This window comes from Lepisosteus platostomus, chromosome 9, assembly GCF_059453375.1.
Source record: "Lepisosteus platostomus isolate fLepPlt1 chromosome 9, fLepPlt1.hap1, whole genome shotgun sequence".
Taxonomy (NCBI): Eukaryota; Metazoa; Chordata; class Actinopteri; order Semionotiformes; family Lepisosteidae; genus Lepisosteus; species Lepisosteus platostomus.
Window position 1 is genome coordinate 39983170 of NC_142619.1, and position 288358 is coordinate 40271527.

At 36.0% G+C, this 288358-nt stretch overlaps 5 protein-coding genes across 12 annotated transcripts in view; 2 read left to right on the top strand and 3 right to left on the bottom strand.

Annotated features, from left to right (window-relative positions):
- The window catches only part of cd36 (CD36 molecule (CD36 blood group)), a 15092-nt gene extending 12929 nt beyond the window's left edge, over positions 1-2163 (top strand). Inside the window, exons 11-13 of one of the 2 annotated variants that reach the window (XM_088645009.1) lie at positions 476-530; positions 729-888; positions 1953-2163. In XM_088645009.1, coding sequence (XP_088501135.1) covers positions 476-530; positions 729-888; positions 1953-1957 — 220 coding nt within the window. In that variant the 3' untranslated portion in view covers positions 1958-2163. The remainder of the gene's footprint in view (positions 1-475; positions 531-728; positions 889-1952) is intronic. The other variant, XM_088645007.1, reaches the window with a different exon arrangement.
- A 2705-nt stretch (positions 2164-4868) lies between these two features.
- Positions 4869-78998, bottom strand: sema3c (sema domain, immunoglobulin domain (Ig), short basic domain, secreted, (semaphorin) 3C). 2 transcript variants are annotated; one of them, XM_088645010.1, is made up of 18 exons: positions 78791-78998; positions 74075-74218; positions 38582-38742; positions 36819-36881; positions 34429-34548; positions 31701-31791; positions 28412-28531; positions 27755-27897; positions 27476-27590; positions 26683-26752; positions 25117-25261; positions 23441-23663; positions 22580-22668; positions 21662-21703; positions 15631-15788; positions 14735-14802; positions 11688-11818; positions 4869-7481 (listed from the first exon to the last, which is right to left on the bottom strand). In XM_088645010.1, exons 2-18 carry the CDS (start codon positions 74211-74213, stop codon positions 7080-7082), a joined length of 2280 nt encoding a protein of 759 aa, XP_088501136.1. In that variant the 5' UTR covers positions 74214-74218; positions 78791-78998; the 3' UTR covers positions 4869-7079. The 2 variants fall into 2 exon arrangements, with proteins under 2 accessions (XP_088501136.1, XP_088501137.1); XM_088645011.1 differs by lacking the exons at positions 74075-74218; positions 78791-78998 and adding an exon at positions 68391-68527.
- A 1077-nt stretch (positions 78999-80075) lies between these two features.
- LOC148654996 (peroxisomal succinyl-coenzyme A thioesterase-like) lies at positions 80076-138009 on the bottom strand. 3 transcript variants are annotated; one of them, XR_015941168.1, is made up of 11 exons: positions 137471-138009; positions 136706-136805; positions 133680-133870; positions 133404-133579; positions 131516-131635; positions 131022-131104; positions 130135-130228; positions 127988-128068; positions 127151-127292; positions 80698-80808; positions 80076-80144 (listed from the first exon to the last, which is right to left on the bottom strand). XR_015941168.1 is itself a non-coding variant. In XM_088645013.1 (10 exons), exons 1-10 carry the CDS (start codon positions 137769-137771, stop codon positions 121664-121666), a joined length of 1404 nt encoding a protein of 467 aa, XP_088501139.1. In that variant the 5' UTR covers positions 137772-138008; the 3' UTR covers positions 120681-121663. The 3 variants fall into 3 exon arrangements, 2 of the variants coding, with proteins under 2 accessions (XP_088501139.1, XP_088501138.1); XM_088645013.1 differs by lacking the exons at positions 80076-80144; positions 80698-80808 and adding an exon at positions 120681-121779 and having other exon boundaries at positions 137471-138008; XM_088645012.1 differs by lacking the exons at positions 80076-80144; positions 80698-80808 and adding an exon at positions 120681-126727 and having other exon boundaries at positions 137471-138007.
- A 6379-nt stretch (positions 138010-144388) lies between these two features.
- On the bottom strand, positions 144389-162628 carry LOC148654997 (acyl-coenzyme A thioesterase 1-like). Of its 4 annotated transcripts, none has more exons than XM_088645015.1 (11): positions 162565-162628; positions 156014-156258; positions 155105-155204; positions 154386-154576; positions 153552-153724; positions 149852-149971; positions 149496-149578; positions 148426-148519; positions 147974-148054; positions 147510-147651; positions 144389-146552 (listed from the first exon to the last, which is right to left on the bottom strand). In XM_088645015.1, exons 2-11 carry the CDS (start codon positions 156207-156209, stop codon positions 146428-146430), a joined length of 1305 nt encoding a protein of 434 aa, XP_088501141.1. In that variant the 5' UTR covers positions 156210-156258; positions 162565-162628; the 3' UTR covers positions 144389-146427. The 4 variants fall into 4 exon arrangements, with proteins under 4 accessions (XP_088501141.1, XP_088501142.1, XP_088501140.1 ...); XM_088645016.1 differs by lacking the exon at positions 162565-162628 and adding an exon at positions 161924-161990; XM_088645014.1 differs by lacking the exon at positions 162565-162628 and adding an exon at positions 157015-157108.
- A 10616-nt stretch (positions 162629-173244) lies between these two features.
- On the top strand, positions 173245-193821 carry il17rel (interleukin 17 receptor E-like). Its single transcript, XM_088645019.1, has 17 exons — positions 173245-173440; positions 178660-178687; positions 180470-180613; positions 181344-181450; positions 182083-182197; positions 182762-182806; positions 183270-183409; positions 185420-185491; positions 186032-186086; positions 187657-187820; positions 188246-188290; positions 188814-188871; positions 189182-189330; positions 189981-190046; positions 190164-190221; positions 192254-192376; positions 193043-193821. Exons 1-17 carry the CDS (start codon positions 173345-173347, stop codon positions 193198-193200), a joined length of 1623 nt encoding a protein of 540 aa, XP_088501145.1. The 5' UTR covers positions 173245-173344; the 3' UTR covers positions 193201-193821.
- The last annotated feature ends 94537 nt before the right edge of the window (positions 193822-288358 follow it).

The following is a 288358-nucleotide window of genomic DNA, read 5'->3' on the forward strand; positions in this document are numbered from 1 at the left end:
TTTGAGATGTGCCAGCATCACACTTCATATTGTGTTGTTTAGCTACAAGACATCTAAAAGAAAGCTAGAATTTGTTAGAATGGCTAGGTATCATGAAAAGTAAGTAATGTGAAATACAGTCACAAACTCAAATTTAGTATAAGGGGTCATCTCTGCATCACTGAGATTCATATTTTCAGCTTTTCCATTATCTTCACTTCTGCTTCACATTTGCTGTAATGTTCTCTCATGATTAGTATTGACAGAAGGTGCAAAATATATTTCACATAAGGAACCCTGTTTTGTAGCTAAATAATATTTCATGTGTCATCATATGGAAATCCCATCATCTCCTTGAATAAGTCTGTATGTGGACATGAAACTGGGATAAACAGTAAACTGGGTGTTAATCCTTATGACACAAACAGTGCTATAACACAAACAGTGTTTTTAAGTTTTTCCCCCATTTGCTTTGATATTGTTACTTTCTTTGCAGAGTGTTGTCAAAAATTAAGGATAATATTTTTTTCCCTGTGGTCTGGCTTAATGAGGTGAGTAGGTTTTTCTATTATTAATTAAAATAGTATTATTGGTTTTCGCTTAAATTGGAAACACAAAAGAGATGGCAAACATTTTGCAGTATCTAAAATGTGTTTTGAGCTGGTAGGCATACCTCCAAAGAAACAGATGAAAAACAAAGCCTGTTGGTGACATCTGTAAAAATAACATATTTTTTTGCCAAATAACAGACGGCAGCACTTGATGACGCAGCAGCTGAGGAATTCAAAGCGTCCTTGACTTCTCGAATGGAGCTTCTGGAAACAGTGGAGATTACCTTAATTGGCATTGGACTTGTGATATTCCTGGCATGCACAATTTCACTGTGTGTCCTTAAAAACAAAAAAAGAGGTAAGGAAAAAAAAGTAACATTTATTTATGGAATTCTATTTCAATTTAATTATTTTGGTTTTCTTTAAGTAACGAAAAAAAACATAGAAGTCTTAAACTCACAAAGTATACATTTTCTTTTCTTAAATATACAATGTACTATCGGTGCTTGATGTGGAACAGTTACACAATATTGTTGCTCGTAGGGATGCATTGAGAGTCTTTTTCTCGGGTAATGCAACCATAAAAGAAAAGGAACAGAGCAGAAAAGCCACGTTTTCAACAGACACATAAGATTGCTCAGTGAAAAGTGATAAAATAACATTACAGATTAAAATACCAAATTATCTCAATGAGAAGCTGATCTAGCATTCCAGCTTTGACCTTCGCACATCTTTCTGTTTCTTTCTCTGATAATAACGTACAGTATCATACATATCTCAATTTATGCTTTGTGCTGACTGTTATCCAATCTGTAATCCTCTAGAGGGCAGGAGGTATGTCACCACATTTATTTTATGCAAGAGCTTGAAGCTGACTCTGGACTTATATTGTTATACATACACTTGCCAGTGAAACCACACCTAACAATCACACACCTCAAGGTTTAAAGGCTTTAGTCATCAAACATGAAATGCTGAAAAGAGGCTAAGTGTACTTCCACATAATATCTGTGTATTAGTTGCTATAGAAAATGTAATTTAATTCATCTTTTTGGTAATGCCTTCAAAAACTCTAAATTTTATTATCATTTACCAAGAAATGGAAAAAAAACTCTAAATCAGTCTTCATTAGACTAAGTTTAAGTTTCACTGATCACTTAGTCTCTTAATTAAGAATTGTGTCAGATTTTGATTGTTTACTTTTGGAATAGTACTGGTCATATTGCTTAAGTGCCTTTCATTCTAGGTGAAATCTAATAATGTATTTTAAGAAGCCACTGTAGTATTAAAAGCTATAGAAACGCTGCTGCAGTTGTAGACTTTTAGGTTGTAACTTTGCAATGAATTGAAAACTTCTTTGACTTCTTTGAATTGTTGTGTTGTTAATAAAGATACAGTTGATGATATTTTTTTATCTTTCAGACTAAATCTGTCCATTTTACTTTTTTAAGGTTTAAGAGGTTAAAAACTGAATGACATTAAGGGAAATTAAGGATTAAGGAAGATTACTTTTCAAGGGACAAGTGATGTTTTCTGTCATCCTGATTTTCCTTAATGAAGATTGTGATCCACGAGTCTTCTTTGATTTCACATGTAACACCTCAGAATTCAAAATAAAAATAAAGTGTAAAAAGAATTTTAAGGGATTTGTGGTTTTTGTTATGAAGCGTGTTAGTTAAAAATGTGGCATCACAATATATCGAAGGAGGAATTTTGGGTTTGTAACCATATAGAATAGTTTTATAATTCCTGTATTCTGCCATCAAGGAAACTCTTTAATTCATTGCTTTCTTAGAATGACTTTGGCAAAATATTCTCCTTCCTTCAGTCTAGTGAATGTACCAAAACAAAAAAAAAAACTTTCCTGTTTTGCTGGTGCCATATTATGATAAATCCTCCACAACCAATAAAAGATCAAGACTCATTGGATCTGTTTTTGCTATTAGAGATTTTTCAAGCAGGAAAACCTGTTAAAGAACTGATAAAAATTCCAGACCCTCTTCTCTTCTGTACCTTGTGGTACACCAAACTATGTCTTTTCCTTTACCTTTTCTCACAAGTTTAAGACCATGAAAAAAAAAGTTAAGTTGAAAATTCATACTGTACCTTGTTCTGCCTTTGTTGACATCGACTTATTACAGGCCTTAAACGGGCCTTCAGTTTCATGAACAAATTAACATGTAACATGATCATGCAATGGAGGGTATAAGGAAAAATAAGGTCATATATTTATATTACTTTAATAATTTCTTAATTCTTTCTCCTAATTTAAATCCTTTCAAAACAACCAAGACTCTGAGGTGTAATAAAAGGGTGATTAGTGATAGAATGAAATACACAATCCTAGCCCTGAATATTTTTCTTTTTTTTTTCTTTTACATTTCTGAAATAAAGATGCATGGAATGTCACCTGGTGTTATATACAATTTGAAGCAACTTGCAACATCTTAGATCTTTGATGCATCAGATGCCTAGAAATGTCACATTTTATAGCCTGAGATATAAATACATCTACAAGTTAATGTGTAATGGGAAATTGAAAATAATATACTCTGTTTTTAAAGGTGTTTCTTAAGTCATCAACAATTCTAAAAGGACCAATAAGTACTATATAAATACAACTTTTGTCAATTTCAAAATTGTCACAAAATATTGTAAACACATAACATGCAACTTCAAGACATTTTGATAAAACAGGCATTTCCATTCTGAGCTTTCAGATATGATTCCATTTTCTTTTTTCTAATGTAAGGATATTATAGAAAAAAGTAATTTTACATGGTTTGACGTGACAGTCAAATAGTTTCCCTTTTAATGTGAAAGCTGGATCGGAGGCTGTAGGTATTTACTTTCTGAAACCAACAGAAGGATACAGTTTCAATCAGAGAAATGAAAACATATGCTATATGTCTTGATTGATTTTTTATTACAGATTGAAGCCTTTCCAATTTGTAATTTATTTCTGTGATATGTATCCATTCTTAATAACATAACCTTTAGGTTAATTCTGTAGGATCATATTTCCTGTATCAGGTCAGAGAATGGCAACATGTTTGTATTTCCATATATTAAGGTGAAGGTTAAGAAAAATATTCATTCTGAAACAGATACAGCTTCACTTACACAATATTATCTACTACACTATTCATCTAATTTATATTCTTTTTCAGTGAAAGGTAACAGTAAACTCATTATATTGTTATATTGTTGGTGCCAACTGCCACAGCGCTATGCACAATAGATTTAATGGTATTTTAGATTAAATAGCCTTAAATAAACTTGAATACCCCCCATAGGATAATTTTTCAGTACCCCCCAAACTAAATAAGAAGTAAACATTTCAGTAACTACAAACTGGTTTTGTCCTGATTGGACGTTTCAGCTTAATATAGACAATTCTTGACTGACCTTTTGTTTTCAGCTGGCAGCCGTAGCCATCACCAGGCTTGAAGATCTCCAAAACTTATTTTGTGCTCAAACAATTTAGTTTCTTTGAAAGCTTGTATTGTGCATCTCACTCCAATGAAAGAAGTATGGAAGACTATTAAAAGTGTTTGGTTGGGGATACCCGTTAACCCCTGTGAGTGTCTGGTTTGTATATGCCTGTCTGGCTTGTACTGTCAGTGTTAGTTAACTTCCCTTGCAGAATATTTATATTTTTATTTTTTGCCTTGTCACAGGCAGTGGATATCATGACTTAGAGTAAATGTTAGTGACGACAGTTAGATTTGAGAAGAAGATGAATTGGAGTCATGTGGCTTTGGGTCATGTTTGTGTGGGGCCAGGAGGTTGGAGAACTCAGACAGACACCAATCACACTAGGCTGAATGTCCTCCCTTTGTTTGTGTCATTTCTTATTCTTATGTCCATTAATTGATGAACAGCCGGATGTGTTAGAAAGCAGGGATAACAATGCTCTTCCACCTCTACTTAAACCTTTCCCAAGCAGACCATAAATTATTGTGGCAAAACTGGTTTTGTGTAGGCGAAGTGGGAAATAAAAAGCTGGCAGAGACAGCTTCAAGCTCCTCGAGATTGCTTTATTACTTTATCACTGGGGAAGGTAGCTAAGGCCAGGGAGAGAGAAACAGGTGCATCCGCTTAGGGGTGAGCCTAGGAGGAAAGGGTAAGGGTCACTGGATCAATCCACTGGGGGGGGGGGGGGAGTGGTTCGCTACGTTATACAACATTTTTGTCTGTTTTTTCCAAAGGACAAAAGCCCATTCTTCACAATACTTATGTCAATAATACTAAACTGTAACAGATTTTCAACTGAAACTGGAACATTCTCTTCACCATTAGCAGTGAATAGCAACATTTCCAATAAATTGACCAACATTTGTAAGAGTATATAATAATAATATAATATTTTATTTTATCAGCCCACTCATTTTTACAACTTTAAATTATGACAATCTTTGTAGAATTTATTAATACTTATAACAATTACAAAAAATAACACAAACATATTCACTGTAAAGGCAGTTTCATCATGATGGAAATCTGGGTTAAATATTATATTACACATTATGTGATGCAGAGGCACCAATCTTACAGACTATTCAGCAAAAAAAGGTAAGGTTTTTTTTTTAAAACATTCAAAAAATGTTTCTCTGTTATGTGCGGATCTGAGTATGGATTGATTGAAAATACTGTATTCAAATTATATACACTATGATCAAAACGTTTACAATGGGAAGACTTTAAATAGAACATTCTGAAAATAACATATAAACTAGTCCTGATAAAAAAGCAAATACAGATTCAAATTAGAAAATAAAACTATTTGTATTCTGTACAACTATCATCATATTTTCTTGTACTTCAGTAATAATGATAGGGCCTCTGAGATTTAACACAAAATTGAAAAAAACATATATGCATATACAGGTAAGCAGCATTTCAAGACCTTTTATACATATCGTCATTCATTTTAAAACAACAAATAAACCATGGGCATTTTGATTACATTTTTGAAATACTGACTTTTTTTAACTATGCAAACTGAAAATGTGCATCTTGTACTGAATATAATAGTGTAGTACATTATGGCAATGTAAAATATGGAATACAATAAAAATAATCAAATAAACAACAAAATTGACATTATCTATAATACCATAAGGTACATTTACCCAAAAATATATAGAACAGAAAAACACTTGAATATAAAAACCTATATATAAAAGATTGATGTTTTATAGCTGTTTGCAAATGTGCTTGATCATATTCAGTTCAGAAGAAGAGATGTAAAAGTAAAATTTGCTTCTTTTTTACTGTATATGAATATTTTCAGTGGTGGAGCAATCCTTCTTCACATTTTCATATCTTCAAATATGCTAATAAACACAAAGGTGGGAAGCTGACCTAAAACACTAAAAACTTAGCATTGAGTTTTAAAATTAAAATGTTCATAGTTCAGAAACAGCAATTTCAATACAAAAGAATGACAAAAGTAAGCAGTCTTCCATTAAGTTTGTTCTAATAGAAACCAAATTCTAATACACCTGCTTGGCAGCTGGGTATTAAGGACATGTGTTGGTTTATTTTTAACATGTTGCTTTGTTCTGAAGAACAATCTGTCTGCACATATATAGGCTGTTGGCACATAAAAGCACATGGTATAAGTGCTGCCACCTGTTACATCATTATTTTAAATACAATTTTCAATGTTTGTCTTTTTTGGAAGCAAGTTCTAAAATTTTGATGTGAAAGGCTTTGATTCACGAAATATTTAAAGAAATAATATTCTTCAAAAAGGAAACAGTTTGTTAAAAGGAATGCCCTGCAGATTCAATGGTACATTCAGTTTGACTTACAGTGCTATAAATGTTACTTAGCTATAAAATGGAAATAGCATGCTCATTAATAGTAACACATTTTAGAATCTTTAACAAATAACAATTAAAGAATGCATCTATAATTGTGATACAAGGTATTATAAAATACTAAAGCATCTATTTTCATAAAGCATGCCAATAAGGTATTATAAAGTGCCTACTAATAACTACACCAAACATGAAACTTTCTAACCAATGTATTTATACATATATAAATAAAACCCTTATTGTTTTGTCATTTGCTTTGATCCTGAAAGTCTCTTCTTTGTGGTCTCATAAAAAGACTATCCACAGAGTAATTCCAAACAACTTTTTTATGTTACGCTACAGTCAAAGTCTGCATTTTTGGGGGATTAGAAGTGATAGTTTAACTCTGCAGGATGCCCTAGACACTAACTTTCCAGTAGACATTTAAACATTACCTGAATTGGAGTTGTTTTATTTGCACATCTGCAACACGTACAATTCTATATTTGTTCAGTATCCCTTAAGCCTTGGTGTGCAGCCTATAGATATAAAGCACTGATTCTATAACAGTGTGCAATGAAATGTGCACACTTGGTCTCTTTTCTCACAGTCTCACATGTTATCTCATCCTTATCCAGATGAGACTAGAAAAGTATTTTGTTGCCTCATTTCCTTTTGTTAACAACTCCACTGGCTACTTTATGGCCTTTGATCATGATCATAATGATACCCCAGGCCCAGTCTATAATCCAGGCAAATTATTTCTTCTGTTTCTGCTTTTCCTATGGTCCAGAAGAGGCTTCAGTTTGCCCAGGTCTCCTCTCAGGCTCCCGAGTCTCTCCCTGTGCCTGTTCTCCTTGCAGTACCGGTTGATGGTTTGCATTTCAGTATGACTAAACATCTCAATGAAGCCTTTAGAATGGGATTGTAAGCCATTCAAAGAACTTGCCCAAGACCAGAGGGATTTTTTATCAGTAAGAGATGACACCAGCTCTGTGCTCAACACTTTCAGCTTTATTTTGGCCACAGTTTGTTTGAAGTTATTTTCAGTAGCTAGGCAGTAGTAAAGACCTTGGTCTGTATCTTGTAAAGCCCTAAGCAGCAATCCATGCTCCGTTGATAAAATTCTGTCATTTAGCCTGACCTAGAAAGAGAAAATATAAAAAATTATAAGCAATAGATTTTTTTTCTCCATATTTGCTCCACATTTCTAAATTAATAATCTCCATCCCATATTAATAAACAATAAAAAACAAAAAGTTTTGTTCCCTTTTGACATAATTTAGGCAGAAATTACTATTTTCAAATAACAATCTTCAACATGATCTGTCGACATGAAAGCTGTGACACTCGTTCTGATTAGCCACAATTCAGTTAGCCTCATAGGACACCACCAATCCATGTTTCTTAAATATTAGGAGCACTTGGAAGTTCTGAATTATATACCTTATTTAAATAAAACTCTGGTTGGTTGTTACAGACAGGATGTCTTTTCCCAAAATTGACAAATTAAGTGAAGCAAAGCCATTGTAGAATTTGGATTAAAGTTTTAGCATAGAAAATATGTGAATTACCAATCATATACAGTACTCTCTAAATGTATTATAACCCTGATAAACTAAAAATCAATTTATCATGAAAATAAAACTGTGAGTCCAGTAATTTACAATATACATAAAGGAAATACTAAAAACGTTTGAGTAGAAGTCATTTGAAGAAGGCTTCACAGCCTAAATGTTTTCTCTTTTCTTTTTCTTTCAACAAGGAATAAGCCTTTACAATATGTCTTTCAACTTTGTAGGTATAAACTTTTTCATATCCAGATTAAATAGGAAAAACACAGAAACAAAACAGAATGCATTATGGATTGGCTAATATGTCTTGCTTAAAAATAAAAATATTTTTAAAGTATTATACTCTAATAACAGCATTGCTCAGTGAAAAGTTATATTTTTCATGAATAATTAATTGAATTCCAGAAAACATGAGGGTTTATACCTCTAAGCATTCCTTTATGTAAAATCCAACAAAAACAATTCTACAGTAACATTCTGCTCTTAGGAACTGCAGTGTAAGCATCTGGAACTATACAGACACCTGAATGTTTTCTGTTTCCCTGGGATACACAAGGAACACAAGGTAACACAAGGAAGTCAATCATTAGCAGCATGTATCAGAGAGCTCTGAAGACTGCAGGTAAATGATCATTGATCTCCACAAGTCAGGGAGTGGGTAGAAGATAATCCACAAAAAAGTTGACCTGTCACTTAGTACCGTAGTTTCCATTATTACTGCTGTAAAGGTGACTCTTCCACAAAGAGGACACAACTGTATCTTGCCACCACACACTGTGAGTCACGTACTTTGGGAGGTAACCATACATTTAAGGCAGCTGTTGTAAATCTGAAACACAATCTAGCATCTTCAGGGTACAAAATGTTGAAAACCATTTGACATCACCTCCAAGAATGTAGCTTTCATGGCCAGGTTCTAAGAAAAAAGTCTGTTTTGAGCCAGAACTACAAAATGAAGCATCTTGTGTGTGGCAAGCTACATTTGAATGACATTAAATATGATGTCTAATTGGATGTCAAGTATGCCGAGGGAATAGGTAGGGAAATAGACCCTGTGCAGAGTCAGAGAGAGAGAAACAAACTGAATTCCTAAGGCAAACATAATCCAAATCGTCAGGCTAGACCGAGGTCGGAGATCAGGAGCAAAGGATCAGAAAACCAGAGGGTCACAATAGAAACAAAACGTCGGACTAAGTCGCAAACTGGATGTGTACCTCTGGCTGAGGAAACCTCAAAAGCGAGCGAGGACAAGCTGCAGAGTGGGAGTTTAAATAGACAAGGTGAGTGAAGTTAATTAGTGAGTGAATGGGGGCTCGTGGGAATGCGACGGTGTCTGCGTGCCTGCGTGCGGTTTGTGACATTGGAGCTTATTGAACATTTTCAGTTGTGTGTGGTGTGAAAAGGGTGAAGATCATGTTGAGAAAACACTCATAACCAGTGCATTTAGGTGGGAGGTCTGTTATATTTTGTATCTAGATGTCTTGGATCGCTCATTAAGATAGGGAATTGCTTTGGCCAAATGTCTGATTCCTTCTGCCAGGGAGCTCAAGCCTGACTGAAAATGGACATTCCAGTATGACAATGATCCAAAGCATACATCCAAATCAACAAAGAAGCATTGAACTGCACACAACATAAATGTTCTTAACTGGCTATCTCAACCTCCATATCTCTCTCCAATCAAATATTTGTGGTTTGAGATCTAAAAGGTAGTTCACAAATGGAAACCAAAGTGCCTGGAGGCTGAAGACTAATTCCGCCGGAAATTATGGTAAAAAATCTCCCCTTGGAAGTGCCAGAAATTCATAACACACAATAGGAGGTGTCTTGTTAGTACAATCAATTCCAGAGGAGGGTTTACAAAATACTAACTACAGAGGAGTAGCAAATATGACCCTCATGTGTTCTGGATAAAACATAATTATTTATAACAAATAAGTGTAGATTGATTGAATAAATTAAATTAATGGTCTAGATTCTGGCATAGTTAGTCAGGTGCACAGATGATACCAAATTGGCAAACAGTGTAGAAGCAGCAAATGGAATTTGAGAAGATTTAGATAAAGCTCAAACATGGCAAACAAGTGGCAAAAGTTATATGAATAAATGTTATAGAATGTAGACACATGTAAGGTTTTAAATGCTGGTAGCAAAAACATAAACTATAAGTACAAAATGGAAACCCTGGGCTTGAGGAGGTTACTCATGAAAAAGACATAAGTCTTTATGTTTACACATCACTTACTGTACATCTTCTAGAGACAATGTGGGAAAGAAATAAAAAAGGCAAATAAAATGTTAGGATATATACTGTAATTTAAAGCATTTAATTTAAATCAATCAATGTTATCCATCCATTTTCTAACCACTTTATCCAATGCAGCTTCAAGGGGATGCCTATCTTGGCAAGCAACAGGCACAAGATATGGATTTTTGTTTTAATCAATTTGTTTGTAAACGTAAAAGTGAACACAAAAAAAGTTTGAGGTTGATTTCTCTAGTAGCTCTTATGAACTTTAAAAAGAAACTACCATACAAACTAGTTCTTAAATGCCTTAGATTACATTTTGTGAGTGGTAAAGTATATCAGAGCTATCAGAGCTACATGACTGTTGGCATAAGTAAAAAATACAGTATCTTGCATTTCTGTAGTGAACTTTTGGAAACCTCTATTAAATGCAAAGAGAGGTTGTGGGTTCAGATCCCAGAAAGTCTGTTCGGTAAGGTACTCTTGAGCAAGGTACTTCAATCAGATAAAATAAACTCAATAAAATAAACTGCTCTAGAAATAGGTATCAATGTAAGTGGCTTTTGATAAAAAAATATCAACTTAATAATAATGTGAAAACTACATACACTACATTGTCCAAAATAGTTTTTGCAGGGAAATATCAGCTTCAAATATGCAAGTCTCTTTGTTGAAATACTGTTTTAATTAAATTGCTATATTCATGTTGAACAAAGCTGAAATAATGCAAATGAAGGGAGGTTGTTTGGACTATCTAGCTTGTTTGTTTGCTAGTAGATTATTGTTCTGAACATTTAAATCAGCTGCTTCTTTAATTAGGCCAAGGTATCAGCTTAGACAACATGGCTTGGTAGCTTATTTCAGACTGCCACAGCCCTTTGGGTTAAAAAGTTTCTACTGCCGTCAGTTTTAAAAGCATGTTCACACACATTCTACTTGTGATTTATGTTTCACTGCTGATTTCAACAGGGATAGGGTTAACTAACCTAACATTGCCTTTGATGATTTTGAAATGCATCAGTTTAAAGTTTTCTCTGTAACAAGAATTGTACACAGTATTTTGAGGTGCTTCTAATACAATGTATAATTTTAATGTTATCTCTTTCTTTGAATTCTACATTTATACATCCTAACATTCTATTTATTGTTTCTTTTTATTGTTTCCTCTCACGTTATCTAACAGATGCAAATTATATGTCAATAAATACCTTTACATCTTTTTAATAATTTTTAGAGCCCAGTGTTTTCCACTACATATTTATACTGTATTTATATCCTTACATTATAATAGATCTCTTTATAAAAATATTTCTGTTGCCTGGCAATGCAGCATACTTGCTATTACAAACTGTACTTGATAGTATATCTCTGGCAATCCATGAATTGTCTATTAAATGCAGTGCCTAAAAAATGCCTGTTTCTTTTATTACCATGGTTGAAGCTGGAAAAAGTGATTAGGAATGAATATTGAACAAGAAAAAAAACTAAATTTGTATCATGACTAATGTTAAGACTCATATACACCCACCTCTTTCCTTCTGTCATTTTCTCTTTGTATTAACCATTTCACAGATGCCTGTGGTGACTTTGAAGAACACTCCAAAAAGGTTGTATTGTTTCTCACTCCATATTGCACCATCTCTGCTGCATTTCTGTAGGCTAAGGAGAAGATAATGTTCTTTGAACCTTTAATGTCGTCAAATTCACAAATTTCTCTAACCCTAACATCTCTAAGAGAGAAACAGGATTTTGGGTTCGCTATTGTCCATGCCTAAGAATGCTGTGAAAATACAGTACTATATTGAATCATTCCTTACTTTATAGTAGCATATCATTTTTATTTTGATTATGGGAAACAAACTGTATGTGTGAGTTGTGTTTGAGTATAACTGGATATTCTGTGATTAAATGCAGAATACAGGACCAGGCTAAACTGACTTTCTTATAAGTGGAAGTGGAAGTCAGGTGGTAGATGGGATATCCTGATGAGATTTTGATCAGAAGGAATATTCAGTATTCAAACAAATGAAGGGACAATTTTCTACACAAAGGAAATGGTAGAACAATACTCCAACAATAATTTCTACTTCAGCTGATGGCTGCTGCTGAGTAAATGGTCCTCTGGGTTTCCCTGATTGTGCAGTATCACTGCTTTATTTTTAATTTTATTTGAGATCTTGAATGTACTGCAGTGTGGGGAAATGTAATTTATGTACAAAAACATGGAAGTCCTGCATATCTTCAATATAGCACAAAGATTTCATAAAGTCATGTATTTGATTTTGGCTCACTATATAACAGCTTCTCCTATTGGATGACTACAAGATATTGTTAGTCTGAAGTTTGACTCCAAATGCTAACTCTCTGCAGTATTTTTTTTTCATAATCAAGGTGGTATAGTGATAAGGATAATCTGTGTCTTGAAAAATAAGCACCTTCAATTCTCCCCTGACAAATATTGTGATACACCTGTCCAGATGAAGAACAAGTGATGAATACAGACTGGAATGAAAAACTGGAACTTAAAGCTTGTTTACTGTATATTCACAAGTCTGGTTCCCTGAAAATGAATGCAGTCATTACCAAGTCCCACATTCATAGACCTTTGCTGAGACAGTCCTGCCAATTTTACTCTGGCCTGTCCTTCTCCTAGAAGCTGGAGCAAAGTGCTACAATCTATACTATTTGTAGCAGGAACAGAAGGCCAGCTAAGAATGACTCAAAAATAATGATAAAATCATTCCTTTTTAAGGAACCAGGGTTATGAAGACAAACTTGAATTTTCCCTTTCAAGAATAGAATGCAGTCCTCACCAATGGGGATAGGTGTACTCAAGCTGTCAGTAATATTTGGCTGAGGGCCAGGTCATCAGGAGGCAAGGGTTAAAAAGGTCCCACACATTCCAGGTGCTAACAGATGGTTACACAGCATGCACCACAACTGGATTGTAAATTACATCATTGCCACAATGCAGATATCATCTAGTCATAGAGGACCATAATGCAGTCTGATCCCTAGTGGAATAGTTCTGGTCTTAGAGGCAGAAGGCCAGTGCTACATAGTCCAGGAAAATTGTATCTGTAGTTCAGAGAGGTAGTCTATGCTTGAAGAGGGCAAACCCAGGAGCCCAATCTCTAAGGGTGACAAAAAAGCAGCACAATAAGTGTAGTGTGCTGCATATAAATACACAGTGCTTGGACCAGGTAGAATAATTGTTGTGATGGGTCCTCATTGGAAGCCCCGGTTATGGCTAGTAGCCGAAATGGTCAAATGAGATGAAGGGCTGGTCTTGGGCAAAAAAGCTGAATTGGGATCTAGGACATGGCAGGTCAGGTGTGAGTAAATGAAAGTGATGACTGAATGTAGAAGCTTACAGCAGCTTTTCTAGGAAGAAAGATTTTCTGCTTTTAATTCAAGCTTATTGCCAACATGGACAAGGGGATCAGACCAGAGAACCATAGGCTGTTCAAAAGAATAAAGTACTCTCTGTTAAGGAGTTCAGTCAGACCAGCTCTTAAAACTTACATCCTACTCTAGCTGGACAACATATGAGTGAGATGACAAAGCATGTCTTTGACACAGTGAAAGCAAACGTGTGTATTTCTGGAGCGAGGGTGATGAAAACCATCCTCTTCCAGAGATCATTTGAAACTATGATGTTGCATGGATTTGTCTGAGGTCATACTCCTTGCAGATGGTGTGGTTGGAGACCTTGCAGATGAAGACTTACTGTGATTCTTTCTGGTCTGCAGTGTGTATGTAATCTGCCTGTGGGGAGCCATGCTCCCACTGAGGCGACCTTGAGAACCCACAGAAGCATATGGGTGATATGCTCCATTGTCCAAAACCTACTTCACTGCACACAGCTTCCTGTCTATGCGGTGTAAACTACAAGCCATGCAGAAGAGGTACTATGCAGTGCTTCCAGGTCAAGCCCCCTGATAGGTTAGGAAGAAGTTATGGTCTTAATCATTGCCATCAGGTTAAGTAGGAAAAGAACACTTCATGGAAATTACAGTCAAGAGCCCTAGAAGTCCAATGAAGCCCACAAAGTTTCAGAAGAAAAAAATGGAAGTAGAACTAAAACACAGAAAGGACCTTGTTGTTCATGATTGTCAAAATTGTCAGGGCGCTCCTTCTCTGTCCTGTCTCTCATTTCCAGTTCTTTGCTGTCCTTCCGGTGTTTCTCTCTCTCTGGGGCTATATATTTCCGGGTCTTTCATTCTGCCTGCGCTCAGCATTGGCGTTCGGATGTCCTGAAACCCGCCTAGCACCAGGTCGCCCCACGTCCACTACCTGAGGGCATAGGTTTCTATACGGCATTTCCTGAACAGCTGAGCCTGGGCTAACCCCCGTCTCGCCGCTACGCATAGGGTCTTTTCGCTTTCCTGCCATTCTACGGTTTGTCCTTCCCGACATCCCTGACAGCATTGGACTGATTTTCTTAGCAAAGGTCAGTAACATGGAACTTCACCTTTGGTGATGACTACATTCCATCTTTGGAAGGAACTGGTGATTTCATAAAGAAATATGGAAATCAGTTGTTTTATCAAAATTTCAGTTTTCCTGACTTACCTTTAAGATTAAATCCTCGACACTGTGTCAAGGGATTCCCATGTATTATATCCTGTCTTCGGCTTCTCCTGCACCAACACAATAATACATTTATTGAATCAATGTAATAATTTAATTTACTAACACTGTATATTTTTTAAGAAAGATACTTTTGTTTTTTGATTTTCTTCATTGCGGACATCAGTTAGACTTGTGGAAAATACTGATACTGTGGTTGTATTAAATTTCAGAAGGAATATATTTATTTTTATATGAGTTATTTTATGCAGAAACCAAAGCTCCTCAGTTTAATATTTCTATTATTTTTGATATTGCAAACACCTCTATGTAAGGAAATGTTGAATTTTCCAAAGACATTTTATTTCATTGTTATTTCAAGTTTCTCGTCTAAATGAAAAGCAGACTGTGAAAATAAGAAAATGAAAGAGCACTTTATCTTGGACAATTTCAGCTCTGCATTTAACATTTTATGGTGTTATTCCCCAGTTAGGAGCAACAAGGAGCCAAAAACTACAAAAAAAGAAAAAATAAGAAAAGAAAAAAATATATATTTAGAATAAGGTAGTACCTTTATTTCTACACTCAATCTAAATGCTTAAGGCTGTAATAACAGGTGGTACACGAATGAATTAAAATGGTATGCTATTAGAATTATATTTCTTCTGAATGTGAACATTATTCTTATTCGTATGACTTTCTTAAAATCATTTGTAATCCTCTGGTACTGCCTTTCTTCCAGACTGCATATGACAGCACATTCTTCAACAAAGAACATTAATCATCATTATCATCATTGTCTTATTAAGAAATGTCTATATAAAATGTCAATTTGAAAACCTGGCTTTTCTCTTAGTTCTTCAGCATGTAATTTTTCGCTCTCAAAGGCCCTGCTCTACCTTTTTCCCATAGGATAGAACCTGGAGCAGGACTTTCCATCCCAGGCACAGTAAGGGTCTCTGGCCAAGCAGCAGTCAGCACAGGCAGAGCCATAAGCATCGCAACGGTGCAGAGACATCTGGGTCACACCATAATCTGAGCTCACATACAGTTGTTGCTGTAACACACAGAAGGAAAAAGAATCATTATGCAGACCGTGTCATGACTTATGCTGATACTGAGTCTTCCTCTGAATTGAATTATACAGTACAGCTCATTTTAAATTAAAGAACATGTTAAAGAATGTTAAGATTCTTTCTCAAATGGAGAGAGCATTAGAATAAACATATCCCTGTATTTATGCATGTATATTTCTTTAAAAAAAAAGTATATGGATGGATTTTGGGTATTGATTTATTGTTTTGGACATGATTATGATGAATTGATCCTTCATATTACACTTGAGTGACTTTTGACTGTTGCATAAGCACTGAAACACCTCATTAGTAACAGAGTTTGATTAGGCACAGGTGTTGAGCCGATTTAACCCATTGAATGTCAAGTCTGTTAAAAATCACGAAAGAAAAACAGAATGGAGGCAATATAACACAGTTGTAAAGCGAACATTGTTTTTAATGCCTTTGGTATGCTGGAGGCTGTCACTTGCTATGTAGAGTGTACATAACCAGACCTTTCCAACATGGCAAGACATGGCAGCCCAACACAGTCTGTAAATGAAAGGCAAAGATCTGGGAGACAAACGGTAATCCTCCATCTTAGGGTTTTTATTTCACAGTTCCGGTTCTACTATGTCATAGACAACACAGTTCTGTGAGGGGCTGTACAACAGTCATCATTGTAGGCCTTACAAAGTTCTCATGTTCTTCAACTGGTGAAATTGTGCGAGCAGCTGGCTGAGTAACCAAACTTTCTATAGGAATTAATAAAGGTTTTCTGTTTACCAGGGTGTGTCCCATCCTAGTCCTGCGGACCCACACACCTGTTGCATTCCACTGCAGTTGGGGTTTTTGTTAAATGAATCCTTGTTTTACACAACAACTTGCTTGGTTAACAAAGCCTAGCAGGTGTGTGAATCCCCAGGACGAGGATTAGGAACCCAGAGTGCAGAAGACCACCCTGATGGATGTCAATGTGTGGCAGAGACAGAACAATATGCTAACTGTTTTGTACAATACACTAATAGATGGAGAGCTTCAAGTGTGATACTCTGGTGAGGAGTGTCTACTACAAAACAACTATATAGTGATTGATGACCAGCTTCACTTAATGCACTTCCTGTGGGCTCATAGCGATGTTACAACATTCTAGCAGGGTAGCACATGTCCTCATGCTGCTAGTATAAGAACAGCTTTCTAGTCTGATGAGAATGGGGCAGCTTTGCTGTGATACAGTATATACTGTACCCTATTGTTCATCTGAGGGATAAACTGGGAATACATATACTGTAGTACTGAAGACTCAGAAAACAGTCAACAGACATATGTCAAGAGGATTGGAACAAAATCCCACAAGACAGCATCTATATCCTAGTGTAAAGGTTGTAGTGCATTTGGCACAGATGTACAGTTTGTATTGTATTTCAGTGGTGGCCACTCCTGCTATGAGCCCCTCACACACTCTTACTGTTACTGTGCATTAGACCTCTATTAAGAAACCTTGTTGATGAAAAATGTTAATCAAATGTTAATTTCCCTATATCATGTACAGTAAATTAAATAAAATGTCATTGCACCAACTACAAAACTAAGATTATTTTGATGACGTTAAGTTTAGTTAAATCTGTTTCAGTTAGAAGTTTCTTCAGATGCTCCATACTGTATGTATTTTTATTATATGCATGTTGATATCATGGAAGATGCAAATCAGTACATACATATGCATCAAATTGGCTTCGATACTCAGTTCTATGAATTCTCAATATATAATATATACACACTGTACATATTGTATTGTTACTGGCATATTTGCTTTCCCATTTTTCTTGCTTACTTCCGCTTACTAACAGACATCACTTCCTACTATCTTTCAGGAGGTGTTTTCCAGTTGTTCAACAAATACAAGTTTAAAAACTTCAATCAACTTTGGTTTTATAGGTACTTAAAAGGTCAATCTAGAACTACATTCACATTTGTGGCACTGGATTTATTGTAATTACCTTACTAAAGATTTAGTCTAATATGCCTCCTACCACAATGTAGTAGATGATTACATTTCTTAGTATTTTCCAGCATTTATTGATCATTTATACAGTTTATACTATACAATGGTTGCCAGTGCCTAAAAAAGAAAAACAATTTCCATTTCCACCATTTGTAACACTGGTTACAAAGCAAGACTCCTTAATTGTTTTTCCCTTTCTTCCTACAGTGTTTGGTCTAAAACTAGAATAACACTTTCCACCAGCTCTCAGTGACAGACTATTTTTTCGGACATCTCTCCCTTTTTTACTAATTTCAGTTTATCACATTTCTTCTGGAATTCATCCTCCAATTTTCCATTCCTCTGAACACTGTTTCGTGCCTGCTGTGCCCATTCTTACACACTGTGTCTTTTGTTTTTCTTTGCTTCATATCCTCAGACCTCTTCTTTCTCTCCTTTACACCTGACAAAGGCTCAGCAACTGAGATGCTGTTTTTTCTCTTTAAACTTCTGTATACGTTTCAGTGCATATTTGTTCATGTACTTGTTTCTTTGCAAACCACTTACTGACACAACTCTCCACTCAGACTAATTCATTATATCAATTATATTTTTGTAAAAATATAGGAAAAAATAAACCGCATTACATTCTCAATACATTCCAATGTGTTTCAGGACAACATAGATAAAGGAACAAATCTCAAACTATTTCAGGAATTAACCGTGATCTGCTGCCAGATATCCATCAAAATGTGATTATTAAATCCCCAAAGTACATCCTATTACACGCTTGGCCAAACAGTGTAAAATGTAGCTGGCTAGAGGTGTCATCAGCTAAAAGGATTAAATGTAATATCAGAGTTCCCTGTTTGCAAATACTTCTGCAGTATACAGTATATAGGTCAATACATCTGGAGGATATACAGTATGTATTTTTCATGAGACTGCATTTCAAGAAACAAAAAATATTAGATGATCTGCTAATTTATTTTTTTATGAGCGGACTAGCATTTCACAAAAATAAAAATAAAAAAAACAACTTTGACATAGGCCCGTATATTCAGCTACCACACTTAGAATTTAACTCACCATACAAGAATACTGGCTTATTCAAAGAAAAAAAGATCATTTATAATGGTTTTGCTCCATTTATACTGTATTCATACTGTTATTCAAAGAGCCTCCTTCAAAATTCTGAAAAGATCATTATTAAAAATAATGTTAAATGAAGTTTCCTTTTTCCTTTCAACTTTCTCAGGACAATATTATGCTGAAATACGTATCTATGCTACTCCCTTTGGGAAAAGATAATAGTTTTTAAAAATCCAGACATAAGTAGCATCACACTAATGTAATTTTCCACTGGTCTTTAGCATTATATTAATTTACCCTTTCTACTTACATCAGGAGGGTATTATGCCACAGTAATGGAAAAATGTTCTTGTCTTAAAGTATTTGTAGTACAATCTTTATTTCTACTAAATGTCATATTCCGTGGAAGTTTCGTATGTAGACCTACATGATAAAAGAGTTTGCAAAGAGATTTATACTAGCTGGTCAAACAATTGTCATGTCTTGTACTGTATTTGTCCTGTTTCCTCATTATGGATAATGGATTCTATCATTTTATGGATCTAACTATTTCTTTCAATGGAACAGAAAAACTGTGTGCTGAAATCACACGTCTGAAGACTGCAATGAATACAATTCTTAACAACCAGTTTTTCAATTTACTCATAAATGATGACTTACAGTAAGATTCTGTCCACTTTCCAAAAATATAATAAATATGTTTAATAATCTCTTATCATGGATAGTTCATTCTATCAATTTATTGCTTTTGTTTTTATCAAATGTTTGCTTGTCTGTTAATAGTTCATTTCCCCCCATGTATTGATATCATTAGCTTATTTGAACAGTTAAGGGTAAAATCTAATGTTACTGAAAAGGTATTTGATTCTCTCCAGTCACATTATGGGTGTTGGTATTATACATACATTTTCTTTAATTCTTTCATTGTTTGCAAAGTATAGTAATATGATTTCAACCACATTATAAACTCTCTCAAAGGTTTGGTTAGTGGGGTAGGATTGCAACAGCCTGAAATAAAGCTGGCTGGACATGGTGTCACACTCCTGTTACCTTATGTTCAATAAATTAAATACTCATTCTTCTCCAACTTTATAAGGCTCATGTTTCTTTTTTATTGTCTGTTACTAATACACAACAATAACTTTGATATTCACTCCTTGTCCTGGAGGGCCAAAGTCCAGAAGATTTATTAGGTAATTTATAAGCCCCAATGAGAATAGACCTGGAAGCAGGGCTAATAAAACCAATTAAGAATTTGGAGTCCAGATTGGAATGAAAACCTGAAGACATGTTAGCTCAGGACCAGGATCAAGAGTGAACATCACTATTATAATTATAACAAAATTATAATAAAAATTTGGGAGGAAGGTTAGATCCTAATCTCACACTTCCGCAACCTGTGTCTCACACTAGGGACTTCCTGTATCAATTTTCTTTCATACCAAACATTCTGCATCTCACTCTGTCGCATGCAGACATGTCTCGCATTTGGTGCTCCTGAGACCTTACCTTCATTTTGCCCATTGAGGACCAGAGTTACGCTTGCCCTTTCAGCCTCAATGCCTCAAACACAGCAGCCCTGTGCCCTCAATACGATCTCTCAGGTTTCCCTTTCTGGTCAAACTTCCAATCCACAGTACCATCTTCCATCTACACTTTTGCAGCAGCTCCCTGGCTCAATACTCACAAAACCGGGATGGGGAGGGTCTGGGCAGCCTCATTCTTCAGCAAGTATAATGGTTTCAGGATTAAATATTCCCGTCCCTGTTTCATTGTCTCCTGTTATATTATATAACATTTAATTTTATTCCCTCTAGAATATGCATTGACTTAACAGACCTGAGTTCCTGTTGTTATATAGGGTAATTCAACAATTGGTCACTTTGTAGCTTTGGTGTTGGCGACACACTAGTTAACGTTGAGGCTGTGATAGAAGTATTTTCTATGCCTCCAAGCTTTTAGAATTAATTATAAAAGGATATCAATTGTCACAACTGGGTGACTTGGAGTGTCCTTACATCCACCCTCCCACATTTTGTTATCCACGAGGACATTTTTACCTCTAGTTAGAGTGTTTGTTTTCAGTTGATAGCAACATACAAAAACTGTCAGGAGTTTACAGAGTTACAGTGTGGTTAAAAAGAGTATTTCCTACTGATCACTGATTAGAGTAGCGGGATCTATCTTACTGCAGGTTTCCTGCAGAATCAAGGGGCTGCAATTGCATAAGGGACTGAAGAAACAGACTAGGTTTATACTAAGCACAACAGGAGTATAGAGTTCAACCAGTGCACTGTGCAAGTGGCCTAACTGGTCGAGACATATTAGTATATGTCTTTTGATTCTTTGCCTGCAGTTTTGTGTCCTCCAAATGACTCTTATGTTCTTACAGCTCATCTCCAAGGAAATACAGTATGGGAGGGAAACATTACATTCAAAATCCCAAGAGTGACGTATTGTGCTTGGAAGACTGCGTCAAACTGATGAGTATCAGCAGCTGATTTATTTACATTATGCCTTAGGACATTTAACTAAACAAATATTTTGATGGAATGGCTAATTAGAATGGAAATCTCACTCAAAGTATCAGTAGTGACTTCTCATTAGATACATATGACTGGGTGTGAAAAAAAGAAGATTATATTTATAGTAAGGATAATTTGTTAAGTCAATATACACATACAGTACTGCGACAATAGAATTAAAATATACAATTTCCAAGGCACATCTAAGCTTAATCCTATCAGACACGGATCAATATTCACTTCAAGGCTGTAAAAAACTATTTTTCCTTTTTACCTTTTTGGAAGAGATTCTCACAGTTGTGACAGGAGCACGATTCTGAAAAACAGGAAAGTTAGCAAAAAAGTAAGGTATTGTTTTCATGATTCATAGGATTTCTATGTTAAAACAGTTTCCAATTATATAACATTTATGACAGGCTGCCAAAAATGTCATCACTATCCAATTTTTAAATCTGATTGTAAAATTAAAGGACTGCTGCTGTATTTACTTTGGATATCTAAAAAATGCAATGAGTAAGTCACATCTTAATCATTTACAGTAATAAACTAGTGAAATTGAACATACAGTACTTGTGTCATTTAGAAGGTGCAATAAAAAGAACATGTTTAGTTAATTTCTTATGCTCAATTAATGATATGCAATGTCTTAGATGTCTTTGTTATTTATACTGAGTCTTTCATCATACCATGCGTGTAAACGAATCAAGTAGTTTCCCACTGAAATGTAACAACAAAGTACAGTTGTCTATTGTTCAATTATTCAATCATTTATAGAGGCAGAATTGCTAATACTCTATGTGTTTTGAATATTAGTATGTGTTGATTATACATTTTTAGAGGTTAGAACTATTAAGAATGTTCAACATTCAGACTACAAAAGGTTGTAGATAGGACTTAAAACTGCTGAATTACCTTTCTTTAGGTTACAGAGAGCAAAACTTAGTGTAGTTATAAAAAAGGTTGTATGGATTTAAAACCTGTATCACACATTCCACAAAAACCTCAAGATGTTTTCCACATGGCTTAAAAGGTTTTGCCATGATTGTGCTCCTCAGTTGGCTGGCTCCCAGGTAACCCGAACATTTTGATACAGTACATTCATTTGTTCTTTCTTTGTATTTCTGCCAATGCTTCCCTTGTAAATGCTTTAATCTGTACAGTACCACTGTGAAGTGAGACGAGCAATCCAAACCTTGAAGACTTCCAGCTCTTCTAAGATAAGCTCCTTCTCTTGTGTTCTGTTAGTTGGAAGGACAATCACTTTCTGGACTGTTCCTTTATCTGAAATATAATCATGCTGTTAATCAAAGGTACCAGGAGGTAAATTTCCATTAAATAAAATCCTAAAATGTCAAAATAAATGCAATGAACAAATACTTTCCTTCATGTACACATTTGACAAAGCATTGTCTTCACTTAGGAAAAATGGGAAAAGAATTGTAAAAAGTACATTTAAGCTGAATAAACTTATTAGCTTTTTCCTACTTTATTTATTTTCATTATAAACAATGTTGTACTGCACTGGCTTCAATAATTCAAAGGCATTTTTTTCTCCATTTCATTATCATGTGTTTCTGAAAGAACATCCAGGCTTTGAAAAAGAGCACAGACTGTTGGAATGTTTTCTGTTTATGAAACGTTTTGGAAAAGCTACTGGAAATTGCCAAGAGAAGTCATGAAGCAGTCACATAGAGCCAGACATTACTGGCATTATTTCAACAATGCAGTAAATATGCAAGCATGGTAATCATCACCAGATGTGAATTAACATCCTATTTACTTTAAGCCAGACTCTCTAAAGGGTATACTGGGTGTGGATAGACAGCACAGAATGCATTATACCTAAAATGATGTGTATCTTAAAATGTATGTGTAAAAATCCTTTCTTAAAATCTTTAAAAAGCCGAAACTTTAAATTTAAATGTAATATTATAAGAAGAATATATGTAAGAAATGCATTTTAAATGTACCACAAACATTTCTTTTTAGATTCAGTACTACTCATTTGAACATGCAGCCACAGAGAAACATGCACTAGTAACATCATTTCTACCTGTTCCAAGAAACAACACATGATATCTTCCATCTGCAGCAATTACTTGGTCGACTGCTACTGCTGTATATTTATAGTCTGCTTGACTTCTCACAACAAGTGGTTCCTTGTTTATTGGGTAGATGGGATTGTACATGACAGGGTGATTCCTAATGAATGTAACTACGTCATCTGGGAAATCCTTGGTCGTCAATATATTTGGTGTGAAGGCTCCTCCAGGGCACTGTTAACAGTAAATGAATGTCTTAACGTTAATGAATCTGTTCAAAGTATTAAGGTTGATTTCACTAGGCTTGAAGCTAGAAGGCAACCAAAAGTCAACTTGCTAATGTTACATAAGTGGATTTAACTGAAAAAAATATAACTTAAGGATTTATGAAAATTCAGAAATTCATTTACACTTATTAAAATATATTAATAATAATTATTAAAGTTATGCAATTGATTTTGTAATTGTTAAATGTAGGATTGTTGAAACGTAATGTTTCATTGTATTATACATCTAACACATATATATTCTTAATATTATATATTCTTTGAGTCAAAACCAATACCAATGCTACTGTAAATAAAATACAAAATCTAAAAATAATAGTTAAGACTAGAAAGTAAATGCACTGATTGAAGGGTCAAATTGTTTTAATGATCCCTGTTATTTTATTAACCACAGCGTTAGAGCTATTTTAACTAAGTGTTAGAGCTCTTTTAGTGGCTAATGTAAGGAAAATCAAGCAAGCAGAATATCAACAGCTATCAATTCATGCTTGATAATCTTTTGTTACATTCCTACTGTATATACAGGTACAATTCTACAACTATGATATAATATCTCTCAGATCAGCTATAACAGGGTGCTATTCACAAAAGTCCTTTCAAGATTTCAGGAGACAAATAAGGTTTTAAAGTTTTAAGGTTTTAAAATGTATCTTGTACAAACATGCAGTTTATCTGGAATTAGGATTTTAATAATGCAGTTTTATTAGAAACAGGGAGACATCCAAGAGGATGTCAATGTGTCTGCATACTGTATAAAACATAAAAGCAAGCCGCTGAATGTTATTTTCTGAATATACTATATTCCTCACTTTTGTGTTCCTATTTATTTTATGGAATGAGTTCTTTTTCTTTCAGTTTCTGCCAAGAAATGTGAGTAATGCAAACCAAATTTAAAGTTAAAAAAAAAAATCCTTTGCTTTCACAAGAATGATCAAAACAATAAGGTCATTGCATGGGGCCTTTGATATCTAACTTTATTGCCTTTCACACTCAGATGTTCTATTGGTTCCTTCAGCAGGTTTAAGTAATCAGTGATCACTGCCAATTCCATTTGTTTGCCCTAACAGATGGGTAAATCCATATTTACAGCTCCTGCTAGGTCTAGATTATCAGCCCTTTTGGCCAAAAAACATAAAATCCTTTACATTTGCTATTATGGGTTAATTGCTATGTGTCAAGTGCATTGGTCATTGATGCATTGGTTAAAATCAAGAATAGCAGGCACTTGTTTACTCAAAGGGATGTGGAGCTGACAACAGGCTAGATGGTCAGAATGCTGTCTTCTCTTTTGTAGTCAATTATATTCTTAAGTGTAAAAAGCTGTTGATCAACCCTTTTATACACAGTCATGTGTTATGCACAGGTTCTGGAAACCCTTATAAGAATGGCTCATTACTTACTGTACCAGGTCTCGGGTAAGGAATTCTGCCTTGGTATGCAACCCATTGATGGTTTGGGCCTTCTTTGTGCGCAAATGGGCCGTTAAATACAGTTAGGATATCTGCCATATTGTAAACACACACTGCTGAGCCCCTGAACACTGAACTGGAGATATAAAAAATCACATTCCATATCAGAGGGTTGGTGGACATGATTTATAATATTGTTTAACATAAATTAAATCTTTAAGTTTTCCAAAGATATTCTCTGTGTGAATAAAACATAAAAACAGTATGAAATAGTATCATTAGATTTTTAATACACGCTCCATTGGACTTTTAAATATCATAGTTTAGTTCATGTCAATATGACACACATTAAAAAAATATGTTGGCATTAAATTATTTTGTGTACTATGGGTCATGAAATCAGGTAAGCATGTGGACAAAAATGTTTTTGAAAAAGCGAGTATTGAGTAATTAACATGTTAATCAAACTTTTAATTACAACAAGAAATAAAACTTTGTACTACTAATGTTAAAAATTAACCACAGTTTCAAAATATTTTCATTGAGTAGAAGAAATTTCAAGTTCTTGAATAAAATAATATCTATAAACTATGTTAAACGTTTCTACAGATGATATATTTAAGGCAAAATAAAATCAAAGTTTACAATGACTAAACATATTTTTTTCTTTATAGTAATATTATAATATATTACAAAAATCTCTGTACTAATCTTGGCCTTAGCACTTTTAACTGAATGTTTCCTCTTATCAACCACCCAATGTTTTTCTTAGATAAAATAAAGTGATTTTGTTTGATACACGTTATAAATTATTCAGAGATTTAAGTGCATAGTTCAATTCACCCCTTTCCTAAAAGTATTATGCGGTTCAGTCAATCAAAATGTGCAGTGGTAAAATCAGACAGAAAACCTTTGTTCAGAAGAAAAACACAGACAGGTTAAAGAGTAAAAGGAAGAAGTATATCGTATGAATAATATTGAATAGGAGGGCAAAGCTCCATTTGTTTAGTTTGGCAAAAAACTGCATATTTTATGGACCAGACCAAAAATTCTGTTTCAAGGATATCAAGAAGAAAGTGATGTTGAAGCTGGGCAGATTGGGATATCACACATTCTAAACACATGTCACATCAATTAATCAATTCAGCTGGACCTGACAGATCAAAGTAAAAGTATCCCTGTAGTAAAGGCCTTCCATAATCATTGCACTCCTCATTAATTAGGTATTACATTAGATAAAGCAGCTAAGGAATCCGTACCAAACACGGCCACAAAACATATACATTCAATTTATTCTAATCATGAATTGCAACACTTATAATCTTTTATAGTTAAAGAAAAATAAATGACTAATATATGCAAACCTGGCTAATCAAAAGAAGAAACAGCAACATTTCACATAGTTACAAAAGAAAGTAAATTATTTGTTATTTACAGTATTATTCTAGGATAAAATGTGTGCATTTTTAAGTCCTTATTGCCTCTTTTTCTCTTGAGGATCTGACATGGTTGTAAGACATTCTGCTATTACTGTATATGCATTTCCAGTTAGCTTACCTTGAAGATGTGAAAACCCCAAAAACTAAGAGATTCTTAGGGTTTTCTGTTTCCAGCAAAAATATATCCTCTGAAAGGGAAGAAAAAATCTCTGTTATAGGCAACATTATTATTGAACAAATCAATAGTACATTTTCAAAAGGCATTTTCACAATGCCAGTAGATAACAACATTTATAAAATGGGATTACTGCAGACGATCATCTACTAAAGTATCCGGAACTTTGAACGGGGGAGAGAGCTGAGTGACAGCTCTGGACACCTAGTGTAGGACACATGCAGGAATGTGAGGTATAAATAAAACCTATGGCACCCATCAACTTAAGCACTTAATTGTGTTCACTTTTAATGCTATTTATAGAATGAAATCGTTCATTTAACCAGATAAGCTATTGAAGAACACATTCTCATATACAATGACAACCTGGTGAGTATCCATTTTGACAACAATGCACTTAGTGGAGCAATTAGAATTAAGTACCTTGCTCAAGGGTACAAAGCCAGCACCCTGTCTGGGATTTGAACTCATGACTCCACAGTGTGGCATGCAGAGCAGTAACAGCTACTCCACATCTACTGTAAGTTAGCTTGACTGGACTCAAGTGGCAAAGTTTGCCTTCAACTTTGGAACAGCATCAAACTGAGAGATATAAACTATTCAACTTTAGGGTATAGTGGGCAAAACATTTGCTGATTTACATTTTAAAAACAAGTCATAAATGTGAATACATTCATGTAAAGTTTGTTGTGTTCTTTTAAATTAATACAATTATATTTATGAATGTTTTCCTTACCCAGTTCATCAAAAAATGTCTCTGTGCCATCCTCCTCCACAACTGAACACACCAGCCTGGCCTTGAGAAATGTTGTCCACTTATTCACCAGACTGCGCTGACCTCCAATGTCATTCTGAAAGAACACAAAGAAGAAATGTCCAAACGTCAGCGACATTTTGGCAGCATTTTATTAGTATGACTTGGTACATATAATTTACTCAAACATACAGCCATTGTTATTTCCATTGGCATCAAAAGACAATGTCTTGGTTAACTTAATGAATCATGTGTGCTTACTGGGCATATTCTAGCCACCATGGTGTGAATGTGTTTAGTGTTTCCATTGTTGTCTGTCAGTCTTTCTCTGAAGAAGAAGTATAGTTTAGCATCATTGGGGTCTGAGCCATCAGGAATCAGCTGTGCATCAATAAAGATAGGTTCTGGAAGATATGCAGAAAACTGGGTTGTAAACTTATTAAACATATTAAAACAATCTAGTATAATACCACGTCACTAGAAAAGTTAATATCTTTCGGATTTTATTCAGTTATGTTAATTGATATGTATGATCTATTCAACATGTTAAATGTTAACATATTAAATTATTCAAAAAAGATTAATTTAAAAAATGAGGTATGATTTTTATTTTTTGTGAGTCTTTTATAAAACTGTATTGAAATGGTCACTGCCATTTACAAAGTTATCCCAAATGCTTGTTTTTAAATTGTAGCTGACAATACATTATTTTACACAGTATGATGCATTATGTTGTTTTTGTTCACTAATGAATTTTTAAAACATGAATGCTTTTTAAAAAATTATGCAGTGAAAGAAGGAAATGACTTCACTGAAAATCCTCAGTTTCAAGGACTGTTTTTCAACTCTTTAGTTGATACTATGTTGCAACAAAATCGACATGCTTCGACAGAAAAAAAATATCTTTACAATTCATACCACTCAGCCACTTTGAGTTATGCTGGTCTGTTCTTATTGCGTTTCTTTTGGTAACACTTCTAAAAATGGCAGCATCTGTTCCCATGAAGTCAATATACATTCCTGAAAAGAGCTCTTCATCTAAAAGAAAAGTAGATGTATAGTATATCTTAGAATTAGAACACAACAGCAAATGGCATTCAAATCTATTATTTCTTATATATTTTTGATTTATGTGGTGTGGGTTTGGATAAAAGCAAAGTCAACCCTTTTTCAATTTAATGGACAGTGATTTGATTTTCCAATTAAAACTTTGTAAAATGTATATATGGAACACAATATGATTAATGCAAATGATCAAAATCGAAAAATTCTAATTCTACTTTTTCTAAATAGAATATTCATTGTGTCAAAACTGATGGTGGAGATTGTGACATGCTATGCAGTCTCTGTTATCTTGTTTGTGATAAATCTCCTTGTGAAGCCTGCTGAAAGACCAAGCTGACTGAGGATCGATGATGTGGTCAAAGTACCCCAACCACCAATATGAGCCTTTATGGATGACATGACAATAACAATATGATCAGTCATCATAGGGAAGTGGATGTTGGAAGACCTGGAAGGGTTATACACGTGGGTCAGGATTTCTTTTAAGGCTGGTAAGTGCAGGAGCCTGGTGCTAAAGAAAGAGAGAGTGGATAATAGCATCTGGTTTCCTACTGGAGAAGGGAAATACCAACACTCTCAGAAAAGCCACTGAAGAGCCTGGGAAAGTGGTTCAATGACACACTGAAAGATACAGTGAGCACGTGGAGGATAGTGAAACAAGCAGAGGAGTGGATTAGAGAGTGGCGAAAAGTGACCTTCCGGCGAAATAAAAAGTTCGGTGTTACCAACAAGGTCTTACCCCTCTTTGTTTTCTGACTGCCCAATAACAAGAGTTGAAGAGATGGAAAGAAATATTAGTAGTTACCTGTGAAGATGGTGAGGAGTACCAAAGAGCTTTAGTAGTGTATATCTGTACAGCACAGGCACCAATTTACAGCTACATTCAAGGGGACTAGCTGAGGAGATCCAGGAAGCTAAGGCAAGGCAGGTCCTGTTCCTGCGTGACTGTAAGGATAGTAAAGTAAGGATCACCAGAACAGAAGTTTGCATAGGCAGGAAATGGTCAGCCAAAGGGCAGTCAATGAAGCGGAGTCCAGGCTACACCACAAAAATATTTTGGGGACAGTGGCCACAGGAAAGTTAGGAACTGGTTGTGTCCAAAGGAAGAGCTGGGCAAAAGCTAAACTGAGGGAGAGAAAAGGCTTGGTACACTATTAGAAATATGGTGTACATAAGAAGAGGGTAGGTTTGCACAAGCATTTGGGATGAGACAGAAAGGGAGTTGAACACAGTGGGAAGGAATCAAAGAGAGGAAGATCAGATCATGTGGGCAGATATGTGGTCCATGGAGACCAACAGAACATTATTCTTGCTCCACAGTGTGTATGATGTCCTAACTAGTCCCACAAAACTTGATACCTGGGGGGCTAAAAAAAGATCTAAGCTGCACACACTGGAGAGGGAAGGTACCACTGGAGACATGACAAAGTCAATCCATCATTGATGGGCCACCTGGAGAAAGCTATGTGGAAATGCAAAAAGATCCAGAAAGGACCCACTTTCTTCCAGTTTATTAGAAGCAGGGGAGAAGATCTCTAATGCCAAAGAGATAAATTTGCTAGGGATGGCTGCAGTGGGAAGTAAAGGCAGACATCTGACACCGCCTTACCTTCTCACAGGAGACAGTCAACACAACATGTAGACAAGAACTGTTAATTTGGCCAAGAGCTACAAAGAACATTATCATGTTGGCACTGATGATTCCATGGAAGGAGGGTATGGAGAAGGCATATGAGAGGAAGCTTGCTCAAGTACCAGCCCTTGGTGGAAAAGTACAATCTGAAGGGATGGAAATTCAAATGCCTGCCAGTGGAAGTTGCAACGAGGGGTTTCCCAAGAAAACTGATGTTGAGGGCACTGAAGATGCTGGGCACAAGAGGCCAGTGTCAAAAAAGAAATTGCAAAGCGAGGCAGAGAAGGCATCACAATGGCTTTGGCAGAAGAAGAAAGATCAATGGTTCAACTACCTGGCTCAGGTCGTGCCTGATTAACCCGGCTGGCACTCCCTCTAGAAGGTATAGTAAGTAATGCCGAAACACCTAGTGAAGAGGGGACTCACCTGAAGATAGAGCCAGGAGCACCAAATGTCATCTATAGGTATGTAAATATAGCACATGTAATGGGTTGTAACAGAAGCTGTTATTTCATATCATTTTCACTGGGATGTTATTTTGTTCAAACTGTTTATCTGTTATCTACCCGTAGTCTGCATTCAGTTTCGAAAAGTAATTTTCTACTTATGTCTGTGAAACACAGCGAGAGGGAACTCCCTTTGCCTTTCCTCATTCGCACTAAAAGCCACTTATGAGGAAACAACGAGTTGAGTGACTGATTATTTAATCATGTCTCTCTTCAGGGGCGCTACACATGCAGCTTTCTTTTTTATTTTCTCAAACATGCTCCCTTTAGTTTCATAAAGGGTGACAATAGTCGAAAGCTATGAAAAACATTTAAACTAAAAAGATGACACTTTTTCTGGAATTCTTTCAATATCTTATTCACATTTCCTTCTGGGATCATGAAAGATAGACCAAACAAAAAAGTATATAATGGAAAGAAGAAGAAAGTCTGCTTTTTATTCAGTTTTTTTTTCTTGTCTTAGTATGTATTTGTCTGTTTCATGGTTGGATTGCGTTGGATTTTGTCATGCAGAATTTAATTTCAAGCAATTGGCTGTCATTTCTGGCTACACCCCAGAACACCGGGACTGAGACTTGTTGACAGCAAAATGATCGTATTCTGTCTAGTTTTACACACTTAATATGGACATACTTTTTTAAAACTGGAACGGATCTCCATCAAAGTGTAAATGTCTTGATTCAGTGCTGGGCATGTTTATACATTTGTATAATAATAAAACAATGAGCTTCACTCTATTGGGGTTGGTAGCAACTACCCAGAGAAGTCATTCTAATGAAATTTTGGCTGGGGTGACTGTAAAATGAGCTGTGCATGTGACACCTTATGCTGACTGTATCAACATGAACTTGACACTGCTGAACCCACAAGACTTCAAAGCCTGTCCCTGACTGACAGGGCAGAGGGTCAGACAAATGAGGCTAGGAAAGAAAAATGATCAGTACTGTATATACAGCCGGAGGAATGGAAAGATCTAGACAAACAATTCTGCCATTTTACTTACTGATCATAACTGAGACTGTGTTAACATTGGGATTGAAAGAGCACCTCCCTTTTCCAGATTCAGCCTTTGAGTCAACATAAAATACTTGTTCCTAAAAGGAAAATGGAGACATAAAACATACAGCATGGTTGTGGAATTTTAAGAATTAAATTCCAATCCCTCCACCTATTGAGTATTTTAAATGGGAAAACAAAACAATTCCAGTAAATGTGATGTAAATGGAAAGCACTGGCATTACGGGAGTACTGTTGTTTAAAAATAAGTGTCACAGACCTTGTATTTACTGTATGTGCTTTAATTGGAATATTAAATCTTCCTACCACTCACTTTATATGCTTCATCAACTAGACTAAAATTCAGCATATGTAGCATGGATTCTTTTAATTTGAGGATTTTAATTTTCAGCTTTATTATATTTTTTCCAGGAAGTTTCAAATTGATTCCAATATCTCAATTAAAAGCATGAACTGCTACTGCACTTTTTGGCAGCTGTATACTGTATATAATGTTTCATCAGTTTCTCAGAGGATGCTGAGATCTAGTACAATAAGAGTCATAGTATAACTTTTAAATTGTGTTAATAACAGGCTTAAATAAATGTTTTGTGTATCAAAATTTAGAATTGTATGAAAACATACAGTGAAAAACTAACCTTTTTATGGTTTTTAACCTCATTTTAAGTTTGTAATTTTTAGTCTTTTATTTTTGTAAAGGAAAGAACGATGTAATAGAATTTTATAGCAAAGGAGAAACAAACCAGCAGTTGAACAAACCATTTTTTATGGAAATGTTTCATATCTTTGACATAAATCATAACATTTCTTAGCATATTGAGGAAAATCATGCCAACAAACAAAATGTGCAACTTCTGGAAAAAAGAACAGATTTTATTCCCACAGCTCAGTTGCGTAGACTACCCAGAGGTCTGCAGTCAAAATGAATGGTAAAATTATCTTTTATCTAATGCAAATAAAGGATCCATCCTACAGCATACAGTATGATTATTTGGTTTTTCCTACGTATTTGTTTCGGTTAAAACATTGCCCTTTCACTGTCAATCATGGACATTGAATGTGGCCAAAAATGCCTTTAGCTGACAATTCACTCAGCTAAGCTTTTAGAAAATAAGAAATTAATGTTTTCCTATACAAATAACACCATGAGATGATCATGGACTGACAGCCCAATGAATCAGGGGAAAAAAAACTTTTATGTACACATTGTGAATAAAAATGTAATGAGAGACACAGAGTGTAATGGAAGCAGGTGTGGTTCTTGTCCAAATCAAGCAGACAAAATCCCAGCATGCTCAGAGCCATGTAGAAAGATATTAGACAGGTTGCCTACACATTTGGCTAGTATGGCTGTAAGAGGAGTCATCAGTAACTTTGAAAAGTGATTTCTGGGGGCAAATTTGTCAGGAGCTTTAGTGACCAAGACAGTTCGACTTTTTCAACAGTATCTAAGGTAATGTCAGTGTGCAACTGAGAGGGAAAGACGTCACCAGCAAAAGGCAATAGTGTGAGGAACTGCATACTTTATCATGATAAAACCGCAAGGCAAAACAGGTGAGAAGCTGCAGTTAACAGCAAATTTCACCAAGGAGGCCGAGCAGCCAGTTTCATCAAAGATGGTCTGCTGAGACCTCCAAAGAGCAGGATACTACAGTATAGTTAGATTGCAGTATACAAACTGCTCATCAGACCTGAAAATGCATGTTCATGAGTCCAGTGGTGCAAAGAGCACAGGCTTTGGACTTCTGAGCAGTGGGGGAATGTGATACGGTTGGATTAATCATCCTTCACCATATTCTCAATAATAGATTTATGGATATGTGGCACCACCCTTAAGAACTCTATATCCCTGAGTGCATGGTTAGAATAGGGAAGGTGTTCTGGTGGTTCTATAATATGGTGGGACACATTCTCTTGGCATGTCTTAAGCACACTGATTCCCTTAGAAGGCATGGTCAATGGTAATCACTACTTAATGACACTGAGTGATCATCTTCATCCCATGTTACAGTATTTCTTTCCTGGGAGGGGTGTCTTCCAGAATGAAAGCACCTCTATCCACAGAGCACAAGTAGATGCCCAGTGATTTGATGACATTGATGTTTTCTACAGTATACTGTATGTTATGGTCTTTTCAGTCGCCAGTTCTAAACCCAATCAAGCACTTATGGGATATTCAGTAATGACATCTTAGACAATCCCTTCCTCTTTTATTCAGGTCTTCACTCTTGTGCATCTTAGTTTCATATCCTAAATTACAGCACATACAGTACTTGATTTTTTACATGAAAATATACCTGCAATTTACCAATATCCCCTTTTAAGATCAATGATAAGTGGATCCTGCTATGAACAAATAGAACTCTGCTATAATTGTGTAATTATCCTTCCATTCATTTTCTGTGCGCTTTATCCAAAAGCATTGCAGGGGAGGCAGAGACTATCCTGCCGAGCAATGGGAGCAAGGCAAGATACACCCTGGATGGGGCCCAGTCCATTGCAGGGCATATAATTATGTAATTAGTTAAAGTTATATATATTAAAATATCTATTAACTGTATAATTAATAAGTATATATATTCAACAATATAATATACTGTAGATTATTAATTGTATACTTGTGTATTGCTCTAATTGTATGCCAGTTTTCTAAGTTAAATAATTTAGTTTATGTCGAACAAAGCAAACATTAGAGATAGAGCAAAAATACTTACTTCAGACCTTCGGCCTCTATTAACATAAGCACATACAGGACTGAATGCTCCAGTGCCACAGATAAATAAATGAGTGCGGTTGTATGGTTGGATCACACGCACAAAATTTCCACAACCATGCTAAAACATAAGAAAAAAATGAGTTTATGTTTTGCATTATAAAAAAAGCATTTCCTGGCAAGCACAAAGTTCTAATTACATGTAATAAATCCTATAATTTTATTCTTAGACCTTATTCATTTAATGCACTAGAAAACAAGAAAACACACATCAGGGGAAGTGCCATTTTGTTTGTGCCTAACTACAGTACATAGAGTTTTGTGTTTGTAAATTCAAGTGCAAGAAGAACTATTTACCTATTGCATAGTAAAATATCAGATTATTGAGAGTTGGTTGGTGTCTTGAATCTGGATCAGCAGTAGACACTGCTCATCTCCTCAATACAGACAAACTATAAAACACTCCCAGAAGAAAAACATATTTTTGCTAAACTCTAACAGTTTTTTTACATTGATTTTTGGCATCGTGTTTGTCAATTGACAAGAAAAATGAACCATTAAAATGGTTTGACCAGTTGAAAACAATAAAACTGACATTGTATTTATCTAGCTGCCACATAAGTTTGCAAAGGTCTGAACATCTTATAATGTCAGAAAATCCCACCAGTACATTTAAATTGCATGGTTCTCAGGAAATATTGTTACCAGAGTTTATATCTTAAAAATAAGGGAAAATACAGTGTTGAAACAATAATTAGAACTAAAGCATTGTGGTTATAAATACACGTGTCATACAGTATATCATAAGCAATTTAAAATGTAAAAACTAGGGACATGGTCTGAAAAATAGGGCTAGAAAATAAAAATGAAATACAGAGAATCTTAAAGGAGGTTTTCATGGAGACTGCTAAAACAAAAATTTCAAATTACATCTATGAAGCTTAAGCTACTGTACCAATGAAAGCAGTAAAATGTAAGTAACTGAAAGAAACCGCTTCAATTTCTTTACTTGTTTGTAGGATGCTGCTTTAACAAAATGTGGTTCACTTTAGTGTATTATTTTCTTTGTGCTTGAATAAAGACTTATGTATATACCATTCATCACAACATACCAGAATAAGCTAAGTGAAGATTACATGAAGCAGAGTAAAACAATATTAGATAGATGGAGACCAAGCAGTGTAGAGCCTTTAACTAAAGCAGAAGCGTTTTAAAATTGACTTGACACCTGACAGGAAGCCAGTCCAATGACTCCAAGATAGGAGTGATGGAACCCTGACAGGATTTTAACTGCTGAATTTTGACATACAGTACTGTATTTAAAACTTAAAGAGCAAAACTCCTACACAAATATCTTCCTCTGTCTGGTTCTGTCTATAATTTCCCATTTCATATTGATGCATATTCTTCAGGAGTAAAAATCTTCTTCTGGCCTCCTCTGGTGTGATTGCTTTGTCTAACTTTGTCTAACTTCTTTGGGGGTTTGAAATCTGACATCCTGATGATGTGAGCATTGATTCAATGCTTATGTTACCTTCTTGTGAAAGAACACTGATTTTGCTTTGTCAATCTTCCCACTTGATTCCCATTTGATTCAAAATCATCTACAAACAGCATTGGAGTTTCACTTCATTCTTTTTAAGTGTCTTCTGTACATATGTTGTCTCTCTATGATGCCTACGTTTCAGTCCTATACCGTAAAATACTGTAGGAATGATAACCACATTTGTTTTATTTCAGTTTTGATGTTGTGATCCCCTTCCTCTGGTACCAAAGGCTACACTTATATACTGTATGTCTTGTCTGTTATGAAATGAAACTTGGAAGTCAGAAATATTGAAAATAAAGTGCGAGCAATGACACACCTTTGTTTAACTCTCTTCTTCTCTTCGATTGGCTCTGCAACTGGACCCAATTACAGTGATTTATTGGTATATTGACTTTCGTGATCTCTTAAGTGTTGGTAAACTTGTAAGCTCATTTACAACTGGGTTTTGTAGGATGAAATTGAAAATACTACTACTTATGTACAAACTGCTTCTTTCAATGGACTTTGACTTCCTTGTCTCAAAGGGACCCTCTTGCAGTTATGCCATAATCATTCCTTCTGGTAGCTGAGAAACCCTGAATATACTGTATATATGTATATGGATATACTGTACTGTATGTGCAAGATTTAGAATTTAGTTTTCCTTGCATGTCCTTCGTATATTTCTATCCAACAGTTATCCTTTGTCTTTGCTTGTAAGTATGTCAGTTTATTCTGTTTGGAGTATCTGACACTAATTTTTTAGAGTTTGTTTATTTTATTGCTTTTAATAGCAATAGTCTGTTTACATCATTAATCTGTCAAAGCCATGCAAGTTCAATAATGCTGAGATTCATTCTTACCGTCGGATCTTTACCAGCCATTTTACACTCTTCGATTTTGCTGCTTGACGCAGGCCAAAATACCTGTTAAGAGGAGCAGGAACAAAATCATCAGCTCATTTGACAGTTTTCGTATGTCATGGCAGGTAACAGCATTTTATTTATATGATCTAACATAAACATATATAAGCTTTCTTGAAACATAAGGGTTTAAAGTAAAATTAAGGAAAACATATTGTACACAAAGTATTGTTCTTAAATGGATACATGTAAGTGAAAAATGTGGTTGTAGGGATTTGTACAAAAGAGAGATCCATCCAAATAAAAGAGAAAACTAAAGAAGTCTGTTCAAATCTACATGGTAATCTTGTGATGTATGTTTTGGAGTGCTGTTAAAAAGGGTGAAACCCTAAACTTGACATACTGGACACAGTGCTCTCCAGATACCCATATGAAACAAGAACAAAATCATTAAACAAAAGAATGAATTACAGATGAGATCATGTGTCTTGCTTAAAAAATAATGGCATTGCACAGAAGTCATATTTCTCATAATTATTTGAATTCTAGAAAACACTATGGCCACATTTATTCACCCTTTTAAGTATTCCTTTAAATAAAATCCAATACAAATAAACATGCAATAACATGTTGATCTTTGACAGTGCAGTCAAAGCCCCAGGAACTAAATAGAGGCCTCTGAAGATTTCTTGTTTCCCTGGGGTATTAAAAGAGGTAACACATGGAATATATTCAGTAGTAGCATGCATCATTAAGGTAAGAGAGGTCTCTGAAAACTAGAAAATGAATAGTTAACTACCACTTTCTACTGTAGTGTCCTTTATTAAGTAATTTAAGCCTAGTGGTATAGTGGCAACTCTGCCAGGAAAAAAACACAAGTGTATTATGCTACCATCGACAATGAGACAACAGCTGGAGATCTCCAACACAAGTTAGGAACCTCAGGATACTGTTCAACATCTAAAGCATGAAAAAAGCATTCATTACTGGGTTGCAAAGGAGAGCCATGTCTAATGTGAGATTGCTCGAGCTTTATAATGACATGGTGATCAATTGTATATTCGTTGTAAAAAGTGTGAAGCTCATTTAGAGAAAGATTCACTTCCACTGGGAAATATGGCAAGAGAGCTATAATATTGTGGATTTGTTCTACATCTAAACATCTTAGATTCCACTGACTTTCAAATCAACAAGGAAGTGTTGAAGTGTTGAAGGTTTACTTAGCACAAAATAAATGTTCTTAACTACAAATTGAAAACTCCAGACCTCAATTGAATACACAATTTGTGATTCAAACTGAAGAAGGCAATTCAAACTCAGCCTGAGGGAATGGTCAAAATCCCTACTCAAGAGTGCTAGTACCTCATATCACACTAGAAGATGTGTCTTGACAGCATAATCAATGCTAGAGGAGGTTTTACAAAATACTAATTACAGGAGTGTTTGCAAATGTGGCTCTTTGATTATCTGAATTTAAATTAATATTTTTTTGACAAATATGACTTTGTTCTGAGCAATGCTATTAATGTTATTATTACTGTATAACATTTGTAGATTTTAAAGCAATTTTCCAATCTGTAAATCTTTCTGTTAAATTATGTTTTATGTTCTTATATCATCAGGGGTTGTGAAACAATTTGGAGGGTATAATAACTCCAGTGATAATGCTTTTAAAAAACAATGCACATCATTTTCACAAAGGGATTTATAAAGTAAATGGAAAGAGTGAGAATAAAAATAATTTATAATAATACAGTACATACTTTTAAAGACCCCTGGGTAATGTTATTGATGTTCATTGAGAGAATATGATCTTTGCAGCCCACATATAAACGATCCTGGTCTTCATCCATTAACAAAATCCTGTAATCCATAGGGTATTCAGACAAACTGAAGCTCTGAAATGACTGTGTAGCCTGCAGTTCTGAAATACAAGTAACACAGAACTCAGCTGAAGTACACACTTTATAGTTGCAACATTTTCAAAAGAAAACATAATCTGTACTCAAAAATAAAAGCCACAGATCTCAAAAACAGCAGAGACAGATATTAACATGCCTTAATAATATACTGTATCTTAAATGTTATATTTTCCTACTTCAAATAAAAATAATTGAATGTGTTCTGGGTCATCCAAAAGATTGAAATGCTTCTTGGTGAAGCATGTAATAACAGCTTTACTACTTTCTAGCCTGGTCTTGTCAAATTTTAGAAGCTTAAGCTCAGAGTAAGAGTGGACCCAGTTTGTCTTGGGACGATAGACCTTTAAGAAAACCTAGGCTGATATGGCAAGTTATATTGTAGGTTGTTAGACCAATAGGTAGCTTTCTTTCTTCTGGACAAACTCCTAAAAAAATACTGGTCCACTATGGTAACCGGGGAGACTGATCTGAATCAGTAATATCATCCTTTAGATGAGACAATACTTTGAGGTACTAACGTCTTGTTCATCAAGATAAAGTCCATCGCAGCAGACGTGTCTTAACTAAATTCCACAGTGGTCTTGCATAGTCTGTCTACCTATCCTTTCACCTTAATTCAGTTTGTAAAGCAATTTTTCACTTACAGTATCTACCTGCTGCTGTGGAGTAACATTGCTGGCACCTAATGGCTGCTAGCTAATGGCTACCCAAGTGGGTCCCCTTTTATATAAATATATGACTTCTGGATTCTTCTGGATGAAAAGCACTAAAAAATGCACTTAATTGGTATGCTGTCATACTGATTATTGCCATAGCAATTTAATACATATTTGCATTAGCAAAGGACTATATCAAGAGAGACTGAAAGGAACAATAAAAGACATACATACAGCAACAAATGAGACTGTAATCTTATTCATTGATTAAGATTTCCATTTAAGACAGTAATGAAATGTCTGTCTAATTTTTTATAGATTTCTTGAAAAAGGTTTGCCAGAGGAATTAAATGACAATTCATTTACACAGTTAGGAACTTTACTGGTGTAATCTATGTGAAGCTTCATGCTCAAGAGAACAACTGCAACATCCCATCCAGGACCCTGCAGTCTGTGCATCCAGAGCCTTCTCCATGTCTCCACACTGCTACCCAAATACAATACAAGTATTCAATAACACAATTTTACTTATTATCACTTTCTAACTCAAACCTTTGTAGCTTTATTCTGTGTCAACCATCTTTCTCAAACTGTGAACTAAAAGGTAAATTAATGTTTTCAGCCTGGTTGGGAGGCATTGTGTGATCTGACAATCACTTTTATTGACAGCATGCTCTGTCACCTCCAATTTTATTGTTGAGATGGAGTATCCTCAAGAGGCTGAACAGTGAAAACTAGAAAAATTACCTCACTGCTCAGCTATTCACAATGGTGTTTGGAAGGCACGATTAAATGAAGCTGAACAAACTGCCAATGGCTTAGATCTAGTCTTTATGTGCTACCTTCTGTGGATAAGTGTAAATGAGGATTTCATAAATCATTAAACACATCGCGACTACCTACATATAATAGCAACACCAAAAAAACTTTTATGAAACAGATTAAAGGTCAAAACTGATGTTTCTTTTGCTGTTTGGTTGATTGCATATATAGATTTCATTAACTTCTGGGATAAAATGAGCAATTAAATCCCTATCTGGATATGTACTGAATAGAAAGAAAAAAAGATTATCCACAAGTGGCTGACCAGTGCCAAATACACCAATAGAATATTTTCCATTTGAATGAAAAAGTCACAAATGAAGCTGTTTTCGAATGAAAAGCCAAACTTGGCATTCAGTGCAAAACCAGATCTAGAGGAGAGCTACTTGAGGATATTTTGAAAGGACAGCTTTCCCTGGGCCTGATTCATTGACCTGTAAGAGCAGCATCTTATTATGCTGCTCTTGGAGTGTCTGCAAAAAGTCTCTTATATTTGTGGTTGCATCTCTATAGAAATGCTAGGTTTCACAGATCTAGTACATTGCAATGTTCCACACAAAGAAATCTCATTTACATATTCTGATGGTGTCACAGATGTCTCCATACTCCCCAATGATAAATCACATATCCTTTACCAAGACAATATTTTTAATTCTGTAATTCAGTTTACATTAAAGTATGTATGTCACTGACTTTTATTCTAATTAATACAATTCATAATATACACAAATACACAAAATTTCAGCATATTGCTTTGTGAAAATATAAGTATAATTTCAAAGGCTTCATTAGACCTGCTAAATAAAAGGATCACAAGCAGATGAAAACAAATCAGCAAGGGCAACTTAGCATTAATGCCCAAGATCAAAAACTAACTACTGTAGTTGACATGAAAGCATCCACTCACCACCTCTCATGAAATGCATTTAAGTGTGATTGTACAGAGGCTCAAAAGGAATAGAAAATACATGATTGCAGCTATTCAATCTGAAAAGAAAAAAAATAATGCACTTCTCATAGAATCCAGACTGGTATTACTCTGGTATTAAAAATAAAACACAAACACACAAACAAGATTGGGTTGTTAAGAGTAATGCCAGTTTGGTCGCACAGTTTAGTACTTGCTCAATGTCAAAAAGCCTCCCCCTATATGTTATGTTATTGTATTTGTTTTTCTAAACTCTGTACTTTTGGGTTACCAGGTTTAATTCAGACTTCAGTTCAGTGACCTATCAAATTATAGATTAATTAGTTGAAAGTTAGCATTTTTCATAATTTTCTCTGTAATCAGGTTTTGATTTAGCCATTGACTTGGTTTATTTAATCTACAGTAGGTTGTGCACCTCCAAATGTAATATTAAGATAATGACTTTTGCCCTTAAAATGAATTTTAAAAATATTCATCATACTGCTATAATTTTAATATATATTTATATCAATTTATTGTGTACTGTTGAAAATAACCATGATTGTTGTGTAAAATAGGCTAATCAAAGAAGGAAATATAAAACTAAATACCTTCTCAACTCTTTAAAGTGTGTTTACAAGTCATATGGGGCCTTTATATATTTCTTAATGAAATGAAGATGTCCTTTTTGCCGTGGGTCTGTTTGCATTCTGACCTTAGTTAATCATAATCATGGGTCCAGCAATTATGCTGGAAAGAACCATATGTATTTATTTTTTTCACAATCATTAGCTGAGTTTTCCATTCCACACTAATGTACCAAAAATAACTACTTCTTTGTCTTTTTTTGTGCCCAGGACATGTCACAGTAATCTTTCTCTATATATTCCAATAAAAACCCATGTAGCTGACAAAAGAGGCATAATCTCTCTTTGGACTTACTGCTGTCTTAGCATTGAAATACAGCTATACTGGTATAGACATCATGGACTTGTAACTTTTAGTTTCCTTTTAAGGGGAATACAGTAACTAAAGGATGATTATATTGGCTTTTTGGCAGGCATACACACATCTTCAAGAGCCATAATTGCGCAGGTTCAAAGGTATGTTATGTTCATTAGTTACTTTAGACAGGGAATTATGATTTTTATAAATGGTTCAATGAAGTAATTCATAGCAAAGGTGGGAACACAATAAGAAACTCTCCAAACCCTTACACTGTCATGACTATGACACTAATAATAATCCTCTGTCAACCAAAGCAGACTAACCAGGTTTAAACACCCAGTCTGTGTATGTTTTATTTAAACAATCTCTCCAGAATTCCACTGCAGTTGTTAAAAGAAAATATCTGCATACAAATATAAATTCTTTTGTCGTTTTTTAAAAGATTTTAAAGAAAATTCTATGACTAGCCTTTGGTATTTGTGAAGTTAACAACATGTACAATGTACATCTATATTATCAATGTAATTGACTGATGCTTTTAACAAAGCAACTTACATTTGCATACATTTATACAGTCAGAATTTTTACTAAAGCAATCTTAGTGTAGCACCTTGCTAAAGAGTACAGCAGTGGTACACCATCCTGAATTTGAGCCCACAGTCTTTCAGTTACAGAACCCTGAACTTTAAGACACACTGTTGCCTGTCATATGACAGCTACAAAAGAAATGCTGGAGAAACTGAAACAGAAATGAGAATTATTTTAAAAATCATTTTTAGGTTTGCTTCACACGCTAGTGTACTGTACTGTACATCTTATTGCATGTTAAGTGCTATAAGAATATCCATAGAAATATGTATAAGTAATGCATTTGATATGATAAAAAAGTGTCTGAACTGATCACTCATACATAGTGGCAGAAAAGACCATTTGAAGTGTAATGGTAAAGAATGCTTATATTGTAAAATGTTCTAAGGAAATAAAAACTCAAAGTTAAAAAATGTATAATGTAACTATCACTCCTGTTCTCAAAACTAAAAAGAAGAGTTTTCACATTCATTGCCAAAATTACTAACCAATTACTAACTAACCAATGCACAGGCTCCAGCAGCTCATCATTGTCTTCCTACCACTGGTGCTGCTACAGCAGTGCCCCCTGAAGACCAGGAAAGCAGGAGCCAAGGTGCTCTGAAGGTGGTGCATGTGATGCATGAGAACATAATATTCTCTGCATCTGCTGTGATTAGGGACCTGCTGGCTCCATTACAAAAGGGCTTTTCTTTTTGTAAGTTGGTCTTGGGTCTTGGTGACCCTGTTGGACAGTTACCAGTGAGTTTGGATCTGCTCAGCCAAGCAGTTGGGCATCCTGTGGCACTCTTGATAATTAAAACAAGAACGTTTAATTCAATGACTACAATTTAAACCCACATGTACTCTATGAAGGATTATTAATATGTAAGTGTTTTTAACAAATACAGTACAGCACATACAGTATTTGCTTTAAACCAGTTTAGAATTTAATACAAATTCAGGTAAATCACCCATATTATCAATGTGGCAATGATGTGTGTCTATTAGTCATACTAAGTCTGGTTATTTTAAAAATACTCTAAAAAAACAAATGGTTTCTATCTCAAACTCTAACTGCTGTCTTCGTATGGTCTTAAAAGTTTCACTGTGATAATTTAACTATTCTTTTTTACTTTAAATTCAAGTATTGTTGGAACCCAAAGCATCATAAATGTTCCCTACTAACTGTTAAATAAAACAACTGTTTGAAGTTCAGAAATGATTAGAATCAGTTCTTGTTTGAAATGTGATACTGTTTCATTTTGAAGGCAAGGGGAAACTTCAAATGTGTTTACACACGGATGGTTACCCACATGTTGCCTTTTTCTTTGTTTGGTTTAAAAGGATCACAACTGCTGCTTCACATAAATATGTTGAAGTAAATGACAATAAATCTGAAATTGCAGATCATCCTCTTAAATAAGAGAGTAGATAATTGTAACATTTTTTTGCCTCTTTGAAATGGATGCCAGATGTCATCCATTTTAGGTCAACAGTTGGGACTGTACAGAACATAGTTCAAAACAATGGAGGGGGACAGAAATTTTTATACCTTAGATTTGTTAAATATATATGTGTTATAGATAGACTATTTATTGTTTATAATACCTAACAAACTCTTTAAATTGTGCTTCAATGTGATAAACATTATTACATTTACATAATAATAAAGTATTTATGATTATTAAAATATATTTGGATCACTTAACCAAATAAATGCTAAAAGTTTGAGTATTTATACATGCATAGTATTAATTATGGATGTAATATTGTTGTTTTAGTCTTATTGAAATTACTAAGCTGTTTGGAAATGTGAATTGGTCATCCCTGATTATTATTGAGTTTAGTTCTGTTTTAGTTCTGTTTAGTTATATTGTTCATAAATAATGTTTTAACATGTTATTCTTCTCTTACAAATTGGCAGTACAGGAGTTTCTTGTGAAAATGCTTTTTTCCCCTCTAGCTAATGCAGACGGTGTAAAATCAAGCTTATAATTCCCCAAAATTCAGATTATAAAAAAACCTTAGCATCAAAGTGTCAACCAGTGTAATAGATTTAATATTGTCATTGTTCCCTGTCTGTATTTTAATGGATACAATGATGATAGATTTTTATAACTATATAGTCTGGGGGCAGCACATTGACATAATGTTTAGCATTGCTGCCTCCCAGCGCTGGGGCCCTTTGTTCAATTCTGGAACTGGAGTACTATCTGCATGGAGTTTGTATGTTCTCCCCATGTTTACATGAGTTTCTGCTCAGTTTTCTGGTCTCCTCCCACAGTCCAAACACATACTGGTTAATTGGCCCTGTGTAAGTGTGTGTGTTTGTGTCTGTGTCTGTGCTGACATCCTGTCCAGGGTGAACTCTGCCTTGTGTCAGCTGCTTCTAGCATCCCCTACGACCCTGTACCTGACAAAGTGGTCAGAAAATGGACGGATGTAATGTGGGCTGGTAGTTTGGTTGCCACATATAAAAGGTAAAACAGAAAAACTTACTGCCCTGAATGTAATTTGTGCCTTTTCGATTTCATTACCACTTTGATAAAAGGTGGCTTCAAGGAATTAGACATGTAAAATGTCTTTTGTGTATACTGTCATCATTGTATGAATGTACAGGTACTGACGATGTAGTGCTAGCAGTTTCAACAGTAGGCAAGTGTCCTTGCATGCTGAAAGTGCTGCATTTTGAGAAAGAAGGTGTGTGTGTGAATAATCTGCTCATATAATATGAACAATACATGAGGGTCCAAAGAAATGCCATGGGGAAGCCACTACAATGACAAAATCAAAAATGCCATACTGCTTCTAGCTGTCCCCCATGGTTAGCACCAATCACTTAGCTGTTATTACACAAATGTGGATACAATGCCAGGACTGGTAGGAAAAGTCACTTGTGATATATATTTATACAAATCACAGTTTAGCTTGTTGAAAAACACAGATCATGCAAACAGGTACCCGAATGTGTAATACAAATAAACACGATGTGTCTTCTACTTAACTGAGGGTGAAGTACGGGTCCTACTGTATAATAAGCAAAGGTGAAAACTGATAAAAAATGGTGTACTTGCACTGAGGAATGTACAGTAGTTATAAATTGTATATTTTAGATACGCGAAACAATTTTTTAAAGATTTCTATGCAATAAAAGTAAACAACTGCAGAGCTTACTGGACTTATGCTTTAACGTAGTTGGGCAGTTCAGTTTTAAGACACAACAGCACATTAGTCCAGTTTATCCTGGGTTCCATGGTGCTAACCCTTTAAAGCTGTGGTGGAATTTGAAAAAAATAGTGACATATTTTAGTATATTATATACAAATAAAATAATTTCAACTTGGAAAAAAAATCCACTTAAAAGATATATGATAAAATATTTCTTTATGTGTGAACTATACTGTATATCAATCTGCTGTGAATTGTACTGTGAATTGTGTTCAGAGGCACGAATACTTTTCTGGCTGAGGTGATTCTCACAGTTTATGATTAGATATATAATAAGGTAGGATTTCTGACTGTTGCTGTTTGACGATGGATGGAAAAGGGCTTGTGGTGGCTCCCCACTGCCTCTGCCCCATGACTCTCAGCAGTCCAGCAGGTTGGAAATTATTACATGTTAAAAAAATCTTAAGACCGCAAACAGTTCAACTATAAAACAAGTGTTCCATGGACATACTGGATATGGTGCATTTTGATTCATCTGTGGTATGCTAGCAGGAAGGAGGCCAAAATTATTATATTTCAGAGCTGTAGCAACTAAAAAATGTGAAAATACAGCTGTGTCCAGGTTGCAGTAATTCACCGTGTGGTTTTTGCACAGGGACTACAATGCATTCCACAAAATATGGCAGTTAAAACTATCACTTGCGATTCCGTTTACAGAATTCTTCTGCCAAGGAAAACCTTTGTATCTAGGGAGCCGCTACTTGAGTCAAGACATAAACATGCCTGATTCACTTGTAGTCACCACCCTTAGACAGGTTGTTTTAAATTGCTGTGCAGTCACCCTGGGTGGTGCCCTTCACAGTTTATTCATCAGGCTCATGTGTAATATCCTTAACCTCGAAAAGACTTTTGTTGAGCTGGAATAATAAACTTAACTCCAAAGATTTGTTCTCTGTATCTTTGCTATTGGCCTTATCCAAGGATTATGTATTTGCTGTGAAAATGTATTTTTTAAATACATTAAAAACACACATTTAAAGCAGAAACAAGGTTTCATAGTGTAGTAGGTAAGTCTGTGGATTAATAGCTGTGACTTGTGGGTTCAGGTCCCTGATTCAGACACTGCTGCTGCACCTTGGGTGTGGTACTTTACCCTGACTGCTCCAGTCAACCCAGCTGTATGAATGGAGGTTAGTATTGCTGGGGGTTTGCTCTGTGATGGATTGGTATTCCACCCTTGTGGGGGTGTCATGTGCGCTGTTGTCTGCTATATCTTATTATGCATATGTTACCTATTGAATACATATTCACAAATATTATTACTCTGAATTGTTTTAACAATATTTTGAAAATTAGCAATCCAGCTATTGGCAAGCAACAATGACTCACCTGTCCAGGTTAAAAAAAAAACTCTGATCCACCCCTCTGTGATGCTACAGTGCTGTAAGAGTCAAGCAGGCTGTACAGTCCTGCTTCACAGATTTAATGAATCTCTAATTTTGTTTTACTCTAATTAAACAACAAAACAGGATATTGTGATTGACATCTTGCTTCACAGATTGAATGAATCTCTAAATTTGTTTTACTCTAATTAAACAACGAAACAGGATATTGTGATTGACATCTTGCAAAATAGGTGTTTATTTGTGTGCAGCCAAGTCACTTGGATTTTCACATGTCACAGGTATTGTAATGAACTCTGAGCAGATTAAGAAATGCCTTTTATTTTTTGTGCAGAAAAAGAAGTGCAGATCTTTGAAGACATCCACACAGATAGTGGTAGGACATACAGCATCACACCATGATATTTCCTCCATTTGATTTGTCTTAGGGTTGGAACCTTGTGGGTGAACAAAGGAGAAAGTTCTGTCATGTTGATGTCTGTTTATAATAAATTGCTTTAACAATTATGGTGGCAAGCTAGTCTTCAAGTCTCACATGCCAACAGACTGTTTATTATCCTATTTGTTAAGAGTTTGTTTGCAAAAGAGAAGACAGCAATTTGGATATTCATCTGTTAACATTAAACAATCTTGTTGTTTTCTTGACTTTAAATCAAGTTCACTGCACAATAAAATACTGGATACTTGCTTTCATATTATGCTCACAATGCTTCAGTTTAACTGTTAATTGAATGAACAATTAAATGGGCTTAATTGAATACATTTTCCTTATTAGTTGAAAATGTATAATAGGCCTATTCAACATATACCCACACAGAACAAACACTCCTTTATTACTACACTACAAATAAAAATACTACCTAGTCCCGTTTTGCCTTCTTTGCAATGGAGGAGTGAAATTATAGCTAAAGAACCTTTGTCAACTTTGTTTTTAAAATGGGATGTATTTATTTGCTGTAGACAGCTATACTTCTAGCACATGCTGACTTCTGTCAGCAAAAGATATATCTATGTTCACAAGGGAAACAATTGAACTGAAGGCTTCAAAGGCATCACACAGTTAAGTGTCTGATCATGGAGCAGTGCTGTGATTCATGCAGAGTTAACAGCTTATACCTCACACGACTACCCAAATGACTTCTGGGTTTTATGACCTGTAATAATAACAAACACAACCTCAGCTAATTTTCTTCTCTTTTGTAGTTACAACTATTTATTAAAAATTCTTTCTAAATAGTACCTGGAGGTTGAAGTTGATGGGGTTTAAAGTCAGTCAAGAGGGTGGTGGTAATAATGTTTAATCACTTTTGCCTTAATGTTTGCCCATGAATGCTGTAGGAGAGTGATTCAAAAGAGTCTGAGGCCAATATGAAAAGAAACATGAGACCATTACTGGCATGGTTACTTATGGCGCAATTGGAGTAGACTCAAAAAGCCAAGTTCTCTTCTACATTTCTTTCTTACTGTTCTTTTTTGTGGAAACAAAACATCTAAACTACACAAAATGCTGAAAATAAAATAAAAAAAAGAAATAAAGCATCTTGATGTCAGCATGTTTTTGAAGCCAGAGTGCACTAAAGAACTAGAAAGTGTAATGACAAAAATGAAAGGGCATAACAGTTTTAGATGGTTGAGCAGCAATCAAGCTAACATACCAATTGTTTTGCCATACCATCACAACTAAATATAGTGCTTTCCCCTTATTAGTAGTAATTATATGCAATTACAAAGTTTTTCCTGTTAATAAAAATGTTATTATTCATTCAGGGACATTCTATGATTCTAGAAAGGATCTAAGTGGTGTCTTTTACAACTTTATCCATCACAGGTTCATCACTTGTATTAAATGGATAACATCAGAAAAGCAGAAAGTCCTGAAAGAAAATTACTTAAAGAATGTATATCTGTTGAAGGAAATCAAGTTGTTCTCTGAGGTGAATGAGTCATAAGTCTTAAATATAATCCTTGCAGTGTTAGAAGCATACATAGATTCCAATTTTCTATTCCCTACTTTAAGGACTGCTGAACTGGGTTTTGGAATATAGATGAGTTATTATACAGTAAAGACCAAATCCATGTTTAGTATATTATTTTAAACTTATTAAATCATTTTGAAACAACATTGAAATATGAGTAATCATTTTTTTCTTATGATAAATAAAGTCATGAGGTTACAAGATTCTTTCACCATATGTGCTAAATTAGTTATGGGTTTGACTGCATTCTTCTTGACTGAAATCATTAAAATCCAAGGGGAAGCAGAAAAGTGTAAGAAATACTGAATTGTGTGATGTTACTATGCTTCATAAATATTTTAATGCTCAACATGAAAATATAAAACTTGTTCATCCCAAACTAGTATAAGAATTTTAGTTTTAAGTAGCTGTAAGATGCAATACATTCTTACATTCATATTAATTGTTAGTGACCATCTTCATGGCCATCCACTCAGTCTTGAGGAAGCTTGGGATTTGTAAGTATATATTCCGACATATACTAAATCCATTTTTAAAATGTAGTGAATTTATTAAAAGCAACTGAGCTTATTGGCAGTGTTTGACATACTGTAAGCCTGAATCAAAAATCTGTCATTGCAAGCAACATACTTCGTAAAATCTCTGGAGTTTCTAACAGATGTTCTGGAGGAAGGTTAGAATTCCCTTTGCGCATTTCTCTCGCTCTGCTCCCGCCACCTCATCTATAAACTTGTAGCAGCTTCCTGTCTGTTTCCGTACAGAAGTGAGGAAGGTCTGGCTGATGTTCTCTCAGCTACACGAGTTACGCCACATAACCTCTCACATATTTGTCCCTCTATTGCATTGATCTGGGTCTAACTGAACTACTGAATATCAGGTTGAAAAACATTATAGTCTATGTCTGGGACAAATGCACTCCAAAACTTCGAAAGAGTCATTATTTTCTATCGGCTAGATAGAAAATGCAAACAATATGAAAATACGAATGACAAATTTACATTTTTGTAATGTAAGTTATCAAGTGCTTTGAACATTTTTATTTAAAATGTACAGGTAATGTACATTTCAGCATTTCCCAGAAAAGAGACACAACGTTTCGGCTATGGTGTCTTGAAACACAATTGAAGAAGACTCCACAGCCGAAACGTTGTGTCTCTTTTTCTTTCAGCATGGAATAAACCTTTACCTGTTCCTTTGCAGCCTTCGCATTCTGATACAACTACTGTATCTACAGTTCTTGAACTTTTCAAATGTAATTCATTAGAGATCCAATTTGTATGGAATTTATTTTATAATTAGTATGTAGTTGAAGATTTTGCTTCTAAGAGATCAAATATTATTTTATAGAATATTATACACAACTGCATAGATTGCTGTAGGTGATTACTTTTGAAAATAATTTTCTTTTTTAAAGTAAATCCCTTTCACAAATAACTCATAAAGGTATGGTAATCGATTATGTTTCTAAAGTAATTGTCCCAATACTACCTCTTTTTACAATCAAGATTACATGTAGAAATAAAAAATGATAAAATAAATGGAGCCATAAAAATTGAATTACAGAATGGTAACAATCATAATTTTAACAATTAAATAGTATTTTTTTAAAATGAAAAAAAAAATCATTTCATGCGGAATATAGCACAAAGTTATTTAAATACCTTGGAGGAACTCGATAAAATTATGATTAAATGAAAATGCAAATTAAAAAATTATATTTAGAGAATTCTAAGAAAAGAACTATAGACCATAGTGTGTTAAGTATTTTACTATTCTAAAACATTGGATAATTATTATATAAGATTATCTTAGATCAAATACAATTTAATTTTCCCTTTTGGGGTTTTAAAATACAATTTCTGACCTCATTTAAATCTTAAATAAGCAAGACTTCTGAAATGCCCTAGCTTTTACATTATTTATTCAGACAGCCTGACACTGTATTTCACAGCATGTTTTGCAGCAGGAGTTCTCAATAGACTTTAATTGTGACCAGTCATCCATGTCATCCATGGGTGAGAGCTCCACATGTTCAATGTAAGCCCTTGTTAGTGGTTACAGGTGACTGCTCAAAAAGACTGGAACAACCAATTTTCTTTGAAATACTTTCAGTTTTTATGCCTAGTCAATTGGAAAAAAAATCCCAAAATACAAACCTACATGGTTCAAAAGCTGCTGTACCCTTTATTATTAAAAATAATGTGGGGTTCTGATACGTAAAACAGGCTTGAAATATAGATAAAGTGTAAGGACAATGTGAAGACAGCCTGAAATTAAGACATACTTTGAGTGTCAATCAAACAAGAACAATTAATGTCTCAATTCAACCATTAATGAAAGGTTACACAGTCTAACTGAAATCTAAAAAGATCTTGTAGCAAAGAGAATAATATCGTTTTTATTTATTTTTTAATTGCTGATGGTGTATGAAAAAACAAATCAAGGCTATATTTCCTGTCTGAACTGTGCTGTCTTTCATCAGTCCACTATGTGGTCCACTATTTTTGGCTAATTTGAACTAATGTAAGTATTCCAAATGTAGCATTTTATCTATTTTCTCCAGATTAAGTTCAAATTACCAAAAAAAAAATCAATCGACAGTCAAAATACTTTTCCAATTTTCCAAGAAGTATGACATCAAAGCAGGGAACTAACTAACTGAATACTCTTGTCTATGTGTGTTTGTAATCATTTTATTTAGTCAATTATAATGCCTGGAACAAACTGCAAAAAATGACCAAACCAAAAATAACAAACCACTTTGTGATGGGTTTTCCTTTTGGTCGGAAAAAAAAAACTTTTGGCAAAGAAAAAGCTGCCATCAGATTCTGGTTGTATAATTGCTAACTGATGGGTGGGTCAAAATGTTGGTGCAGTCCTGCACATTTTGGAAATAACATGAACTTGGCCATAAATAATAGGTCTGAAAATGATTCATATACAAATAATGCAAAGATAAAAATATGGAATGAATGAAGATTTATATTAAAAGTTGTTCTCACATAACAGCTCCTGGAATTGTGGACCTTTTTTAGTTATAGATATATGCAATATGCTCTACAGTATATACAGTATGCTTAGGTTTACGCACTTATGAGTTTTAATCCATCAGCTCAGAAGAAATTAATGGGTGGAATTAGTTTTCTTGCTTTGACTAATGGCATGCATGTTGCTGTCATACTGTACAACAATTGGGCAATTTAGAAAAATTGATTAAAACTGGAAGTGTTAATGTTTGTCACTTTAATTAAACTGTGTGACTCAATTCATGCGCCAGCAAGATGTGATTTTTAGCTGTGCTATTGTTTAACTGTATTTCTGCCTAAAGTAAATATCACAGATACATTTATGCATGTTTACTGCAGATGGAGCAATTTTTCATATTTATCACAGAGCTATCATTAAGATGCTGTAAACTATTTGAAATTTATGAGAGGTGATTGTGTATTTGAGCAGCAACTTTTGCTGAATCAAGTTCGTCAACTTGGTGCCTGTTGTCTTAATAGCAGACTGCACTGAAGGGCAGAGGCTCCTCGTGTGATATTACATTGAAGTGTTGACACCTAGCCCTCTCAGCAGGCAGCTGCTGAAGAGATGACACTATGTGCACATGTTATGTAACGATAAGTGCCAGATGCTTTCTTCATAAACAGCTCCCTTACAGTTGCTGAGACACTGATATAACGGTGATATGTAGAAATAACACCACACGATTTTGCAAGGAACAACAGTTTAGAGTGGATAGTTCCTGTTTGCCCAGTAAACAAAAAACAGGTCACAAGTAGAGCTGCATGTCACAATTCATCGTGTGGTGTTAAAATAAGTAGAAACAAGATTAAAACAGCTCAGTTTCAGACATAAAATGTGAATTCACTTAAAATTCTTTGTGCTTTGTAGGCTTTAATTTACTGCCACTTTTCTATTGGATGAATCTGTAAAGGGCAGCATGAATAAATTAAGTGAATGCAAATAAAAGAAAGCCTCTTTCGCATGAATTCAACTGGATACGGCTGACAGGGGGAATGTAAGGCTAGACCCTCTACAGAGCATGGAATAGAATAATAAAAGTTCTAATTGGCTGAATAAACATTTTAAGAAGGCGATTAGTGTATCCTGCCTTTACATTATCCTCTAAAGTTAGTCACAAAATGCAATAAAACACAGTTTTTTAGATTGTATTATTCTGATAATGGATGGATTTGGTGTTATACTCAATAATACAGTATATGTAATAACATTTGCATTCAACTACATTTTTTTTGCTATAGAATAATTGCTTTTTAGATTCAGAAGTGTTTGTATTTGTCAAGTGAAACTGCCAAATTATTGAGAAAATACATTTGTTTGACGCTTGTTTGGCACATCACCATCTCCTTAAGGACCACCCAAAATTAACTTGTAAAACTGGCTGACAGCAGAAGAAAGGAAATTGTCTGGCTTTCTTTCCCAGATTCACAGCTTGCTTAAAGGAGGTAAAAAAATGCTCAGGTACATGAACTGAATTGCCTTACATAACGTTTATTATGCACAGACCAACAAGCAGGAGATCGAGGGCATATGTTAAGTAAAAGCATTCCTATAATACTGAAGAAAAAAAAATTATGGTATTTAAAATGGCATGTATCTTTCTAGACCTGATACATAAATGCTTATTACAGCTACTGTACAACACGTGAACTTCATGTTTTTTTCCTTCTCCTCTTCAAGCTTTCCTTAAAAAGACCTTTAAATATTTGTATGTCAAGTTTACACAAAAATATATGAGCCATTATATCCAGACATTTTCTAATTGCTTCTTCCAGTTCAGGATCGTGGGGGAGCCAGAGCCTATCCCAGCAAACTACTGTATAGCCACAAGGCAGGGTAGACCCCAGATGGGCAGCCAGTTCATAGCAGGAATATATGAGCCACTATGTATAAATAATCATTTGCTTTTGGACTCATCCTTATTATTTGCTGGATTATTTCTATCACTTATCTGAGAAAACAAGAAGTATTACACTTTACACAGTGTTAGTATTTGTGTAAAATTCATATGGATTTGCTTTTAAGATAATACATAGAGTAACTTTTTTGGATTATACAAAAGACACTCCATGCCATGGTGGAATAATAAGATGTTCTTTTGATTTCCCCTGCTCTTCTTTAATTAATCATTAACAGCCATTTACAGAAAAGTAGCCCTGACAGCAGCTTCAGTACATCCTACCCCAATTTTAATTCCCTATTCACTAAGATTTCAATGTGATAATAAGACCAGCAGTAGCAATGCCTCAGTTGGAGACATTAAAGTGCTGACCCCTGCATAGGCTATAAAGCCTAGGATCATATAACATAGCAGGAGAGGCCTCTTGTGACCTTTGCTCGCACTAACATATTTTACTGACTACTGTGAAGGTGTCTGCTGTAACTTTATTGTCTTTTTGAAAATTATCTTGTTGGCACAATTCTGTAAACGTGGCAGCATTGAAAATGTGATTTCGATGGACTAAAATGATATGATGTGGCATTTCTGAAAAGTAAGATGTCTCTGATGTCAGTACTTTGAATGGGAAAAAAGATTGCTTTAAATAGTGTTTGTTTTGATACATTTAAACAACAGAAACTTACTAAAAGAAGTATAAAAATCACTTTCTTTTTTCTTATCTAAAGGAAGGTGTTGAAGTTTGTTTTTCTATGCACAGCTAAAGATTAGTGCTTCATTTGACAAATGGTGTGAAAGAGTTCATTCTTGATGTTCCACATCCATAGCACGGTCTCCAAAATATGTCATGGTTTGCTTGATTTTTAGCAGTATCCTACAGTTGTGGTTGAGCTGAGCCTTCTACAGGTCATTTGGCGAATACAAATACAACTCTAGCCTTTATGTAGTTATGCTGGCCTAAGGAATTCTTTTAAGATAACAGTAAACACATGGTTGGTATTTTTGAAAGGGAACTTCAGGTTATGAGGCTTGTATACATTTTTCTATGCTGCTTTTAAGCGTGCTTTAACGTTTGCTGTAAAAAGACAACAGGTCATTTTCATTAAACATAAAAATGTCATCAATTTAATGAAATTTAATGAAAGATTAAAGTGGGATTTATCAAGTTTTCATGTTCCTTTTTCTAATGGAAGTCATTCCAAGTCATTAACAAGTCAATCTCACCCAGCTGTTCCTAATCATAATTATTATTGAAATCAGCCATATATAAATAACACAAACAGCTCCTTTCGCATTTGTCTCATGCATTGCATGCTATTGTCAAGGTCAGTGGCTTGTGCATGAACTGTCCTTCTGAATTTTCTTCTGTATTTCTTTGGGGTCACAACTGGAGACAAAAGTCCATTCTTTCTGAAAAGTCTGTTCATTCTGACAACTTTACATCATTCACATTATCAATAAAGGTAGATCTTCTTCCAAGCTCATCATACAATTTCTCTGTCCTCTCAAATGGCTTCCTATTATTAATCTTTTCCTGATCATCGGAGCTCATATTTGAGGATAATATAAATACTATTGGTAATGCTGTCTCTTATTTCCAGTTTCAAAATTTTAAGATGCCAGTCCAGATCCTTTCCGATGATGGCAGCCGCATCCTGGATTGCACGGCGGCGCACGACCTCACTGTGGCCAACACCTTGTTTAAGAAGATCACCTACACAAGTGGCGGGTGAGCAACCCAAATCGACTATTGGCTACTGTGGCGGCAAGACCTCAAGTTGGTGACCAATGTGAAGGTGATCCCGTCAGACAACATCGCCCCTCAGCACCACCTCCTTGTCATGGACATCCGACTTAACCTTGGGCAGAAGCGGAGAATGTGAACGACGGCTGCAAAGAGGATCAAGTGGTGGTGTCTCCCGGAATGCAAGCCCCAGCTAACGACCAGCCTAGGTATGATCGACGTGGACCTCGACCAGCCGGCGGCGGCAATTTGGGACGATGTGGCTAGTCAGATCCACAGTGGCGAGCAACACCCTTGGGGAGACGAAGCCTGGGAAGAGGTTTATCGACAAGCAAATATGGTGGTGGAACGAAGAAGTGCAGAGAGTCGTCAAGGAGAAGAAGATGGCATTCAAGACGTGGACTACCAACATTACAAGACCCTCAAGTCGGCAGTGAAGCGGGCAGTGGCTGTGGCGAAGACCGTGCATTGTGACCGGCTGTATGAAGAATTGGACACACCTGAGGGAGCGAATAAGATCCACCGCCTGGCCAGCGCACGGCACCGCTCAACGCAGGATATCGGCCAAATAAGGCAAGTCAAGGACGACAACCACCAGGTCCTGTGAGACCCGCCGCCATCCTTCAGCGTTGGAGCGACTACTTCTCAAGGATCTGCAATGAAGAATTTCCCCACCAACCAATTCAAATCGCCGACCCCATCCTTGGACCCGACCCGCCTATCACCACCGCGGAAGTTGAAGCCGCCATCAAGAAGATGAGGAATGGCAAGGTGCATTCCCACTGATTTGGGCAACCAGCACCACGGTGCCCATCTGGAAGGGCAAAGGTGACGACATGGAGTGCTCAAATTACCGACCAATTCGCCTTCTGTGGCATGCGATGAAGATCTTTGAGCGGGTCCTCGACGCCAGACTCCGCAAGACGGTCAGTGTCACATTGAACCAATGTGGCTTTGTCAAAGGATGTGGGATGACAAACGCCATCCACGCTACTCGGTTGCTCTTGGAGAAGCACCGGGAGAAGAACAAGTTGTCCACATGGCGTTCCTGGATTTGGAGATAGCAATCGATCGGATCCCACATGAGCTCATCTGGCACGCCTTGCGATTACACAACATCCCCAAGGCCTGCGTCCAATGGGTCCAGCTGCTTTACCGCAACGTCACCAGCATCGTCCGAGGGCCAGTGGGCACTTCACCGCCTTTTGCCATCAACGTCAGCGTTCACCAAGGATCGGCCCTTTCACCCCTGCTCTTTGTGCTCTGCATGGACACGGCGACTGGCGACCTCCAGGCACCTCACCTGTGGTCGCTGCTCTACGCCGACGATGTCTCCAACACCAAATGCAGAGATGGAAGATCCGACTGGACGAGCATGGAATGCGGCTGAACACTAAGAAGACTGAGTAAATGGAGTGCGGCCCTCAAACGGATGAAACTATCAGCATCAGAGGTGAAGATCTCAAAAAAGTGATGCAGTTTAAATACCTCTGCTCCATCATCATCAGCGACGGTGACACCCTCCCAGATGCCAGGGCCTGAGTGAATGTGGCGTGGATGAAGTGGCGCCAGGTCACCGGCGCTCTCTGCGATCACTGGATGCCAATCCGACTCAAGGCCAAAGTTTATAAGACCGTTGTCCGTCCTGTCGCCCTGTATGGATCGGAATGCTGGCCCTCCATGTCATGGAAATGTGTATGATCCGTTGGTGTCTTGGCCTAACAAGATTTGACCACGTCCTCAATGACGATGTCCGTCGACGCATGGGAGTGGCACCAATAACGGAGAAGATGCGAGAAGGAAGACTGCGATGGTATGGACATGTAATGAGAAGTGGCGAGCACACGGTTGCATGGACAGCGATGCGACTGAGCCCGCAGGGTCGACGGCCGCGAGGGCGGCCCAAGAAGCAGTGGATGAATCAGATAATTGAAGACATGTGGAAAGTGAACGTTGCCCCGGAGGACACCTATGACCGCGCCAAATGGAGACGGGTGTGCCGACAAGCGGACCTTGCCGATGCGGGATTAATGCTAGGATGAAGAAGAAGTCCAGATTCTTTCCTCCCTATTCAGATCTGATCTTCCTGTGAATCATCCTTTTTTATATAACCTTCCAAATTGGTTATATCATTATATGCCATTCTATTGGAAATCACAGCTTTCTCAATTAGCTCTTACTGGACCCCATGGAAGCATTTTTGTTCATTTAATCTCTCTCACCACACTAATGTCCCATCTCTTGATCTTAAGCATCTCCTCCTCCATGTGTTACTGCGATGGAATTCTCAGTATCTGGTCACCTACAATCAAGGTATACTGTACCTGAGCGAAGTAAACTCCTTCATGGATCACTTCCCATTCACAAACTATCTTGCCTACTAGAAGTCTCCAGTGCTCTGAGAAGCCTACCCACAACAGCAGATCACCGATTACAGCAGGTATTTTATTTGCTTCAATATACACAATTAGATTGGGTTACCTTTCACCTTTTATTGCCAAAACATTAGACTCTCTCTTCTTTTTAGCCTGCTTTGGCTTTTTAAGGTACTCTGAATTTATAGTTTCTTCTACATCTTTCAAACCCTATATTCATTTTCAGAAATTAATATTCTGGCATTTGATAAAATAACATCCCATCTTTAGTAAAACTCCAGCTCCATATTTCCCAAGGTAAATAGGGCACCTTGCATATCCTCTAATTACTAATAGGAAATACCTTGTAGTTCCTTGTAGCTGGTTTCTTTTTAACCTTTGTGAAATTTTAACAAAAACTATAGAATTTTCTACAGACTGGTTACAAATTTTGTATTGGTGTGACCTCCTCAACAGCTCACCAAGGTATCCCTGACCAATTACCTAAGAAATCTGGTCTCTAGTCTTCAGAAGCATAATATGCATACATTCAAACTAACTCTATTGATCTGAAGTAAGCATTCTTGCAGCTTTCTATATACAGTAGTTGCTCAAATCACTGCATTCTTTTAGTATCTGCATGTCCTATCTGTCTTTATGTTTCAGTGGTTTAGTTTGTCTTCTTTTGGGGTTCATGTTTCCTTCTCAGCCAGGGGGCTGCCCCTTAACCATGTGGGTTAAGCCAAAACTATCCATCATAAAATACTCAAATATTTACAAAGCATCTGATTCTTGGATGTTGTTGTCCCTTGCAAAATTATACTATATTTACATTCTTATGAGTTTTAATCAGACAATTGTAAGAGGCAATCCATCATCCTAATTTACCATGATTGCACCAGCACTTGGTCGACCTTATTCAGTGGGCCAGATACCCCATTCCTACAGCCAGGTGTCACTCCTTTAAGATAAGATAAGATCACTTTATTGGCCATATACAATTTCTTGTATTAGGAATTTGTCTTTTCACATACCCCAACTTGCTCTCCATGAGACACACAGACAGGGAGAGAAGCTTGGGGTCAGAGCACAGGGTCAGCCATTTATACGGTGCCCCTGGAGCAGTTGGGGTTAAGGGCCTTGCTCAGGGGCCCAATGGAGTAGGATTCCTCTGCCGGCTGCGGGACAGAGCCACTGCACTTTTGTCAAGTGCTTTAAAGCCAAAACACATTCTCAAAAAGATCAACTAATACAGGTTTTGTGATAAAATCTTAAATACATATACATAAATATATACATAAGGGATATTTAAAATATTGCATTTGTATATACTGCAGTATTGTTTTAGTGTTAAGTAACTGCATAAAATAAGCAGAGTTATTCCTCAGCATTTTACTTACTATTCCCTTGTACTGCTCTCTGGAGACAAGTATGTTTTCGAGAACCCTGGATCCTGCAATCCCTTTATATACCCTTTACACAAGACCAAGGAAGGATAGAAATGCTTCAGAATTTTCTAGACCATAGGAAGAATATGAATCCACCATGTGGTTAGAGAATGTTTAAGAATTTAAAACATTAAGAAAACATTTACAGTCACTCCTCCTAGAAATTCCTTCTATATTATTTATGTCACCTCGGCACTTCATCATGTATTCATGAGCTCATCTCCTGAGAAATGGTTAAACCTAAAATTATGAAGCTTGAGAAATTGTCTGCTTGAGTGGAAAATCACTTGGCTCTTAAGTTAGTTTGAAAATAACTGAAAAGGAAATATTTAAAAATTAATCATGTAGCTGGTATTTCAATCACCTTCAGAATGGTTTTAGTTATTCATCTTTAGAAAACTAAGCTTTTGCCTAAAAACGATAGTACAGTACTGCAATTTATAAATCCAAGCATCCATTATCAGGATGACTCATATCCTTACATTCAAATATATGGATGAAAAATTAACTTTAAGCTGATGTATCTATAAGTAGAAACTATTATTTAAATTTCTTAAAGTATAGCTTTCATTCAACCAATATAATTATGGGTGTGTAAAGAAAAAATAAACCATATACATATTCCTTGTCACACTTCTAGTTAAAAAAGAAAATGTTAAAATCAATCTTTATTAAACTATTTAATTTTAACCCATTCTTCATCTGCTTAACTGGGTGACTGAGACATTTGACATGATATTTACATAGTTGTGTAGTATAGGAAAGAATTACCAATTCCTTTTCTAAACTCCATTGTACTTCAGTGTCTCCTGATACTGTCTGCAGGTTTTCCTTCGAGATTACACTTTCATCAGTTCAAGCGTGAAAGAAAAGATGACAATCCCTTTTGTTTCAACACAGCTTTCTTAATGGCACTGATGGAGATTTTGGTTTTTGATAAAGGCAAAAGGGAAAAGTGCAGGAAACTGTAAATAAATAGGAAATATCAATGATTTGTAAAAGGTAATACTAGTGAACAAGTTCAACTCCCTAGATTAAATCAAATGTATCCTATTGTAAAAGCATATGTCATGTCTAGCTGTTATCAAATCAAAGCACAAAAAGTCTCTTGATTTCTGCGAAGTGATTCTTCCCTTCTGCTCAGCTGGCATTCATTTAGAGCCTTTTGCTCCATGACCACACGTAAAACTATAAAAATGTCCTATTCCTCCAATAGAATGATTAGGTCTCATAAATCACTCAGGCAGAGAGGAAAGGCTAATCTAAATAAGGATAAATCATAAAGTAGTATACCTTTCTCTATAATCAAAATACAAATGTTTACTGTATGGTACATCATTTCAATGCTGCCCATTACTTTTCTGTATAATTTAATACATTTGCTTAATTTCTGCACAACGTAATCCTGTGTCTTATGTGAACATTCTAATTCATTTGAGAGAAATATAGATGAAAATGCACCTCCTCATGAGTCACATGGGTGGAGAAAACTGAATTTAAAACCAGAATGACTGTAACAAGAAATATTACAAATGATAGGGTTTGTAGTGGGGTTTTATGGTCATTTAGTAACTTTCTACTTCGTGTAGGAATAAGAACAACAAGATACAAATTAAAGACAAAGTAAACACAAGTTACTGGCAAGGTTGCTTCTACTTGAGCTGCTCAATGGCAGTAACAAAAAAATTTTAAAATACGACTGAGGAACGGTATCAGTGTGCACGTTGCAAAGGAATAATTCTAAAGTACTATGCTAATATTGACAAAATTATCACACAGGTAATTATATTAATAAAAAAGAACAAATTCAGCACTCATATTATCACACTCCTTAATCCCAGGATCTGCTTCTAATTGCAATAAAAATAATAACTGTGGTACTGTAAGACACGACCAGAAGACCCCCTGGACGTGGCCCTGGAGAGACCTCACCCATGTTACCAAATTCAGAAACTCAACAGCAACAGTCGATTAGTTTCTAGATGACAGAAGCAAGGGATAACTAGTGAGCTCAAAGCACAGAGTGTAGAGATCATGTTGAAGAGCAATAGTTCAAACTGTAAGGAATTCCCAGCAGATGCAGGATTTAGGACTATCTTGAATAACACGTAAAAAAAACATCAGCTCAACAAGACAAATCAAAGTAGATAGAAAAATGTTTTTGTTCCTTAACACATTAACCAATGTAATTATTTTGTAATGAATAATGTTACCTAGCATAACCGTCTTTATTTTTACATTGTCTCTTACAGAAGGTGAACTCATTCCTGTTTACAGAAAATTGACTTACCACAGTGAACAAAGCAGTGACATGTACTGTAGTTTACTGTACAAATATTTTTAAACTGCATGTTATCGACCGCTAAGATATATACTGTACCATAACCAAAATTACTTTAGGGATGACTTGTACACTTTGCACTAAGCACTTTGATAAGCTACTTTATAAGAAATGTACTGTACAATATGTCATATTTGAAAGACCATTTTAAAGTCATGAAACCCATCAGACTAGAAAGCATTAACAAAATGTACCTTGGCTATGCTTCACTTTGGGTAAACAGATTATAGAGGTTTCAGTGTAAATATGTAAGGTCATAAATGTGATTTTAATCTTAAGTTATGAGACCAAAGTGTTTCAGGAATGTGCAAAAACTTGAAAGAGTTTTACACAGGCCATTTTGTCTTTGCAGAAGTTGGCAGACATAAGCACTTAAGCTCACTTTAAGTTGTTTTTGTTTTTCAAAAGATTGGACAGTTTGTGAAACAATTTTCCTAAATATTTTTCTCTTTGTGTTTATTGGAGCAGTAGATATGTCTCTTTGTAGTCCTTTTATCGCCATGTGTTTTTACTGTACATAAAACCATACATTTATTCAAACCTGCTGCTGTGAGCATGCATTAAGAAAAACCTGTTGATGGCATGGAACCCAGCAGGATGAAATTCCTCATTCAATTCTAAAATATAAAACAGTTTAAAAAAACTATGTTGTACATTGTCTTTTTCAGAAAGATCTGACACCTTGCATTCCAATGTCACAATTGAAAATGTGAGGGATCAAAAAGGAGGGATATTTTGCTAGTGTTACCTAAAATTGAATATTTTAAAACCAAAAACATAATAATAATTAATTATTCCTTACACTTATAGCACTCTTCAGGACACTGCATGTAAAGTTACAGGTAATGGGGATTCCCCTCATTCCCACCTGGATGATGCAACAACAGCCATAGTGCATCAGTATGCTCACCACACATCAGCTATCATTGGGAAGGAGAACTGAGTGATGAAGCCAATTCGTAAATGGGGATAATTAAGAGGTTATGATTGGTAAAAACCAATGAGAAGCAGCTATATCACCCTGGAACTCTCAACTGGCAACTCATTAAAGGTAAGCAGGCGTGAGCCTGGCCAGTACCAGGATGGGAGATCTCCTGGGAAAGCTGAGGTTTCTGCGGGAAGAGTTGTTAGTGGGGCAGTAGGGGGCCTGTGGTCTGTGTGAGTCCTAATGCCCCAATATAGTGAAGGCACAACAAAAGGCACTGTCCTTTTGATGAGATATAAAACCAAAGCACTTTCTCTCTGTGGTTATTAAAAATTCCAGGAAATTTCTCAAAAAAAGTAGGAGGGTTACCCCGGTGTCCTGGCCAAATTTCCCAGAGCGGAGTCCCCAGAGCAGTATATAAGTGTAAGGAATTAATTATTATTAATATCTTTTTGTTTTTCTTTTTTGTTTTTATTGATTCACTGTATAATCTACAAATTCTAGAAAAAAAAAACTGTAAAAGAGATCTTCATAGAATTATTTGCTGGGCAGATGCCCTTATCCAAGGCAACTAACAAAATATTAACCTTTTCTGCAGTATGAAGACTTCAGTGGTGTTTTTCCCATTTCTCTGGCAATATATATATTTTTGGCATGCCATCCCTTCTAGTGCCCTGCTGCCTGTTGACAGGATGATAGTTTTTTTAAACTTTAACAATTAATTTAAGGATTTTTGGTTTGACTTTCAGATTACTATAGAAAAAAATGTTACAAGCAAGAGGAGGCCATTCAGTCCATCTAGCTTGTTTGGTAAGAGCTAACTGTTTCAAGAACCTCATCCAGCCATTGCTTAAAAGAATCCTTGGTATCAAGCTTGTTCCACCCTCCCATGACACTTAGTTTATGACACCATTGAATCATATCTTACAAGCCTACCCTTAAAATATGTTTCTTTTTGCATCTAGAAATAAAAAAGTGGAATTGAAAAAAAAACAAACATCACCTGTGCATATGTTACAGAAAAACCCTGTTGCTTTCATTTTATCTCTAGTCTAAATCATTTAATAGAATTTCCGCAAATTTGGACAGAATAAGATGTAATTGAATTAGATTGAGTTATTGACTTAACCCACTCAGCCAAGGGAATATCTGTCTGACCATAAGGATGATTTTGATGAGGGATGATCAAGGAACCTGGTACAAGGCTGATGATGAAGTGGAAGGAGGGAGGTGAAGTAATGATGTGCAAGCAGATTATATTTATATTTATATGGTTACATAAATATTTATACAGATGGTCCTTATATTGGGGTGAGCAGAAGTGGGCAAGGTTAAGGTGTGACCCCCTCCATATAATTAGTTTGGCTAAACCCAAATAAGGTATAATCACATTAGATTGACTGGGGGAGGCAACGTCATCAGGACAGAAGACTGCAAAAGTGGACACCTTGGCAAGTCCGGAGTTTAGGTTATTTCCCACTGAGTGTCAAAAGATGGAGAGTGAGATATTGTTTTTTGGAAATGGGAAAGGGTAACGTTTCTGCTCTAGCAGGGTCCCTAGCAGGTGAATCAGGGTCCAGACTTTAAAATTAGGTGAATGGAATTTGGAGAAGGAGGAAAGTGCCTGAGAAGTCTAGGGGGGCCATGGACGGTAGGACTGGAGGCTGATCAATGGTACTGCCTGCTGCAGGGACTGGACAGGAGATGCAGGTTGCTGAGACAGAAGCAGAGATGAGGACAGTATAAGCCCTGGGGAGGGATCATGACAGGTTGGATTTGGAGTCCAGACAAGGGGTGAGGCAGGATTCAGTGAAAAGGCTGGGCATGGTTTCCTTTGAGCATGTGGGAGGAGAATGGAGTGATAAGGGCTGCAGGTGAGGTTTCTCTCTTGTGAGGGTGAATGTTGAATGAAATACACTGCAGAGATGCACAAGCAGGTGGACAACAATAACGAAACTCATGCTTTGATGAGTGGAAGTGGGTGACGTTAGGATTTGACTTCCTCTTAATCTTCTGTTGCATACTCCATTGATTGCTGGGTTAAGTCCGATCTCCTGTCTTTTGGGTCATAATTTGTTGTTCTTGTTAATGCAAATACCTCACAGCTCTGGCCCTCAAGGAGCAGATTTGCCCTACTATGATATAAGTTATAGCCCAGCCTTTCCAAATAGTTTAGAAAAGATCTGAAAAAATATTCAAAACAGGAAAAAAGCAAAATGATCATGTTCCTCATCACAGTCATTAAACTCAACCTCAAAATATCAGAGAAACTGATCTATGTGTCTGATATTGAATCCAGAAATCATTACATTTCTAAATATATCTGACTCTTTGTTTGCCTTCACTTCATTTATAGAGTAAATACGTTTGCAAGGAATATAAAATCCTTTGCAAAACTAAGACAATTTCAAAAGGAATTGACAATAAATAATACTCATCGGTTTATAATGATCTCTAATTCAATGTAACCCCATAAGAAATAATTTGCTGATTACACTAGGGTTGATGCATCTGTTACCAGATGGTAGGGTTATAGAGGCTATTTCATTTCATTATTTGACAAATGATGGGCAGAATCACAGACCACATATGCTGTGAAACACAAATAATCATTTTACTACAAATGGCAGCTTTTATCTTTGTATGTTAGATTTGTAGCGAAACATATTTCATTTTTTTTCAGCATCTTTTTAAATATAGAGATTTGTTTTGTAAAGGAAAAATATTTTTATATGTTTTATATTGATTGAACTGTGTTTCTGTTGCCACATATTGAGTGTGGGAGTGTCTTTTGTGTGAGACTGTTACTAAGCATATGGTATGTCAGTGAAACTAACGTTAACAATAACAGATGCAAAGGCCATAACAGTGGGTATTTTGCATCAAGTCAGATGGTTGCTTAGGAAAGTCTTTTTTTCAGTAAAGAGGCTGTTGAAAACCTCCTCTTTCTAAACCATCATCATGGAAATGTGTTTTGTCATTTGTGATAAATAGCCTGCAAAAAGTATTTAATTTGAATTTAACATATAATTTTCTGGTATTATAATTATAAAAAGATAGCAACACTTTTACCTAAACCTTTTCCAATAATACAGCAGCATTAAACCACTATATGTCTGATTAACAGGATGTGCTACTTCTAAATGGGTTTAAACAAAACTAATAAGAGAAATATCAGGATCCACAGCTTTCATTTCTGTATACATGAATGACATAGGGAATAATGACATTATTATTATTTTGTCACATAAAAAAGCAACATGTCAACAATATTTTACATGTATCTAAAAAAATATATTTTTTTCAGACTTATACATTGTCATTTTCTTTAAATGCTCAGTTTAGTTTATGTTTTTTCAACCAGTATGTAAAAACGTTATAGTATGTAGCACTGTTTACCTTAAATGTCATCTGCCAGGTGTTTACTATAGCATTACATTTCTAAATCTTGTAATTTTCATTTGCTGATTATACAGAATATGCTAATTTTCTTATTTTGTTATCATCTGTGAACATAACTAGTTTACTAACTATTCCAGAATCTTGATCATTGATATAAATTAAGAATTATAGTTGTTCTAGTATAGATCTCCGTGGTACTCTACTTTTTATGTCACCCCAATTTTTAGTATTCAGCCTTTACCTCTACTCTGTTAACCAGTTCACAATCCAGAAACACATATAACCAGGAAAACCTAAGTCCTGCAAGTTAAAAATTATTTTTAAAAGGAACTTCACCAATGTTTTCTGAAAATGTAAAAATACAATATGTTCATTAGCTTTATTGATCCACTGCTGAATAAAAGCCATCCCAAGATGAGATTCTACTGCAAATTCCTGTCTTAAGCTATAGTATGCTCATCCATCTTGCTCCTTCAAATTGCCTTTCATTTTTTCATCTGACAGGGGTTATTTATTGTCACCGGGTCAATACAATTCTACATCCCCATGGTCCGGTAATGTTCTAGGTTTTTCTGTATTTTCTTCTGAATGTTGGATGCACTTGTTTGTGCTTGAATCCATTTGTTCTTTGTTCTTTCTCTACCTGTTATTCTGTGTATACTTTTAAATGATTCTTTAGGTTGTCTGGGGGTTTTTCTTAGCAGTTTTACCTTGGGAGTCTAAGTTTTCCACCCAGATGATTTATTAGCAGTCTCCACTTCAGATGAAGATTTTTGTGTAATCTCCTTAATCTCATAAAAGTGCTCAAACCCATTACTACTGTGCTCTTTATTTCACAGATTTGGTTTTGAATTGAAAATCAGTCAGGCATGAAGTGATCTTCATATACATAAACTTACTAAAGATTAATGTTATTTATTATAATTTTCAGTTAATTTTCTATATGTTTATATACGGGTCATGTTTATATAGCTATATACTTTGTCTTAGTCTCACATGACTAATTATTATTAATTATTACTTATTAAGTATTAAGATTCATTGCCTTTTCTGTAATGGTTGCCTAATAAAAGTGCAATTACCAGTATTTTAAACTTCGTAAAATAGGTTTAAGTGTGATCAGTAAGTGTGTTTTTATCTTACAAAGATGAAACGCAGCAGAGACAATATGAAAACAAACTTTACTTTTGTGGTTGAGAAGCTCAGATTACAAACATAGCTATTTAATGACTAGAAAAAGTCTATCGATATACAGACAGCTGTAAAATGTACAGTATATGATAGTATTATATTTTCAATCTTTTTGTGTGCCTTTTTTTCATTAGTTATTGAAAAAATATATTCTAAAATACTAATTATGCAAGTAATACTACCACAGAAGGTCTTTAAGGTATGTAGTGTTATAATGACACAATTAATTAGTTACTAACTTAATCTTGACAGTATCTCATGGTTTATTTAAACTGCACCTTTTAATGAAAATTATGTGAGCTGTTATTTATTATTATTATTTTTGGTGATGTTTTTATAGGATAGCTAATCATTTCCTTTGTAACACGAGAGCATATATCTATATAACAATGCCAATATTTGTTTTAATAAAGATATTTCTTACACAGAGGCATGTTTCAGGATATTTTAATTGCAAGCTGAGATCACCAAGATTCAGCATAAGGAGATAGTTCACACTTACATAAATTCAATCTAAATAAACTCTAACCACATATGACTTGAGAGTACTGTAAAGCTGTGGTATTGTCTTTTTAATTCTATTTCCTTTTGGGGAATGTTTATTATTGTGTTTTATTAACAGTGCTACAATTTCAGCTTTAATTAATACAAAATGTAAAAGAATGTTAGCACTTATGCAGCTGCAAAATGATTGCACAGACAGTTTGCTACAGTATGTGAACCAAATCCTGATACATTTACATACTGTATGTAAAAATACAATATCTGATAAGTAAATGTTTTCTAACAGAGGCTTGCCATTAGCTACATACACATTTTTTTTAATTTGTTAAGTACATACAATTAATTAACAGGCATGTGCCAAAGTTACCTTGTCGCAATATACGGTATCTTTTAAAAGTATTGGGATCCTTGCAAAGTTTCCAAATAGTATTGTTTTAAGGCATGCAGTCATGACACCTACAATTTGTAAAAGACACATTCTTTTCTATACATCTACAGCAAAAAAACTAAACAAAAAGGTGAACAGATCATTAATATGAAAGGATCAATAGATTCCATAACAATTCAAACCCTACAAAATAGGGGCACAAAATTACCTTAAATACCCACAAAATTAGTTGAGCAGCCTCTGTATGTGTGCAATAATATTGGTTCACATAGTTTCAAAATAAATACACCTATCTCTAGTCCCTCAGGCGGTTAGTGAATTTGAAGCAAAGATTCAACCGTAAAGATCATGGAGCTTTCAAAACAACTCGGGGATATATTTGTATAAATGCAGAGATCAGGAGAAGGGTATAAAAACATTTCAAAGACCCTAAATATCTCTATGAGCATGGTGAAATTAATCATTAAGATGTGGAAGGCACACTGACTAGATCAGGCTGTTCTTCTGCACTGAGCAGTCAGGCAAGGTGGAATCTGGGTAGGAACGTCAGTGAGAAGCCAACAGCAAAAATTAAATAGTTCAGTGGTTGAAACAGGGGAAAATGCTGATGGGTCAACAATATAAAGGTCACTCCACAAATGGAAGTTGTATGGAACTGAAAAGAAAACATCCCACATGTGGTATGCTACAAAATGTCCAAATGCGACAATATAAACACATGGGTTTGTGGTCAGACTAGAAAATAAATTGTTTTTTTTATATCTAAATGGAAAGCATTACATCTGATGCAAACCCAGCATTGTGCATCTCTCAGTCAACACCATCTCTGCGGTTAAGCAGGGTTGTGGCAGCATTATGTTATCATTTTGCTTCCATCAGCAGGGACTTGTCAAGACTGATAGGACATAGATGGAGCAAAGCACTGGCAAATCTTAGAGGAAAACCTGCTTCAGTCAGAAGACCTGGGTTAAACGTATACTTTAACTTTTAACTTTTTAATTGTTTGATTTTCAGGACAATGATCAAAGGACATAGCCAGACCTACATGGGAGTGGTTTAGTAATAAGAAGGTGAATGCCCCTGAATGCCCCATTCAAAGTCATGACTTGAATCCTATTGAGAAACTGTAGAAAGACTTATTCTTGGGGCAAAAACTGCACTAAGCCACTGTGCAACATTAGTAAGTCTTAATGGGGAACCACATTGCTATTTTGATATTTCGGGGTTAGAAAGAATGAACATTAATGAGTACATGCCAAAACAGAATGAAAGTAAAATGTTCACAGTAACATGTAAAACCTCCAATGTACAGGTATGGGGCGACCATATTCTGCGATTTAGAACGTGGCAACAAAACTTCCAGTGACATGAAGTAGCCGTATTACATTGTGAACAAATACTTATAAAATCATCATATTTCATTTGCATCTTGCAGATTGCAGATTTTGTTGATATGTACTGTGCCTTAGCTTTAAAATGTTTGTGCATAATTTTGTAATTTCACAAAATGGGACACCATAGGAATGATCTGAATACTAGACATATGCACTGTAGTTTTAATGGTCTTTGATATACCACTGGGCTGGGGAAAGAAGGAATAAACATTGTGAAATCCCTCCCATGGATATTAAAATATATACAGTAAAGCTAACACAGTATTTCTGAGGTACGAGCTTCCATAAGATTAATTCTACAGACTTCTTTCTAAGAGGCAACACACAATGTCTACTTGATATCAGAATGTGCTGATTAACATTTAAACATTTTTATTCTTGCTTTGCAGGAGTGACTTGAACTTTATGAGTCAATTTTACTGTCATTTCCAAATTAGCAATGTATTTCAAGATCTAAATGTATTTCTCATCGAAACAGAGAAATAGTAAGCTTTTAAATTTCTATTCAATTCCCAAAACTAAAGAATACAGGAAATGTCGTAATGGCAGACTGTTCAAAAGGCATATCTGTGTAGTCTACTTGCGATTACACAATAGAATCTACTGTTCCCAGACAAAATTAATATTTGAGGACATGAACTCATTAGCCCCATTTTCATTAAAGTGATTGTTCACTTGCTATTGCAAATCTGTTTAAAACCACCCATGGAAGATCCTAGCAAAAACCACTAATATCCCTTTTAAAAAGCTGTACTGTAAAACATTTAATCAGATTCAACTTGGATTCTGATGTAACTAATTCCTACAAAGAAGGAAGGTTTATTCGACCAAGGAACCAGACTCTTTTGCCTTAAAAAAGGGTTGACTGAAATTAATACTCTATTTGTCACAAAAAAGTTCTGCTTAAAATGATACTGTATACCATATTTTAAAAAAGAACTTCCTTGTTCAAAAACATTCTACCAACAGTTGTCAGCTTAAAATAAATTAATTAAAACCAAACAAAAAAGGACCAAAGAGACTTCTTTATTCTCATTCAGCATACAGTAAATGCTGGTAAAAGCATACTTCATGAAGTATCCTATTTTAAGCTTATGCCAAAGGGATGCATTGTTAATATTTTATCCATTGTTTTTCTACAAAGAACAAGATTATGCCCCGGTCTTTCTCTTTAGACTTAGAATCCACTGAAACGATGCAGCAGGCACAGCAACAATAATGTTAAAAATGAAATGAAGTTTTACAGTTACAAGACTTTTTGATGAGGGTTCTATTATCCCAGCAAGGTACAGCAGCTTTTCGTGGCTGGCAGTGAAGTTTAACAGCAGGATAATTGCTTTAAAGAGCTAGCAAAGAGCAATGAGAAATCAGGGTTGTCTGGAGAACTGCGGGGTGCTTGTAATAAATGGGAAAAAGTTAGAGCAGTAGGCAGGGGCTCCCTTCAGCAGCACTATTATGAAACATGATGAGGATTACATGAATATTGTTATTGTGTTTCGCTAAGTCTGAAAGTAGAGAATACATGTTGTTTCCTGTGAAAATTTCTTGCTGACGTTGAAGTTAAGAAATATCTGTCTTGAAACAACAAGGAATCATTTCAAATTTTAGACAATTCTGTGCTCATTTTATTGTTATTGACAACCATTAATCATGTTGAAGGTATAAAGGATACCCTTTGTATAATCAAGTTAGTGCCATTTAAACATTACTTAATAGAAATATCACTATGCTCTCATGTCCATCCTGACTGACTTGTGACGCTATGTGTGCAGAACTCATGTAAGATTTCAGTAATGATAGCATACAAAAAAATAAGTTTTAGTCACTCACAAAGTAAAAAGTGTAGTACATTAATGAGGATGCATTCATTTTAATAGTACTCTGATAAAAAAAAACATTTGGTTTCTATTGTACTCTTTTTCCTTTTAAACACAGTGATTTCTTTCCAAACAGAACACTATACTTACTCAACATCGCTATAAGGCATGCTATAACTTAAAGCTGTGTGTATCACTGCACATGCTACATAGGAAGAAGCAGAGGTCTATTCCATAGTGGAAAATAAGAAAAAAAATCAATGACTTTTCAGCATGGAATTAAACTCTACTAGATCTCATAAAATATCAGTATCCCAACATTGTGCATGTATAGCTGAATGTGGACTGCTTCAGTGTTCAATTTGGTCTCAATTCTATTTTTATGTACAAATGGAGTTGAATTTTGAATTTTGGTTCCCACAATACAAATAAATATATATATATATATTTTGGCTCTAAAATCCATCCAGAGAAGAGCAACCAGATATATTCCTGAATTTAAAGGACTATCTTACGCTAACAGGCTACTTGAATATTTTTAGAATCGAACAAAGAGCAATAGGAAACCTGACACAGACATTCAGACTCCTTGCATTGAATATGGCAAGGCACTGGCACTTTGTTAAGTCTCTAAGAATTTTGTACAATGGCATGGGGCAATGTATGCCCATTCTTCTAATCAGATTTGCTCAGTACCTCTGAAGTTCCTCAGGAACTTAAGAACTGCAGCTTCCAAATCCTTCTACAGATTCTCAATAGAATCCAAGTCAAAAGTTGACTGGGCCACTCATGGACATTCACTTTCTTATTAAACCACTGCAGTGTAGGTTTGGCCTCGTACTTTGAATCACTGTCCTGCTGAAAGGTGAGTTTTTGTCCAACATTTAAGTCTTCAGCAGACTGAAACAGGTTTTCCTAGTATTTCCCTGTACTTTGCTCTGTCCATTTTTTCTTTAATATTAACAAGCTTTCCAGTTCCTGGTAAGGATAAACATTCCTATATCATGATTTTGCTTCCAGCATGCTTGACTGTAGGAATGGTGTTGACCGGGAGATGTGTTGTGTTGGGTCTATGTATAAGTAATGCTTGGTGTTTAATCCAAATCTCATTTGACCCCAACACCTTTTGCCATATTTTTGCAGGATCACTTAGGTGCATTGTTACAAACTCCATGCAGGATATGAGATGGGATTTATACTCTGCAATAAAAGCCAGCTTAATCGAGTGACCAGTATTTTGTTAACTGATGATGATTTTTCTCACATTTTAGTCATTGAACTCTGTAGGTCTGTCAAACCTGTTATTGGCCTCATTATGCCATCCTTAACCACTTTCTCTCCTGGTTGCTCTGTTTGGATGGACAGTCTGATCTAGACAGTGTCTGGGGACATCTTCCATTTCTATATGATTGAACAAACTATGCTCACAGTGATATTCAGAGACTTCAATTTTTTTGTATCCTTCTACTGATCTGTGCTTTTCAATGAATTTATCCCTGACTTGCTTCAAAAGTCTTCATGGTTGAGTCGTTACTTTAAATTCACTACCTAACCAAGGAATTGTCACAATCGTCATCCCTCCTCTAGAGGGTACTCAGACCCTTTCGTATTTTAGGTTCGTTATTATGTGCACCCTGTCTGCTGTTTACTATTTAAGTGTGGAGTTTCCGTAGCTCTCAGCTCTGTATCTGGAAGACGGACACCCGGAAACCCCCCTATCAGTGGGTCCAGGAGTGATCCGATGGCATAGGTTTCAGAACGGCGTCCTGACCATTTGGGTCCTGGGCTCGGAGTGCCTGGCCTCATTATCCTTTTAACCTTTGTGTTCCTTTTCGAGTTCCCCCTTCCCAGGGATTTTAATCGTCCTTATCTTGGATGGACCTCCCGGTTTTGGATTATGGACTGTGCCCCGGTTTCCCTTTTTGGACTTTGTTGGACTTGTTCACATGCGCCACGCCCCCAGAGCACCAGATCACAGCTGTCATGCCCCCCTGTCTGTCAACCTGTCCTGTTCCTGCCATGTTTCCCCGATGTCCTACTCCAGTCACTTCCGGATTATACCGTCTGCATAGGGTCGTAAATATGCACTACATGGAAGTCTGAACCGGCTCCTGTTACATGAACCTCACAGAGACAAGCGAGTTTATTCTGAAATCATGAGAACCACTATCATTGCACACAAACAAAGGTGACTCAACTAGATGTGTAGCTCAATAATGTATTTTAGTGTAACTAAATTAATTTAGATTTAACACAGCAAAGGGTATGAATACCTATGCATTCATGTTATTTTTATATGAATTCTCAATTTCCGTATTTATGTTCTGTTTAAAATGGTGCAAGGACCAGAACCCTTTTACGAGGTAGCGTAAATGCTACCAAAATAAACAAATAAATGTGACTAAAACAATCTCAGTAGTTCACAAAACCAAAGACTTAAATTTCACTTTACCTTCAAATGGCAAGTAAACTCTTGGCACAGGCTGTGGAAAAGACAACACCCAGCTGGAGTGAAACACAATTCTTAACATCACCTGAAGCACCATAGATCTTGTCATGACTCCTGGCTTGGGAAGTAACATCGAGACCATAGTTCCTGATTGAAAAAGAAGAGATCAAGAGAGAAACACATTTATATTACATTGCTCTATTATAATGTAGAGCTACTTTATATGCAATACATTTTTCTGCATTTCAAAGGAACATGAAAAGTATAAAAGCAACAAATCAGTCCTGCACACTTACAGCTAAAATGTAAATAATGGCTTGTGTTTTTTAATAAGAAACCTATTCAAAGTATTCAAAACCTTCAGTACTGATTGTATTGTTTTAGATTATGTAAAGACAGCCAGCATTTGCAATTAAAAGGTTTTCACATGATACTGCAAGCATTTCATTTTCCATTTACTGCAGTCAATGTGCCTGTGTTTGGTTGTTTTGCTGTCATAAACTAATTTTAAACAGTAACGTCAGACTATGCTGAAACCCTGCATTTCCCAAAAATTATATTGACCTTTAGTAACCAGGAGAGTAATTCATTTCAGAGCTAAGAGTTCATTTTACACACTCCCAAACAGCCTTCTAGATTCTGTTTGTTTAGTTAATTTATTGCATACACAAGACATTAATTCTGTATTTTACTTCAAATATGAATTTGTAAAATGTTGTATATGAAAACAAGTACAAGGCTTTATCTGCATGCATGTGTACAGTACTCCCATGACTCTTTCAGGTTCAATTGGAAATTTGAACGGCTTTATACACCACAGTCAAGGCATGTGCCAAGTCACTATATAAAGATAAGTGAATAAGTAGCACTACATGCCCCAAGTCTCAAGACTCATTCTTAATACATAAGGCTGCCAATCTTTATAAAAGATTGAATCAAGGTCTGTTAAAAGACCCTTTTGAGAAAAGAAGAAAAGAGGAGCTAAAATATGTGAAACATTTTATTTGGAATAAGTGTGGTAATAGACATACTTTTAGTAGCATTTCAGACAGTAAAGGCACCAATATTTACAGTACAGCATGCAGTAGGGTAAAATATCGGTATATTGCACAGTACATTTTAGAACAGAAACATTTTAACCATATTGGAAAATTTATAAAATTTATAAAATAAAATTAAGTAAAATCTATTTGACAGAACCATGTGGGTTTTCGTTCTTGTGCAGAAACATATTTCTCCAAGTAATGGAAGAAATGCCGAAACTCAAGAATATACAATACAATATTTTATTAGAAAGTTTTCAGTTTAATTTTAGATTACAGACAAACAGCTGGTAGGGACATAAAACAATAGCTTATGAAGGCAGTGGGATTATCACATACTGAAATATGTAAGTGTGCTTTGTGTACCAAATACTGTAGAGGTGTATTTCAGATTTGATTAATATGACCCATTCAATGCAATAGAGAGGCATATGAATCATTGCAAACAGATTTCATACAGTAGGTGTTCTTTGACAATGCCAACAAAAACAAACAAAACACGATAAAGTTCTGAAAATCCAAGTGGCAAAATACACAAAGACAGTGGTTCTCAGTCCTGGTCCTGGAGTGCATGTGTCTGCTGTTTGTTTCCAATGTTTTCTGCTTTTTTCTGAACTCAGGCCTTGGTTTAGAAAATACCAGTGCCCTGGTAACCCCTGTGTCTTCTAATTTTATTTTGCTCTAGCAGAGTTATTATTCACATGCTTAATCATTTCCAATAATCTTTTTCTATTTGAGACCTTTTTCAGATTTAAAAAAGCTGAATGATATTTGAACACTGTATGGATTCGTGAGTTTCAGACCCACCCTCATTCAGGTGTGCTAGCTGAACTATAACCCACTGGAGTTCAGCAAAGGAACAACATTATCTCACCGTGGGAGTGGCTGACTGTCAATTACATCTGTGTCTATTAATGACCAATTGATCAATTATCAAGAGCTATTTAGTAGTGAAGCAATGCCTTAATTAGCTAAACACAAAAGAATAAATAGCGACTGCATCAATTTTCTGTGTCCTGACATAATGCGCTTTAACTGGAGATAAATGTTAAATTGAAACATATTTAACCAGCAAGCCGATCAGTTTTAGGCACCAATTATCATTAGTGCTTAAGGGCCTATTTGGAACAAAAAATCTGTAGGCACGGGTTACTCTGGGACCAGCATTACCTACAGTTACACTAAGTAAATAGCAATTAATTCATTTTTATAATTACTTTTATACTAAGCAAATCAAAGGATTGTTATTTACAGGGCATATTGGACAAAAACAAAAACATGAAAAAAGGGGTCTTGTTCTGTCTCTACGTTTGAAGACCATAACTCAATACTTTTTTTTCTTTCAGATTACAAGGTCATCATAGCATACCACTTGTGGTACTGGCTGCAATAGTAAATAATGTAATGAAAAAATCATTCCAACTTCATCTTTGTCTTGCAATGTTTGTTATTTATCGGGCAATCTAAAAAATGAAACACAAATAACACTGTCATCGTATGTAAATGCTCCATCGTATGAAGGCTCCACGGCCGAAACGTTGTGTTCTCTTTCTTCTTTTTTTCAGCATGGAATAAACCTATTACTTGTTCCTTTGCAGCCTACGCATGCTGACGCAGCTACCCACCTGAACTACTATCGGATGTAAATGTTGCTCTGTAATAAACTTAAATGGCAATTAGGGTGCACATGTGCAACCAATTAAATCAGTGACACACAAAACAAACTGACAACTAGCTCAGGTTAGAAACTAGCTCAGCCTAGTTCCTAGCATGTCCTTATATTAGCTGTCCAACTGGTTCAATTAGAAAAAACCTTTGAAGGCAACATTACCCCCATTGTTTGCAGGGTGTACAAAAGGACCTATTTCTGACACCAGTTTCCAATGTTGAACCAGCCAACCAAAAATATAACTGTTACACTGGCCCAATGCCAGCTACTGTCTAGGTTTCTCCCTAAAAGCAAATATCCTGCACTGAGACATTCCACAATGTTCTTAGCTATTGTACTTTGAAGTTACATTAGGTCACTTTGTATTCAGGTAAATTCACAATTAACATTCCTGTACATATACAGTACTGTACATACATACTATAATTGGCTGCAGTTTGTGAACCCCTGAGTCACTCTTGCTCCAAATTTATTGAAAGAGTATGTAAAATGCATTTCCTTCCTTATGCTTTTGATTGGTTTTTACTTAAAATCCTGCCTGAATTGATTTTGCATTGCTCAGACAGCACACTTGTATCAAATTAAAATATTTCTATATGGTAATATACAGTATATAATAGAATTTTATTTTCAGATAATTCTGAGTCAGCTCCCATGGAATGTGAGACTTTGAATCATCTTAGAAGGTTGTTTAGGAATCTTAAATTGATGTTCCAAATAAACTAAATAAGACATACATCTGATGTACTGTTTAAAAGTATAAAAGTAATGTGAATATACTGTAAGCAGTACAAAGGAATTAAAAGAACCTCAAATAGATCTATCATTTTACATTGCTCAGACTTAAGCCCTTACAGATTGATCCTTTAAGATCAATAGTAAGTTCATCACCTCTGATACCTGAGTATACATATTATTAAAAAACACAATCTTTCCTAATTCCTTATCGATATTGATATTTTGCTATGAAAATCTAACATTAAGATTATCCTAGTAAGCTAAAAATATAAAATAACTGATTATTACTTTATTTTATAACTGTCTGCCCCCTGTGCATTTATCACAGTTTTATGGCTGTAACAGTCCTTTCTCCTTCAGTCTATTCTGTTAAATTCAAATCCATCTACTAGTACATCCACAGTTCTCAGATTCTCCTGATCACAGCTTTTTCCTATAAACAATTGATCATGCTACTCCCATATGAGACATGCAAAGTAAATGCTGGTTAATGGTTAATGCAGAGACAAATCAACTTAATAGTGTCACATTTTTCAGTATGAAATACTTGTTCTGTTAAACATTGAATTGATATGAACAAAAGAAAGAAAGATATACGCAGTTTGTTGTGGTGTTATATTTGATTCCCTACTGAAATTTAACATTGGATAACTTTGTGTCAAATACAGGTAAATAATAGCAATGTAAATAACTGGATTTGCAAGATTAAATCCATGTACAAAATTTAAATTATTATAATTTCTAATTGCATTTTATTGATATTTTGAATTTAAAGATTTGTATTAAATGTGGTTTTAGAATTCATTAAAAATGAAATTCCAGCTGTAACTTTTTCCACTATAAACTGTAAATTCATTTATAGTCTATGTTAAATCCGAAAGTACACAATTCATTTTAGGGGAATCCCATCTTTAGTCAAACAAATACAGGCAAGCTATTTGTTAAGCAAACATTTAAAACTGAAAAACTACACACTGAAATGAATAAAGGTATAACTTTGTTGTTATGAGTACTGTTAGTGATCTTCACTTCCACATTTCACACAGGCATTTCCTTTCGAAATGCTAAATCATACCACAGTGTTTACAAAAACATCACTGAATTGTGTGTTGGTTCCTAGGACTACAATTAGAATCCCATATCGACCATTTTTCCGCTTAGAATTATATGGAAAGGAATTTGCACCTGTTAAACCAAACAAACCACCTATCCCAGTAAATTGACATCTAAAGCAATCCTAATGAGGAACTTGATAAAATGTTAACTTACCTTGAAAGATGAATGTCTTCTTATCTGAATGTAATATGTTTTTCCTCCCTGTGTGCAGTTCATAAGACAGTTCTGCTTGTGATTCCTTCAAACAATTTTGATGTTTTGCCTCCTAGAAAGTTCCTCAGAAAGAGAGTAGAGAAAGGAACAAGCAGCTCCCATCAGTTATCTAGCCTTCCTTTCCAGAAAGGGATAGCATGAGTGAATGAAATGCAGAGGGGGGAGGTCTCTGGGTTTCCTATTACACTGCATACTGCCCAGCTACCATGCACTCCCTGCTAACGAGACAGCAGACAGATAACCCAGCCCTCAAATCTAGCATTGAACATTGCGCTGACAATATGCTCATACATATTCTTCCAGACAAACTCAATTTAAATTAACTTAAAAATGAATAACAGGAAGTTCAAAATATATAGTTGAGACACATAGCATGTTCTGGGAGCATTATTTATTTTACATTTTTGTACATCATTATGTCAGCGTTGATTAAAAAAAATAAAATAATTAAAAAGCATTTTTCGAAAGCACAATTTCTTCCTGCAGAAACACTCTCGAAATGGCATACAGTTTAGGACTTCAGAACTCCAGGTAATAATTTATGACAAACATGTCTGTCTTAAATATGACAAAATATTACAGTATAATATTTGTTTCATGCACACTTCTTATATCTGCTGATCAGTGTCTTTATACAGCTAAATGTACAGTTAAGGCATACAAATTGTTTATTGCACTTGAATATCAATTGTGAAGAACAGGAGTGCAGTTAAATGCAGTGTCAAGAAAGTAATCAAACTTTTCATACACATGTCACACCAGGTTTGTAGGTTCACTGTATTTTTTTCCAGTGATAAGATATTTAACTAAGTTATATAGTTTGAAGTAGATGACAACGGAAATTGTTTATTCGTTCAAATCGTGGTGCAGACAGTTAGCTGTAAATTACTTTAGCATATGCGATGTAGTGAAGCTCAAGAAAATACTGGTGGGTTACAACTGTGGCTAATGTTCAGACAAGTCACGATGGTTTAAAGAAAAAGTATTACAATATACTGTATCACAATAGTTTTTCCTAGAGAATCATACATGTGTATTTTCAATCATTTTACCTGAATAATCTATAATGTTATTATTTACAGATTTTGCCTAGAGCCTTCATAACTGTAAATGCTGTTATATATATATTCCACCTCAGTCTGACTCAGGTGACATGGACTTGCAGTGTGAAAAAGAAATTGCGAGTCACACATTGTATATTTTACAGCACATGCCATGTACTCACTGTCTTTGTCTTTTCTCTGCAAGTACAGTGGCTGCAGTGGTGAACAATGTTGAGGATGAATTGGTGCTTCTGAAATTCATACAAATGAAAACAATGAACTCTGAACACTAATGGCTTTGGATGTACATGTACAAAACAAATTGTGATTAATTGTATTGGCATGCCTAACATACAGTACATTTAATAGATTTTCATATCTAAAAGAATAATAGGCATGTAGTCAACATCACATTCTGAAAAAAAGTGAAATATTGTTATTATTCTTAAATATTTTTTTAACATAAAGTAACTTAACTCCCAGAGAGGATGTTATTCACTATCATGTTATATGAGTGAATAATTCTATTTTTTGGCAAAAGTAAAAGCTGTTAATTTTTTTGACTTAAATATAGATGTTCTCTAATGCTCCATAATTGTCATTGATGTTAAAAAATGACAGGTTTTGCTTATGAATTAAGCATAACAGGAAAAGACAATTTTTTTGTGGAACACTTCAATTCTGGCTGAAACCTTTTAATTTAGGCCATATACAGTAATTGTCATGCAGATAGAATATCAATGTCACAAGGACTAACCAATACAATTTAGAAATGACTTAACAAGCCCCATCTCAAAGTGGTACCTTTCTCTTTGTCAATCAATGCTGGAACGTCATGTAGAATTCATAAATCTGTTTCACATGCTTTAGTATCTTAGGGACAATTATGCTGCCCTGCTCTTAATTTGAAGACCCCTGTAAAAATGAAGTGTCAGCATTATTACAATACTGTATGTGCAGTTGGTAGGATTTCTTCCAAAAAAAAAGAAATTCCACACAAAAAGCTCTAGAGTCATGGCATTGTATAACTCCCACCTGTTTCTCTCCATTTTTTATGTGTTTCTCTGCCTGTTTCATTGTTAGTTTGTTCCCACGAATATAAGATTGTGTATTTGTGTTTATATACCAAGGACATTGATTTTAAGGTTTTTGGGATCCTTGAAATTAATTCATTTCAGCATTCAAAATGTATCAAATGAATATGTACTGGATGTCTGAAACATTCACAGCATTCCAGAAGGATACATCTGGTCACAGAGAGACTTTTTTCTTCTGTGAATGTGCTTCAAACAACTGGAGACTACCAGGTTTTTGGTTTTTTGGAATAATTTCCAAAGAAAAAAAGTGATGTGCTGTACATTTAAATCAGATTATATTTTATATTAATTACTCAAAATAATTTTTAATCCCTTAATAAAATAAGAAATGAATACAATGCCTGATAAGGATTATATCAGATTACAGATTATGCCCATAGTACGGGCTGTATAAATTGAATGTGCATATGGATTTAGTACATACCAGAGATCCATTGACTCAAATTAACAATAAAATAAAATAAAATATACTACTGTATATATTAACAATTGCAATCAAGTTTTCAAATCAAAAGATTTGTTGAATGTATCCTACATGATACAATGTTGTTTCTCTTTCTACTTCAGCAGCTGCACTTATTTTGCATAATTTTTGTATCATTTTGAAAGGCTGAAAGGCTCAGAATAACAATGAATTGAGAATAAGATGAATGCTAATAACTGAAAATGCAAATGCAATAGTAGGATCTGGGAAGCTTTTTATTCTGTGGACAATACAAAACATCACAGCTCAAAGACATGATTAGAAGAAACTGATCTGATGGATCTTTCCTGCTTTCAGCACAAATGTTAAGTCATAAATATCAATTATAATGCTATTCCCATTAAGAGATTTTCTAAAGATGCACAATGATTTAAAACATTTGTCATAGACACAGGCATGTATGATGTGTGCATCACATAGATCTAGATTTAAATGAAATGGAGAATTATTTTTTTTAGCCATAATGTGTTAAATCAATTTATTACCCTGTACAAACCATGCACAAAGTATTGGTCTTTTATTTCTGTACATAGAACTCAAGTACTTCACAAACAAATTAAATCAGTAATGAAGCTCTTTAAAATCCATCCAATTCCCTCAAAACTAAGATAATTCATTAGACATTAATTATTAATATATTTCACAGCTCAATATAGCAGGTGACCGCTAATTCATCCAACTTAATTTCTTAAGAAAGCAATCTAAAAACTTGGTCTGCTGTCCTGTAGACAACCTGTAGACCTTAATACTGAAAGTTGTTTCAAAAACATTTGAAGCATAAAGAGCTAAACTGATCAATACAGCTTCCACTTAGGTTTCAGTACAATTAAACCTTTAACAGTCATACTCCATTTCAAAAGTTTATTATTACATATAGTATAAATATCACTGTTTGTTCTTATTAATATGAATTCTACAGGTACCTCTGTGACAACTAAAGAAGTCTATGTGAAATAATGAATGATTTCTACGTAACTCTTTGCTACACCACTCTTGTTTAAGTAAATAAGATTTCAAACAGACCTATTGGTAGAAGACATTTGGTTTGGTGACAATTAAAAAGCTAGGAGGCTTAGCAAGACATCTGATCCTCTAATATTTCCTGCACCAAAGGGAGAGGGAGAAGGAAACGTCGACCAATTGGTACCCATGTAGGTCTGGATTACATGAGGTTGTAAAAATAATTGAGAAAAAGGAGATTTTGGATCTGGAATGGATACACCAGTTAGCTACAGTACCTCGTTATTGTACAGAGAAGCACAAAAGAATAGGTGTGGTAAGAGCTCAAAGAAGAACTTGGGATTTTGTATTTTGAAGTTTTCTTGAAATTTCTAATAAAAGAGCACTGTTTTTTAGTTACCTTACTACTGTGTATTTTAAAGAAACCCCCTATTCAAAGATACTGTATGTGCTCTGCAACCCTGCCTCATGCTCTGGGAGCCTTTCGCTCAAAACAGGTAGAATACCGTGCTTCTTGAGTTTTAGATGCTCCTGAAGGATTTGGGGGCTCCTTTCAGGGTCCAGAGAACAGTTGAGTTATTTTCCAATTAATTAGTCCAATTGGGTCCTGATGATCTGAGACAGAATGAAAACCAGAACCACTTTCTGGGTTTGATTACGGACATGGCGTTTGTGTGGGATTTCTTCAGGTGCACCGGTTTCCTGCCACAGTCCAAAAACATACTGATAGGTTAATTAGCTTATGGGAAAATTGGCCCTGGTGTGAGTGTGTGTGTTTGTGTCCGGGTGCACCTTGCCTTGTGCCTTTTGCTTGCCGAGATACGTTTTGGCAATCCCCTTGCCTCTTAATTGGATGAAGTGCTTAGAACATTGAAGGATGGATATTGTAAGCTATAAATCTTATCATTCATTCATATTATCTACAGTATGTCACAGTGACACATTTGTTTAGTAAGATTAAAAAAAACAAACAAAGGAAGGGTTTAAAATAAATTGTTTTAGGGAGTATTTATTTTCTCCTGGCAATCAGCAGCTAAGACACTCATCTAAATGAAATGCAGGTGGTACAGTACATGTGAATTAGAGGGGAATAAACAAATTGAGTACCTAGCCCCTAATTATGCCATTATCCATGGATTTGTTTAAAAAGATCCAGTGGCAAAGGGTGCTAATGCTCTCGCTGCTAAAATATCTACCATGCAATTAGGTGCTAAGAGTATTTTTGGGTCAAAATAAGGCATTTTGTGAACACACTTTAGCAGAATAATGAAACAAGGGAACCTGTAGTTTATAATGCTCAAAATAACAGAAGTAATTTACTTTGTTGCATATTTTTCTGCACACAGAGAATTAACATACAGTATACTTTGCTCAGCAAAAAAGCTTTCAGCATAATGGCTTAAATGTCAGAACAGGCAAGATTAATATATTTATATTGTGTATATATTCTGACACATGACCCCATTCAGACTTCTATATTTATAATTGCTCTTAGGCTGGTTAAAGTAGAAAATCTGTTTGTTTTTTTTTACTGCTGTTTTTCTTTTACTGCTTTTTTTTAAACATGCTAAATTCATGTACAAATAAAAACTCTCCACAAGGTCACTAAAACCAAATTACTTTACTATGAACCTTGTGGTTGTTAAGCTCCCCAGTGGCTTTGTAATTATAAAACAGCAGCACCAAAAAGTCCCTTTAAACAAGTATTCTTCTTGCTCTTTCTCACTTAGTCTAATTGTTCACCTTATAAGGAGCCAGAAGTTCAGTGACATTATTTACCAAAAGTTACTCAGCCTAAGTAGATTATTAAAATGAGACACATGCCTCAGAGGAAAGCTGGAATTGTGCTAAGATACAGCTTTCAGTGTCACTCAGCAGAAATAATCTAATTTTCTATATCTGGCTAGTCAAAAAGGTTACTATTCGTAGGGACATCACATGGCTGAAGTGAAAGAGGAAGGATTAAGATGCTTCATCAGTCAAATATGATACAGCTGTGAAATGTAGGTTTCATCTCTCAGTTGTTTGACATTATATATATAGTACTATGCAAATAACAATTTCTCAGTTCACTAAATAGAGTGTTTTAGTGGATCAGGAAACAGTTCACTAAAGTCTGGAATGTACAGTGCAGTAGCCTCTGTGTACCTCTAAATACCAGTGCTATCACGCTATCAGAGCAGTTCAGCTCCCAGTATCTTTAATTATTAACAGCTCATGCCTTTCTAAGGGCATATTCTGAAATAAACTTGATTGTTTGATTTTTTTTTTGAATTTAACTTTAAGCTAATGTGATTCTGTATCCACCATATAAAATATGTTTTTAATGAAAATGCCATTTTATTCCTGTAGCTGGTCTTATATACTGTATCTACAGTACGTTCGGAGTTTGCCTTAGGTATGAGGTACTATAATTAAACCCTTAATTTAAATATTGTTTGCTGACTGAAACAAAAACCGAAGTTTAATTTCTGTAAAATATATAGGAAATGAAAATGTAATGACTATCTTACATTAATTAGAATTTTTATTTGATACAATTAACACCAACCAAATGATCCAAATGATCAACTTTCAATACAATTCAGCATTTTACTTCAAAGAAATATATTTTAATATTGAACAATTTATTTTAATTCAGTATTAATAAACATATTAATGACTCATCGCTTTATTTTCGTCTATCATAGAGTGGTTTCTCAGATGTGCTAATTAAACATTATCACATGTAACAAGAAAAGCATGCCGAAAATGTAGATTATTTTCTAAATTTATGTATTTTAAGTGAACTCAAGTTTATCAGTTCTTTAAAATAACCAGACTCTTCCCCAGACTTGTCTCTCACATGGTAAGCACTGAATCACCTCAGCATCACATAATATTGACTTTAACTTTAACTTCAACATTACCAGCTTGTTAACCTAATTTTGTCAGTTCTTAGAAGCTTGTAACGATGCTCTGTAGAGGTGAAAAGGATCCGATGCAGATACAGGAGTCGCAGGGAGGTAAGTAAACGTACCGAGCAAATCCAGGAGCTGAGTCGTAGTCCGAAGGCGAAGGTAAGTCGAGATCCGGTAAAGGCACTGGTGGCGAACAATCCAAAACGTGAGACAGAATCGTAGTCGAAAAGAGAGCTACAGGGTCAAATCCAAAACAGGCAATGATAGCAAACAATCCAAAGGGCGAGACGAGATCCGAAGTCCGAAGGCAAAAGGTGCAGGCAGAATTCCAGGAAGGCAAAAGAGGGGTGAGAACGCTAGGCTGAGCAACAAGTAGTGAACTCAATACCGAGCAACGGGAATCAGGTACGAATGGTATAAATAACCCGGCGTGCCGCACGGTAGAGCAATTGCAGGTGTGTTAACTCGTGCGGCGGCGCTTGTTAGTAGTAATCCGCTGCTGGTGCTGATTGACTCGCTTACGTGTTGATCTCCGCTGGCTGGTGGTCGTGACAAAGCTAAGCAAGGTATTCAGGTTGCTGCTGTACATCGTCGACCAGTAGGTAGTGCTCTTCCACCTGGACAAGAATTCTCAAACCAAAGCTCGACTATGGTGTCTGGCAGCACTGCCATTATGTTGGTGGTGCTGTACCTGCCTACTTAGTCATTAAATGTCTTACTTATTAAAATAGTACTAGTTAAAATTTAGGTCTAGTTAAATTCCTCTCCTCTGTGTGTTTGATCTGGGCTTCTAAACATTCCCAACTAAGTAGTTTCTCCCTTCTCTATGTGATCTGCTGTGTTATTGTGTGTGCTGTACAGGCAAATGCTCAGGTGAAATTTCAGAGTTTCAATTTTCATATGGAGCAAAATAAAATAAGGGGTCTCCACTCAATAATTTAAATTTATGATGATAGAATTCTCTATTGCTACAGATTTTACTATTCAACTCTGGTTTAAGTAAATCACACTCTTACATATCCTCTCAACTTAGCACCTTTTTCAAAGAAAGAAATTGAGGAACCAATGTGCCCCACTGGTCAAAATAACAATGCCCTTGTACCACCAGCTTGTTGAGACTGGAATAAGCCATCTGAGGAGGATTCATCACCAATGGAGTCAAGTCCTCTTTAATAATGAATCAAGATATTGTATACATTTCTCTGATTGATGTACTGTAAGTGAGTGTAATGCAGAAGTACTGTACAGTGAGATCATGTATGCTACTGGCTGTGTATAATAGACCACTCAGTTGGGAGGTCCAAGTGATTTTTAGACATCTAATTCTATAGTTGCTACATTGGTCAAGTCCTGGGACCTCACTTGCTCCCCTTTATGCAGGCTCATCCTGACAACATTCCAGCAAGAGAATGCATGTTCCTGATGCTGTTAATGTAACAATTATTTTTTTATAAGTTCAGAATGTATTTCCAGACATGAGCCCCATTTAACATTTGTTGGTGGAACTGGGCTGAGAGATGCCTGTCTACAATCCCACAAGAAAGCATCTGGTGCAAAACGTGTGTCACAGATGTACAGCTTGTATTACTTTCAACACTGTCCACACATGTTACTAGCCTAACTGTACATTCCCTGTTTATACAGTAAACACTGTTGATGATAAATGTTAGTCAGACATCTTGTCTTGTTCAATACAATGTCAGTGCACCTGCTACCAAAAAGATTGTCAATGATATACTGTAATAATACTGTTAATATGTAGAAGTTATAAATTATAATATTCATTTGATTCTCAGTTTACACATTTATTATGAACTATTTGCATATTGCCTAGGTTACTACAAAATTCCACACTGATGATACTCATACTGTATTTGCATAAACAGTGCGTTTGTAGATGCCAGAGACACATTAAGGAACCAATGTGCTCCGGAGAAAATAGTTGTTTTCTATTGGAACCAAGTGTAAAATCCATATTGAACATACCGTACACAAAAGGCTTATACTGGTTTAGTAATATTTGTCTGTTATGAGTCAGTTAAAACCAACTGAAAACAATTATCTTTTTTGCCTTTCCCTGAATTCCTTTAGAACACAAGCAGTATTTTTCCAGTCTCACAATCATGCAATGGTGAAATCATCTCCAGTGCTATTGGAAAAAAAACATCGTCAGACTTGCATAGGTTATGTGACCCAGAATATTGCAGGAAAGGGCTGCATTATAATTGTTATTTTTATTGTTGTTGTTGTTGCTGTGACAGTAGTTGTATGAGCAAATGCAGTAGCATTATTAATCATACTGTGTTATTTTCTTCTCTAAAATGTTAAAGTTCATTATCATCAATGTGTAGTTATGCCTTCAGTTGTTCAGTGTTTGTTCTTTTCAGTACATCAATATATTGATAACACATTGTTAGCGAATTCTGGTCTGAGTGATCATTTTTTTCTAGTCATATACAGTAGGTTACTCTGAGTTCATGCAGTCATCCTACCATATGCAATCTGCAGTTCATGCTGAATTAACTTTAAGATGTCAATCAATCCATTACCTCTCTGTCACAAGAGATTTGTTAGTACTTGTGTAATTCCAATTAGTTGACTTTGCTGGACCCCAAATTCAAATCAATTATCAGTAGTTCAATTGTAGATTACAGCTAACACCCTTCCCCTTCAACAAACATTATACAGGTAACAATTTATAATAAAAATGATAGTGGCAAAAGCATCATTTATATTCATCCCAGAGACAAATCAATACAAAATGCTTGATATGGACTGATGTTTTCTGAAGTATACAGTATTTATGACAGTTAGCCCTGCTGCCTCACAGAGCTTGAGTCCTCAACTCAATTTGTGTGGGGCCTTTTGTGTGGAGTTTGCATTTTCTCCAGACACCGTGCTGAACATTTTCCTCCAAACTTCCAAAGACAAGCTGGATAGATTTCTTGGAGTCTCTAAATTGTCTTTGTGTTCCTGTGCATCCTGTCAAGCACATAAACTTGCCTAGTACCCCATGCATCCACATCAAGCAACAGGTTGCTGCATCACTTCCCAGAAATAAGTGGAATTCTAATAATAAATGAAAGTATTGAGTATCTTTTAGGTTGACGTTAATATAGTTTATGATTCACTACAGACATATAGATTCAGATAACTGCATTATGCAGATTTGGAAAAAGTACATCTTGCATTATCTAAAAGAAAATCTATTCAATATTTTTTAATTGTAAGTTCAGGCAATATGTTATTGCTTCCTTTGTTGATAAACTATGTTTTACATAACATTGTATTATGTGGACAAATTCAAGGCTCACATCCATCCCAACCATTGATTAGATTAGATTAAAATAGATTCTTAGATTCTTTCTATTGTATGTGGCTGAAAATAGCAAATGGTGATTAATATCTGTGTCCAAGCAGCTGATTACCCATTGCATGATGGGAGTGCATCCTTATGATTAGACAGACCACATTGTCAGTCAAATGTGTTTATTTTAACTTAAGAAAGTTCATTGGGTGATGGTCAGCCTGATTCAGTTTGGAATGATGAGAAATGTACAATACACCTTACTTCTTAAGGCAAAACATTTATCAGATATTGCTGATTTCGAAATCACCTACTGCTACCTTGATGAAAAAGTTACAAGAAATGATAATATTTAGTCCTACTTTAAAATAAGTGCCTACAGTTCATATGCTTAATTCATGGTGAACAATACACAAACTGTAGTATAAACAAAGCAGGAATGTTATTAATAGTATGCATCCATAGAACATCTATCACATTTGGTTGATCTGTTATCAATTGATCCAAGGATCTCATCCAGTCATTTCTCAAAAAAGCCATGGTATTCACTTCAACAATATGGCTGTGTTGTCATACCTGTTCTCAACAGAGATCCAGTAATCACTCTAGAATCAGCACCGATATCACTAATTCAGTTAATTGATGAGTTGCCATAACAACACACAATGGGTGACAATCTGTGCCATCTGCTCACATTTAACCTTCTCTATTTAAGACCCATTTTGGCAACCCATTTCTCTGGTGCTCAGTCTTAGTTTTTGGATACTAGTCTTTGCATTACTTTCCTGAGTCTCTATCAGTCATATTTGTTTGTGTTTCTTGGATTTTCCCTGTGCCTTGACTTAGTGTTTTCCTGGCTTAGACCTTGGCGTACTTTTTTGGCTTTGATTCTGATATGCATTATATCATTCACCAGGTACTTTACTCCCAAGTCTTCCTGGTTTTGAACTCAGCCTGTTCCTGGTTTAGGACATTGTGGATTGTGTATTTGCCCACCTGCTTTCCTGCTAGAGCCTGTTACATACAGTATCTGCACTTAAATCCAGTCTTCTCCTCACCAGTGGGTATAGTGGTATTACATGTGTAGCTTGTTCCATACTCTCACAATCCTTCTCATAAATAAGTGAATCTTGTTCTTGATTTTGAATACCCTTCTAAGTTTCTTCCTTGTGTATCCACTGGCTTGTGTTTCACTGTTGATTCTGAAGATGTCCAGTGGGTTGTCTTTGTACAGTAAGTACCTTCAAGGACTTTGACTAATTTAATATTTTCATATTTTTAAAATCATCTTTAATCACAAGGTTTGTTGATAAGTAATAGAGCACATTACAGTCACAGTGTCACTGTCGTCTCCCTCTTCTAGAGGTCGCTCCTACCCTTTTCGTATTGTTTCTAGTTTATTACGTACACCTGTTCATTGTTTCCTGGTTATTATTTAAACCCGGTGCTCCGGGAGCTCAGGACTCTGCATTGGAAGATGGACGCCCTGAAGCCCGCCTACCAGTGGGTCCAGGAGAAACCTGACAGCATAGGCTTCACCACGGCGTCCTGACCAGCTGAGTCCGGGGCTCGGAGCACCTGGCCCTGTAATCCTGTTTTTAATCTCCTGGTTCCTGTTCCCGTCCTTGGTTTTAACATTGCTCTTTGGATGGATCTCCCAGTGCCTGGACCCTGGGCTGCACCCTAGTTTCCCGCTTTGGACTTCCCTTTTTGGACTTGTTTACCTGCGCTCCCAACCTTGCACCTGGATCACGGTCGACACCACCCCCTGTTTGTCATCCCGTTAACTCCTTACCGTGTTTTCCCTATTGTCCTTCTCCAGTCTCTTCCGGATTATACCATCTGCATAGGATCCTAAACTACGCACTACACGGGAGTCAGGACTCATTTCCCATTACACACAGGTCCCTTTATATTTCTCTGCACAAGACTGAAAAGACTCTATCTTGTTTTTCTTCTATGTGCTGAATCCGGAATGGCAGTATTTCTATCTTTTGTGAACTGATTTGTATACTGTATTCTAAAGAAAGTGTTACTATTACATTGTATTATTTTAATATTACATCTGTTGATTAGTTAAAAGTTTAATTATTTTTTTATGTGTTCTAACATTCTGCTTGCCTTTTTTATTGCTAATGCAAAGTGTTTAAAAAAGCGTCTAAACAGACACACCTTGAGACAATCGTTTATTACTTTAGTGGTGATAGGTGTAGAAACGCACATGTACAAAATGTAATTGATAGTTGTTTGGTATGTAAAAAACATGCACTTTCTTTGACTTGTCATTGTACTGTATATATATTTTTTGTGCACAGATCATTGGGATCGCCCTAGTTAAGGGTAGGGCCTAGCACAAATCAGTATAATATTTTAATGAATCTTGCTTGTGGAGGAGTGAAGCAGTGGTCCAAGGATCGAGAGATGCATCCAAGAGCTGGCGAGGGAAATGGGAGAACAAGCATGTACTATAGCAGGCAGGTGTGACAAACGGGCAAAACACAATCCAGAGTCATGATCTAGTGAGGCAAAACTCATAGCTGAATAAATGCAGTAGTAAAAGGCACCAAAGGAATCCAAAGATGACGTTGAGAAAACAATCTGAGTCCTTAGCTAAGAAATGAACGTGAGGAAAATCCGAAAGTCGAGGTTCAAAGAAGCAAACTGGGTTTGTCGCTGATTAAAATGCAAAGGAAGTACAAAGCTGGGATCAGAACAAAAGGGTGGAGATTCCAAAAAGAAACACAAACAAAGCTAGAAACTAGGCAGTGTTTGATAGCAAAACTCTATAACAGAACACAGAACACAGAGCATGCATCTACAACTACATCTACATCAGACCTGAAGTAGCATGCTTCACCTGAGATGGGGAAGGTCGTGATTATCCACTGGTAAAACAAGCTTCCTGTCTGACACTGTATGTATCCACAGCAACCAGGTCTGACTAACAAGAGAGCATAGGTGTGCCTGCTTGCCATGGAAATGGTAACTTACTCCACAGTGCTCTAGCAGGGGCAAGCATAACATGTATATTCTGTTTGTATCCATTATTGCTTTTTTAAGATTTTTACTTTTTCAGTAATTATTTTTACAATTTTTTTAATTGCTTTAATAACCTCCAAACCTCTGTGAAAGGCCTTTGTAATTATATGCTAACAATCATAGTGTCATGCCCTCTGGAGCCAGAGGGCGCTCCTTCTCTGTCCTGTCTCTCATTTCCGGTTCTTTGCTGTCCTTCCGGTGTTTCTCTCTCTCTGGGGCTATATATTTCTGGGTCTTTCATTCTACCGGCACTCAGCATTGATGTTCGGATGTCCTGAAACCTGCCTAGCACCAGGTCGCCCCACGTCCGCTACCTGAGGGCATAGGTTTCTATACGGCATTCCCTGAACAGCTGAGCCCGGGCTAATCCCCGTCCTGCCATTCCACAGTTCGTCCTTTCTGACATCCATGACACATAGTGAGTAGTGGTATATTAGAAAATCCAGTATACAGTATTTAATACAGCAGCTGTGTGCCATTCACCTAGATCTTTAAAACATGACAGGTAAATCTCCAATGGTATACAACAAAAACATGTTCTTAAACTCATATTTAAAAATTCATTTTAAATGTTACATCAAAAATACATATCAAAATGTTTTTTATAGTTCTTTTAGCCAAAATACGGTATAGACAATAAATATTGTAAAGATTTTAAATAATTTAATGACAGCTCTGCAAACTATATCTTTAAAGAGGTTTGCTATTTAGTGGTTAACACTCATTGTTTTGTTAGCAATTATCCTGAAAGATGGCATTTCCTAATTCAGTATTAGATTCTTAATGTTGGCAAATACTATTATACAGATGTTTAATATTAAAAAAATAATAATTTAATTTGACAGAACATGATTCTGTATCCAGATTTAGCATTAATAAACCATGTTAATAAAATAACATACAGCAATCATTATTATATTTCACAGCACAACACAAGCATAAAAATATTCTCTACTGGTATAATTAAATAACACAATAAAACAAAGAGCAGATCTTCAGTTTAATGCAATGACAGTTCACCTTGTGACCAAGACTACACTTTGTATTATTTACCATAATTTTAGGTACTATACTATTGTCTTTGAATTTACTCTTGCCAAAGCTGTATATTTCTATAACTGGTTATTATATACTCGAATACTATAAAAATTTCATTAGAACGAATTCATTGTATTTTCCACAATTTTCCCATTAAGTTTTTTTTAGGGAAAAATGATTTACCAAACTGAGTTATGAAGATATTAGCCTTGAATTGATCAGACATCATGTCTAATTTCTTTACAATATCATAGTTTCTTGAGACTCCAAAGGTTAGAAGTGGAGAAGGTCAAGCACTAACTAACCAAATTAATCAAATAAATAAAAGTTTTTAAGGACTTTAATTTCTTAAGTCATGGACTATTTCAACTTTGTGTAATATCCTTATATTAAGACTTAACAGTAGGGCATTCATATACTTTTCCCTTTTGTTTGTCTGATGACTGTGCCTATAAATTAATGGCACACATGAATTTTCTGTACTGTAAAGTAGCAAGAATATATTGGGTGCTTTGCAACAACAAATTAAAAATATGGTATATTTTTCTCACAGGGTCAGACTTCAAAGCAAATAAATCACCCCTCTTAATTCTTTAAACAGACCACACATACAGTACATACTAATTTCCATCAGCAATTTAATTTGTACTCCCTAAAGACATTACCAATCTGTAGAACAATGGCAGACTGATCTGTGCTTCAGACCATTTAATTAATAACTACTGTATAGTTACTTACAGTAGTCCGTGTTCCATCAGTTCAATTCCTAATATTTGACAAATAACTAAAATAGTATCTATAAGATTACCTTTAATGTGTCGTGATTACTTCCCTTAACAAAGTAAAAATATTTTAACATTTATTTTATTTGAAAGTTTTTCCAACAATGTAATCTCTCTGAAGGGAGACACTCAAATAGTATAGTCGAATATCCCCATAAAATCTGGTTTTGACCCTGTATTATGTAACTCTTGCTGTATATATATACCTGAAGCTCACTTCTCTCCCAGATTTACTCTTTATATTGAATAATAACACTGCATACCCACTCCAAATATTACAGAGATTACGAACCAAAAAGTCTAAATTTCAATCTACATGAATGCCACTGGCAGGCTTTCAATCAATCAATCTACTCCATTACATCTCTGAATCACGTAAAAACACAGATAGTGCCATTGGAATGTGAATTAAACATTTCAAAGGTCATTGTGTTTCTTTTAAATTTCCAAAATACTTTGAGGCAGAATTTCTGTAATGAATAATAGCCAGTGAGGTTCTTTCCAGATGCAAACAGTGCAGAAATTTCTAGGAAAATGGATCTTTCTTTTGATCTTTAGAAATATGCAAGTTTTACATTTGGATTATGTCTGTTTTCTATACTGATATTCTTTTTTGGTGAATTGTTGAAAAATAGGAAAATTAAAAAAGCATTCCAATGTTAACTGTTTAAATGAAGCATTGAAGGACCATTTAATACCAAATCTGACTAATCTTTTATTTAGTACTGGAAAAAAAGACATTTAAACTAAGCTACAGTAATAATAAATAATGGAAAACACAAGCTTCATCTTAATCTGTATTTGCTTTGCTACAGAAATCACTAATATTTTCCATGTTATTTCACCAAAATCATCTTTTGACATTACTTACAGTACTTTATGCAAATCAGACTTTCTCCAGTAAAAAAAAATAATATTAATAATAGATATAATCATAAAAGAAAAATTATATGATTTGTGCCTTGGGAAAACAAACTACAGAGACACCTATCTCTGGAAAGTTACTTTAAAGATTAATGGTTTTGCTTTGTTTGTGCTGTCTAACCAGAATAGTTTATTTCACATTATTCTTACACATAAATCCTGCTATGTGGCCAATAAAGCATTCTTTCAATTTGGCAAATCAGTCTACATTACATCATATGCTGAACAGTCCTGCATATATAAAACTTTGGTAAACTGCAAGTTATTTTGTTTATGTGAGGATGAAACAGCATACTTATCCAGCTTTTCCATAATCTTTTGTTTTATTTCTTTTTTTATGTGTAGTATAGAAAACACACCTATATGCAAGTAAGCTTCTCATTACGGTCTGTGTAAAAATAAAGATATAACATCTCCTATTCTGAGGCAAGTTCACTTTCTGCTGATCCCTCTACATCTTGACAGTTAACATGTACATAATTTCACATGATTTTGTGTCTAAAACAAGCATTCCTTTTGTAAATCAAGAAGAAAGAATGAGTTGTCCCACGTCGGCTCCTTCATGAAAAAGCCTAGCAAAGGTCTCTGTGCAGTCGACAGTGTAGCTGATCTGTTGTGACAGCAAACATGTACCTCCACTTGCCTTGAGGAAGAATGCCAATGATGGCTCTGACCTCTATATAAATAATAGGGTGAACCTAGCCTAAACTATAAGCATTAACCACAAAATGTAAGTTTTAACAACAATTCTGTGCTTTTTAGGAGCTATTGTTCTAATAAGGTTTTTCTTTCTATGTTCATTTTTTTTTCTATGAGTTATTACAAAACCATACAGCACATAAAGGGGTTTAAAATTAGAAGGAAACAGCTGAGTCACAAACTATTTAAAGTCAAATAATTATCAAGTAGATAACTTAATTAAAAATATTACATTTCAGATTTTAAGTGTTTATTCAATCAATTAAATATAGAAAACCAATCACTATAAAACAAAGAACTGGTATAAATTGTATAAATAATAGACATACACAGTTTGAATACAATACATTTATACTGTATATTGTATAAATGTACTGATACTGTATATCGTTACATGGTTATAACTGTGATGAATTCTGAAATTTCATCTTAAAGGAAACCAATCACCATAAAAGCAAATAGCTGGTAGCTACAGTATATTCATACTGAATCATAAATACTATACATACTGTCCACACGTTGAATACAATGCATTTGTATATACTGTATGTACAGAAATACTGTATGGTTACATCTTTAGAACTGTGATGAGCTCTGAATAAATTTAAAACTGAGATGTCCTATGTTTGTATATTACAATTATGAGTGTGACCTCTTATTTCCTCTCCAAAAACTAGAAGCTGCACAAAATGATAAATTCTGTGTTTTATCATTTACCTCAGTTACTTAAAACATTAATATGCAATGAAACTTTATCATTCTCCCATTTAGAAACACACAGTATACAAAAGATAATAAAACAACTGTAAATTATTCTTATTCTAGAAAATTACTGTGAATACTCAGACACATACAGTACCCGTTGGTTAATAGATGTATGACTTACAGTATATCTAATGAAAAAAGGTAATGGTGATATTTTTTACATGGCAGTTAGCTCATTGAAATGCTTTTATTTTTTTCTTTGGAGCAGTGTTTCTCAAACTTTTCTGTACCAGGGAACAGATCCCTAAGGTCCTTCTTCTTTAAGGGCCACTTAGGCTAAAATGAAGAAAAAAAATATAATCTTTTCTCATTGACACTGTTTTTCTGCCTGTGCCTCTATCTCTGTTCTCTATCTTCTCCCTCCTCTCTCCCACTGTTGTCACCCTTTGTGTTTCCCTGTGCTGCCTTTTTGTGTATTAAAAAATAATTATTTAAATCATGAGGGCACTCCAGTAACCTCTGATGAGGTTCTACCCAAAAGCTTGTGGCATGTGTCAACAATGTACTGTTAATATGAAACTTATGAGACAAAACTATCTTCTCAGCAAATGTAAAAGGCACCTGACATTGCAAAGTGAGAAAGCTTTCAATAAACACTCAATGGCATTGAGACTGACGTGCAGCATTTTTCTCTGTCTTCTCTTTTTTGCTTGAAAAGCTCTTTTTGTCTATCCTTGAACTGTGGATGATTGTTTAAGGTTGCCAAAGAATTTGTGATGGCTTCATACCATCATTGTTAAGAGCAGTTTGGCAAGTGACACAGACAGGATTCAGTGGGTGACTCTCACTAGACATAAACTCAATATATCTTAGATTATATTTTTGGCTGAATAATTAATATTTTTGTTGCGGTTTCCTTGTTATTTTAAGAATTGGGTTTTCTTTTACAGATTTTGAATTTATATATGCATCAAGTGGATTTTGCTCAAATCAGGTCTTTGTTAATGGATGGTAAATGTTTGTAAAATATTTGTAGTATGCTAGTATTTTCATAGCATTTCTACAGTGTCTTCAGAAAGTATTCATCTCTCTTGGATTTTTTCTCTTGAATGTTTTGTGTTGCAAACTCAAATAGAAATACATTAAGTTTATATGGGATTTGTTGTCACTGATCTCACAAATCTCATAATATCAAACCTTATTCTTTGGCATTTCTTTCACATATCCTTGCAAGATAAATTTTACTTAGTTTACCTAATCATTGGCTGCAGGAGCAGCTCAAAAAAATTCAGCAAACTAGTCTATGCACTCTGCTGGTTCCTTCTAAATAAACTCCCTTGTTCCTGCCTCTTCCTGATATTCTTTCCAATAATTTTCAAATGCTCCCCCTGTGAGCATTATCTATTCTGATCTATTTTTTTTAAATAATAAGGGGTCCCATCCTTGTCCCTTCAGTCATTGAATTTCTTGGAATTATTCTCAGTTCAAAAGTTTTTGTGTCCTCCTTTCCTAATGATATGCAGGACTGCATTCATACACTTGAAAGGGACTATTCTCCTTGCTAGAAACCTCATTTACACTATATAAATCATCTGTCTAGAGGTAAAGGGGTGTAACATTTTGGATGGATTTGGATGCAGATGGGTTTCTGGTGAGGGACTTACTGTACAGTAGGAAGCATGACAACAAATTTGGTACAAAAGTGATTTTAAAAGTGAATAAGTGACTGGTACAAATACAGGAGACAGAAACACACAGGGAAAAGGAACTTGAGCAGTGCCAAAGGAAAGAAAATAAACAAGATGGAGCTGGCTAATACAGTAAGGAAAGCTGATCTAACTACCAAAACAAAACCTGAAACACTCGGTTTTTGGCATCTTCTAACGCCCTGGCTAACATTCACTAACTACCCAAAACCATACAAGACAAAAGGCACTCACCGGTCCTAAACTAGTGTTACTAATACAAAGACCAACTACGTGTGCACAATGTACCCGACAACCTTAACTAACCCTTTACACAAAAGTTCACACAAATACACAAGTGAACTACAAAACCAAATAAAGGAAAACGAGAGTAGACACAATAAATAGGGTTTAAAAGAGCACAGAGGTTGATCTTAACACGTTTGGGCAAGGTAATGGATAAAGGATAAACACAAACAAATGAAAATACAAGGAGACGAACACAAACCAGCATAGCTGAAGCTATCCGGAAACACACACAAGAAGCGAACGAACTAAAATGAAGCCGAAGCCGAAACCAAAGCTGAATGAAAATGAAGAGAAGCAAAGCCGAGCAGAACTGAAGTCAAGCAAAGAGGCTCCTTCATTCAGAAAACCTCCAAGTTAAATACTGAAGACATTGAGTTCTGATTGGTCGAGAGTTGATTGATGATGACTTAATACGGCAAGTTGGATGAATTAATGAACCAATGTGGAGGGAGAACAACCAAAGTCAGGAACTGTGGAAGATAGCATCAAAACAAACACACATGGACCACACTGGGACGTAACACTACAGGGTTCGGGTGGGCGCCCTTGCCGCCGCTGCATCTGGTCAGCCCCGCACCGTCGGGGACGCGAACCCGGGCCTCCGGCGTCACTCAACAGGGACCCAGTCTGGTGAGCTAAAGAGAGATCTCCCTTCAGCCCAGCGGCTGTAGGTCCTGCTATTAACAGGGAAGGGCGGTGACGTCACCGCTCTGGTAAGCCGGCTCTTACACACTTGTAGCTGAGCTAGTGTGGTGATGTCAGCACCCTCACTGCGTGTATCAGGGTCCTCAGCTGCCCGGGCTGAGGGATGTCTCCTTTAGCTCACGCGGTTGGAGCCCTGTTGCGTTATGCCGGAGACCTGGGTTCGTGCCCCAGGTGTAGGGGCCGGAACGGGCGGCGGGGGACATGACCCCACATAGAACCGTGACTGTCACACACTCACTGTCGGCTGTTAGCGTTACGTTATCTCTAATTTCTCAACTCATCAGTCAAACCTTCCATCACCAAGTAACCCACTCTTCAAAATGTATTGTGGCATTTGGAAAACTTGAGTGTAATTTCTTTTCTGTTGTCTCCCAAAAAGCTCCAGATTTTTACAGATGCAGTCCCTCCCCTTCCTGGCTTTGGGGACTATTATCAAGGGCTATGGTTCACAGCACCTGCACTGAGTTTTCCTCCATCTCATCTTCTGAACATTATTCTGCCTTATTTGAATTATACCCAGTTGTTATGGATGCATCTCTTTAGGGATAAGATGGGAAAAAATAAATCCTTGTTAATTCGAATAACCTGACAATAAATAAACAAAGGGAGATCATCCTCTAACTGGAAACCCCTTAGCAGTCCATTAGGTAATTTCCAATTACCTAATTAAGCACCTTGTACAAGGATAATCAGAGATATTTCTTGGGAAGAAACAGAAGAACAGGTCAAATGCAGTGGTTTTCTCATGAATCTTTTCAAAACCAGGCAATTACAATTACAAAACCAGGCAATTAACCAAGATTAATGTGACAACTCAACACATGAATGAGCAAATGGAGTGCAGAGCACAGTTGCAGCTTTCTAGCCACTGGTAACTATTTCCATGGCAAAGGCTTTCTGTATTATCCATGATGGATTACATCTGAAAAAATGGACCCCAGTCATCTTGGCACAAGGATTCACAAATGAATCCCAAAACATTCAAACTAGTAAGGAAGGGGGAAAAGCCAAAGAAGCTACAAAAGGATGTTGGTTGCATAAAGAGAACAAAATGAGACAACAAAACAAAAATAAAATTAATTAAATGCATAAATCAGAATGCTAAGATATTCACATAGGATATTCACATTTTCTATACAAAATATAGCTAGTTATATCACGTTAACTAGCAATTAGCAATTATGAAATACAGTAATAGCAATAACAGAAACATAGATAAGAGAAAATGATGAAGATACAGTAACATACAATATACAACATACATATAATATACAGTGTATAGGATATGCTTTAGACTATCAAATGCAGATGTTGATTATAATTCAATGCTTGAATTAAGAATGAGTTAAGAATTTATGTGAAAAAGAAGAAATTGTTTTTATTGGGAACTTCAACTTTACCACACTAGGCTGTGAAAAACCTATATGAATGTCAGCAACAGAAGCTCCAGTGGTAGATGTGGTTAAGGATTGCTTTCTTACCCATTTTGTTGGAGCACCTACAATAGGAAATGTTTGTATAGGTCATGTCTGTTAAAAAAATCAAGACAGAGTGAGGCAAAGAGAGGTGAGAGAACTATGCAATGATAATATGGTGTGCTTTGAAGTATATTTTGAAACAGCAGGTTAAGTCCAAATCAAAAGTCTACAATTCAGAAAACCAGACTTTTGACACGACTTAAGAATAGAAGAATGCTATTAGATCAGTGGAATATGGATGGCAACAGCTTAATTAATCAGTCTAAACTTGAATTTGATTCTGCTTAGCAAACCCAAATCTAAAAAGTGAATAAAAAGATATTAAATGTTTCAAAAATCAATTAGGAAATAATGAGGGAAAGGAAATGTATTTAAAGATTAAGAAACCCAGTTAAACCCATTTACAGAAAACAAGAACAATGAACTGTAAATACAGGTGAGAAATTATTATTATTATTATTATTATTATTATTATTATTATTATTATTATTATTATTATTGTGATTATTATGAGGAAGGCCAAGAGACAAGTAGAAAGGAATATTGTAGTGAAGGTTAAAATAAATAATATTAAAAAGCATTTCTGTACTATAAAAGCAAAAGAAGCATTAAGATTGTAAAGTGTGTAAAAGACTGATGATGGTAAACTTGTACAGTAAATGCCTCACTCTGCATGGCATTCCTAGGCTCCTCATCCTACAATCAGGGACCCTCAACCAGCTGAGTTATACCAAATCTCACAATAACTAAGCAGTGCTCAATAAACATAATCAAACGCATCTGATTCTTGGATGTCATAATTCCTTTTAAATATAGTCTTATATTTAAGTCTTATACGAGCCTGCTCCTGTATACAAAAAGCAAGAAAAAATAGAAATTTACTATCAAAGTGTAAGAATTAGCCCATAGTGTGAAGGAAAAAAAAGATTAGATTACAATTAGGTGTGTTTTTTAAATTTCCCAAAACAAATTTCACCACATTACTGCTTTCATCATCTGGCAACGGTCACTTTGAAATAACACCACACCCTTTAAGTGAAATTTGAAAACAATGTTACAGGTCAACATTAATCACATGTTGTACATCGTATAAACCTCAAAACAATTAGGCAATCAGCAATAATGTATTGCAGACACATTCTGTTGGCATATGGACAACATATGCAGTCTTTTTAGTACAGTTTAGTACAGTTGCTTATATCATGAACCTATATATTAAATAAAGAACAATAAGAACTAATGAAAGCAAGAAATGATTATTTGTTATAATGAAGAGTTTTCTGTTAATTCTGACGCCTTCAGACTGAAACCTACGGCAGAACAGATTTCTCTTTTTTGTTTGTTTTTCTGTAGTTCAATCTTTGTTAAGGCAGACTTTTTTTGGACTTCTAACATGAAGCAGAGAGATCGTTGAAAAGCCTTGTGTTTCAGCATTACCCATAGAGAGAGAGGCAGTGACTAAATCACTGGGATAGAACAGCACCAGATGTTTCAGAGGTAAGCAAGAGATCTTTTTATGGTCATACATCATTCTACGGAACTTTAATTACTGGAGTGTAAGAGACCCTGAATGGATTCCAGCATGGATAATATTACAAGTTTCTACAAAAAACTGCCTTTGGAGGGAGCACTCTTTATACTCTTTATATGGATTCTTTATACTCTACTGTGTGCAGCTAAAACTTGGACAACCTACAGTACAGGAGAGTCTTGGGGGTCAAATCACCAACATTATCTGGGGAAGACTTTACACACTGTAAGTGAGGAGACAGATGCATCAATATCTCTGTTCTTTTAAAAGCACACACCAAACCATTGAAACTATAATTCTATGTCATCAACTCTATTGGGTTGGTCATGTCAAATGGATGTCTGAGTCCTAGATCATAAAAAAGGTTTCTCATCTCCCAGATGATCCTAGGCAATCACAACAGAAGAGGCCATAAAAAGCATTGTAAAATGATGGTCAAAGAAAATGAAGAAATGCAGCATCAGTATCAGCTCCTGGAAGATTATGGCCATCGACAGAACCCAATACAAGAGAAATCTCACAGGAGCCTAGCTTTCACATCCAAACACAATTGTCTCTGAAGACAACTCTGCTCACCTTCAGGTTCATGGAAGACAATCATCCTCAACTAGGAGAGAGACAGCCAATAAATGATTGTTATCTACTACTTTTGAGTTGTGTAGCACTCCAAAACATCTTTATCTTTTTTGGTGCAATGCTAAGATAATATTAACAATGTCTATATTTACAAAAACAAAGATACATATTTAACATTTGGAATTACAATAATTTATACAAAAGCAAATAATGATGGAAAAAGTGAAATTATCAAGATCCTTGTGTGCCTGGTAACAAAAGATGATTAGTGGTTTCTTTTTTAAATAGCTTTCTTCTATGTCCTTTTGTTGTTTTGTAGGACAAACATTGATGGGTATCCAGTGTAGATTACAACAACCTCCATCAGTACTGAGCAACTAAAATAAGCTATTATGCCCAGAACAATTTCTCATAAATATGTAAAAATACATTATTATCTTGAGGCAATGATTACAAAAGGTAAACTGTTGGCACGATTTCTTTTTCAAAGTACAATTCCAAGATAAATGGACTGCCTACATAAGATGGTTATCATTTAAAAAGGTTTAACGTTGACTTTAAAGAAAAAGCCATTAAAGAAAGTGAAAGTTCAGCTAATTTACAAGTAGCATAAAATGAGTAGGAAATTAATTGACGTTTCATGAACAAGGATCTCCACATGTGCAGCATACTGTCAAAACATTTTTTTTTCACCTTAGAAATATCGCAAGACTGCGCCCTATGCTATCATTAACTGTGGCTGAAAAGCTGATCAACATATTCGTATTCTCTCGAATTGACTACTGCAATGCTCTACTCGCTGGGGTATCTAAATCTACCCTGAACAAACTGCAGTATGTCCAAAATTCAGCAGCCAGAATCCTGACAAGGTCTAGTGCAAGTGTTCACATTACTCCTATCCTGGAGTCCTTGCACTGGCTTCTGGTCAAATTCCACGTAGACTTTCAAATCCTCATGCTCACCTACAGTATAAGGCTCTACATGGCTTGGCACCTCAATACCTGTCTGAACTATTATCGCCCTACTCCCCACCTCGCAACCTCCGCTCTTCAAATTCTGCCATCCTTACTATCCCCCAAGCCAGTCTACATTGTATGGGTGACAGGGCCTTCTCCTGTTATGCCCCCAAGCTCTGGAACTCTTTGCCCAAGGATATCAGAGAGTCACCTTCTCTAAACTCCTTCAAATCCAGACTCAAAACCCTCTTCTTCAGAAAAGCCTTTACTTAACTGGTTCCATTCTTCACCCCTCTGCTCTTCTTAGTACCACCTTCCACGGTCTCCTCTATTGTTATTGTTGTATTGTTGTATTTGTAATTGTGTCTTATCTTGTGTATTCTTCTTATTTATTGTTGTATTCTTCTTATTTATTGTTATTGTCATCCTATAAAGCGCTTTGAGAAGCCACCTAATAAAGTTTTATTTACCCTTCAAAACTTTCATCTTTTCCATTTCTCAAGATTTTCTCTGTGCTACATATTTAATGTCTGCTTGTGCAATCAATCCTTTTTTGTACAGTACATTTTATCACTATATGTGATGTTTCTTACATGTTTTCAAAGCAAACTTTTCAACCTGTTATAGCCTTTCTGAACTTTATAGTGAACTGTCTCCTACTTAGTCAGTATTACTAATTATGATGATACTGTCTATTTAATTAATGGATAAAAAATAATTATTGTAATTCTGTATGCCAATTCTGACTCACCTCTTGTATGCTTCATTTATTTTTGTTAATTACTGGAAGTTGTCAACTGCTTTAAAACATTTCAGTCACCTTTAAAATGTTATTGGGGGTCATGATTGTATTGCCTGGTGTATATCATGTTTAGGTACTGTAGTTTGTGATCAATAAAGAAAGCTACTGAAGATCTGGTAATGAATAACCAAGTTCTACTTCAATTGTTCTGCAAAACAGGTGCTTGTAACCTGCTCCATTACTTAAAAGCTGGCAATAACTTAGCATTGCAAAAATAGGAAACTTTCCAACTGAAAGCTTTTAAGCTGCCCAGTAATCACAGTAAAGTTCTCAGAATTCATTCACTAATTGCTGTTTGCAGGTACAGGTATTTGCAGGTACAGTAGTTCTCAATTTACACACTAATACATTGTATGGTTTTAGATTTATCTTGCTTCATAAAATATATATCATAGCTTAATAAATTAGTACTCATTATTTCTCACTTTAATACAGTATGCTTCAGCATGGCCAGCAACAACCAACCTGATGGAGTATTTAACAATATATTGACAAATTATTTCAAATCTTTGTTTCTGTGTTCTTCCTACTGTCCTTTTTCCCCATCATCTGCTGGGAACTGAAAATGTCTATAAAGAGTCTTTATCTTATTCTGTACCTTACCTTTATCCATCCATTTATTTCTAACTGCTTCTTCCAGTTCAAGATTCAGGGGACCTTATCTTTATATTGTATAAAATTAATAAACACCATTGACTACAGGCCGGAGAAATTAAACCTTGAGATGGGGTAGATTTATACGATTGCTATAGGGAAGCTATGTCCTTCATGGTTTTTTAAAAAGGAAACTTTCTCCAAATAAAAAACAATTAGTGTCGCATAGAGTGGCATCACTGGCTTTTCCCAGCTACTGTACCTCATACAACTGCTATGTGTGAGCATGCATTTTTTTAAGAGGATTGCAGCTGTCCAATATCATAGCCGCAACCATGGACAGCTGCATCTTCTCATATGGCGATTAAATGACCGCTTGTCATACCCTTCAACAATGGAAACTAGTATGTGAAAAAAAAACAAAAAAGAATGTCAATGAAAGTAAGAATGTGTTAAAAAAATATTGCTGGTCATTTTAAAAAAAATCTAAAACTTAACATTCAATGTACAAAACAATTAAATAAAACAATAGACAATTAATGTTCATCTGAAAACTTCAAAAATGATTTGTAATGTTACTTACAAGACTAAAATACAAATAATTTAAAAGGGTCACTGAGAGGAAAAGGAGTGTAGATAGCTGCACAGTTCAGATGCGTCTGTTGGCAAATGACTCATGCATTTTCTACAATATTCATGACTCACCAATAACACCAATAACAGCAGTGTTCCCTTCACATGTCACCTGAAGTTGATAAAGATCAACAAACATTTGGTTTAAAACAGCTATTCTTACAACAGTGTATATGTCTTATATGACTAAACATGTGTAATTGTTTTTATAGGAAAGTTCAACCATCAGCCTCGGAGCTGACCCAAAATGCACCCCTCATTTCCTTTTACGGATCTTTAGTAATAAGTGTAAATAAGTGTAAAACATGCATCCACATCTGTAACAGGAGCCGGGAGCAAAGCGTAGTTAAAGATAGACTGACGAGGCAAGGCGCTCCGAGCCCCGGACTCAGCTGGGTCAGGACGCCGATATGAGGCCTATGCCCTCTAGCTGCGGACGTAGGGCGACTTGATACTAGGCAGGTCTCCTTCTTCCAATGCAGAGCCAGGAATAGCGAGAGCGACTGGCTTAAATAAGGTGGGACAAACAGAGGGCAGGTGCACATAATCAACAAAAATATGAAAGGGCCAGAGCGCATACATACAGTACCTGTCACTTTTACTTCACCTTGCTAAGCTGTATGCATCATTAGAGTCGTCGCTGAAGACATATCTCGATATTAATAACATCAGAATATTCTTCAGGGAATAACAACAGTGTTGTTACTGTCCGTGGTGCTGTAAAAATATTATGTGCATTAATTTAGTTTTACACCAACGTCTTGTGATCTTTGATTTCAAGGGCAGCCTCCTTTCCTGATGTTTTTTAAGTCTTAATTTAAGTGGTTCTTCTACTGGGGCAAAAGTAGATAAATCATTATATCTTTTTTTCAGGTCAAATATGATTGTCTTGTCTATGGCTCTGAAGATGGTTGATAAGGTTAGTCTAAGAATGCCTAAGCATGTGTTTCTGTGAAACACCTGAGATGATATTGGAATTCTTTATGGATGACAGTGTTCATTAAGAGATACCTTCCAAGGTAAAGGAAAGGCTCAACATTCTCCAGAGTCTTCCTATTAATCTGTATTGCTAAAGCTGGGCATTGCTTGTTGAAAACTTGATGATACAGGACCTTCGTAATATGAATTTAAAGAGCCCATCCTATTGTGTCATGTGACTTGATAAAGCTGTCAATGAATATATAAAGATTAACTTCCCAGTGAGCACACACTACAGCATTATCAGAGTACTGGAGCTCAGTTAGGAGATCTTCATTTTCTAAACACAGTTTACTGAGGCTTTACAGTTTAACATCCTTTCAGGACACTTGAAACTTTAGATTGTTGTAAGGAATACTTGGAACACTGTTTGTGCAATGAGCCAACACCTGCAAAACTTCTGTCTTACACTCAGAGTGGTCTGTGTGATGGAGTGTCTGAGCAGTTTCAGAACCCATTTTCTTGCCAGATCCTCGAAATGATGATGTGGAGCTATGAAGCAAGTTCCATTCCCCAGGCTTAAAAAATTCAGCTTAGTTGTACTTCATCTGTCTGTCTGGTAGATTTCTTGGCCTCACTAAGTGTTGACAGAATTCTGAACATGACATAGTGTGAGATGAAGTTGATTTTGTTGTCATTGACAACAATCTTGAATGCTAAGATCTTGGAAAATTTCACTTTCTTTTTATAAGATCTCCTCCATAAAGGGAATTGTTCCCTGGAAAAATGGACCATAAATGGCTTTGGTGACACGGTGAATATTGTGAATGTTGGAGAGATCTTGAAGATGGTGACGAAGGTGAAAAGACAGGAGGTGTGTTCTTCATGTAGTGGATCTGCCTTAGAACCTCTTGTGAGTCAGTCAACAGTTATAAACTATCTTACTGCTACAAAGTAAACTTTTTTATTAATTTTAATTAATATTGTTATTGTTGTTTCCTGATAGAAAATTCAAGTGTCTCATGAAAGTTGACAGTGAAATAAGGGTTGGATAAATAACTAAATTTTTGTTGGAGCACTGATACAAGAAGTCTCCTAAATGGGTCCTTGAGTTCTTTTGCCTGTACTGCTTTAGCTGTAGTCTCTAGGGATGCAGTTTGATGACATGGCCGAGTGAATGAGTCAACGATTGAGTCAGAAGATGTCAGTTCTCGGTATGAGACAAGTAATGCAGATATTGTGATCCTGCCTATGAGCATTGACGCAATTCTCTTGCATAGAAAAAAAACAACTCTATATTTTTTTTAATTAATGGAAACGGAACAAAGACCATATTTCTCTCATTTTTTTCTGTCCCTTCTAACTCCTAACAGTGATCCTTATAAATCCCACCTGACTGTAATTGTCCCTACCACTTTCTCAGCAATACTGCAACCGTTACATTCACTTCAACATGCTAAGAGATGACTTGAAATGCATGCACAAAATCCCTTTTAAACAGTTCAGCAATTCATTGATTTTGGGTCAAAAGCTAACTAGTCAAAGTTAAAATGGCAGAACTGTTTAAAATATATTGTATTATAACAAGGAAGGACACCAGTCAGATTCACCATCTGTGTATAATATTGTATGAGAGGATCATTTTAACCTGCTTAAAGTATATTTGACATTTTCTTATTTTTGCACATTTTTGCTTGATGGCTGAAAATATCTTCCAAGGATAATCACAATATATATAGGATATACAGGATTATATACAGGATATTAAGCATAAAATGGACTCAATATTACAAAAACATATTCTTTTGAGAATACCTACCCATTAAAAGACATTTATAATAAACAAATAAATCAAATAGTACAACTACAACTTAAATCTTGCCTCAAAGGTCCTTTTTACAGCAAAAGGCAGTTAATGTGTTAACTGAAATGTTTCACTACTAAACTCAGGACCATCATAGAATCATCTATAGTATAATCTCCAGAGCAGTTTTTCAGAAGAGCTGTTCTATTACTGTAGGTGAGATGTTTGATAAGTTTCTGCTACATTGGGAGGTACAATATTTATGAAAAAAACCTGTCACAGTCAGTTCAGCTTTCCACATTTTACAAGCTATCCTATTGTACTTTGACTTTCATTGGAGTTATACTGAACTATACAAAAGTGTAAATGTATAAACTGTGTTGTAATTTAAAATTTGAGAGCATAAATTACTGGATAATAATGATGATATTAATCATTGCTATTAAAATGTCATTAAAATATTATATTGATTATTGTGGAATAATTGAAACTGTATTGTTAAATGGGACATTTCTTGAAGGAATAAAAAGTTGTTTGAAGTGTCAGTTTCAATTATTTATAGATTGAATAGAAAAATATAAAATCACAGATATTAATTGTTAGTAAACGCTGATTTTACCTCTCTTTTTGACTGGAAAATAAACATTGGATTCTGCAAAACATAAGTATAGACTACCACCCACATACTCAATATCAAATATTAAGGCAATGCTTTAGAACTTTAACAATTAATACACTTTCTTATACTAAAAACAAAACCTGGGATGTAAACCCTGTTGTGTATACCTAATATTAACGAACTTTGCAAATAAAAAAAAAAACATACTTATACTTTTTATTTAGTCAGATAAAATATTAATAATTGAAAGGGGGACTTATGTAGGATAAGAAACACCCCAGATGCACAACTTTCTGTAATGGCTTGAGGTCTTAGAATGTCAGGGGTGTAAATGTTATTTATTTTGAAACTTCTTGGGCAGGTATGTTTATTGGGCCCTGTTTATGTTTAACTTTTTTCTATAACTTGAGGGTTATCTGTATTTGCAGATGTGTTTTAGTGATCAGTTAAACATTTTATGTAATACAAATAGTTACCTACACCAGAGTGCAGCCTGAGATCTGCAAAAATAGACAATATCAGTAATTCATTATTTTGTAGGACTGTGTTTTGTTCTTCAAATAAAAACCAATAAATCAAATGGAAGGGAAAAGGCTGACATTGACAGACACTGAAAAAAATTATATAGACCCAACAGAAGAACAATGAGAAAAGGAACAAGCAAATTGAAACATATTACAGTATGTCTCCGTTTTACAAACAGCTGCCTTCCTGTGTGAATTTGATTAACAAAAATTAATTAAATATTGATTATAGTGATGTGCCTCCATAATTTGCTATTTGAAAGACTGAATTCAAAACCATTTATTATTTACAGGTTGCTCAAAAGTTTCTTATCCTAATATAGAAGCAAAAATCAAAGAATATTGTTGTTGTAGCTGTGTGTGGTCTAAAGATACTGTAGGTTGAATGTGTTCAGAAAGCCAAGTTGCACTTTTCACAGTTTACTTTGGTTCTTATTTATTTTGTTTAGTATTAATAGTATAATAATAACTTAAGACCTGTACTGGAATCTAATCCACCCAGTGAAATGTACTGCATGCACTCTAACTGCATTTTGCAGGAATGAGTGTTGTGTTCAGTTTTAGAAAGCAACACTTAGTATCCATATCAACCACAATAATCTTTTCCCAAGTGTTGTTTAAAAAAGAGGTTAGGTATATTTTAAATCCTGCTCGGTTCAAACAGATAACCAAATGACAGATTTCACCCCACATATAGTACTGTATGTATAGCTTTATGGCTGATCTCTAGGGGACATTCAATTTTTATGGTCAATTTCATGCTATAAACATAATCACACAGCATAATGTGACCCACAGCCTTAGAACAATGTCTTAGAAAAACATGAAATTCTGAAGAAAGAATATTTTGTTGTTGTTCTATTCCCCAGGCAAGTATTAACCAATCAAAGCCCCATTTCAGTCCTGACATATGTTGGTGGGATTACATTATTTAAGGGGACTCAGAACTCACATATAAAATGCTGTATTAACAAAGGTAAACATAGGCATATAGAGAGAGTTAATTTTAATTTATGTGGCTTGCAATGTTTAAATAAGCTTATTAGTATTAAAAAAATAAATTACGCTAGACTCTAAGCCAACGATACTAGAAGTGACAAAAAATGTAAGCTCACTATTATGCTGCTATGCTGAGAACTGTTATTAAGTCATTTATCAAAATGAATAAATATTGTTCAGTTGAGATTTTTTAACATTTCAACTTAATTTATCTTTTATTTGAGAGCTAGTTGGCTTGTTCTGCAATTTGTTTGCTTTGGGGATACAGTTGCAATGGTTAAGCAAGCATCTTAATCAAGTTTACTGTGTATGTTTTTAAAGGGTAAAGATATTATCCAATGAATAGAAAAAATCACAAATCTAGTGCTAGTTGTAAAATACATATGCTGTACCTATACATTTGGTTAGTTTATTTAGGTAAGAACTTCAAAATTCAAAATCTAAATTAATATTTTTACATCAGTTCAGAAAAAAAAACTTTTAAATCACTGAACATATCTAAAATTGGTTATTTATATTCATTACTGAGAAAGCTCAGTGATAGCCTGATAATCAAGACCGAGAACAAAAAATAACAAGACAGAAAAGCAATAGTGACATCCATCATGAAACTGTACGGACTAGATACGGTTACAGAACTCTACTGTAAATGAAAACAAAAAGATGCCATTTTTTTGGTTATTTAAAAAACTTCACCTGATAGCTCATGCGTCCTGAAATGGATAGAAGTTGACAGCATTCCACTTTTTACTCTTTTTAAAGTAATCACATATGACTGTTAAACCATACCCAAAGCATGTGCTTTCTTTGTCCTCCAAAATCTGGAAGTGGTTGTTCAAGCATTATACTGTGTGTTCAAGAGTTTCCTAGTTCCTCCACATACATACTTTAGTCCTACTGTTTAATCTATGAGCCACAAGTTCATCAACAAAAGTCACTTCAAAGAGTTAACAGACCTTTAACAGTGATCAGTGCTAAATTAAACACCACCACAAAGGATAGCCCTCTAATTCATGCATTCTAGCACATCTGGAATGGATTACAATTCAGCTTTCTTTGCCCAGGCTTTTAAAAGGGCACTGTATACACTGGAACATATTTTGTGCTTCTGCTTTAAATGATGCAACAACCACTTTTATTGCTCGCAAAATGCTATATATTTAAAGTTTAAATCTGAACTCAGACACGGCCTTTCTTGATTTGTGAAAGAAAGCATTTACTTTTTGAAATAACAAGCCAGACGTTTAATTGTTATTTCAAGAAGCAAATGCTTTCTTTCAAAGCAGAATGTCAGACCAGAAGGATTTTTCTATACTGAACATAAAGAAAATCTAACTATATTTGGAAAATTATAAGGGATGGGATGGTGGCACAGTGGTTAGCATTGCTGCCTTGCAGCACATGGGCCCTGGATTCAATTAGACCTGGGGTGCTGTCTGTGTGGAGTTTGGATGTTCTCCCTATGTTCACACACAGTAGATTTCCCCTGGGTGCTCCTGTTTTTTTCACAGTCCAAGGACATGGTAGATTAATTGGCTTCTGGGAAAATTGGCCCTGGCGTTAGTGTGTGTTTTTGTCTATGTGTCTACCCTGCGATGGACGGCATCCTGATCAGGGTGTATTCTGCCTTGCACCTGTTGCTACCTCACAACCCCATATTGGATACAGAGGTTATAAAATGAATGAATGGATGATTAATTTTACAACTTTAATATTTTTTCTAACACTCTCTTAAAATCTGGACTGAGACAATTAATGCTAAATCTGTTTGCTTTTCTGATGGTGCTACTGTTGACCAACTTGAATACATACACTTAGAAATAGACAGTGTACTGTAGGATAAATATGTAGAAGACTTTGAGACACTTTGGTAATGAAAAGCTCTAACACAACAAATTAATGTATGTCTTGCAATATTTGCTATTTTTCAATGATATTCGAACTCACATTGCCTACAGCGACCAGAATAAGGTACAGTGAATAAAATACAACCTGCAGTTAAATCTCTAAATCTGGATGGCATCAAATGAATGGGAACCCATCTCCCTATTCTAAAAATGCACACACTTAACAGAGGAGGCTGTTTTTAACTGAGGGATTCTTCACTCAAGGAAATCATAGATACTTAAAAAACACAGAACAACAAGCTCTCTTAGCAAGGCTCAAATTCTCAGCTCCAATCTGATCTTTATGGATGATCTGCGTAAGGACCTCCCACCAAGCTTTATGTTCTGTGCTCCTGTATCTTCTCTTTGTTTCTGTTCCATTCTATCCTTTCCCTGTGTATCATTTTCCCAGAACTTTATTAAGGTAAAACAGAAGAATCTTTTAATCAGTGTGTCTAACACCCAGCACAACTAAGTAAACATCCCTTGGTTTGAAGCTCTAGGAAGTGGAAATGTGTTACCCATTGTCTTTAGATTCTTCATCTACAATAACCTGTACCAATATGTACATCAAATCTGCTAAGAATTCTGCAAATTTCTGGGTTATTAGATGCTTTAGACATTTATACAATACTTCATATGATTCAATGGGTTGTAATTTTAGCATTTCCTTTTCATTGAAGCATGCAGAGGGAGCTGTGGGTACTTGGTTAATTAATTTTGAGGAAGTGACTGCTTCATTTTCATGACTGATCATATTTCTTCAAACCAATAATCTTAAAGTCTTTTAATACTTGTAGATGCTTTTTTTTTTCTTCGCAGCACATGGGTGAATTTTTTGTCTGCATCTGAATGTTAGCTTAATAACTCAACAAACCTTTAAACAGCACACTGTACACCATTGTGCAACTTTCCAAGATCAACTATTTGCTACTGCAGTTGTCAGTGAATTTAATATGCTTAATAGAAAGTTAATTTTAATTATAATATTCAAAGAACATTAATGTTTTCCTGTAAATGATAAAATGAATGCAACTATTTTCTTAGCTTTTCTTGTAGTTTTGGGATGAGATGCCCAGGGCTCCTTTAACTTCCAGAGAAAACAGAAAATTCTGTGATTTCCTGGTTGCATGCAGCCTGTCAGTGACAGGTATACCTCTTATTAATTTGGTACCAAATTTATTGTACAGTGTAGGTCGAGTGTAGGTATAGTGGAGCTCATAGATTAACACAAGAAACGACTGATCTGTGAGAAGTTTGGAGGAACCTACAGTATCTACACTTCCTTATTTTCCATTTCTGCATACAGGCACTATTGCTACGAATGGAAGTATAAAGACACAAGTAATAGTATTAAATGTGGGAGATATATTAAAAAATAATCCCTAAAAAAACTTTTAAAAGGCTTCTCTGACACAGGTAATGCAAATACTCCTGAGAATCAAGTGAGGTAACATACCTGTAACTATACTCCCTGTATCCAAAGCAATAAGTTTTAACAACTGAATTCTTTGGATGTTGACAGTTTAAAGCCCTGTTTAGAAATTTAAGTGCAATGTTGTGGAAGAAATGTTCCATTATTTTCATGGAAAGACTTAGAAATCCATTATCCCACGCTGCATCAGAGGCATATTTGATCTAATTTTAACCTAGCTTTCCCTGATCTTCCCAAATAGTTAGAACATCTGTGCTCCACTGTACTGAAACATATTTGATCTTATAAATGTTTCAAAGGAACATTTCCATTTAAAGAAGATATTGTGTGTACTGTTTTTTTCCTGCTTTTAAAACACTGTAATTTAATGAAATCTGTTTAACTTTAACAAAATGTTATTAGAAAGGTTGCAGATGTGACAGTCCAATATAATGTAGTCGGAAATGGCAGTGATATTCCCTGTTCATTTATGTCCTAATAGCAAAACAACAACAAGGTTAACTTCCAGTGTAGTGGCCTTGAGAACAGGTGAAATCTTGAGCATTATCTAGAAAAGTCAACTTGGATTCCAGATTATTAATTTTCTTAATATGAGATTTATACATTTGTGCAGAAGTAGATTTATATTTAATGTTTTTGACAGCATCCCATACAACTTAGGGTCAACTGAACCATGGGTAAAATAAATAAATGATTTCTATTTAGCCTGTAACTGCATTCAGAACATTTTATTTTGTAGTAGTTTGATATTAAAAGCAAGAATTTACCAGGAAAAAAACAAATCTGCATACATTGGCATGGTGATTTCATAGTGATAGTATCACCATATCGTGTATCACATAAAAAGGAACTTGGCAGGCAAATTATCTTTTTTTTGCAATCTGATTTAGGTTTACTTGAGAAAGATTTTTTTTGTGGCTGAGGGAATAAGTGCTTGCCATATATATGCCGCCCAGTTTAAAAATACAATTTCTCAATACAGAGTTTGGCATTTAGTGTAATTTCTTAATGCTAAGTAATGTGATTCAGGACAGCATTCATATCTGTGCCTAGAATAACATCAAAGAAAGCAAGCTCCAGCAGGAGCTTGAATAGGAGACTAAACAAATCAGAGTGTTGTATAGGAATAAACTGAAAAGGGCAAGTTTTTCATTTTTTCCCTGGAAATGAATTTTCAAATACACCAGTCTCCCTAGTTCATCAACCCTCACTCTATTAAATAATAAAAAAGAATCTTGTTGTCACGATCATCATCCCTCCTCTAGAGGGCGCTCCAACCCTTTTGTATTTTAGTTTCATTATTATGCTCACCTGCCCCTTGTTCCCCGTTTATTATTTAAACCTCGTGCCTCTGAAGCTCAGGGCTCTGCATTGGAAGACGGACGCCCGGAGGCCTGCCTAGCACCAAGTCGCCCCACATCCGCGGCTTGATCTAGGCTTCTGAACGGTGTCCTGACCAGCTGAGTCCAGGGGCTCGGAACACCTGGCCTCCTCACTCTATGTTTAACTTTTACGTTCCTGGTTCCATGTGCCCATTCCTTGTTTTTATTCTTGTTGTCGTGTTGGATTAACTTCCCAGTTTTGGATATTCGACTGTGCCTTGGTTTTCCTATTTGGACTGCTTTGGACTCGTTCGCCTGCACCGTGCCCCCTGAGCACCAGATCACAGCTGTCATGCCTGTCATCCCGTCCTGATCCTGCCGTCTTTCCCCCGGTGTCCTACTCCAGCTACTTCCAGATTATACAGTCTGCACAGGGTCCTAAACTACGCACTTCAAGGGTTTCAGGCTCCCATTACATGACTCCTACAGTATATCTATATCTATAATTTCTCCTTTGCACCCAATCTAAAAAGCTAGCATGCTTTGCGGGAAACCATTGCAAAATACAGTAGGAATGAATGCCAGAATAACAGAGATGCTGTCCTCAACCTTAGTCTTTCACAGAATACCACTATCTTCAATCATTCCCAAATAATACCAGGAACAAGGATCCTTCCCCCAGCCCCCACCACCCAAGAAAAACACACCCATAAACCCCAAATATGAGACCCTCTCCATACAGTATGTTTCAGCCCTTCTCCTGGTTGAGTACGTGACATTAGCATTGACTTGACTCAAAGTCTGAACACTAATGCCCAAAGACAAAGCCAAGGCTTATCTTACTGACATACACAAGCCCCTTAAAAGAGAAAGATTAACATTTTTCCTTTTTTCCTCTTCAATCCAAGCTGGTGGGCAATTGCTTCAGACCTGATGAACTCCTGTGTTCCTTGTGCTAAAATTACTAGATGCTGTGGCCAGAAGGGGGAGACATTAAACACCAAACAAAAAGGAGACTGGACAACACCCTATCTCAGTAATAACCTCACTCTTAAAAAAATGTCTCTATAGAGTCACTATAGAGTAATATACATAAAACATAACACAGTACATAAAAATGTAATTGAGCTCAACTGAGTTAACAGGGCACAACTGCCTACCCTCTCTCATAAAGGAGTCATTGACATACACCCTATGGACCCTTTCCACAAAGATGCTTCATTGTGCTAGATTTGGACACCACACGGGGGTTGCTTTTTACAGCAGTCTGACAGGATCATTGTGTTTTGTTCCCTTTGACAAGTCTATAATGCAAATATTATTTCATTGTAAACGATCTTCCAGTTCAATTACAGTACCTTCCATTTTAAACTTCCCTGCTTCTCTTAGTGAACATTTAGTATCTTTTTTGTTCCTATTGTTCACTCAAGAGTGTTTAGAGACCAGTTCACAAGGAATAACAACACACAAGAATTAAGTGTATAGAAAATGTATTGAGTGCTTAGGCGCAGAAGGATTTGACTTAACCCACCTGGCCAGGGGCCAACCCTTTGACTTTCAGATGAAAACAACCAAGCTAGACCCAATACCACTAGAACTGAAGAAAAAAGTATAGAGAAGCTGAGAAAAATTAATTCTGGGACAAATGGTCTGAACTGTTGAACTCCTTCGGACAATTAAAAGAAAGCTGGAGGAATGCTTGCTTAAGGACATTTGTATTTGTTTTCATATATAGGAGCATAGGCCTCTGATAACCAGCATCTCAGTTTTTTTAATAATAAAAAAATCCTATAGAAATAGAAAGCCTTGACATTCAGCTGAGGAGGCTGTGCCCATCTGGTACGAAGGGTCAGTGAATTGTTCAGAGGCAAATCTGAACTTTGTAAGAATGCCATGGAGATGAAAGAGAAACAAGTTATGAGACACTGTGTGAGCTTTCTCATTAATGAAAAGAGGATCAGCAGGAGACAGTCTTTGAGAGAAACACTACACTTAACTTCAGTATGGGTTCATTGGGACTGATGTAGGAACGTATTTTGAAATAATATACATAGATGCCAGAATTAACCTGTGTTTTCTGATATATGCAAATGAGCATTGGTGAGAAGAAACATTGAAAGATGAAGCATTGAATTCAGAGCATCACAAGAAGCCAAAAAAGGGTGATAGGAAGAAAGATCTGAGTGTCACCCTGCCAATTAACTAGATCTAATAATATACATAGTGTACCAATTCGAGTGGATATATATTTATTTTGTATGGGCATCACAGAGAACAGGAGTCCTTTGAAGAGCAGAATGATTTGTGGATGAAATTCAGAAATTTCTGGATCCGAGAAAGTGTCATCAAGGACAACGAGCTGAAATGGCCAAAATCATAGAATACTTTGGAACTGAGCTGGATGGGATGTCCAGCACTGAAGTAGAACAATAGATGGAAACAAAAGCAGAAGTCAGATTATAAACTGGGGATGTACTGTAATTTGGATAGATATGGGGCCTGAAGCTCAGTTTGTTGATAATTTGGTGGAGTCTGTGCTTTTTGAGCACAAAAAGAGATTTTAGGGTGGGGGATAGATGGAGGAGGCTACCAAGTTATGTTGAATACCAGGAGGCAGAGAGGACAGAGGATCATAAGACACCTGCTGGCTGTCCTGGGGGTAAATCACTAGACAAACTAGGACGAAGAGAAGGACAAAACGGAGGAAACAAGAAGTGATGATTTTGAGCTGTATAGGATGGTGGAGACAGTGGTAAAAGAAAGAACGGAAATTCAATTCAGTAACATTGCAGAACATGGAAAACCTGGAAAGACTTAATGGATTGGGGTCTTAGAAATGGGGGAGATCAAGTAGAGCCAGTAGGACCAGCTCTCAAATAAATAGAGAAAATAGAGGTTTACTATAGATGAGGAAAAGAAAACAGGCATAGGCATCCAGAATAGATTGAAAAGGTCCAGTCAAAAGATATGCAAAAGATACATGCAAAGGTGAAAATGCTTACAACTTATGTTTAACTTGTAGAATGATTACAAGTTAGGGCTGTTAAGGTGAAAGTGAGCTTGGCTGCTGTCATCCCTCCTGAACATTTGAAACTCCGTTTACCGAATATCTGACACCTGACCATTCAAATCTCCAGTCATTGCAGCAATCCGAGACCTTGCCATTTCCATCTCAGTTTTCACAATCTGGACCACCTGTTCCATTCTGAGCTCTACTAGATCAACCATATTAGCCAAATGAGGATAAAGAAACTCTCTATCTTCTAGCTGGGAAAAAAAAACAGGAGAGGAGTCTAACATCTTCCAAATCCCCCCAAACTCAGACACACTAATGGCTCCAATCAAACAAAAGTCTGGTGTGGTGGGACAAAGTCCTAGCACACTGGCCACATGATTTTGTCCACAGTACCTTTTCTAAGAAACTATGTTTATTTCAACCTCATTTGTAAATACAATGTAATTACAATATATACTCTTTTTTCAACTCATACGTTCATACCTTTGTGTACAACACAAATTAAATTTATATTTACACATTAAATACACATCTGCACATTTGTGTTTATAACTGTGTGTGTGCCCTGAGATGAAGACTCTGCAGTGTCTGCCTGTAACCCTGTATTGGAAAATGAATGGATGAATTAAATAAAAGCGATATTTAATGTAGAAGTGAAACTAAGGCAAACTAGCAGATCACAGCTATACAACAAGATTTAATAGCAGGATGTGTTTCTAGGGTATAGCATAATCATGTAAGTGCACATATGTAATTCATTAAGAAATGTGCTCAGGTTTCGTACTATGGACAGTTATTTTCAGAAACAAACTACGGTATGACTGTTATATGTTGCTTCAGGTTAATTGGAGAATTCAAAACCAATCACACTTGAAGACCTTTGTGCAAAGTAACTTTGAAAGAAGTAGAAATACAAATAGATTGGCTAGAGTTTATTTGCCTTGTAAAAACAAAAGCCAGATGAATTAATCCAGGTTCTACCCAATCAACCAAAGAGGTATTTCTGAATTAGTCTACTAATTCTATTCTAGTCTACAAGTTCTGTTCATTATATGTGTGTGAGTGTGGTGTGCTTTACCACTCATTCAAAGACTAGTACTGTATATATCTCAATTGCTGACTTGAAGTTTGCTCAATAAATTTTCAGGTTTATGGATTTTCATCTTAAAATATTTGAGGATATTTTCTTCTATTTAAAAAAAAACTGCCAAATGGGACTATTTATCAGGGAGTTCTGTGGCTGCTACTTTTTATGTTTTACGTATGTACAGTACTATACTCTAGGTACTTTTAAGCTTTGAATAAGTTCCAATCATGAATGAAAGGAGAGTGGAAGTCATACTGTGTGTTTTGTTATAACAAAATGCATATGTGACTGATGTCTGGGATGGAAAATCTTACAGGTTTTTACCATGACTTTTGTACTTCATACTAGTGGCAACTTTTTTAAATGTCCAAACCCAATGCGCCTGTTATGAGAGGCTAACTGAAATAACAACAATTTCCAGCATTTATGCCAAAGCACTGCAAATAGAAGCGAATCACCACAGATTACAGTTGTCAAGAAAAATAATTTCCCCTACAGTTTTAACAAGCTCAGATAGAGATCTTTAATCCCTTAACAACATCAAAACAGCACACAGAATGAAAAAATCTTAGTGCACTATAATAGTGGGGACAAAAGATATTATTTGTTAATTAGATGTTACAGAGATATTAACTTTAGAGTAAAAGGAGGTGAAACACATAATGTAAACAAAGCATACATATAGTGGGATTTGTTTCAGATTGATCCACCTTTTCATAAACACTAAATGCTTCTTATATCTCTTTTGTACCCATTCAATGTACTAAATTATTTCTAACACAGACAACAAAAGAGAAAAACAAGCTCCACAGAACAGTTTTACTATGCCCACTTTCTAAAAAATGTTCAATGTAAAATGAAACTGTTTTTTAGAAGTCCCAAGAGAAATAAAACTGCAGGATTGCAAGGATTCTTTTAATTTCACTAGACCTCCCTTGTTGTAGATCTACAAATCCTGAACCTCTAGAATTGCAAGCAGTTTTGGGTGCACCTATGTGCCGTAATGAAAATTATAGTTCTATGAAACATTCAGCCAACATTTTTTCACCTCCTTTCCTGGTTTTTATGATGATATGTGCTTTAGATTTAAGCATTTGACATATTCTAATGTTGTCCATATTAATGTTATCAAAAGGTTTTTTTTGGGATCTAATTCCCAAGAAAGTTACTTAATATTTTTGTTTAGAGAATTACTCATAGTGCTGCTTATAGTTGTTATTTTGCAAATTAACTGCCTGTACACTGTTATAATATATTATTAAAAAGGCATATTAATACAAAATGCCAGGGATCCAAATGTGCAATATAATGATGTATCACTAATACTGCCTGTGTTTGCTAGAAATGGTACAAAAAGCCTCTTTATTCACAAAAATAATAAATTCCCAACATTTGTATTGACAAATATGAATGTAATACTTTATCTGTTATAAAGAATATAGGAGAATAGTGCAAAATGTTGTGTATTTAAGATTTATCATGCATACAGTATACAGTATGGTATTCATGTTGCTGAAACTCATCCTTTAAAATTTAAAATTATTCTGTATCTTGAGCTTCACCTAGAGCTTTTATCTGACAATGCATGGATCAACAATATTCAGAATCAGAACCTGTTCTGCAGTTTTCAGTTGAATTGCATTTGTTTACATATTTGCTGACAAGGTCAGCATATAATCAGGATATGGGTAACCCTGCCCTAACACTTCCCTACAGCAGGCAGTAGCTGCTAGTAAACAGTATGTTGCACTTGGGCACATGGTTTAACATAAATCGTGGAAAATGCCTAGTATAGCTCACAGACACTGCATTGGAACTACACTTCCCATAAATCCTCTGAGTGACTTCCTGAAATGTGTCTATGTCATAAGTCCCTAAGCTGCCAGTCAGTGGCAGATCTCATCCAGCCCTGGTTGCTTCACCAGTAGTGGTCTCTGGTGACAGGCGGATGCAGAGAATTAACACACAGAATACATTATTTAAAGGTTTATTTTCTGAAAAATATTAGGGCAGGGTTTCCAGACGTTTTTTCAGCATGGCACAGGACACGAGTACAGCAGTTGGTAGTGGGGAAATTACTAACATTACATTCTCCCATTTAAAAACATTTAACATAACTACTGTATAACTCACTAAAACATGACAAACATTAGTAACTTGTTGATAGAACACATTTATCTAACACAGTTCAGTATTTGTATCTGACCCCCCACAGCCTCCTATGTACACTCTACACCTTTTTAGCAAATATGAACTTAAACCTTAACCAATGAAACAGTGACATTGCTAAACAGAAAACTATTGATATCCCTAATACCATACCTCATGTTGCATACGAATATATTAGTCGTAGTGCTCAATCAAGGTATCTCCAAATGTGTACAGCAGAGCTCATGTGGTAAAGTAAATGTTAAATGGCAAAGAATGTTACGAATAAACCACTGTACACCCAGAATACACATGCTTTTGTCCTATGGCCCCTAACCACTCAATGGCCCCTGTTTTTAACTTGTTTCAAAACTTTTGATTGTCAGTAACATTTATGTATAAGTGATTAGATAGTGAACACTTATGTTCATAAGGGTAGGCAAGACATGCTGTACGCTGACTCTGATAGGAAAATTAACATTTTTAAAATATATCAGCAGTCCATGAAACAGTTTCATCTGAGTGGTACTAAAACACAAGCCTCATTGGAGCTTTCTCCATTGCCAAGCATTATGGAGAGCATGAGGAAAGCACAGCCAAAGCTAATACCTCTATGGCAGGAGCTGAGCTTTGCTGCAATGCAAACCAATGAATTGGGCTCGTAGGATGATCTGAGCGGAGTAAACAACATGATAAGAGACCTCTAAAGAATGAGCCTGGAGAGGAACACTCAATCGGAGAGCTATTTTCATTATCAAAAACAGCACTCTCCATTTGTCATGCTTTTCATCATGTTGCTGGTGGCATTTTAAAATATCCAGCAAAAACCCATGGTCTGTCGGGCTGATTTTCTGAAGGAAGGTGGGATCCTACATTCAACTCTGCTCCAGGACCTTAGACCGCTAATACCAGCCTTTGATCTCCCTGATGGAATGGAAAAATCAGGAACTCTTAAGAATACACAGTAATACAAATTGTTTTCTGACATTCAAACACACTGCATTATTTTATCGAAAACAAAGTTATGAAAGGCAATGATACAAGTGTATTTCTGTGTGCACTTCAGTCCAGAGAACTTGTTTGTTCAAGAAAGCTCATGTGTGCAGCAAATCCTTGTGAAAAAGGTTGACACAAATAATAAATATATTCCCCCTGGTGGCTGAAAAGTGTAAACACAACTGTAAAAATCCTTTAATGTTTTTTTTTTTCAAATGAGGACTGTGCTGAAGGATTTCTGTAATGGGAATATAGCAAAATATATTCAATGCTTTCCATTAACCCACAAAAAAGAAAAAAAAAACATGAGCTCCTTGTGCTTGTTTTAGTTAATTTTATGTAAATGTAAATAATAACAGGTTGTGAATAGTTAATTTGATGTAACATATTATTAGCATAAAACACTTGCTATTAACAAAGAAAATATGAGCAAATAAATTACTTTCTTTAACATAACTTATAAAGTAACAAGCCTAAAATTTTCAATTGCTCATTATTACAAACCCTTTTCTGGAAAACAAAAACTGCTGTACTACTTATACAATTCTTCTTCTTATTATTATTATTATTCTTTACACTTATATAGCACTTTTCTTGACACTCAACTCAGAGCATTTTACAGGTAATGGGGACTCAACTCCACCAACACCCTTGTGTAGCCCCATCTGGATGATGCAATAGGTGCCAAAGTGCTCACAGTACGCTCAGAAATGGAGAATAAAGTCAATTCACAGATGGGGAGTTGTACAGTAGTGTCCTTCCTTCTTTTTATAACTACTGCTGTTGGAAGAAACTGGGACAAGAACTTTGTGCAGTGGTATAAGAAGAAATCTGTGTTTTTATAATAGTCAGGTGTTGTCAATGTACAGTAATTTCCATTTCAACTTAAAACTCATACCTTAAATCAAGCATCTCTCAAACCTTTTCATCATTTTCTGAAGTGGTAGACTGTTTGAACTTGCATACCCCATGGCAATACATGTGAAAGTGACTTTTATGAGAAACAGCTAAAAATCAAACAACAGCTAACCTCTAAAATATGTGGCAGCTTTTCTCAAATAAAGGTTTGTTCTGTTGCCGTACTTCACCTTAAAAAGAATTATGTCCTGTTCTACTTTCTGTCTAAGTTTAGGAGGTTTCAGAACTACACTGATACAATTCTTTGCTTTTTAATTTGTAACATCACGAAGGAATGTTTCAAATGTTAACAAAAAAACTGTAGCTTCACTTTAAGATTTTTTATAAAAAATATTACTACAGGTTTGCATTATATACAGGTCTATGTTTATGGCTGCACCTTCAAACCTGCGGTAACATGATTAATAATTTTACATTAAATTAGATTTATTCTCAGGGACTCGCAGATGATTTTAGAACTATGTCATGAGACAATTACTCTCAAATAGTACAAAGAAAGACTTTCCCTAAGCTTGGATGAAAATCAGAAACAGGAAAATTCTGCCATCTTGTGACAACAGATATTAAACTACAATATAGCACTGGAAGTTTAAATAGTATCTTGGTTTCCACTGACCAAGGTTATATGTAACCTGTACTGTATCTAATTTCCTTCAATTAAGGAAAAACTGTTAAATATGAAAGCTTATCATTTGTGCTATCAACCCTACAATATCTGATTTAAGTAATAATTCTTTACATTCATATTCAACCTGATTCCAAAGTGCTTTACATATACTAAAGTGTCCCACTTCATCCACCACTTACAGATGCAGCCATTCAAAATGCGCTGTACAAACCCATACTGCACGCAATTATCCACAAGTCACTACATTGTACCACGGTACGTGATTGGCTGGCCAAAATGACCGACAGGGGCACTCGTGGTGAATTGGTCATTAGTGAAAAGATTTAATCATTTAATCTCTTTACTGTGCATGTTTTAATCTGCTTAGTTTTGAATATTTTTATGGAATTTTACAACTAAAGGGAAATTTTAGTAGCTGAGCATAAAAAGAAGAGGAGCATAACGTGTCTGATGGTCATAAATGATATTAATTTAGGAACATAAACATCTAATGTAAACTGTATATGGGTGGTCTTGGTAGTTTAAAGAAAAAATACACACCAGTATTCCACTTTCTTCCTAAACATTTTAAACATCAAAGTCTTATATGTGGTTATTTTGGAAACTTTTTTACATGCTCCTTCTGACCATATTAAGTTTATATACTTTGTAAAAAGTTATAATGTTTTAACCTTTTCTGCAAATACGCTCGTTATCGGAGTAAACAAAAGCATACTTTTAGAATTTGATTAATAGGGAATATAATATGGAATCACGTATCTAAAGAAATTATAACTATATTAATTTAAGGATCTAATACTGTATATGTTGAAGGTCCAGCTAGGGTTAGGGTTAGCATTCAAACACTACTTAATCAATTTTTAAGCCCAGCGCCGGATTTTGGAGCCCAAGAAAGCTTTTCGAAGAGTGTTTATTTTGTCTGTTCTGAAATTTTTCTTTTGGAAACTCCTGGCTGCCTTGATGGCGCAACGTACCATTTGGAAATTGTATTGCAAAACAGTCCGTCGGATCAAAAGTGGGACCAAAACATTATCGAATCTAATAAAGTTGGAACATCTTTTCTCAATGGCTATGATAGTTTCTCACTCATACAGTTTGCTTTGGGGAATAGATCAAAATCCGATGACTGGACGGCTTCATAGACAGATTGTGAAAGGGCTCAGTTGAAACCCCAGCTAGGGTTAGGGTTAGGATTCAAACTCAATTTAGACAATTATTAAGCTCAGGGCCGGGATGTTGGGCCTATGACAGCTTTAGCATGAGTGTGTTTTTGGTCCTTTCTGATTTTTTTTTTCAGAAACTCCTGGCTGTCTGTATAGCGCGACATACAGACAGGTCAGTAAGTTTAAATAGTCCTTAACTACTCGACACATACTGTACAGTACAAGTCCCCAGTATACAGTATACTGTTCTCTGCCAATGCATAAGCATTCACCCCTTGTGTCACGATTTCACATTTTATAGAATTGTACATGTATACACTTTTTAAAATAAACATTTGTAATCAAAATGTGAACACTGAAACTGAATAAAGATACTAAACTGAAATAAAGGTTAATGAAGTTAAACATAAACAAAAGTACAAAGAAATCAAACACTGAAATGTTTACTGCAGTTGTTCTCAAACTGTGGTACGCGTACCAGCAGTGGTGCGTGGAGTGCCGCCAGCTGGTATGCCACATGACCCTGGAACTTTGTGTGCGCTGGAAATTGTGTGCGCTGAAAAATCAGGATGGGTTTTCACATTTTCTATTTTAATACGTGTCGAATACGCAGCCTACGTACTACAATACAGTGCACACTAATACTTCAGTTGACACAGAGCTACTATGTAATTCTATACCGCTCTATAGGAATGCGTGCTATGGACGCAAGCGACTAATTGTATTTAAAACAAAAGTTATCTTCAGCAAATAGGGAGGTAGGAGAATGTGCGTGATTTTGGAACAATGCCAGTGTTGTAAACACAGGAATGCATAGAAATACGTGCTACGAACGCTGGTAATCTTGTGAGCACAAGAAAGCGTGATATATAACAGAAAAATATTTAAGAACTGTTCTAAGTTAATTTGAAAAAATACACAGAGCGTCTCTGTATTTCGCTCCCATGCGCATGAAATAAAAACTTAAAATAAAAACGGAAACGCGGAAAAATGCAAGCTTGCGGATTGCTAAAGCATGTAAGCCCCACACTTTTATGTGTGGAGAAAAAGCTGCTAAACAGCTCGACCTGCTGCCCCCCCTGAAAGACATGGTCACTTATAGAATTATTGATGTGGCGGAAGATATTAATAGTACGCTGATAGAGCGCGTTAAGATGAGCAGATGTTTTTCACTGCAATTAGATGAGTCTGTAGTCGATTTGGCCAATTTGCTCGTTTATGTTAGATATGAGTTTGAGGGTACGTCCCATGAGAACTTTCTGTTCTGTAAGCCACTACCAACAGGAACTACAGGAGAGGACATATTTCAGCTTCTGAATGAATTTATCGAAGAGAATGGCATCGACTGGATAAAATGTGTCGGAGTTTGTACAGACGGTGCTAGAGCAATGACAAGCCGACACAGCGGTGTCGTTACACGAATTAGAGAGGTTGCTCCAGAAATGAATGGACGCATTGCAACATTCACAGCGAGACCTTGGCCGTCAAGAAAATGCCTGACGATTTAAAATCTGTTAGACTCTGTTGTGAATTGTATCAAGGCTCGAAAAGTGAATTCACATCTGCTTTGCTCAACTAAATAGGCTCACCCCTCTCACTGAAATGGTGCTTTTTTTATTTTTTTTATTTGTTGTTGTTACTGTTTTTTTCTGTAAAACGGTTTGAGAAGCCACTTTTAAAGGCGCTATATCAAATAAAGTTTAATATTATAATATTTATTATATGTATGTGTGAGTGTGTGTGCACGCGCGCTCATATTGCTCATTGAGAATTTCTGGGTTCCTATGAGATGATGACTTGTAGGTGGTACTTGGATGCTTTGGTTGGATTAGGGGTTGTACTTGGTCCAAAAAGTTTGAGAACCACTGGTTTACTGCATACTATACAGTATGTATTCAGTAATCTACTGTAAGTCAATGGTGTAGAAGCACCTTTGGCAACTTTACAAGTCTATTTGGATAAGTCTCTAACAGTTTTGCATAGCAGGATTTTACTTTTCTGAAACTCTTACTAATTCCACTTGGCGCTGAGATGCATCACAGCTTAGACAACGTAACTATATTTGAACTGTGATAAAGATGGTGTTCCAAAAATTTTAGGATCTTCTGCCAAGAGTCTTCCTGGGCATAAGAGTGAAGTTTTGTCTCTCCTCCCCACAGCATGATAACTGAAAGAAAATTGTGCAAAAGTCAATAGCATTGTTTTCTCTGATTTTGAATGCTCATTTACACATACAACTCTTAAAGAAAGGATTAAATTGGCCCAGAATCTGCTGTTCTTAGATTTGATGGATAATATAAATTAAGCAATATTAATAAAACAGATTTACAGAATATAAAATGTTCACATTTAGAATGCAATTTTGAAAATCTACACTTACACTAGCCTAATCTACACTAGCCTAAACTAAACAATACCTAATATTTTCAAATAAATAATTTGATTTAAAAACATGTTAGAGAAAAAATGAATACTGCATATGGAAAGTATGACATTTAGAGGAACCAACAGGAATATGTTAGATCTGCAACTATTTGTTTTGACATTTTGCTTTGACAATATTGTACAGCTATCACTGTATTAAACTTACCTTTTGTCTTCGTTTGTGATAATAAAAACTTGCTGTTTCTTATGTGTGGGGAGTATGGAGGTTCTATAAGGTGACCAGCTCCAGGGTAGGAAAGCACTGTTAACAGATTACGATTCCCTGCTTGTTCCATCATTTTCTCAATCTGTGGAATAGAAGCATTTTTTTAGTTGATTACTTTTCAAGATACATTTTGGTCAGTGCGTTCGTTCTGCTTTAAGCAGATTAAGTATTAATAGGTAAAAAACAATGTAGAGCATCAGTCTGTGGAGAATAATTTAAAGAGATGATTAACGTTTTAATTCAGGTCGGCACAACTGTGAGTGGTAAGAATCTGTGTACACTGAAGAAAATTAGTTGATGGGGACATATGGTCATAGAATTAAACTGTCATGGAGAACTGACATAAGCTGTTGCAGGTAAGAACATTGTGTGATTCTAACTTTTATCTGGAGTACACATTTTAAGTGTGTACCACTATAAACACCCTTTATCAAACAACATTTTGGAATTTTGCAACATGAGTCATGGAGTCATGAATCTGAATATCCTAAACAGCAAGTAACAGGACAGCCACTTTAACATATATGATAGAATTATAGTTAGAAAAAAACTTTTCAAGTTTGATTGAGTAAAATATTTTTGTATAATTTAGGGGAAATGTAATTGTATGCAAAATTTGTATGGTTTTGAGCACATTTCTAATTTAATTTAATTCTCTTAACACAGACACAATTATTGCACAAAAAGCAAATTAGCACAAACTATCACTTTTATCCCAAAAAAGGCAAATTGCATTAAAGAGTGATTTAAGGCATGGGCATGTAAAGTACAACTCACATCCTCTGCAGATTCTGCTGTTGCCCAGTTTTGATCATCTCCTCCAACAATAAATAACAGGGGGCACATTATCTTCCCAACCTAAAAATGAAATAACAGAACATACAGTAAATCATTGAACAACACATTTGAAAATTAGAACCAGTGCTCGAGAGACAAAGAAAATCGTCTTCCCATTAACAATTAACCATCATCCAAAGAAAGCCTTATCATTTAACATGAAAACACATACACCAGGAAATATATACTGTATACACATATGATCAGTCATTCTTCTTTACTCTTATTTCAAATATTACTAACATATTGAATAGTTCAAGTAATTCAAGTAAATGCCCTATTGTCCAATGTATGCAGTTTAAAAGACACAGAAACCCATGCCTCCTCTGATTAGATTTATGACACTTAAATACTTTGTTCTTTTGCAGAATGACAACTGGAGCAATTACGTTTCTAGTGTCTCAAGGGTAGGGTAGGCCTTGTGCATCAGAAATATGTGCTTCTGATGTTAAATCGCAATTCGGCTTTGGATAATCTTGAACTTTCAGATTTTGTGTTGTGCTGTCAGATAAATCTAGACTCTGTCAAGTGTAGCGGCAAGGCTTATTAAAATACAGGAATTAAGTTTGCTGCTCCCTTGCCAGTCCCTCTCTCCTTCATCTGTGGTGCTGGATACAGAGAGGCCATTCCATTTGGTTAACATTTAAGGTGTTTTTCTAGCTGATAGAGCTTCCCGATAAGGAACAATTCCCAAAGCTGATTCTCCAGCAACCCTAATAAATGGTCATCTCTGGCGCCTTACTGTCTGGGAGATTCTAAGGGAGAGTCTCATCCTAAGTTGTTTACAACTCTAACGTTAGAATGCATTGTTACTCATCATCAGCCAATCAGGAACTGGTAGGGCAGGGTAACCCCACGTGGGTCTTGAATGCCCACGGAAATTTCAACCAATGAACGACCGTAGTTCCTCCGGGTAGAACAGGCAGCAAAGGGCTCCTCTAGTGCTCCTCCTGGACATCCTCAGGCTCAGCTCGAACAATCACGTAACGGCCAGTGTGTCCGAGTGCCAGGACTTTCCTTTGTTCTAAGAGTCGAGAACGGAGGTTGCCAGCACGTAACCAAAGGATCCACCCGAGGTTAGCGCAGCAGCAAGCCTCGTGAACCCACCACAAACGCTCACCTGATCAACAAGTGAACTACAGTCGGAACTGTGGACAGCTGAATCTCAGGATTCAGGAGTAGCGCTACATCAGGAACGAACCGGTCTTCTTCCTGTCTAAAGAGTGTGACCTGCTTGGACCCGCAGTCACTTTTCTCCTGTGCACTCTCTCTCGTTAGTTTCAGCCAACACTTACTAGCCAGTCTTCAGAGAGCCTACTACCAGAGCATCGCAGCAGAGCCTGCTGCTGTTCCTTTGTGTCCGCAGGAGATCTGAATCCACACAGATTGGATGACTATTCAACCTTCTGCATTATAGCTCGAGAATTCAATTGTTACCTCAACCTGAGTTGATATCAATTTAATTCCTATGAGTGATGTACTTGCTTTTGAGTATCTAGTGTAGAAGTTGTAATCCAAGTTAATTTACGAAACGGTCTAAATGAATGATATACTGAAAGTATGTCCCTTTTGGTTTGTAACTCTTCGTGATTGGATATATACCTTTTGTATTCTGCTAACCCTCATGATAAGATCTGTTATGTTTATATGCACATTTTATGTAATAATAAATGTATAGTTGTATATTAGTATGCGTGTGTGTGTGTTGCTGAGTATCACGTTGGGTCGGTCTTCTAATAGCCATCAAAGAATCATTTTGTGACTTACTGCTACAATTAATAATTGTCCCAGTAAATGCACAAAACCCCTACATTTATTGGTGCCTCGTGAGAGGATGCCTACACAAGGATTAGATATACACTTATCTTAGTTATTTGCAATAATTCCAGTTGTTTTAATCTGTTACCACACAGAGGTTTTTAATCAACATACTGTAGGCAAAACATAGGATACATTTTTTTAACTTAATGAAAAAATAACATTAGGAATATACGTACAGCATCACACATCAGACATTAACAGATTGAGGAGTCCTACATCCAAAAGGTCAAGGAGACTCACCAGCTGATTTTTTTTTGTTCACTCACCTCCAATTTTTCATTTGGATCTGTAGGAATAGGCAGAATTATATTCCTCCAGATCATGTGATTATTCTCATCAGTGAGAATTTTGTGCTTCTTCCTGATAAATTAACAAATATTTAAAAGCAAATCATGAAACAGCAATAACCACAATCTACTTACTCTTAATAAAGTACTACAGTATGCCACACTTTCGTTTATTGAAAATGGACATAATTTCTCCCACTTTCTAGCTCAGTATTTCCATTTTTTTTAGATAGAAAGTTAATTTAAATGCTGTACATGAGTTTGCATTGGTTTTCTCTGAGTGCACCTGTTTCCTCTGAGTCCTCCTTCTTTCCAGAAGACATGAGGAAATGCATGCTTGCTACATGTAGGTTCACTGGTGTTTCTACATTGTTCTTATGTGTGTGTATGTGCACTATTAAGTACTGGCATCCTGTCCAGGCATAGTCCCACCTTGGCTCGCTAGGCTGTGGACTTCCGTTAACAGTAATAAGGGACTTTCTGATAATAGACAGTCTTAATTTTGCTTATGAAATACATACAGTATGCTGTGTGTGTGTCAGAGGTCTACAGTTTGAAATACGGGAACTATACAGGACATAAAGTGTAGTTGAGCTTTTATTGGTCCAAAATGTTTCCATTTGAAATCCCTTCAGCATGTGTGGATCATAAGATGCATAAATGAACAACATGCCTTCCAGACTTACTGGTTTTATAAACTGCTTCCTGCACTTTATGTAGCTTAATGAAAAATGTAATTTTAAATATACATTTTTCAACATGGTTTAACGGCAATTGTTACATAAGCTTTCCCAATTACCTATAAAAACAATTTTAACAGTTAATAAATGTCATCTATGAACCAGAGAGATTGTGAAATGACTCACTTGTAAATCCCTGCAAAGAAATTCGGAATGGACACATTTGCAGACATAACATGGCTCCCACTGATGCATACCATACACTTGGGCTGAGAAAGCACAGCATTAATGACAGCCAGAATAAATGTATTAGTATATACAATGCCTTGTAAAAGTATTGTAAGTATTAACCTAACAGTTATGATATAAACCACTGTTGTATCACAAAGAAGAGCTTTAGAAAATATGTCTCAAAGCTGAAGGAAATGAAAAAGAGAGCATAAGAGGAACACAGACTGTAATCAAGACCTTTATCCACTCCTACTGTACATCACTTTCTTTCCAATTTACATTTTTTAAATCTGGTATATGAAAATTAAAGAAAACAATTTTGCAAATGCAAAATGGAACATTTACAAACTTTCCAAGCATAGTGTTCATGGGAAATACAACTGTTATGCACTAAAACTGAAACTGCTTCAGAAACAGATTTGATGAAGGGTACAGTATATTATACTTACATGTACTACTGTTGAGTATACCGCCAGTGCTAATGCAATACTTGTTCCCAAGGATAAACCAAGCAATGCCACTTGGTCACTGGCAACCTGAGGGTGGTCTTTAAGGAGGGTGAATGCTGCCTAATAAATACATCACATAAACAATAAATCATAACATTTACTCAAATAAACCTTCCCACTGTTATTTACACTAACATATTTCCCTACCAGTTTTACTTTCAAATTGTATGCGTTATATACATTTTTTCAGTTATTGTTTGTTTGCTTTTTCACAGAAAAAAAAGGAATAACAACACCCGAGAATTAAGTGTAATTGTAGGATTATGGAGCATTGCAGTCAAAATGTGTGTTAACCCTCCTGGTCACAGGATGATAAGGCTAGGACCCTCATGCAGAGACCAGAGTGACCAAGGGGCAGCTGCAAAGGTGTAGATAGGGTGCAGGTGGGATGCAAAAAGACATATGTGAGGGAGATGGGGATAACGTATGATTGATTTAGGTGAGGAAATGACTTCTGGAGTGATTGTGAATTACTGACAGCTGAGTCCGACTGAACTTGCCAGTTGTCATCCCTCCCAAACTTTCGTTATGAACTCCATTATCTTAACCTTTCTTAATGATGTACCATTCCTAATTAAACTCTCTTTGGTTATTGCAAAGTTATCTGAACATTGCAATGCAGTCTATGCCCATAGAGATGTGCATATTAAAGATCCAATTGCTACAATTTCAGACATATTAGTTACCCAAAGAACCATTAAAATACTGTCCTTTGTTAATCTTCTGTAGCATTTAACTAGAAGAAATTCTATCACAGCTGTACATGCAATGGATCATTATTGTTCATTAAAAATAGATTTATATTTTGTTTCTCTGTTCATCCATGGGGAAAACCATGCTTACAAATTTTGTAACTTTGGCTATTTCTCTTTTAGGTTGTTTGTAGTTAAAATCCACAATTTAACTAGTAGGTTGAGGTGTTGGATTAATCCAGGCTGAAGTCTGTTTATTAATTAAATCATGAATATTTTATGCATATTTTTTTCAAAATATAAAGTCCTAAAAGAACAATTTTACTTTCCACTCACTGAGACTACAGTATACTCTATACAAATATAAAAATGTAACTGCCTCCTGGTTTTGTGCAGTTTTCTAAGGGTGTTTTACATTTCAGTAAACAAATAGTGTTTAGTTCAACATCAAATTCTCTCTTGTGTTAAATAATTCAATTTATATTAAATAATTAAAAGATTATAATTAATATTAATAACATTGTTATAATAATATAGTTGATAATACAAACATTAGTTCTTAAAAGTCAGGCACCTGCTCAAGACTTACAATACAGTAAATCACATCTATAGAAGAATTAATCATGCAGAGCAGTACAGGATCTCCTTGTTATTCATCATAGATGCATCCCAGAAAAGTGCAACAAATAGCACAAATGCCATGGGAGCTCTATACTGAAAATTACTCCTTAATAAAAAGCAAATATGAACAATCATTTACCGAAGAATATGCAAAACATGATCAATGAATGGAGCAATTGTTCTCTAATAAATCCATGATGATTGTGCAACACAATGGACGCCAGAGAGTTTACAAAGTATAGGAGGAATAAAAGATGAAAGTGAAAGTGCAGGCGGAGTTTGCATGCAAGTCAATTCCTTCATTTCACAACACAAATTAGAAAATGACTTCTGTACCTGTTTGAAATTAACCCCTGTCAGAGGCGGGAACCGATGGCAAATATTAAGAGAGCTGGCATGAGCCAGAACAAGCTGGAGAGGAGTGCCCAGAACAGGATTGACAAGAGTACGAGGGAGAAAAATTGACAATGGCCTATTCTCCTTAAGGAACAATGGCTGAAGTAAGCTCAGAATACCTCAAAATAAGATTTCCCAGGTAAAACGTCACGAGAAGATTCTGTGCTATCACCACGGGGCAAATATTCCACAGCTAGGGACACATAGCCATGTGACGCAAGGAGAGCTGCCCGGTACTCCACCAGCCCTCCTCCTCCTCCCCACATGTCCAAAATGCCAGGAAATGGTCCAGGACCTTTAAACGAGAATTAACACCATGCTCTTCTGTGAACAAATACTAAAACATTTCCCACAACAAGACCAGGGCTTTTCCTCTAAGATAAACAACTGGTTACCGGGTGGAAGAAAGAGGGTTCCTTGGACTCCACTATGTCTGAGTTCCACTCTTTGGACACCCGGTGCCATGTACCAGCGCTCAGTAACAGCACATCCCAGACAGGACTCCTCCTTAAACCCATCGCTGATGTGCCCTTTGTAAACAGAAATTCGCACAATCACTGGAGTACAAACATCCTTCTTCCGTAACCTGAAAGAAAAAGAAGAAAAGTTTCTGAGTCTCACTTTCAGACACAAATGTCTGAAAAGTAGGGCATCCAGTGTACTCTAGATTTAGGAAAACCATTTAGCCCAGGTATGCAGACTGCTTAATCCCTACAACTGTTATATAATGTAACTATAATTATGATAAATGACTCTGTAATAACCTTAAAGTCCAAACACACAAGGCTCTCATTCATTCACACCACCCCCAAGCTTGGACATGGATTGGACATGAGATTAATGTTTATACCAAACACAACCTGAAAATGTCTAAACTATTGATTTGGGATTTCCAGTTGATTCCTTAACCATCTGACTTGCATCTCCTGTTGGCCAGAGACACTCATGTCCTTTCTCTGGCAGGGTAGCCAGTATACCACTAGCCATAAAGTTCTCGACGGATACCGCAGTAGAAAGTGTTCAGTTCAGCTATTGGTTCAGCTCTTCAATAGCCATCCTCCAACCTATATAATCAATGAACTGCTTGCAGTCTTTGGAGACTCTTTGACCTTTATCACATTGACATGGTACTAATGAATAGTGCTCCAGGTGTTATCTGCTTTTATATTCCAAGGAGATGGGAATCCTTCGACACCTTTTATACAGTTCCAGAAGGTTCCATTACACTCCAAAACAGCATAATGTCACTGTAGATGTTTTAGTTGGAGTTTATTTAAAGCAACAAATACAAGTTTGAATCATTGCAGTCTTTTTTTCTGGAATTCAATTTGTGACAAATGTCTTTGCTCTGTGTAATACTATTACTATGACAGTTTTACCTTTTAGATCTAAGCAAGACATAACAATCATTCTGATCTATAATGTTTTTGTTCCTTTTTTTAAGGGGTATAAATAATATGCACGTTGAGAGTCATGTTCTGTACATACTGTTCCTCTCATATATGTATTTTATATTAAAATAGCTGTCATTTTAAACAGCTATATAGGATGCTAACTTTCAGTGCCAAAATTTAAGAAGCCTGTACTGTATATTACAATTGGTTACAAGTCCATGCATATAATGAGTGGGATTTCATTTTTGTGTAATAAAATAACATATTGGAATTAAATAATATTAAAGTCACTTTTCACTAATTTCCATAGATTTATATAATCACATATAAGCAAATATATAGCAGTGTATTAACTTTAAACTCATTCTTCTTGCACAATGGTGACTACATGCTAGTACTGTATATTATCAGTGCGACAAAGCAAGTTTTCTAGGGTGGTTAAACTATGCTAAAAAATACATAATATGAAGTTGTGATGTTGAAGAAACAGGACCAGTAACTTGTAACATGACTTGTTCTAAAATGCAAACAAACCTATTAAAATAGTCCTGCTGTAGGTCAGTGTAATTCAAAAATCAGCAGAAAAAACACTTTTTTTTTACAGGGAAAGGTTTTGTATTTCAAATGCATTGTTCTCATAGAGAAAATATAAAAGACACATTAAAATGTGCAAAGAAGGTAGACTGAATATCTTTAGGGATGTCTGTAAATTACTTTACAATAACAACGTCCATTATTGGAATTGTTTTGTTCAACCCTATGGGATGTTTTGTACTGTAGTAACCACAGGTAGATAACAATAGGCTGAAATCTATTGGGGAATAATACAAAACTACACATATGAACACACACAGCTGCATACCTCAAAAAATACAGGATCTTGAATTAAATGTAGGTTAAAAAGTCATAAGTTATAGGCTTTCTAAGACAGTATAACACATACAATATAAATACTACACATCACTTTAAAGCTTTTTACCTAAAATTGTAGTATCAGCCACACACAATTTCATCATACCCATTGCCAAACATTATGGTAGTTCCATCATGATCTGAGTCTGCTTTAACTCAAAAGAATGGAAATATATACACAATGTAAATGTAACAGTGCTTGTCAGAATTGGATTTGGCTACCCCACAACCTGAATTGGATCAGGCAGTTTGAAAATGGATGGATGGAAATCTAACAAAGCACTGAGCCAATTACTCTGCTTAAAAGGCTACACAGTGTAACAGTGTGGTAGAGGACCTGGCCTATTGGTTAACTATGAGTTATCTAGATAACTACAGTTATCTACTGGAAGGGTTTGAATCCCAGCAGGTGCTGGGACAGCATCACTCGTCACACTACTCTGACCCGGCCAGGATTCGATCACAGTTGCCAGTGTGTCCACATTCAAACAGAGCATTCAAATCCTCAGATACATCCTGTTAAAATTGGATGTATCTAAGAACAAGGACACAGGCTGGACATTTTCACTCTGTACTATGTTAACTTAGTTTCTTGTGTTAAAGGACTGTATTGTTTAGCTGATTTTCTTTGCATTTTAATCATCCTGTTTTTTTGCTACAGTATATTGTCTACTTTCTGAGACTGGAACATACTGCAGTTTCTGCAGGTTTTATAACATTTATATATGTATTTTCTTTAGAAATACTTGCTTTAAAGTTAAAGTTAATTTAAATTATGTAATATAAGCACTTAAGAAGTCATGGTTTGTAAAGATTAGGTATACAGTATATACATATTTATTACTGTATAAAGTCCTGTGCTTCTGGGACATTGGATGTGCTGCTGTGACTTTTTCTAGTATTTAGTGGCTTCCTGGTGGTGGATGGGGTATACAGTATGAAGAAAAAAGAGACAATATTAGTATCTGTTTTCTTCTAATTTAAAAAATTACATTAAACAGACCAAGTGTTAGTTTTAGTGATTTCCAAATTTCAATAGCTTATTCTAACTGCATTTTGTAAGAAACTTCAAATTCCTGATATATTACAGCATTAAAAGATACAGTTTACAGTACCTAAGTCCTGTTCTGCTTCCAGGCACTGGCTTCATACTCCATAAAAGACCCATTGGCTCAAAGCCAGCATACGAACCTCCTAGACACTGATCTTCTGAGACTTCAAAAAAAAAAAGATATTCCATTAACAAGCATTCAGAAAGATCAGAATAAAACTCTATGTTCTAAGGATCAGGAATAACTATGTATCATTCGTCATATCAATTTATATAATGTTCAAAGGTAAGATTAAACATTAAAACCAATAAATTGCACCTGAATTTTAATTCTTAACAGCACAAGTCACTTTGACAAAGAATAGATTATGTAAAACATAGGACTTTAATTTTAATATGCATTAAACCCTGATGTAATTATTTCAGCTATTTGACAAGTAACATCTAAGATTAATTCCTGCTGAATAAGGTGAAAAATGCTTTATGCATTCAACACAAGCTCAACAGAACATCATACACTATACTACTTCCAGTACCATTAAAGCACAGTATGTAAACTTATTGCAAGAAGTCGCATACCATAGTTCACCAGGTGTAAGAAAGTAGCAGTAGTTTTCACTAGAATAATTGTAACGTTTAAAGTGAGGTCCATGGCCCCTTCTTGGGAAAGTTTCTTCCTAAGAGCAACTTTGTAAAAAGGGTTTCTCCAGCTGGGAAAGCTTGAAAACCTCCTGTAATAGGACACCAGTATGAGAAGACCAATACCGCTAGCGGCAACTCTCCACTACTCTTACAAGTATATTTTCAGAGTAATAAGATAATTTAATACCTTTTACTGTTCCTTTAGCGTCGCTGACATAGTGCCCAAAAGCCTCCCAAAAGTCGTCATCTTCAGAATGAATCAAAGAATGTAGGGTGAATGTTTGTCCTGGATTTAAATGTTCAACAACGATTTGAAACTTTTCATCTATAAGTCCTTTTACTGGCTTTACGGTGATCAAGGGACTGACGCTGTTGACGGACATTTTGTTATATCCAGTATGTAAACAGCAGCAAACCGATACCACGTACAGTATTTCACGAGGACAAGCACGTACTTGTATGCGCGGAGCAAAGCAGTTATCTAACATACAGCGTTAGAATACGAGACACAACCTGCGGCTGGCAATTGGATTCACTTTTCCCTATTAACGGTTACAGTATATAGAGAATAAAATCACGTTCCTGAATACGAGCTAGACATGTTACAAAATGCTAGAAAAATTAAATTAATTCAAATATTTGTAATGTTTTTAATTCTTTACAGTGTGACGTTTTAGAAAATAGTTCCCTAGTACTACAAATTTACAGGACACGTCTTTGGACACATTTGATTGAAAATGTGATTTGGGCGTTACGTTCTTTATAATTTTATTTATGATACGCAGATATCAGTAGGATTACACAGTGCTAGTTTCAGGTACGCCCCAGGTTAAGTTCTTTATGCATACAGTGTGTAAATAAAAACTTCGTAGGTTAGGAAATCGGGGTAAAGGTGAAGATTGATGGTTGTGTTATGTAACGCAAACCGTGCTTACTAATGAAATAAAATCTCAGTGATTTACGGTTCGAATAGTTCACGTGTATACTTTTGATAGGTCCCTTCAACAAGTCTCAAGTTTAGTTTTATAAAAATCCTTAAAGTTTATATAATCTATACGAGTGTTACTAGTTTAACGGTGCTGTTGACATTATTCTTATTTGTCTGCGGTGTAGTGATATGCAGAATGTAAAATGCAGCAAAACACTCAGATAATCTATAACAACCACGTACTGTATACGAACAGCTGTGAACTAAAACACTTCCTCCGACAGTCTGTGATAAATGTGTCTTATATTTTGGTAGTTTAGGGTTCCAATGTGCTATTGCGAAATACCATAGCGCGTTTTTTTACTCCCTGGTGGAAACGGGCTTCCATACTGTAGGTGGCTCTGTTGTAGTTCAAGAGCTGTTGTCACTGTTCAATAAACATAACTAAATTAATAAAAAATAAATTGTGCTTCTTTAAAACGCATGGTAACACAGGTAGTTGACCGATGTTACTGAGACTTATTGTAATCGATGTTACTTAATCTTTTAAGTTCAAGTGACAAGCTCCAATATATTTAGCCGTGTACAAAAATTAAGGGTACACCGGGTGTGTATTTTGTTTTTCTTTTTGATAGAAATAAATACAACATTCTCTTGCTAAAATCTAAGAAGTGTCAAATCTGCATATACATTTACATTATGAAAGAAGAAATACAATCTTTCTAAATCTGCCTCATCGCAACTTTGGAACACATTCTTAGATTTCTCTAGCTCCAAGATCGACGACATCCGGCATCACATTCTCTCCATTACGCATATCATTTCCATACCTCCTCCCTCCTTATCCAACTTTTCTGGGTACCTTCTCTCCAACCTCTCTCTTCTTGACTCAGCATCCCTCAATAAACTATTTACACACATGAAACTCACCACATTTAGATCCCATTCCCACCACTTTATTTCAATCCTGTTTCTCTTCTGTCCCATTGTCCTCAATATTATAAATGAATCCTTGAGCACTGGTGTTGTACCAACGGTCCTCCAAACTGCTGCCATTAGCCCCGTGCCAAAAAAGCCTAACATGGCTCTCGACAATCTTAACAATTTTCGCCCCATCTCCAACTTACCCTTTCTTGCAAAAATTCTAGAACGTGTTGTCACATTTCAGTTACATAACCACCTCATGGCAAATAGCCTTTTCGATCCCCTCCAATCTGGCTTCCATCAACTTCACAGCACAGAAACTGCCCTGGTCAAAGTCACTAACGATCTTCTAATAGCTTCTGATTCTGGTTCTCTTTATATACCCATCCTTCTTGATCTCAGTGCTGCTTTTGACACTGTTGACCATGACATCTTACTTTCTCATCTTGAGTTTCTGACACTGCTCTCAAATGGTTCAAATATTACCTCACTGATCGCTGTCACTTTGTCTCTCTTAATGGGTATACAGTAGGTCTGAAATTGGTCTTGTTAGGACTGGTGTTCCTCAGGGCTCAATACTGGGCCCCTTGCTCTTCAGCATTTACATGTTTCCACTTGGTCAGCTTTTAAGATCACATGGCCTCAGCTATCATTTCTATGCTGATGATACTCAAATATACATCTATACCAAACCTGACACTGATGTCGCTGTCTCTATTCTAATTGCATTTCTGACATAAAAATGTCCTTTATCTTAACTGTGACAAGACTGAAGTCATGCTTATTGGCACCCCCCATCAACTTGGTAAAGCCAATCCTGTAACCCTATCTTTAGATGGTTCTGGACTTGAGCTTCATTCTAAATTGAAAAACCTTGGGGTGATATTCAATTCTGACTTAACATTCGGCCCACATGTGCAGCATAGTGTCAAAACATCTTTTTTCCACCTCAGAAATATCGCTAGACTATGCCTAATGTTATCACTAACTGTGGCTGAAAAGCTGATCAATACATTTGTGTTCTCCTGAATTGACTACTGTAATGCTGTACTCGCTGGGGTATCTAAATCTACTTTGAACAAACTGCAGTATGTCCAAAAATTCGGCAGCCAGAATCCTGATCAGGTCTAGTGCAAGTGATCACATTATTCCTATCCTGGAGTCCTTGCACTGGCTGCCTGTCAAATTCCGTGTGGACTTTAAATCCTCATGCTCATCTATAAGGCTCTGAATATCTTGGCACCTCAGTACCTGTCTGAACTATTATCACCCTACTCCCCACCTCACAACCTTCGCTCTTCTAATTCTGGTCTCCTAACTGTACCCCAAGCCTGTCTACATTGTATGGGTGACAGGGCCTTTTCCTGTTATGCCCCCAAGCTCTGGAACTCTCTGCCAAGGATATCAGAGAGTCACCTTCTCTAAACTCCTTCAAATCCAAACTCAAAACCTTCTTTAGAAGAGCCTTTATTTAACTGGTTCCATTCTTTACCCCTCTACTTCTACTTTTCTTGGTACGAGCATCCACGGTCTCCTCTGTATATTGTAATGGTGTTTTATCTTGTGTATTCTTTATATTTAATGTCATTGTCATTCTGTTAAGCACTTTGCGAAGCCACCTTTAAAGGCGCTATATAAAATAAAGTTTATTATTATTATATTAAACAACCAGTATGCCTTTCTGTAATTATATCTACTGTAGGTAACCATAACAGGACAACCATTTTCCTTGTCACCGTAGATCTTTGACCCCCTACCACTTTTAAGGGGTGAGCTTTACGTCAGTACTGTGCTTTAAATACTTTTCAAACTTTACATACTTTTTAATCCTTTAAAAATAGCAGATCAGACTTTAAAACGCCTTTTGAGGTACTAATTTCTGTTCAAGAATGTACCTCTAGACTCATGTTAAAACATACGAATTCTAATGTGATACTTAAGAAAAATCCATTAATTTCCGATTAACTAATCTATAAATCCTCGCCGTAGATATCAGATTTCTACAAATAACATAAAGAGTGACTCTGGTACTAATGTTTAGTACAGCAGTGGTGAACATGTGTGACGCAACTTGCTGGAAACTCAGCACAAATCGGATTTCCCTATTAACAACTATACAAAGAATAATTACCACGTTCCTGCAGGGTAGAAAAGTTTTCAAATGTTAGAAATATGGGATTTATTCAAACACTTTTTAAAAGTATTTTTTATTCTAAATAGTCTGTCATTTTAGGAAATAGTCCCCGAGTGCTAAAATGTTAGGATTGCTACCACTTTGCTGGGGCCCTAGGTTCAATTTCAGACCTGGGGTGCTCTCTGTGTGGAGTTTTTATTTTTTTATTTTCTCAAATGTGTGAATTTTCTCCAGGTGCTCTCGTTTCCTCCCACAGCCGAAAGACATACAGTAGTGGTAGGTTAATTGACTTCTAAGAATATTGACCCTGGTGTGTGTATTTGTGTTTGTGTGTACCCTGCGATGGACTGGTGTCCCGTCCACATTATTTTCTAACTTGTACCTCTTGATTGCTGGGATAGGTTTTGGCTCTCCTGCAACCCTGTTTTGGATAAAGCAGTTATAAATTGAATGATTCCCTCAGCAAATCCTTGCTATTTTAATACCAGTTTACTGTATGTTCTGTATTGTATTCCATATGAAAAGGTAATATACATTAAAGTATACTTGTCTTGAACTTACAGTATACTTTATAGAAAGAATTGGTCTTAAATAGCCCCACTTGAGTACATTTTCTTTTCAGCCAATGTTGTTTATGGAAAATAATTTACTGTCCAGTATGTCAAAAATATCAATTACAAAAAGAATGCTATATGAAGGCAGAATACTGACAAATGTGAAACTAACAAAGAATTATAATACAGCACTAGACTTTAAGCAACTACCAAAAATATATAATAGAATTGAAGTTTCAGATATTGTGGACGTGCTGTCATGTCTTTATCTAAACAATAACTTAAATTGTGGAAAATGTACAGAATTCACATTGCAAGTTTTATGGTTACAATTCCAGTGTATTAGCACGCAGCTCATGTCAGATCCTCTTGTTATTTGTTACTGATTAAAGACTACTGGTAACATGTAATCAACAGTTTAAAGGTTGTTCAGTATTTGTATTGACATTTTACTCCTACTGATTATTTATTTTTACAAAGTCTATTTGCACTGATCAGCTAACCATCGGGAACAGTTTAAAATTAATGTGTTAAAGTAGTACCAAAGTCTATTACAGTTTAAGTATGCTTATATAAAAGGATCTCTATTGCATTAACATATATATCACATGAGTATTATTAAAATATGCTCATGTGGAACTAATTTAGACCAATTAATTTAATAAAGTATATCATATGTTTATATATTCAAGTCCATTACTGTATGTGGATGTGCCCTGTCCAGGATTCTGTGCTCTCACTCACAGCCAGCTTCTTTAGGCTTTAGTTTCTCATGTCACTGTATAGAAGTGAAAATGGATGAATTACATTAACTCATTACATTTCTCAAGAGGCTTGAAGAAAAAGAAATGGAATGCTGTTGTTGGAAGTCTTAAACTGAAATCCAGGAAAACTTTATCCAAGGACAGTCGTTTCCCTCCTTTTTTTGCAATTTTATCATGTTGCTGTGGAAGACCGAGTGAGAAAGGTCAAGACAGTGACTATGCGCGGGAAAGGTTTTCTGTTTGCACCCAAGACCACTGTCTTTCTGCAACTAAAGCCTGTGATTCATCACACCCCTGTATTCAACCAGAGAGAAATGAAACAGATTGCTGGATGCCAAATGGCATCTTCCGGTCCTGTTTTGTTTATGTTTGAAAGACGTCTGACACTGTCCCTTTCCCTGTATGTTCCTTTGATATGTTAAAGTCTCGCCTACTTTTAATGTATAAAAAGGAAAGTTTAACTTCAGCCAAGTGAGCATATCTTACTGAGGAGGGGAAACCCTTTCTCTGTGATATGCTTCCCTTCAGCTGACTGAATTAAAGATCTCTGTTTGACAATCTCCCAACCTGAGTGAAGACTGAGTTTTCTTTGACGTTGCATAACTAAGTCCTTAACTGAGAGCAAACACTGTAGACCACTCACCTTTTAGAGTATTATAAATCTCTTTGTAATATCTCTTCAAGAAAATTGTCATTTAGAAGTATACTCCTGGTTTTCCTTGATAAGTTTGTTATTACATCTGGAATGCTGCATTATGTATAAAGCACTAGAAGTGTTGAGGTGGTTTCAGTCCTTTCCATGAACACGCAGCCTACCATTGTGGACAACCGCTACTGGCGAATACTTATTTCCCTTTGTAATTTTCTGCAGTATGAAATATTGAATACTAATTCTTTATGGTCAGATAACTTAAGTAAAGTGAAAGCATAAGTACCGGGACAGTGAAGTGAAAATTGTCATTTTTGTAGTGTACTAATGAATTACTCTTTTGTTCTGAAATACAAATATGAGGCAAAATGATAGATTTTCAGCTTTCATTTGTGGGCATTATTTTGCATAAATGCTTGGTCACAATATCATTTGCTGAGTTCAATTTCTCCATTTCAGGTGAGCATAAAATTTTGGTCAGATGGTTGACAGGTGTTCCTAATTGCTCAGGTGCTCCATGTTGCATTATTTGTGAGAACTAAATGTTAAGGTTCCAGCAATTGGACTTTACCTTTTGGGTCTGCCTTTTGACTTAGAAAGCATATACCTGTCACGAATGTCGGAGACGACGAACCATGGAATGGCAGGAGAGCGAAAAAAACCCTATGCATAGCGGCGATACAGGGTTAACCTGGGCTCAGCTGTTCAGGGAATGCCGTATAGAAACCAATGCCCTCAGGTAGCGGACGTGGGGCGACCTGGTGGTAGGCAGGTTTCAGGACATCCGAACGTCAATGCTGAGCCAAGGCAGAGTGAAAGACCCGGAAATATATAGTCCCAGTGAGAGAGAAACACCAGAAGGACAGCAGAGAACCGGAAATGAGAGACAGGACAGAAAAGGAGCACCCTCTGGCTGCAGAGGGCATGACAATACCAAGATAAGAGTAGAGTTCTCTATGTCAGAAAAACAAGCAATTGTAAAGATGAGAGGAAGAAAAAATAATTAGAACCATTACAGAGACTGGGCATCACAAGATGAATAATATACTGTAGAATGTTGTGGGGGGAAAAAAGCAAAGACAGATCATCCAAGGCAAATGACAGTAGTTGATGATGGAAGAATTTCTATAACTGTAAAGAAAAACCCCAAAATATTAAAAGGTTAGTGTTTAATGTGGCAGCATACTTACAGGGATGAAAGTTAAGTGGAAGTGCAGTTGCATACATAAATAATACAAATAAAGGCTCAGATTTGTAATATCATATACTGTACAGTATATTAAATACGTTTTCTTTGCAACTGATAAAAAAAACATACTTTCACTAGGTGCACCCATAGTCTATATGTCTCTTGCTTCTGAATTTGCACAAACCTGGTGAAAAGACTGGTTAAACCTGAAGGCAGAATACTGACAAATGTGAAACTAACAAAGAATTATAATACAGCACTAGACTTTAAGCAACTACCAAAAATGTATAATAGAATTGAAGTTTCAGATATTGTGGACGTGCTGTCATGTCTTTATCTAAACAATAACTTGAATTGTGGTAAATGTACAGAATTCACATTGCAAGTTTTATGAATAATCCTAATATTCAAAATAATCCCGACCAAACACATTTTATTTAACACAAATATATCAGTGTAAAATAAACATACACGTGTTATTCATGGTAATTTGAGACAGGAATTAGCTGGGTGTCAGAAAGTGGCTCAGACATTCAAAACAAATCTACCTGTGTTATGATAATATAAGGAAATAGAGTTAATTTGTAATTTACAATTTCATTGAGATTAGGTTCATATGTATTTGATATTTAAATTAAACATAAATATGTGATTAGAATGTTAGCAATGGATAATTTTTACAACATTCTCCAACTAGGATTTCGTGTTTTTGTTATTCTGCAGCTGTTGTCAGACAGAGCTGCTGTGTAATGATTGGGCTGAAGCCCAAGTGCAGATTTCAGGGCTCTTCTTCGGGTTTTTCCGGAGAGCTGTATTATAGGAGACAGACGTGGCAGGCAAACAGATAGTGAGGCTTAGAATGCTCCATTAGGAGAAAGGCTGCCGTAGCAAGAGAGCTGGACAAAGCCTGAACAGGGAAAGCAGGACAGAGCTGAGGAATTGAGGTAAGGCTCCCAACAGAAAAACTGGAGAGAAGCTGGTGAGCTGACACATCTGAGAAGATAGCCGCTGAATAAAGCATATTGACCATCAGAGGATTATTAGATTAGCTAGTTGAGACTGAAAAATTAAAATCTGGTGAGTCAGAGCTCCTGAAGTCAAGGAAAATAGCAAGTGCAGAATGAAGCGTTTGCTTACACAGATGGATCATAGCTCATTGTCGGAACAATGACACAGTGGAGTAAGCTGCCTTCAACAGCCAGCTAATTAAGTAAATTGGGAATTTGATTGAATGCCTGATTTGAAGATTTTAGGCCTAATCAAGAGGTGCCCCAGCCTCATTTGTACAGGATCAGAGGAAGGCTGAGAGCTTGAGCAAATGTTCGGTAGGATGCAGTGCTTGGGTCCTGATTACAGTCTACAGGTGAATTATCATCAGTGTTTGAAATCAAATAAATAAAAAAGCAAAAGAAAAAGTTAGAATTACAAAACATCTAGCTAGTATTAATATTTATGTTGTGACAGTGACAGATTTTCAAAACTAAATGTTTAATAATAGTTACTGTACATACTGCAAGTAGTGTCAAACAGTACAAAAGCTGAACAGTAGTGACACAAGCACCCTGTCCTTACATCTGTTAATTTTAATGAAGCAGTACATTTGCAGTTTGTTATTTGATTGAAGAAAAATGTTTATTAATAGAAACTGATTATTTATTGTGTTTAGGGTTAGAATGGGTAGGTAGTCACAAGAAAAATGCCAAAATGCTTTTGTGTAACAAAAAGACAAATGTTACAGATGGGTCCTAAAAAATTAAAAAGCCATATGGAAAAATTCTGTAATTGATCTATGGAAAATGAGTAAGCACCCTGCATTTGCTAAACATTGATTTAATGTTCTGACAATTTCACATGAATTTAACAAATATCAATAAATACAATTTTCCATCCTTTTCCCATTGCTTAATAAAAGCTAACATTTGAAATATTAATTTTCTTGTTATCATTGTGAATTGTTAACCTTTATCTGGAAAGAAAGATAAAAATCTGAAATGTTTTGTAGTTACAATTTAGGAGTTGCATCTGAACCATGATAAAGATGCTGTTTCAGAAATTTCAGTATCTTCTGCCATGAGTCTTCCTGGGCATAAGAGTGGAGCTTTGTCTCCCCTCCCCATAGCACGATCACTGAAAGAAAGTAACTCATTCTTAGAACAGAAAGTTAAGAACAACCATGGGGTGCAGATGTCACTCGGAGGCATTAAAGCTCCTCAATTCCCTCCCAAATCCCAAGTCACTGATTAGGCAAAGGACCTGCTGGTAGCTAATGACCAGCTGATGTGTTGCCTATTTGTAAGACACTTAGCTGTGTACCAATTAAAAAAAATGTGTATACGGAGCTACAGAGCTGAGAAAAAAAACCCCAGAATTCTTGCATAACAGACAGCCACAGGTCTTAATAAAGGAAAGAGCTAAGGCCAGACAAGTTATAATCTGATGGTGCTTGAAGTCTCCTCGAGACCTTATAGGAATTCTGCATGGTTTTAGCACAACACGCATACGGTAAGACCTCATCAAAACCTACTGTAGGAAACACACTGAGGAAGGAACTCTCCAAGAGGTCTGAAAATCACACAGACCGCTATGACTAAGCACCCCACTGGCTCAAACTTTTGTCAAACATGGCCAAGGCTTCTATCCATGAATCCTGGAAACACTGTAGATTCCCAACAGAGTTCTGTGCAGTAAAGTATGGTTACTTCTAGGCTTGAGATCCTACCAAGCCATTCATGGATGTCATTAATCTCAGGCCTTGCATCAGAGTTCCTAAATCAGAACAGATAATGTCAAGTCCTCAGGGTTGTAAACCACCAATAAGGAACTAGAAGAATGTCAATTCCAGATGACTTAGATTAGAACAACCAAACAGAACCCAGTAATCAAAAAGATGGGATATGCCAAAACTATTTTTATAAATAGAAACATAACATTTAAAAAGCTAAGTCTCTGAAAATTTAATGTTCAGAATTATTCATTTTTTAAACGTATCATTTTCCAATTATTGTTATTTAAGAAATTACTCATTGGTCACATTTACAACATGGCACTCATAAATACACCTTCTATGTAACGTAGGTATCTTACCTTTTTTCTTCTCCTGTGCAATCATGAAATTACTGGATCGAACATGTGGACTGTATGGTGGTTCTATAAGGTGACCGGTACCAGGGTAGGACAGCAATGTTAAGAGATGCCGATTCCCTGCACTCTCCATCATTTTCCCCATCTGCAAGGAAGAAAGATGGTTTTGATTTTGTTTGTGAGAGGGAACTGTTGAGATGCTGATCTGTTTTTATGACTTCATGACTGTCTTTGTCTTTAGATGTTTCAGGAACAGAACCTGTGCAGTCTTCAACTGCACACTTTTTTCCATCCTTACTTGCATTAATATGTGTAGCAAGGTGAATTATGAAAGAAAAATATTTTATGGCTAATAATCATATTACATATTAATACAGTATAAATGTTAAATTTCTTAATGCAATCAAAATGTAAAACATGCATCAGTGTAGGCTTTATTAGGAGCTGGACAAGAGTACAGTACTAACATCTTCAGCAGATTCAGCGGATGGCCAGTTCTGATCATCTTCACCAACAACCATTAACAGAGGGCATTTTATCTTCCCCACCTACAACAGAGGTGCATAAAAGAGATACATCTATTCAATAGTCATTAATAAAAGTACATCACATTTTATGCAACAAAGACATCACCTGATAGAATGTTTTTAAAATTAATATTTCATTATTGATTAAGACCACAACAGACTGGAAATATCACAAACAAGGGTTATACGTGATACTGTTGAAACTAGTACAGTGACCTACTATCTCAGTTTAGCTAAGTTCAGTCCTTGATTGTTGCCAAGTACTGAAATGTGTTTTAGGATGAGAGCGATGAACACACATTTACGCTTAAACATTTTTGCTTGCACGTATGAATTTAAGTAAAATTACAATGAAAAGGAAAAAACACAGAATATTTCACAAATAGGCTTACATCCACTTTCTGGTCAGGATCTGTAGGAATTGGTAGAAGAAGGTCCCTCCAGATTATGTGATTATTCTCATCATATCGCGTCTTATGTATATTTCTGAAAAAGAATTTTTTTTTCAGATTTGCTTTAGACAAACATAATCACAGCTCTTGGATCCTGGTTTGAGTTCCCAACTGGCATGCAGTCTACACGGAGTTTGCATGTTTACCTAGTGTGGATTCCCCCCCTTTCAAAGACATGTTACATCTTTAAATCTCCTCTGCAGCTTCTAGAGTATTTGATCATTCTCATATTGTGATATCACACATATTGTGATATGTGAAGATGGCTAGTTAAGCATGTCGCAATTAAGATCATTGCGATTTAAATCTGGAAAATCAGTGGTCCTAAAACAGTTCCCTGTAGTACTGCATCAATTTCTAAAACATCTGTCGGAGCATTTGTCACTTATCTTAAGGGTTTTCATCCTCTGACTTGTTCTTAATCCACATGCCTTCATTTCCACGTAAGACCATAGCTGCAACTTGGAGATTCGTATTTTGGGAGGGACGGATTAATGAGGAAGTTCGACAAAAACCTACTTATTATCTAAATCTGCCATATCATAGGCTCCACATCCATTACTGATGTTTACTCACTATTAACACTATTACACTATTAATAGTGTACTCACTATTAACCTTTAAACATCTTTGCTTGCACATATGAATTTAAATAAAATGTACTTAAAGGGAAAAAAACTCGACTTCCGTGCAGAAATTTTGCAGAAATTTGAGGCCTTTTGGCCCCCTCTAGTGGTCAACTGCAGCCAGAGTCCTTTCATTTACCAGTCTGCCACAACCTGCATGTTATTACATCCCAATCAAGTCCAATTTAGGCTGTCTACATTATAAGAAATAGTAACAAAATAAAAAAAAAACATTATATGACATCAAACTCATTCTAAAACAGATACAATCCAGGTCTGTGGAAATGATAAATTACAAACTGCAAAAATGTTTATCGGGTCCAATAAGCATGGTTAATGGCAAAATGAACCATTTAGTCTGTATGAAGTCATAAAGGGACTCACTTGCCCATCTTTGAAAAAACATCAGAAAGTGAATCCTTCACAGGATGAATATGGCTTCCACTAATGCACACCAAACAGGCTGGCTGAAAGAACAGACATTTAAATGGCATGAACCCTCCTTCTACTGTATAAAAGGTATTAAAATCACAAAAGGTCTGCAAAACTACCAAATAACAAAAACTTCAAAAAACTAAATTATCGTGTGAACTCTACTGTAAAGGTGAAATAAACGCACCAAATAAAAATGAAATAATTTCTTTCCATACATTTTTAACACACACTAAGATTTTATCTTGTTTGGGAAAACTGGATTAATGGAATACTATATATATATATTAATGGAATATTATTCTTACACAGATTACTGTTGAGTACGCAGCCATTCCTAGTGCAACGGATGTTCCGAAGGACAAGCCAAGTAAGGCCACTCGATCACTGGCTACCTGAGGATGCTCCTTAAGGAAGGTGAAAGCTGCCTTGGGTTCAAAAACATCACAATAATTAAACTGTCCACACACTTCATCGTTAAATGTTCTTAGGTATTTTCTTCTACAACCTCACCCATTAGAAAACAGAACACAGTTATGAGACACCTAAGTGCACCTGTGATGCTTAAATATTTGCCACTTTTAAAGAAAACAAATGTACAGTATGGTGATCAAGAGAAACAGTAGTGCCGTATTAAATGTCAAGGAGCAATTAGTTCAAAAGATGCTCACGTAGAATTTTATACACATTATCTGAGAGCCAAGTAATTATAATTATATGACCATGTCTTGCTTTTTGTCACGATCCGGTTCTTTCCGGGCCCTATGCGGACGACACGATCCAGAATTGTGAGGATACAAGGGGAAAAATAGTCATCCAGGAGAAGGGTTTGGAGACGGGGGGCGTGTCCGGGGAGTGCAGGTGATCTGGGGAGGTGTGGCCGAGGCAAACAATCCATGTAAAGTCCAAACGGGGAATCCAAGACGAAAGCAAAAGTCCTAAACCAGGCGATCCATCCGGGGGTTAAAACCATGAACTGGGTCGGGACCGGCGAAGGGAGGGGAATCAGGAACTGAAGGTTAAAAACATAACAGAGCCAGACGCAGCAAGACCCGGGCTCTCCCAATGCGGAAATCAATGAGAAGAGCCGGATGATGTCTTCATCTGGCTTATAAGGTGGAACAAAAGAGGGAATGGAATAAAGAATAGGTGTGAGTAATGGGACAGAACGAGGAAGGGCTGGAGCGCCCTTAAGAGGAGGAGTACCGATCGTGACACTTTTACTTTCACCTTGTAATGAATTGGGACTTTAAATAAAATGCACTGAAAGTCATATAATGATGTTGTCACAAGCGTGCTCGTTTACAATGTAATGGGGCTGCTTCATGTCACCGGAGGTTTTGCTGCCTTGTTGTGAATTGCAGACAATGAATGCAACATGGCACTATGCATACAGTACCTGGAAATTTAATCTATTCTGTGATGTAAATTGGGGGTTTTACACCTTACAGTGTACTTCGGACTTTCATTGTGGTTTGAAATGTACTCATCAATGCTGAATCTGTACAACCTCGAAATGTAAAAACAACAATGCAGTTACCCTTTTAAAAGAACCTCCTTATTGATAACAAGCTTTCACTGAGTGTCCATGCCAATGAAACTGGGTTTGTGTTTGGAGGTTTTTATGCAGAAAATTCCACACAACTTACATGGAACAACCTTAGAACACATTTAGTGTGTTCTAATGTAAAGTAGGCCTAATCCGATAAACCACTATAAAAAAGAATAGCACTAGTTCTTAATGAACATGACAGTTAAACTGTAACTTTTTTATTTGCCTGTGTACCTTTTTAAGAAACTGCATTACAGTTTCATGTAATACTTTTTTATTTGATCTTACAATTTAAAGATGAGCTGAGCAATAAAAAATATAATAAACTGTACTCATGATATCTATTCCAGCAAACTGTGATTGCAACATTCGGTTAATTTCTCACAAGAATCTTATTCAACATTTCATAAATGTAGGAAGGTCTGAATCCTGCAAATATGAGAAATCCTGAGAAATTAAAAGATGAATATGCAGTTACATAACAGTATCATGTATGTCTGTTACAAATCAATTATTTACCACATTTATCTCATTATATTTTTCTGCATTGTAGCAGCAATGTGCTTCTGTACAACTCATGAAGTTCAGAAGAAAGCCTCTAAATGAGAAAAGGGCATTCAGCCACTTCCTGAAAGGAGTGACTGTATTCACTTTAGCTACAGTAGGTAAGAGTAATGAAGAGATTCATAATGTGGAATATCTCAAACAAAGCAAATCATACTCTTGTTGAAAAGCATAGCATTTTGCGGGGGTAGGGATGGGCGATATGACCTCAAATCAATATCGCGATAGTTTCACACATTTACCTCGATGATAATAAATTAACTTTAGGTTTTTTGAAACCCTTGTAATTATATAATTAGAAGATATCCTGAAAGATCATGTTTTAAACATGTGAAACTGTTAAAGCTTTGTAAATATCTGGCACCGCAACTTGTAAAAAAAATATTTTCTCGAGGGCACAACATATCTCTTGTCAGGGGTTTGAACGAATCTTTTGAAACCACTATGTTCCACTGTAGCAATGGGGACCATGTCCTTCGTTATGTAGTATGTAATGCTGTTACATCTGCGTGAATCTTTTGCGTATTGAGTGGCATTAATAAATGCTTGTATTAGAGACAGCTGTTTGGGGGAATCACTTTGGCCATGAGGGCGCTTCTCAGTCTTCGTATCCATGGTTGTGTTTCAAGTGATGAAACAAGTTGCTTGTGTTACATTTGGGAGCAGAAACGGTTTTCCCGACAGAGTTTACATCTGATTTCTCTTTGTTCAGTATTCTGTTTGCTGAAGCCAAAATATGACCAAACGATCGGTACTGGATCTTTTTTAGATACTAGCTCGTCTTCATTTGTACTTGAGTCATCCCTGCCTGACTGGGGTTCAGCAGAAGCGCTCATGTTGTCTCATGCCCGGTACGCTTCTTTGTGTTTTGAATGAAGAAGGAAGGTTGGACTAAGCTGAAGCATGTGACTGGATATGACGACTGGGTGTTGTAGTTTTATAAGGGGACCGCTCATGAAAGTACACAGCGAGGAAAGCTTTTACCGGAAATACAGACATAAGCAAAATTAGGTCGGTGAGATTCTTAATGTCGGTATCGATAAATCTTCTATATATTGCCAAGCTCTACGCGGGGGTGTGTTCATAGTGGAGGCAGAACCTTGGTTTAAGGGCGATGCATTGCCTTATGAACCACAGCTGTCCTGGCTAATTTAGGATAAGCCACAATTGTGGAGGCCCTTTCAGAACACACTGAGCACTTCATCGGAGGGACGTGCAACCCCCTCAAGGGAGAACTTTCCGCCGACAGTCCTGGAGGGGACTGTGACACGAGCCGAAGGCCGCATTTTTCCTTCGTTTTCTTTTCTTTTCGCCTGTCCCACCGAGTATCTCCCACCTGGATAGGCTAAACTTTTCCTCCCTCTACCACTGTGTATCTCCAACAGAACAGGTTGAGTTCTCTTTTTGTCTTGGCTTTGTGCTCCCTTTTCTTCCATTCTGGTCCGCGTTAGATAGGGTAAGTCTAGTCTGGATACTGCTGTCCCAAGCGGTTATTTTTCCCCAGGCTGGAGCCCGTTAACTAGGGACAGTTCAGCCTTGACACCACTGTGTAAAGAGGCACATTTTTTTCCCTTTTAGTTTTTTTGGTTTTCGCTAGCCCTCAGATGGAGTGTGGACAAAAGGCAGAGCAGTATATTGACACTTTTTTCAGTTTTTCTGTTAGCTTTTCCAATTCTTTAAATTTCACTTTGATTTAATAATTTAACATCTTTAAACATTAATTTGTTTAATTCACTGTAACTTTGAAAGTGCCGGCATCATTCTGTAGCCCAGACTCGTCTTATAAACTGTAGATCATCTCTATCAGAAGCTTGCTAAGGACAGACCTTGCAATGACTCCCTAAGGCTAGGAGTGAGCCTTAGAAAGAAGTACTTTTAAAATAAACACTTACCTCAAAATACTTATTCCCAAGATCTTCACCTGAAGTTTCTTCTTTGTCTTTGTTAAAGAAATACTCCAAAACCAGGGTTGCATAGCCATGAGACGCAAGGAGAGCAGACCGGTATTCCACCAGGCCTCCTCCTCCTCCCCAGAGGTCCAGGATTCCAGGGAACGGACCAGGACCTGAAACACAACCTTTTCCATGAGACGCAAAGTCTAAACAGCTTCACACACACCATAAATCACTACAGAAATTAATTCAGAATGCTTGCAAACTCATCTTAAAGGCACCCAAAGCTAAACACACAGCAATATCTATTTCTCTGTGTTCCTTTGTACAACTCTCTTCTTTTTTGACATTTTAATAGCTTCGATAACAGGGACCATCAAACCATGCCAGCGGTGCATGACCAAAAAAAAAATCACCCTTTATATTTCCTCCTGCATGAAAACCTTTGAAGATACTTTCATTTGCTATACAAATATTAAGAAATGCAAAACAAGTAATCATAAAACAGGCTCTCAGTGTAGAAAAAGTAAGCTACTGTGTGAAATAAAAGTTTCTCTTTGTACCTGACATTAATCAAATGCACAAGTATATTAATATGATTATTGCCTTTAGTACTCATTAGTACTTCTCAGGGTATATCAATCAGTGAAGAGATTATTTGTTATTGATAAGCTCATATGCCTCAGTCACACAGAAAAGGCAATTTACTGTATAATTACACTTGAAGGTTGCTGGTGATTCCACCAACTGTGGTTTTAAATTCTAACAATTGCTGTAAAAATCAGAAATGGTGTGTGCTTATAAATTTCCTCTCTACAGAACATTCTCAAGTACCTGGTGGAAGAAACAGTGTGCCTCGGATCCCATTGTTTTTTACATCAACCCTGCTGACACCTGGTGCTATGTACCAGCGCTCTGTAATGGTATATGCCAATGCTGGCTTCTCCTTGAATCCATTGCTGATATGCCCAGCATACACAGAAATGCGCACAGCCACTGGATTACGTACATCTTTCTTTCGGAATCTAAAAGAAAGTGATAAAATTGTTTTTTTAAGGATTTAATATCAAGAAGTGAAAGCTTAGGAACACAATGAATTCTTACCATTCCTTCCCTTTTTAAAAAAAAAAAACTCACAAGTACTTATGTACCTGCCTTCATATTTTTACAGCAAACACCACTTTACGCCTTCGAAAAACAGAGTTTAGGGTTTCATTTGTGTGACAATTTTTTTTGTGAAATGAAATTTTGAGAAAAAACTTACTTGCATCATTACTGAAAACGGGTTGTCTTTTCATATAATCAATACACATACATTGTGCATTTTTAAATGATAAAAACCCTAACATATTCTGAGAATATACAAGTTAAAAAATCCAAACAATAATCCTCAAAATATTGCTCCTCACTCCAAGGCAGCAAATTCAATGACAAATTTGCATTTTGTCATAAAACCATCAGTCCTGACAACTTGCCTGCAAAGACTTTACAGACACTTGTAGAGCACACTACATTTACTGAATTACTGTCCAGTATCACAGCTGTAGATTTACCGAAGTCCCGGTCTGCTTCCAGGCACTGGCTTCATACTCCACAGCAGGCCCATCGGCTCCACACCTTCAAATGAGCCTCCAAGACTCTCCATTTCTGCAACTTGGAGAAAACAGAATTGGAAAAAAAAACATTACAATATGCAGTAGGTTCTCCAAGTCACAAATGTGGTAGTGTAGACTTACAACACAAATGTAGAAAAAAATAATTAAATGCAATATTTTGTAAAATAATGTATATAAAAGGCATGCAAAATACAACAAATGTTAATAGTTGCAATACTCATTTGTAGCATATTATAGCCTCTGAGTGCATACCATTTTATGCCCTTGCTTCATGAAATAATGATCATATTTAATTTGTACAATGTATGTACCATCCATATAAATTTAAAGTGTTCATTGAAAAGGCAGGTCATGTCATGTTACGGGTGAAAGACCTTTCTTTGACCATATTGTGAAAGTTTAAATATACTGTATATAAATTCAACTTTTATGTGAACAGATCTTTTTTGCACAAAGCAGATTCGGTCTAGGAATGTATTGCCATCTGATTATCTCACACTCTGTGTGTTACATCTTGGGATTTTCTAAAACAGTTTCATAGATGGGATTTAAAAGTTTGCCTGTACTTTATAACTACTGTAAAACATATTGGCTCTTTACCATAACCAAGGAAACCGAGATGAAACGTAAAAAAAATACATGCATGAATGTGAAGTCATCTCAATATTTAATGTATTGTGTCTATGCAAGGCATAGTAAGAAACATCATATTTCAGTACTGTATAGTACTTCTGTTAGGTTTTCAAGAACAACTGAATTAATAAATCTTTAAATGTCTACTACTGTATATAATTTATACCATCCAGTTTATACTTAGGAAAAAGGACGAAATCCATTATTTCAGACCTTTTACTGTTCCTTTAGCATCACTGACATAATGTCCAAACGCCTCCCAAAAATCATTGTCTTCAGAATGAATCAGAGAATGCAGGGTGACTGGCTGTCCCGGACTTAAGTTCTTAACGATGATTTTAAACTTTTCATCTGCGAGTCCTCTTCTGGGCACAATGTCCAAGAGTGGACAGACGCTGTTTGCCGACATCCTTCTTTTGATCGCCAGGAACCGTAAGATGTACTGTAGCTACTGCCTTCTGCAAACACGAAAGAAAACAGAATGAGTTTTCCTGCAACTGCAAAGACGTTTTTTAATGGATAACCATTTTTTTTACTCCTCCCCTATTATTTTATGTGCACACACACCGATTCCGTCATACGACACATATACTGAAAAAAAGAACTTGGATATCTTTATGTCTGTAAAGTAATAGTACACTCTCCTCCCAGCACAAGAAACCTTGGACTTTCCACTCCGCAGTTATCGGAGTGCAATAACCTAAAGGTTGAATTAAGATTTACTGTGAAATTGCATGACTGAAATAAACGTGGCACACATTCTCGTTATAGAAAGCATCGCCTAACTTTCTACGATAAGAATACTAATTAAGGTTTTTATCTTTACACAACTAACACTTTCAGACAGTACGTCATAAAAATAACATGACAGAGACATTCACACTTCACATATCGGTCGGTCAGTTTTATTGATGTAGCTCCTGATGTCAGACAACCATATAGACTGAAATCCAAATTGTTCCACTTAACCCAAAAAAGAAAAACAACATTGGACTATTGGGAGTACATGAGTGCAGAGAAAACAACACTACCATACTGTAACGCGTACGGGTTCGCGCAGAATAAAGGACAAACGGAAACAAAGTATACAAACGCCAGCTTTTATTTTCCATTACAGAAACTCCAACCACAGGATTTACACACACATTAGGGAACCGACGGGACACGTACACCGGTTTAGGGTGGTAACTCTTTAACAGACTCTACACACTTACTTATGGGGCACTAAGCTTCAGAGAACACAGGTCTATTTACATGAACAGCCCCCCCTCCACAACTCACAGCCTGCTTTGCGGTTCCCCTTAGCGCTTAGGTGCACTTCCTCCTCACCACCGGTCAAGGGCGCTATAATACTGTACAATTACAATGTAGAGATACCCTGCATTTTTACGCTACTCATTAAAACAACGGCTCTTTCTTTATTTACTTCCTGCCTAGAAGTTTCCCAAGGCAGCTCCTAACTGAATCGCCAATAAACGCAGCAGTTTGGAAATGGGAAAGAGCAAGCAGTAGACACCACAGCTCAGCACATTTTTTTTTTTACATTTTCTTACCTAATTTGCTTGGGAAAATTTTCAGGGCTGCTGCGGGGGAGGTTCTCAGACACGAAACCGTACATTTTGTTGTGACACTGAAGTTTGATAAGCCAGTTTGCAAAGTTATTGTATTCTAGCGCATTCGCCTGGCGCTACAGTCGAAGAGTGCCCGGCTGGGGTACGCGGGGAGGGGCAGGACATGAGTAGTACTAGTAGTGGTCAGGGCGGGAACTAGGAAAGCGGCTGACCCACTGCAAAACGGGCGTACAGTCTGGTGAGATCGCCCGGATTGTTGTAAATAGTTCCCTGGTTTCGCACCCCTGTTATACTTGTACCCAATTGCCGCCCTATCCCTGTGTAACTACCCGAATAGACCCCAGTGCGTTGCTCTTTCTCTCTAGCGCTCGCTCGTTTTCTCTCTCACTCTTTCAATTCAAATCAATTCAAGGTGCTCTATTAGCATAACCGATGGGTACAATCAGTGTTGTCAAAGCAATTAAAAATAATGAAATTAACATGAAACAAAACAAAAAATAAATGTAAAATCTACAGACATTTACAACAAAGACATATCATAAAATATTTACATATACTGTACACAGATGGAGCATTACTGGGAGACAGACTCACTGTTCCTCAGGCTGTGAAAGGAGATCACATACTGTGCTGCCAGTTCAACTGAGTTCCCTCCTCCCACTCCCAGTAGGATTGGGACCCGTTGTGATTCTGGCAGGTGTGGGAGCTCTGGGACTAGATTTCTGAATTTAGGGAAGAATGTTTCTCTAATCCCAGAGTATCTGTCACAGTGCAGTAGGAAGTGCACCTCTGTTTCTATTTCTCCCCACTGGCAGTGGGAGCACAGCCTGTGCTCTCTGGGCAGCCAGGTCTGCCTGTGTCGTCCAGTTTCTATGGCCAGGCTGTGGTCACTGAGCCTGTACAGGGTCTGTTTCTTTTTGCTGTTTCTTATCTTGGTCAAATATTAGGCTAGTGTGTATTGTCTGTTTAGGGTTCTGTAGCATTCCAGTTTATGTTGTGTTTGTGTGAGTGTGTCCCAGTGTGTGAGATATTGCTGTTTGACCTGTGCTGTGATGTGGTTGAGTCTGAGTTGTGGTGCTCTAACAGTGCTGTCCTGATGCTGGTTAGTGTCGGTGTGGCTCAGGTCAGTGAGCCTGAGGACCAGCTGGCTCAGGGGGCGCTGTTTTGGGCTCAGCTCTTGGCTCAGCAGTGCTTTGTGGTGGTAGGAATTTAGGTCACTGTTTTTTAGCCAATAATTTAATACTCTTTTCTGTATGTTTATTAATAGTGGGTACTGGCCTAATTCGGCCCTGTACCCATTGTAAGCTGTTTTTCTCTGCACACGGAGGATGTTTCTACAGATTACTTGGGAAAAGTAATATGTTTGCCCGAGGCGTGAGTTAAGCTAAAAACAATAGGAAATTTTTAGTGTCATAACTAAACATTCACAACTCACCAATAAGAGGGTAGACACTAGTGGTGATTTTAGGCACAGCACACAGAAAAGTACAGTATTTACCATTTCCAGCTGTAAGCATGCAATCAATCTGGCTGTTTCTACTTCAAAATTTGTCTTAAATTAGCTGAATTTAACTAACCTGATAACTGACTTCTGGCTTGCTGCTGTTTCACAGCGACAATCTAAATCCAGTTTTCCGATTAAAGCTAGTCAGATTAAATTAAAGTTAAACAATCTAAATAAAGTAGGCAGAAGAATCGAGCATCAAATCCTTCATCCCCATAAATAAAACCACTGCCTATGAACTTGCATATTGATCCAGTGATCATCTAGTATGGCTCTTTATGGAAATTTTATGAGGAACTAAAATCTGTTGTAATGGCAAAGCACAATACCCTATCTGCTGCAAAACCCAGAGAAGTCTCCTGGCCGAGGTACACAGTAATAAATTTAATACAGAAGTTATTAAATGCTTCTTCAGCCCAGGTGGCCAACATCACTGTTATGTGCAGGGGAGTAGAGGGTTGCAATCAACTTGTACAACCTATATGTCGGCCGTTCGTTACAATATACTGTATCTTAAGGTATGGAAAAACTACCAAAAATGCGCTAGCACGCATGTATTGGCATTACCTAATTACAGGCTTTGAAGTGGAGCTCCACTTTAAGCAATTGTGTAGTTGTACAAAATTGTTTTTATTTAACCTGACATTGCAGGTTGTTCTAGCTGGCTTACCAGCGTGGTGACGTCACCGCCCTTCCCTGTGAATAACAGGGAGCGCAGTCGTCAGGCTGACGGGAGATTTCCCTTTAGATCAGCTGGCTTGGTCCCTGTTGAGTGACGCTGGAGGCCCGGGTTGGAGTCCCCAGGGGTGGGGGGCCGACCTGAGGCGGCAGCGGCGAGGGTGCATACCCACATGAACCTGAGAAGGCTACAATATCGTCAAAAAGTGGTTTGTGTTTCTTCTTTAGAACTACCATGCAATACCGTGTAGTGCAGTCCTCTGAATGAAAATGTTCCCAGATTTTAGCCAATAAGTAGAAACGTGAGCAGAGGAAGACTGAAGGAGGTGGAATCATCAAAATAAACACAATAAAAAATAACTGTATTTTTTTATTGGGTTCTTGTCGTTTCACAACTTTTTTTTTAGACGGACTCAAGTGGTACAATATAAGTAAAAAAAAGGGGTAAGTAAAAATGTGACCTAAATATTGGAAGAAAATTTTAACCTAAATAAAATGATAAAAAATACCTGTATATAGAAAATGTGGTTACTGTTTAACCGGAATGATGTTCAGCTTTGAGTTCTCAGCTCTGCCACCCTGCTGATCCAGCAAGGACATGCAGCACAGCACACATGACAGTGATGTCACATGCCCTGTCAGGGGGTCCCCCTACAGCACTAACACAATGGAATCTTGACTTCAAGATCCCAAAAGCTATCTCAAAGTGGGCTCCAGTCATTACAACAGCCCAATTAAAGTGTTCCTGGTCTACAGGACCTGGATCAGGTAGAGTATCAATTTTAATGTGGTTCGTATGTAACATTAATCCCCACTTTGCTCAAATTAACCCTCAAATCTAAATTAATGGAGCATAACATAATTGTTTCACAACACCTTGTACTTATGACCAGTGATTGTTTCTGTTCAAGACTTAATTTATAGCAAAGTTATACATAGAGACATAAACCAATACTTGTCATTTATCTAATACATTTTTAGGCTAGAATTGTGTTTTTTTACCTGTACAAAATCGTTTTACCCATGAATTCATTTTCCATTAACAAAATCAACCTCCTTTGGCCCTGTGGGGGGCTTTAATAGGGATATCTGTGCAGTCCTGAGCACCTATTACCTTAGACAATACTGCAAAAAAATGTTTAGATCAAGATACATAGCTACAGGGAGTAGAAGCTACACGTACAGTTGATAGAATTATACAGTATATGAGAATATTACCAGCTATTTCATTAAACCTATCCAGCTAGCTGTGTAATTTCACTTTGTGGAATAGCCCCCAGATGAATGTACAGCAATTTGCACAATAGACAGATACATCTGTGTCACAACTCATGAGAGCAGAACATGCAGTGCAATTGACCTGTCACTCTACTAATACTTAACTATGTGCAGACAAGTATATACGAAGAGATAACACTCACAGCGGTAATTGTGTCAAATGTAAGATTGAATTGCATTTTCTGGACCATATTAATATCCAGGTTTACTCAAGTAAATGCTTTACAGCTGGTTATGTAAATGTAAATATACAGAAAAAGTACTCTTTGAAAAATTGATTTTACAAAATTCATTGGAAAGGAAAATATAAAAGTAAATATATTTTAAAAAACAAATTTCATGTAACCTCCCTTACCATCATTAAATACTTTTAATGTGGTGTACACGTTCACCACAGGATGAAGACAGATTGTAAATCTTGAAGATTAATTAAAGTAAATAACTTAAAAAAGAAAGGTAGAAATGTGGACCAGCCAGCACCTTCTGGTTGTTTTATTTTTAGATCTAAGAGAGTATGGCAAAAGAACATATGTGACCTACAATATCTGTATGGGGGGATGAGATAAAGTGGTTCAGATCTTTTTATTCTAAGTTTGTGGATTCAAAATCCAAATGTTTCTACAAATCAGAAATAGTTGCCGAAATACTGTCATTATAAAGTTACAGCATTAGTATTCTCTGAAAGCCTTTAGTGTTATTCTCACTATGTGTCATATTTATAGTCGTGGTTACAAGTTAAAGGAGGTAATTCAGCCCCTGTAGCCATGAAATATGCAATGAAAGGCAACTTGTGGGTTAGGAGATTTATTTATTTTTTGTCTTTAAAAAACATGTACAATATAATACACAATTCATTTTTTGCATGGTCAAAAAGCAGAGCACACATCACATGCATTTGCAAGCAGAAAAGTGACTGACCTCTGAGTTATCAAATTCACAATTAGAGCTATTGAAATATTGAAATATTATAGTACCGGAACATTATGTATCAGAACATGTGTACTGTAAGTCACTCTGCTTACAAGATGTGGATTGAAAGCATACTGTATATAAAAAATTATAATTACGATCCATGCATGAGAATGTACTTACCTGTTTCTGTTCTTGCAAGATGAAATGTTCTTGTGAGTAGTGAAAACTGCTGTAAGCAATAAAATGTTTCTAATGGCATCATGTACTTTTTATTGACCAGCAAAGGGTTTACATTTATTATCGGTTATGTCTCTATGTATAACCACAACCCAGCAATTAAAAGTAGACTGAAAAGCTCTATTGTTTTTTTTTCTGAGACCAGACTAACATTTTGAAATAAGTTGACAGTGTTGATAGAAGGATATGGGTAGAGATGTCTTTTTCTTTTCAAGTTGACATGGCATATAGGATATTTGTGTCACTGCAAAGCATAGTGAGTTTCATGATTGGACAAGGAAAACACGAGAGAAACAAAATCTTCTACATTTATACTGTACAGTATATATGTGACAAATTAAATGATAAATATAAATTGTGTTAACAGATGTTGAAGTGGCCAGGTTCACTCTTTTCTAAAAACAAAATTGCTATGTTAACCAAACAACATGTGAAATGTTTGACTTTTTAGATTTTAAATAATTTGTATTGTACACAATATAATATTATTTATGTCTGTACTCATCACAGTTTTGTTAAACAAAATGCCATACAAACAAAGTAAGATGGACATGCTTTTTGAATAACATCAGCTAGACTCTTACCTTTCTCTTGGTGTGGACCTGTCCTTTCTATAGAAGACATACTGTTAGCTTGAGAGAATGTAACCAGTACCAAGTTAATGTTTAACTAAATGGGAGCTGGACAAGGTCCAACTGTCAGCGTGCCCTCTTCAGCCTGAAACTTCACCTTATGATGATTGTGCTAAGCTTAAACATTTTAAGATAAGCTATCAGCTATATCCCCATTGAATAGAAGTTCTTCAGTCAGCGACCCCTTTTCAAGCATGCCATTGGATTGTGAAAGTCAAGCTATATATACTGATGGAAAAAAAGAAATGCAACATTTTCTGGAATGAGAATACTATAATTATAGCTTATATGCTTTCACAAAAAGTTGTCCATTTGCTTTAAGCCCATTGACCAGCAATGCAGCTTGTGCAGTGAGGCATTGCAAATTGACAATCACACGAAAGCTGGTTAGGTGCACTTTTACCCAACGAGGTCTAGGTGGAACAATGCCTGATCAGGTCATCTTTAAAAAGGCCTTAATTCAAAGCTTAGGTCACTGCAAGAAAAAGGCCACACTTAGTCAGTTTTCTGTTTATTCCATAATGCCTCGAATGTCACCAGAAGCAATGGAGAGGGCCGTTGGCATGCTGCAGGCAGACATGTCATGTGCCAGGGTTGCCAGACACTATGGAGTAAGCCACTCCACAGTGTCCCGACTGCAAAGAAGGTTTCAGCAGACCGGCAGGATAGATAATCGTCCAAGCAGCCATATCACCCTGCAACTCACAACTGGCAACCCACTGAAGCTAAGCAGGTGTGAGCCTGGTCAGTACCTGGATGGGAGACCTCCTGGGAAAAACTAAGGTTGCTGCTGGAAGAGGTGTTAGTGGGGCCAGCAGGGGGCACTCACCCTGTGGTCCACGTGGGTCCTAATGCCCCAGTATAGTGATGGGGACACTATACTGTAAACAGGTGCCGTCCTTCGGATGAAACGTAAAAACCGAGGTCCTGACTCTTGAGTTTCCACATGATTTCCTCTTCTCTGGTTCATATTTCAGTCTTCATTCTAAGGAAATTAAGTGGGTTGACTTTGTCAGTGCCTTTGAGGATTTTAAATACCTGCATCAGTAACTCTCATAATATTCTTTGACTAAAAATTTCCTATGTGTATGCCATTCCGTTATTTTTATAATATCCAAAATTGTATGCAATATTCTAATTGAGGCCTTTCAAGTGCATTATGCAATTTTAAAAATCCTTTAAGTTCTACATCTTTACCTACAGTATATATCCTTACATTTTGTTTGTCTTTTAATTTCCTCCCTGTATTGTATAGAATATGTACTGTAAGTGATGTATAAATATAAACTTTTTAATAAGTAAATATAAAATCAAGACTTTTTCATAAGTACTGTAAATATAAAATCAGCACGATGAATGATCTTGAAAGCACCTCTCAGGAAACACAAAGGAAATTACCTCTTTCACATTGTAACACCTCAAACGTGTATTCAGAAGCTTTTATTAAAATAACCAATGTTACAGTATCTCACAGCTCTGTCAGGCAGCAGAACACAACATAATAGTGAGAATAAAGGCCAAACCCCACCCTTCTTCCCTATCCCCCAACTCTGTCCCGGGTAAGGGACCAAATATTCACATTTTCTCTAACTGTTCACAAACATGTTAAACACTAACAGTATTAAGATAAGCAGGGGCTAACTGAACAGTTTAGTCATAGCCTTGGCCAAGGGTGAAAATAACTTTTTCCCTGATTAGTATAGTATTATTACTCCATGGGTTTCATGTCACGATCTTCATCCCTCCTCTAGAGGACGCGCCGACCTTTTGTTTTTAGTTTCACTATTACGTGCACCTGTCTCCTGTTTAATCCGTCACTATATTAGTTATGTGCATCCTAAGCTCTGCGCTCAGTATTGCAAGATGGACGCCACAAGGTTTGCACATTGCCATTTCCCCATTCCCGCACGTAGCCCGAGGGCAGGTCTTATTTGCTGGCGTCCTGACCATCTGGGGCTTGGAGTGCTTGGCCTCGTCATCTTGTTTTTAGCTTTCCAGTTCCTGTTCCCGTCCTGACCCGGTTCCTGTTTTTAACTGTTTGTTTTGGATTGACCACCCGGCTACCTGGACTTTGGATTGTGCCCTGTTTTTCCCTTTTGGACTCTCACTGGACTTGTTAGCCTGCGCTCCCCCTCGCACCTGGATCACTGTTGGCACCGCCCCCTGTCAGTCCTCCCATCCATTCCTCTCCGTGTTTCCCCTATGTCCTTCTCCAGTCTCCTTCAGATTTTACTGTCTACATAAGGTCCTAAATATTCACTACGCGGGAGTCAGGACCGGCTTCCACGACATTTCAGTTCTGTAATGACAGATTTATACTTGTGCAGGAGTTTCTGTGTCCTGTGGTTTGCATTGTAATGCTGCTCAGTCATGTAATTAATGATTGGAGCGTACCTTAAAATTCAGAAAAGTATAGTTTTGCCTTCTTATGTCAAGTGTTGCGTCAATGTTTTTTCATAGGAGTTAGCAGACTTTGAATTTGAGTTAACAGCTCTTTCAGCTTCAGACAAGCTTAGTCATGCTGAACCATACTATAGGGCCAGTGCAGTGGCCCACCTAGACACACAAACAGATCAGGAGATCTGGTACTATCTGACTCACCTACTCACTCAGGGATATGAAACACATGCTACAAGGTAACTAAGGATGACTAAACAGAACATCAGATCTTAAATGAGCAAAAGCAAAACTTGTTTTGAACTATTTAAATGTGCTTACATTCCTCAAGTCCCAGTTCCAGTCAGTCACAAGCATAACATTAAATGATTGTTTTCTACTTTTATAATTATTGTAGGTAGAATTTAAGTAAAATAGGGACTGATGATAACATGACATTTTTAAAAGATCCTTATACTGTAGTATTTTAATACTGCAAAGGAACAAGTAAAGTTTTATTCCATGCTGAAAAGAGAAGAAAGGAAACACAATATTTTGGCTCTTCAGTTCAGTGGCCTGTTATAGCCAGCAGCCATGTTACCCTGCAACTTACAATTGGCAGCCCACTGAAGCTAAGCAGGTGTGAGCCTGGTCAGTATCTGGATGAGAGACCTCCTGGGAAAAACTAAGGTTGCTACTGGAAGAGGTGTTAGTGAGGCCAGCAGGGGGCGCTCACCCTGAGGTCCATGTGGGTCCTAATGCCCCAGTATAGTGACGGGGACACTATACTGTAAACAAGCGCTGTCTTTCGGATGAGACGTGGTCATTAAAAAACCCAGGGTTTCTCGAAAAGAGTAGGAGTGTAACCCTGGCATCCTGGACAAATTTCCCATGCCACCTAATAATCCCCCTCTATGAATTGGCTACATTACTTCGTTCTCCTCCCCCCCTACTCTGACGGCAGGCGGAGCGACGTGCCGGTTGGAGTATTTTCGGTCGCATTTAATGGCAACGTCAGCTCAAAGATTTGGTTCAAACCAACAAATGGAGATATATGTTGAAAATGTCTGTAGATTTTATTTTACTTCTACATTTTGTTTAATGTAAATATCATTACTTTCATTTGCTTTGGCAACACAGATTGTACCCATCAGTCATGCTAATAAAGCACCTTGAATTGAATTGAATTGAGAGAGTTCAGTGGACTGTTATTATTAAAAACTACCAGTAGATGGGGCCATTTTCTTAGACATTACGGCAATAAAGACATGAAATATCTAGAAAACAGTACTGCATATGCTTAGACGTCATCGTGAGTGTGCATAATTGTAAAGAGACATTGTTTAAGTTCTAATAGTTTGCAAAATCAATCTTATTACCTTATTAAACTAGGTAGCTTTAAAGCAAAAATATATTTTACTACCAAATCTTCTACTAGCAGCTAGAAGATTTAAGGCTTAATACAGTACATAGTTCTGTATTAAACGGTAACATCACAGTAAAGGAATGAGAGTTACAGGTGCTAGAACTACTTAAGATAAAACTAACCCAGGACCTGATGGTATTCCTTGTACTTAAGGAAATAAGATATACTGTATATATAAAAACGGTGCAACCCTCACTCAAGAAAGGAGTAATGTTCAAAAATGGGAAAATTGCAAATGCAGCACCCATCGATTAAAAGGGTGACAAAACTGAACCAAATCATTAATAAGAAATCAATCTTCTAATATATGTATGTTTATGGAAAACAGAATTAAACTAGATGACCATGCACATGCAATAAGAGTCTACTGAGCAGTCAATGTGGGTTTAGAAATGGCAGGACTTATTACCTTATATCCCAAATATCTTAGAGTCTAGATAACAGATAGAAATAAAGCATGTGATATGGTATACTGCAATTACTTCAAGCAGTACACATGCATTTGTTCTCAGCATGCAAGTTAATGTTTGTCTTTGAAATAAGAAATGGCTAATGAATAGGAAACAGGGTACAGATAAGGGGTGAATGATGAGTGCTTAAATTGGGGAGTCATTAGTGGAATACCACAGGGATTTGTATTAGGCTTAATTTAAAATAATCATTAAGATTATGATAGAGTTTGTAATCTGGTCAAGTTTGCATGTGATACCAAAGTAAGGATTTGAGACAATGCAGAGCCTGCAAAGGAAATCCAAAAAAAGCCTAAAGACAAAATTCAGGACTGTTCACTTGATAGATTAAATTTAGCATAGAAATGTGCAAAATATGGGTAACCAAAACATGAATTATAGATAGATAATTAAGTTGGCAAATTCTGAGCTTCTAGAAGCTACTTATGGAAAAGACTAAGGCTTTATGTGAACACATTATTTTAATCTACTAGACAATGTAGACCTGCATTAACTGTAGAATTTAAATCAAGGGATGTAATTTAAATTATGCAATGCATTAGCATGACCCTATTTAGTATATTATGTACAGTGTGGTCACAATAACTAAAAAAACATATTGCTGGAATCAGCCCATAGAAGAGCAGATACATTTTGGGGTTAAAAGGTAAGCTTTTCTCTGACAGGCTAAAAGAGATCAGCCTGTTTTAGTCATACATAAAACAGAGGCAACTATGAAGGGACCTGAATCAAGCATTCAAAATCCTTTAGAGACCTGGCAAAGACAGTCAATCCATTGGACTTCTTCAGAAGCATCAGTCAAATGCAAACCAGAAAGCACAAGGGCCGAAATATGGGCAAGTGCATATCAAACTGTGAGCAGGTGGCACTTCTTTACAACAAGCACTTTAGAAGTTTTGATCATGCTTCTCAGCCACGTGGCTGAAGTAAATACACTAGCCTCTAGCGTGATAGGCCAAATGGTCTGATCTTGTTTGTAATCTTAAAATACTCTTATATCCTTGAGCTTTGAGTTGTTTAATTAAGCTAATGATATTGTAAACTAACCGAACATAACCTGTTTGTCAATCTATGATGGATCAAAAAGGAAGCCAGAAGGACAGGGCAGGATGGGTGTACCCAGTACATACCTGAACATACCTGAACATGTGTTTAGCTGTTTCTCGTCAGCAACTATTTTCATATTATTCAATTTTAGGAAACATGTCTGGCCTGTCAACAGGGTCAGAATGTGTTTAAGACACATTTACACATTATGATTTCTCTTTAGCTATAACTGTAGGGATGCAAGGAGTCACATGTAGTCCAGTGACGTTTTGAGATGAGTTTAATTGTAACAAAAATGTCCACTTCCGGAGAACACTGAAAGAGACTCACACAAGGTGTAGTGTATTTCCCACAGTGCCCTCAATGGCAACAGTGTCACAGAGGGTTTTACAGTCCAGATCCAGCCATGTTATTACCATGAGTGGGGGTTTAGGAGTCCGCATTCTACTTATGGTCCAGAGCCTATTCTTGATGATGTTTCCAGCCTTTCAGCTATTTCTGAGGTTTCATATACAACAACAGGTGCCTGTTCACAAGCCTGGTCAGGAGCAATAAGCACAGGCCAAGCTAGATTTCTACATAACCAACATATTTACAATCTAATTTACCTTGCCAAATAAAATCCATGGAAAGTAGTATGGATGTACACCAGACTGATGCTCTTCCAGCGTGAAATCAATAAAAATAATGGCTTACTATGATTAATTTTGTGCCACTAGTCTATTTTGTGAATACAGTGATTTAGTTGTAGTTATGGAAAATAATGAATGACATCTATGAGTTGGTGGAAAACTGAACAACCCTATAAGGCTTTAGCTTGTTAATAGGATGTACACAAATGCTTTTTAATAGTCACAGGAAGGCAATGATATTGCCAGTAAAATGAATTATTGAAGTGTATTAATAGTATGTTCATTAGATCAAGAGAATGTGGATGGCCAGATTTATCATGAGCCCTTTGTGTGTAGTTTTGAAAATGCTTGGGTGGCCTTTGGGCTACAGACAAATTGTTTTTCTAGAGATTGAGATTGAGTGAAAGTAATCAATAAGTAAACTGGACATTAACCTGTGCTGAATATTCACTGTAAATTATCACCCTAAGGTCTTCAAAATTAAAAAATTAAGCTGCATCTCAAAATTATTTCATTTCATTTATTGGAGGCATAGAGGTTGAACAGAACAGAACAGTGGTTAGCAGCTCTGTCCCACAGCTCTTGGATCTTGAGTTTGATTCTGGGCTCCGACAGTGTAGAGTTAAAATGATCTCCCCATGTTCATTGGGATTTCTGCAGTTGCTCCCAATCTTCCCACTTTCACAGTCATGCTGGCTGGATTGAATTGGATATATGCTACAGTATAATCCTGTGATGAACTGCTGACCCCTCCAGGCTGAGAGCTGTCTCATTCTCATTTTTGTTCCATGTCGCTGCCACTCTTAAAAGGACAATAAGCTTCCTGATAATGAATGGATGGGCTTTTGGTTCTTGTTGTTTATATGCTGTCTTTGCACTCAGGTGCCAACATTAACCCTTCTAATCAAATTCTGAATATGAACAGCTGTAACCAGGGTGATCGGTAGGCAGGAACTGCAAGCAGCTAATCGTGAAAGTGGATCTATTCAGTAATACAAGATCTGAAAGAAACTGAAGTTAATAATGACAAAACAAATGTTTGGAGGCTGAAGTCTGAAGCTCTTTCTGGCATTAAGCATTGGACTTTTTAGATTTCTTATCATGCACAGGTCACCTTGGCCACACAGCCCAGGCTGGCAAGACCTTGGAAAGCTGGTCCAGGTCTGTTAGTCTTGGTGTGGGACTTACCCCATCTTCAGTGGCTACAGGGGGCAGCACCAGGCTGTGGTTTAGGATCTAGCAGAGGAAGAGGTTTAGGAAAGCAGTGAGCATAGTTCATGGCAATGGAGGGGGGGGATCTAGAATACCAGATTCCTTCGAGGCAACGCCAGACTGAGTCCCTAGAGCCGCTTGGCATAAGTGTCAGGACTTGGCCCCAGGTCAGAACATGGATGTCACGCCCTCTGCAGCCAGAGGGCGCTCCTTCTCTGTCCTGTCCCTAGTTTCCGGTCTGCTGTCCTTCCTGTCCCTCTCTTTCCCTTGGGCTATATATTTCCGGGTCTTGCACTCTGTCCTCGCTCAGCATTGATGTTCGGATGTCCTGAGACCCGCCTAGCACCAGGGCGCCCCACGTCCGCTCCCTGAGGGCATAGGTTTCTATACGGCATTCCTGAACTCTTTGCACTAATGAGCCCGGGCCTTTTTCCCGTCTCGCCGCTACGCATATGGGTCTTTTTCCGCTCTCCTGCTCCCCACGGTTAGTCCCTTTGGACGTCCGTGACAATGGACCGGACCAAGAGACGGCAGCATGCTGCAGTCATGAGTTTAGGGGCAGTGGATATCCATGAGAGCCACCAGGAGCTCGGACCTGGATTGGAGTCAAGGTCTGGAAATATGTAACCCTTCTCTGTGGAGCTTAAGGTCACATATACAAATGAGAAAGAACTCCTGCTGATTTAAAACACTGTGCTCTTCTGCCAAGTGAGCCTCAAATCCCAACACTATGTAAATGTGAATCACTGACACATATAGTATATAAATATGCTGTAGAATTACATCATTTATGCAAGCACTTCAGAAACAGGAATAAAAACAGTGCAGGGCAAATATGTAAAAGAACCTAACCCTTATTAATTTAGCTGACATAATTAAAGTAGATCTGGTATGGCCATTCATGTCAAAGGCTGAATTTACTGCCTGGCATTTATAACAGCATTTAAATGTCATGGGGCAATGTCTGATGTCATCTCAATTGCCACTGAAAATCTAAACTTTATTCGATACCTGGGTACTTTTCTCTACACCACTTTCAAAACCTAAGTACTAAGGAAGAACTAGTACTAATGTACTAAAAGATGCGAATACATAATAGTAATATTATTTGCTCTTCAGATGGCAGCAGCTTGCAAAAGTGACTTTAATTAAGCAGCCTTATGTTGACTAGAACTGGCTCTTCTGAAGAATGAAGTCAGTTTTCTTCTCTTTACAATATGCAATTTGCAGTTTTTGTGAACAAAAGGATACCGAAATAAAATAGATTTAGAGCTTCATTCAACACACACAAATTAACTTTTAAATGGCTTTTAAAAACATTATGTGCTAATAATCTTTTCAACCACAATGAATTATGAGTACAAAGAATCTTTGTAAATGTTCACATACTTGTAGAAACTTGCTGAACCAAGCCTAGTGCTTTTATACAACAGTCATTTTCTTTAGATAATGTCCTGAAGGAGAAATAAACAATAGGTACTCCAGGTGGTGCTGAACACTGAAATCCTGTGTTCACTGAATGTTACCTATCTTTCAAGAAAAGGTCTACCTTTGTAAAATGTCATCTTATCAATTATCTGTAGAATAGTTCCCAGTGTTCATAATACGTGGTTAGGCCAACTAATGTGCTGATCAATAAAACTGTATATTTAAAAATGAATTATTTTTCAAACGTTTTTTTGAGATTACAATTCCATAATTTGTTCTCTTAAAACTGAAGTGAGAAACATTTATCACACAGCAAACTTCTTTTGTTTAGATTCATGCTAACCTTTACCTTTGGGATGTAAGATGAACATTTTAAAGGTCTTTCTACAGTAAGTTCCCCTTTCAATAGCAGTATAAGCATATTAACTATGTACCTTTTAATCATTTACAATTCTATGGAATCAGATTTCTATTCAAATAAACACAATTTCAAAGCAGACCTTGGTATTATATTTTTAATACAAAGGAGGTATTGCATGTAGCCTAAAGGTGATTTCAGAGTTTAAATTGACAAGTACCATATAAGCTAAAGTAAACTATTTCCATTTTAATTAAATAGTTGCTGCAATAGCTCTTGTTGAGTGATTTATTCTTAACCTTTTTATTCAATGTCTTTGCTATTTTATAAAACAATACCCTGCATTTAATTGGTTACCTTTCTACTCTAAATATTAGTCTTGTTAACTGGAGGTAATGTACAGTAACTCATTTTTCTTGATGTAGAATAAATATTTCCCCCTCGTTCTAATATTATCTTATACAGTCATAATTATCATAAGTCATAATTAGCACATTTCATGCAGTTCTGTCTTGCAATTGTTTTAATTTTATCAATTAAAATAATATCTGAAAAGATCAGCCATAAACCTACAGTGTAACTTTAGAATGTTTTTATTAAAGTTAACAGAAAACGATCACAATTATTGCTGTTATCTTTTATCTAATATTAATATCTATGGAAATGATTTGCTAAAGACCTACAGTTTTACAACAATAGTCAACTAAACATGCATGAAGTATGTTATATATTTATCATTTGTTTGATGTTAAGAATAATTATTTTGTTTGGTATTTTTAGATATAGTAATACAATAGGTCATTCGAGCTTTATTGACTCTCAGTTGCAAAAAAACATTCCAGCTTCAGGACTTTTTTCTCCGGTTTTTCCACTATTATAGATGGTAAAATTTTCTTTCTACAATATACAGAATATGGTAAATCCAAAAGATAAGATATAATTCAAAATGTACTGTGTGTCCGTCATTACTATATTTCCTGTGGCTGGGGTTCCACGTCATGTATGCTGTGTGCACACATACAGGTAGGGCTGTGCAATGAGTGTGCTATGACAATCACCATGAGAATGCAAATGTACTTGTCTTGCAAATGTACTTGGAATGAGAGAATGATGCTGAAAGAGAAAAAAAAATGGTGACATTTAACCTGCTCGAAATGAAATACATTGCTTAGATTTTTCCTTATATATTAAATTATTTAATCTTATTTAATTTGGACATATGTTGTCAGTGTATTGTAGGAATCCAAGGTTCATCTTTAATAAAAACTGATTTATATTTTGTTGATTATATTGTTCACTAATAACACATATTTTCAAAAAGGTTTTTTTTTTATCTTTTAAAACAATTAAAGCATTTTAATAGAGTTAAACATACTTTTATGACCCTTATATGAATTTGATAGAGATTATAATCACAATAATTATGTGGTTCTTCAATATTTGCCGCCCATAACTCTAATGTATAATTAGGTCTGTCTCTCTCACACATCTATGATAAGGGGCAAGCAGAAAAAGTGTATAGATGATTTATGTGGAATGTACAGTACTGTAATCAGTCTTTTATATCTAACCCCTATTCTTATAAAGAGAAAGGTGACAAAACAGAGGCAGTTCCCATGCTGTGGAGGCGGACCTTTCCCAGTTTATATTGTGATGTTCAAATCAACAGTGCTCTCATAGTAATACTCTGAAGGCTCTGATACTCCGGGCTCAGATAACAGACTACCAATTGCAACTGCTGCCCTAATATAACATCTCTTATTTTTTATACAAACTTTTGATCATGAATTTCATAGCTCTTGCTGCCTGCCTTGTCAGCAGTGTTCTGGCCTGGAATGAAATTGAAAGAATACAGGAATGTGGACATCAGTGTTCTGAGGTAAAATTAATAAATTATTATTTTCTGTATTAGTAGATATACTTTAGCAACCATTTCTTTTTTTACCCAAATGTTTTTGCCACTTATTTATATTGTTATGCTAATGAACTGAAAATATTAATGTACAGATATGACAAGGATTGTGTTTTGAATTCAATGTTCAGTTTATTATTAAAAGATGAGTTAATAGCCTTGATAGGATGCCAAAGCTGTAGAGTAGCACCGCTGAGTAATATTTTTATTGTTCTAATTCCTCTCGTGTTGGTAAGATTGTAAAGTTCACATACTGTAACGTGCGCATATACTTTACTTTCATCTTCTTGGATTTGCATCCTGAAGTAATCGGTGTCACATAGGAAAGATATGCTTACAAATCTTCTTTCACAGATCTTTTTGCTTGTGCAAACATGTTTTTAACAATCTGAATGTGTACTAAAGGATAGAGAGCTGTACCTGCTTGTGTAATATGCACGGAAGTAATCAAGATCACAGTGTTTTATACAGTAACATCAAACACAGTTTAAAGGTGTTTGGTACAGAATGAACTGGCTAATTGGTTAATAACACTAATTATTGACTCATCTGCACTTATTAGTGAAGTAATTAGTATTTAGTGGTTTTAAGTTTGTCTGTAATAATTAATGTTGCTAAACGTCTTGTGGAGGATTATCATCTGCAATAGTTCAGCCAATTAGGTTTTGGGAGCCAGTTATAAATTCAAATGTTTCTCTCCAGACACTTTAGTGGCTGGTTAGAATTATATGGTGAAACAGATACCTATGTTATGAGAAGAGGGGCTTTAAATTAAAATAAAAAATAATGTGTAATTTTTTACTTATCATTAATCATGATGTGTCAATAGAAAAAAAAAAACATTTAAATGGAATGTAAGCCATTGTCTCACATTGGCACTAAATAATATAAATAGCAATTTTGATGTTCTTTATGTACAGTATCTATAGAAAATAATCTGAATAAAATGGCTATATATTATATATAATATATATAATACATTACTGCTTAAGAGCAGTTTTGGAACATGGTGGCTTTTTTGTACTGTGTTTGAATACAGATGTTTCTTCTTGCCCTTTGAAAAACATCTAATACATGATTTAAGGAGATTTAAAAGAGTGATGTTTGTTATACTTTATATACTGTGGTAAGACACTAGTGGGTGCATTGATCTCTAAGAGGGTCTATTAGTGATCCTGGCCATTGTTTTTTCACCATTGGACTTTAAATATGATGAAAGAGAAAACTGTTCTCTGCCTTACATCTCGCATATAACTCTTTTCACATTGTGCTCAGCATTAAAGTGGAACTGTAATGCTATTTTTATATTTTGATTTTGGAGTTAGAATGAATTAGCATTGATGAGGGCATTTCAAACCACAATAAAAGTAAAATGTACACAATAACTTTCAAAAAACTTCAATTTACTGTACATCACAAAATAGTCACATTTTCCAGGTATCGCCATACTCTGCAATTCAGAATGAGGTAACAAAACTTCCGGTGATGTGACGCGGCCCTATGACATTGTAAACAAGCAGGCTTATGAATACATCACTTTTAATTCAATACAAATATTGCTCTCGATTTCAAGACGGTTTTGCTGACAAATACTATTTACTTGTTAACTATGCATGCAGATCATGGAGGAATATTTCTGTGTTGTACAACATCTACTTATTCACTCATGCTGTATATCACATTACATTAGTCCTTACAGTCAGTAGTGAGCAGGCAGGGGCCATATTTTGTCAGAATCCATAGGAACTGTCGCTCTTGCCGGTGGTGAGACCATGCGACAAAATGGTGACAATTTCACAAAGTTCACATAATTCGAAAATTGTAAAATTTTACTATAACGTCAATTAATTTATTTTGTTCCTGACATTTAATAACAGATCTGAGAAATTTGGACTACAGATCTCCCTTAACTGCCTGTCCCTTCCTAGCCGCCTCTTTTCAACTGTGTCTTATCTCCTTCTTTGTCCTCTTTCATGCACTCTTTTCTGCTAGCCACCTGGCTATACCCTGCCCTCATTACCCTCCATCGTGTGGCTGCACAGATTCTTTTCTTTTGTCCTTCTGTGGAGAATGAAGCAATTTGCAAACACTAGAAAGGAAATATTCCTGGTTAGTTTATGTGTTTTGTGATTCTTCACTTCTTATCTATTGAACCATTCTTGTAATTAATGGCTCCATACAGACTATAAACTTCACCTTTTATTGAACTTTAATGGAATGTATATTATCTTTATACTCCTTGTTATTTGAAGCAATTCCCTATACTGTAAATATGTACGGTATGCCTCATGTTGTAGTATATTTATTAACCCAAAGAAGGCTCCACAGCCGAAACATTGTGTTTTTTTTCTTCTCTTTTCAGCATGGAATAAATCTTTACTTGTTCCTTCAGTATTTATTAAGTTTTGGATCTTACTTCTCTACATACAGTAGGCTAGTTTTATATGTAAACTTACTAGTTTTATATGTATTACAAAAAACACGTGATTTGATTCTATATTTTACTTCCATTTTTCATTATCCATATCCATAACCATATCAATACCAAATCATTGTAAAAAGACTACTATTACTTAATAATGAACAGGTAACAGGTTTATTCCATGCTGAAAAGAAAGGAAAGGAAACACAATGTTTCGGCTGTGGAGCCTTCTTCAGGTGTGAGCAACCCTCATACCTAATGTAGGCCCCATAGCCGAAAAGTTGTGTTTCCTTTCCTTTCTTTTCAGCATGGAATAAACCTGTTACCTGTTCATTATTAAGTAATAGTAGTCTTTTTACAATGATTTGGTATTGATATGGTTATGGATATGGATAATGAAAAATGGAGCCTATGCATGCTGACGCACTTACCTACTGTACTTGAACTACTATTACTGTACTTAATTACCACAGAATAGAAAGTAATGACTTCCTGCATGTGCCTACATATACAATTAAGTAGAAAATGCCTGCAGAAACAGAAAGAAATGCAACACAACAGAAATGCAACACAATATATTTCGCTTCATTATGCTTTTGTAAGAAAATAAAGGCCGGGAATGACATTACCATTACTGGTGTGCCTTGTCATTTGATTTGATCTTGTCAGAAAAACCAGGCTGAAAAATCTGTAACCAATTTTTTTAATTCTGGACCAGACTAGAATTCCCTAACTTTGTGTAATTATTCATGTAGTATATTCTTTGTGTGTTGTTGGAATTTAGCCTCAAAACTCATACTTTATGACAAACTCACAATGTAGTTTTTTTGTATTGTATTTGAACATCAATGCAATCTTAACACAAGTTTAATTAACCCTTAAGTACTTAGTTTGTAGAATATAATTTAATTACACAACAAATTAAATACAGTCTAATTTTTAGAGAGCAATCCAACATCAACAGTCTAAAAAGTATTTTAATGTTATGAGCTAACTCTTAATCAAAAAGAAACAAGCAGTACCCTTAATATATTAGCGTTCTTCCTCTGATATAAACTAACAACAAGATTAACACATCTGTTTAGAAGTATTTTTTAATCTTAGAAACAATTTGTATCCTTCATTGTTAGTATAGCTGGAGGGTCTATTTAAACCTTAAACCATTCTGCAAGTTCTAGGCCTTCTTGATGATAAGAATTATGCCAAGATAGTCAGATACAGATGAGGTTTTCTTAGTAGAATATGGAGTGTGTACAATATTTAATTATTTCAGCAAATGATGGTTTGCTTAATGTGGCCATCTAAATTTAATATACAAAGACATTTTTGTTGATTGTAATTTCAATAGGCATTTTGCTTATAATATGTGTGCACATTCACAAATGCCTCACCACATACGGTATCTTTTGTGGTTTTAAAAATAAAAACAATTATCTCATTGCCAAACATGAGATCACCCATCATTGAAAGAACTGAATGCTTTAACTTGTTAGTACTTGTCAGCTGAGTAGTTATCCTCACCTGTTCAGCTGTTGAATCCTTGCCTATAACAGCTAACATGTACAATGCATATCCCCTTGATATCCTCTTTGTTTAGTATTTTGTTGGAGAGATTTCAAAATTTAATGTTTATATAACTGGAAAGAATCACTTAGATTCTTGAAAGCACATGGCAACTCAAGCTAACTGTGTGGCACAATTTCATAATAGAAATGTATGCATGTTGCAATTGAATAGTGTATTAGAAAATTGTATCTACTGTAGCTACTGCATAATGTAGCACTATTCAGAATAACCCAATTGCCTTGAACATAAAAACAAAGCAGGAATAGAAAACAGTTCTATTAAAATTAATAATTCGGTGTATACTTTGTTTCTACTTCCATAACACTCCATATTTTTTCAGATATCAATAAACCAGGAAATGAATTTACATTCATTTTCTATTCTAGCATATTTAGGCAAAGCACACCCTTTTCATGTACAAAAAAGGAAAAGAATAAAGCACCAGATGCATTATATCAGATAAGGATATCTTCTAATTTCTGGAAAATCCCTTTTATTTTCCCGACAGAATATCATACAGTGCAGTTTCCTCAAGGCGTTGTAGACAGGAAGTTTCTCCTATTGGTTTCATAACTTATTCACAGGTCAACATTGAACACTGAATGTCTGTTTTGTTAATGTGCTTGAGATCCTGTCTTATACATTTTTGTTACTCTGGAACACCTGCACAAGACTTTGATGTTATAAATGACATGTTATAAATGACGTATCAGGCAGTTTTTGTGGTGAGAAATTTGAAAGGTGTCATTAAGGAAGTAACTTCAAATGAGGATCTGAATGTACCAACATATCAATACAAAATTCATGCTCAATGTGTTTGTCTATCAACCATGAAGTGATACACATCTTTTCCACTAAAGTAGGTCAATTTAATTATTTTAAGTCATTTTCATTGTTATGTTTTAGGATAATAATCTTGCTGTCATATAGTAGATGTGTGAAAAGTTGTGGTGATTTGTTGCACTACAATATTGTGTTTACTGTGGAACATACAGAAATATAAAAAATATGAGCTATACTGGCTTTGTTATAATTAATGAAGGAGTTCTGCTTTCTGTTTTTATACCTTCTTTTTCTTATACATGAATTGTGATATTGATCTTTTTTAATATGTATTTTGCATTAGAAAACTACATGTCTTAGTGGACTGTCTTGTTTCTAGGTATGTAATGGCATATTTGTATCTTTCTTACTACAGGGTCTGCACTGCAAATCTAAAGCACATTGTAAGTATCTCTTTATATACGATCATGTCATTTAACATATTTAAAAAAACAATATATACAGTACATGTTATAAACTCTAGTAAGAATGTAGTATATTGATATTGATTTATGGTCTTAGTTTGTCATTTTAGTTTTCCACTGACCTACCTAATATTTATCTGTTTTATAAAACAAAAAATCAATACAAATACCTCCTGGAGATAATTGCACAATCCGATTAATTGCAACAGCATGGAAACTTTCCAACTTCTTCTCTAAGCAGATATTCATACACCAACCCATATCTGCTAGTCACACATGCCATGCTGTATTAATGATTACATCTCCACATCTTAAGAGACTACTCATGGCTAACTCATCTTATATTTGTATAATGAAACATTTAAACATGCCTCTGATTCCTTAACAGAAGTGTGTGTCCTGATTTTGTTGGTTCAATAACCTGAAACCCAATTAGACTGTTTATTATAGTCTTTGGTAGACTTTTCCTGGATGCTTGTTATGAATCAACAATATTACTTCCTACACCTGGGGGCTCAAATGAGAATAAAACAAAGCACAAAGATAACTCTTTTGATTAATTGCACTAAAAACTAGTAACTTAAAAATGAATTTACCAAACTGCTCAAGGATTAGAAAAGGAAATGCGAGCAGAAAAGAGTAATTTTGGTTCAGATAAAAAGTGAAAACCAAAAGTTACACTTTAACTTGGTGCACTGAATCAAGTTTTGAACATCTTTTTAAAATAGCTGTGTTTCAACAATGTCAAGAGGAAATAGTTACAGGAAGTTTCAAAAGGGAACCCTACTTCTGTTCCCTTGAAACCAGTTGAAACAAAGTTTTCATTCATAGCTTAGACAAGAGTGGAAAGTGACTCTCCCAACTTTTTCCATACAAAAATCCTTTCTGACCTTATTTATTTATTTATTTATTTATTTATTTGTTTATTTATAAACAACAAATCAGAGATAAACAATTCTACCCATCACTGCTGACTATATGTGAGTACATAAATTTTCTAAACCAAAACCAGGGCAATTTTTCTATTTATTTTTTCTTACTTACACTGGCTCCAGGGTGTTTTTAACGCCTCTCAGTATTTTATAGAAACACAATGTCACTGGAAGTTTCATGTTTGCATCTGTGCCAGCAGACTGCAATGGTACAAAATAATGGTACGAGATATAGAATACAAAAGTGATTAAATAAACTCATTAGCTAAAATATTGGGAACCTCCAAGAACAACAGTACACACTGTCAGTTACGGGCAATGAAGGATTGAGGAGCGTGAAGGATTGTTCTCCCTGGCCAAAACAATCCCCAATGTTGAATCTCTTATTCTTATCCAAGCTTACCAACCATACCACCTCAATTCTTCCACAGATTCACATGTGCTCTTTACATCTGTGATTTATGTAACCTACTGCTGAAGAAAGATATCATGGGAACTGTCATTTGGTTCACACTTACAACACTGCAGCCTCACGGGTGTTCAGTAAGACAGATGCATAGCTGTGAATGGCAAAAAAAAATATCCTTATCAACTCAGTGTTGAAAGATGACATAGTGCTGCTTCAAACCACTGATGATTGAACCATGGAATTCATCCAGTGCTCTGAAGGTGTTCCCTTTAACTTCAGCCCCCCACTAGCCCTCTGATAACCTTTTCAGTATTTCACAAGTTTTTATTTAAATAAATGGAAGTTTTACTTAATCTTTCATTGGCAGTTATTTTATGATGTATATATGACCTGTATACTGTATATGTTTTTTCTTTCTAGCATCAGTATCATTCTGTAAAAGACTGCCAAAAGTTATAACTGAGCCTGTGTTTCAAAGTGTGAACATTTCAACAGTCATGAAGTGTGAAAAAAGGCAAATGTGCTCTTTGCATCTAAAAATTATGGGAATTTTGCGCTTTGATGGTATGTATTTTTTTTTTTGATGTTTTGATACTGTATATAATTAGTAATTACATAAGAAAGAAAACATTCATCATATTACACTATAAGCCTGCACAACAGAATTGCTGTGCTGTTTTTATTTTTCCAAACATTTCAAAATGTTTGCAAAATGAATTTTGTTTAGCTTTTTCGTGTGTAAGGGTTAAGAAAATCCGCCATCTTACATAAAAAGGGGACATTGTTCTTACATGCATAACAATATCTCATTATTTGACTTATCAAACAAGTGCCTCCAAAAACCAATTTTAGGATACAAGTGATCTTTTAATCAAATATACACATAAGATATAAAGAGATAATCAGCAGTATTTTGTATGTCACATTAGCTGTTACATATTCATCTTAGAGTTAAATATAGTTAGATATGTTGTAGATATACAGTAACTTTTTCATTTAAATGAAAGAAAGAGAAAGACATACAGTACAACTGCTGTTTCCTCTCCATTTACAATACTGTGTTATACGTGAACCATTAAAAGTCAAAGAACGTTGATCATTCATTTGATCTTTGCCATAGACTGAGTTCAGTTTGGAAGATAGATGACAATGATAAACTATTTGCATTTATTTATCTTTTACTTTTACTTGCGATAATGTTTTTTTTTGTCTTTATCTTTTACAAGTTCCACCTTTTACTAGTAATGACATTGCACAATTTACACAGTATATTTTGTTTATTGATATTTCCTAGAAAACATTCGAGGTGTGAAAATGTGCTCAATGTCCCTTGGAACGTCTAATGAGCAATGTCACATTATCAGTTTTAAAGCTACAGATAGGAAGCTTATTGGACAAGAGGTAAATATTTATCCTTTATACTGTAATATACTTGGAGAATTGCACTTCAATGGAAATAATGAACAAAAAAAGATTTAGCTGGAAAATTCTAAAGTATATACTGTCTTCTTTAAGAAATATTTTGAAAAGTTTTCACAAATCTCTTTGAAAATAACATAATAAGAGAGAGAAAGCAACATGAAGTTCCTGAAAATGCACATTTCTAACTTCCAAACCATGAGATGAGATCACTTTATTGGCCATATACAATTTCTTGTATTAGGAATTTGTCTTTTCACAAACCCCAACTTGCTCTCCATGAGACACACAGAGAGGGAAGCTTGGGGTCAGAGCGCAGGGTCAGCCATTTATATGGCACCTTTGGAGCAGTTGGGGTTAAGTGCCTTGTTCAGGGGCCCAATGGAGTAGTATTCGTCTGCAGGCCGCTCCTGCCACAGGTGCAGATCCTTTGCCACAGAGCCACCTCAATGCACTGTAATATAAATTAGGTACAGTTACTATAAGGGACCCAAGCATCATTATCGCAGTAAAACGATGCAGGACAAAAATGCTTTAAGTGAGCAGTTTTGTATGTTAATCTTCTAGGCTGTGCCTTTGAGAAATAATAATTTGCATTTCTGTTGCCTTTGCAGGTGCATGTTCAGTACAATTGTTTTGATGTTGTAATTGGTGAACAGGTTGATGTAACGCTTAAAACAATTCCATATTATTGTGATTTAAGATTGTCCCAAAGCTACCATGTTCAAGGCAAGTACTGCACTAAACAATAACCTACAGGCCCAAGAAGCAGCCAGGCTGCTTCACTGTAGGGATAATGAGTACCTGCTAAAGCTGGCTGTGCTTCAGAACTCAGAAAGCTGCAGAACTCAGAGTAGTAGTCTTACTATTAACCTGATATCACTGCATTTAAACAATAATAATGCTTAGTTTCCTGCAGGTTATCCAGCACTAAGAGTGAGCAGCTGAATTGCCATTATACAATATAATTTCTACGCTCTTGTATTTTTCAGTAAACCTTGTTTGTAATGAGAGTGGCAGTCAATTATCAATAGTAATACATATTGGACTTACATTATTCTATAGAGAATCTCAAACTTCTTCTAGGCTCTGTATAAAATACCACTCAACATAAATAGATCAATATTGTCTGCAATGAGAAAGAATTGCCATTTATAGAAAAGATTACACATACACATTGTTTGTGAATAACTTTTGCAAAACAAAAATAATTATTTTATAAATTATTTGTTCACTGTTGTAAGACCTTTCAGTAGATTATTACACTAACTTAATTTTATATTTTTATTTCAGACTGCACTAATAAAGACTTAAGACATAATATACCTCAATGCATTGGTAAGTCTCTTGCATAAACCCCAACAGTTTAGATCTTCTTGCGGTAAACAGAAAAACATTTGATAGCTAAAAACACAAACCATTTTTTATTTTGAAAATCAACTTTTTATTTTCACTAACTCTCAAATAATTGATTAAACTCACTGTGTCTGACATCTGTACTGTTTGTCCATGTTAAGAAATTATATGGTACTTTAACAGATACCATTGTAAGAGTACTAAATTCAATATTTTGCTCAGATAGGGTATTTACACCCCAATGGTGTATGACTACTAGAAGCTGTAATTGAAATATATTACTTATTTACATATGAAGTTCTCACTGAATATTGGTGCATAATACTATTATTATTATTTCATTTATATTATTTAATATTAAGTATAAGAAAGCACTTTCTTTGTTTTTTTCTAAAAATAACAAATTTTGCAGATTTGAAATAAAAATTGTGTTGTTTTGTAACAGCTGGAAAACTAGATTACACTGTTGAAGTCGAAAGGAAGCTACTGTCTGTGCAAGTTACGGAGCTCCTTGAATATAAGGATTACCACCTGAGACTATGCCACAAGTGGTACTCCTGTCAAAGCACTGGATCTTATGCACTGGTATGTACAGTAGCAAATCTATTTCTATAGGTTTATGTAGTAGAATAGTCTACTTAGGTTTAATCTGTAAGAAATATCAATTTATTTTTTTTACTGTTATAATCATTTTTGATTTGATCATGTGAGTCTCCATAATGCAAATTGGCTATTAAAAGACTGATTTATTAGGGAATGCTCTTTCCATTACGCAGGGGTATTTTGGCTATAAGGTGTCTGAAGTATACTGAAACTAGTCAAAAACTAATGAAAACAGTTGCATGGCAGCCTTAGTGTAACAACACAGGTTTGGAATGCTGGTGTGTTCTCTTATTCATTGATGTCAGTCTTTGTCCAGACTGCACACCTTTGTTGTGCACTGTGTCTGTGCACAGGTACTATATTTTCATTCTTTGGAAACATTGATATAAACGTTGTTGTTAAAATGAATAGTAAAGGTATGGATTTTTGTGCTAGTGCTAGTTGAAAGCTATTAAAGGTTGATGTTATAAAGTGATAGCAGAGAAATTATGAACATGTGATATTATTAACTGGGTTTAGTAGTTTGTCTTATCAAAAAGCTTTTTTTTAAAAAAAATCGTTTTACCTTTCTCCACTACAGAATTGCTCATTCTTTAGCATATCCTTTTATCTATTTTTCCATGTTTTCTTTTTGAAATAATCACAAAATAATTTTGCAGATGGAATATTCCAACTAATAAAATGACCAATTACTATATACAAACACCATACTTATTGTGAATCCAAACGCTGTACCCACTAACCCACTAATTCCCACTTGGCCAATGGTATCTACTGTATATTACAGTTTTCTGTAATGAGCATCACAGTGTTGCAGAGGTTATCATTGTTACCTCACAGTGCTGGGCCCCTGGGTTCAATTCCAGATCTATGGTGCTGTCTGTGTGGAGTTTGTATGTTCGTGTGCATGTGTTCTCATGGATTTCCTCCTAGTGTTCTGGTTTCCTGCTACAGTCCAAAGACACACTAGTGTCAGGAAGCGTTTATCAGGACCCTACGCAGACGGCAGATCTGGAAGGGAGTGCAACAAACATGGGGGAAAAAAGACTAGGAACGGGGCTGGTAGAAGAACAGGGGGCGTGTCGATGGTGTACTGTTGCTCAGGGGGGGCGTTGTCCAGGCGAAAGTCCAAAGGAGTCTGTAGGGAAATGTAGAGTGGGAGCAAAAGTCCAGAACCGTGTATTCCATCCAAGACAGACGAGACAAAAGTTAAAAACCGGAGCGGGATCCGGGGCAGGGACAGGGAAATAAAAAGGGGTAACGGGGCCAGGCGCTCAAAGCCCCGGACCCAGATTGTCAGGAAGCCGTTGCGAAGCCTATGCCGTCGGGCCACTCCTGGACTCACTGGTAGGCAGGCTTCCGGGCGTCCATCTTCCAAAACTGAGTCCAGAATGGTAGGAGCGTCTGGCTTTTGTAGGGAGGGGCTGGGCAGGTGTCAGGTGTAGGAAAATCAAGCAAAACGGAAAAGAGCCGGAGCACCCTTAGGAGGAGGGACTTACGGTCGTGACAACTAGTAGGTTAATTGGCCTTGGTGTGAATATGTGTTTCTGTCCTGTGCATCCTGCCTTACGCCTGTTGCTTGCCAAGATAGGTTTCGGCTGTCTGTACTGGATAAAGCAGTTAAAAATAGATGGATAGATGGTTGGATTTTCTATAATGCAGTAGTTTACAGAAACACAACTATTTCGTTATAGCAGAAATGACTGTACTAACTAAATGGTTAATTGTGAATCTATACCTTCTTCCTATTTGATTATACTTCAATATGTTGGTAAAGTCTTTTTGTCTATATTTGTTCCTCTTTCTTATTTAATTGCTTCTCATGAAACTTTACTAAGCAGAAATGAACTTGTTCTGGAAGAGATCTCAAGCCTGAATGAGAACAAATAGTAATTACATGTTTTGTGAACTGTGTTATGAAATACTAAAGGATCTCAGGAAATGATCATCTGGCTAGCAAAACGTTTTAAACTGATAACTGATGTTTTACAGATTAAAAGGGAAAACCCCTTGAAAAATGCAACACTGCCATATTCAAGACTTTATCCCTGTCTTTGCATTGAGGTAGTAATTTTTTTAAATATTATTTATTTAGTTTTACATGAAAAACATCACTATTTTCTTTTTGTAAAAATGTTCCATTGCTCCATGTCAAATAATTCAAAAATGTAAATAACAGAGAGACTAAAAGTAGAATCAAAGACAAGCTGTATTATTGGGAGGTACCAAATACCAACTTAAACGAGTTGTTGCAAAGACAATTCTTGGTGTATTCATTCTTTCTGGAATTGTCACATTTCTCCTTCTCTTTGAGATATAGTGCTAACTATAGCACTATATATGGGTGGAGACTGGTCTGGTAGGAATTTGTATAATGTCACCCATACTTTGAAATTGCTTTGAACTCACAGTGAGAAATGATTGTGTTAGAAAAAATTGGTCTCATACTGTACCTTATTTGTTGCACTCATTAAATTCTGGATATTTGATTTTGATCTTGCGAACAGTCATTTGCAATTGCTTCTCAAGAAAAGTACAAATAATTTTTGAAGTTTGAAGCTGTCAAAGCATTTTTTTAGGTATTGAAAAATGATTTGTTTTTAGGGCTGGTCTTCCATGGAAGATGCAAGCAGAATTCAACTATGTCCATTCAAAAACAGTGAGTACACAAAATAAAATCTCATGAGTATAATTTTCAGAGAGGCAGGTTTTCATATTTTATTGCTAGTGGAAATCCACAAACATGTATTAAACCCTATCTACTTTAGAACAGGAATTTGATATTGTAATCTGTTGACTTGTGCCAAAGATTGATTCCAAATGAAAAATTTGCAGTGCATACATTTCAATTATGTTTAAACATATGTGCTTGGACTTCACACCTCTGTTGTCTTTTTAACCCCAAGGCAAGAAAAATGCTGTGTAATGCAGTTGCAATAAAACTAGTTTGGAAATAAACTAAAACATTCTGTTCTTCAATGTCATCCATACCCTCAGGAAAGCATTACAATGGCACTAAATATAGACTAAGACAACACCTGAATGATACCAGGAAATTAATGCCCTGGCTTCCCCAGTTACTGAATCTCAAACACATTGATATGGAGATGGAGATGGTTGAGAATTAAATTAAACTGCAACTAGTAAATAGTCTGGAAAATGTTCAGAACCAAAAGGCTAAAAGGGCAAGTGCATATATTGATAGATTACTAGAGGTACACTGTATATGATAAAATATTTAGAGTGACTATTAGCAATTATTCTGAATTGTCCTGATTATTGTAGTATGTTGCAAAATGCCAATAATGCATATTCTGCCCACTCGCCTGGATACAAAGGGGTTCATTCAGCATGTACTGTAACCTGGATTTTAATGTAAATTGGAAGTGACCATTTCTTAGCTGTTGTGTAAACAGATACTGTATAGAGAATTACCATTCATGATATTGCAGCGATCCTCCCTTATTTTTCCTAGCTCTGTCTGTTGGTGAAGAAACAGGGACAGGAGAGCAGAATTACAGGCAAGCTTTGTTGTCCTTTAATGGTCACAGGTGCGTGTATTAATCAAGGAGGGGAGTAGAGAAAGAAAGAGAAAGAAAGGAAACTAAATACTGGGAGTAAAGTGAAATAACAATTAATGAAAAAAAATTCTTAAAAATATTTAGAATAATTAAAATGTACTTAAAAACAAATACACGGTAAATAATAATTTTACAAATTAGCGGGAAGTGAGAAATAAAAAATAAGTAAAATAAAAATGCAGTGGTAAGTATAATTTGAGGTACATGAGATCTTTACCATCTGGCACAGCTCTGGCAAAAGAGTAATATATTAGAGGCCATCATGAACAGACAAATATTTATTAGCAATAAAACACAACAACACAACTACACAATCAATACAACATCCAACATTAAATGTTACTCTGTAAACAAAACTGTGTTGCAATATCCTACTTTCTACAGACACAGAAACCCACAGTGCTAATCCTGTAAACTGAACTCATCTACAATACACTGACAGGACACACTGACAGAAAACTACCCTAAATAAAAGATTACAACATGGGATTATATCTCCTACAACATGGATGATCAACAGTGAATGGGAATCCATCTCCCTGTTGTAAAGAGGCATCACCAACTGGGACAGAACATTTTAAGACTGAGGATTCTACAATAAAGGAAACCAGAATTTCCTATTAAAATAACTTCTATATATCTGTACAGACACAGAGGAACTTTGGTCTGGAATAACATACAACTCTGCAGCTCAGGAACTGTCTTGGAAACCTGTTTGCCCCATTGATGCTAAAATAAACCTCTGCTGGACAACTGGAGAAAATCTCTGTCTTGACTTGGCAAACACTTCTCAAGACGTCCATGGGTCAACAGTAAGATGCAACAATTTAATTTACTTAACTATAGCAAATATGTTAGACTATTTATAGTTTTTCACAGTTTCTGTGAGCTAAGATTGTTCAGACATTTAGCATTACTAAAATCCTCATTATGGCAAACATTGACAGCTTTTGATTCACAAAAGAATGTTGAAGTCACTGTACAAATGAGATTATACATAAATACATGCATTTTTATTTGTAATATTTCTGCAAATGCAGTTCCTGTGTGATTACAAATTACTAGTATGTCCCTTCATACATTGTTCTACTTTCCTATATCTTTTTATTTTCCCTTTTATTGCATTAGTTTAATAATACTATGATAAATACTGTATACTTGTCTAAATGGTCCTTTCTGTCTATACTTGTTTAAATGATCCTTTCTGAAAACTCAGATCCAGTTTTTGCATCCATAGGTAAAATATGCTCAAGTGGATCCAAACCCAAGTCTTTGCATGAAGGTAAGATTATTAAATATTTATTGAGTTACATGTGCTCTAATCGTACTGTAACTAATTGGACTTTTCTATGCATTTCTTAGTGAGTTATATACCATATGAGTCTTATGAGAACGTTTGGCTAGTTCATTTGTGTGAAAAAGGCTTGCTGATCTAAAGAACTTGTATAACTACTTATTAAAGAACCTGTGGCAATCTACTTAAACAAAATGAAACAGTTTGTTCAGGACACCCTGCACAAAGCCATAAGTCTTTGTTTCCCTATTGTTTTTGAGTACTGTAGATTGCCATGATTGATTAGATTCCTAAAGGATAATCAACCGTTTTACATATTTTTATCAAGTCCATTTATTGTTTTCAGTCTTTTCAGATGTCTGAGATAGACAGTTTTTGAGGTCTAAAGTAAACATGCATGACAACACAACACATTGCATATGAATTATGATATGTGAGAGAATAATCATGGTGCTGAACAAAAGGGCAGGTGAGAGTAACATATTTTAATTTACAATGATTTTTTTTTTAGTTTACTACAGAAGCTGGTTCTTGGATTAAATGCCCTTTTAGTAAAGATTATTTCCCAGGTAATTAAACTTTCTTTATCACATTTGTACTTTTACTTGTAAAATATATATTTTTAGAAACAGATATAGAAAGATATGAAAATATCTAAGAGCAAAAACAATCTGGTTTGTGAGCCATCTCAGTTCTTTTAATAAATTGTGCAATCCATCAAATCTTCAGATTAAAACAGTATTTATTCACTTTATTTTAAAAGTGAACTATATTTATACTGAAGTCGCCAAATACAGAATACAAGGAACTGGCTAATATAAAAAAGAATGTTGCTAGAAATGGAACACTGATTATATAGTATAAACTGTATTCTTACAGCTTGGGACATGAAAGTGATTTCAACACACGGTCAACAGCAAATAGTCATTACTTCTCAGATCAGCACAGTGGTGTCTCTATCTCTTTGTAAGAAAGGTGAATCCTTTCTTTGTGACCCTGAAGAAGACTACCTCATTTCAATCCTTGTGGTAAGCACTTTTTTAATATCTGTTGAAAATATAATGGCAAAAATAGAAACTGCCAGCAGCCATATCACCACTAAAGCTAAGCGGGGTTGCACCTGATCAGTACCTGGATGAGAGACCTCCTGGGAAGCCATGGTTGCTGCTGGAAGAAGTGTTAGTGGGTCCAGTGGGGGGCGCCCACCCTGCGGTCTGTGTGGGTTTTAATGTCCCAGTATAGTGGTGGGGACACTATACTGTAGTGGGCACTGTCTTTTGGATGAAACTTTAAACTAAGGTCCTGACTGTCAGTGGTTATTAAAGATCCCCAGGCATTTCTTGATAAGAATGAGGAGTTATCCTGTGTCCAGGCCAAATTCTTCCCACTTGGCCTTCACAGTGGCCTCCAAAGTGTCGCCATGTATGATTGGCTTGCACTTGCCCTGCGATGGACAGGCTGTACCCTGCCATGTGTTCATTAATGCCGGGTAGGCTCCGGCTTCCCGCGACACCGTATGGTATAAAGCGGTTTGGTAAATGACATGAAATGACATAAATAGAAACTGATGGAATGGAATGGAATCATGTCTTGATATTTTTCTGTCTTTACTTACCTATTGTAAGAGTGAACATGAAGATAATTATCTTTACATTTTCATAATTTATTTTACTTCTAGGATAAATCCAATACCACAATTGTTAACCTAACCAATGAAGTATGCAAGCCAAATGTGTGTATCCAGGTGAGTGTAGTTTTTTATTTTTTAGATATGTATTCCACTCTACATGTAGAGTCATTATAATAAAGCTGATATGCCATTTTAATTCCTCTTTTAAATTGCTTTTATTCCTTTTGCTAGGCAAGAAGATTAGATGCTAAATACTCTGTCCCTGTACAGAAGTGCAAATTACAGTGCTGTAAGTAAAACTTTATTTTAATTATCCTAACACTCATATTTGAATTGAAAATTCTGTGTGTAAAAATCACTAAACAGCAGAACGGTCATCAACATAATGTCTTGTGCAAAACCCTTAAAGAAGAATCAGTACAAACATAATAAAAGGTGTAAGTCTGCAATTTATACAACCTCCCTTTTCAGTTCCTCTGTACTGTGATTTCTGTGATGGTTGCAGTCTGATGGGATGGGCTCAATGGAATTCCAAAGCAATCAATGTTAGCTTGAGGCTGAGTGTCTTTCAGCAAATTACTGAGAACTAATACTTCTAATTTATCTTCAAAGGGAGCTCTATGACTGCCTGAAGCTGCTTAACAACTTGTGGTCTAGGTTACACTGATAATATTTACAACAGAAAATGCATAAAAATGTGATGTCTGTCATTATGTGGATCTACCTGTCACAAACAACCTTTTAACCTCCATGTTTCTAGACACGCTTCTTCAAAAAGGGGGATTAAAGTGAACAGCAGATTTTGATGATTCTTAACTTGGTGCATATTATAAGGCATATGCACAGTGATTATATTTTAGATAATAACAGGAATTGACTGTTGTAATTGTGTAATTGTGGATTGTGAATGGCCTTTTCCAGTTTTTCAGTGTCTCACCTTATGCTCAGTTTGCTATTTTAGCATAGAGCCTTTGCCAGCAAATACACAGTTTTGAAAAATAGAACCCAAAGAGCTGCTGTCAGCAGGAAGGCCTTATAACAGAATAAGGAAGAACAGAAAACTCTCCATCAATTCTGACATGAGTCTGACATGATTAGTTCCAAAACTGCAGAATAACACTGATAGGGTAGTGCATAGGTTCTTGATGCTGGTCCACTTGATCCTGATCTAAATGGTGTTATTGAACAGAAATTCTAATCTTGCACTTCTGCTTACCTGTACATAAAAGCCCTCTGGCTATATATGATGCTGTGTGCATCTTTTCTAGAACTCTGCATCTCACTTCATTGCCTCTTGTTTCACATTGAGCATTGCAGGGATCTTACCTTTATTGCATTCATCCAGTACTGGAGTTGCTTTCTTGCCTCTTCAGACTTATATCTCCACTGAAAACAAACAGCCCTCCATTCACCATTCCATCTGTATTTTTACAGTTCTTCTAATGTCAGCAAGCCTCCAAGAAACTCAGAGCAACTATAGCAGTTTTGTCCTCCTTCGCTTTCTCTTTGTCTTACTAATTTTGTTCATTCCCTTCTGTCTCCTATCCTTGTGACCACTGCATGAGCCTCCGATCATTAATTCACACTCTGCCTCGCAGGTTTACTTGTTAAACCCCACTCTATCCCTTGTACTTGGGTTTAGACAGCTACAGCGATGGGGTATCCCACCCCATTTACCCCCATTTTTAGTAGGTCCAACTGGTCATTATCTGCCCTTGATTCTTCTGCCTTGCAAAGCTTCCAGCCAAATCCATAAACAATATTATTTTTCTTTCCAATAAGTCTTGTGAACTTTAGAAAGTGGAATTTCTCTTCCATTTTTCATTCAGGCTAATCATCTGGGCCACTGCAAGATTTTTTCAAACTAGCCCATGCTGCTGCCTGCTTACGGGCAGCTCTCTTCCTGTTTCTGCATCATACTTGCTAGTTTCATCATTATTACAATTTGACCAATCAACTGAGTTGCCGATAAGAGTAGTAACTTCAGGTGTACTAGGCAGTAATTGTCTTGGCAGAAAAGCAAAGGTTTTGAACCATGTCTATAGCAGCCATAGGCAAAGAAGGCCTCTGGGTAGGGCTGAGGTGGTTGCTGCTATCAAGCCCAGCAACTTCTGACACACCATGGCAGTCATAGCTGTATTCAGCCTGACACGTGAGAGGCATTTAATTGAAATGAATTATTTGATTTGTTTTTCTACTAAGCTAATCAATCTAAATAGACTTAATCCTTTTTTTATCTGCAGAAAAGAGCTCCCTTCTTTCTGCATGTTTATTTCTGTTAACATTGCTCAATAAACTTTTTGAACTTTCATTTTTTACAGCACAGGTAATTCATAGAAAAGGACAGATATATAACAAAACAAATGTGTGGACGATGGCACTTTCATTAGTAATATTGACAGCGTTCATTGTGGCAGCTCTCATTGGAAGTGTAATGCTAAAAAGTAAGTTCTGTTCTCCTTTTTATAGAGGATAATTATGTCTACTGTCTTTCAGAGATTACAAAGTACAAAAAATGTCACACAAAATGTGAATAATTATACATGTCAAAGAATCATGATAAGCTTTAGATATGAAATGTTACAAATTCTACATCGGCATGACCTCCATAAACATTAATACAATGCAGTCAGAGTTGACACATAGACTTGATCAGCCTCTGGACAGACTGCTGTGGGATGTTCTCATAATATTCCAGTGTAGTTCTAGCAGCATGGTGAAAGCCAGCTGATGGCAGTTGTCATCTGACAATAGCACTAACAAGTGGGACCCATAGCTGCTCTTGCACTCAAATCATGAGAAAAAAACAGACAATGGCTAGATCTTGACATGGGTTTCTTGAAATCATGCCATTACTATCTTAGTGTTCTGTGGTCTTGCATGATCCTGCTGGAAATGTGGCATTTCCAGATTGGGTTGCAGGAATGGAAAAACTGTTGGCTCAAGGACTTCTTAAATGTTCTGCTAAATAGTAAAGTTACGATCAAACTTTCTGACATTAAAAGATATTCCTCCTTGCATAGTCACACTTACATGTCCCCGATGGTTTGCTTGATTATTGTAACAGTCAGCCTAACACTCACAATGTCTCTCTATACTTCTTCCATTAGGCCTGACGATGACAAAACAACCTCCAACCATGAATAAACTCCACTGTTCTCTACAGCCAAAAGAAGACAGTGATTTAATCTCACCGCTGTCAACATGTTATGACAAAAAGCCTGCTCATTCTTTCCATGCAGACAGTGAGCTACGGACATTCTGTTGATATGTTGGCTTATTTCTTCCTGACTTTTCTCATGCTGGGAGCTTCTGCAGTTTTCCAACGACTCCACATATGAACCAGATGCAAGTAATGGTCCTGGGCCAGTTTGGGGACCAGCTGCATTACAGGACATGGCTTGTCCCTCACTGAGCTGGACTTCCAGTTTCTCTGGACTAGCCAACTGCCAAACATTTCATTCTCTAGGCAACTGCTCTCACCAATTTCCCAGCTTCACTAATGCCAAAGCCAACTGGGCCATCTTCATAACTGCAGCCACTATATGAATTAAAAAAATGAGTGAATTGTAGAAAAACTTTCTAAACAGATTCTTACTCAGCTCATTTTGACCATTTTAACTCAACCCAAATACCAAACATTAAGCAACTAACATTGCTATGAAACCACATGGCATGAACTCATTATTTTGTATCCCAAGAAGCAGTACTACAGTATATCAACAAATCTATCTCCTCTATATTTGAAGTCTCAGTTACTGTACATTATATAAGCACCAAATGATGTAAAGCATAAAGCGCAATATTTTGATTGTGCTTTGGAAAGACTCCATGCAGATATTAAATATATACAACAAATAAAGTGCACATTTTATTTTGCACTGAATAACAGTTCTTTTTCAAAAAATCACATAGGGACTTTGTTTGGTAAAAATGGGATTTTAAAGTTGTGTATGTGCAAAAAGGATATGCTATCTCAGTCCTATAGAAAACCGAGGGGTATATACAATAGTCACACAAATTTGTATGACTATTTCTAAAAGTGTCTCAAAAACATTTAAGTGAAATTATTTGCCAATTTTATTTTACTATTTTTACATATCTTCAGTTATTAACATAAAAATATAATAATTAACATTACTTCTGCATCACAGTCAGGTCCTTTCCCACTCAGTGTATCCAGTCCTGAACAATATTATTTTAAATTATTTATTATTTGTAACACATTTTTACTTTGTAAATATTTATTTGTTGTTACTTCACTTCTTTTCAGCAGCCCCACCATTATGTGTCTGTGTATATTTTAATTTAATTCAGCATTTCATCCCTACACCTAACCAATCTTTACTCTGGAAATGTACCAGAGAACATTGTGGAGACTCCAGTGCTGACAACAATATGCAAAGAGTGTTAACAACATCCCTGCATAAATAGAAAACATTTTTTAAAGGTTATCACAAAAGAATCCTTTGTAAGACCATGCTTCAAAATGAAAACCATGTGATTCACATGGCATTCCGTAGATTATTCAAATAACTAACACATGACTGATGTATTTCTGACCTTCACCTTCAGCCTGAGGTGACAGCTCACTATTCACTGCCGAGTGAATTGTTTAAATGCCAATCTAAAACAATAAAAACAATCTGCAGAGATGCTAATAATATAATCGCTATTTTTGTCTAGTTAAAAGGATGCATTGAACACCTTGGAAAACCCATTAGAAGTAAATGTAACAGCATTTTGCCACAGGCAATGTACTATATTGCTTTGTGTTCAACCACGACGAAGGCATCATCGGTGATACCCCAAGCATAAGTGAGATTCCTAGCATGCTTGGGGATTTTCGTCTAAGTATTGTGAAACAATTCTTTTCTTTGGGAGATGTCCCAGATTCCACTGTACAGTACTTCACGATTATTTATTCCTCTAAAGGTTAAAAAACGTTTCTTGATACACTTTTGTGAATTCAGCGTCTATTGGTAGAGTATATGTCGTAGCTCTGCTCAGAGATTGCCCTGTTGGAAGGAAACGTAATAAGAATAAGAATGAAAAAAAGCAAAACGTTCAATATTTTTTTTCCCCTTAAGAACCATGACATACAACTTTTTATATTGTTATCTACTGTGAGCATATGAGGTCAAGGTTATTTGAATTTCCTTGTACTGATATTGTTAAAGTTGTGGATGAATGTTTGAACACTGCAAATACATGGGTGTGAAATGTAAAACATTGAGCAATGTGAGTTGATTAGTTCCATGTATAGCATTTTGTTTTACCAATATTCATTTTTTCAATACCCCCGTTCATATCAAATGAGAAGGGTTTGTATATCTTAGTCCAGTTCTGTATACAGTTCTCATTTGCCTGCTACTTAAGAACTAAAAAAATAAAATTAATGATTTGATTGTTCTAACTTTTAAGATCTGTGTAACAGCAAGTATTTGAATCATTTCAAGTGAATATGGTACAGTATATAATGAGGGTTATTAAAAAACGAAACAACTGCAGTACTCGCGTAAAAAGTGCATTTATGTTTTATTGCTTCTCAAGATGCGTTAACTAATATTGTTAATCTTATTAAAATCATAGCAGACCTAAGCTAATGTACATAATCTTGTTTAATATAAGCATAGCATTTTATTTACAACTGTAATGCATTCTTCATTTTATTGACATTGTAATGTGCAATATTTATGCCAATGTCTACAGTATGTACCTTACAAAAATAATGCATTTAAATAAAGTTTTGTACATTCATTTTTTACCCAGATGTTTTCTCTCCAGCTCAAAGTAAAATATACCAGTGGATACATACAGTAGCTGATTATCATTTTACAGGAGTATCTCTCGTGTAATTATGAGTATGGTCTATCTAATGGAAAGTGAAGAAATGAAAGAAAATTGTATAATAATTGGGTTACCATGGCTTCAATAAATGAGTTAAGAGATAATGTTTTTTAGGATAGACATGGGCTCATTGCAAATAAGAATATTATGGAAGTGACACTACAAGAAAAGTACATTTTTACCCTACAGAGGTGCAGCCAAAATGAACAAACACTATAACTGGTATCTATGAAGAAGAAAGAGAACAGAAAATAAAATGAAAGGCAAACTGTTAATGCACATCTTAGAGAAGCAGATTTGATCCTGAAATCTATAGTTTAAAAACCTTTGTTGAGATGAGAATGTTAAAAACAGATTATAAACCATGAAAATGTATAATATAAAAATAAAAATAATGGATAAATAATGGAAAACAAAAATAGAAGACAGACTAATTATTTTAAAGGCTGAGGTTAATGATTTAAGCAGCACTATTGTATCTCTTAATGATATTAATTTAAATATTGCTGTATTAAAACAGTAACAGTAAGATTCATGGAAAGATTGCACAATGAAAACATTTGGTTAAATGAGGAAATTATCCCGGTTATCATGGTTAACATCTACAATGAGCTTTAGTCTAGACCAGGTAGACTAGTCTAAAGATTTGGAAATACTGTTATAGAAAGGCAATTTTGATTATTATTTCAAGTACCCATTTTTATTGCTCACAGCATCAGTTTACATGTTGTCCATGGCGTCCAGACACCTGTCATATTTTGCTGCCTACAGAAGGATTTTCACTTACAGTAGTTTCCACCTGTACAAGGTACCAAAAACATACAAACAATTATTGTATGTGAGAGTGGTTGTGTTTCTGAGATTATTTATTTACTTATTTGCCATATGTTCATGTACATTAGGGTTCTTATTCATGCCATACTCTCAGGATATTACAAAACAGTAAATAACTACTGCCATGGCTGACCATCATGCACAACATAGCACAATACACAATACATACACAATCTTGTGAATGCATTGAAAGAAACTTTCTTTTCTTTCCTCATTGGAGGGCAATAAATGTCTGGAGTGAGACCAGCTAAAATAATGAGTTCTGCAGGCTGCAAGAGGCCAAGTTTGGAGTTATCATTTAGCAAGACTGGAGATGTGTGCAAAGAACATATTATTTTTGGACAAACAAGACGAGACTTGTTAACAAAAACTCTGGATACTCCAGAAATACTGTAAATGTCTGATCCATGATTAAAATCAAGGAACCCCTAGATTTTTTCGAAAACTGAATCACTTTATAATAGTGTGGTATTAAAATGCCCACTTTGACATTTACCAGATTAAACCTGCAGAAACTGGTTTGGTGATCTTATAGTGACATGGGCTGCAACTCTGCATTATGTAAAACAGAGAAAAGGAGTTCAATTTTGCTAACAAAAACTTTTTCTTATTATTCTTCATTTCTTTCTTTGCAAGTGGCAGGTAACAAAAAGTAATTATTTCACAATAGTGTGCAAATTACAGTACCTATAGGGCATGTCAATACATTTTCTTTAGGAAGTTATGTTTAGATTGTGTATTGCTGGTTAGAAAATAGAAGTGGTGCATTAATTTTACTTATGCAGAAGCTAGAAATTTAAATGGAAACTTTGTAACCTGATGATGTTTGATTTACTGTGTAATAAACACTGGTTTTAATATTATAAAATAATTTCAGAGACACAGTATTATTCCACTTTATGAATATCTGTGTCAGGGGAAAAATGTTAATGGAAAATAGGTCATAAAAGAGCTTGGATCTATTATGGGCAGCTTTGTATAAACAAATCATTTGCAGAAGTTCTTATCACATGAGGAAGCAAGTGATGTTTTACATTTCTGCTGACGCTCAAAGGACTCTATGACATAGTTATGAACACAACCCTGTCTATGTCCTTTTACAGGAAAAACCAGCTGGGAATTACTCTACAAAGACATTTCCTCTAACATTTTAACTAGCTATTTATGAATGCCGAGAGCAGTTTCCTGATAATGTATATATTTATAATGTATTGTCTAATTGGCTGTAAAATGACAAGATTTTGTGACATATTTTGAATCATGCCTCCAGTGAGGCTGATACAGTAAGTCAGATAAAATCCTAAAGTGAATATTCACAATGCTTATATTTATTGAACAAAAAAGAGACAACAATACTACTGTGCGAAACATGTTACTGTTTGTGAGGTATAAATGATCTTCATTCTTTTGTACTGAGTCAGAAAGTATTTACTGTACACTTACTTGTAAGCATTACATAAGTCCTAATAATTATTTTTACAATTCGGAAGTGCAGTTTGCGGAAGTTCGCTCTGCCCTTTATTTAGTATTTCAATTTTTATAGTATACAGCAGCTTTCCCATTCTTTTATATTGTTTTTGGAAACCCCTCTTACTGTATGTTGTCCTTTTGTCATTCAGTTGAGTTTAAGTTTGATTAGTTTGTTGTTTATTGATTCATGGTAAATGGATGTTAACAGGTGGCACACAGATTTATTATAAATACTGTATGTACGCTACTATATTTATTTAGTGCCATTTCTCATTGTCTCAACAGAATTACAGGAGTTATCAGGTGGCATTGCTTATGATTTATTTGCACTTTTGTCTGTTGTATATCGTGCATACTAAAGAACTGGATTGTGTTATATGCATACAGTATCAGCACTGAATAGAAATAAAGGACACAAAGTTCCTTTTCCACTACCAACTAATTAAATTAAACTCCTAATTTTTTGATACCCACTACTATTTTGTGATACCCATTTGCAATCTGGCACAATATTGCAAGCTTGGGAATTAACAATTAGCTTTCTTATATTTCTGTGGTCTCTCCTACTCCATTAGAAACAAAACCAAAATTTAGATCTCAAGGCCATATACTACGTAAATCGTAATACTGTAGATTGCAATATGTACAGTATCCAGTAATCAGTTTTTGAAAGGAACTGACCTGGAGTTTATCAAGAAAAGGCTTCATGCAATCTAGAATTTATCTTTACTTGGATCAAAGAAGATTGAAGATATAGGACAGAATTATTTTTAAAATTGTGAATAGAATTCACAAGCTCAGCTCCAGCCAATCACGCTCTAAGTACATATCAAACTAAGAACACACAAATCCAAATGAGACATGACAAAGGATATCGAAGTATTTCAGTCCCACTGAGCAAACTTGAAAGTCGAAAGAATGGAGGTGGATTTACAGTATCAAGAATCTGCCAATGGAGCCAATGAAGCCCAGAAGCTTCCTAATTGACTCAATTAAAAATGTATTTGTCCAAGCTAAGGCTGAGCTCTATAATCAGCATGACACACACTCTTCTTAATCAGCATGGACACATACTAGCAATAGTCAATATTGGAGTCTAAAGCAGTATTTCATTATATTTACAGTAGATTAATTACATAATGTAAGAGGATGTTGGGTGTAGAAAGATGGGTGTTCTTATCAGAATTACATTACCAGGAAGGCAGTGGGAAATGGAAATCCCATCACCTGACCAAATGATGGAAGACAATTAGTCAAGTGACATTTAAAACCAGGAAGTGTGAGCTTCCGATTAAAGTGTTGTTTTTCTGATGTGTAGGAAGAAAGCAGAACCTCTGCTATGCTCTGCACAGAGGGAGGTGGGAGAACTGACTACTTTCAGAGAGAAATGTCAAGTGACTAGTCAAAACTTAGACAGTACTGGGCTTTTTGTTTTGTGTTTTTTTATATTGTATAAACTGTAAAAAGACTATTATTTTTCTTCTGTTTAACTTAAGCTGCATTTGTGTGCCTATTTATCCCAAAACCCACCTATTTAAAAATCCAATTAATAATTATATTATTACCCAGTTCAGGTGGGTAGCTGCATCAGCATGCATACAGTAGGCTGCAAAGGAACAAGTAATAGGTTTATTCCATGCTGAAAAGAGAAGAAAGAAAACACAACTTTTCGGCTGTGGAGCCTTCTTTAGGTGTGACAGACCTCTTGGATTTATTTTGATCGATGAAGCAAACCTACTCTCATTTTTCTCATTTTTTTCAGAAACCAAATAAAATCCAAGAAGTTATATTGTGGCATATTAAATAAGTAAAGAACCTTCTCTTACAGCATTTTAATTCTGTCCGGAAAATGCAAGGTGAAGTTAAAGTTCTAAATTAAAAATGAAAAATAAATCTTAGTCTTATGTGATTTCTATTTTTCATAAAAATCCCTTACATGATTATTTTGTAAATCATGTATTTATACTGAATACCAGATATCACTGAATATTAACATTAATATCTCAATAAATTGACTCTCAGTTGTTTATGTCATTTTTAACAATTATAACAATTATTATAGCAAAACCTAAATAAAAACATATACTGTATAAGCAAAACTGGCAGACAGGCTTGAAACTATTCTTATATTAATGGTTTACTTTAATTGTCTGAGTTCAGTTCTTGCTCGCTCTTCCTAATACATCACGAAAATATCTTTCATCACAGATGCTACCAATCACAATGCTGTTTTATGTGCAGAACGAGAAATACATGTAGAATCAAGCAAAAAAAAGCAAATGTTTTCATGCAACCTAAAATAAAAAGGTTTTTGTATGAAAAGGTGTGGTCTGTAAATATTTTTCAAAGCAATACAATCTTCCATGGACAGGATAAAATCTCACAGATAACACACATGGGGAATATTTGGTAATGTAGAGATGCAGTGAAGCACAGGAAACACACTGATTCTTGAGCAAATCCTAGCCTGTGCAAGTCAATGTTTAATATCATTAAGAAGGCATCAAAAGAAGAGTAAAAGAGCTAGAATGGTATATATATATATGATATATATATATTATTTTGAGTGTCTTTTATCTTTCCCAGGAATTTATATGTAGACTGAGCTTTCTTTCAGAGCTTTGTCTCAATAAAGAGATGGTAAAAATGAAATTAAAATATTACATGTCACCAGTGATACCTTCAACTTTAATTTGCATTATTGGGGAAAGCTATTTTCCAAGAAAGGTACTTACCACAATGTCAGGGTTCTTTACTTTCTCAGCTTAGGAAAGGTTATTTTTCCCTGAAAGAAAGCTTCCCATAAAAACTACACTACGTTTACTTGCCAGTAAATTACTTATCCAGGTAAAGATAACAATAAGGAAATATCTGGATCCCAAACCACTTTTTTTTTTTACCACAGTTATAGCAGCATAACTATAAAATTGTCGCTTAATACATATATGCCATCTAGTGGTACATGTTATATTATGCATGTCATGCAGCAGAACTTAAAAGTTGTTTTAATTGTCATGAAAGGCCTTGGTGATAACTATGTTATTCTGTTTCTCAGTTCTTCAATGCATTTGTTAAGTTCTTGAGAAAGATTTGAAATACAGATATAGGTTTGCTGATGTGCAACTTCAAAAAAACAATAGAGAATAACAAATAATGGCCCATCTATCCATTTGTTAATGTCAATACCCAATTGACCAAAACTTCTCATCCAGCTGTTTCTTGAAAGAAACCATGGTAATAGCCTCTCCAAGATGGCTGGTTAGCTTCCTTACTCCCAAAAATGTGTAGGTAAAGAAATGCCTCCTTTACTCAGTTTTAACTTTGTAGTTTCCACTTGTACCCTGTGGTTTGTGTTTCACTCTTCACTTTGAAGACATCACTAGGCTGACTTTAACAATGAAGGTATCCCCTTGAGGAATTTGAACACAGGTGATCTCAAATATACTGTACGTTGGGGCTATGGACCAGAAAGTTGAGACATATTGTGAAATGATGTAGTGTATAAAAGGGAATTGTTCCCCATAAGAAACATGTAAATATGCAGTGTTTATGATAAGAACTTGAACTTTGCCAATGCTACTAATATAGTGAGTCAAAGGTGAGAAGAAGAATCAAAGGATGGAGAAGAAGTAGTGAATTACTGTATGAGCGTCTCAAGAAGCCAAAGAAGACTAGCAAGAAGAGGGATTCCAGAGTGGTTAAAGCTCTGAGAGTATGTATACAGATGACTGAATATCTACTGTAAGCGATAAACATATTTTCTTTTCATTTCAGTAACCGAATAATCCACAAACCATCTACTGTATGTTGCTGGCTTTCAGTGTGCAAATGCAGCAATCAATTCATCAACAACATTTGTAGTGAGGTGGCTTCTAAAGGGGACCTCCTGTACTTGTATCAATACAAAAATATTCATAATGAAGGCGTTCCATGTTGTATCAGAACTTAAGGAATTAATTCAAGCATGTTTTATTTTCCTTTTAGAGTCCAATTCAATTAATTTTACAGATCAGATATCTATTCATGCATCCATTTTGTAAATGTTTCATCCTATGTCTGCAAGCAACGGGAGCAAAGCAGAGTACACTCTGGAGGGGAGGCTAGTCTATTGCAGGGCAGACACACAGACACAAACACACACACATTTTCCTTAAGCCAATTACCTGTATGTCTTTGGACTGTGGGAGAAACCATAGCACCCAGAGGAATCCCACGTGAACAAGGAGAGAACCTACAAACTCCACGCTGAGATATCAGATATATTACATGTCTTTTCAGTAGATGTGGAGACTTGGGCCAATCATTGTGTATCAATCCAAACAACACCATGCGTGAGTTTGGGGAAGGGGACTCAAAGTCATTGGACTCCTGCGATTATTTGTAGCAAGAAAAATAGTCAAGATAAAATTATCCATGCATTCACCAATTTTCTAACCACTTCCTCCAATATAAAGTCACTTTTTATCTTCCATATAACTAAACTCAACTTTTGGTACTTTGTTTTTGCATTTTTCCATCAGTAACTTTCCCAAAATGCTCTCTTCACACATCTTCACTTCAGCAAATTTCAAAGTGAGAAAGCAGAGATGTGACCAGAGGATGGCGCTGTTATATTGTTTTACTTTATGGATTTCAAAAATGCATATTCTCCAGCAAACCTTACATGATTGTTTTGCTTGTTCTTACCCATAATGTAAGCTTTAAATATACTGTATATTACAAGCTACACTATGATTAATCAGGGACTGAAAAACATCTACTAACCTAGTGAAAAATAATTTTCTCATAGTTTGCTACTGTATGTTTTCAACATGTTTGAGGAGAAAGAAGGAGGAATGCAGTCCCTTCAGTATATACAACCTCATTGGATTGGATTAAACCAGCTGATTGGATAATGATTACTGCATCAGGTGCATAGTATGTTTATGATTGTAAATTTATGGAAATTGGGAAGCTGCATCAGAAAAAAATAGGTATAGTTTTCCATTGTAGTGCTAACTTAAGAACACTTCAGTATAACTTCTGTAGCATCATAATAAAATATACAGCTAATGCTACTGTTAATGGTAGTTTAGGTTTTAAATATTTCACAATTCTCTAGAATGTTACTAAAGTTCCAGTTGTGTGTACAGTTACAGTGTTTCAGGTGGGTAGCTGTGCCAACATGTGTAGTCTGCAAAGGAACAAGTAATAGGTTTATTTCATGCTGAAAAGAGAATAGAGAAAACACAATGTTTCACCTGTGGAGCCTTCTTCAGGCGTGAGAAGGCCCACACCTGAAGAAGGCTCCACAGCTGAAACGTGTTTTCTCTCTTCTCTTTTCAGCATAGAATAAACCCATTATTTGTTCCTTTGCATTTACAGTTTTTACTGTAGTAGCCTTGATAAAACTTAAGGATTTTGTTTTCCTTTTTCATAGACTGCATCTTAAAAGTCTAGTTCAATACGGATACTCAGCTATGTCTTACACCCACAGTATTTTGTGAAACATCACAAGTGTGTGTACTGTAATTCTTATGATGCAATATACAGGGCCTTGAGATGGACTAACATTCTGTGAAAGGTTTAATCTTTGCTTTCACTCTGTAATTTCAAGATCAGGATGCGCCAAACCACTTAACAAGAATAAGTATATACCAGTATATACCTGTATCTATGGATTGATTATTATCATTATTAATAATATATATAATCCTTTTATTTATTTTGCTGCTATTTATTTATGCTGCTATTTATTCTACACTTGATGAATATACAGTTTTAAAATGAATGTAAGAGGCTGTTCACAAAAACATAGAATAAGTAATAATCATGTATTCATTAGAAGATTTCTGTATTATTTACAATCTTACACATTGAAAGTGCTCTGTTCCTTACCAGTAAATGAAAGTAAATATGAACATTGCCAGTGTTTTCCAGTGTTACTTTGAGCTATGCTTTAGGACTGGATGGTTTCAGGTAACAGTGAATTTCACTACAGTTGTATTGTTCTGAATGGGTTAGACATGCACAATGAAAAAGAACTGAAGTGATATTGGACAAAAACAACACTGGATGAGCTAATATATTTTTCTTACGTCTCTTCAATTGAGAAACACGGCTCTATTATTATTATAAGCGGAACTACTTGGGCCATTCATGAACTACGGAAATGTAGTAAACACCAGAAATGTGACACAAATGTGAAGGCATGACACTAAATAAATAATGATGTCACACAGAAATGCATAAATGCCCAAGGCTATGGAAGTAACATGGTCTGGATGAAATCGTGTGTGCAGCAGTGCTTTTATCAGCTTTTGTCTAATCAATGTCATTGTTATTGTCGGTGCATCAGCAAACACAAACTCAGCCTGTCTGGAGACCTCACTGACCTCTTAGAATAATAGAATTGGGATAAGATTGCTGTCAGTTAACAAAATACAGTATACACATGCATTTTCCTCAACTGCAACAAATTAACAATAGATTACATCATGCATTTGTCCATTAACATGAACTGGATCAATGGTTGTACTGTAGGAATAAAGTTTGGAAGCCCTGGGATTTTTGGATCATGAAAAGTTGTAGAATATTATACTATATCAGATATTATATTGCATGTTACTTTATTAATTATATAGTTATATATGCCAACTTTGTGTAATGTCTTAAAATATTGACATAACTTTGATTATAGCACATATTTTCACCTAATGGTGTTTTGTGTTTTCTTTATCAGATCACCAGACATTCACTTGAACATGTCATGTTTGTCAAGTGACAGCAATGAATATTGGTATTTGGATTTGTGTTTTGGGATTTTTTTTAAAAGCCTTGGCCAAGACAGATTTATTAATTCAGTTATTTTTAGGTTGAGGGGATTGCTATGGAAAACAAAAGGCAAAGATGTAAGCAGAGAACCATTCCCCAAAGAACATGATGAATAAGAGAAGTCTATTTCTGCATTTCCTTTGAAAAATATTATGCCAGAACCTTTTTCTAACTATCTGTTCATACTTCCTTGAAGATAACCAGGTTATTTAACTTTGTTTACCTTTTTGACTTTTAATATTGCAATATGTAACATTATTTTTAATTATAAATGTCTGGTGTATGTTGGTAGGAAAACCTGTTAAACCTGATATTTTTGCTTTACAGTCAAACACCTTGTTTTTGTGATATTTAGAATAATATCAATGACGGGTACAATATATGTTGTATTTATAATATTCTACATATATCTTATTTTTGGGTAATCCCATGCTTACTTTTTCATATTTTCATTTTCATTTTCAGAGTCCAAAAGTCAACATTTGTTTACCATACTGCATGAAGTCTGTCACTCATTGTCTCACCTATCTCTTTATTTAATTATTTGAAATTTCCTTAGCCTTTTCTGCAGCCCTTTTGAACTCTTGCCTATTCTGGGGGTGTTCTGACTTCAGTTTATCCATTGGCATATAAAGTGTTTTCTTAATTTGAATTTAAATCTCGTGATTGACATGGCCAATCTGATACTTTATATAACTTTTTTTTCTCTGGATGAACTCATTGGTTGCATTGACCAAATGTTTTGGATCATTCTCGTGCTGGATATTGAAGCTGAATTCTTGTCACGGGAGCCAGTTCTGACTCCCGTGAAATGCGTTGTTTAAAGACCCTATGCATGATGGTATAATCCAGAAGAGTCTGGAGAAGGACATCAGGGAAGGCACAGCGAGGTAAGGTCGGGGTGACAGACAGGGGGCGGTGACGGTGGTGATCAGGTGCACAGGGAAAGGCTGAGGTGACAAATCCAATAAGGTCCAAATGGATAGTAAACACAGTCCAATGTCCATTGCTGGGAGGTCCTTCCGAGACTAACACAGGAAGAGGACAGTAAGAATATGGAAGGGTTAAACCATAACGGGGCAGGGTGCTCCGAGCCCTGGACTCAGATGTGAGGACGTCTGGGGATAAGGCCTTGCCCTCGGACTGCTCCTGAGCCCAGTGGAGAGAACATGTTAGGGCTGTGAAGATCAAAGATTTCTCCAAGCCCATAGTTTCTCATTTCACCTCAAACGGGCATGATCACACTGTCCCCCTCCTCTCACTGACCGACTTATTTTCATGTAATCTTTTCTATTCTCATGCAGGTTTTGACTGCACACCTTTCTTCACCCCTCTCCACTTTGCAATATTGACAGGTATCTATAATATCTATATATAAAATATTTAAATATAGTACTGTATATGAAGGTGACAGCTAAACATCTAAAAATATTTTAAATAAATAAAATGAGGAGACAACAGATAATTTACTCTACCTGAGTATTCCGAAACAGTGACTTCACTTCAACAACCAATTAAAACTATGGAAGCAAAGAGAAGTTTAATGTAATTATTACAGGAACTGTTAAAGACAACATGAGTTAAAGACAAATACTGTATGAGTTCAGGTGGGTAGCTGCGTCAGCATGCGGAGGCTGCAAAGGAACAAGTAATAGGTTTATTCCATGCTGAAAAGAGAAGACACAATGTTTCGGCTGGGGAGCCTTCTTCAGGTGTGTATGAGTTGGCTGTATAAGTTGGCAAACTGGGTAACTTGCAGTGTTAGTGAATTTTTTCTGTCCACCTATTACCTCTTGAGATTAATATTTTATTTCTGTTATAGTTGGGTAATCTATTAAACTGTGAAGTAAAGATGTAAAAGTGCACGAATTCCTTTAATATTAAGGTTGAATTTAAAAGTTATTTTATTTCCTTGTCATTTACTCATTACAGGCCTGATACCTGTCAGACCTCCTTATTAATCACAGGAGGAAGGGCAGACACAATCCATCTGCTGGATGCTCCCTTCTGGTTGCCTTGTCTTTTTTTCACAGTGTGCTGCTTTTCTTGTCTCCAGACAGGAAATCCAGACAGAGACATTCATCAACACTCCAATCATCTGTCTAGTTTCATTAGCTCTTGGATTTTGTCACTCAAACAGGACATGAAAAAATGCTATTGTCCATCTCTTTTAAATTCACCTTCTGTAGCCAGATCCAACTAGGCAACGATAAGGCATGTAGGAGAAAAATCTAGCAACTTAGAACAAATGCATTTAGTACATGTGAACATAAGAAGTTACTAAACTTTATGAAGTTTCTCATTTTTTATCTCTGAGGTACTTTAATTAATCCTTTACTGTTTTTTTGGTGCTGTAATATTCAAATAAACTTTGGGGTTTTAGCCTCTGCAGGAATGTTTCTATCTCTATTTGCTTTTGTAATATCCATTTTAACCTGAGGTTTTAGCTCATTATACTCCTTTTATCTGCTTTGATTATGTTCTTTTGCAATGCTTTTGAAAGTTATTTTCTTCTCCTTATATTCTTAATTTATCCATTTAACCATCTGGGCCACTACTTGCTTTCTTAACTCTGATTCACATACTGTACCCATGGGAAAAACTGTAAACAGTTGCCATCAATTTTCGATAGATTTCACATCCAGCCATGCCCCTTTCTGCTTCTTTTAAACTTTGCTTCTACCTCTCCAGTTTCAAACTACACTTCAAAGCATAACATATTAAAGTAGACAAGTGTAGAGTGTTGCATACAAGTAGCAAAAACATACTGTAAGTTAAGTTACCTATCTAAAGTTATGTAAAAATTTATGTAAATAATGTTACCTCCAGTATGAAAAAGACTGGAGTGTGAATGTTGATTTTTGTTTTCTCTAATCCTGGCAGTGTAGAAGTACAGTATAAAATATAAATTGAACGTTATTATACATATATAAATTAAGTGTTAATATACTTTGTGGTTAAAAGCATAGTATTTAAGAAATTTGATGAAAAATTGAATTTAAGAAAATTGAATTTAAGAAAATTGAACAGTATTAAGAATATTGATTTGGAATATTGTATGTACTTTTGAATACCACTACACAAAAAGTATATTGCTGCTCTGGAGTATTTCTAGAGAAGAATGGACAAGAAAATCTCCAAGCTCAAAGGAATGTGCTACTCTGACAGGATAAAAAACCAAATACTTTTAGTCTCAAGCAGACAAGTTGAATGAACAAACATTCACAGTCCTCAAGGGCACTGACATAGATGATACTATAGGCTTCTGCACAATCAACAGTGAAAACACAAATGAGAATTTTACATTAATGGAAACTAAGGGAACTGTAAATAAAAATGACAATAGTAGGTACAAAGGGATGTGGGAGTCAGAAACAAGTTACTCAACCATGTTGACAAAGTTGATATACTAGCATCTTTCTAAAAATGGCTAGATACAATTTTCAGATGTAACAGATGAAATGAGATACAGTAGGTGCTGAATGAAATTCTCTCATTTGCAGACTTTCTTGTCTTTATGTTGTTAAATGGTAATTATCCTAATAATTGAATGCATATTCCAAAAGATGTTACACATTTTGGACAAATAACAAAGACAAGCATATATCAAAAAAAATGTTACTGGTAAACACTAGACAATTATTTTCAAACACATTACTTCCTGTAGAGTGTTAGTAGTTTCCTAGTCTTGTTTTTCCAGCATTTAATCAATGCAAAAAAATACTAATAAACATGTGCTGGTATTAAATGCTAAAAGCACAATATTTAAGTTATAATGAGAAGAACAAAATAATCATAATACAAAAATTAAATGAAAAATTTCTGTCACATTATCTTTTCCATTTAGTTTTTTACCCTTGGCTTTTACAAAAGAAAACATTGAACAAGGCTTAAACAATTTCTACTATAATACATTTTAAGTACTTGCCATTTGCAGTGTGTCTACAATTACTCAATCTTTGTTTCATTAGCATTTTGTTTAAATGAATTTTGTTACAGATAATAAAAATTGGCCTCTGGGTAAGCAAATGCTAATTATTGCAGTTTTCTACTTTAAATCTTGTATTTTAGTTATGGAGGGTGAGGATATTATGGTCTTGTGTCTATCGTCCACAAGACATTTGCAAGCTAAAGCAACAGACCCTGCTCCAGTTTTAACTATAGACCCACTTGACAATGCATCCTTCAGTGTGAAAAATAGCTTGAAATTATTTGTATCGTTGGCATTCTGTGGTTTGGCAGGCAATCAGTCTTCACTGCAACATTGCAAGTGGTCAATAAATCTTTAAAGCACCCACTTTTCATTATAATAAAATGTGATTATTCAAAAAATAAAAATACATTGATTGGTAAAGGAAAACATAAAATGTATGTTATACATTTCAGAAATGTAGATGTGTTTATGTATACCAGTATATACAGTGTGTCACATGCTTATAAATGATTGTTGACTTGTATTTATAATCATAAACACAAGGTTGTGCTCTAGGAACAAAAATTGTTACTTTATAGATGTTTAAGTGTTCTAAGGCTGCCATAAATAAAAAAGCAATAAATATTGGTCAAGCTTCTGCTATCAGCCTGACCAATGTTATTGATCAGTTTAACTTTAAAGAACCTTTATTTTTCTCAGACACATAACAAAGGCAGCATACAAAAACAACACATGGCATTATTGTATTGTATTTTTGCTAATTTGCAATATCAGTTATATTTTCAAACATTGAAAATGTAACATTTGTAGTGCTTCTTTCTTCAACTATGATAACAGTTTTAACTTATTCTGTATTATTCATTTTAATTAAATAAGGTACAGTACTTAGCCAATTGTTGAAACAATAAAATCACCAATACACCATAAATGCCCAAAGTAGGCAGTCATCCATTAAAATCTTTATTGTAAACTATTACAATATTTGGTATTTCATTTAAATTAATTTTGCTTTCTTCAATTAGTGGGAAGAGTGAGATGTGTTTTAAAATGAAAGCTCATATAAGGCAAACCAATCCACATATATACCAGAATATCCCCAGAGAAGCCACCTCAACAGAAAAGGTCATTTTGTGAATCATCAGATTAACCCTGACAGTATCCGTGCACTCCTGACCTTTAACCCCTAACTCTGTGTTTGTTGTCATGTTTGCCACACCAGCACACAATAACAAATACACTCAAATGTGTCTATTACAAAAAAACTGGCCATCTGTTTAAGGGCACAGTGCCTTAGAATGTTTTAGGTCAGCACAAACAACATTATGGCATCTGTTGAATTTTATTCAGTTGTCTCACAACAGATCTGTTATATCAGGTTCTGCTCAAAAGGTAATTTTAATTCTTTCTTCTTACAAGAAACTGCTCAGATCACTTAACTATAAGCAATCAAATGTCTAGATGGGCCAAATGTTCCTGTTTCTAATGTCTTTCATTTTTTTTTAAAGAATAAAGAAGGGATATCCGTTCTTATTCAATATTCCCTTTGATGATTGAGATTTCTGATGATAAATGATAAAGGATAACACACAAAATCTGTCATAAGGGAAAACTGGAGGCTTTGCAGGCAGACCTTATGTGAGACCCCTGGATTGAAGAACACTGTAAGAATAAAAATTGATTGGTTTTTAAAAGTGGTGTTTTCTTACGCTGTGCTTGTGAAATAAAACAGACAACTACCAGGAGGTGGCACAGTAGTAGTTAATTTTACACTTTGTAGTATAACAAATTATAACAAATATTTTTAATCTAAGGAGACTCTTTGGACCATAATAATTCTGTTTCTTTTCAAAGATCCAGAATGTACTGTATACTGTCATATATTTTCATTTCTGTGACTATATAATAAACAATAATTCATATATTTACAATTTTGATTTTATTATTATTCTCATTAGATCTAGTCAAATTTAAAATTACTTATTTAGGAATGCAGTTTACTTAAGTCTGCTCCTTTTCAAAAATGATCAATGATAGCATATTTTCTTAATCCCAACTCACACCATGATCTTAACTATAATGTAAGATGATTTTAAATCTATATTATGAGATATCTCTTGATCTAATCATTTTATATGTTGCAGTAACTAGAAAACATTTAAGAAATTTCACAGGAAGTTGTGATGTTTCTGAAATGGAATTACCTTAATCCCTGTGTTTGCTACACATTGTCCTGATATTTCAGGTCCTGTTACTCTAGTAAAAGCCTACAGATTTAAACCCAGTGACATACAGTAAATGGCTGCATTTACATTTTTACTACAGTTTGCTAATGTGAATTGCACAGATAGCCATTCAGATTCAGATAACCTGGCGTTGATTCTCTGTTTCTAATTTTTGCACCTCTGAAAATATTTCTGCAATATTTTTTTCAGTTTATCCTACCTTGTTCCCATTACTTGCCAGGTTAGGCTCAGGTGTCTCCCGCAACCCTGTATTGGGTTAAGCTGTTAGAAAATGGACAGATGGATGCTTTTTAGAGGTGCAGTGGTTAGCACTTCTGCAATGCTACTGTAAATTGGAAAGTGCCCCCTGAGTTAAATTCTCAACCTGGGACACTATCTGCAAGAAGTTCATACAGTATGGTCTCCCTGTGCTTGTATGGGTTTACTCCCACAGTTCAAAGACATACAGGTACTGGTACAGTAGGTACAGTACTGGTACTGGTAGGTATGCTAACTGGCTTCTGGGACTACTGTCCCTAGGTGTGAGTGTGTGCGTGTGTTTTTATTAGTGTGTCTGCTCTGTGACAGATCGGCATCCCATCCAGGGTCTATCCTACAGTACCTTGCTCCCATTGCTTGCAGGGATAGGCGTTGGCTCCCCTGTGACCCTGAATGGGAAAAACAGTTCTAAAATGGATAGATGTTTCTCAGTTTTCATCAATTTTGAAATCAGATCCTACTTCCTTCATGTATGTGTATAAAAAATGTAACAAATTTGCTTAAAGAAAGCTAATATTTGTGCTTTTGACATGTTTTTTACAAGTGTTAATTGCTAATAAAAAATGTAAGTGATGACTGGAGCTAGACTGCAGTTAATGTAAGTACATTAAAGTCAACTAGACCTACCTTGCTTTCCATAACGTACAGTATGTGACATGACATTAAGACATTTATTGTTTTGCTATATTAACAGTGTTATTCCTAGAATTATGCTGTATACAGTTCATCATGACAAATAGACTGACCAAAGCTACAAATGTGCGTGCTCATGCTTACTAAGCTGCCTGTTACACCTATTAAATGCAAAATGCAAAACTAGTTTGTATATGAACTGCATGGATATGTACAGTACATAACAGAAACAGTTCTAATTATCTAATGAACTGCAGGGAACATAATTCAAAATGCTCTTAAAATGAGACCAAATGAAATACAGTATATGTATAAATATATATTCTACATCAATACATACTCTATACAGATTTAATTAATCCAATTTAGAAATGTTAAAATTTGAAGAGCTACAGTGCCTTGCGAAAGTATTCGGCCCCCTTGAACTTTTCAACCTTTTGCCACATTTCAGGCTTCAAACATAAAGATATAATTTTTTTATTTTATGTGAAGAATCACCAACAAGTGGGACACAATTGTGAAGTGGAACGAAATCTATTGGATTTTTGAAACTTTTTTAACTAATAAAAAAATGAAAAGTGGGGCGTGCAAAATTATTTGGCCCCCTTGCGTTAATACTTTGTAGAGCCAACTTTTGCTGCGATTACAGCTGCAAGTCGCTTGGGGTATGTCTCTATCAGTTTTGCACATCGAGAGACTGAAATTCTTGCCCATTCTTCCTTGCAAAACAGCTCGAGCTCAGTGAGGTTGGATGGAGAGCGTTTGTGAACAGCAGTTTTCAGCTCTTTCCACAGATTCTCGATTGGATTCAGGTCTGGACTTTGACTTGGCCATTCAAACACCTGGATACGTTTATTTGTGAACCATTCCTTTGTAGATTTTGCTGTATGTTTGGGATCATTGTCTTGTTGGAAGATAAATCTCCGTCCCAGTTTCAGGTCTTTTGCAGACTCCAACAGGTTTTCATCCAGAATGGTCCTGTATTTGGCTGCATCCATCTTCCCCTCAATTTTAACCATCTTCCCTGTCCCTGCTGAAGAAAAGCAGGCCCAAACCATGATGCTGCCACCACCATGTTTGACAGTGGGGATGGTGTGTTGAGGGTGATGAGCTGTGTTGCTTTTACGCCAAACATATCGTTTTGCATTGTGGCCAAAAAGTTCGATTTTGGTTTCATCTGACCAGAGCACCTTCTTCCACATGTTTGGGGTGTCTCCCAGGTGGCTTGTGGCAAACTTTAGACGAGACTTTTTATGGATATCTTTGAGAAATGGCTTTCTTCTTGCCACTCTTCCATAAAGGCCAGATTTGTGCAGTGTAAGACTGATTGTTGTCCTATGGACAGACTCTCCCACCTCAGCTGTAGTTCTCTGCAGTTCATCCAGAGTGATCATGGGCCTCTTGGCTGCATCTCTGATCAGTCTTCTCCTTGTCTGAGCTGAAAGTTTAGAGGGACGGCCAGGTCTTGGTAGATTTGCAGTGGTCTGATACTCCTTCCATTTCAAGATGATCGCTTGCACAGTGCTCCTTGGGATGTTTGAAGCTTGGGAAATCTTTTTGTATCCAAATCCGGCTTTAAACTTCTCCACAACAGTATTACGGACCTGCCTGGTGTGTTCCTTGGTCTTCATGATGCTCTCTGCGCTTTCAACAGAACCTTGAGACTATCACAGAGCAGGTGCATTTATACAGAGACTTGATTACACACAGGTGGATTCTATTTATCACCATCAGTCATTTAGGACAACATTGGATCATTCAGAGATCCTCGCTGAACTTCTGGAGTGAGTTTGCTGCACTGAAAGTAAAGGGGCCGAATAATTTTGCACGCCCCACTTTTCATTTTTTTATTAGTTAAAAAAGTTTCAAAAATCCAATAGATTTCGTTCCACTTCACAATTGTGTCCCACTTGTTGGTGATTCTTCACATAAAATAAAAAATTTATATCTTTATGTTTGAAGCCTGAAATGTGGCAAAAGGTTGAAAAGTTCAAGGGGGCCGAATACTTTCGCAAGGCACTGTACAGTATATTACACTGTGAAACATGTGAGACTGAGTTAATAAAACAAGCATTTCTTTGGTCAAAAGTGTATTGATTGACTTATCTGTGTGATAACTAAGAAAAAAATGACTTTCATGAGAGCCACAGAAAACAGTGGCTTCTTCTCAGATCTGCAATATTGTTTTTCTTTTATTAAAGCAACAAAGCCCAAGCACTGCGGTCCAATAGTTGGCCCAGGAGGATAAGCAACATTGAGATCCAGTAGATTTGGGGTAGTATGTCCTACATTTTGTAAACCACTAACTGGTAAAGGAAGCAAATAGGCTGGGCAAGCAGGGCAGCCAACTAAATATTGATTGACCTGTAAACGATGATAAACCTTAAAGCACAGTACAAGAACAAGGACCACACTCTAAACACAGTGACCAGCAGCATCTATTTAATCTTCTGTGTTACAACAACTTGTTGTTCTTGTGAAAATTGATTTGCATTTTTGTTATCCAAAAGAATTCCTGTGAAAATTATAAGATGCTTGACATAGTTTTCTGTTTTCATATTGAATTTCCTTTAGAATGAACATGCTCTTTGTTTCCACTCACGTCCAGTACACATGCGGCAGATTCCTTCAGGCTGCCGCTTTAAAAATACTAATGTTTTGTTCCTTTCATAATACGCTTTCATTATCACATTAAACAGAGACAACTACATTTAAACATTTTAGGTGGTTTTTAAGATTTTTATTATTATCTTAACAATATTTGCATAATTAAGAAATATTGCTATTTATAGATTTTTGCCTGCAATACTAAGAGGAGAATCGTTTTAGTTCAGAAGAATTTATTTCTATTGGCAAAATTCCTAGAAATATTTGCCTACGAAATGCTGAGAAAGGTCTTTTCCATTCCCAAAAGCAGTCTTGTATATTTCTTGTTCACAAAACCTTGCATTCAGTAGCATGCTACAGTATTTGTGTGAATTTTTATGAATAGCATGCTGAAATATTTGTGGACTGAATAGGTTATGAAGAGGTCCTTATGGTAAATGCCAAAAAAGGCTATTTGCAAGGGTTTTAAATTTAATTTTTTTAAATAACATTTGAGATGGAAATACACAATGTTGAAAAAAATAATTTAGCTGTTTTTCTTATGTTAAAAGCAACACTGTTAAATAAAACAGGTTCTTTTAAATTAAGTTTTTACTATTTGGTCATTTTTGAATTACCTAAGAATTTATAGTTATTCACGTGAATGATAAAACCTTGTGTAGATACAATCTAAATATTGCAAATTACTAATATTAGGCTTAGATGTAAATATTGTAAGTTACCAATTTTTTTATTCAATCAATCCATTATTTTGTATTTTCAACATGTTCAGGGCTGGAAATAATACAACAAAAAATAGCCATATTAAACCATAAGAAAATGCATAATTCCATTAAAACATTTTCAACATTCAGTTTGTTCAACATTATATTTTAGTATGGAGTGACAACATCATACTGCCAGCACAGATGGTTACATGATGAGAAATCATATATGAAACCTCAAGGATACTTTGGGAGAGCAAAGCAGAAAATTAGCAGAGAGCAAACCTCTCTACTTGTACTAAAAACAGAATATGAATGTAAAGACAGAATATATATAATGAATATGACAGTTATTCTATGTAGCATATTCATAGAGAAAAAAAGCATTTTTGACATTACTTCTCAGTACCTACTGTATGGAGGACACTGTATGTTTATACTGTACATCTCTCCAGTCAAAATTGTAAGGTCACCTGAATATTCATATCCTGAAAAACAGCTAAAAAGAGATTAATTGGTACTCTGTATCCAAACATATTGATATATTGATGCACATAAAAAATGCAACTAATGGTATTGGATCTAATTATTATTTGTTGCATTTTTAATGCCTTATTTCAAAATGAATTATTTTGGACTTTCTCAAAAGAAAATAAGCAAAAGAATATGTACTGCTGTCATTTTACTGCAAACAAAAATATCCCAAATTCTAGAAATTACAGCTGGACATAGTCTATACATTTTTCCTCAATGTTTTTCCTTAGCACAAGTTGGAGAGTGGAATTGGAGAGAAAGCTGAACACTAACAGATATGTAATGCAACAGGGCAAGACTTACTTAGAGAGTCTAATAAGAAGCCTGCACTGGGGGTGCTTATTCTGTATAGATCTTCCTGGGGCTGATGCAGAAAATTATGACACTTTCTCTGGTGGCTATCTTTTCTCCTGGCACTAAAGAAAATGCCTTTTTTGGCCTTTATCGCCACAATATTCTTCAAATGGGGTGTTATCAATGGTTTAATGTCATAGGATATTTAATTTCTGAACAACATCATGATGACAGACTAGACACTTGTAATCAAGTTCATTCTAGGGACAGTGCATTATACCTCATTTAGCTTCTCGCGGTAGGATTTCCCACTTGTAAAAACAAGAATGTGCATTGTTCAGAAAACACTTTCCTATCGTGACAAAACTTCTGAGGCGGACTCCCTGGGGTATTAGCACGTGCCAGATTTTCAATAAAAGCAGCGTGACCTAGCTATGTGCACATGGTCTCTTTTATAAAGAAGAAAAGGGATTAAGTCCCAAGAGGCGCCTGAAGGGTGGGGTCAGGAATTTGAACAGATGGCATGCTGCAACCTTCTGCCTTCTTGACAGCTCAAGAGTGAAGAGAATAGATCACTGGCAATTAGGAGGAGGAATGAAAAAAGTCATTCAGGATCTCCTGAAACATCTGCCTTCAGAATGAAGGACCATCCAGTTCTCTATTGTCTTCATTAGCCTATAAGTTCTAGCTTAATTACCCAAGGAAAGACAAGGAGCAGAGAATGACCCTATAATTTTTTAATTGAAGCATGCAAATAAATGCTTTGATGGAGCGTGTTTCTACTCTTGCTTTGTTCATTATTTTCATCTGTAATGCATACATTTTTATAAAATATGTGTTTAAGATTAACTGAAGAATTATCTTGTGAAATTTGATGGACTGTGTTTCTACACCTCATCTGTAACATACCCATTTTTATTATATCTCCATTTTATATGCAATTACCCAAATAATCCCTGATTTGTAGTGAAATATTCTTTTACAACCCTTTTGGGAAATTCAAATTAAAGGACAAATTACAGTACTTCTGTTAGTTTTCTATTATCAAAACAATCACTGAACAACTCTCTGCATTCAATCCATTTGGAATATTCTAGTTTTTTAAAATAAATTATCCAATATGTAATTTTCCATGCAAAAAATCAAAAAATAAAATGACAGTATTACCTTTTCTAAGACCACCACTAAATTTAAGAGTGAAGTAGTTTATTCTGTACCTTAAGAACACTCTTTAATTCAGCACTGTAGTACTTCAGCGCACTACAGATTTAGTGTCAAGTGGAACAATGAAGGTACAAGAACTGACAAAATTACATTAGGAAGATGTAAAAATAAACTCTTGCAGGGCAACATTATGGGTTCTCCTATGAATTTTCCAGAAATATAAAGAACACAGATGTTATCTTTACTCCTGGTCCAGCAGTGTAGAACCTCTTTCATTTTTATAGGTATCTTCTATCCGACTTAAGAGTTTACATACAGTGAACTAATGAATTGTAATCTTTTAAATACTTTAAGTATTGTAAGTAGTTCCTTAATCACAGTTATCTTATCTGTTTCCATTCTTATAGCCTCTTTACTTTCAGAGTTGACCTCAAACATTGCATTACACTACCCGTTTATATCACTTTTGCCCATGTCTTATCTTGGCTTATGGTAGGTTCTAGACGTTTCCATATTTTTCTCATGAAGAAAAGCTTTTGAGTAGAAATTATTTCCATTATATCACCTTCTCAAAATCTGGTTATGTTGTTTCCTTCATAAAGAATGAATTGTTGTGCAACTGAAATGTAATCTTAGGAAAGGAAAGTAGTGGCAAGAAAATGATTAGGACATGTGAATGCTCAATCTGTCTTCTTTTTCATTTTTTGAATTTCTGCATAATTGATTTCTTCTTTCTAGCAAAGCTATAACTTTTTGTATTTGTTGATTATGGGCGGTTATGGGTCTGTTAGACTTTTTCTACAAACTCTTCACTCTTTAAATTGAAAGGTAATACCGGATGTATAATGATTCGATTTTATCTCCTGCCTTGGAACCATGGTAGCTCAACTACTGTATTGTACAATAATCCTCAACTCTATTTCAGGATCCCTTTTTAAAAGCACCAGTCTTGATGGCTGCTGTAAACCCTGCCCAGGCAGATCCTTTTGTTCTGTTGTGCAAGGATCAGCTGAGAAGAGAAAAAGGATCAGCTGAGAAGAGTTAATGCCTGTGTAGAATATACCTATTCATAACTCAAAATGACATTTGCACTCTCCGAAAATATGTGTAATAAGGTTTCTAGAACACCCCCTGGCAAAAGTCTACACATGGGGCTTAACTGACTTCATGAGAGGTTAAATGCTCTCTGTGATGAAAAATGTAAAAGGACCATTGGGATAATTTTTTCAAGGCAGAATTTATATTTTTCCGAATATTGTCCTGGGTCAGAGTTTAATTGTGCAACATTCAAGACCCTATTCTAAATAATAAATGCTGCTAAGGGTTAATATGAAATCGGCAATAAAAACCATAAACAAAGGAAGCCAATCCCTTGGTTTTGCCCCTGAGATTTCCCTAGATCACACATTAGTTGCATAGTCACCCTTGCCCCCAGGGGATGTTTGAGGCACTCAATGCAGAATGTAGATGTAACTGCAAGAAAGAAGAGAAGCCATGAAGCTCTTACTGAAATTGCAATTCATGTAACAAGCAAACATCGCCTTTATTAAAAATATCTGAAAAAAATGTAAATCTCTTTACTACTAGCATGTGAAAAAGATGACTGATTACAGAAAATAATAATAATAATAATAATAATAATAATAATAATAATAATAATCATCATCATCATCATCATCGTCATCATCATCATCATAATTGCTTACACTTATATAGCGCTTTTCTGGACACTCCACTCAAAGCGCTTTTAAAGGTAATGGGGACCCCCCTCCACCACCACCAATGTGCAGCATCCACCTGGATGATGCAACATCAGCCATAGTGCGCCAGAATGCTCACCACACATCAGCTATCAGTGGGGAGGAGAGCAGAGTAATGTAGCCAATTCATAGATGAGGATTATTAGGAGGCCATGATTGGTAAGGGCCAATGGGAAATTTGGCCAGGATGCCGGGGTTACACCCCTACTCACTTGAGAAACGCCCTGGGATTTTTAATGACCACAGAGAGTGGTCTCACACAGAGCTTTTACATCTCATCCGAAGGACGGCGCCTGTTTACAGTATAGTGTCCCCGTCACTATACTGGGGCATTAGGACCCAAACAGACCACAGGGTAAGCGCCCCCTGCTGGCCCCAATAACACCTCTTCCAGCAGCAACCTTGGTTTTTCCCAGGTACTGACCAGGCTCACACCTGCTTAGCTTCAGTGGGTTGCCAGTTGTGAGTTGCAGGGTTATATGGCTGCTGGCTCGATAAGAGAAAATAAGAGACCAAGTTTGTAATATCTTCTATGCAATGTAATGTTCATTGTGAAACATGTAAATAATTGTCATAGCATTATTACATAATTATGGAACTAAAATGCAATTAATAATGTCTACCCCAGCAGAAACTTAAATGTAATACCTGTATGGAGAGAACAAGCCACAGTACAATGGAGTCACGATTAAACCAAACAATGAATGAAAACCAATGAGTACAAATAAAATCTAAATTTTCCCCACATTCTTTTTAGACTTACAGTGGATAATTTAACACTTGGTTGATTCTATTTCAATTTGAATTCTGGCATTTTTTTTTCTAGAACAAAAATATCAAGCAAGGAAGTGCATTAAGTTGTATTGTTGAGACACAATTGTGAAGAAATTTGGAGAAAGTAGTCCAATGCTGTTCAAGACAGCATTTTACTAACCAGTAATTTGCCAGGTTTTTCTGAAGGTTTGGTATATAAAGCTGTACCATACTGCCTCATCTTTTTTCTCATCAGCCTTTGGAACATATTGTATAATGAAATAAAGTCACAGAAAAAGATCATGTTTGCAGCCTCTTGTGACAACATTGGCCCCTACTCCACATTCCCTATCTTGCATACTACCTGCGCTGCACTTTTTCAGACATTTTAAGTAGCCTTTCTTGACACTACTTTACAATTTGGACCCCCTTCATGAATCCTAACCTTCAATGTTATTCATAAGTTGAGTCTAAACAGCAAATTAATGTACTATCTAATAAGGTTGATTTCTGAAGCCTCATAAAAAGTGAATAGTTGGGCTTTGCTTACATAAAAACAATTTGGATTCTAATTCATAATTTTTCTTAAAGTGAGATTTATGCAGTTGTGTAGCATGAACAGCAGAAACCTTTCACTGCATCCCATAGAATGACTGAGCCATAGTTAAAAATAATGAAATTACTCCAAATTCTCTTAAGTCTGCATCTAAAATGTCACAACTTGTAGCAGTATAGTATTAAAACACCATAAGTGGTTATAGATGGTTTTGTCAGTTAAAATAAATCTGCAGAAAATGGCATGGTCAGATTGTGCAATGAAGAAAAAGTGTTTGGCAAAAATATAGTAAATTCGGAACTATGATGTATGTCTAGCCACACCCAGTTCAGACATATAATTTATCACTGCTGTTGATGCTTGAGAATGGACATTCATCTGCATTATAGGAAAATAATATGAAATAAAAACGATTTCTTTACCTGAAATATCATTGTTCAAATGTGCCGTTCTCACTAGTTTATAACCGTCTGCAAATGGGGAGGCTGCTGCATAGTGCAGTAATATGTGTCATCAAATCTACAAATAATTTCTTTCAAATGAGACTTTAGCTCTGCTACATTCCAGGACAATATAGAAACATTAGTCATGTATAACAGTAACCAAATCACGTGCTGAAGAGGAATTAATGACTTGAACACATACACAGTAAAGTATACAGAGCAGCTGCTAAATAGTGAAGAAGTCCTAACAGTGATGAATTGCCTGCCACCACTCCACCCTCCCCATCCCAAACAACAAGGAGAATTGTCCAGCCTAAAACAAGAAGAGCCCAGTTGGGATCTCCTTTCCTTTCTGTGAGACAATACGATCATGACTCAGTCAAAACACAGGGAGAGAGGTACCAAGGATGCCAATTCCAGAATTCCTTCACAAAAAAGAATAGTACAGTAGTGTTTAGTACTGTGGGGTACAGGACAGGTTTTTGTCACATACTGTAGGTGTGACATCTGCAGACTTTAAACCTACCAAGATTTCAGGGAAAATGTAGATAAAGCAGAGAAGCAATCTTAGAGTAAAGGCACAGAAATATATTTCAAGACACAGATCTTAGCTACACATTCAGTCACATACTGTATGCAGTGTCAACTCCAGGCAAATGCTGAAACATTACTTGAAACACTAACCTATGAAAACAGGAGAGGGCACAGTAGTTATGGCTAAAGGAGATGAGACCAGCACCCCATTAATAATATTATGCATTATGAAAATATACCATATGTACTTGAATGCCTGTTAGCTTCTTTTTTACGTTACAACAACACGAATAATACAATAATAACTGAGTTAATATCCATTTTGGGAAGTGTTCAGAAATACATCAACCACTAAGTTTTTACATTTTCAGAACTTCCCGCTTAAAGCATTTTTTTTCAAAATGATAAAACAGTAATAGTAACTACTGAGTAGCACTCTCAGTTCCCCACAGACTTTACAAAAGTCTTTAAAATATATGAAACTACAAAGCAATAATTACCCATATGGATGTCAACCACTATGTCATATTGTCATATCAATTGAAGATACCCCAGGCAATGCTCAGATGTTACTTACACAGATCTATGCAGGAATCTAATAAAAGCAAAATATAAGAAATAAACTACCCAAGGAAGGGTCAGGCCCTTGTCTCTTTTTAACTTTTAACTGTCTGACAGACTGACAGGAGTTCAATCTTAAGCTGAAGAAGGAAAATGTCAAAACTGTCAGAAAAAATAAGTTATCATTCTTAGATATTTTAAAAGAAAAAAGAACATATCAAAACAAAATATGAGTTCCATATTTTTATGCATCAATATATTGTTGCCACTATGTCCATTTATTGTCACGTTAATTGGAACAGATTGCTATGACTACTGTGAAAAATTATTAGAAAATCTTTAAAAATAAATGTTTGCTAAAAAATATAATTTATTATTTTTTTTCAGGTAAGTGTTATGTTGATTTTGAATTTGATTCTAACTTTATTAAACAAGACTTATTCAAGTCTTATTCAAATTTAAATCTGCAGAAGCAAGAAATCAATAACCTCTAAATGTATGCTCACAGCCATTAACAAGTAATAATCTATAGGCCTAATTAGTATCATGTTGTACTACCGTGCTAAAAAAGCTTTTTTATGGTAATCATTGCATTGCTCAAGAGCAGATGGATTTTTACAGCAGAGGTTATTTTGTTGCCTCCAGGCTTGTTTTATCAAAAGCGAAAATGACACTTCTATTTTCCCACTGACAAAGACACCAAGAGGGCTGTCACCATCAGCTGCAGCTGGAAGCCTTGCAGGAAAATGGTCAGAATTGTCCTCACAAAAGTACAGAGTGCAAAGTTGTTGCTTTTCACAGCATGCACATCAATACTACTTTTTTAGGGTTCACATAAGGCAATCTTTATGTCTCTGCTGCTGTTTAAAAAATGTTAAGACAATTGCCGGCAAATTTCAGCGAGTAGGTAAAAATGCCTAGACTAATACATTTTGTATGGGCCATATCAGGAGAACAGCAGCTGGTGGCACATCAGGTTTTAGATATTTTGTGCCATGTTACATAAAGAGCCATTACAATGAGAATGTGAAAAGTCTGAGAAATTTCTTTATATACTAGATTACTGGCTAGGTGCTATGTTAGAAACAGCAATGGTACTTTTCAGCAAGAATATTATTTATGAATTTGTAACTTTGTAACATTTTCTTAACATTTTCCCCCTCAAACAGTTTTTGGATAGATAATTAATTATAAAATAATGTAACCTAGTTTACCATTTGGATTAAAGACCTCACACACAGGGTATCCACTCATCATTGAAAGGTTGTGTAGTCTCCAATTAAACCTCACTATTCCACACATTCATAGAAAAAATCAGTTCTGTGGTTTATAGTTGTATTGGACCATTTACAATTAACAGACACAGTAGGTCACCAGTTGTCACATTTACTAGTCTGACTATTGTAGCAAACCATGTGCTATCACACCCCTGATCAGAGACAGGTGGGCTTAAGCATGGTCTTCACGATACAAAAGAAAAAGAGGAATTGGCCCTGGAGGGCACTGGGTAATTTTCATTTGATCTTCTCTGTCCTTCCAATAGAAGGAAAAATTCTTTGAGTCTACACTTTCTGAGTCTGATGATCATCAAGAAGGTGCCCCAGGCTGGAAAACATTGTTATTCTTCCTATAATCTCCTATAACCTCTTGCTTCTCTAGCAGTACCCTGTAGAAATCCAAGAAAATATTTGACAAAGTCTGAGTTGAAGATGCTCTGGGTCCCAGTCCATCTCCTGTACTAGTGGGTCTGGATAGTTGCTGTAAAGCTCTGGTTCCATATCCTCAGCTATCTGTTTGCAGCAGAAATACATAAGGTACATTTTGAGTTCACTGGAACAGGACACTGTTCTGCCCATTACAGATCAGTCTGGGCCCATCTCAGTGCAGCTGGTCTGACCGTACCACTCACATCATACCGGAAAGTCAGTACTGTAGATTTATTCCATGACTACTTTAGTGCCTTTTGTTTCCTCTATCCTGTTTGTCTAATCTAGGATTTGTGCTTCTTTCCTATTGTTTTCTATGTGTGATGATTGGTAGTCTCAGTGGGATAATTCTCCACTTTTATTCTGGGATATACTGTAGAAGCCTACATTTTCCACCATTGTAACAGTTTCAGCAAACAGAGATAAGGTCACTTAGGATTGCAAATATAGGTTTTTATTAATGTTCTGCAGCTCTAAAAACAATGGTGAATAATGTCAAGAAAGATACAGAGTCTTTTAGTATAGTTCTCTAAGTTTGACTAAACAGAAACAGATAGGTTTCATAGCTCGAGATGTATTGCGGAACAAGCTGATTTGCCAACTGATCAATGCTGGTCAACTAGTTAATGACAATCACTGGGAGCCTTCCTGCTGTTTCTGTATTTTTCATCCACACTGAGACCGTGACTACAATATAAACAATAGTTTATGTAATAATGCACCTCCTTTCAGATGATCTTATATTGTTGGCATGTGTTACGATCTTACTCTTGCAATTTTAGCTGCTTTGCACTATAGTCTTCACTTAATCACCTTTAAGACTCTAAATATGTTGGAGAGCAGTCATACTGTACAAAGGGACCATAGGAAGGCAAGAAAAAAAGAAACAGCAAGTGATCATTGGTGTGGAACACAGAGAAGGAAAGTTTATGAATAGCTGACAGAAAGGAAATTGTGGATAGTGGTAAGCCCAACCCACTTTAGGTCACTAGGAGGTATTTTATACAAAGTCTTTGACTTTGCTGAGTATTTTTTGTTTGGATAATACCTGATTCGATTAATTTAGGACACGTGGAAGAATCTTGTCATTGAGACATAAAACATTTTTTTCTCTCTTTCTGTACCTTGTACCCTCTTGGTTACTGGGTCTTGGGAGTTTAAAGTTTTGGTTTTATTCTTTTTATAACTTATTTTTTTTACAAAACATTGAAACTAACAAGGATTAAATCAAAATCACAGTGGTGAAGTCCTTGGTTTTTAAAATCTTAATTTTGTAATTTGATAGTTCCAGTGTGAACCTCGACTTGTAACACTCGTCCACACTTAAGTGAAACAACACAACACACAACAGCACTCTGTATAGGACTATACAGGGTTGGGAGGATGGTACACATATATAATATATGCTTTATGATATAATTACATATTACATACTGTATATACACGAGATGCCAAAATGTCGATTTTTCAGTATATGGCAGGTTTTGATAGTAGCAAAAACAAATATGTACCGTAAAAATTGATGTCAGCAGTGATCAGACATCTACTGTATATTGAAACCTAAAAATAGCTAATTGCTCAAAATGGGAATTTGCAAATGGGTAATGGAGCCTTGTTTTGTATGATGCCATAGATATCAAGTAACAGTGATGGTTTATGTACTGTAGGAAGCTTGTACCTATTACATTTAAAACAGAACACTCAAATACATTTACACCACTGTCATCAAATTGACAGGAATTCTATTGGTACCAATGGAAACAAGCTTTGCTGTGCATTTACTGTATAATGTATTTCACTTGCTCTTAATTTCCACAGTAGTGGACAATAAGGTATCTATCTATGAGTGCTTAATGTGCTCTGCCCATTATGTATTTGATTGGGGATGTACAGTTTGTGGAAGAAGATCACCCCCCTGCTCAGAATTAACCTATGATGAGAAAAGTGAGGGTTGCTTAGGGCATTGGTACTGTACCTCAAAAGATAAGGACAGAGACTAATGATGTCCTTACAAAGGAGTAGATGTCTGATAAGCCAAAGCACATGCACATGAGTTATCCTGCCTGAATCACCTACAATATAATGATTTTGCATCCATAACCGTCTTGAACAAAGAACACAATTTTTCTGTTATATTGCTATGAGATATTGCTATGCAATGATTGTTAAGCAAAAATGTAGTTAAAGCAGTAAGGAAAAAGACTAAAAGAAAAAAAAATTCAAGTAGGTACTGTATCTGCATCAGCATGCGGAGGCTGCAAAGGAACAGGTTTAAGGTTTATTGCATGCTGAAAAGAGTATTCCTTTTTATCCCAGGTGGGTTCCTACCACCCTAACACACTTTCTATCCCCAGGACCATTAAAGACAACTTTTCTAACTTACAGGATGATCATTTCATTGGTACCCTTTTTTCTGACTACCACGTCATCTCATATCATCAACCACCTAATCTGCGTAACCTTCTTGTTCACAGCTCTCTTGACCACACCAGCAATCATCCACAACAGGCACCTTCCCCTGCAACAGAACTTGCTGCATCATCTGCAAATATATGTCTAACACCAGGCTTATTCAAGGCCCCTCAGGACAATTCCTGAACACTCAGATGACACCTTGTACCTCCAGCAACCTTATTAACTGCATCTCTTGCAGAAAATGCTCAGCTATCTACATTTGACAAACGGGAGGGAGACTCAGAGACCACTTCAGAGAACATGTTAGGGCTGTGAGGATCAAGGATTTCTCCAAGCCCATAGTTTCTCATTTCACCTCTAAAGGCCATGATGACACTGATCTCTCCATCTGTGTTCTCAAAGAAGGGTTTCTTAACTTCTATTGCAGAAAGACATCTGAAACCAAAATTATACTGAAACTAGGTTCACATCTTTCCCTTCTCTCAACAACAGAGTTGTTTCCTTCTAATCCTATCTATTCATTTGCAGGTTTCGACTTCACACCTCTCTTCACCTCTCTTGATTTTGCACCACCTAATTGGCAACTCTGCCTCCCGCTGCTCCCGCCTCCTCTACACTCTTGGCATTTATTCTCCTTTGCTATTGTATATCAGCTGCTGACTTCCCTGAATTTCTCAGACCTTAAGAAGGCTCCACATCTGAAACGTTGTGTTTCCTTTCTTCTCTTTTCAGCATGGAATAAACCATTACTTGTTTCTAAAAGAACAAAAATGTTAAGTCTTTATCACGATACAAAATCATCTGTTGTTACATGTGATGTACAGAAGCTCATTGGTATTGGTATACGTATGATGTTATTTACATTTTAAACAGTCAGAAGACTGGTTTTTAATAACTGAATACTATTGTTCCTTGAGATGCAGTGTTTGATTTTGCATTGAGTTAACATTGCCAAAATTATTTGATTAAGAATCTTTATAAATACCCATTCAAAAATATTTCAAATCCACACAAGAACAAAGAAAGATACAAACAATATCTTTCTGAGGAATGATGACTGCCTGGTTCCAATTGAAATGATTGATAGTGGTCTGTCGGTAATAAAAGTTGCTCAGTGAATGAAATGTTCTGCTTCAACAATCAGCAGATTAGCCATAGAAACAAACTGGCTCTGTGAGGGACAGTAATGTTAGTAACATTATGGAAAACAGAAGGTCATCACATTGGTCAAAGACTATCACATCTGCTCTATCATTTTCAAATGGCAATGTCCACTACACAAGCAATTCCAGGAAGAAATAAGCCAAGCATGAGCAGACTATAGTTTATCATCTGTATGAAAATTATTTGAACGTTCATAGGTAATTATAGAGGGTCAAAAAACACCTGAGGTGGAAGGAAAGAAAATAGGGGAGCGTTTTATTCTCAGAAGTGTGCCATTTTACATTTACAGACCTGATGGAAGACAGTGTTTGGAGACATCATGTTGAGCATGATGCCAACAGTTACAGTGTTCATGCTAATCGATCAAGCTAGAAGTATGATGAAGAAAGGGATCTTCTTTCACACAAGAACATATTTGATGCAGACTAGCTCCTCAGTTGATACATTGCTAGTCTTAGGTATCTCACAATTCATTTTCTGACACCCACACTTTAACTCTTGCCAGGCTCTCTTAAAACACCTTTTCACAATGCTCACTTACAATTTATTCAGCTTCAGTTCATCATGTACTAACGGCCCCTGTTACCCTTGGTCCAGCAAGCCACTCCTGTTCCTCAGCAATACAAGTGTGCACTATAGGGCCTGGAAAATGAGTAAGCTGTATGTCCAGAACCAGTGACACATTTCACTACAGGACTTGCCTCATCTTGCTGTTATAGATTTGCTATATCTATCTTTTTGCCAGCCCAATCTGGCTGTAGATAGAACTCCTATCTTCAGAGCCCTCTCTCTTGTTTACTGGCCAATTTCATTTAGTCAGACACAGTGCTCTAACAACTACTAGTGTTCTTGACACTGCAGCACACAGACTGGTTCCATCTCTTCCGGAACTCTTTCACTCTCATATTGATATCTGAGGTGTGGCTAATTCCATTGAACCCTCTCCTTCTTCCTTTAGCTGAGATTACATTATTATCTCTGGGTGCCCAGCAATCATTAATCCCAGGTGGGTCTAATTTTTTTTCTACTTGCACAGGGGCCATATTAGATCGAGGCCACACCACGGCACAGGTTTCAGCTAAAGTGGTATCTTCACTCTCTCACAAGTAATCAAAACAATGGTTGATCTTCCTTTCTTAGTTTGTAATACCTTTAATTTAGGCAGTGTTTTTTTTTATCTCAAAGTACATCAAACTCTTTGCATACAGGAAGAGATCCACTTTACCCATACCATTGAAGTGTAGAACTTTACTGCTGCAGCCATTATGAGCCAGTGGCCATGCTGCACAGAAAACCAAGGAGAGAAGAAATAAATTGTGTCACCAATTGAATTAAAGCAGTGGTTCTCAAACTTTTTGGACCAAGTACCACCCCTAATCCAACCAAAGCATCCAAGTACCACCTACAAGTCATCATCTCATAGGAAATTCTCAATGACCAACATGAGCGCGCGTGCACACACACTCACACATACATATAATAAATATTATAATAATAAACTTAATTTGATATAGCGCCTTTAAAGGTGGCTTCTCAAAGTGTTTTACAGAAAAAAAAACATTAACAACAACTAATAAAAAAGCACCATTTCAGTGAGAGGGGTGAGCCTGTTTAGTTGAGCAAAGCAGATGTGAATTAATTTTTCGAGCCTTGATACAAGTCACAACAGAGTCTAACAGATTTTAAATCGTCAGGCATTTTCTTGATGGCAAAGGTCTCGCGGTGGATGTTGTAATGCGTACATTAATTTCTGGAGCAACCTCTCTAATTTGTGCAACTACACCGTTATGTCGGCTTGTCATTGCTCTAGCACCGTCTGTACAAACTCAGACGCATTTTATCCAGTTGAGGCCATTCTCTTCGATAAATTCATTCAGAAGCTGAAATATGTGCTCTCCTGTAGTTCCTGTTGGTAGCGGTTTACAGAACAGAAAGTCTTCATGGGACATGCCCTCAAACTCGTATCTAACGTAAACGAGCAAATTGGCCAAATCGACTGCAGACTCAGTGTAATTTTTATATAATCCTTCATTTCAATAATTCTATGAATGACTGTGTCTTTCAGGGGGAGGGGGGCAGCAGGTCGAGCTGTTTAGCAGCTTTTTCTCCACACATAATACGTGTCAGCTCTTTGCCAACGGTAAATAAGGTTCTTCAGAAATAGTGTACTGTAGCTTATCTGCTTTAGCAATCCGCAAGCTTGCATTTTTCCGCGTTTCCGTTTTTATTTCCGTATTTATTTAAAGTTTTTATTTCATGCGCATGGGAGCAAAACACAGAGACGCTCGGTGTATTTTTCTCAAATTAGAACAGTTCTTAAATATTTTTCTGTTATCACGCTTTCGTGTGCTCACAAGATTACCTGCGTTCGTAGCACGTATTTCTATGCATTCCTGTGTTTACAACGTTGGCATTGTTCCAAAATCACGCACATTCTCCGTTCTCCCTATTTGCTGGAGATACAGTAGCTTTTTTTAAATACAATTGGTCATTTGCATCCGTAGCACGCATTCCTATAGAGTGGTATAAAATTACAGAGTATCTCTTGTGTCCATTGAACTATTAGCGCGCACTGTATCGTAGTACGTAGGCTGCGTATTCGACACGTATTAAAATACTAAATATGAAAACCCATCCCGATTTTTCAGCGCACACGACACAGTTCCAGGGTCATTTGGCGTACCACTTGGCGGCACTCCACGTACCACTGCCGGTACGCGTACCACAGTTTGAGAACCACTGAATTAAAGGATATATTTGGATGTCTAATTGTGCAAGTCTATTGAACCTGGACACTAGGGTTAATTCCCTACTATAACAAGTAATGCCAAAATTAATATCCAAGTTGTCATCAGAACTTTAACCTCATCAACGCCCCCCATAAGCATGTGTTGTTTTTCAGAAATTCAGATTAAGGGGAAATAGTGCCTGGTTCACCATCACAACTTAAAGCAATAACATAGTTTTCCTCTGAGGGTTTCAGTCCCAAGTCTGACCAGGCCCAGACTAGCACATTTTCGTTGATCTCATGAGATCAGGATAGAAGGTGTAAGAATTGTGTCTGATGAAAAATAAGTATATATATATATCAGTTATAAAGAACCTATTTCCAATTAGTTCTTTTTTGCTTCTTATCATGTCCAATGTTCAAAATGTCCAAATTGCTCTGAGTAGAATAGTACTGTAGCTGCATTTCATAAACAATTCTTGGTAGGATTGCCTGTTTTCTGAGAGAATTATATGAGATTCACTGGTAAAATTAGCACCATATTAATAAATGTGCCCCAGTAAATTATGTTAAAATCACAAGTATTAATAGGTTATACCTATGCATTTTAGTAACATTATTATCCATTCAGCTGTCACATCAAGTCAGTTGTCACAAAAATTGTCTGTAAAGTACTGCTCATTACCACAACACAGGTTTATCTGTCATTTTTATTTAGTGTCACTGCATTTTTACAATACAATAACAAGAACTTTGAAAGTTGCTTCAATAGCTAGAATGAAATGCAAAGGGGGAACAGCTAAGCGAGTGAGATATCCCAAAATATTCTGTTGTCATGCATTTTCATTGACAACAAGCTGATTTACCTTAAGGTATTTGAGACCAAGACATTAGCTGTCCTAATTTGCCAGCACTCTCCTGCCGGTTGAGCATTTTTAGCTGCAACCATCACTGCTTTGTGTCAGTTGACTACAAGTGACAGAACTAGCTGTTTAGGTATTTAAAATTACCTCATATAACCCAAATGAAGGGGTCAGAGAGATCCTTTGGCTGAAAACCAATATCAATATTTATCTAAAAAATAGAGTTGGTATTCTTAATTGGCTGAAATATCTGAACAAATCAAAAGTGGAAGCTACATGCTCTACCATTAACCAGATTACTGTATACCTTTTGTATTCTTTTTTTAATGACCTTTTTTACTAGATAGTAACTATCTGCATTGCAAGGCTAATCTAGCCATCGTGTCTTTGGAAATCCAGAGCACCCAATGAAAACCCATGCAAACATGGATCCACAGTTTTAATTATACATCCCAGAATATTGTTGGCCTTTTTAATTGCTTTCTCACAGATTAAGGTGATTAGAGGCCCCTAGGCAAGGCGAGCGGCGAGGGCACAAGCCCGAGAACCCGAACTCACTACAATATTTTCTGTCACACATTTTGATGCTAGCCACCGTAACCTTGCACCAGAGATAACTCACTGAGTGACACAACAGTGGTATAAAATCCGCCAAAATAAATTTGGACTACAAACCCTCATCAAACCAATCATCGATTAACAAATTATTCAATATTTTTATGGACCAATGGGGGTCCACAGGTCCATTACAAAAAAATAACAATAATTCTGGCCAATCAGGGGCCCCTAATCAATTTGGGCCTCTGGCTACAGCCTATGCCAGCCTGTTCGTTAAGCCGCCCCAGCTCACAGTGTCACAAAAACATAAATATAAGGTACAAAAACTACATAACGTTATTTACAGTGCAGACATGTTCAACCTAAGGAAAAACCTAATCTGCTATACTGTTGTGGTATCCATAAATCATGCATGAAAATATTAAAGAAATTTAAAAGGGAAAAGCAAAAATGTAAAAACAAAATCAATTTATTTACAAACCTTAGTTTTTTTCTCTTTAAATATGACTAATTATTGACCTGCTTTTGCTATTGATTTTTTCCACTTTGAAACAATTAACAGCTTAATAGGTTAGTGACAATCAAAGTGCAAAGATAATATTTGCATTAATTTCTTGGGGAAATTTAATACTTTTCCCAGGAAAGGAAACTGAGCAAAAAAAAATGTACAGTAATACTGAGCTATAATATCTGTCCAAACATCTAGTATGATCTCCTTAGAGAAGGGTGCACTCTATTTTCATATTAGAAGAAATCACTTTCTTTCAGGACTTTTAAGGATGAACATGAGATTTTATTAATGCTCCAGCAATACCATTTACTGATATTAATATTACTGATATTAATACCTTTAATGCCCCAAATTTATTTTTTTTCCAGTGGAGGATTTTTGATAAACCAATAGGTGGCACACACACACTGTACAGAATTACAGTACATATAAAAGTTAAGTGTAGGCTACTAGGTAAAAGTTCTAATTACAGTCTTAGTTCCTAAGTAGGAAATAATCAAAATATTTACTAGTGGTATATTTACACATTAACTGTACTTCGAACATGAAAATACTACTTTTCTTATAATCCATCTGTTTCATAGGGTAATTATTTAATAAGGTAAAAAGCTAAAGGTACTGTATGTATTCAAGGTGCCCAATGCAGACAATGCAGGAAGAAAGGGGAACAATGGGTAATGAATAAGCAACACCGAAAGAAGTACAAAAAAACACAATTTCTTTTGAACTAAAATATTGAATAGGAACTACAGTCAGCAATGAATTCCATGACCTCTTTCATGTGTAATTGAAATGGCAGCTAGGAAAGATCTAAGGAACTGAGAGATTAATGCATAACAGGTGAATATAAAAACACCTGTGTGCATACAATAGATTTATCAAGCCACACAGAATAATCCAGATCATATGACTTGTGGTTCATCTCCGCTTATTTCAGAGATTTCACTGTGCTGCGCTGCAGGAGTCCATGCCAATGATGAGCAGCAGTTTGTTTGACAGGTGCAAGCCTTTTTAAATCTGAGCTCTTTTGCATCCTATTATAAAGTTCATTGATGGGGACTCCTTCCAGATGATATACCAAATGCATACAGTACAGTGTAGCAGTTTCAAATATTCACAGAGCAAAGCAAATTTCTTAAGTATTGTGTGGGTGTCTGCCCTTTTGAAAACATTTTACAGATGTAGCCAGAAATCTCTATGGTTTCTGGACAATTCTAGAGCAATTTCTAGGTAAAAGCTTTTTCTATCTTTGTCTCTTATTTCAGTCAAAATACTACAGTATATGTCCTGCTTTGTTCTATACACATCTGCATGAACATTTCTGAAATTCTTACTCATCATTAGCTAGAGAAAACGCTTTTTGTTCCTTTCCATAATAGTGCTGGCAGACGCAGACATAATCGGAAGTTCAGGTTGCTGTAGATTGTAGCTGTAAATACACCATCATAAAGATGTGAACCAGTGAAAGAATCTGTATCCTAATGCCATATTCTGTGTGTAACAGCAGACAAGGGGAACACTTCAGCATATTGGAGCATAAATGTTTTGTCAGATGAAAGCTACCTGAATTCTACTTCCAAAGATCTGCTTTGTCTTTTTGACAAATTATTTCATGGTTACGAGCATACATTAAGTTTATGTATACAACACCTTTAATTAAAGAACTCTGCAACATAACAGAACATTTTGTTTTCTTGGATGCAAATATTAATTATGTAAATATTTTACTCTGTTTATAGAAAATGCCCGGTGGGGTTGTTTACACTAAATCAAAATATTATCACACAGTTGTCATTTCAGTGTTACAACTTGGCACTTTCCCCAGCTTTTCAAAGATGGGACTTTAAAAATACTGAAAGCGATATTTCAACTGTCACTAAATTAATAGTGAATTCTGGGTGTCATATGCTCATGGAGTAAAAATACTGAATGTAGGCAATTGTTTGATGATGATTGGGGTTCCAGTCATCAGCACATTAATATGTCATCATGAAGATTTTAGCTTAAGAGGTACAATTACCATATTTGATTCTCAAAGTTATTGCTAATTAATAACACACATCACTGTTGTATTCAAAGTTAGATATGTGCATTCCATTTCTAGGGTGCATCATTTTAATGTGGAAGACAAGACAGTTATTGCTTTATGTTTACATTTATATCAAATATTCTTTGGAATTTTCCTGTACTTTCCCAGTTACATAATGATACAAAATCATTTCCTAGTTTATAATTCCCACTGTAGTTCAGAATAAGGGAAGTTACCAGAGAAAAGTATAAGTAAACAACTATTTTTCCTTTAACACAAACTTTTTGTTAGATGCCGTAAAGTACACAAAGTCACTTTTCCAGTCTTAATTGCTATTTGGGGACCCACGTGAGAGACACGGCCTATAAAAATGATTTTTCATTGTTTATTTCATACTCCAGGACATCATTTCCTTCTCTTTATCTAGCTATGATTCAGTCATTTAAATAATTAAATCTTGTCATGTGAAAATCTATTTTAGACACACATGACCAGTCAGACTCCAAGATATTGCAATGATCCGCTCCCAAAACAGCCAGCAGCTGCTACTGAAGGAATGCGTAGAATCTTTATTGGCAAGCATTTCTTTTATTGTTGACCTATACACTGTGTCACAAATAGGGATAAGCAGAACCATTGTTATCCTCTGTCCATTTGTACCGAGGTAAAGTCCTCGTGACTTCTCAATGACTGCCCAAACATGAGCTACAATATTCAATACTATGTGCTTCTATTGTATATATGTACAGACCTGGATCCAACAAAAGTCTAATAATCTTTTTATATTAAGAAAATCATTAACCAAATCAACAATATTTTAAACCTTTATCCTTCAAAATATGGCAAGGGTGAGGAAGATTATAAAGGGAATTAGCACACAGAGAATGTAGGTAAGAAGTCCAGTAAAATGATGTCTTCACATCCTGCTGTATTACTTTAGCCACTGACCACTGGAATTCATTTAATTTTGTGTAGGCTTAAAGGACAGGTTTACAAATGGCCCCTCCGCTTCTTAGAAATATTCAGTAAATGGATAAATTAACTTGTCGACTCTTAACTCTTACAATGTCATCTGTTTCCTGTATGAAACTCATGTAAATATCACATTGGTATTAAAAGACAGATTTTTCGAGAGATAGTCAGTGAATAAGTAGTGACAGATACTACTTACAGTTATCACTGCCTGCACTAACACTTTGGCAATGCTAGAATATCACTTTCACAAAGGGTTTTCACCACCGCTTTTGCAAAACTAATACACAAAACATACTGAAAGCTATTACATTGATAGTAATTACTCATTACTGGAGGAATTTAATTTAGTGCAAGAGGAAAAAAAAACTAAAAGGAAAGTGAAAAGAATAGGGCACATATTGAACAGCAATGATTGCTGTTCTCAAGCAGAAACCAAAGAGAAGGACACTGTTTCTTGGGAAATTCAAAAAGGGTTTTTAAGATACCTAGTAATCCATCTTATTATTAGTACATACAGTATGTGATCTTAGGATCACATTTTGAACATCTATTCTGCATTCATATACTTGAAAAGCAAGTTGTTTTTGAGCTTTGTTGACATTATATGTAGACCTTTAAGGTTTTTTTTAATCTGAAACAATTAAAACTACTTCCTTTTCAGGTCATGAAATAGAGCTTTGTCAGGCATCAATTCAGAAACAATGTTGAATAAAGCATGCAGGTTTCGCCTTGTCTACAATAAACATAAATCATTCATTCATTATCAATCATTTGTTCCCGATAAAGGTCACAGCAACCCACTACAATTACTAGAAGCACAGGAGACAAGGCAGGACTGCACACTGGATGCTAGTGCATCACAGAGCACAAACACACACAGGCAGAATTTGGAGATAACAATAAGCCTAACCAGCATGTCTTCCTGATGGTGGAAGGAAAGCTGGAGAAAACTCATTTAAAAATGGGAAGAGTTTGCAAACTAAAAGGAAAATGAACATACAGTAGTGAAAGAAAGCACCTCGGTTCAGAATCAATTCAAGACCCAGAAATTGTTAGGCAGCAGTACTAACTCCCATATTATTATGCTACTCAATATCCATCACACTTTGGTAACTTATTAAATATCATTTTAATTTTGGTTTGTTAATCTGTAACAAAACCAAACTTTTTTGTAGATATATATTTTTCCAATACGTACAGTTTAAAAAATGTAAAACATGTTAATTGTTATTCTTTTGGAGTTTTAATTTGATAAAAATGTTCTAGTTTGTTAGTAACTAATTGATCTGAGGATTCTAGATATTTCATTAAAAAAAGACAGGAACGGTACACAGCATTATAAATTACATCTAACTCATGTTTTGTATAACCTGAACATTATTGTTATTTAAATTCTAAACATTTGCTGCTTTCTATTGTTTTATGTGGAAGACACAAGCACAGCAGTATCTATATATTGGCAATGTACTGTATACATTTAATTGTGCAGACACTAATGATATAGTTTTCTTGTTTGTAAAATACTGAAAAAAACTAAAAATTGAAAGAAGCAGAAGTTCAGCTTTACACATTTAAATTGCCCTGAAAGATTGAAATTAATGCTTTGGCACTGAAACTTTGAAACTAATCTTCTCTAGTGTTTCAGAAATAATGCAATATTAAATGTAGTATACTTATACTGTATATTCCCTTGGGTCAATTATTTCAATTACTTTTTTATTTATACCTCAGTTGTTTTTCTTAATTTTTTCCTTATATACCAAAAAATTATTTTCATCCTTTTAGTACTCATCAACTATAATTCACATTTGCTCTGGTGATTTCTTCAAGGCTAGTCTGGTGTCTTTAAATCATCAATCACTACATGTATCTCAAAGCTTGCATAGTTGGCCAGCTTTGTTAAGAAACTAAATCGATACATTTATTAATCATTTGGCTAAAGCTAAAACAAAACTTGATCTTTGAAAGCTTTTGAAACAACTCCTATAAGTTTTGAAAGAGCAGGGTTGATCACTACTGCTTTAGGACAGAATCTGTAGATCAGCATATATTTAAAGTGTTGTCTAATTGGATCAACTGTTCTTCCCATTTCAACTGGGACAGTCCAGAATTTAAGGCCTGTTTCGGACTTTCCAACTTTTTTGTACTGGACCAAGTGTCTCATTTTATGGAAAATGAAAATTCTACGAGAGGGCCCAATCCCCAGAAAGTGAAATAATAAGAGAGTAAAAAGCTAACAGGGGACTCTCCCATCCACCTCTCCAGAAAATCCATAGGCTGTGATTCAATCTTTGTTTTCATCTTAGGAATATTCCCCTACCTATGAAGACACTGTAGAATATAACTTGTTTTAACATGATTCATGTATATTGTTACAAAATAGGGGGTTACTTAAATAGAAAAATAGCAGAAATAAGACAAGCAGATTAATCAAGGAGTAAATTAAATAACCATAACCCCCAAATTGTAAATAACTTTGACAAAGTTATACCTCAGCAGTTTGTATAATTGGAGGCATCTGAGTTCTCTGTTCTCTGTCACACCTTTGAGGAAAAGAGTAATTACTCAGGCACACTGGGTAAAACAAACACTTACTGTATTAATGATAGCAATACACACTAAACATGAAACAAACGCACAACATAAACATACAGCATACAAGTTATGCTATTTACAAGTTCCAGAGGCCTAGGTCCTGACCACCCAGAAAACCCCAAACTATTACCAAGTATTCCAATCCTCTAATATGATGCCTAGACAGGCCAAAAGGAGATATAAAGCTGCCTTCTAAATTAAGCAGAATACGACCTACAGTTAAATATCTCTAGAATGTGGGTGCAACAAAATGAATGGGAAGTCTATATCTCTATTCTAAAAATGCATACACTAACCAGGAAAGGCTTAGATTCTCTAAACAGGAAATCAAAGTTCCTAAAAAAGAACACCAAGCTCTCTTAACAGGTTAAATACTTAGCTCCAATTTGGTCTTTCTTGATGATCTGGACAAGGAGCTCAGTTCTCCTTGCTTTGAAGCACCTGAGAACTCTTCTGTTGACTCTAGCCAGGTGTTACTGATTGTATATATATTCTTATAGTCAGTTCAATAGTCACCATAGCTGTAACAATATAAAGGTCTTAAAACATGAAAAATGGAACAATAATGTTGGTCTTTGTTTTATTGTTGCAATGTCTAGGAGCAGATGTGCAGATGTTACCATGAAAGTAGTGGAACATAAGAACAGTGTATTTCATTTTCATGTCATGCCCAGGCATGTCATGGCTGCAGGGAGTTCATACTTTTGGACTTGTGATGACTTACAGTGCAGCTTAGTGAATATGATCTTGGTGCCTGGACAGGAACAGCAGACTCTTTGAATGTGTTGAATACTTTCCTTTCATCTACAGTACTTACCATCTTTAGTTTTGAACAGTAATTCTAATAAAAATATTACCATATACAGCACTCTGTACAATTATTCCATGCCATGTATTATGAGTATGCCCAGAACCTCAAAGCATTTGAATATCAGATAAATACTGTCTTCAGTATCTTTGGAAATACATCACAATCAAAAGCTCACTACAAGAAATGTATAATGTTTTGAAATAAATTCACAATAAAAAGAAACTAGTAAACAAAAACAATAATTACTTGAATTACAAGAGTGGACACACAGCAATTCATAGTGTATGCCAGCTACAACATTTGATAATTTGCACCAGTTTTGAAATATTCTAAACATTTTGCATATTTTCATTTAAAGTTCAAAGGCTTTACAGATCAACAAAAACTGAAAGTAATAAATTGTACATTTACATGCTGTCAAAATAAAATATTCAATACTGACTTTATTACCCTGCTTTTCAAGGTGTCACACAGAAAAATTATCACTAGGTAAGATTAGCAGGGCATTTCTAGGAATGCAAATTATGATAAATGGAGCCATACAATGGTTCTTCATAAACTCTCTATGTTATTTACACTGCCGGTCAACCCCCGGTCGACACACTGACCTCAAGTCCAGTCCCATGGCCGCTGCCCCCAGCTTGCCTTGCGGGTGCATAGCTAAGGGGAGGTGCAGCCGCTAAATCGACTGGTGCGGGCTCTACACTGTTCTAATGCTAAACCACGTGACTGGTGGAGCGAGTAGAGCGGCCATTACTTCGATACTTCTAGTTTCTAGAACAGCCGCAAGATAGCATATGATTATTGATTTGGAGCACCTAGAATCAAACGCAAGCATGTATTTACTGTCACGCCCCCTGCAGCCAGAGGGCGCTCCTTCTCTGTCCTGTCCCTAGTTTCCTGCCTGCTGTCCTTCCGGTCCCTCTCTTTCCCTTGGGCTATATATTTCCGGGTCTTTCACTCTGCCCTGGCTCAGCATTGATGTTCGGATGTCCTGAGACCCGCCTAGCACCAGGTCGCCCCACGTCCGCTACCTGAGGGCATAGGTTTCTATACGGCACTCCTGAACTCTTTGCACTAACAAGCCCGGGCCTTTTTCCCGTTCCGCCGCTACGCATATGGGTCTTTTTCCGCTCTCCTACCTCTCCACGGTTAGTCCTTTTGGACATCCATGACAGTTACAGCTCGTTTTTCGTTAGTCACTAGTGTTTCCTTCCTTTGTAGGCCCTAAAACCTTTGTAGACCCTAGGCACTGTGCCTACAGTGCCTGCAGTGCGTAATGGGAAATCCGGCACTGATTAGCAACAACATCAATACTATAAACAATGCAGAAACAAGGTTTATGGATATGAGTCTATAGAGCTTACACAATGATGCTGAAATCATTTTAAATGTTGTCAGATATAAAATACATTGAGTAGGAATGGCAAAGACAGCCATTAAGAAAACTTCTGAATTGTCAATGTACGGTGTCCTTGATAAAATTATTGTTCCCTAAATTTGAATTTATTTGTATAATCAATTAGATACTATAATTAATGCGGAAGATATAACATTACAGCTACAAGTTGTCACAGTTGTCTCCAGACTTGAACTTCCACCATCTGCTGCACCTTCTCGATACTGTACATCTTGTCTATGTTGTATGATTGTATAGTCATACACTTTCAGTAACTTGTGAGTAAGAACATAACACAGGACAGCTTCTTTAGAGGGCAGAGAAACTTTGCATTTAGCACCAGCACCCTGATACATCAATAAAACTCAAACAATTACTACTGAATAATTTATCTGTGATCCAGACATTCTGGCAATATGTTTATTTGTACAGCAGGTTATGCCTCATCTGTCAATCTCCCATCACAAAGAAATAAATCAGCCACCTGCTGACATTCCCCCATACTGTTCATACCTAATCACTTTTCATGCATAATGTAATAATTTAGCACTCAATTGTCAGTAGCAAAAATGATACAGTATAATTCAGTAGTTCAGTTAGATCCTGATGAATACGATAGATGTAAAGAATAGTTGGTGTGTCTCCTAGCTGAGGGAATAGCAGCCTGACTGTGAGGATAAGGCTGCTCAAACCCATTTCACTATTACAAGGCATGAGCCAGGGAGCTGCTGCAAGGGTGTAAATGGGGATGCTAGGAGGATGGGAGAGATAGATCCAAAAAGGAAATCCTGGGTATGAGACAAGCAGAAGTGTCCAAGATCAGGGTCTAACATTTCTCTTCTGTTATAAATCCCATGTTAGACTTAAAGTGTGGATTCCTTTATTTTTCCTCTGATAAAAGGAATCATACAAATCACGATGTCCTTCATAATAAGTTGAAGGACAAACTTCAATCAATTGATCCCCTCAAATCTCTTTTTCTGAGGGGTTACTTGCCATGCTATTTATTAGAACTGATTCTGATTCAGGTTTTTAGTGTTTGAACTAAGGAAAGAATGAGAAGCTCACCATTTAAAATGATTTCAGTTTAACTGGCAAAAATCAACATTCGTATAAAGATAGAAGATCTATAAAATATCTTCTTTAAAATATGTGGTATAAAATATTATTCATTGTGAACAAAAATGTTTAAATTAATTCCCATGCAGTACATCTTATTGTAAGTTTTAATTAGCTATTTCATTTTTCCTTATTTTACACAGAGATCAAGTGCCATGCAAAACCCATACCTTTTTTCTACTTGGAGAGCAGCAAATAGTTTATATGCAGGTAGATAGAGTTATTATGAAGGAACAACCTACAGTACAAGTTTAAGGTTGGTGTGTATTAAGAGCATGCAGTTACAATAACCCACGGGTATAAATATTAATTAACTCTCATCCAATCATAATGCTATTGCATGTGAAACTCTTACAACTTTTGATTCTGTTTTTTTGTGCATACACAGTCAGATAGATATATGGATCTAAATAAATAAAACATTAACAAAGGGCAGAGCTCTGCTCTCCTTCAAGCTTGTGAGAATGTTATATAAAACATAGATAAACATAGCAGGTTGTAATTATTATGCTGGAAATGTCATTGATCATGTAAAAGGATAGAAGAAACAAATGAAATATGAAGCAATTAATCCATCTAGAAAAAGTCTTGAATCTGAAACTCAAGACTCTAAAGTTCCCTACAATCCATTCTACAGTCAAAATCATTACTTTACACTGGAAAACTGGCTAGTGAGAGATCTGTACAGAAACATTCAGAATTTGTACTTTCAGTTACTTAATGTACAAGTAGGAACTTAAAGGGAAACACACTGTATTGTCTATCTAGGAAAACTGTAGTTGTATGAAGATCAAAAGAAAAATGTTACAGAAAAACTTAACCTTCTACAGTATGTACATAAAACATGCATAGAAAGTGCTTTCAACCTTCATTTCAACTTTTATTAGAAAGTATATTTGCTGTTATGCAAATATAATGTAGGAGGGATAATGGGCATCACCAGACATTTTCAAAAACACACTTAAAATCTTATTTTTACATGCATACGTGATTATTAATTAATTTGTACTCCAGTCCGTGTCCTATCTCCATAGTATAATCTTGGAGATGCTATGCTGCCAAGATTATCAATGACACCATGAAATTATTGTTCTGCCACCTCTTCCCACCTACTGTTTTAGATATAAAGGGCAATTATACTTTAGTTTGCCTAAAGTATTTTATATGTAAATGTGGAATACAAATAATTCTTGTGAATGATATAAAAAAGGAATTTCAGTGTTATCTTTACAACAACACAATTATGCATGAACTAATTACTGCCCTTTCCTATGAACATATCACAGTACTGCAGTAAGGATTAATGCTTTTATAAATAATCCCCCAGACACAGTGTGTGTATAAAAACAGAATTCCACGTGACAGTGGTGTACTCCCTGCAGCAGCAGCAGGGCCTGCTGCTCCATGTGATCCCTGCTCAGCTTAGTTGCCTTAGCAACCCTCAGATGTTGAGCATAATAGTTTAGCAGTGGAGTTCACATTTGTTTTGTATTGCAGCTGGGGATCTGTTGTGGAAATGCCTGGCAATGTTAGCATCATCTCAGCCACAGAGTATACTTTTTTTTACTCCAGATTCTTTACAATGTAGTCAAGTTCTATCAAACCCAAGGCATATTTTCTCTAAAATTCCTTTATACTGGGGCTTAACAAAAGAGTAGAAGTGTTCGTGCTCTAAAAGGGTAATAGCAAACGATATAAGATTCTCCTTGTCAATGCTGATGCAATCAATGAATAAAGCCTCTAAGTACTTAAAATGCAAAAACGTAATTAAATGAAACAGATACAAATATAGTATCTGTAATGTACTGGTGTCCCGTCCAGGAGGTGTACTGCCTAGTGCCTATTGTCTGCCAGGTTAGAATCTAGACCACCCTGTCCCTGTGGGAATGGGAACCCAATGGGCATGGGAAATGTTCTGTGGGACTAGTCTTGGCCTCTATTTTCAAATAGTTAAGCTTCTGTCTTTTGGGATTTGTCTCACAGACTTGATTGAAGCAGAGGACTATTGTGAGATACCAGTCACTGTCTCTGCCCACTTGTAATTATTATACTTTTTTTTGCACTTGTGTGTAGATGTGTGTTTCTTACACTGAACCCATATCTAGACATACAGTATGCTAGCAGTTAAGCGAGTTGTTAAATCTCCACAACTCTCATCACTGTTCTTTCTCTCATCATTATGTCCATGTTTCTGTGTTTCTTCAAAGTATGTACAGTAGATCATATTCAAGCCAAAATGGCTCATCAGGCCAGAGCTTATTTTGGTTTCCATGGTGTTACGCGAACAGAGAGCACATAATACAACCTTGGAGGGGATTCCAGTCCATTGCAGTCTGTCCAGCAAATGTTGGTCTTCATTCATACAGCTGGTTACAGAAGTCATAAAGATGAAAACAATTTGCAAAAACTGTCCATCCAAGTGCTCTTGTGCAACAAAAGAAAAAAATATTTAGAAAAGATAGATACATTCAACAACATAAACTACAATTTCTCCAAGAAATAATTTTCTAGCAGTTTCAGAACAACAGGCCTACCTGTTACCCAGGCTATATAACAGTACAAGGATACATCACAACGGTTAAGACAAGTCTAGTTTGCCACACCATAAAAACCAGATTAAATATCCTAAATTTCCACCCCCTGCTCTTCTTCATGGAAAGTTAATCCTCCAGAGTTGAGTCAGGGTCTGTAACCCGAAACAACATAACCGTGGTCTGTAACCATGGAAAAAACAAGCAAGGGTGAAACTGTGAATCCACAACAGATAAGGCAAATACAAACAGAATAAACTAATACTTATTTACAATGACAAAAATATAAATACAAAGCTATTCTATATTAAGAAAGGAATTACTTCCCAGAATAATTACTTCCCAGAGATTAACAGATAAGTAAACAGTCTTTTATTATAATAACTACGCTATGCCACCCCAGTTTTATTGAAGTAAGTTCTAATTGTACATCATTTTATTATTAGTTTGCTAATAAGATTATAGACCTTTGGAAAGGATCATAAATTATGTCAGTTATTGTAATAAATTGTTCTAAATAAGTTTGGAATTGCCACTTTTCTATGTTATCAATCATTAAGTCACATGTTTGGTACTTTCCCAGCTAATGCATGAAGTCTTTCACTGATTTATCTCATTTCTGTTGAATACTTACAGTGAAACGATGTTTCAGATTCATGCACTCATTTATGAAAATTCATTTCCTCTTTCTGTCACTGTTCCCTTTCAACACTTCTTGTAAGGGAAAATATTTGCCTTTATCCCTTTCTCATGTTTTGCAGCCTCTTTTATTTAAAAAAATACAAGTTAAACAGTTTCTATGCAAAACATGCAAGTATGAGCTATATCTGGTGTTCTATCTGTTTAGAACTGAATTAGAATTGTTTAAAAGCAACAATTCTAACTCTGTTGTAAAAATCAAACAATATAGGTTATACACGATTATTATCACTAAACAAAAATAAAATGTTAGTTTTTGCACATAAAACATGCATTTCAAATACAGTAAATTTATATTTTACAGATGAATACAGAAAATCGTGTGTTTAAATATAATAATAATAATTAAAAAAAACTTTATTTTATATAGCACCTTTAATGGTGGCATTTCAAAGCGCTTTACAGGATGACAACAACAATAAATAAGAAGAATACACAAGATAAAACACAATTACAATATATAGAGGAGACCGTGGATGGTGGTACTAGGAAAAGCAGAGGGGTGAAGAGTGGAACCAGTTAAGTAAAGGCTTTTCTGAAGAAGAGGGTTTTGAGTCTGGATTTGAAGGAGTTTAGAGAAGGTTACTCTCTGATATCCTTGGGGAGCGAGTTCCAGAGCTTTGGGGCATAACAGGAGAAGGCCCTGTCACCTATACAATGTAGATGGGCTTGGGAGACAGTAAGGAGAGCAGAATTAGAAGAGTGAAGGTTGCGAGGTGGGGAGTAGGGCGATAAATTAAATATACCTTAATGTGCTGGGTAGGGGAGGGAGGGAAATTTTGTGTGTCACATTTTGTCCACACCTAGGAAGGGCTTTAAATATAGAAGACTAACCAACTCTCTATCAAGGTGTCAGCTTGTATTCAGTCATGTATGTTTATGCCCTTGAAAGGACTATATAATGTCACTCTCTACTGTTGGAAAACTATCACATACAAGCATTTTGCTGGACCAGGGTATTCATCCGGTGGTCCATCCAATCTGCTAACTTTGATGTTAACAGATTTGCTAACGTGTTAAATTCATCTTAACGGTTCATTATTGCCACACTGATTCTGTTAATTATTGAATGAATAATGAAGAAGCTTGAGTAACACTTAAAAATACATCATAATAGAGTATGTATATGCAGTAGGCTGACATTTTAAAAAGGTGTGAAGATTAAAATAAAAACTATAGGCATACAATGTACAGATGTTAAAATGCTACTCTAGGTGCGGGACACCAATGTATTTTCCAAGATCTGATAGTACAGGCGGTCACCAATATACAGCAGAAATATGGAGCGAAAAGTCATTACACGTGGTGAAATGGTTTGGGACCATAAGAGTGTAAACTTTGCCCGCATGACTTAAAGTGGAATGACACAGCAAGTCATGGAATAAAGTCGGGTTAGTGGGGACCATAAATTATACTGATTGTGTTTTACTTGTATCTAACCACATACTGTACAGGAGGTCCTATTACTAGTCCAGATTATATTATTAAATAATGCAGTTTATAGTGCATTGTTTTAGAAAAAGAGATTTAATATCAATAAGGGATGATATTGGATTGAGATACAGTATGTTCATACAGTTCATGCTGGAGCAATAAATTTAAGTAGTTCAGGTGGGTAGCTGCAAAGGAACAAGTAATAGGTTTACAGTATTCCATGCTGAAACAAGAAGAAAGAAAACACAACGTTTTGGCTGTGGAGCCTTCTTCGGAATCTACACACGCCCAAAAAAGGCTCCACAGCCGAAATGTTGTGTTTTCGATATAAATTTAATGTACTTTAAACCCATACCAAACAATAAATCGAAAAAGGCAGCATCACCAACTTCTTTTAAATTGTGGTATCATTGAAAACAAGAAAGTCCACTGCTTCAAAGAAGATTTTTTTCCATGCATTTAAAGTTAGTGATCAAACCTTGAAACATTGGTTGGATCAGCAACACAGTGCATGGTGGTAAGAAGCCATCTTTAAGCGTCTGTGATCTGACAAGATAAGGTTACAACAGTATTTCTCAATCCCACAGAGCACTTACTGTATGACGTAAATATTACAGCACAGTCCCCTCCACACACACACATATTCACGTCTCTGGACAGCACACATCGTTATTGATATTATACATAAAAAATTCAATGTTTTATCTGAGTTTGCCTCAAAGTATATAGTTGCATTATCCTAGCAAGAATGGATGACATTGAAACCACTTGCAGACTTTCTGTTTTTTCTTAAGTAGTCAAATACTTAAAACTTGTACCACAGTTGATTCCCATGTGTACCACCTTGGATCATGGTCTGTCTCTGCAACACAACACCTTGGTTAATCCACAAAAATAGGTATAAAAACAATATTTATTCCTTTTTTTCGCAGATGTGACTTTTCCCAAATTCTGCGTCACACGTTTTAATGTTAAGAAACAATCTGCTCTTGAGACAAGTTGGGTTAGAAAATGATAACGCTGCTACTGTAGAGCAGTGGCAGAATTTGTATGGCACAAATGTAACATAATGAAATACTGGGTATGGGGACAAACACTGAAATGAACATTTGTTAGATTTATTTATGCCAGTAAAGTATAAGCATAGAAAAATAGGAATCTTGTTAAATTTGAGGCTCACTTTTCTTTTCTTTGTGTATTTATTTATTAGTGAGAGATGGCAATATGCAAGCTTTTGCTTTTCTCAGCAGCAAAGTTGCATAATACAGTGAACCCATATGCTGAGCCCATAGTTTGCCAGTGAACAGGCCCCATCCAATTTCATTTTGATGGAATGCCTTGGAGGCCTATATTCTATTTTCATGACAATTAATATTGTTTTTAGCACTTAATAAACATAATGGGGTTGGGAACAGAATGTCAAGGAAATTAATTGGCTAAGCATTCCAATTAATAATCAAAATAAGCTACTTTTTCATTCTTGCATGATCAAATAGATTTCTGGAGACACAGATTGTTGTTCCATCAGTACTGCCCTTTTTATATAGAAATAGACACCATTTTCTGCCACTTAAAATTCTTCATATCCAAGCCTATTTTTAAAAATCAAATAATAATTTCCCGGTAATGTACTGCTTTAGGGCAAACTCTTTGCAATAAAACATTTAATTTAAAAGAACATGATACTCTCTTTTGCAAGCTTAACTTTGGAAGAAACAGCCTTTTAGAAATAGTACCTTTTATACAAACATAATTATCCACCCATTTTCACCCACTTTTTCTGGCAAGGGATACTTCCAAACATAATCAGGACCAAAAAAAAAAACATTACATTAAATGAACTGAGTCAAATACTTAAGTGATCATTTTTCTTATATATATTGATTTTATTCCTTTTCACCTGCAAATCAGAATGCACCTCTAAATGCACAAATAGTAACTAAAGCATTTGCAAAATTATACTTGAATTACAAAAAAGTTAATAATAGTTATTTGTTAACACCATAGAAATTAAATTTAATAACAATTGGAAGACTAATAATATTAGATCACTTTACAATTTCTTGTATTAGAATTGCAATATAAGAACATTGATTTCATATACTAAACTTTTGCATAACAAACAGATTTTTAATTTCATTAGTATTATAACAAATTTAATTTTAATTATGAAAAACTGTATATTAATTGGTACAGTACATAAACATGTTTGCTGTTCCAATGTGATTTGGCAAATGTTTCCATACCATCCTGTGCACATCAGCTGAGACCTCTTATAACCTGGAGAAATGTGGCCATTTTATTTTATTTGACGTGCAAATGTAAAGAACATTGCTCTAAAAATGATGAGCCAAGCAGGAGATGAAAGAAGAGGAAAGGACAGAAAAGACTGTCTATAATTTATGAAGTACAGGATCTGTCATGTGTAAAGAAGAAAAAAGAGGAAAGGACCTGTCAAGGGGAACAGTGCACCTGTCTCTGTATGACAAACATACAGTATTTTGTGCTGTGCACCTGGACATGGAAAAATCTTACATATAAATCACAACAGCTCACATATACAATCTCTGTAGCTTCCTTATAGTTCCTGCATACCTTTTCGCACATGTATGTTTTTAATGTCAGTTGGTAGTAAATTTACTCTTTTATTTGTAAAATGTTTCTTTTATGACAACCCTTAACTTCACTTTTTTTCTGTAATTTAGAAATTTTAATTCTGATGTAGGCAAAGTATATTGTGAACCTTATTCAAAATATTGATGTAGAAATATTTGAAAAGACCACAAAAGTAGTTCTCTTAACACTACCCATATAAGTACTGTAGTTAGGTATTAAATTATTTTACGTTTTCTGAAAGTAAGATTTCTCAGTATAGTTTTAAACATCACATAGAACTGTAACGATATCATACTTTCATAAAACAAAGATTAATAAAAAACTTGAAATTCAACACTTCTCTTCATACCTGTCCCAATACTGGTCCAGTTAGCTGAAGATTTATCTGTAAGTGTGTACTGTACATAAGAGTACATACCTTACAATGCACTCCTCTACTCACTGAATATTTTGCATTAGGCTATATCTTTAACATTTAGCTCACAGTTAGAGTAGCAATAATGATGCCATGCATTTTTTTATAACCATTACTGCATGCGTTGAGTTAATCTGGCTAGCTTCCAAGAAGATCGGCCTCAGGTTTTGTGACATTTAGCTGGTGCCCAGGTCATATTTCCATCACTCATAACCAAAAAAGGATATGTTTTCCTCTAGAGACAGTTTTACAGGAGGTTTCAATTTGTCCAGGACACAGACATTTTAAAGCAGCCAGCCAAATATGGAACTGATGTGATAAAGGTCATTCAACACCAAAATAACAGATGTTACAGCACTTATCATGCTGTTTTTGTAAGACATACATTTGGGATAAAAATACACTGGCAAAGGTTTGGAATGAAACATCAATAAGTGGAAGAATACCTTGTAAGTGAAACATTTCCCACAAACTATAAACCTATTTTTAGTACTCTTCATAGTAAGTGTTATGTGTTTTGTGGTTTTAATGTGACACTTTTTAAATGTGTCTTTTAAAATGAAGTACAAATGGAATTTTGTACATCATAGACTGAAATATCCAAACAGTACATACCTCAAAACTGATATATGCACAAGAACTTTAAAAAGCGAAACTATTCGATTCAGGAAGAAACACAACATATATAATCAAGAAATTTTGAAATTGTAGTGACATTAGATCACATTTTTATATTCATTGGGAACTATATTGAATGTTCTCTAAATATTTCTGATTCAATCATTAAAATAGATGTTTTATAAAGGATGTGGATACTGAATTGATTCTTTGATAAGGATGTCCTGGAGCTCCAAAAGAACTTTGAATTTCACTGAATCCACCAATGATGGCCAGTATGTTTTAAAAATTGTTAGCTGTAAAGAAAACAAAGTCACCCAAATCTTTTTGTAAATTAGGAGTACTTGTAGTCTGTAATCCTTCACTAGTTTTGAGAGGCAGGGAATCAAGGTCTTCTTCAAAACTGCAAGACAAGGAACAGGTTGCTTGGTCTCAGGAGCGTCACAAGTTAAAACAACACATTCCATTTTCCTCAAGCAGTTAGTCCATTGCTTATTGTGTATATGTGTTTGGTGGTTTTATATCTCCTGTGCAGATCAGCTCCTCAGCAATCGTGGCATTAACGTTCTATCACAATTTTCCACGTACCAGTTTTTAAAATACATTTTGCTGGTTGCTTCCATGCAACAATCCATCTACCCATACAACTGCCAATCAGTTCATCCATCTGTCCATTTGCCCAGCCTTCCATCCATCCTTCTTCAATAACTTATTATGCCAATAAAGTTTCAAGGTGAGCCAGAGCCTAATAAACAATGGATCCAAGGCAGTGTGCAGTATTTACTGCATATACAGTAAATGAGTGCAGCCATGACAGTAACATGTAAACTTAACACAATAGGTAGCCCAGACCAGAATAGAGTCCAGTATCTCAGAACTGTGTAACATTAAATCTCCCTGAAAGGTAGGTTAAACAGGGGCAGAATCCATGACTGGCCCTGCTAAGCACAGTGTATGTGTGAATGAGGGCACTCAGATCTGATGCAGACTGCTTTCATCACTTCTGTAGTGGACAGTACAAAGAAGAACTGGAGAGAGCGGAGAAAGAAAACTTCATATATAGGCTACATAGTGCAACTCCAGTCCTGGATTAACAGGGTGAAGGTAAGGTCATGAAAACATTGAATGCGAGATTTGCCAGTCTGCAATGACGTCGTACACTGTCACGCCCTCTGCAGCCAGAGGGCGCTCCTTCTCTGTCCTGTCCCTAGTTTCCTGTGCTTTGCTCTCCTTCCGGTGTCTCTCTCTCTGAGGCTATATATTTCCGGGTCACTTATTCTGCTTCGCTCAGCATTGACGTTCGGATGTCCTGAGACCCGCCTAGCACCAGGTCGCCGCTCCGTCCGTGGCTTGAGGGCATAGGTTTCTATACGGCACTCCAGAACTCTTTGCACTGCTGAGCCCAGGCTAACTCCCCGTTCCGCCGCTTCGCTTAGGGTCTTTTTCCGCTCTCCTGCCATTCCACGGTTCGTCCCTTCCGACATCCGTGACAGTGCACAGAGTGTATGAAAGAGATGCATGACAGGAAGTCACAGGTGTGAGATATATATTCAGTAAATAAGCGAACGGATGTGTGTGAGATTAGGATGTTTAATATGTTCTTCAAAATGGGTAGTACATGAAATGTATCAACTCTCGTAAACGAACTCTCCATTTCATAATACCCTGTGATAAAACAGTTCACATTTACAGTATTACCAAATTGTTCCATTTATTACCAAATAAACTGATGGAAACGTAACACACTTCACCTTGTTCCTGCTTCCAGAAAAATAAAGGAGGAAACTCTAAAATGCCATTTGTTGTATTAAATCTTCAGTCACATCAGTTATGAAATGATTGTTCATGAAACCGGACAGCATTCAATTAAGTATTGAATAGTGAAAAGCCCTTATTCAACAGACAGGAACAACGATAATGTCACGCCCTCTGCAGCCAGAGGGCGCTCCTTCTCTGTCCTGTCCCTAGTTTCCGGGCTGCTGTCCTTCCTGTCCCTCTTTTTCCCTTGGGCTTTATATTTCCGGGTCTTGCACTCTGTCCTCGCTCAGCATTGACGTTCGGATGTCCTGAGACCAGCCTAGCACCAGGGCGCCCCACGTCCGCTCCCTGAGGGCATAGGCATTCCTGAACTCTTTGCACTAATGAGCCCGGGCCTTTTCCCCGTCTCGCCGCTACGCATATGGGTCTTTTTCCGCTCTCCTGCTCCCCACGGTTAGTCCCTTTGGATGTCCGTGACAGATAAGGCAAGAAACCACTGGCAGCATCTTGTCTAGCATTGACCCTTTTGCAATCTCTGTAGGAAAACTACATTAAAAAATCAGAGAAGGACGAAGGAACAAGAATGATAGCAGAAGGGGTCTGGTTTGATTTCAATCCAGTTTTTCAAACGGTAAGAAACTGGGGTGGAAGGACAAGGTAAATTGTGAGAACTACTTACAGAGGACATTGAGCACCTGATAAGATACATTTCTTCTCTCAACACTTCTTCCATGAACATTCTCAATAAAAATAATAGGAATTGCTCTTATTTTTGTTGTAAGTTCAAATGAGAAATCATTTAGCCTGATTGAACTGACCATAGGCTACGGGTGAGGGGAAAAAAAACTATAGAAAAAATTGAAATCCAGAATGTGGATTTGTTGTAACTGACATTCCCTCTGGTTTCATTGCCAGTTGTTGGTATGCCATTAAAAAATCTGAATGAACTTTTTTGACACTTTTTCATTATAATAATTCAAGATAGTGTTACATTTTATTGTAGTAGATTATACATCCAGTTAGTCTGAGGTGATGCTACTACTACCTATACATACTGTAACTACATCTAGGCTAAGGATTTTCTTTCTTTGTAAGGATATCCTGTGAGAAAACTAAATGTCTGGGCATGCAGAACAACTAAAGTATGTAAAAATTGAAAATATTTCTTATTAGAATACACACAACCTGCTTAACCACCTTAATCACCTTAACCAGCCAGCAGCCATGTCACCCTGCAACTCACAACTGGCAACCCACTGAAGCTAAGCAGGTGTGAGCCTGGTCAGTAACTGGATGGGAGACCTCCTGGGAAAAACTAAGGTTGCTGCTGGAAGAGGTGTTAGTGGGGCCAGCAGGGGGCGCTCACCCTGTGGTCCACGTGGGTCCTAATGCCCCAGTATAGTGATGGGGACACTATACTGTAAACAGGTGCCGTCCTTCGGATGAGACGTAAAACCGAGGTCCTGACTCTCTGTGGTCATTAAAAATCCCAGGGCGTTTCTCGAAAAGAGTAGGGGTGTAACCCCGGTGTCCTGGCCAAATTTCCCATTGGCCCTTACCAATCATGGCCTCCTAATAATCCCCATATATGAATTGGCTTCATTACTCTCTGCTCTCCTCCCCACTAATAGCTGGTGTGTGGTGAGCGTTCTGGCGCACTATGGCTGCCGTTGCATCATCCAGGTGGATGCTACACATTGGTGGTGGTGGAGGGGAGACCCCATTACCTGTAAAGCGCTTTGAGTGGAGTGTCCAGAAAAGCGCTATATAAGTGTAAGCAATTATTATTATTATTATTAATCAGACTCAAGAAAATATGACATTTACTGTTGGAAAAATAAATACAAATCATGGCCTCCATTAAGTCAATCCCCTAGTTTCAGTATTGAGGGTTGTGGTCTGCATCAACTAAGTGTGACAGTTAGAGAATGCTCAGAGCCAGGAATAGGAAAACAAATGTTGAAACTGAGATATAAATAGTGGTATTTTAGTAGCTTCAGACAAGCTCCATGTTATGTGATCCAGCAAGTGGTACTGTAATCGTGCTCTAATGTAGCACAGACTCACATGGCAGAGGGAACTAAAGCGTGGGCATGGAGATGAGTCATAAGCTTCTCCCACCTTCTCTAGATAGTGTTAGAAGGAGCCACTCTAGTGATGATGTAAGCAAGATTACTGGAAGAGGTGCGAAATATGTTTATTTGTACTGTAGTTTGATGTGGTTTACAAGAGCCTTGTCTCTTGAACCTTTTTTTTTAAAACTGCAGTCATTAGTACGTCACCAGTTGGTCTCCTTTACAAGATGATGTTTCATGACAGCATTTAGTAAAGAATACTCCCTTTTACATACTGTCAAGTGCTATGGTATGTAGTTGGACATTCCCAATTTGAGTAACATGTGCTACATGTCACCCAACCTAATTTTTTCCAATATTGTACTTCTGGTCATTAGATTAATCTCATTAAAATTAAAATAAAGAGCATACAGTACATGATAATTCGGACATGTCATGTAAAATATTTTTAGTACCTTTCCAGCTTTATCATGATCATTGCTAAACTGTTTCACTTTACCCCATGCTGTGCAATGACATCACATTCTCATATCTGTTTTATAACATAATGTAAAATGACAGTATACATTTTCATAACAAGGAGTAATAACTTTTAACTGGAAAACAGAGAATACATTTTACAGCACAGTGAACATTTTCTGCACTGTAAGAGATTACAAAATGAATGGAGTGAGATGGCTGCAAAGCAGAGTCAGTCTTATTAATAGTCAAGGCATATTGAGGGCACACTACAAACAGACATTCCTCAGCAGCAGCAGCTGCAAGAAAAGATAATGTACAAATACTGGTGAGCATGATTTGAAAAAAAAAGTTCTCATTTTGTTCCAATTATAGCCAACAAATAAAAAATATTTGATTAACTTGCATCAGCATTTCAAAGTTCAGATACTCTGTTAGAAAGAGGATAATGAAGTTCAGTAGCAACATTTATTTGCATCTGATGATCATTAGTGTTCAGGAGAAAGTAGGATAGGTTAGGCCACTAGTGATGAGAAATCTAGAAACTTAAAACAGAGCACAGAAACAAATAAACCAAAAATATTGTAAATAGCCTTTTTGTGAATTTTTAATTAAAATACATTTTAGCACCACTTTTAAACTTGATTTGTTGTAGTACTGATACAAATGTTGTGAATTTTACGTTCTTGGCAATTTTAATGCTTTTTCTGTTGTGTCTGCAGTTCAGTATAATCTTCCCTTTGATTTAGTTTTGAGCCATTTTACACAATTTACACTGCTCCATCCTACTTATTTTTTTCTCTATCAATCCTTTAAACTGTTTAGGCCATGAATTATATAACTTTATATTAGCTTAATTATAGTAGAATGTTTTGTTGAGGTGTAATCTACTTTATTCCATCATATTCTACATTTATGAGATAGTAAACCTTATGTATTTTTTATTGTGGTTGTAATTTCCAAATGGTTCTATTATTTTCCCATGATTTTATTCTAGTTGAATTAAAGGTTGGTTCAATAAGAGCATTTTCCCTAGATGCATGCATTTACATACTGGGCTATGAATTAATTATCAACTATTTCAACTGTGTCAATTTCAGCTTCTGAAACTGCCATCACAGTATCCTTCCTTATGTGAGAAATACTGAAATCTCCAAGTTTTACAGTACATCCTTACCTGTGCTACGTATCGTCCCCATCTCCTCAGACAGTAATCCATCTGTTTAACCCATATGCTGTAGATTCTTCATGTACCCTTGTGCTTCAGTGTTTTAGCTTGCGGATAACTTTTGATAAACGTCTCATCCCACCACCCCTTCTATCCTGCTTGTACTGTATTTCTAAAAGGACATTTAAGCATTAATTTTATCTTCTCATCATCCTCCCCCATTCTTCTTTTACTTATTCCTACATTGTCATAGCTTTCTTTTAGAGCAGTTAGTCCTGGAGCCAATGCATTGTATTCCTAATCTCCATATTTTCTCTTACTTCCCAGGATTTGCATCTGAGTGCAAAGGAATGTCATTTCTGATGCAACGTTCACCTTTCAGCTATAAAAGTACATTGTTCTGGTGTTGTAAACATAAAAAGGTAGCACAATTGATGTGTTCCAGTATGGACAAGGCATCTAAAATGATTTACTTTTGTCAAAATCTGAAGTATTGTACATTATAAACTGAAGCAAAATTCTTTCACATTTACACTAAAATTATATATATTGTAGATCTAAGAGAAATGGCAAAACCACAGATATAACTGAACAAAATGATCTTTCCAATTCAGTAAATAAACAGTTGTAATAATTAACATTTGATTAAAAAAATAGATAAACATTTGAAGTAAAACAGTATTAGAGTAAACCAGGATTTTCACAAAAATGCCATAGGAGAAATTGAGGTTATTTCCCTTTAAATCTATCCTAGTGCTTTAGTACGCCTAAAATAATGAAGGCAGCAGAGATGGTTAAAACTGCAGACCTCAGTACATCCTTCTGGAACAATTAGGTGCATGGTAATGAATAATTCAGCATTTCTAGTACTGCAGGGGCTCCCCTCACTGCCTCCGCAGTCCTAGCTTCTATTTCATTTTTTTTCTTCCCTTTGCAGCCGGAAACCACCAGAGACATCTTCTGTTTGCTTAGTATGCAGCCGGCCTTTCTGCAGGATTTTCTGGAAGACCCCATCTGGGGGCGTGTATGCTCACTTACGTAAGCAGGAGATTCAAAATGTATCAAGCAGCTCTTGCGCACAGCTACACATCAGCAGGGCTCTCCCACATTCTGGTACTTCTTTTTTTTCTAACTCCTGTCGGTATTGGTGCGTAAAGGAAACGCGATAGTGGCCAGACTGCACATTACATTGGAGCAGGTATTTGTGTTAATGCAGAGGCTTCATGGATGAGTAAGAGGAATCAAATGCCAAACAGTGACAGTTCAGAACTTAATGAGAAGGCAGGAATAGGAAGTGAAAAAGTGGACCTGCACACGCACCAATTTAATACCAATATAAATGTATCTGTCCAACAGAGAACGTATTGTCTTTAATAAAGAATGTGCTTCAGAGAACAAAATTAAGAATTACAATGACCTGAATTAAGAGAATGAAAACACAGAATGGGAAAAAGTGTTTTAAAAATGTACTCTGCATATACAGTATATAGTATATACACAAGCATTTCTTGGGAAGTTTTCACACCATCAATTCTAAAGGGCTAACAAATACAACTTCACTGGAAAGAAATCACTGAATTTATTGCCTACACTAAACATTGCTAAAATGCTTGATTGTGATGAAGAATCTCAAATTATTTTTATTCAGAACAGCTGGCTATGAATCTGGAGTGCAAGGAATATCCTGTGGAGTGTTTCAATTGATTATCAACTCGGATATATGACTGCAACTATTGAATGTCAATGGGAGAATTAAGATTTCATATATCCTAGGAGTTAAGAACATAAGAAAATTATAAAATAAAAGAAGACTATTAGCCCATTTATTTGTTAGTTGTTAGTTGATCCAAAGATCTCATCCAGCCATTTCTTTAAAACAACGGTGTATCAGGTTCATCAACATGGCTGAGTTGTGTATGCTTCCTGCTCTCAGTTTTAAATGCATTTCTTTGTAGTTTCAAATTGTGGTTCATGTTTCACAGCTGATGCTAAAGAAGTCCATAGGGTTATTTTTCAGAGTCTTTGTCTGTTGATGTGTTAGTGTTATCAGTTCCCCAAACAGAGCTTTCGGTTAATGCTAATCACAGAGCCTTTTTAACTCACATTTCAATCTTGCAGTAATACACCCATCTTTCTGTTCATAAAGCAAATTTTTGCAAACTGAAAATTAAATTTCCATAATTGTTCCTGTAAAAGCCCACAACTCATTCCTGAGTTATAGACTTACCTAATTTAAAAAGTAAGTAGTATTTGTGTCCAAACCATCTTGAAGTTGAGAGCAATATTTTTATTGGATTAAAAGAAATGTATTCACATGCCTGCTTGTTTACATGTAATAGGGCCGCTGCCTATCACTGGAAGTTTTGTTTCCTCACTGTGAATCACAGACAATGATGGCAATATGGCATTGTGCATACCTGGAAATGTTGTCTATTTTGTCATGTAAATTGGAGGTCTTAATAATAATAATTAATAATAACTGCTTACACTTATATAGCACTTTTCCGGACACTCCACTCAAAGCGCTTTACAGGTAATGGGGACTCCCCTCCACCACCACCAATATGGAGCATCCACCTGGATGATGCAACGGAAGCCATAGTGCTCCAGTCCACTCCCCACACATCAGCTATTAGTGGGGAGGAGAGCAGAGTAATGAAGCCAATTCAGAGATGGAGATTATTAGGAGGCCATGATTGATAAGGGCCAATGGGAAATTTGGCCAGGATGCCGGGGTTACACCCTTACTCTTTTTGAGAAACGCCCTGGGATTTTTAATGACCACAGAGAGTCAGGACCTCAGTTTTATGTCTCATCCGAAGGACAGCACCATTTTACAGTATAGTGTCCCCGTCACTATACTGGGGCATTAAGACCCACACAGACCACAGGGCGAGTGCCCCCTGCTGGCCTTTACCAGCAGCAACCTTAGTTTTTCCCAGAAGGTCTCCATCCAGGCTCAAGCCTGCTAAGCTTTAGTGGGCTGCCAGTTGTGAGTTGCAGGGTGATATGGCTGCTGGTTTACACATTACTGTGTACATTTTACTTTTATTGTGGTTTGAAATGCACTAATCAATGCTGATTCTTTCTAACCCCAAAATATAAAATAGCATTGATATATTGATATTAGATACAGTAGTTCCCCTTTAGCCTATCAGTATGTCTTTGCACCATGGGAGGAAACTGGACCACCTAGAGGAAACCCACATGAACTTGGGGAGAACATGCAAACTCTTCAAATTCCATACAAATTCTTATTTGTTTAAGTCACATATACTGTATATTATTAATTCCATGCAGATAGTACCACAGGTCTGGAACTGAATCCAGGTTTCCATGTCTGTGCTACCATACCACCACAAAGTGAAAATCTCTCTCCAAAATGATTTACTTCACTTTAAAACCAGTTCTATACAATTCTGCCTGACATTTATTGTGCATCAGCAACTATTTGTGACATCTAAATACTCTTTATACTGTAGGTCACAACAGACATGAGGATAGTTCCATGAGGAACAGGAAGCAAGGTAATGAGTGAATATAGTCTTATTCAATTCCAATCTTACAAATGTGTTAAGTCCTTTGATTTGCTTATTCAATCATAAGATTTCTTTTTATGTTTGTTATGAGATGCAGAAATCACATCAGTCCTCATATTCACTCAATTTCTGTGTCAGCATTATAAGGAAGATAATAGAGACTGTAGAACCTACTGTGCTTATAATGGCCAACATTACTAGATGTTAAAATGTGCATATATATATACTGTATATTCCTTCGATTCTTTCCAGATCCATTCTTTCCATGAAGGATATCACCCTGTGTTTGTTGGCAAATACTGCCTGGTTGTTATATTTCAGCTCATTCTTAATAGCAAGCATTACAATGAATAAGGCTTTTGCTAGAAATCCAAAACTAGGGGTTTGATATACTGCCTCAGGCAATATTGCATTTAATGTAAACAGATGCCAAGACTGGAATTATCCTTTAAAAAGGTATTATAATATTTTCTGAGCACTTTAAATAAATATTATAACCTGCAGGGGTATTTAGTGCCCTCATCTCTTTGGACACAACTACTCTATTTGCTCCTTATCTTTTCATAACAGGTCTCAGTGGACATCATTAACATTTTTCTTATTTGCTTAGGTCACATATATATGATAAATATCACCTCATCAGCAAATAATGAGGTGTAATAACATTAAATAAACAACAAGAATGATTTAAATGCATATTATACTTTCATTTGTGAGCTATAGCTCCATAAATACAATAAACCGTATGTAGTATGAAAGAGTTTTTACTACAAATAATTTAAGAAAAAACTTAAAGGATGGTGGAGTTCAGCTCAATATAAAAAATAATAAAAATTCAACCCTTTCTTTAATGCCTATGGACTTTTTTAATAGTCTTGTCACCTAGTAGCAAGTGGTTGCCAAGGTGATATCAGTGCATGTCTAAGTACTGCTTGGTTTGAATTTTAAGAAGTTTTCAGGAGGGAGTACATTCTGAAACCAGTCAATAAGAAACCATATTAACACACAGGTAAGGTTTGGGGTTACAAATTCTTGCTTAAAATATATCTTCTATATCTGCAGACTGATTAAAATGTAAACCTTAAAACAGCTTGACTTATAATGGTGTAATCCATTCACAAAAACCAACATTACAGAACTGATGTACTTCCCAAACAGTGGTGGAACCCTTGTCCTGCAGGTATTATGAAATGATTGAATAACTTTAATTCACCTTAGCACTGGCTCTTTTCACCTGCAAGTCAGTCTTAGTTTTCCTTTTGCTTAAAAAATTACAATACAGTACTTTAATTTTCTGTTTCTACTTTTGATTCCTCCTTTTAATCAGAATTAATCTGGGTGCACTTTCCTGGGGTCACGACCACCAGCCAGCGGAGATAATCTCGCAAAAGAACTAACCAGTACCAGCAGCGGGTTAATAATAACTAGTGCTGCCGCACGTGTTCATCCATCAGCACACACTCTACCGTGTGGCGAGCAGCACTATTTAAACCATCCTAACCCGCTTCCCGCTGCTCGGTATTGAGTTAACTCCCTGAGAGCTCTACCTGGCGATTACTGAACCTCGTGTCACTCTTGATTTGGGACTACCCCTTTTTGCCTTTTGACTTCATACCTCGTCTCTTGTTTCGGATTGTTTGCCACCTGTGTTTGTCCTGGATTTCAACCTACCACTCCCTTCGACCACGATCTCGCCTCTCGACTTGGATTGTTTGTTGCCATGTCTACCGGTTACACCTGAGGCTGCACAGGATCCATATCTCCTCACTAGGGTATCCTTACACCTGGGCTATTTCCAGAGCAGCAACATCTTTTCTTATAACATGGTTACCAACATATAAATTAAATCCTATCCGTATGTTGTACAATTGTAACATGACTTCCCTTGTTAGACGATGAAAGTGAGAATTTTGAAATCATAGTAACAGCAGTGATTTGTACAATTCATCATGACAAAAAGAGGTTCCACAGTCAGCGGTTCTGGTTTAGAAGGAGATAGTAGAGTAAATGAAGAGATGGACAAGTTGAACACCTGTACCTCATATGATTTGTTGCTAATATGAAAGAGGAATAGGAGTGAACATCAAGGCATTGGGAGATCTAGGCTATAGAGAGGGAGAAGTCTTTGCTGAAATGAACAATGAAAGAAGGAATAAATGTCTATCTCAAGGAGTTTGGAGGAAAGGGCTGTGAAATTGGAGTGAGCTGGGAAAATAAGGATGCCCACTGAGCTCTTAGACACCAGGGAACAGACTTCTGGAGGTACAGTAGGACTTCCGAAAGGGAAGAATCTGGAACCAAAGGCACAGAAAATGTAAGGACTGAGCTGGATAGGTCACTGGGGACAGAGGTAGAATAGCAGTCAGAAGGGAGGACAGAATTTTGTTGTAAATTGAGGATGAAACATCAGATAGGCCTGGTGCCCTGAAGCTCATTGGGTTGTGGTTTTGATGGAGCATGAATCGTTTGAGCTGTAAATGTAAGGTGGTGGTTGGAGTTAAATGTCTGGTTGTGTTTAGTGCCAGGGGGAATGAGGTAGACAAAAGAGAAATGGTGGTAGGACACCTGCTAGCTGAGCTGAGGATAAAATGCTGGACAACCTGAGGCTGAGTAGAACTGAATCAAAGAAACTGAATCAAAATCGTGAAAGGGGAGGGCTTTGTTGTGTGTATGACTCTGGGGATAGAGGCAGAAGAAAGGAGAAATTAAATTACAGAGGGGTAAGCTGAGCTGAGGGTAGGACTTAGAACAGACCCAGTGCTGAGGAGATGGGACCAGGAGTAGCAAAGGCCGAAAGGAAGGACACCAGTGATAAAGGCACCAAAATTGTTGTTTTTGAGCTGTGTTGGATGCCGGGGATAAAAGTAGAAAAAAGAGCAAGTAAGTTGAAGGAAGGGATTAAACCTGGGGCCTAAGAATTGGTGGGTTGCTTCTTTAAAAGGTGTTGAATGAAACAAGAGGGAGTGATGACAACATGAATAAAAGAAGAAAGAGCTGACAAATGAATAGCTTAAACAGAGCTTCTAGATGTGGATATGAAGAATTATTAACAGAAGAGGGAACAGAAACAGAGCAGTCTCTCTGGAACAGTCTGTATTCATAAATGTTACATTCATCTCTATCATTTTCTGTAAGCCATGTTTCTTTGGTTCCATTTACATCATAATTGCCTCCAAATGTGGTAGCTTCTATCTCATGTCTTTTATTTCTAATACTTCTAACATTTAGGTACAGTATAAGCAATTCATCACTTAGTCCTTTTGGATTTTCTTTGGCTTCTTTCTCCTCCAATATAGTTTAAATGTTTCTGGATTTTTTTCCAGATCCTTGTGCCAAGACTACTGGTAGTCATCTCATTCAGATGTAAATCTGTCACATTCTAAAAAATGTGTACACGGCTGTAAATTCAAATAATATTTTTCATTAGGAAACATATGCATCTATGATGTGTCTGGATTCTCAGCAGTAGTTTGTAAAATACATAATTTTATATAATCTATGCACATAAGGTCAGGCTCCTAAGAATTAATTTATTTCTCATCAGTAGAGTAATCAAGCATTCCTCACCTCTTTTAGCGGGTGTGAGTTTCTGAAAACCCCTTTCACCTTCAGGCATGTCACATCTTCTTGTAATGTTTGTAGATTCAATTAACTTCAATTCAATTAATTTTTCTAAACATTAAATTAAAAATACTATGTCTAAAACATGTCAAATTCACAAAAGGAAAAAAATATGTTTCAGGCTTCAACAGATTCTGTTTCATTTTTAATAGGTCTTTTTAGGGAAGTTGTAAAAAATAAATTTGTGATGCATAATATCAAGAAAATATATATTGTTACTTTAACAAATTTAATCTAGAGCTTGTACATTTATGTGTATCAATTAGTTGATGGGCTTAAAATTCATAGCTTGGAAAGACTTACATGAAACTAAAAATGGCAATAGAAGTGTATAGGTGATAGAAAGTCCATACGTTCCACTTAATACAAAATAATGAAGACAAAAAAAACAGCTGTTACTTAATGATAAGAAATGGGGTGATAGATATGAGGTAATGTTATAGCTGTTCTAAGCTGATTTGTTTTCAGATTCTTAAGAAATTAGCATGATGCAAATGTATCTAGAATACAGGTGAATCTGAGCCTTATGCTAATGCTAGATATTGTTTATACACCGCAATATTATTATTTTTAAGGAACATAATACCTGGAACTTACATGTCAAATGTATTCTTTTTTTTAATTTCTTACTACTTACCACTGCTATCTCAGCAGTTGTAAAAGTGCATATGTTGCAAACTGCCATGTTTTAGCTTTGTACTTATCATACTGCTGAGGATGTGCTTTTGCAGGGCCTCGGATATTGCATTTTAATCTGTTTAGGTGTTGTGTTGTGTTGTTTACATGAATAGAATCTAGTAGAATGAGAAAATGATTGACCTCTTGAGAAATAGATCTCCCGCTGGCCCTCACACCACCGAGAAGGACACCTGCTCTGCCCCACAAACACAAAGCATGTGTGACAACATGTTGACTGTAATTCCCTGGTATAATTTTCCCAGTGATCTATATGTCTTTGATGAGGTGAGAAGAAGAAAGGCAGGCATGCTTCCATTTCAGTCTGACTACTTAGAAGGTAAATTTAGCTTGATTTATATGGAAAGTTCCAGGTAAATAAGCAATAGGATTTTTTTAAATTATTCAGATTGTAAAGCAATTAATCTTTCATATTTTTCTATTTTTGCTATTAAGATACACATCTTTATTAATACGCTTTTACTGATACAAAATATAACATTCTTGTCTTAGTGTCACGGTTTTATTTATGGAGATAATTTCTTAAAAGGAAGGTAGTAGGCTATCACTTTTTCAGGAAAACTATAGGCTGTTTCTCTTGCAAACACAAATCTAACACGAGAAGAAATATTTTCTTAGCCTGTCCCTAATTCAACTTAATAAAACCACATTCCTTAACTCCAACTACAATAAACCTTTTGTAGTTACAAAAGCTATCCATCCATCACATTATTATAAAGGATGGCCTATCATTAGGAATACAGTAGGTGTAGTGAACACTTAATCATTTTTTAACAATAAAACCCCTTCTTCTCCTGGTTTCTTTATAAACAAATTGCAGGTTTGTGTCAACTAGGGTTAACGTGCACGACAGCTGAAACTGTAGCCCTGAGAAGGTGATCACCATCACTGGGGAACAGCTATTGACACTGTATGTCTGAAAAATACATACAGTGCTGGTACAGGCAATATACGTAATTTAAACAGTCTGCATGAAATATCTGTTGTGTTGTGTATTTTACTTATTCTTGGACATGTAATGCCTGCAGTAGAGTAGTCTTGTGGACTCAAATGCTCTCCTCTGGGGATACACTAACACAGAATCTGAAAGAGTAATATACTATTACTATACAGTAGAAATAGGATTCAGTTGTGTTTACCCGGGCATTTACAGCAGCTGCCAGAAGAGAATGTCCTTCATTAGCACTGGTGGAAGAAAAAGTCCTAGAGTCAGCAAACATAATTACATTATGTGGGAGTCAGCAATCTCAGATCCCTATCACAACTGCTACAATAAATGATTAGACAACAACTGCCATGCTTGGTAGAGATCTTGCACAGAGCATTAAGAAACTGCAAATGACCCTTCCATCCATCCATTCATCTGTCCATTTTAGGCAAGCACTATATGTTTAGAGGGTCACAGTGAGACAGAACTTTATGACTGTAGTCATAACTGCACACACATATGTAAACCCATGTGTGTGCAGGCAGAACATCCATATAGAAGATACACCAGGAAATACAACACCCACAAAAAGCAAATAAGCTAAAAAATGCACTCCACCGTTTATGAAGAACATTTTAGACTAAATTACAGTGCATTTCTTAAAACTATGTGCAGTGTGGTGAAAAGGTAAGTACTGTATATCCTCTTAAGATTTTATTTATTAACATATTTAGGCAAGTTAAAACTAACCTCATTTGACAAGTAACACACAACAAATTCTACTTTGTCATTATTTAAAAATCAGCCAGCATTAAATATCTTTGTGTGAAAAAGTAAGTGCATTGATTTAGTTACTTGTGGCACTCACTTTAGCAGCAATAACTTGAATTAAACAGTAAATCAGAATCTAACATTGCTTGAGAGCGATTCTGGTCCACTCTTTCTTATAGAACTGCTTCAACTCTGTGATGTTTGTGGGCTTTCCTATATACAGAGCTCTCTTTAGGACCCTGCACAGCATCTCTATAGGGTTTACGTCTAAACTTTGACTCGGTCATCCAAAAACCTGAATTTCTTATTTCTGAGCCATTGTGTCATAAATTTGCTTGTGTGTTCTGGATCATTTTCCAGATGCTATTTGCAGTCGGGCATATGGTCTCACATTTTCCTCAAGAATACTCTTTTAAAGCAAAGCAGGCCCAAACCATCACCCTACAACCACAATGCTTGATGGTTGATATGAGGCTCCTCAGGTCAAAGTTTTAGTTTTCTCCAAACATGGATTATGACCAAAAAACGTTTGACTCATCTGTCCAGAGCACATTGCTCCAGACATGCTTCAAATGCTGTTTTAAGACACTGTGCACCAATGTTCTTCTCGGAGAGCTGGAGTTTTCTTTTGGCTATTCATCCTTGAAAGCCATTATGATTAAATCTTTTCCTGATGGTGGACTCATGAACGTTTACATTGACATTTACCATAGCAAAAGATACCTGTGGAATGCTGGATCCTAGAATCCTGGAAGTAACATAGGAGTTCTTTTAGACTTCTATGAGCTCCATACAGTTATATTTTGGAGAGAATTTGATAGGACAGTCCCTCTTGGATAAATTGCCAATGGTCTTGAATTTTTGTTCCATTTGTAGATTATCTTTCTTACCGTGGAATAATGGACTTCGTATTGTCACGCCCGACATCCCTCCCTAGAGGGCGCTCCACTGCTCCCATTATTGTCCTTGTGATTGTTAAGCTCCCCAGGTGTACCCTCTTAGCTTTTGTTATTTAAAGACTAGCTCCTCCAGTCCTCGGCGCTCATCATTAGGGTAAAGAGGCCCGCCTGGCACCAGGAAACCCTACGTCCGTCTCCTGAGGGCATAGGCCTCATCCCCGACACCTCCCGCTTCCTGAGCCCGGGGTCTGGAGGATCTCGCCCCGTCACCCTTGGACCTCCATGTTTCGTTCGTCTGTGTGCTCCCCTCTCCCGGGGATTTTAACTTTGTCGCGTTCCAGGATGGATTTCCAGTTGATGGACTTTCGGACCGTGTTTTGACCTGCCCTTGGACCCGTTTGGATTTGGATGCCGTTTTGTCTTCCTCGTACACTGTCTCACGGACTGTCACTATTCTGGTCTGGAGGATCTCGCCCGGTCACCCTTGGACCTCCATGTTTTGTCTGTCCCTGTAATCCCCCCTCCGGTGATTTTAACCTTGTCGCGTCCCAGGATGGATTCCTTGTTGATGGACTCTTGGACTGTGCCCTGACCTGCCTTTGGACCGGTTTGGATTTGGATGCCGTTTTGTCTTCCCCGTTCACTGTCTCACGGATTGTCACTATTATTTTGTGCACTATTAAACCCCTGTGTGTTCCCTTTTACCACGCCTCCTGTTTTCTCCAGCTCATCGCATAGGGGCTACCACAAGACCTGACACGGATCTTAGTCTGTGTTCGTGACACATATTGTTTGGAAATGGCTTTGAAATCCTTCCCAAATTAATAAACAGCAACAATTCTTCCTTTAAGACTGTGACTAGTTTCTTTTTCTCTAGGCATGATGTGTTACCACAAACCTACAGTAAGTATTTTGTCCTGAGTCTCAGACCAAACTGACAATGTTTTTATATACAGGTGGAATCACTTCCTCATGATCAATGATCATGTGTATACACCTGATTCTACAGTACATATCCTCTTAATTAAAGATGGCAGGACTTAGGGTGCAATTAGTTTTTTCCACAGAGATATTGAATGCTGAATGATTTTTTAAATAAATAATGACAAAGTAGAATTTGTTGTGTGTTACTTGTCAAATTAAGTTGGTTTTATCTAGGTAGGACTTGCTGAGGACCATCTGAAGGTCAAATTAATCTAAATATATTAAACCAGAAAATCAAAAGGGGGTGTACTTTTTTGCCATACTGCATTTCAAAATATTGTTATGTAAAGAACTGTAGTAACTTTGTTTCCAATGTCATCCATTGATTGAAAAATAAGTCAACTTCAAATTGAGAAACATCCAGAGTTAGCTTTATTTTTTTGTAAAGTGTTATTGAAACCAAACCTATATTTATATACAGATCATAAGAACGGTGTTAGCTTTAAATCAAGTGGCCACTTATTAAAAACAATTCTCATAATTGAGCTATAATTTGTAAATTTAAATTTTAAATTTTTATTTTATTTAAAATATACCACTGTGCCCATTGCTTTCTGGGATAGGCTCCCCGGCACCCATAAATTGTTTAGAAAATGGATAGATAAAATGTACCAGATCTTTATAACTGGACATCCCTTGTCATTTTTAATTCCCTATGCACAAGCATATGCATCTTTATTTACTCTGAGGTATCACAAGAATCTTTTTCTTTCTACTCCTGTTAGAAAAAAAGTAAGGAAGAAAATGGTATTACGCTTGAGATGCTAATGCTTGCTATTCCCTATTTACAGTGTCATAATATAAACCAGGATTGGATCAGTTATGTAAATTTTGCCATTGTTTGAAACTGACAAGATTCGCATTAAAATGTAAAGGGCAGTGTTAAAATTGATTTTCTTTTTGTAAGAATTAAAATAATTGAAATTTAAATTTCCTTTGCGGACCTACAGTATGTGGTTTCATGAGGTACTCTGTTGACTGCGCGTTATGATACAGTTCAGTAAAACTCAATGAAGCTGCAAAAGTAATTGAAACACTTTAAAACAAATCATCCAAAAGTACTTTGTTTATTAAAAGACGTCTGCATACTTGAAGTTTAGTGTCATCTGAGAAATATTTAAAGCTCAGCACAGGACAGCAATAAAATTTAATTATAAAGGCATAAGGTATTTTCACAATCAGCTAGGTCTGCCAAAATATGGAATATAAGTAATACAATAAAATAATATATAAATGAATATGCAAAAGTACAGCATTTATCTTGATTTCTTTTTCCTGAGGGAGCACTCACTTGAGTTTAGAAAAGTGGTTGGGATGGCAGTCTTCTGCAAAGAAGGCTTTGTTGTTGAGTTTAAAGGGCTGCTGAGTTGCTGAGGTTAAAGGGCTGCCAGCTCTGCTCTTAATTGGCATCCTTATCCTGTAGGGGGCTCCCAAGGCTCTATGATGGGGCACAGTTCAGGGTGCGGTTCTTTATTTAGGTCAATGAGTTCCTTGTCATAATAAACAGAAGAGCCCTTCAAGCACCACACAGGCTATCTGTTTGTAAAATTATTAAACAAATTATAAACATTTACACTGTTTATATTGGCAATAGACTCATTTTTAATGAATTAAACAGAACTATTGATTGTAACTTTGCAATAAAGGCAAATCTGTTCACAACAGTATTAATATACAGTATTATGTAAGTTGATTTTTGAGTTGTTCATCTGATAGTGTTAGCAGAAATTAACTGAAACATACTTGAAAGATATCCACCTAGTGAGTTAATTCAAAATGGGATAAAGAATTATGGTATTTAAGGATTTACCGTTCTGCCCTTTTCCATTCATTCATTTTATTGCTCCTATGAGTATTATATCATAATATATGGCTTCTATACTGTATAATATTTCTATTTTCAGTTTTGTGTTTTTAATGCTTCATATTAGATTTGCAAACAGAAAATAGGAGGCTAAAGAGGATTTTACCTTTTGATAATCCTACATAGTTAAACAATCTAAATAAAAGTCAAAACGTCATTCAGAATATATTTAAAAGTTTACAGAGGTAGCATTGAGTCTTATAGTTACAAATAAATTTTGGAAAATACACCAGGGTTATATTACAGAGTCAGGCAAATTGAAGTTAGCTAAATTACTAAATTAGCATTGCAGGTTAAACAGGGTCAAACTACTGGTAATGATTCACCTCTCTGTGCAGTAGTGAGCTGCACTGTGCTTGTTCAGGCCACAACAAACACAGATATGCTGAGTCTTTTGCTCCCAGGTTCAGCAGGCTTGAAACAACATATTGTTAAATGGATGAGGAGTAACCTTAGATGTGAAAATGAAGCGTGAACCCTGTCACTCATATTTATCAGGTCACCTTAAGTATAAACCTGGAGCAATTGAAATAACATATTGTTTTATGGCTACCACAGAGGTCACCCCTCTAATGGTAATTCTAAGAAAATCTCCAGCAAAAAAAGAAAAAAGAAAAAATACATCTGCTGTTTTGAAAGCACATTGTCTTTTTTATTACGAATATTTATAAATTTATAAGAACCCTAAATCATGTTATTCTTTAATTTTAAGTACCATTTTTGGTGACTGCCTTACAATAAAATACAGTGTGTTAGCAGCCATCAATAATTGATCAGTAAACAAGGTAACACATCCTGACCCCATGAAACATATCAATTACACACATTTAGGGTTTTGTGTTAAAGATATTAAATGGAACCTTCTCCTGAGTGTATTGTTATAGAATGGGATATATTAGAAATAAAGTAATGTTAAAACAATGTCATATTCTTCAGGGGATGTTCAGTAATCTGAAATACTGTATTCACAGTATTAAGTAATACTTACAGATCTAATGTGTTTATCTGGCCTCATATCGGCTGGAAAAACATGGGGGCCTCCCATGTCACAGCTTTCCACCACCAACAGTACACCTCTGTGCTTCCCCATAACACAAACAACCACAGGCACGGGAAACAGTCCAGCATTATACTACTGAAGTCAAGTACAGCTTTTCAGCACACATTCAGTCTATAACTGAAGTGAGGTTCAGAAATTTGTCAGACTGACACTAGAATAAAAAAAATGAGATCTTTGCTATTATAGCTTCTGGTGTGCAAACTCCAACCACCAAGTCACAATACTCACACTATAACTAAATATTCTAGATACCTATATTGGAATTAAGAAAGCTTTGCATTATGAATCAAATCATTTTCTCCCTTTAAAAGTGGCTTTTAAGCCTTCTTTTTTGCTATGGGGTCCTTAGTTTTCTCTTGCTTTCGCAGTTTCACTATTTTTTTAGTGTACTTTGTGGACCATTAAAAGGACACAATGTTCCATGACAAACATTCCATTGACATGGAGTAAAGCATGTCAAAGGTGTATTAATACCATGGCAAATGTAAGGTAAAGTCAAAGTAAAAATCAAAGTAAGCAACCTGCACCCGTTACGGGTATGAGTCAACCCGCACATCACTAGAACCCGCTGCATAACCTGCAAATATACATCCAATACAATGCACATTCAGGGCCCCTCTGGACGAATCCAAGTCACCCAGATGACATCATGTGTATTTCCAGCGACCTCATTTATTGTATCTCATGCAGAAAATTCACAGCCATTTACATTGTTGAGACAGGAAGGAGACTGGCAGACAATTTCAGGGAGCATGTCAGAGCTGTGGGGATGAAAGATCTCTCCAAACCAATAGTTGTTCATTTCACCTCTATCGCCCACAATCTTTTTGATTTCTCTGTCTGCATCCTCACAGAGGGGTTTAGTAACTCCTATTGCAGAAAGACATCTAAAATCAAAATTATCCTGTAACTTATATCACACTTCCCCCCTTATTTCAACAATAGATCCATCTCCTCCTAAATCCTCTCTATTAATTTGCAGATGGTGGCTTTGGACACTCATTCTCAACTCTTCCATGTTAATATCCTCCCTGCTCCCCACCCCTTTCTTAACTACTCAGTCTTTTATTCTCCATGAGAATTTATCTGCTACTTTCTCCTTTCTCACCTGAAGAAAGCTCCACCTCAGAAACATGTTTCTTTTCTTTACCTTTAGCATGGAATGAACCTTTACCTGTTCCTTTGTAGCCTATGTGTGCTGATGCAACTACCTGCCTGAACGTCTATTTACAGTATATATGTCTGGAGCAGCTAACTGTGAGTTCAAATACGCAAAAGCAGAATTTGAAATCTCTTTAACATGCCACTCCCCACATCCATTACCACAGCATTGTGAAATGGCAGGAGCTTTGTAATATGTCTGCAGTTGCCAATGCAATCACTTTATACCCACCAGAAACCTGAAAGGAAACCCTGGTTAGATACTGGATGTGAAACCGACGTTTGATAATATAGCTAGTGAATATTATGCAAAATCTCTTGATTGTCGGAAAATTGAAATGTTATTGGTTATAATAAATTATTTGGCGGCAAGCAATTAAAAGTATGTGATCAGCTTCAAAGATATGCATGGGTCATTAAATGTGAGATAATATAAGTTATATTAGAATACCATTTATTTCTTCTGTTTTTAGTTTTTGCAGGTGTGATGCATACAGTACAATGTGAAAAGTAGGTTAGTGCCACTGTTAAGAACATAATTTTATCAATAGTTGAATATTCTGGTTGAAAAGATTGTGAATATTATTTTTAGAGAGTGTCTTGAACTCTGTGCAACTTACTTTTTTAACTTTCCATTTACAATAATTGCAGAATTAATTCTGTGCTAAATAACATTAACAATGTTGTCTACCACTTTGTAGACAGGTGTAAAATTGTGTTATTGAATACCTTATGGAATTGAGCATTGCATGTTCACTGTAATCAAACATCTGTTCTTTATTTATATGCCACTGGTTCATACCAAATACTGTACCTAGTAGGAATCTGGCAGGAACACACTAGGCATTGATGCACAGATGTGCACTTAAGGTAACAGCTGCTTGAGAAAGTGTCTATAGTTACAAATACAGCACTTTTCTTATACTCAACAGCAGAGGTCTATTTTTACAAGTATTGTGTCATGACACTTCTTATCAGAATCTCTGTGATTTATATACTGACCCCAAAATTAGATTATTTTTGTGCCACTAACGTACAGTAAAATAAATAACAACGTTTAATGCACATTAACCACTTAATAATTATTTATCGAATGCTAATTTTGAAGGTCCACAGAGATTCCTATCACTTACATTGTTGAATAAAGGTGGACAAAAAATACCTGTACATTTACCCGTACAAAAAAAGAACATTAACAAATGTGGCCAAATGATATACAGTACAATAGCTTAGATGACTCTAGGTCAGAACACCGTTTTTATAGATTCAAAACCTTTTATTTATAAGTTTAACAGAATATTATAAATTCCTTTTTTGCTCAAACTGTTCCCTAACCAACATCATGATTAAAACAAAATGTTTATCTGCCTACCCATCACAAATTCCAATCCATTACTGCTGGATTTCTCTTGGGTAGATGCAAATTCTTCAGAAAACCACCATGAAGTGATATATCTTGTATTTATGACTGGCAGATGGGTTAAAACTCTACTTTAATCCAGTTGTGTCTTAAAGCTTATTTGCTCTGTTCTTCTATATCATTTGGTGGCATAATAATTATAAGTTTTCTTCTAAAACCTTATGGGAAAATAAATGATACCATGTTGTACTCCAGCACAAGACACCACTACAAACATTTTTTAACTATGAATTATAGCACATTTTTTAGCTTCTAATTAAATGCCTACTTCTTGTGTCTATGGACTGCAGGGATTATGGTAACTGAATTCCTCAATGGAGGACATAAAAAGTCAAGTTGTTCCATTAGAAAATTGATACCAGATTGTGATTACTCCTAAACCTTCATTTTTTGAAGAGTTTGTGCTATTAAAATTCACCTATCATATACTCCATGTGTACCATCTTTCAGGCTTCTCCTTTCAGAATAATCTCAGAAGGCTGTCCAGCCACAAAATGGCCTGCTCTACATTTTCACATTTCATTTCTCACGGTAGCATATTGCATAGTAGAGAATTGTAAGATCTAACAAGACAAAATAGGTTAGTAATTGTGGTAAAGGTAAAAGGGAAGGAAAATGTATCACTAGTAACATACTGTATACTTCAAATGATTTTCACTAGCAAGCTGTTTTTATGTATTCCACTTTTATAAGATTTTAGTGTTTTACATATGCATATCTATACAGAAACACAGTCCATTACTTAATTACATCTATAAAAGGTCAGTTCACCTCCGACAGTGATGGCTGCAATACAATACAACATTGATTCCGGTAGATGTTCCCATTTACACTATGTGTAAAGGTATGGACCACTCAGCCAACACCATCTGACACAGCTGTTTAACATGTACAATTCAGTTCCTTCTTGCGCCCTGAACGGTTCTTGTTGTTGTTATTTGCCAGGTCTGCTGTTGCCTTGATGGATGAACTAGTGGCACCTGCACCAACAACAGTGACACTTTTGAGGTAACTCATATCAACTTTCTTTCCCTTTGTATAATTCACTGATTAAATTACCTATGTTTCATTTAGAGACCTCAAGAATCACAGGACATATGATGTGCTTGGTCATTCCTTTCGAACATACGGTTTAACACTCTAATGTTTTGCTAGGGGGATGAATATGCGTAACATACAGTACAAGGTATAGTATGATGTAACATATACTGTACAGTATACATTTGCAAAAGGTGCTTTTACATAGCACTACAAATAGAAAGGCAAACAATAATATTGTAATGGTAATGGTTATCTATGGTAATGAATTATTTTAAAGAGCATGAAGTCACTATGAATTAAGGGATTGTATGCTAATTCATTCTTGCCTTTTCACAGTGCTGTGAGAAAGAACTGTCTGAAAAGACTTTGTATTCTATTTTTTGTTTGGATATACAAAATTAAAAATAGCAGCCACAAACGTAAAAATATATTTATTAAGGAAACAAGCTTCACAGCTACTTTATATTGGTCTAATATGTTCATGCCCTCAAGTCCTCAATGAAAAAATAATTCTGTGGACATCATTGCCCATGCCCATGTTAAGTTTAAAGTAAATGAAAGGATGTATTGCAAAGCACAATTAACTCTACATAACCAATATTTTATATTAGCTCCGAATTCTGTAAACTATTAAAAAGTTGAAATGCATAGTTGCTATATTATTTACAATAATTATTTCGAATAGCTTCAGCCTTGTGTAGAGACTTATGTACAAGGAAAATATGATTAATGAAGGGCCTTTTTTTCAGTTTCACTGAAGACCTTCTGTCTGGTTAAAATCACTGCTTGTTTTCTTACAATATTAGCTAGACATCTTGGCTCCATGGAGGGCTAATGTCTAGCTTTATTGGAGTGTTTTATGCTTTATACACTTTTTTAAAAGGAGGTTAAATAACTTGATTTTTCAAACAATTATGTCATCATTACCTCAGAGAAACTCTTGTTGTTTTATGTCGGTTCTTAAATAGTTGTCGTTGTGCCTGGAAGGTATTAAGCATTTTTGGAAGTTCGTCAAACTATGCCCTATTTCTTTCTTTTTTGTGTTCCAGCAAGGAAAATTCACAGCTGATTGTAAGAGCCCTCTGTTCCTATTAACAAAAGACCCCCTTCTTTGAGAAGAAAGCTGCGTTTCCGGCATGAGATCATCAAGTTCAAGAAGAGGAAAAACTGCCTTTTTTTTTTTCAAACTAAGCAGACTGCAGGGTATGAATTAGAGCTTAGCTGACAGAGTCTGTCGCAGCCTGGTGCAATTGGGACTGTCTCCACAGCTGTTTAAAAAAACTGAAGAAACTACTGTGTTATTATACTGTATGCAAACCTAACATTTTTAAAAGAATGTAAAAGATTTAAAGAACTTGTAAGAGACATGTCTTTATTAGATGAGCATTGGAGATTTTGTTTACTTAAATTCTGCACCATGCAGTGTTACTTCTGTCAGTTCTTAAAAAATAATCAGAATAGACAAGGTAAAATAGTGTCAATATTTTACCAAACAATAGTGTCAACATACTGTATGTTTGCATTCTTTTCTTTATATACAAATAATATTTGAAACACTTTGACACATTTGAAAAAGTAGAATTACATTTAGGGTGCATTTACAATTAACAGTACCCTTGGGATTTAAACAATAAATACATTTTTAACATAAACTTACATAAACAATATTTGCAAATCTGAACTACAGTAAATACAAATTTTAAGTATTTGGGTAAAAGTCCCCAAAATTATAACTACTTCTAAGATTTTATTTTTGCCTGTTGCACATAACTCTGGGTCACTTGATATGATGTTTGAATACGGGCTATGTTAGTATTCTACATCTTTTTGGTTTCTTTAAGGATAAGGAAAACCTCATAAACATGTTATGTGAAACAAGGGGATGTTTATTTGCAATTATAGAGTAAGAGAAACATAACCTTAAAGATAAATTTGGCTAACAGACTAAGAATAACATAGGTTGTCTTATGGTTATCTGACAGTTTTCCTTTCTCTATGTTAGGAGTCATTGGCTCCAAATAATACATTAATTAATTAAATTAATAAATTAATTATTAACCAAATAATATTAATGTTAATATAAAAATGATACAAATGAAAAAAGAAGACCAGTCTTTTTTAATAACTAATAGAGTAATAAACCATATAGAGTTATAAATCAATAAATTAATAAATCATTTTACAGTATGATAACTTATTCGAGAAATCATCCTTATTATTGGATAAAGAAACATCTCAATTTCTAACCCTAGATGTTTTTGTACAAATGATTTTTCATTGATAAAAATCTTAGAATATTTTTAAAGGGGTGCAACTGTCACGCCCGACATCCCTCCCTAGAGGGCGCTCCACTGCTCTCATTATTGTTCGTGTGATTTAGCTCTCCAGGTGTACCCTTTTAGCGTTATTATTTAAAGACCAGCTCCTCCAGTCCTCGGGGCTCATCATTAGGGTAAGATGTCGTGAGTCCCGTCTAGCACCAGGAAACCCTACGTCCGTCTCCTGAGGGCATAGGCCTCATCCCCGACACCTCCCGCTTCCTGAGCCCGGGGTCTGGAGGATCTCGCCCCGTCACCCTTGGACCTCCATGTTTCGTTCGTCTGTGTGCTCCCCTCTCCCGGGGATTTTAACTTTGTCGCGTTCCAGGATGGATTTCCAGTTGATGGACTTTCGGACCGTGTTTTGACCTGCCCTTGGACCCGTTTGGATTTGGATGCCGTTTTGTCTTCCTCGTACACTGTCTCACGGACTGTCACTATTATTTTGTGCACTATTAAACCCCTGTGTGTTCCTTTTTACCACGCCTCCTGTTTTCTCCAGCTCTTACCGCATCGCATAGGGTCTTCTACAAGATCTGACACGGATTCCAGTCCGTGTCCGTTACAGCAACATGTAAAAATTGGTATTAATATGACTATAAATAACTGTTAGGTAACACAGTAAAGCTAAATTATCACCACCAAAGAATATTCCTTGAACATGTTCACCTTTTCATCTCTATCTACTCAATCCAAATCTCAATACTGAAGACTCTGGAGGGTGATACATTTTATAGCATAAATATTTATGAACAAGAGGAGGCCATTCGGCCCATGTGGCCTGTTTGGTAGTTAGTAGTTAAATCCATGGATCTAATCAAACCATTTCTTGGACAAGGATTCAAGGGCAAATAAACTAGTTTATGGTTCTTACTCTCAGGACTATCAGGTTATTTCATCCATTCATCCATTTCTAACTCCTTTATTCAATACAGGGTTGCAGGGAGCTGGACCCTGTCCCTGCAAGCAACAGACACAAAGCAGGATACACCTGGGATAGGATACCAGTCCATTGCAGGGCACACACAGACACAAACATGCACACATCAGGGCCAATTTTCCCTGTGGACAATGAACCTACCAGTATGTCTTTGGACTGCGGGAGGAAATTCACACATCTGGAGAAAATGCATCTGAAAACGAGGAGAACATACATGTACAAACTCAATACAGATACAATCCTAGAAATTTAACCTAGGGCCCTAACGCTGCAAGGAAACAAACTCATGCTGCCCTTCAGGCTATTTCGATTGATTTAGTTTTAAAACAATTTTTCTATACTGCTTAGAAATATATATCTAGGTGAATCACAGAAACCGTGAAACATTTTCTCACAGTGAAGAATGAAAAGTGGATGAATCTTGTAACCTAATTTTACGCTATGTCAAGTACCAAGTCTGATTGGGATTCCCTGAAGTGTTGGCATACAAATAGACGAGTGCTCCCATGATAAATCATTTACTCCTGCAAGCTTCATGCATCTGTCTTCCCTAATTATGACTTCAATGCAACAAGCATCTGTAGAGAATGTGCTTGGAAACTCAGGTCAAGACTCATCTTTTTGTGAAGTTTTTATTTTTTTACATAGACACAGAGCAGAATACAAAAAAAAGGCTCATACACAACGACGCCCCCTCCATCCAATTATTAGTCCTGCTCTGAAAACCACTGCCAAAATAATATTAGACAGCTGTGATACAAATACTATGCAGTAAGACTTTGACTGTATCAGTAACAGCATGCCCAACCCCTGTTGTCATGTTAAGATGAGCCTACAGGAAGGGCAGCAAAGGAGGAGCAGATTAATGTAGCACTGTGCATTCAGGTTTGCATCAATCACTGTGATTGGAGGTCTCTAGTGACAAGACACTCCTGCCTAGAGCATCACGCTTGGACCTCCCATTTGAGTGGTCTGTTGTACTACAGCAATATCATTGTGGCATTCTGAACTGTGTTCTCTGATGTTTATTATGGTTCTCTACACAAAACATTCATTTTTGATTCATTGCTTAAAAGGACTTGGCTCTACTACTGGTGAGTCCACCTGAGGTACTGCCCAGACATACTGGTGGCGCAATGCCACTGTTCTCTTGTAAAGAAGGGCATATCGGTGCCTACAGTACCTCTGTTTTTCTTTCTCCATTTGCACCAGGCTTGACATTCATGTGGACAGAGTAAACTCTTTGATGAACAAGGTGATTTTGTGCTTATGCAGCTGTCAGAGTTCCTTGAATATTTTAGGGTCAATCATGACTTATCAATTAGTCAAAATGATGCTTGAAACATGTATTCATATCTAAAATGTATACTTCATTCTGTCACGCCCTCTGCAGCCAGAGGGCGCTCCTTCTCTGTCCTGTCCCTAGTTTCTGGTCTGCTGTCCTTCCTGTCCCTCTCTTTCCCTTGGGCTATATATTTCCGGGTCTTGCACTCTGTCCTCGCTCAGCATTGAGGTTCGGATGTCCTGAGACCCGCCTAGCACCAGGGCGCCCCACGTCCGCTCCCTGAGGGCATAGGTTTCTATACGGCATTCCTGAACTCTTTGCACTAATGAGCCCGGGCCTTTTTCCCGTCTCGCCGCTACGCATATGGGTTTTTCCGCTCTCCTGCTCCCCACGGTTAGTCCCTTTGGACATCCGTGACAGAATGCTGTGCAGCTTATTTATTTGTATGGGCGTCGGGAGCCGCCCATGAAGGGGGGGGTACTGTCACGCCCTCTGCAGCCAGAGGGCGCTCCTTCTCTGTCCTGTCCCTAGTTTCTGGTCTGCTGTCCTTCCTGTCCCTCTCTTTCCCTTGGGCTATATATTTCCGGGTCTTGCACTCTGTCCTTGTTCAGCATTGAGGTTCGGATGTCCTGAGACCCGCCTAGCACCAGGGCGCCCCACGTCCGCTCCCTGAGGGCATAGGTTTCTATACGGCATTCCTGAACTCTTTGCATTATGAGCCCGGGCCTTTTTCCCGTCTCGCCGCTACGCATATGGGTCTTTTTCCGCTCTCCTGCTCCCCACGGTTTGTCCCTTTGGACGTCCGTGACACATTCTTCTCAAAACATACTGTATATTCAGAAATAAAACAAAATATTATTAATGCACTTTGATTTTACATATGAAAAGGGCAAAATTAAAAATGAGGCAGTTCTGTCTCTTGTTTCATTGCAGTTGGATGAGCAGCTAATTGTTATTCATTGTCATATTTAAATACTGTATTTACCAAATCTTGTAATAGTTGAATTATATAAAAAATAATTTCACTTATATATAAATATATAAGCTGTGGTTTATTCTCAGTTTAACTGGACTGCGTTTATAAAAATGGAGCAGGATAAATTTAATTTGTGGGAAAAGGAGCAATTATTATTGTTCCAATAGCAAAGCAAGTATCCTCTTAGATTCTGAACATTGATTTAAGTTTACTAGGCTGTGCTTGCACAAGCCAGTGGAGTGCAATTTGCTTTCTTGTCTGTTTCAGCAAATTTATGAGACTATTCCAGACACAGATCAATAGACAAAAATGCACTCCCTTCAGACTAGCAATTGAGTTTTGCCTACTTTATCACTGTCCAGCAACACATTGTGTTGAATAGTTCATCAAAATATCTTTAAAAATATGTAACACCTTTGCTTTACCACTGGTAAAGTAACAGAATATACTCTTTTTATATTATATGTCTACTATATGCACTAAAATATGTCCATATATTATGTAACAAAAATATTGTAATGCTATTGTCTTTTTTAAATAGCCTGACTTTTTAAAATACAAATGCATCAAAAATGGCTATGTAAATATTAATTCTTACAACCTCAAATCAGGGTTTCACTACACATGGAGTGTTTTGGTAGAATTTGAATGAAAAACAGTTGAGGCACAACAGTAGATGCTGAAAAAAACATGAATGAAAAAGTTAAAGATTAAAGATATTTATTTCACAATACAGATAGAAGAACATTCAAGGATATTGTTAAACTTTTACAAAGCATCCTGTCCAAACTGTCACTAGCCTTTCACATGATACATAATGTTTAACTTATATGACACCCCATATTTCACAAAACATATTTTGAGCTTGAGCCAGTGAAGTGTTAAATTAGAACAATATTACAAATACACAAATTATTTCTGAGCATGAAGTATTCATAAGGTATAACATAAGTAGCATAAGTAGCAATAGTTAAAAATGTAAGGCATTACAGCCTCCCACCAACACATTTTGGGTTTATATGCATTGTGTGTCTTAAAATAATCGCAGCTGTCTGTCTGCAGCTTCAGCTTGGTACCAGATGCCTTTTTTTTAACAGAATGTGAATTTCAGAAAGCAACTGAAAACACAGAAGCATACGACTTTGACAAATGTTTGTAAATCAAAGCCTTTTGACAAATGCACACGTTGTTCTTTTCTATTTTCCTTTTGTGCGCAATCTTTCCTGTATTCTTGATTTGAAGCTCAACAACATCAAACAATAGTTTCACTGAACAAATTACCTTAAATTCATTGCAATGATGTGGAAGGCAGAATGTAAATAAACTCTTTTGTGCTGAGTTGGCTCTTGCTCTCTGGGCTGTGTGGAGTGGGAGTGGAAGTGGGAGTGAGGTTAGGGTCAGGGTCAGGGTCAGGGTAAGGACACCTCTGGAGGATCAGGCCCTTGCAGGATTAGGTGTCAGAGCCTCAACAGAGCCTGGCCTTGTTCTCTAGCCTTACCTGTACTTTTTTGACTCTGTTGTTTAAAGTGTAAGTTTATGGGAACCAATATTAAGAGGAAGAAATAGTATGATACATGTATCATTCATTTACTCTGGTCTGTATGAGTGGAGTTAAATGAAATTCAGCATGAAAAAGAAAAATAACAGGGCATAATAATTATCTTGTATATATAGAGAGAAATTGAGTTTCCTGAAAGTCCCAAACCCCTGTACTGTATTTCTTTTCTTCTCATGTTCTCGTAGCTTTCTAAGGTAGTAATTTCCTAATATGCAAACTGTAGAAGAATTATTCTTGCCTAGTTTTCTATTTAATTAGTCAACTAACTACTGATGTGTTCATCAGTTCAGAGATGTTTGGATGCTGATGATTCAGATGTGCTTCAGATTTGTTGTATGTTTTCCCACTCATAAAGCAGTTTCTATTTCTTTTCCTTCAGATAATACTCTACAAGAGTTTTCCTGGTTTGCTCATTCTAATGCAAAGTTCTGACAGACTGCAGATCTTTTTCATCCTGCTGAAAGCATGGTTGATTTCCAGAGCCTAGTATTACTAAAGACTTAGTGATCTAATCCGGTACAGTATATTATTTTATCAACAGATTCCCAGTAACAATTAGCTACTAAAGAAATACAGCATAGTAATAATTTTGAACATAATACATGAACACTATAAAGTGATGTCAAAGATAACAAACAACAGGCTTACCCCAATAAAGCCAAAACCCATCTAACTACAGTAGCTTGGACCTTGAAACGATTAATAAAACCCTGGTCTTTAAGATCAAAGATGAAGCCATCCAGTTTAGACATACACATAGGGAAGCCAAGACACAAGATGTCACGGGAGGTAGAGAATGTGAGGCATCATTCTGAGATTGTGAAGGACTTAAAGAGCAGAGGTCCAAAGATCTTATGGTGACAGAGACTAAGCCACAGTCTGCTGTTGTGGGGTGAGTCAGGTTGCTTGTGTTGAAAGAAAAGAGAGTCTAGGTTAATGCCCACATGCGCAATCCCTCAATCTGTTGGTGAAGACAGAGGCGTAAAGACCCCAGAACAAGTGGGATAGGGGCTTGCAACTAGAGCAAATACCACTACCACAGAACCTAAAGGAGCTGGATGTAGTTTTCCAAGAATTGCACCAGTTTCTTCAAATGTGCCAGGGTGAAATTTCCAGAAGTATGAAATGTTGCTGCAAGTCCTGTCACTGATGCCCAAAACCTTTACTATTTGCTTTGTGGGATACCAATTGTTTTTGTGGTTTGTCTGACTAGACAATATTAACTTGAAATCCCACAAGAGACTCTATAGGTTCCTAGCAAAACAAGAAGATGCTAATTTAATGACATTGCTCCTTCATATATGAAGCTTTTTTATTATTTCTCTCTCTCTTCATGAAAAATGTCAAAGTAAACCTAAATCTTCAAATTACCCTTTCTTGTTATATTGTAAGCAAAACTTTCTGGAACTTTACCTGAGTTCAGTCTCATGTGCTGCTGCAGTATGGAGCAGATTTTGTTTTTCAGTTTAGCACAACACCCATACATTCATATTTTTAACAATCTGTGTGCTTTAATGTACAGTATTGATATTGTTCTGAACATCCCAGTTACAGTACTTACGCATAGGTGTTAGTGTTATAAATTAATCCCTGATGCTGGGATTTTTTATTGCATTAATTATGCATAATTGTCAGATAATTATGTATAGTTATTATGCATAATTTTCACCGTTAAAGTACATTACTCCCACACTATTCCTTTGGAATTGCAGCATGAATGGAAACAATCCACATAAGTAAATATTATAAATGTGAATTATTTTGTTTTGATTAAATACAATTTTATGAAATAGAGTAATCAGTAAAATTAAATCCAACTGAAAATTATTTAAAAAGTAAATTTTGTTGAATCGAATCAATAAACAGTTCCCTTCAAACCATGTCAGAAATTAAACTGTCAGGTTTTACAAAACAATTTAAAATGAGACTGTTCACTGTTCACTGTTGACCAATACTTTATTATTAGTCATATATTAGCAAATATAGTTTAAAAAATCATAACTTTTTATAACAGTGAAATCAAATATATTTTCCTTGTTCTGGTGAAGAGAAGTTTAACTTTATTAGTTCATTGAATTAAAATGTATAGAGGAATTTGTGCAAAAAATGATGTTGAAAACCCTTTAACCTATATTTACAGTACATGATACAGTACATTTACTTATAAAGATACATTAATAACATATTTTCTTGTATATTGCAGAAATTATATGGTTAATTTTCAAACCAAAAAGTAGGTATTGATTCAGTTTCTTTGTGGATGTAAGACTATACATTTTTCTTGATTTTAGTTGTTTTTATATAATTTATTTGAAAGTTGACCATGTAGTATAAAGCTATTTAAGGAGGTATTCATTATGACATAGTAGCAGTAGTAATCTGTATGCTCACATGGCAGCATCAGAATCAGTGTGTGATTCACAGTTCCTCAGGCACACAGAGTGAATTGCTCCTGGCAGCTCGAGCTCTAATCGGATGCATTGTCTACAAGCCTCCCTCCTCTGTCATGCATCACAGCTGCAGTCAGGCATGTCCAATCACGTGCCTACTCAGAGAACCACACATTTTGTATTCTAAACAGGGACCACTCTGACACACAGACAGCTTGATAAGATGCATGATGGAAGAACTCCTTTCAAGGCACTTAAGAGCTTTTTATGTTATGGTGTGTATTACTCTTCTTAATATGTGTCTCATGACAACCCCAATAATGATGTTTCCAAGGAGCTTGCAAAAACCCTAGGAGGATGTAACATGCAGAAGCATGCAATACACTGGAAAAGAGGTTAGATAATTTTAGAACTGTGGTGTTAAGTAAACATTACAGAAGCTCATTAATGCCAACATACAGTAACATAAGTATGAGGTAGACTTCTTCTATTTTGTAATAGGCTGCAAATGTAACGGACACATTATTAATCAATTATGCAATCTATAATCATTCATGTCAGCAATCTGACTTTTGTTAAAAATAATGCAATTAAATGTAAGTAGAGCTCAGCTCAGTTATTCTCCTTTAATGCTCTCCTAATATAATATAGGTTATAAAGACTTTATTAATTGAAAGTGCAGCACTCAGGCTAAAGTGTTTCCAGTTTCGAATTAATTTGCTTTTAATTATAACCAGGTTTTCATTTTACAAGTAAAAAAAATGGAACAATAAGAACACATTTTAGTGCATCTTTTGCTGACATTAGTGCAATCTTGCAGCTCCCAGGAGTTATAAAAAGCTGGCAGAAACCTGGCTGACTAAAGCCCAATCAACCCCAGTAGGTCTCAGCCAATTGTAGGTCACTGCTTGGAGAATCCCTGTCACATTCAACTAATGACTTAGCCTAGTGATGATTTAAAAATCAACATTTATCATATCCTGGGAAGTTATTTTCTTTTCATCATACTGCAAGAATAACCCTAATGAATACAACAGCTTCACTTTCCTTATTCATTTTACATTATTGTAGATTTTTGTAGGGAGTTGGACATACTGTATTTTGTAGGGATTTGGTGTAGACTGAACTAACAAGTGGGAGCTAATTTACAAACTGTCTGTACACAGATTGCCAGGTGTAACAATATATTGTCTATTCTTCCCCTTTTCTGGAGCCCAGCCCTCTGTCTCAGGCGCAGTCAAACATAATAATAATAATAAACAATTTTTTACAAATGGGGGGTTACAAAACTGGTGAAAATCAGTATTTCACCGAGTGGTTTAATCGATCAGTGAAATAATTATTCATAACCCCCAACTCGTACGTGATTTCTAACCATATACCCAAGCAACTGGTATAACTAGAGGCACGTAAATTCTATGTTCTCTGGCACAACTTTGTTGAGAGGAGTAATAATCCAGGCACACTTGGTTAAAACAAACATTTATTATCATAAGCAGCTACACAAGGCACAAAACATACAACACACAAAGTTAGATTATACAATATTTAAAAACAAGGCATTTCCGAGGCCTAACATTTGGTCACCCAGAAAACCCCAGACTGCTTCTAAGCAATAAAGTCTTAATATGCCTACAGAGGCAACACAAGAGATGAGCTGCTTTCTAACTAAATACAAAGAAACCCGCAGTTAAATCTATCTCCCTGCACCCTGGACACCACAAAATAAATGGGAGCCTATATCCCTATACATAAAATGCCTCCTTATCATGAAAGACGTTTCTTACTGAAGTGTCTTTTACCCAGAAAACCCAAGTTCCCTAAAAACACAGAATAGCATGCTCTAATAAGGTTCAAATACTTACAGTAGCTCCAGTCAGGCTTTGTTTGGATGATCGAGAAGTAGGGGCTCTCGCCTGGCGCATGTTTCAAGTCCCAACTCCTCTGGACTCATCTCTCTTCTCCCTGCTCTCCTTGTTTCTTCTTTCTGCTTCTCCCTCTCTCCTTTCCTGCTTCTCCCCTCTCCTGTCCTCTTAAGGTGAACTTATACTGTGTCTTTCTGCCCTGCACGTTTGCAAACATTAATCCACAACTTGCCTAGGCATACTAAGATAAATATTATTATTGTTGTTTCTGCTCAAGAGACCCCCCAGACCTCAGCAAACATCCTCTCTGATTCGAAGTTAGAAGTGTTTACTCTTCCCAGTGTCACAAACTTTATCTAATATCTAAGAGACACTTCTCAGTCACCCAAAGCTGTAACAATAATAATAATAATAATAATAATAATAATAATAATAATAATAATAATAATAATAATAATAATACTTGCTTATACTTATATAGCACTTTTCTGGACACTCCACTCAAAGCACATGTAAGAGGACCAGGGGATGGGTCATTTATAACCGGTATTTCTGTAACGAAACACTTAAGATACTCGATATAGACCTAGGCAAGATGGCCGCCAAGGATAACCAGCTGACCCGCTGTTGGAAAAGACCTACAGTATGCGGTGAAACAGAGCGCTAGTACACTCACTACACATCAGCTATCAGTGGGGAAGAGAACGGATTGATGAAGTCATTTCAGAGATGGGGATTATTGGAAGGCCATGACGTCACAGATGTCAGAGGGGCATGCCGTGGAATAAACAGGAGAGCAGTTGAGACCTATGCATAGCGGCAAAAGAAGGGGGCAACACAGAGGTTAGTCCCGGCTCAGGGGGTCTGTAGATGTTGGCGTAGAAACCAATGCCCTCAGGCCACGGATGTGGGGCGACCTGGGAACACGGCAGGTCACACGACATCCGTACCCTCAATGCTGAGCGAGGAGCAGCGGAGACACAGGAAGTAAATAGGCCACAAAACAGAACACAGCGGAAAGACATGAATAATCACAGGGAACTAGGAACAGGAGAGAAGTGGAGTGCCCTCTAGGGATTGGAGAGGATCGTGACACATGATAGGTAAAGGTGAATGGGAAATTTTGCCAGGGCTCCAGAGTAACAATACAGCTCTATTCTAGGAACACTCAAGGGTTTTAAATGCCCACAGAGAGTCAGGACCTTGGTTTTACGTCTCATCTGAAGGATGACACTTTTTTAGATCCGCGGGGTGAGTGTCCCCTACTGGCTCCATTAACACTTCTTCCAGCAGCAACTTAAGCTTTCCCAGGAGGTCTTTCATTCTCTGTGGGTTGCCAGTTGTGAGTTGCAGGGTGATATAGCTGCTTGTAATCCCACATGTCACCTCTGAATTGGTAATTAAACTGAATAAACTGGCATCTAAGCTAACAGGGTGTAATTCAATTTTTGTGCATCCCAACTGTCCTACTCCTACTGTTTGCATTAGGAAACATGCAAAGCCTTGAATTAGAAGCAACCACAGTCATAAAGAATACACACATCCAGTCCTGACAGACACTGGCCATTATGTGAAAATGTAAAGTTAATATGCTCACATACACTAAAACTGTTGCCCTACATCCACTTTTGTCACTCGACTTTCTTTAGTTTGTGAATCTGAATCAATAGTACCGAGGTGTGTGCATTTGAAGCTTAGTCATGGACTATTTTGGTCTACTTCAAGTGTAAATACCATCTTCTAATATGCCTCACAAATATGTTGGTAATTTTTCAATTTTATGGAGCTCCATTTCTGTCAAGGCAAACACTGAAGCATAGTATAGAATGTGTGGAGGGGGAGATGGAAGTTGGGAGGGTGGGGTTGGCATTATGTATCTCAAAGATCATTTAACTTCTGGAGCTACAGTTAGAAGAATCAACTAACTGTATATGTCAGTTGATTAGATCAGGCCAGCTTTAGGACTATACTATAAACCATTCAATACAGCTTTTGATTGTATTACTTTATATAATAAAAATGTATGTGTAAGTGTAAAGTTTTCTTTATGGGAGACTTTAAATTTCCTCACATAGACTGGGCAAAACCATTAGAAAAGTCTAAAGCAGATATCAAAATTGTAGACAGGTTTAATAAGTTAATAAGTGTTTTCTCATTTTGTTGTAGAACCTACAGGAGGAAATGTTTGTATTGATCTAATCTTTTCAAACAATCAATACAGAGTGAGGCAAAGAAATTCAATAGTTTACAATTTCAGGAAAGAAGGATAAGGAAATTCTGACTGAAGCATAGAATAGATTTATCCCAAGATGTTATCCCAAAAATAGCATCCCATTTGATTCAATAAATCAGAAAAGAAAAATAGAATCTAATATTGCACTGCGTTTTTCTTGTTTTTTATATTTGTAATATGTGTAATATAGTATAAAATAACTGTATAAATTAAGACTGTATATTAATGATGAGCTCCTGGAATTGCAATTGAAAGTTCATATCATTGCAATCAATCTCAGTATAAGTGCTTTGGAATCTATTTGTATGACATTATGCACTACTTTCAGTTGCTTTTCCACAGGTTAGATTTTCTGGTAATAAAACCTAGGAGAACTAATTAATCAAAATGTTGCTCATTACAATCTGCAAAGCATATGAAATTGAAACAGAAGCATCACAATTAATTTAACAAATTGTGAAGATCTGTAATTACAGACGAGATACTAATTGTAGCAGCCATATCATTTAATTGTTTTATGTGGAAGTGACAAGTAATTGCAATAAAGTTAAAGCTGATGTAACTGTGGTATTCAAATCATGTGCTTGAATGATTTGAATACATTCTCATACATTTTCTATATGACCATGCAGATACCTTAGAAACGTTTATAGAACAAATTGTAGTGTATATTAACTGTATTAACTGTCTATGACTAGTCCACAGTAGTGTTTTTTACAGTAAAATACATCATTCAGCTCATTTTGTACATGTATCGACGTACATTTAAATGTCTGAAATTATATTTCAGTCCATAATACTTACAGTATGTGTTCATAGTACAATGTGATGAAACTTGACTCAGCACCCAGTCCACCCCACTACCAATACCAAAAATTCTAACATGGAAAGAAATGATTCGCTTGCTGGTTAGGAACTTAATAGGAGAATATTCTTATAATATTTAATTCTTGCCTGGTATTCAGGCATGCAATACAAAGTTCTCTCTGCTTGTGGGAGGAAACTGTCCCTAAATCTGGAAGTTCATGCCTTTATGCTCCTATAATGCTTACCAGAGGAAGAGGGGAGAAAAGTGAGAAACCAGGATGACTGGTATCCTTCACAATACTTAAAGCCTTCCTGAGACAGAAAGTTGTAAAAATGTCCACAATAGAGGGGAGCTGTACTCCAATGATGGACTGGGCTGACCTGATCACCCCCTGTCATCTTCCTGATCACCTTCCTGTCAGACAACTAGCTGTTGCCAAACCACACTGTAATACCACACGTGATCACACCTGTAAAATGTGGTAAGGACAAATTGAAGATACTGTAGACCAAATTTATTCAGCTGCCTGAGGAAGTAAAGCTGCTGTTGTGCCTTCTTCATAGCTCCAGTCACATGCTGGGACCACTTAAATCATTAGTAATGAAGGTACCCAGGAACTTGAAGTTGCTAACCATTTCTACAGTCACCCCATTGATGTGAATAGGGGTGTGGTTCCCTCCCCATTTTCTTAAATCAAAAAACCAAAACCAGCTCTTTGGTTTTGCTGACATTGAGGGAGAGATTATTGTCAAGGCACCACTCCACCAGGTTCCTGACCTCATTCCTGGCTATCTCATCATTACTGGTGATTTGGCCAATGATGGTAGTTTCATAAGCATATTTGTAGATGGAGTTGGAGCCGTGTCTTGCCACACAATCGTGGGCAAACAAGGAAAACAGCAGGGGGCTAAGCACATACCTCTGAGGGGCACCTATATTGATGGTCAGCATGGAAGAAAGCTTTCTGTCGACCCTCACTGTCTGTGGTCCACAAGTCAGGAAATCCATAATCCGGCTGCATAGAGAGGTGTTGATTCCCAGGTTATTAATCTTCCTGACTAGTCTGGATGGAACTACAGTGTTAAACGTGAAGGTGAATAATCAATGAATAGCATTCTGATGTATGTGTCTTTATCATCCAAATAAGCCAGGGGAGTGTGAAGAGCCAGGGAAATAGTTTCATCAGTGCACCTGTCACACTGGTATACAAAGAACAGGGGATCTAAGCACTCAGGTACCATTGTGTTCATGTGCCTCATGACCAGCCTTTCAAAGCATTTCATTATGGTAGATGTGAGTGCTATTGGTCTATAATCATTAAAACAGGTTGCAGTATTTTTCTTTGGCACAAGTATAATGGTATCTTTCTTAAAACACACGGGAATGGAAGATTGTAAAAGTGAAAAATTAAAAATTATTTCCATGGAAAAAAGCTTTACTGTTGAATCAGGTGTATTGGGGGTCAGCCAGGTCTCAAT

What these genes read in the sequence shown, in the direction of transcription:
- sema3c (XM_088645010.1), bottom strand. Translation starts at nt 74,213, where the DNA reads ATGGTCTCGATGTTACTTCCCAAGCCAGGAGTCATGACAAGATCTATG. An exon ending in TAACTCAAAGTGGCTGAGTG is followed by an intron (nt 27,898 to 28,411) that starts GTATGAATTGTA and finishes CATATCTTCCAG; the next exon opens with AACCTATCTTTATTGATGCA. An exon ending in GACATTTTTTGATGAACTGG is followed by an intron (nt 26,753 to 27,475) that starts GTAAGGAAAACA and finishes CTTCCCTTTCAG; the next exon opens with AGGATATATTTTTGCTGGAA.
- LOC148654996 (XM_088645012.1), bottom strand. Translation starts at nt 137,771, where the DNA reads ATGTTAGATAACTGCTTTGCTCCGCGCATACAAGTACGTGCTTGTCCT. An exon ending in CGCTAAAGGAACAGTAAAAG is followed by an intron (nt 136,806 to 137,470) that starts GTATTAAATTAT and finishes TTTTTTTTGAAG; the next exon opens with TCTCAGAAGATCAGTGTCTA. An exon ending in AACCCTCTTTCTTCCACCCG is followed by an intron (nt 133,580 to 133,679) that starts GTAACCAGTTGT and finishes TCTCGTTTAAAG; the next exon opens with GTCCTGGACCATTTCCTGGC.
- LOC148654997 (XM_088645015.1), bottom strand. Translation starts at nt 156,209, where the DNA reads ATGTCGGCAAACAGCGTCTGTCCACTCTTGGACATTGTGCCCAGAAGA. An exon ending in CGTACTCAACAGTAATCTGT is followed by an intron (nt 149,579 to 149,851) that starts GTAAGAATAATA and finishes CTGTTCTTTCAG; the next exon opens with CCAGCCTGTTTGGTGTGCAT. An exon ending in TGCACAGGAGAAGAAAAAAG is followed by an intron (nt 146,553 to 147,509) that starts GTAAGATACCTA and finishes ACTTTCTTTCAG; the next exon opens with TGATCGTGCTATGGGGAGGG.
- il17rel (XM_088645019.1), top strand. Translation starts at nt 173,345, where the DNA reads ATGAATTTCATAGCTCTTGCTGCCTGCCTTGTCAGCAGTGTTCTGGCC. An exon ending in ATCCCTGTCTTTGCATTGAG is followed by an intron (nt 185,492 to 186,031) that starts GTAGTAATTTTT and finishes ATTTGTTTTTAG; the next exon opens with GGCTGGTCTTCCATGGAAGA. An exon ending in ACCTCATTTCAATCCTTGTG is followed by an intron (nt 189,331 to 189,980) that starts GTAAGCACTTTT and finishes TTTTACTTCTAG; the next exon opens with GATAAATCCAATACCACAAT.